At 41.5% G+C, this 288,358-nt stretch overlaps 1 protein-coding gene across 9 annotated transcripts; it reads right to left on the bottom strand.

Annotated features, from left to right (window-relative positions):
- Positions 1 to 3,913: 3,913 nt before the first annotated feature.
- On the bottom strand, positions 3,914 to 220,086 carry LOC122558100 (receptor-type tyrosine-protein phosphatase eta-like). Of its 9 annotated transcripts, XM_087996693.1 has the most exons (40): positions 219,817 to 220,086; positions 175,747 to 175,765; positions 169,627 to 169,890; positions 159,177 to 159,437; positions 152,230 to 152,490; positions 150,214 to 150,474; positions 148,615 to 148,875; positions 146,839 to 147,099; positions 145,291 to 145,551; positions 143,645 to 143,905; positions 141,762 to 142,022; positions 139,837 to 140,097; positions 137,158 to 137,418; positions 131,777 to 132,037; positions 128,167 to 128,427; positions 104,193 to 104,468; positions 102,413 to 102,685; positions 98,076 to 98,342; positions 94,280 to 94,555; positions 81,394 to 81,666; positions 79,960 to 80,226; positions 78,307 to 78,582; positions 74,345 to 74,626; positions 68,496 to 68,771; positions 67,112 to 67,372; positions 62,888 to 63,175; positions 61,383 to 61,529; positions 46,804 to 47,005; positions 43,120 to 43,238; positions 42,336 to 42,423; positions 40,316 to 40,360; positions 35,037 to 35,048; positions 34,224 to 34,305; positions 31,089 to 31,179; positions 28,473 to 28,546; positions 26,407 to 26,541; positions 24,714 to 24,833; positions 20,898 to 21,058; positions 14,300 to 14,435; positions 3,914 to 8,581 (listed from the first exon to the last, which is right to left on the bottom strand). In XM_087996693.1, the coding sequence occupies exons 1-40, from the start codon at positions 219,874 to 219,876 to the stop codon at positions 8,426 to 8,428; spliced, it is 8,058 nt and encodes a 2,685-aa protein (XP_087852819.1). In that variant the 5' UTR covers positions 219,877 to 220,086; the 3' UTR covers positions 3,914 to 8,425. The 9 variants fall into 9 exon arrangements, with proteins under 9 accessions (XP_087852819.1, XP_087852822.1, XP_087852821.1 ...); XM_087996696.1 differs by lacking the exon at positions 159,177 to 159,437; XM_087996695.1 differs by lacking the exon at positions 152,230 to 152,490.
- Positions 220,087 to 288,358: the final 68,272 nt, after the last annotated feature.

Raw genomic sequence — 288,358 nt, forward strand, 5'->3', positions numbered from 1 at the left:
CTGGCACGGATAATAGATTCTTATGTTACTTACACTCGGCTCTTTTTGGCTGCCACATGGTCATTTCTTTTTCCTTCTTTTTAGTGCGTGTCCTCCCTAACTGTGCATCTCCAGCAACTCTAGTCAGCAGCAAGGACTTTGCATGCATTGACTTCCATCCTGGTCGACATGAAGTCTTGCTCTCAGACATCCTTGGAGCACAGATGGGAGTGAACTGTTGGTTTCAACAGTTGTTAGCTCACCATAGAATATCATAGTCATAGAGATGTACAGCATGGAAACAGACCCTTCGGTCTAACCCATCCATGCCGACCAGATATCCCAACCCAATATAGTCCCACCTGCCAGCACCCAGCCCATATCTCTCCAAAGCCTTCCCATTCATATACACATCTAAATGCCTCTTAAACGTTGCAATTGTACCAGCCTCCACGACTTCCTCTGGCAGCTCATTCCATACACGTACCACCCTGTGTGTGAAAAAGTTGTCCCTTAGGTCTCTTTTATATCTTTCCCCTCTCACCCTAAGCCTATGCCTCTAGTTCTGGACTCCCCAACCCCAGGGAAAAGACTTTGTCTATTTATCTTTGATGTCTTTCAGAATGCGGCTATTATCCATTTGGCTCACGTGATCCAGCCAAATGAGTTGCTGCTGATTCAAGATGACAAACTTAATGGGGATCCCTGGACACTGGTGTACACTCTGTCCTGCCAGGAGATGCTCAATATTCAATAACAGGAGAAACTGTTTATCTGCTCTTCTTGCTTTGCATAAGTTTCCCTTATAAAGGGCAGAAATGATATCACCAAGCCTACTATACATGGTGCTTTGTAGTTTGTTGGTTTGCTGTTGGTCCACACTTGACTCAATTTTGACATGGCAGCTGCACACGTGGAAGTCCTAGTCCTTATTTCGGTAGCAAGGGACAAGTTGCTGATAACTGTTTCTATAAGCTATGTGTAATATTATAACTAGCTTATGTGGAATTTATTGGGTCCCTGCTTTTGAACCCCCTCAGTTACATGTAGAGTTTAAAAATATTTTTAGTACACAGATACAGTATATCACATCAGTTAAAATGTAGTCACTGGATCAGAATTAAGTAACCAATGACAAGATTTTCTTGAATGAATGAATTGAAATTCTATTACTTAAAAAAAAAGTGATTGTAAAACACACATTGACACAGTAAAAAGTTTTTAAATAAAAGTATCTCGTACAATTGGAATATAACAAATATTCAATTAAAATGTTCGTATGTTCAACTATAACAGCTTAAGGACTCTTAGACGTGTTATGTATCCTCAGCAGCGGCACAATTTATGGAATCTTTGAATTCTTGGAAAATGGATGTTTCTCCAAATTGTTTCGTCAAATGTGATGAGAAGGAAACTGGGTAGGAATTAATTTTCTTTGACTGTCATGCTGCTCTGTTAAGTATCTACTGAAATATATAAACTGATAAGAGGTCAAATCGTTTTGAATTGGTCTCATTTGGACAAAAACATAAAAATCAGACTTGTGAAAAGTGATCCTGATTTATACAGCGGCTTAGCTGTGCTTGTGCTGACATGTGATGCAGCAGGAACAGTTAACTGGCAATCTTAATTCTCAGATACATTCTGATTGGTTAGGATGTTACCATTGGAATGCAGCAGAAATGGGCGGTCTTCCTTCTTTTACCATTAAAAAAGGTGCAATGTATGAATAAATTTCTTTTGCCTAAATAAAATAGAGTCCTGTCTGTTAATAGATGTAGCTTCTAGCATGTGTCAATGCATTCTACAGTGCGCTCAACTGATAATCTTAAAAAGTGTTATTCTTAACACAGTCTGTATTATTCAATACGTGCTGTCCAACAGCAGATTCACATCTATCCAGCCATTTTCTGACTTGAAACAAAATTTTAATCATGGAAAGGAAGCCAAAAGTTTAATGCTATTTACTGGAAGTTAGCTGATATTGGAGAAACAGCCAATCAAAGCTTTCAAGGAGATAAAAGGTGGGGATTATTATCTCAATTGGTGAAAAACATGGCTTTGAAAGGATTAAGGTGTCTGAATGGTAACCTTTTTGATTTTTCTGAGATTCCTGTAAGGTCGCGCTCCTCAGTGCTGGGTATTCTGCTGAAGGCAGCATCAGATCCCTCATGGAAATTGATCCTTAACATTTGGGGATAGGGGTTACTGTTGGACATACATGTATGGAAGGTTAACTTTCAAATTTCAAAAATAGTCAACACAAACTTACCTGTCTAATTTTTGTATTTGAGGAGTAGGGGGAATACCTGAGGCATGATATCCTGAAGAGATTTGAATTTTTACATTGTGATAATAAACATTTCAATTCTGTGGTAGAAATTGTATCTTATAAAATAAAATTAATGACAGTGCAATTTTACAGCAGACTAGCTAGACCATCATTGGCTCATTCCATAGAGATTACTCTAACCCTCTAAGATCCATTCTAAATAGTACTGTTACCCATCAAATTGTTTCTTCATGAGACCATTTCTGATAGAATCAGAGAGCATTCCTTTGGCACCAGCACTTCCAACTCTAACCAGCAGCCTTTTATCCTTTTCTCTCTCAATTTAACCCTGTAACCTTCTCCTCCTTCAACAGAATTAAATATGGCACTTATCTTCCAATTTGCATAGTAATTTTGTAACCTTCCTTTCTTCCACACGTCCCCAACCAGCCCCACCCACTCATACTTGAACTCTCTAAATAGTTCTCCATTAAAGCTGCATTTGCCATGCCACCCCAAAGTTCACAGCTTATTTCCTTTCTTGATTATTGTTGTTGCGTTTTCTCTCCCACCCATTACAATTCATTCTGCTTGCCCAATCTTTGCAATCCTACCAGAGTTGGGCGGCTAATTCTCGAAACAGAGTTGTTCTCAAGAGGAGCTGCCTGGCCTCTGCTTGCAGGAGCAAATTAGTGCAGATGCTGGAATCTGTACTGAAAACAAAAAAAAATACTGGAAATCATAGTGGTCAGGCAGCATCTGTGGAGAGAGAGCAGGCTAATGTTTAGAGTCTAGATGACTTCATCAGGGACCTGATGAAAAGTCATCTTGACTCAAAAACACCTGATGAAGGACCGTCGCTAGCTAGTGTGCTTCCAAGGAGTCCGAAAGCTAGTGTGCTTCCAATTAAATCTGTTGGACTATAATCTGGTATTGTGTGATTTTTAACTTTGACTCAAAACATTAGCTTGCTCTCTCTCTCCACGGATTTTGCATGACCCGCTGTGATTTCCAGCATTTTTGTTTTCAGCTTTTGCTATCAGCATTGGTAACTATCTGAGGGGTGAGCATGAGTGGGTTGTGGGTGATGGGATTGCAATTTAGGAGTACAGAGTCCAATTTGCATTAATTTTTGTCATACTGTTTGGTTCCCTCCAGCTGTGTCTAGAGCAGGCCACAGTTGGAAGGGCAGAGGCACTATCTCTGACCTCAGCACTCTTTGACTCGGGCAAGGAAAACTGAGCAGGTTCTCTCTTTATTGCTGATCACTATCCAATGACCCTGATTGTAATTTCATGTATCGTCTTCAGCTGAGGATAGGACTGAGCTCTAATGCTGAACTATAAATTAAACTTCCGACTGCAGGAAGTCACAGAATGTGATCTCCAGTCAATAAGATCATTAAAAAAGATTTTTTGTTTGGTGACTGGACAAACTCAAATATTTCAACGAACACTTGCAAGTTACATGAGAATGAAGTTTCTTCTATACAGTTCCATCAAACACTCTCAGGCTTGGTACGACACAAGATAAATTCAAGATAAAGTTCCCTATAGGTTACCCCAAATCTAAAAAGTGAGAGAGTGGTTACATTATTAGTCATTCAGCTATTTCCCACTGGTCATTCAATTCTTGCCCTTATTTCCAAAGATCAGGCCAAAGTGTTAAAAACATCATCTTTAATTACAACATTTATTCTTTTACATCAATCAGAAAATACAATTTTTACATCACTAAATTGTAACACAAAGTTCAAAATGGAGTTTCAGTGGTGGTTTAGGAGCTCTATTAGATAATCACATTAATGCAGAGCTTCCTACCATTACCAAGGATAAAGAATCCAATAAAACAACAGAAAAATATAATTGCACATCTGATAAAATTAGTCCCTTTCTCTTAATAGAAGTGAACAAATGGGATAAATGGATTTCTCTCAAAGATGCATCCAGTGCATTTGCTACTTATTGTCTAATATACATGAATATACACACAGTTTTGAATTTAACTTAAATGATCTATTGCAATAATTGACAGAAAGTGCTGTGCAAATGGCTTCTTACTCCCTCACCATATCATTCACTTCCACAATGTCTCCACAGAGCTTCTGATTATGAAATTTAGACAACGTGCTCTTTAACTAAAGCCTCTATAACTTTTACCCCTCTTCACCTGGACAGGAATTACTTAAATGCCAAAAGACTGGACAGATCTACAACTCACACACAAAATCAGATTTGGGCTGGTTTTGTGCTTTCATTGGGGAAACTGAAACACCGATAGGGAACTCTAAGACACCATTTGTTTTTCCTGCAGCAAAGATTTTAAGCTTGGATCATTGCAATTTCACTTCCATCCCATTTCTACCTGCCACCAAGAAATCTCCTTCATTGCAGTGAACAACTATTGCTGCAGAGCTTTCATTTCTTTATCCTTGAGGTGGAGGAATCCATGGCTTCACAGTCTACCCATCCAAAGGCTCAAAGCGGAGAGATATTGCAGAAAAATTATAATGAAGAGTAACATTAAAGTCATCACTTGTGTGTATGCAATGAATCCTTAAATGGACTCTCCAGGCTCCAGGGTTGTAAAGCTATGTGAAAAATATCGAAAGAGACCTCTATGTGTATCACTCAGTGCAGCACATAGCCAAATATAATTGGAAGGGCTCAGTCTATGATGAATTACCTGATCTCAGCCAGAAAGCAGTTAAGAGTTTGTCTCAGCAAGGTTCCAGAATTGAGAGGAGTGGAGGGTCAGGGGAGCGGTTTGTAATAAAATCTATCCCAAAGTTTCCTGCTCCAGTGACTTGTGATGAAAAATGCGTATGTGCAGGTGAGATGACAGCAGAATTTAGCCTGAGTGCTATGTCCTGCAGTGATACAATTGGTCTAGACCTCAAACTTCAAGAATTGCTATTTAGGTGAAGCACCCTAAAAGCTGCTAGTGTTTGTAGATCCTCTTGAGTTAGCACCTTCAGGGAGCAAGACAAACCTGAGAAAGAAACAAATTGCCTACACAGTGTAGGGCATTCATCAATAGTCCTTTATCTGTTACCCTCTGGTCAACATTCTAATGGCCAATTTTGGCACTGTGCACAATAATGCTCATGTTGCCAGTACCACAATGCAGTGTCAGATGCTGTAAGCTGACATCAGGACCCACTGCAACATTTATGCACTTAAAAAATAAATTATAAAATATTACAATTTCTATTCATTGATTCAGAAGACACATACAGTGAATCTTACACAGTAGTTCCCTTGCATTTGCTTTTGCTTTCCAAAACGATAGTACAGCTTTTTATTTGGGGGAGAGGGAGGAAGCAGGGAGAGTGTGGTGAAGAAAACAATGACTATGAATGATACACAAGTGATTGAGACAAAGATCTCCTCTGCAACAAAACTCATAGATACCTGTCCCACAAATCATAACTAAGTAGCTGACTAGAATCAGTTGGACACAAACACAACCTAAAGTGCGTAGCATAAAAAAGTCCAGTAATTGCAGTACTCAATGTCAAGGCATGCCACAGGAAAGTGTATTAATACAATAGCACATTATATGTGGGCAACTGCAGTCTAAGAATTGCTTGCAACTACTTTATACTTTCAGCACCTTTTATGTGACTTTGGATTAAATTTACACACTGAGTGAGAGCCAGTCAGAGAAGATTGATCCGAGAGGCGAATTACTCCAGTACACAATCAGATCTCATCTGCTTTCCCTGTCTACTCCTGCCCCTTGCATCATACCCCAGCAAGTGAAGAAGACTGTAAGGTAAACAACTCTAAGGACATGTATAACTCATCCCTTCTTCTTCAGAATACCTTTGAAAAATTCATGAAATATGTGTATGTTTTCAACAGTTTGAATGGAAAGTGCATCAGGGCCAGCACTAACTGCTAATATAAACATAGTTAAAAATCACACAACACCAGGTTATAGTCCAACAGGTTTAATTGGAAGCACTAGCTTTCAGAGCGCTGCTCCTTCATCTGAAGGCGGCGCAGAGCTCTGAAAGCTAGTGCTCCCAATGAAACCTGCTGGACTATAACCTGGTGTTCTGTGAGTTTTAACTTTGTACACTCCAGTCCAACACCGCCATCTCTTAAAATATAAACATAATTACTTTCCCCCAAACTCCATAACTTAACATACAAGTAGCTCATCTCCAATGTCTCCAAATTCCAAATTAAAATTGATAGTTTCAGTTTTTTAAAACAATTCCAATTTAACACAATTTCATTGCTCAATCCACTTTTATTTAAAATTTCAAACCAAGTTTTGGCTTTGTCAATTATTCCCCATTCCCAAACGAAGTCAAATAGTTCACTATTTCCAGACAATCTCATGTCAGTGCCAATACCCACGAGTGATTATTTAGTAATTGCCAATCTATTTGCCAGGTAACAGCTTGGAAAGAAATAGTGACAATGATTGAGGGTCAGCCCTTTTCCCAAGCAGCAATTCCCACTGATGTGGTAGCTTTCTAATCCCTGAATAAAGCATGTGTTTCATTTAAAGTTCTTCATGATAAACAGAATAACGAAAATACTCCGGCTGTAATGATGGCTTTGGATAATGCATGAGTTACAAAGTGATCGTAACTGGATGTGGTTTGCTGACTTTCACTTATTCACTACAGGACTAAAATCTTACAAATGCATAACTGCCCAAACTTAGAACAGATTGATGCATCAGCTCTGAAATTAGGTTACTAAGACTGAGCATCAAGCTATAAAATACATTGACACTAAACATTTAATCACTTCTTCACTGCAAGTTCAAGATTCAAAATGTACATAGTATACTCCTTCAACTTATTAACTAATATATTTAAAGATATTGGCTCACACTGACAGGTTCCCACTACTGCTTAGTACAGTGACACTTCACCTGATCATCCTGATTTAAAGATCTCTCATGACTTGCTTGAAAATAAACTCAGATTTAACTGCCTCTCGGCATTCGCCAAGACTGACTGCTCCGAAACAGGTTCTTCAAAGGCTCAATTCAAATATGTTTCAGTGTTGAAAGCAATTAAAATATTAAATTTGCAAGACAAAATAAACATTTTGTTTTATACAATGTTTTATGGATATCCAAATCCAGGAGTGACTTTACATTCAGCGGGTCATTCAGGAGGTGCATATGTGCAGAATGGACTCTCTGCTGTCTAAACTGCTTCCTGTTATTCTTATGTCCATTAGTTACAATGTAAAGCTCAGTACATTTGAGTAAAGCCTAGTAAGACGTAGGTTATTCAAAATGTATGAGAAACAGCTTCGTTAAGTCGGTGAATAACTTGCAGGCTGACTGCATATTGATTCGGGTGCTATAATGCATGGTGAACATTTATTCACCACAGAAATGGAAAATGGAAGAATCAAATAATTTTATCCTATAAGGCATGCTGGGTGATCTAGTGAACACTGATAACCAATAAGTTCAGAAACATGTTTCCCACTTCATTTGATGCTCTGATACTTTCCAGAAAGAGCTCCTTTTTGATTGGGTTGATTTGAACAAAGCAATCATTGTGAAAAGTGGCTTCAATGTTATCAGGTTTCATGACTGCACTTATGGGAGATCCACGTTAGGAAACAACTTTCACAGTTTGTGCCAGATTCTAGTGATAACTTTAAAGTTTTGCATTTCTGCGTGTTTTATAAGAATAAAGCCTGCAGACATTGTGCTTCAGTGGCTTGGATAAATTATTAAGTTGATAGAATTGCCAGAAAGATGGGAAGGTTCAATATTTTTGAGACACTCCTGTGAAAGAAAGTCTCTATTTCAGACGCTAACTAGTGTTACCTAGAAGTGCTTACCTTGCACATAAAAAGTGAAATTACAGAGAGTACCCATATCTGTACACCTATGAAAAGTGTTGTAAAAAATGCAATGAATTACGTGGAAGATTCTCAAAGTGTTCCTTCAAGTTGTGGAAGGTTTGGCAAAGATTGCCTACAGTTTCCTGGGTATTTCCCAGCTATTATTCTACAGTTTTATATTTTGAAAAAAAATTCGCAAATCAGCATTAAAAAGGCACACATTTTAAACATGTCTTATGAATGAACACATGTTCCTCTTAAAAAATAAACATTTGTAATTTACAAAATAAAATTAGTGAAAGGTGCAGTTGAATTAAAAAAGGCAGCTCCAAGGCTGTTCCCATTAAAGTGCGTGGCCATTGGCCCCGTGAGCTGCTCGAATGGCAGAGGCATTCTCGTAGATGAGGGCTGGAGTGTTTTGATAGATTATATCATCAGGTTTCTGTTTGCTTGCTTTGATGTACTCCATGGCACATTGGTTCAGGAAGACATACTGCGACTGGGGAGACAAAAGTACATGGGGAATGAATTGCTCTGTGCACATAGTGACCTTCAAACGAATGCATTCTAGAGGGACTGCTTTTCCCAATAAAACTTTACCCCTCAAGTGAGGCTGTGAACCCAACTGTTTGCTTGCGCAGTTAGACCAACAATGTTAGTAAACTCACCTCTCAAAACAAAAATCAGATTTAGTCATCCATCCTTCATTGTCATATCAACATCATTAACAGCCTCCCTCTATTAGTGAAACCAACTGTGCCATCCACCCAATTTACTATAATGAGACTGACAGTACCAATTATCATTTCAATGAAACTTTGTCAAATATACATATGACCCATGCCTCAGAGCGGCACTTACTCATCTTCGCATAGTAACAACGGTGTGCAAACACCCTTCCTCCTGGTCAGACCACAGGCCAGATTCTTCTATCCTGACATGGGGCTAACCTGTGTTGGGTTGACTTTAAATATGGCATATGGAACTTAATACTAAAATTTCCACCTCAATCCTGTGATGAACCACTTTGATTAGTATGAGCTGAAAAGGCAGGCAGTAAGCTCTCATCCAGCTACCTTGAGTTCTTAGCTCCATTCACATGTCATAATGAAACAATATGGTAAGTCATGTGTGTGTTTGATATAGGATTTGTTAGCTTTGTTTCAAAAAGAACTGTGGCTATTAAATTGACCAAAACTGTGCAAGTGGAAAGATTTTCAGACGTATTACAGTCCATAGGATAAAATGCTATTCTGCTTTGCACAAGTGTAAGTATTATTTGACTGTGTATACTGCCCCTTTTTATTCATGTGTTCCTTGAATTCCAACTCAGCCAACTATTTGGTTTGTTCAAAGCTTTAATAGTAACTGCGTTTCTCAGTGACTTTGAAAGCATCAATTTTTTGGAGGCTGTGTTCATATGGCAGGTACTCATATGACTCAGCCAACGTTGTCTATCTTATATGTTGCAGGCAAGGCTGCCCGGAGGCATGGTACATTGGGGAAACCGAGCAAAGGCTACAGCAACGGATGAATGGGCACCACACAACAATCAACAGACAGGAGGGTTCCCTCCCAGTTGGGGAAGACTTCAGTGGTCCAGGACATTCAGCCTCGGACCTTCGGGTGACCATCCTCCAAGGTGGACTTCGGGACAGGCAGCAGAGGAAAGTGGCCGAGCAGAGGCTGATAGCTAAGTATGGTACCCATAGGGAGGGCCTCAACCAGGACCTTGGGTTCATGTCACATTACAGGTGATCACCATTGCACTACACACACACACATATATTCCTACACACACAGATATTCCTACACACACACACACTCTCACATACACACGGACACAGGTACACACAGACGCGCACACAGACACCCACACACACCCTTACAGACAGACACACACTCTGCACTCACTACGCGCACACAGACACCCACACACACCCTTACAGACACACACACTCTGCACTCACTACACACACACACACACACACACACACATATATATTTTGTGGGGTGAATTTGTACTTGCAGAGTTACATTGCACTTTGCTCAAAAACTGCCTACATTCATGTAGAACTCTGAGCTCAAAAACTGTATGAATTTATGTAAAACTCTGTTATCTCACTTTTTAGATTAGAATCAATCTAAACATCAGGTCATAGACAGAGAACACAGGGGGCTAACACCTTCAACATATTGTCTAGCTATCACCATTGTTAACAGCTAACCTGAGAATGCAACTTTAAAAAAAAGGGTTTTGTGATTTACATATTAGATTAGATTAGATTACTTTACAGTGTGGAAACAGGCCCTTCGGCCCAACAAGTCCACACCGACCCGCCGAAGCGTAACCCACCCATACCCCTACATTTACCCCTTACCTAACACTACGGGCAATTTAGCATGGCCAATTCACCTGACCTGCACATCTTTGGACTGTGGGAGGAAACCGGAGCACCCGGAGGAAACCCACGCAGACACGGGGAGAACGTGCAAACTCCACACAGTCAGTCGCCTGAGGCGGGAATTGAACCCGGGTCTCTGGCGCTGCGAGACAGCAGTGCTAACCACTGTGCCACCGTGCCGCCCACGGTGAAAGAAGTGAAACTATCACTGTATTCTAACAGATGAAAGGCTTAACAGACAATCAATTTTTCAATGTATAATTTCAGTTACATCACACTGCAAATTTTTGCTATAAATTCTGTGTTACGATCAAGCCCTCCACAAGCACCTGATGAAGGAGCGTCGCTCCAAAAGCTAGTGTGCTTCCAATTAAACCTGTTGGACTATAACCTGGTGTTGTGTGATTTTTAACTGTGTTCATATAGTTATTCAATGGAATCTCACTGCTAATATCTGGCTACACTTCAAACCCACCAAGATTCAGCTTTGTCAGGATTATTGACATGTTTATGAAATAGGCTATGAACTTGGTTTTATTGAGTTTCATTTGCTATTAAGGGAATTGATTTTTTCAAATGGATTTTGAAGTAGTTTTTTGTTGACAGACTTATGCCTTTCTCAGACTTCCCCTTGTTAGTACAGTGCTCATGAATGATGCATGTAATATAAACTGGAGGAGTGGGTATGAGGGGGTCAAGGGGTAATGGAAGCTGAAGGATGTTTGGGAAGTGAAGGGTGAGAAGGTGCAATGGAGTGAAAGCGAGAGTGGGGGATGAAAGGGACAGTGGGAGCTGAAAGGGGCTAGGAGGGTTGAGTATATGGAGACAAAGACAGCATGGATATTAAAGGGGCCATTTGTAGGGGCCACTCACTTCCTTCTACTGGGCCGGTGTGCCAATGGCCTCTTGAATCTGGCCACCTCAGCCTCTGCTCCAGTCTCAGATCTGCTTCAGTGACCCGAACCCGCTGCCATCCAACCATGAAAATAGTGTGGACAGGCACCATCAGTCAGGAGGTGGGATTGCAATGTCAGGAAATCGCTCAAATCTCGATTGATGCCTTCAAGATTAAAATTAATCTCCAATAGACTATCACTCATTTTTCTAGACAGACCATCCATCCTACCACAGGCCTCCCAAATGAAACTCAGCATTAACTTTTCTCATAAGGACGGGAAGAAGGGCTGAGGGGACAACGTTAACTGGTAAGACAAGGAGAAGGGGGCAAACAAATCAGTTCAAAGATAAAAAAATCAAATACAGCAGTAACACGACAATGATACAAAAACATTCAAGGATGGACAGAAATGTTGTTATATAAATGCGGAGACCGTAGGGAAATCTAGTACTGGATTCAGACACATATAAGAACATTGATCCTGTTCATATTTCAGAGATAGGGTTGACAGTGGAAGGTGATCAAGAGCTGGAACTGAGAGGGTATAAAGTATTTCAGATGAATACAAAAGGGAGGTGGCTGAATTACATTACTGATAAGGAAAATATAGCTGCAACAGTTTGCTTTGAGTTAGTGGCTGAAGGTGATGAAATTGAAACAATATAAATACAGCAGTAAAGGCAGCAAATTATTAGCTCAGAAGTAAATTATTAATTAACTGAAAGCACAAGATGAACAGGTGGATGAGCAGTTTGGAGTAAATCATTAAAGGATTTGATAGATATAATGTTTGTACACACTTAGCATTTAGCATACATAAAGAATGCATTCTTCATAAATTCTGGCCATAGTGAAGGGACTATGTAATTCATAGCTGAAAATGTCTAGGATGAGCTATGCAGAAATTGGGAGGGTGAAAGAGAGAGAAGTCTTCCTGGTGCAGCATGACTCCTGAAGCGCTTCAGGGTATTAGGATGGAAACTGGCCATGTTTTGGTTGATAGTTTTCAGGAAAGCAATAATTACCAATCACTATAGGACGATAAGTCCAGTTCTCATATTCAAGTACAGACTTTACCCCCATCATGAATGTTGGGTGGACATGTATTAGAAAATTCTGAGTATGCTATAAATTGACATTAAAGTTTACAGCTTGGAGCAGTCAACGTAGTGTTAAGGGGGTTGTGTCATTTCTTAAGCTCATTGAAAATATTTGTGGAGCCACTTAGCTTTTTGTCTGCATTATTTCATGGAATATGAGCCTCACTGGCAAGGCTAGCATTTTTGCCCATCTCTAAATATCCAACAACTGATCTTACAAGGGTCATTTCAGATGGAGTTAAGAGTCAACCACATTGCTTTGGGGTTGGAGTCACATGTCGATAATTAGCCAGTGAGTGAGGAATGGTAAAGCAGCAGATGTAATTTATAATGACTTGCAATTCTGTATTGTCTTAAATGAATGAAAACATTATCTCTATCTCTCTACCACGTCAGAAGAAATAAACTTTCAGATGAGCTGAAGTTAATGGATAGTTAAGATCAGAGACCAGTCAGGACAGCATTAGTGTAGGCTTGTTTCAATGGTTACCAAGGGATGTAAGGTCTTCAGCAGAAGCTAACCTGAGGCAGATGCGCAGATGATGGATGTTAAGGAGCTGGTTGATCTTGGTAATTGAGAAGTAATGGGACCAGAAAATTGGATGTGAGTTAAATAGGACAATAAGGTTACATTTGGCTCAAGTCATAGGCTCAAGAGGGGAGCAGAATTGGGTGATGTTATCTAAACATGATGGCTTTAATCTTCCTAATGTTTAGCTGGAGGAAATTGGGGCTCAGCTAAGATTAGATATCAGGTAACAGTGTAAAAATACAGAAGCAGTGAAGTTAAGCCTAAAATGTAGCACTCCAGTAAACATTTTGAGAAGTGGTCATGAAGTAAAAATGGGCGATGTCAATATAATGTGGACCTTGCTGTGAAGTCAGTCAGGAGGAGGAGGAGAGTAGTCCACTCGGGGCCTGCTAGCCTAATGGTGACTGAGTAACCTATGTCATTTGTTGTAAAAAAAAGTCCATCTGGTTCATTAATATCTTTTAAGGAAGGAAATATGCTGTTCTTATTGGGTGTGGTCTGCAAATGACTCCAGACTTGCAGCAATGCGATTCACTTTTACCCGCACTCTGAAATGTCCGTGAGTACATCAGTTCAAGGGCAACTACGGATGACGACAAATGCTTGTCAGCAATGCTGACATTCCCAACAGGGATAAAGCAACAAATAAAGTGATCCTAATGGTTTCACCCCGAACATACTGACTTGGAGTAGAGACAATCCTTGAAAGTAGAGATAGTCAGTAGCATATCATACTGACTGTGAGAAGTTACTAAATTTGAACTAACCATGTATCAGGTCATAAAACAGGGTGCTGATTGACTTCTTGCAATATTGAGAGTGTCCTGGATTAACCCTTCTCAATACTATGATCAGCTAGCAATGTCATCTACACTATTTCAGTAATAATTGCATGGAAAACAAGTAGCCGGAAGATCAATTAATCAAACAGTATGTCACATTGAGGCTCCATAAAAATCATTGAAATAAATGTTCCCATTATTTTGTATAAACATCAAGCTGTGGATAAGACAAAAACATGAACTAAACTGCCTGCATTACTGGACTCAAACCAGGAAGAAATAAAAGCACAAGTACGACTTGAGATTATTAGTGGAAGACAATGAGAACTGGCCTTTATGCTACATTTTATTGCGTCCTTATTCATTAATCCCTAGCTGTGGGGGAGAAAAAAACCTTGAGATTCTCATTGATTGGTGCCAATGTAGATCTCCAGACTTTATGACCCTGACTCTGTGCACAGATGGACATTTGCATTATTCTCCGATGCTTGGTACCTTACCTCAGTCTGTACCATCAGTGGCCGGTTCATTCGCAGCTCATAAACTATCCCCCAGATATCAACCTTTCTTTCATTGTCGATCTGATAAATCACACGATCGATGGAAATAAACGTCCCTGTTCGACCAACTCCAGCACTGACAAAAAGGAGATCAAAATTTAGCCACATTGCAAATGTGACGGATAGTCAAATCTTTATCCCATTAGCCAGCCCACACCGTCCATGTTACCAATGAAAGGAAGAAAATTACTTCACGAGAAATAGAATGCCAGAACAGGTTAAGTTTGAGCCTTCACTTCTGGTGCAAAGGTTTAAAATAGTCCGGACTATGTGACAGAAGGCAGTTCACTGCAAGGGTTCTTTGTGAAATTAATTTGAGCTGACTTTAATGCTTGATAAGCAGACTTACAGCACAAGAATAGCCCAAAAACAACATAAATTGGTAATGTCACTCAGCAAGTTACAAGGGAAATGGGAAAACAAAGTCACACCAATATCTCTTGGAAAGTTTTTCAGTAGTGAAGATATTGGATACAAGAAAGTTGATGACAACAGCAATATTGATGCAGTCGTGGCTGCATTTTGGGGAAATACTGTCTTCTATCTTGCTGCACCACTTTAAAGTGACACCCTAAATGTTACCAAAGAGAACAGGAGGAGTTCTAGTTCCCAGAACTAACATTGATGCACAAAAAAAAAATCCAAGGAAATATATAATGTGGGAACCTTTCAATGGTAATCCACACAGAACTGAAGTACTGAGTAACCAGGAATAAACCAGTGGAAACAGTATGATCGAAACAAATATAGTTTATAATTCCTTCCCAGCTTCACAATTTGTTTGTGCAATTCCTTGCCTGACGTCTCAGATCAGCAGTGGCTGTAAATACTGATTCTTCAGACTCTGACAATTTGTGCACATTGGGACCATTTTTGGATCAATCACTCAGTGGATGTTCATGCACAATCTTATGGGAGGCAGCCAAAGACTTCGAGTCAGAGAGTTGTACAGCACAGAAATAGAGCCATCGGTCCAACTCATCCATGCCGACCAGATATCCTAAATTAGTTGAGTTCCATTTGCCAGCATTTGGCCTACATCCCTCTAAAACCCTTTCTATTCATATACCCATCCAGATGCCTTTTAAATCTTACAATTATACCAGCTTCCACAACTTCCTCTGGTAGCTCATTCTATACATGCACCACCCTCTCCGTGAAAAAGTTGTCCCTTAGATCCTGTTTAAATCTTTCCTCTGTCACCTTAAACCTGTGTCCTCTAGTTTTGGACTTCTCCACTCCGAAGAAAATACCTTAGCTATTTACCCTATCCATGCCCCTCATAATTTTGTAAACCTCTAGACGGTCACCCCTCAGCCTCCGACGCTCCAGGAAAATAGCCCCAGCCTATTCAGCCTCTCCCTATAGCTTGGACATTCCAACCCTGGCAACATCTTTGTAAATCTTTTCTGAACTCTTTCAAGTTTCTCAATATCATTCCAATGGCAGGGAGAGCAAAACTGCATGCAGTATTCAAACAGTGGCCTAACCAATGCCCTGTACAGCCGCAACATGACCTCCCAACTAGTGTTGTCAATGCACTGACCAATAAAGCCAAGCATACAAACACCTTCTTCACTATCCTTGTACCTGCGACTCCACTTTCAAAGAACTATGAACCCATAGTCTAAAGTCTCCTTGTTCAGCAACACTCCCCAGGACCTTACCGTTAAGTGTGTAAGTCCTGCTCTGATTTGCTCTACCAAAATGCAGCACCTCACATTTATCTAAATTAAACTCCATCTGTAACTCCTCAGCCCATCTGATCAAGATCCCGTTGTAAATAGGAGGTAACTTTCTTCACTATTACCCAATTACCAATCTGCCTCAAGTATTGACAGAGTCATGCAACCCAGAAACAGACCCTTCAGTCCAAATCGTTCATGTTGATCAGATTTCCAAAACTAAATTAGTCTCATTTGCTTGCATTTGGTCCAATAAACCAGTTAGAGTCAGTGAGTGGGCTTAGGTATCAGGGGAGTCATGAGGTCCTTCAGGTTCTGTAATGTAAAAGGTAGTGAGCAACCTTCACTGTGGCTGAAATGGTAGTTGCAGCAAAATTGACTGAGGCAACCAAAGGTGAAGGAAAGTTCACCAGAGACTGCAGCAATGCCAGAGCTTTGCCTGGGAATGATCACTGTTTTTACCAACTTGGTAAATAAAGATCAGATCACATGTAAATGTCAAGTTGCTGTGTATTTGCCTCTTGTGAAGTACTGAGGGTGGGGATCCAGAAGATTGGGAAATCCCTACTAATTCTTTCTCGAACTACATTAATTGGCTTTCTGCTGCTGCCAAGTGGTTTCACAGCCCCAGACTGAAGCTACCTCGGATAAAAAAAACTGTTTCAATTCACTCATTGCCACTTTCCTACTTTGTAGCCCCTGCCTTCAAAATCATGCAAGGAAAACCACTTCCCAGAACATCTTTACACGAGCAATACAATGCTGTACGTTAATGCTAACTTCATCTTCCAGCAGAAATCCTCTACAAGTAGACTGAAATCTGATCCCACAATCTTTAGCAGACACCTACTAAAATTTTCTGTTTGGCCTGCTTGGACCTTTGTTGCCAGATTATCATCTGCAATGGCTTCTCTTTATCTCAACACCCTTACCTCTGGTGTTCCCCAAGGATCCATGTTTAGTCCCTTCTATTTCTCATCTACAAACTGCTCCTTACATCACCCTAAAACACAGCATCAGTTTCCACAGGAATACTGACAGCATCCAGGTCTGACTCATCGGTCACATCACCTTACTCAATCCTTCTACAGTCTCAAAATTGTCAAACCGCTTTTCCAAAAATAAATTCCTTCAAACTACATATCGGGAAGACCAAAGGCATTGTTTTCAAATCCTACTGTAAAGTCTACTCCATGTCCAACTGTGCTGTGAGTAAACCTGTACTAGACAGACTAGAGCAGTTCAAGAAACTGTTTCATCAAGGTCCTCAAGGGGAATTAGAAGTGAACAAGAGCTTGCCTTGTTACATTGCCTGCATCATGCAAATTAATTCTTAAAAATCCAGTCACACCATCCCTTGCCTTGACAACTGTCTGTGTGGGTCACACATTGATCACAACCTTGGCGCTATATCTGACCTTGAGATGGGTTGATCAGGTTACTTCCATTATACCATCAGTAGGTCCTCCCATTCCCATCTCTGCAACATCGCACATATCCAGTCCTACCTCAGCTCATTCATTGCTGAAAATCTCATCATGACACGACTTTGTCATCTCCAGACTTGATGATTCCATTAGATTCTGGCTGGCCTTGCACATAAGTCAAGGCTATCCAAAGCTCTCGGTCCTTGTCATAACTTGCATCAAGTCCCACTTACTTATCAATCATTTGGTCATTGTCTCTTGTTTAAGCACTACCTCAATCACTGTTTTTTTTACAACTCCTTCCACAATCTCTCCCTTCCATACCCTCTGTAATCTCTGCCAGCCCTGCAAGCCAAAAGATATCTCTACATGCCTTCAACTCTCACCTGAAGCACTCTTGATTTCAATTATTGACAGTGCCCTTTCAGCCATGAAAGTCATAGGCTTTGAAATTCTCACTCTAAATCTCTCAGCCTTCACCTCATCCCTCACCTTTCCTCTTCAGTCACTCCTTAGAACATATTTATTTGACCAAGGTGTTAATCATTGGACCCAAGATATCCTTTGGTATGCAAGGGCTACATATATCTTATTTGGAAATAGATCACTATGATTCAGATTGTCAAGCCTGGCAGCATGTAAAATTGCTCTCTTCATGTAGCAACTGAGCAGCTACCGATTTGGACAATGGCATGGTCAACAATATGATATCACCACTAAAGAATGGACAAAAACTGATAGCAAGTCACTTTATTTCTGCTGTTGGTTCAGACTTTGAACTATGAAGCCACACCGAAATAGTCACCGATGTACCGATAAAGCAGTTGTGGGAGGGGACCCGGGTAGGCCTGGAACAAGAAATGTTCCACATACCCCATGAAAAGGCAGGCATAGCTAGGATCCATGCGGGCACCCATTGCTCCACCTTTGATTTGGAGAAAATGGGATGAGTTGAAGGAGAAGTTGTTGAGTTATTTCGATGCGGCTTCATGCTCTCGTCCTGACCTGGAAAAATTCATAAACTTCGCTTCCAGTTCCCACCCTTCCATCACCTTCACCTGATCCATCTCAGACACTTGCCTTCCTTTCCTTGACCTTTCTGTCTCCATTTCCAGCAATAGTCTATCCACTAGTATCCATTACAAGCCCACTGATCCCCACAGCTAACTGGACTCCAGCTCTTCTCACCCTCCGTACTGTAAGGACTCTATCCCTTTCTCTCAGCTCCTTCGCCTCCGCCGCATTCGTTCTGATGAGGCCACTTTCCAAAGTGGTGCTCTTAATATGTGCTTCTTCTCCAACCGTGGCTTCCCACCTACAGTTGTTGACAGGGCTCTCGACAGCGTGCCAACCATCTCCCGCACCCGACCCTCACCCCCTCCCTCCCATCCCAGAACAAGGATACGGTCCCTCTTGATCTCACCTTTCACCCCACCAGCCTTCACATGCAAAGAATAATCCTCTGCCATTTTCGCTAACTCCAACACGACGCCACCACTAAACACATCTTCCCTTCCCTCCCCCTGTCTGCATTCCATAGAGATTGTTCCCTCTGGGACAACATAGTCCACGCCTCCATCACACCTAACAGCTCTCCCATCACACACGGCACCATCCCATGTAATCGCAGAAGGTGCAGCACCTGCCCCTTTACCTCTTCCATGCTCACCATCCAAGATCCCAAACACTCATTTCAGATTAAGCAGCATTTTACTTGTACCTCTTTCAATTTGGTCTATTGCATTCGTTGCTCCCAATGTGGTCTCCTCTATATTGGAGAGACAAAACGCCGACTGGGTGATCGCTTTGCTGAGCACCTTTGGTCTGTATGCAATCAGGTCGGACCATCCCGTGGCTTGCCACTTCAACACACAATCCTGCTCCCATACCCACATGTCTGTCCTTGGCCTGCTGCAATGTTCCATTGAAGCTCAACGTAAACTGGAGGAACAGCATCTCATCTTCCGACTCGGCACGTTACAGCCTGCCGGTCTCAACATTGAATTCAACAACTTCAGATGATTATCCCATCTCAACCCCACTGTTTTCATTCTGCTCCGTAATTTCATTTCATTTTTTTAAATATATTTTTTTCACTATTCTTTGCCTCTTATTTCTTGATGGTCTCTCTTTCTCTCGCTCCCCACTCTCTCATCACCTTTTTCCTCTCCTCTTCCCCCTTTGCTACCCTTCTCCCCTGTTTTCCATTTTGCCTCTGCTTCACCCATCCCCCATGTATTTTATCACATAGCACTGGCTTCAGCCTTGGTCATTCACAGCTCCTAATCTCCCTATAATCTCTCTATGCACTGTCATTATCACCTCTTTATTGCTACCTTTGCGTCTGGAGCCATGACTCACCTTCTCTCAGCCGAGTATAAATACCTCCCTTTTTTAAGCTTTGACAAAGGGTCAGTTAGACTCGAAATGTCAGCTCTTTTCTCTTCTTACAGATGCTGCCAGACCTGCTGAGATTTTCTAGCATTTTCTCTTTTGGTTATGGAATTTTTGGGTTTAACGTGGGTATAATTTAAGTTTGCATATTAGTATAAAGCTTTGCTAAATGTTAGGGAATAGGTTTGCTAAAATAAATAACTTTTTTTCATTTTCTCGTTTGTTGATTAAAAAAAATCTGGTGAGAGTGTCTTTTATCTTAGATGATGGTGACAGCTAGGTATTAACCATCCCAGAGGTGACAAAGGTCATATTTCACATGTCATGCATGGCACAGTGGGGATCAAGCTCCAGCACAATATTCCCACCAGGGTTGAGACACGTGAAATTTCTTTCAGTAACCTTTGTGTTGTTCCTTGAAACGTTTAATTAAATTTGAATATAAATACAAATATTGTTCATATAAACTTCATTTGGACATCATTTCTAAGCTACCTACCTGATGAATAGAATATTATTGCTGTTGAACCTGGGTATAGAATGGGGGGAAACTAAGACTGGGAAATAAAGAGCTACCCGGCACCAGGAAAGTTGCCAGCAGAAAGGAAGGTCCAGGCAAGATGGAGTTGCTAAATCTTACAGATAGGTGTGGGGCTCCAAAGATCTGAACGCTTCTCAGGGAGCGCATAGAAACACTTAAATTCTATTTGACCCCATCTAACTTTTATTTTAAAAGTTTTTTGTTAAGATTAATCCTGGAGTGTCTCAGTGGTTCTTCAGCTGCTTTGCTTGGTAGCATCATGTGGCAGACAGCACATCATTCCATTCCATTCACAATTAGATTAGTTCACAGGGATATAAAAACATTCATTTGTCCAGCAATATTGCATCAACCTCGATGTCAAAAAGGCAGAAACGGACAGATAAAGATTGACTGTGCAGACCCTAATGTTTCAGTGCAAAGGTACAATATACAACATTCAATGTTGAATACATGGTATTGACACAGCAGTAGAATGGTGGTCTCATTACCTGCAGTGGACTACAGTGGGTCCACTCATTGGGTACTGATTGATGTACTGTCGCACAAGGTTCCGGAACTCAATAAGGACTCCAGTGGTGGATGGAACTCCATGGTCAGGCCAACCTGTAAAGTGAAAATGCCGGAGAGCACGTTTCTCTCCAGATTTATCCTGTAGGAAAGGAAGAAGCAGATGGCATAATCGGAAGAACTGAACAGGCAAACACAAACAAGAAACAAATATACAATCTGTCCCTCTCGATAATCTGTAATAATAGCACAGATCTAATTGGTAAAGCCAAGGCAAATAACTACTTTGTAGCTACCAGTTACTGAATTATGTACAAACTTCCCTTTTTGTTATATTCCGCTACACTAAAGTAGCAACACATGACTTCAAAGGTAACAAAGAAGATAGTTCCATTCTTTATGCTACTGAGCATTTAGATACAGGAAGTTGCATCTATTCTCATTCAGAGAAGAAATTGTGCCCATCTAGAGAGCTATCTTATCTGGCAACAAGGCAGGAAAATCAAAGGACATATATTCTGATTTGGAAACATCATGTGATAACTTCAATTCAATACATAATTTATTTATACTTAGTTATCCTTGATTTAAGAAACAGACTGCCAAATAAGCATTAAAGCCTGACTCTGTTAAAGCATCTGAAAGAGAATTTTATCAATTCCTGAGACAACAAAAGTTCTAGAGACGTGCAATTGGCATAAAGATGGCAATTGGTCACATAAGCTATTGTTAGGGTTTAACATTAAAGGAGGTGATTGTGCGGGCATTTGGATTGTATAATCTATATGACCTAAGTGTCCAAGTGAAACATACTTAACGCTTACTCTTAGTAGGCTCGGCTCATACACAGTGTTGAGTGAAACAGAGTGACTGCCATTGGTCCAATGTGATTTTGCAGCTCCTCAAAACCTCCTACAATCCTGCTCATGATCCAACATGCCAAAATAGAACAGAAGTTTGAGGAAGATTATTCTAATTAACCCAATCCATGTAAAGCTCTCAGACCTTTGGTAAATTGTATTCCATTCACACGTCAAGAATGTTTGTATCCTCATCAACTCAGGACAGAGCTTAGGCAGGAGGGTTACCCATCCTGCCCCCCAGAGCGATGTGATGAACACATCTGTTCGGAAGCAAGTTCTGCTTCAGAGTCCTGTGCATTCTGATGCTACTTCTGTATGTTACTTGAATCTTATCAGCAGTATCACTGTGAGGATGACTAGTGCTGGCACTGCCCATAGTACCAGGAGGCAATACCAGGATTAACAGGACAATGGTGCAGCGTCTTGGGGTGCTTATGAGATGGGAGGCCCATGGTGTTGGGAAGGAGAGTTTTCTTGAGGAAGAGTGGGATGGGAGGAATGGAAAAACACACCTCTGGGAGGAGGCCAATCAGGAAAGCAGGTAGCAGTGATACAGACCTCAAAGTTGTGGCAGGGCAGGCAGCAATGCTTAAACTTAATGGCCCGAGTCAGAGCAAGTGTGAGCATGTTCTAGACCTTCCCATAAAGCTGTAGATTTCGGGGGGCAGGCAGGAAGAACCTCTGAGGTCTCTCCACTTTTTCCTTAAATGAAGGCCCAACCAATTTCCATCAAATACCACCCTCGTCTGTTGGGCTGAGCTTGTTCCCTCGTTGAGGGATTTATCCTTAACTCAACTCAGTGCTTTTAAATAAATCTTGTTGCTATTGGTGCCTGTCCAGTTCTGGCTATAATGACTGCCTTTTTATAGGCTATGTTGAACGTTTCGTGTTCCACTCCTATTCAGCACTCTCTCTTTTAACTCTATCATCTACAAGGCACAAATTGGAGTGTGATGGAACACTCTCCACTTGCCTATACAGCACCAACAACTCTCACAGTTCATAGTTAAAATTTTTGTACACCCCAGTCCAACACCAGCATCTCCAAATCATGAGTCATAGTTCATAGAATGTGAATATGACTGGCTAGGTCCACGTGGTGTAGATGCACTCACAGTGCTGTTCGGAAGCTTGTTCCAGGAATAACACTGAAGGAATATAATGATTCATGATGATATGGGGCTTGGAGGAGAGATCACAGGTGGCCGTGCCCTCCTGCCCTGGTCCTTCTAAGTGGTAGAGGTGGTAGGTTTGGAAGGTGTTGTCAAAAACGTCTTGGTGGATTGCTGTGGTGAAACTTGCAGATGGTACACATGGCTGCCACTGTGCAGTAGTGGCGATAGAGGGGGTGAAGGTTGAAGATGGTGTCAATCAGGCAGTATGCTTTTATTCTGGGTGGTGTTTTGAGAGTTGTTGCTGCTGTACTCAGACTAAAGATGAGAGACTTAACAAATAATCCAGGTCTTCTTCAATATATAATTTCAGTTACATCACACTTTAAACTTTTGCTTTAAATTCTGCGTCTTACAATCTTTTACTCCACAATCACCTGATGAAGGAGCAGCACTCCAAAAGCTAGTGCTTCCAAATAAACCTTTTGGACTATAACCTGGTGTTGTGTGATTTTTAACAACTAAAATAAGTTAATATTCTGCATTGTCTAACACAAGTTCTTCCAAAATGACCACCAAGGGTGAACTGTGAGGCCTTTTCCCTTGTTAACTAAGAGCTTAGACTTTCTCAGTTTTTTAATAATCTTTAGTAATTAGATTAGATTACTTACAGGGTGGAAACAGGCCCTTCGGCCCAACAAGTCCACACCGCCCCGTCGAAGCGCAACCCACCCATACCCCTACCTTTACCCCTTACCTAACACTACGGGCAATTTAGCATGGCCAATTCACCTGGCCTGCACATCTTTGGACTGTGGGAGGAAACCGGAGCACCCGGAGGAAACCCACGCAGACACGGGGAGAATGTGCAAACTCCACACAGTCAGTCGCCTGAGGCGGGAATTGAACCCGGGTCTCTGGCGCTGTGAGGCAGCAGTGCTAACCACTGTGCCACCGTGCCGCCCACCTGTGAAGTACAAACCAAATATTCCTGATCTGGAAGTTTTGCAAATTATACTCTTTCACTGAGGTAACTTATTTTGTTAACTGCTCTGAGTAATCTACTTTTTTAGAGTGCTCCTGACCCCAGGCAAGTCTCTGCCAAATCATTCAAAAGTTTTTGTATTGAATTTGTAAAAAAACACTCCTAATCCTAAATTCTGCTAAAATAATAGCATAATGTGTTCTTTCACCAGTTGTGTCCCTGATAGTATAAACAAAACTCCATAAACATTCCAGGAGGCACAAACTGGTTTAAAATGAGAGTTCTGGAAATACTAACAATGATTAATTTTTAACCTATTCACAAAACAATGACCAACACCCATATGCCACTGGTTTGAAATTCAAACATATAAAAAAGAAGTTTTTATATATCGTTAAATCACACACTTTCATCACTCTAACACTTGGGCCCACATCAGGATGGAATCTAATCAGCGAAGATCAGCCTGTGTGAACACTATGTTAGCTCATGATGTCTATATCAATCTGACACCAGGTACCTCCCAAGATACTCAGACACCTTTCTAGGCACATGGCTATGAAGGGCAGGGGTTGTCCAAGCAATTGGAGGGTGATGGAGTTGCAAGTGTGCATTCCTAATACTCCAGACAATGAGAGAAAATATTTTTGGCTGTTGTGATTATGACAGAGATTAAATTATCGTTTTGCTTGATGACAGCAGTTGTAGTTTCCATGACTCCTCCTTTGCTGCATTGTGTACCTCATTGTCTGCTATCAGATTCTAAGCTGTGGTCAGTGATTCAATTATTTTAGTCTGAATTTCTCCATCACATGGGAAGTTCCTAACTCTACTTACCTTTACTATTGTGAAGTCCCTGATGGTCCAGTCCTGGAGAACTATTTCCGATGTCAAAGTAACAATTTTGTCTTCAAAGATGAGAGGGCGTTCGGTCGGCCAGTACTGCTCACATTTTGCCTAGCATAACAAATTTATTAAAAAATAAAGTATAGCTGACAGTTTCAGAGTATTCTGATGAAGTCTTTTTTTTGATTAAATTCAAAGAGTGGAATGTAAATATATAGAGATATGTTCTTATTCCTTTTGTGCATAACAGAAATGATATTGCTGGGCTATAAATTTAATAGAGCTTCAATGTTCATCACAGAGTCTCATCACAAAGGTAATGTTAGTATTGGGCTGTGATAATTTTTATCTCTAATAGACAAACATTTCAGTGCAAAATAAATGTGCAATTATCTCGATGATACACTTAAGCTATCAATCATACAAATGCCTCAGATTAAGAAGGAACAGTTTGTGAATTTTATGTACCCTATAATTGGTATCAGTACAAAACCTTCATAAGTCGTGATGACCTAACTACATGATGCAAGCTTCATAGGCACAGTAAGTCAGGCCAGTGACAGGAGCTGTACAATGCTTAGATATATTTTTTGATGTGGAACATCTGACTCATTTGGGGCATCACACATGTAAAATTGCCATCCATTATGGATGCTGCTCATTTTAAAATATTAATCCATCTTGATGTGTTCAAAAGGGCGTGTGATCTTTTTACTGATGTCGATCTGAGACCTATTCAGTCATCTCATGGCTTAAGAGGATATCCAATAGCTTTGGCAAGTCAAAAGCTACAGACCATTAAAAGGTGTCACTAAGGAAGAAGATTATTCAGGAAAACCTTTTACTCAGAGATCCGGTCAGGATATCCTGACTGCTGCACAGAAACACATTTCCCACATGGAGCTGAATATATCACAACCTACATTACGCTTATCCAATCGCTGGATTCCACACAGAGACTCTACAGGTGCTGCCCTTCTCTTCAGGCATCCCTATATTTCTCAGACCCATCAACTGCCTCACAGAAAAGCTCCTTTTGATTCACCACCAACCACCAAGTGGCCTTTATTCTACTTTACAAGACTTTATTTACAAGTCTTCAACTTGTAAAACTTGTTGTCAGTTTCTCAAAAGGTAGTCCTCCTGGACTCACCTTCTTTAAAACCTTACATTTAGATTCTGGTGGGAGAAGGACAAGAGACAGAGAAATTTCCTGAAGACCAGTAATCCGTAGTTGGTGCTATCCTTGAGAGTATAATTTTCTTTTGATATATTGGTGGTGATTATCAGTGCCACATCTTCTGATATTCTGGTAGTGATCATCACTGATTGGATAGTAATAGATCAAGTGCTACAACTGGTGGACAATTTGTTCTAACAGATTAGCACCCAGTTGGCAAAGATAACAATTATTCCCATGAGGTGAATTTATAAGGCCTCATGTCTGAAGCAATGACAATGTCAATTAAAAAAAAACAAATGTCATGAAAATGTCTTATTTACATGCAAAAATGATGTGAGATTTAAGAATGAATGGATTGGCTGGTACATCAAGAGTTTGGGGCCTGCCTTGAAATATGAACACTCCATTACTGATTGGTGAAAAGACTGGAATGTGGATTCACATTTACAAAGCAATATTAAACCTTCTGAAGATCAGTAAGCATGAGAATGTTGTACCTACCCTTCCTTGCTCCACACATTTGGTAAGCATGACAATAGCTGGCACATAATGTTCCCAAATCATTCGCCAGAAATCACTGGCTGTATTCATTAGTGGTCCCTGTGCAGCAATGAACTCTTTCTTTGAGTTATAGCCCTGGAAAGAAATGGAACATTGGGCTAAGAGATGATAGAGAACCAGAAAAAATGGCACAATCAATCAGAAAGATGATCATAAAAATGCAGCAGGCAATGAATGATACTGGGTAAAAGTGAGGACTGCAGATGCTGGAGATTAGAGTCGAGAGTGGGGTGCTGGAAAACCATAGCAGGTCAGGCAGCATCCGAGAAGCAGGAGAATTGATGTTTTGGGCAAAAGCCCTTCATCAGGAATGATACTGGACCAGTCATTGTAGATGCTGCAGTGGCATCCAGTGTCACTTTGACAGACTTGTATGAGTGTCATGACCCACAAAATGCATTTTTTGTCAAATCATAACTCATTAACTAGATTGCTGTAACATTAGAGACACTCAAAATTGTGATACCTTATTTCTTACAGAGAAACTGTAGTCAACAGATGATCAACATTAATACAGAGGAACCTCGATTATCCAGCATTCAGTCGTCCGAATTTCGGATTATCCGGACAAGATTGCAAGGTCCCGATGCTTGATTAAACCGTGTTATCCGACATTTGATTATCCAAACAAAATACTCACTGCCTGTTCGGATAATTGAGGTTCCTCTGTATTTTGTTGTAGACTATCACTTAAATCTCCCAATCCAAAAAAAACCCCATCGATATTGTACTTCAGATATCAGAGTCCAAATCATTCATTGCTAATTCCTTTGGAACATCCATTTCTACAAGTCCGAATAAAATCTCTATTTCAGTTTCGTGTTTTGTAGCCATTTGCTACATTCTAATGCTTGTCCCAATTCCACATGGTGTCATCAAGATTACTTGATGGCAGGTTATCTAGACTTTGGAAGTTTGTGCATAACTCGATATACAAGTTCAACATTAAATAGCTTTATTATCTCATCTGAAAATAATACTGAACAAGTCAGATCACAGAGTGAGACCTTGCTCAATAGACCACAAGGTTTATTTTTACTCTGTTTATTGTGAAGGTCAGTTAGTAAATATTTTCACAAGAAGCTGTCAATATACTTTCAATAATGGATCCTAGACGTTTCACTATTTGAAATGATCTCATTACAAATATCAGTGAGAAAGATACAATCATTTTATTCCAACAACCTCCTTACACACAGTCAGTGAATAGTCACGCTTGTCTCCATGTTAAAGTTCCCTGTTCAACGAGCGTGAATGCTTCTTTTCAGCAAACTCCTCCACTTACTTGCTTCTATTGTCTTAATATCTTTTTCCCGAGATCCTAAAACAAACTCTGGTCATTTACTACTTAACATGTGCTTCTTAAACTCATCTCTTCAGCAACTTTCTATTTCGAGTGCTTTTCTCTTAAGAACTCAGGACTCCTTCTCAGTTCCTCCTGAACTGTTTGGAGACTGCTAACCAACGTTTGTACTAAGCTGCATGGCTGTTATGACATGGCTGTCGATTGATGTGCCAATGCAATGGCTTCAAATTTTGGACTTCAGAGGGCCATATTGTCAAGAAAAAAATAGAGGGACCATTGCTGCTAAATGAACAGCATACCTGCTGTCATAGATCTTTTGTCTTTGAATGAAACCTGTATACTGCCTTTCTAAATGAAGTTGTTTCTGTCTCATTTCTGTGTCATTGAACACCTTGATGGTAGGCAACAGCTCACTTTTTTTTCCTCTCTTCTACTCTTTTTTCTCTAATGCTACCAATTATTCTCAAGGATTTTAAAGAACTCATTTACGTACCTGTAAATAAAACACATCTCTCGTCACGCTGACACCACTCAGAACAAAGTTGAAATGAAACTAAAAACCATGTTGTTCCCCAGTCACCCAATACATTCGTACAAATCCAAGTTAAAGCTACACCTCTTCCTTCCACTTTAGCACCTAAACGTTCAAACAAGAATAATGTATTTTGGGCTTTCATTACAATAAATTGATGTAACTCACCGGCATGAAATTAGCATTGATGTAATCACTTGATGGGTCTGCAGTGACAGAGAGTTTAACTCGACTTGCATCATCTAAAAGTTTCACAGAAACATGATTATTTTACACAAGAGATAAATTTGTAAGAGAATACGTAGCACACAAATAAGAAATAAGAGAGTGTCTTGGGTGACTAGTTCAATGGACATTAGGCAAAGTATTTGTTGTAACGATGCAACAAATCAATGACAACCCAGTATTTACTTGAAAACAGAAAGCACCCGATTCGGACTGTTGGCCTCGGCCCAGATCCATCATGGCAATCTCTTGGGTCTCTGTGGCATCCTCTCAGCCAGATGTGGCAATCTCTTCGCTTGGTGTGGTACCCTCTCAGCAGGCCGGCGAGGCCTCAACATGGACTTGTGGCATTGAGATGATCCCAGAGCAGTCTCCTGGCCTTGAGATGAAGCTGGCATGATCTGGAGTCAAGGCCTGGCATAGACTAGAGACTAAGTGCTGGCGGGACCTGGGTTGGAAGGAGTGTAATTCTGAAGTTTTGTTTTTCTAATTTATTCCTATGATTTGTAATGCTGAAATTTTAACTTCTATATTTTTCTAATTTCATTTCCCCCAAGAACTTGTACTTAAGAATCTGTACCTTTGTACTGAAGATAACTCCATGAACAGTGTCTTGTAGACTTTTCACTGTACGCATTTGAGTACATGTGACAATAAAGCTAATTCTAATTCAATGCAGTGCTAGGAGGAGGAAGCTAGTTCACAGCAGTTGCAGTAGGACGGCAACATTTGAAGATGCTTGACTCTGCAATAAACATTGCAGCTGTCAATAGGATCAGTAAAATAGCAGAATCTCTCCACCTAACAATGTTCAGGCATTTTGTGACAGGAATAAGCTATGTTCTACAAGATGACATTGGGTTAAAATGTGCAAGAATGCTAAGTGCACCACGAAAACCAAGTGTCACAACTCTCCATAGAGATATGTTGAGAAAACCAACCAAGGAACTATGCCAAACACAATTCCAAACTCCCATCAATGGCTAACAAGGACATCAATAAGGTTGAAGCAGGTAATTGCAACATTAAAAACTTGCAGACACAATTCTGGCAGTTTGCGCACTCAGTTTGACAAATCTCATTGATACCATTAGAAAAACTGAAGTCTTTACTTCCATCTAAGCAATATACCCAAATGACTTGTGCTCTAAGTCAAGATTGGCACTGATGTAAGTGTAAATATCATCGCTTCTGAATCTTAAATGAAATATACTCATGAAACCGGTGCAATGTGGTGCAGATCACACATGATAAGCCAATTGCTTATATAATTGGTCTGACAGCCAATGCAATGGTATTATCTGCCTTAAATGTCAACATTATCCTGAGGATAGACACGAAACATTGTACATCGCTGAAATAGATGGACGACTTATCACCGGTCTATCAGTATGTCCTGATCTCCGCATCACCTTGATCCACAAGGCAGGTGGTGTTGTGGGATTGTTGCTCGATTAGCAATCCAAAAACACAGATGGACATGAGTTCAGAATCCAGTGTGACAGAATTTGAATTTAAAAAAAGCGTAGAATTAAAAAACTAATAATATGCTTTTACAAAAATTGACATCAGGTTGACTAGTGCCCTTTTTGGAAGGAAATCTGCCTTCCTTATCCGGTGTGGTCTACACGTGACTCCAGACCACAGCAATGCCAACAGCTCTCTGAAATGGCCTAGCAAGCCACTTGGTTCTACCAAAGTGCTTAAAATGTCTCAAGAAAGGATTGAAATTGGAAGGACCACCTGGCATCAGTTAGGCACCAGAAATGGCGTCAAACTCTGTCGTGTCAATCCTGCAAAGTCTTCCTTACTAACATATGGGGCCTACTGCCAAAGTTGGGAGAGATATTTCACAGACTAATCAAGCAACAGCCTGACAGAGTCATATTCACCAAATTGTACCTGACAGATAATATCCCATCATCATCACCATTCCTGGCTACATCCAGTCCTATCAGTGGTGGCTGTACAGTGGAATATAGTCATACATTCCATTCATTGTGCCATCTACCAACAGGTATTGCAGTGAATTTCTTTGCAAACCAATTCATTGTAACATGTAACAGAAAGTCATTTCACTCAGAGTGGTTCCATGGTGGAAGCAGAGAATAGGTTGCAGTAAGACATGGCATTCAATCACTGAGTACTTCAACAGAATTAAAAGCATCACTAAAAGCACTCATGCTTGAGTATTCACAAAACCCTGTTCCTCAGCAAACCGCAGAAACTCAGTAAGAAGGAGCCTTGCATCAAAAGCAGAATTCCATACATACGCTCCATAAAGTAAAGGACTTTAGTATCTGACTTACCTGCATGCCTCAACCTCAACGCTTTTGCTTCCCTCAATCCAAGAATGCAGAGCCAATAACCAATAAAAAGACAAATTGAGAAGAGGAAGGGAGGGGAAGAGAACAAAGCAACAGGGAGAGGGGTCAGGTAGAGAGGGAAAAAATTAAGTGAAGGAGAAGGGAGTAGAGATATACATAGTATGTACAAGCTATGTAAGAAAAGGGTGAAGGGAGGCTGATTAATGGATTGACTGGAGAACCAGATACTCACAGGGCAAGACATTATTATAACGATTCTTTGGCTTGTTCAGGGGTTGCTGGGCGACTTGCGTTGACTGAAAGGTTCCAATTGTCTTCAGTTCCTAGAAAGGCGAGATCCTGGAGTGAGAGGTCTGTTCAGGAAGTTGGGCTTCCCATTTGAAAAACATATTAAAACCTTTTTAAGCAATGTCTCAAATTTTCAGATTTATTTTTTACTTCTCCTCTCTCAAGAAGTAAAAATGTGAAGGGCCAAGGCCACAGTTCAGTTGCTCATTAAAGGGAAGATTAAAGGCGGCAAAGAATTCCATAGACTTAAGATCCCACTCTGTTTGTATTTGTAACTATTTGCATATTAAGCATTGATCAAATGGGCTGAGAAATGGCAGATGGGAGTTTAGTTTAGATAAATGTAAAGTGCTACAATTTGGAAATGCAAATCAGAGCAGGACTTATACACTTAATGGTAAGGTCCTTGGGAGTGTTGCTGAACATTGAGACCTTGGAGTGCAGATTCATAGTTCCTTGAAAGTGGAGTCGTAGGTAGATAAGGCAGTGAAGAAAGTATGCTTGCCTTTATTGGTCATAGCATTGAGTGTATGTGTTGGGAGGTCATGTTGTGGCTGTACAGGACATTGGTTAGGCCACTATTGGAAAACTGCATGCAATTCAGCAAAGATTTACAAGGTTGTTGCCTGATTTGGAGGGTTTGAGCAATAGAGAGGGGCTGAATAGGCTGGAGCTATTTTCCCTTGAGTGTTGAAAGCTGAGGAGTGACATTACAGAGGTTTATAAAATCATGGGTATGAATAGGGTAAATGGACAAGAGCTTTTCCCTATGTAGGGGAGTTGAAAAGTGGGGGAAGGCATATGTTTAAAGTGAGAGAGAAAAGATTTAAAAGGGAACTAAGGGGTAACTTTTTCACACTGAGGGTGGTGTGTGTATAGAATGAGCTGCCAGAGGGAGTGGTGGAGGCTGGTACAATATTTAAAAGGCATTTAAATGAGTATATGAATAGAAAGAGTTTAGAGGGATATGGGTCAAATGCTGGAAAATGGGACTACATTAATTTAGGATATCTGGTCGACATGGACGAGTTGGACCAAAGAGTCTGTTTCTGTGCTGTATATCTCTCTGACTCTATTTAGACTCGCTGATTTCTTCACTGGGTTTACAACAACAATGAATAATTCAGCATTCTTCAGCAATCTATTTCCTGATTTAAAAGCATCCATTGTGAAGTGGAGCAGACTCTGACTGATCTGACAAGTTTAGTTACATGTATTCCTTCAGCTATGTGGTAAAAGATGTGATGACTGTTTGAGACCAATAGTTTAATAATGCATTTTTAAAAGATACAACTTCCTGTGATGTAGGCAATGCAGCCTAGGTCAGCATTCATTGCTATCCTAGTTGCCTTGGAGAAAGTCAAGGTGAGCTACCTTCTTGAACTGTTGTAAGCCTTGGGGTGTAGGTGTAACCAGAATGCCATTAGGAAAGGGGTTTCTGGGTTTTGACCCAACCACAGTGAAGGAACACACCATCCTGAGAAACTCCTGCAGGGATGTCCTGGAACTGAGATGACCTACCTCCAACAATCTTTCCTTGTGCCAAGCATTAGCCCAACCAGCGGCCCCAAACCCTGACTCCAGTTTTGTTGGGGCCATACTTCTTCAACGTTTATCTTGATGTCAATGACAATGACTCACCTCATCTGTAAAGTTAAACTCTTTTGTCCTGGTTGGGACCAAGGCGATCATGAAGTCAGGAACCATGTGGCCCTTATGGAGCCCAAACTGAGTGTTAGGGAGCAGGTTATTCTGTTGCAAGTGCTGCTTCATAACACTGTTGACCATCCTAACTATCTCTTTGTCAATGATTGAGTGTAGACCAACAGGGTGGTCATTTGTCATGTTTATCTTTCTTTTGTGGTCAGTGCAAACATGATCAGTTTTCCACATTGTCAGGTAGATGACAGTGTTGTAACTGTACTGGAACAGCTTGGTTAGCAGTGTGGAGTGGTGTGAAGCAAATGTTTATAGTATTATTGTTGGAATGTTGACAAAGTCCGTAGCCTGGGCAATCCCAAGGGCCTTCAGATGGACTGAACCAAATTTCTGGCTATTGGTTTTGGTTATCCTGGGAACCTCAGGAGGAGCTGAAAATGTGTTGCTGGAAAAGCGCAGCAGGTCAGGCAGCATCCAAGGAGCAGGAGAATCGACGTTTCGGGCATGAGCCCTTCTTCAGGAGGGCTTCCTGAAGAAGGGCTCATGCCCAAAACGTCCATTTTCCTGCTCCTTGGATGCTGTCTGAACTGCTGCGCTTTTCCAGCAACACATTTTCAGCTCTGATCTCCAGCATCTGCAGTCCTCACTTTCTCCTAACCTCAGGAGGAGGCCAAGATGATACTGGGCACTTGTGGCTGAAGACTGCTGTAAATTTTTCAGCCTCACCTTCTGGACTATTGTTGCGGACTCCCTATTGTTGCGGATAGGGATATTTGAGACATCTCTATCTCATGTTATTTATTAAATCGCCGACTATCATTTCTTACTGAATGTAGCAGGACTGCAGAGCTCAGATCTGATCCGTTGGCTGTGGGGTCACTTAGCCCTATTGAAGCTGCTTCTTCTGTTTGACATGCATCATGAATAAGTGTAAGGGAAGCAGATGAAATGCAAAGAGACACACATAAATTTATGATTGCTAATTTGTAGGGTCCTTCAGATTAAATAATTTATGTAATAGACATCCTGGTAGAATGGATGGGCGGAATGGCCTACATCTGCTCCTTTGTTTTATGTTCTTATGGTCACACTAATTGTCTAATGGTTATTGTGATCATGGGGATGAGGAACGATTAATAGCAACACCAAGTCCTTTGGTAGCAATGTGAAGGCATCTCAAAGCTGCAGCAATAGCAGGGTCAGTGAATAAGACAGCCTCATGAATTCTACATGAAAGCTGCACATTAGGCAGAATGATTTTCTGATAGCACAAGATCCTATAAACCCAGATAATGCTAAAGCATTGATTTAAATAAAAAGCACTAGCCAGAGATGAGCGCAGCCTGTCCCAGACCAGAATGGAAGTAAAGCAGGATACAGGATATAGAAACAAATTACTGGATAGAATTAACATTCTAACCTCATATTCCTCAGCAAATCCACAGTCAGAGTCAGCATGCTGTTTACTGAAATATCCTTCAAAGTAGTCCACATTAATGGCACTATGAAGAGGAACAAAGCATATCAATCAGTCCTCAATTCATTTGAAAACTGTATACATAAAATTTTAATATTTAAAGAACATACATGGTCATAAAGCTTAGAATTTTATCAGTACAGCATTGTAATGAATCTGGGGTCAGGTACAGCACAGATTAAATTTAAAGCATTGTTGATGCTGTTCTAAACATGTTCAGATTAGGTTAATGCAGATTTCTTTTCAATCGTCCCATTTACTTTGCAACCAGCTGAGAAGAGGAGCATTAATTCCATAATTCTAGACCTGATGCTAAATGGAAAATGCTTTTTAAAAGCACGTATTAGATTTTTTTAAAAACGATCTTCCAGAACGTGAAGTGATTGCTTTCTCAGGGACCCTCATTCGCTCACAATAAACAAGTTGGTTAGCAACAAGAAACATGACTGCAGTGAGATGAAGCAGACCCTGCATTGTTAATGAGTGTTAGCACAGAGAATGCCTCCAAAATTTATAAGTACATGCAACACAGTGATCACTAAGTGGAGTGCACTGGGTCCAAACACACATTTTGTTTCACTTGGCGATTATGATAGCGGGATTATTTGTTCCTTCCACTCAAACTTTTTCTATGGCTACCAGGAGCTTTTCTTTACATTGCTCAAGTGGTCATGAAGTATGAATAAAACTAGACTCTCTGTGTTGGTGAGCCATTTGACTGCAAAGTATGTGATAAAAAGAGAATTTCATACTTACCGCCTTGCTTCCCTGCAGGTAGTGCGAGGTTGAGGGAAAAATGAAAGACAGAGCTTTAATTGTTAGCCAATTTATGCATTTAAAGGTGGTTTTTTATAGAACAAAGAAAATTACAGCACAGAAACAGGCCCTTCGGCCCTCCAAGCCTACACCGATCTAGATCCTCTATCTAAACCTGCCACCTATTTTCTAAGGATCTGTATCCATTTGCTCCCTGCCCATTCCTGTATCTGTCTAGATTCATGTTAAATTATGCTATCGTTCTCACCTCTCCCACTTCCGCTGGTAACGCGTTCCTGGCCCCCATCACCCTCTGCGTAAAAGATTTTTCACGCATATCTCCTCTAAACCTTTCTCCTCTTACCTTGAACTCGTGATCTCTAGTAATTGAGTTCAGCACTCTGGGAAAAAGCTTCTTGCTATCCACCCTGTCTATACCTCTCATGATTTTGTAGACCTCAATCAGGTCCCCCCTCAACCTCCACCTTTCTAATGAAAATAATCCTAATCTGTTCAACCTCTCTTCATAACTAATGCTCTCCATATCAGGCGACATCCTAGTGAACCTCCTCTGCATCGTCTCCAAAACATCCACATCCTTTTGGTAATGTGGCTACCAGAACTGTACACAGTATTCCAAATGTGGCCGAACCAAATTCCTATACAACTGCAACATGACCTGCCAATGTTTGTACTCAATACCCTGTCCAACGAAGGAAAGCATGCCGTATCCCTTCTTAACCACTTTACTAAACTGCTTTGCCACATTCAGGGAACAATGGACCTGAACACCCAAATCTGTACATCAATTTTCCCCAGGAGTTTTCCATTTACTGTATAGTTCGCTCTAGAATTGGATCTTCCAAAATGCATCACCTCACACTGGCCTGGATTGAACGCCACCTGCCATTTCTCTGCCCATCTATCCAGTCTATCTATATTCTGCTGTTTTCTCTGACAGCCCCCTTCACTGTCTGCTACTCCACCAATCTTAGTGTCATCTGCAAACTTGCTTATCAGGCAACTGATACCTTCCTCCAAATCATTTATCTTTATCACAATCAATAGTGGCCCCAGCACGGATTCCTGTGGAATACCACTGGTCACAAGTCTCCATTTTGAGAAACTCCCTTCTACTACTGTCTCCTGTTGCCCAACCAGTTCTCTATCGATCTAGCTAGAACACCCTTGACCTTCTCAGTCAGCATATCATGGGGAACCTTATAAAACGCCTTACTAAAGTCCATGTATATGACATCTACAACCCTTCCCCTATCAATCAACTTTGTCCCCTCCAAAAAGGATTCTATTAGCTTTGTAAGACATGACCTTCCCCACACAAAACCATGCTGCCTATTACTGATCGGCCCATTTTCTTCCAAATGGTAATAATCCTATCCCTCAGTATCTTCTCCAGCAGCTTCCTTACCACTGACCTCAGGCTATAATTACCTAGAGTATCCCTGCTACCCTTCTTAAACAAGGGGACAACATTAGCAATTCTCCAGTCGTCAAGGACACTGCAAAGATATCTGTTAAAGCGCCCTCTCTCACTCCCCTCAGTAACCTGGGGTAGATCCCATCCAGACTTGGGGACTTGTCTACCTTAATGCCTTTTAGAATACCCAAAACTTCCTCCCTCCTAATGCTGACTTGACCTAGAGTTCTCAAAGCTCTAACCCTAACCTGAATATCCGTCGTGTCTCTCTCCTCGGTGAATACCGATGCAAAGTACTCGTTAAGAATCTTGCCCATTTTCTGACTCCACGCATAACTTTCCTCCTTTGTCCTCGAGTGGGCCAACCCTTTCTCTAGTTACCCTCTCGCTCCTTATATATGAAAAAAAAAAGGCTTTGGGAGTTTCCTTAACCCCGTTTGCTAATGATATCTAATGACCCCTTTTAGCACTCTTGTGGAATGTTTCAGGGAACACCTCTGGGACACCCGCACCAACCAACCCAACCGCCCCGTGGCTGAACACTTTAACTCCCCCTCCCACTCCGCCAAGGACATGCAGGTCCTTGGCCTCCTCCATCGCCAGACCCTGACCACACGACGTCTGGAGGAAGAGCGCCTCATCTTCCGCCAAGGAACCCTCCAACCACACAGGATGAATGTAGATTTCTCCAGCTTCCTCATTTCCCCTCCCCCCACCTTATCTCAGTCCCAACCCCTGGAATCAGCACCGCCCTCTTGACCTGCAATCTTCTTCCCGACCTCTCTGCCCCACCCCCTCTCCGGCCTATCATTCTCACCCTCACGTCCTTCCACCTATTGCATTCCCAGCGCCCTTCCCCCAAATTCCCTCCCCCTACCTTTTATCTCAGCCCGCTTGGCACACCAGCCTCATTCCTGAAGAAGGGCTTATGCCCGAAACTCCTGTCGATTCTCCTGCTCCTCGGATGCTGCCTGGCCTGCTGCGCTTTTCCAGCACTACATTTTTCAACTCTTCCCTCAATTTAGCACTCTTCCTTTAAGACCACTCTCATATTTGTCCATGAGTATTCTAAAACTTATGGAATTGTGATCACTATTCAAACAGTAATCCTCTACTGAAACAACCAACATCTGGCCAGGCTCATTTCCCAACACCAGGTCCAGTTTGACCCCTTCCTGAGTTGGACTATTTACATACTGCTCTAGAAAGCCCACCTGGCTGCTCCTTACAAATTCTGCTCCATGTAGACCTCTAACACTAAGTGAATACCAGTCAATATTGGGAAAATTAAAATCTCCTATCACCACCACACTGTTGCTCATACATCCTGCCATGATTGGTTGACATATTTGTACTTAAAAATGTGTTGCTGGAAAAGCACAGCAGGTCAGGCAGCATCAAAGGAAAAGGAGAATCGACGTTTCGGGCACAAGCCCTTCTTCAGGAATGAGGAGGGTGTGCCAAGCAGGCTAAGATAAAAGGTAGGGAGGAGGGACTTGGGGAGGGGCGTTGGGAATGCGATAGGTGGAAGGAGGTTAAGGTGAGGGTGATAGGCCGGAGAGGGGGTGGGCGCGGAGAGATTGGGAAGAAGATTGCAGGTCAAGAAGGCGGTGCTGAGTCTGAAGGTTGGGACTGAGAAAAGGTGGGGGGAGGGGAAATGAGGAAGCTGGAGAAATCTGTATTCATCCCTTGTGGTTGGAGGGTTCCTAGGCAGAAGATGAATCGCTCTTCCTCCAGGCATCGTGTTGCCATGGTCTGGCGATGGAGGAGGCCAAGACCTGCATGTCCTTGGTGGAGTGGGAGGGGGAATTAAAGTATTCAGCCACGGGGCGGTTGGGTTGGTCACCTTCACCTTAACCTCCTTCCACTTATCGCATTCCCAACGGCCCTCCCCCAAGTCCCTCCTCCCTACCTTTTATCTTAGCCTGCTTGTCACACCCTCCTCATTCCTGGAGAAGGAAACGTCGATTCTCCTTCTCCTTTGATGCTGCCTGACCTGCTGCGCTTTTCCAGCAACACATTTTTAAGCTCTGATCCCCAGCATCTGCAGTCCTCACTTTCTCCTCCTGACATATTTGTATCTCTATCTCACATTCGCTGTTGGGAGGCCTGGAGTACAGCCCCAACATTGTTATTGCATCTTTCCTATTTCTGAGCTCTGTCCATATTGCCTCACTGCTCAAGTCTTCCATAGTGCCCTCCTTCAGTACAGCTGTGATATTTTACTTTGATGCTATGTGCCAGGAAATAGATGCTTGAGAAGATTTGCATGACTGCTGAATGCTTCTCTCCTTTTTAACCAGTGGTAACGCAGCCTAATGGTTTCATTGTATCAACTGAGCATCTCAGCACCAAACAGTATCAAACTATGTCAAAGAATTCACTGAAACCCTCAGCCAGACCATAGTCTCTCCAGAGTTGAACATCGCAATGCTGGACTGGTTAACTTGGCATTTTCTACCCTCAGTAAACCTCAGCATGTCCCACAGTATGCCTCTATGATACCCAGCACCAAGTTCTGCTCATTAATCATTTCACCTTTGGTAAGCTATTTTAGTTTCTTTCCTTTTGATAAATTAAAAATTACTATCTTCTTTTTAATTCATTGCCACATCACCTCTCTATCTACGTAACTACCTGCAGTACCTTAATCCTCAAAACACACCCCTCCTCGCATTCCGGCTTTCTATGCTCCCTCTCAATATAACCAAGCTTCAGGAAACTATGCATCATATTCTGGAATTCACTGTGGAGGTCTTCCTCTCCTTCACCTCTGTCCTGCTTTGCGACATTTCCCAATGCTCATCTCTTTGCTATTTTTTGACCTGGGTTTCATTCATTTCTGATTAGCCTCTAAAGCAACCATGACATTCTTTTATGTGAAATAAATTCAGAGACATTGATAGCACAGGAGGAGGCCACTCAACCCATCACGTCTGCCAGCAGTGAATAAAGACTTTTGACATTAATCCCATTTCTCAGCTTTGGGCCCATTGCCCTGGACGCTATGGAAAAGTGAGTGAAAATCTAAATGCTGCTTAAAATGCTTCTAACTCAACTACCCTTTCAAGCAGCACGTTACAGACTCCCACACTGACTGAAAAAAATCTTAACCTTTTACCTCTATACCCCCCAGTTACTGATTCTTTTAAGGTAAGAAGTGTTTTCTTATCTACCCTATCCAGGCCCCTAGACTTAACCACTTTTAAGGCTGCTAAACTCTTAAGCAACCCCCTCTCTTTTTATGTTGATTTCTTCCACTATTTCATTGTCTTTCAACCTGATGTCTATACCTGCACCATCCCTTTCAGTTTAGAAAACCCATGCAAAGTGTTCACTGAAAACTGTGCCAACAACTTTTGGGTAAACACAGATTACCTTTATGGTCCTAATGGTCCCTACACTTTCCCTAGTTATTTTCTTGCTGCTTATATATTTACAAAAGCCCTTTGGGATTTCCTTTGATCTACTTGCTTCCTCATGCACTTTTTTTTGCATTCCTAATTTCCCTACGTTCCTCCCTGCATTTTCATGTTCTATAGCCTTTTAGGAACTCTGCTAGATTGAGCCCTCAGTATTTGCCACAAACTTCTTGTTTTCCTTAGCATCCTGGATTCTGTGTGTCTTGGTTTCACCCTTTATGGAAACATATTATCCTTGCACATTCCTTATTGAATGCCTCCTCTGACAAAGTATTATCTGCAAGTAGCCATTCCCATTTCACTCAGACCCCTCCAAATTGTATCTGATCTCGATAAAATTTGTCTTTCCCTCATTTTGATAATGTTCTGTACTATATGTTTTAATGCTTTGTTTTAGTTACCCAAAAAGAGAGAGTTACCTGATATTCGGGATTGGAATTAAATTCCCATTGTTGGACTTGGTTCTGTGAAGAGACAGAAGTACTAAGTTGATAGCTATGAACTCAGATCGTAACAAATCTCAATAGCAAGCAACACTATGACTTCGCTGCTATAGCCAGAATTATTCCACCTGGCCAGCACTATTCTTTTCTTTCGGTCTCCTGATGACATATGCTCCCTTTATGTGTGAACAATGAGTGTCATTTAAATGATCTAGATTTTAAAAGGACTTTCTAGCCTCCATTTAGTGCCTCGCTAGGATTCAGTATTGTCCAATCAAAGGTGCCCAGCCTCACCTTAAAGTGGGGATGTCTAGAGTCAGTTTTGTATAATCTTGGGAAGCATCCAACCTCAACTTAGCATTTCCCAGTGGGGAAAGCACCTAAATCCAATTCATTATTCTACCTGATGGTGTGGCCAAGTTCAGAAGTGCACTGCAACAGTAGTTATTGATGTGAACTTAAATCCTGTGACACAGAGCATAAAATACCTTGCTATTGCCCTGTGTCTAATTTTCAATTTTTTGGGGAAGAAACGTGGGGTGGAATCTCCAGCTCTCACTGATGGTCAGTTTTGGGACTGGGAAGGTTATTTAATTAAGTGGAGTGGTGTTATATCTGAGCTAAGATTTAAATCTGGGCTGGAAGACCCACAGTTGATCCTCCTGTCCTTTTGAGACAATTGCCAAGCCAGGCAAGGAAAGGAAGGATTGGATGATGACTCTAACATTGCTAATGATTATGGAGAGTACTACAGGTTGTGGAGGTATAGCGAGTGTCCTGAGGAACAAGAACAGATCAATTCTGGGTACGTGGATTCACCTTTCAACCTTGTCCACACCATCTATATTGAGGGCAATCATGAAAATAATGCATCAAAGTAGCTACAGGAGAGATTTAAAGTGATGTCAGACTTACAACTAAAATATTTATGGTCATTGCACAACAGCAAATAATGAAGGAAACAGCCATAAAATTTAAACTCTAGAAACAGGCTGTTTGGCCCATCCTGTTAATGTTGGCTTTTATGCAGCATTTGAGCCTACTCCTATCTTTCCTCATTCAGCTATTGTTGGAACCTTCTACTTCCTTTTCCCTCTTATGGTCATCTAGCTTCACTTAAAATGCATCAAAACCACTTGCCTCATCTGCCTCCTGTCGTAGATCAAAATGGTCAAAATCATCAAGCTTATTTTAGGATCAACAAGCTGGAGGTGCAATGTTCCCTTGTTGAATTGAAAATCAAAAATGATGTTCATTGCTGATCAACAAGCTGAACTCTGGAAATAGCGTACAGCAAGAGTTTGAAGCCTTTCCTTGACTTATAAAGTGAAAATAGGTTAATGAGATGGGATCTGACAGGGGTTGGGAAGCATGGAGTGTATTTGAGCACTTACAGTGAAATCGTTTGCTCGTAAAAGTGAACGGAACAGCACAGAGCATTGTTTTAAGTTCAGTCTTGAGTTTATACCATGGAGGTAGAGGTATAAAAATCAGTAACAAGATCCAGGACTGACATCAAGACATTTGCACTTCCAGACAGAGAGATTAAAATCTGCTATATTTGGAAAGGATATAGAGGCATAAAATTTGATTATTTAGCAAGGAGTGCGATTCAGCGATGACAGGCAACAAAACTACATTTCAAATAAAATAAACTGCAAAATAAACTAAATAGCCTCCCTCAATCATACCAATTGAGATCAGCTAACACAGTACACACTGGCTGAGACGTTTCTGGTATTTTTGGCTCAGAATCACACCAAACTGTACAGTTTGGAATTAGAATGATCCCTTATTCTGTCTAAATAACTTATTCAGCAACTATATCTAAATTTAATGGGTAGACATAGCTTCTGTACAACACCTTCTTCGGTGGCAAAGCTTCCAGGCTTATTCAGCAGGATGCAGAGGCAGAAAACTACTTCTAAGTTGCGTGATGTGATTGACAAAAGGGATTGGCATGAATGAACATGTACAGATCAGGGATGTTGCTTACCTTCTCTTCCACAAGAAAAGCAGCACAACCAAGAGGATTATGACTGCTGCACCTAGGATGGTTCCGACCACAGCTCCAATAATAACATCTGGAATAGACACACCAACAGGCGTGAACAAATCTTGCAGGCAGTACTGGAGAAAGCTTTTCTCTCTTCCTTGAAAAACTATGACTCAGTCAGTATTATGACTGGAATATTGTAATCTAGGGTGACAGATTTTGGAGTTGTATTTCACCCCATGTTTAATAATCAACTTCTCCAATTTACTCTTCTCCCAAAAATACATTATTATTTGAAGGGAGTTGAATTTTCAATACTTCTGTCAGAATATAATGTACCAGCTGAAACAGGTTGGTCCAGAGGGTTAGCACTTTATCCTGTCAATGTTGGAATCTGGGTTAATATTTAGACCAGACTGACAGAATGAAAATCTTCTGACTCTTTAATGATTGTAGACATATTGAATGAAATAGATTTGACACGGTCTTAGTGCTAACTCCAGCGGGCGTCTATTAGGGCAAAAAATAATACTGATTCCAACTGGCAATCTCCTTAAGCCAAAAAAGCATGCGAAATTAGTGTGAGAAATTAAATAAATATAGCTTTATTCCGGCAGATAAAGAAAGAGGCATTCTTTACATCTCTGGTTACGGCAGAATGCTTATACAACACAAAAAGGTTAAAAGAAATATTATGATAAATGAAAAAGGTCCAGTAAAAAAAGCAGACGCAGAACGCAAATTCAAAGGCATGTAGACAGGTTTTTTTTCCCCTGAAACAAACCTGGATTTTGTTTCAAGAAAATCTTCTCCGAGTATTCATACACAGAGTAGAAGGATGCATTTGAATTGATTTTATCGTCTGAATTAAATGTTATTTTTGTAAATCCAGCCAAGCTGACTCTGTAAAAGAGCAGGAAGTAAAGAACATTAGGGAAGGCATTGCAATGGATTGTCTGAAGGGTACTCTAATGGAGATACTGTAAACTGGAAGCCTAATCATTACGAGAAAATAAAAATTTCTTGCTGCAATCAAGAGAGGGAAAAGCACTATTGAAGCCAGAGAAACAACCTCTATAATTGAGAACAGTGCCCCCTGAAAATATTCACTAATAGGGTGCCCCAGGCTTTGGGAATCTTCCTGTTTTGCAGCAAATGAGCCAGATTTCTTGGAATTGGCACGGAAACCATGTACTGGGAGACACGCAACAGCAGGAGGAGGAACAATGGCTTTTCTTGATAAGATGGGGCTGCTCCATTCTCTATTATATCTGCATATTGCAAGTGGTATGTACCAAGAATTTATTGCCGGTCAGCGGGATTGAGAAATACATCATTTGCACAAAGACAGGCAGTGTCACTGGCTAGCACCATAGAATCCACATATGCATTCCATTCAAATCATGATGAGGCTACTACAAACACTTGGATGAATCATGGGACAAAATGTCCCCGAATATTATTCTTTACAAAATTATTAAACCACCCCTGAAACCAACAGCTAAAAAATAACTCTTTTACAACTTTTTTTACATCCAGCCTGAAACAACCAAGTTATAAAAGGAACAGAAATTAACTAATCCTCTCTATAAATCTGGAGTTTAATCATTAGAGTTCACAGAGTTCTGTCTTGAAGTGGCTATATTCAGTACTGTTGTTTTAGCAAATGGATATAATGAGCATGGCGTTCACATCGATCATTGGGACCTTTGATTTAACAGTATTTCGTGTGATCCATTCACACTATGGTAGTTGTCCCTGCCATCTGCCTTCCCCTCCAAGCATCTCCCACTTCATTTCCCAATCACCAACCATCTCCTGATCGTCTCCCTGATCACTCTACCTGCCTTCCAGATCCACTTTGTCTCACTCCTTTCCTTCCAATCCAGTGCTGCTCATCACGTTCCTCCAGAACGTTCTCCCATTTTTCGCTTCTCCCCTTACTCTGTCCCACTTGCCCACTGACCAATTTCTGCACACTGCTGCTCTCCACAACCTGTTCGCATTTGCCATATTTCCCTGTCCCACTTGCTGCTTCAAACCACTCACTGCACCCCACCTCAACAAACTCTCTTCCCTTACTGCTCGTACCCACTTCCCCAATTGCTTCTATCCTCCAAGCAACCTATTACTGGGCAGTTATCTCCGTCCAAGGCCCTAAAGGATTCTTTCAAATCTGGCAGAGATTTTCCTGCACATCAACCCACCTCAGCTACTGTGTCCATTGCTCTCGATTTTGTCTCCTCTACATTGGGACACCAACTCACTGAACCATTCAGGGAACATCTTTGGGACGCACGCACCAATCAACCCACTACCCTGTGACCGACCACTTCAACTATCCCTCTAGCTCTGCCAAGGAAACGCAACACCTGGGTTTCTTCCACCACCAAATCAAACCCACCCGCCACCTGGAAGAAAACTGCTTCATCTTCTACCTTGAGACCCTCCAACCACACAGCATCAGCATCAACATCAACTTCACCAATTTCCAAAACCCCCTCCACCCCACCTCATCCCAGATCCAACCTCCAACTCAGCACCTCCCTAGTGACCTGTCCACCTTCCTTCCCACATATCTGCTCCACCCTCCCCACCGACCTACCACAATTACCTCCCCACCGACCTATCACAATTGCATCCACATCACATTCCCACCTACCTTCCCCCAGCCCCACCCCCACATTTATATCTGAGCTGCCTTTCCCCACCACATTCTTGATGAAGGGCTTATGCCTGAGAAGTCAACTCTCCTGCTCCTCAGATGCTGGCTGACCTGCTGTGCTTTTCCAGCGCCACACTTGGACACTCATTCATAGGGTGGGTCAGGAAGGGAGCAGGGGTGAACATAAGATACCATCGATAGGTGGGAGATAAATAGAAACATTATATTTTCCTTTTATGCTATAAAAACATTTTATTTGAACGTATTGTATGTTTTTAATTTCAGTCTGGAGCTGTTCAGCAGAAGTCCTTGGGTGAAGGTGGATGCTCCACAGAAAAGGGGGAAGATACCAAAAAAATGATTACCTGAGAACAAGATTTTAGTAACTACCCAAGACCAGGAGCATATGGCTGAAACCTTGAAAAGTTCTTTTGAAGCTGAGAATGTTTGTGCTCAGGTGCACAAAAGCACCAGGAAAGGATTATCAGATTTTACAGTTTGGGAATTAAACTTGTTGAGGTGTTAGAAAAAGATTTACCCTCACTGAGTTCTATACAGGGATATTTTGAAATCTGCAAATTTGGATTAACAGGATTGTGTTTGAGACCTTCAGATTTAGCAGCAGAGGCAGGCCATTCAGCCCACTGAATTTGCTCTATCATTCAATGAGATTGTGGTTAATCGGATAATATTCAACTGCGTTTCCCCATAACCCTGGATTCTCCTTCTGATTAAAAATATCACTACTTCAGCCTTAAATACCCTAAATGATCCACCTCCATAGTCCTCTGCTGTAAAGAATTCCACCGATTCACAGATAAGTAACTCCTCCTTATTCTGAAATTAAATGGGTGACGCCTTATTCTGAGTTTCTGCCCTCTGGTTCTAGACTCTCCCACAAGAGGAAACAATGTTCTGCATTTACACTGTCAAGTCCCCTAAGATTCTTAAAGAAAGCAAAGAACTGGGAATGCTAGAAATCTGAAACAAAACCATAAATTACTGGAGTAACTCAGCAGGTTTGGCAGCACCTGTGGATAGAAAGAAAAATGTTAATGTTGTATTGGTCTTGATGGGAAAATCTGATTTGCTGAGTAACATTTCACTTAATGTTGCACTTTTCACTACTGCAACTACATGGAAATACCATGGGTATCCATTAGCTTGGCCCACACTTACGGCAAGGCACTTCTGCAGTTGGCTGTTGCATTCTGCAGGATGCCTGGCCCGGAAATATACCACCTATTACCAGACATAATGAAGTAATTTACAAGCAGACAATCAACCAGTTTAGACACGTTAGAAATGGAAATTCCATGGCCAACAAATTCTGGTTTAGGATTTTGAGACAGCTCTAGCCCACAGGTAGGGACTCTACATAAGACTCTTTACGAAAAGACTTCCTGAATTATCAGACCAATAGTTAAAATGCTTCAGCCATTTTCATAACCCTTGTGTACAACATGCTGTATTGAGATATTATTTCTCCTGTTCTCATGCATGTAATTGCACTTCTAAGAAATTAGATAACACTATTTCAACCGAACATCAAACTTTCTTCTGCTGTTTGCGAATAATGTCCTGAGTGGGCAAGTAAATTGCATTCCATCTCTTCCTAAACAGGTGGGAAGGCAAATAATGGTCCCGTATCTACCTAATTGAGTAGGGCAGAAAATAGGCATCTCTGAAAGGAGCAATTTTTCAATACTATTTCGGATCTAAGAGACAATTATCACATTGTATTTCAGAACAGTGCTATTTCTTTCCATTAATTTATTAAACATGTATTATTGCAGAACTTACCGGTATGCGGTTAAAGGAGTCAACTCTTGATTAACATATCCATGACTTTTAGCATTGTTGCCTACATCGACAGTGATGGGAGCAGACAAAGCAGGTCCCCTAGTTATCCGAGCTGCATTAGTAATACTGACAATTTGAGTTACGTAAGTCGGACTGACAGAACTATACACTGTTTCAAGAGCTGCTGCATCAGGGCTTCTACCTGAAGTGAAAAGAAAAATAAACCTTAAAAGCAAAAGAACAAGCAAAATGAGGCAAGCCACTTGACTCATCTATTTCGCTCCATTAACAAGCAAAGCATTATCAACTTTATTTCATTGAATCATCTAAAACGCTGCCATAAAATTTTGTTTTCATTCACTCATAGGAAAAGCTAAGACATAAATTATTCCTAAGTAAAATTATCACATATGACTTTATTCAACTAATTCCTTCACTTGTGTTTTATCGCTCCAACAGCTCAAGCCTCTTAACAAGCTTTTTGATAATCCTTTACCACCTCCAGTCCTGTTTCTAATTTTATACAAGCCATTATGGAAAATTACCACTGGTGATCAATAGCATCAAAGTTTCTCAGTACGATCAGAAACTTAAAGAAACCTTTGTATATAGGTTGCAGAACAAGGACCCAAAATATACTTTGTGATTTCCAAAACCTTCAGAAAAGAACAAGGACCATTCTGAAGAGAAAATGTCCTTAAAAATGTTTTGGGAGGAATTACATAAGCTACATAATTTTTATAATACACAAAATCACTCATGTATGACAACATGATGTGGTCCAATGTTCTTTTTAAAACTATTGTATTGCAGCTATCTGCACAAATTACCTTTTTTCTGAACAGATTTATAGATTAAACAATTCGCCTTTTTGTTCTTGTGATAATCCCTGTAAGGCCCATGGGGAATCACTAATTAATTTCCCGATGAAGTTTATGAATTTCCTTGGGAACAGGCAATGGCCTACCTAGCAGGCACTTGCCACTTGAGCCTTTTACAAAACAGACCTGGTTACATCCGTGCCCAGGTGTCTTTGGAGAGGGAACACAGTGTCCATCAATGCTCTCAAAGCTTTTAGAGAGATGTAGGCACCAGGGAATGCAGAGTTTTATTTTCCCCTCCAACTCTATTTTGACTTAGTCCCATCCCTCTTCCCCTACTGCCTCCTCACTTTTGATAGCTTGTATTTCCCTTAACAGGCTTTGCATACAAATACTGAATTGACAATTTTTTTTTTAAACTGGTGGTGGTTAGTACAGAGTCAGAGATATACAGCACAGAAACAGACCCTTTAGTCCAACTCATCCATGCCAACCAGATACCCTGACCTGATCTAGTCCCATTTGCCAGCACTTGGCCCATTTTCCTCTAAACTCTTCTATTCGTATACCCATCCAAATGCCTTTTTAATGTTGTAATTGTACTAGCCTCCAACACTTCCTCTGATAGCTCATTCCATTCACGCTCTACCCTCTGAGTGAAAAAGTTGCCAATTAGGTCCCTTTTAAAAATTTTTCCCCTCTCACACTAAACTTAGGGTTCAGTATGAGAGTCCATAACCTCTCGTTCTGGACTCCCCTACCACAGTGAAAAGACCTTGCCGACTAACCGTTTCAATGCCCCTCATGATTTTATAAACCTCTATAAGGTCACCCCTCAGCCTTTGACACTGCAGGGAAAACAGTCCCAGCCTGTTCAGCCATTCCCTATAACTCAGATCCTCCAACCCTGGCAACATCCTTGTAAATCTTTTCTGAACCCTTTCAAGTTTCACAACATCCTTCTGATAGGAAGGAGACCAGAAATGCACACAATATTCCAACAGTGGCCTAACCAACAAACTGTAGAGCCGCAACATGACCTCCCAACTCCTATACACACTGCTCTGTCCAATAAAGAAAAGCATAACAAACGCCTTCTTCACTATCCTATCTACCTGTGACTCCACTTTCAAGGGACTATGAACCTGCACTCCAAGATCTCTTTGTTCAGTGACACTCCCCAGGACCTTACCATTAGATATATAAGTCCTGCTCTGATTTGCCTTTCCAAAATACAGCACCTCACATTTATCTAAATTAAACTCCATCTGCACTCCTCAGCCCATTGGCCCATCTGATTAAGATCCTGTTGTACTCTGAGGTAACCTTCATCACCATCCACTACACCTCCAATTTTGGTGTCATCTCCAAACATACCAACTATACACATTCAAATAAATTATATAAATGATAAAAAAGTGGACCAAGCACTGATCCTTGTGGCAAACCACTGGTCACAGGCCTCCAGTCTGAAAATCAACCCTCCACCACCACCCTCTATCTTCTACTTTTGAGCCAGTTCTGTATCCAAATGGCTAGTTGTCCCTGTATTCCATGAGATCTAACCTTGCTAACCAGTCTACCATGGGGAACACCTGACTGAAGTCCATACAGATCATGTCTACCACTCTACCCTCATCAATGTTTTTCGTTACTTCTTCAAAAAACTCAATCAAATTTGAGAGACGCACAACGCCATGTTGACTATCCCTAATCCATCCTTGCCTTTCCAAATACATGTACATCCTGTCCCTCAGGATTCCCTCCAACAACTTGCCCACCACTGATGTCAGGCTCACTGATCTATAGTTTCTTGGCTTTTCCTTACCACCTTTCTTAAATAGTGGCACCATATTAGCCAACCTCCAGTCTTCCGGCATCTCCCCTGTGACTATCGATGATACAAATATCTCAGCAAGGGGTCCAGCAATCACTGAGCTTCCCATAGTGTTCTAGGGTACACCTGATCAGGTCATGGGGATTTATCCACCTTTTTTGCATCCAGCACCACCTCCTTTGTAACTTGCACATTTTTCAAGATATCAACATCTATTTCTCCACATTCTATATCTTCCATGTCCTTCTCCACAGTAAGCAATGATGCAAAATACTCATTTAGTATCTTCCCTATCTCCTGTGGTTCCACACAGAGGCTGCCTTGCTGATCTTTGAGGGGCCCAATTCTCTCCATTGTTACCCTTTTGCCCCTTAACATATTTACACTATACCTTTGGATTCTCCTGACCCCATTTGCCAAAGCAATCTTATTTCCCCTTTTTATGCTCTCCTGATTTCCCTCTTAAGTATACTCCTACTGCCTTTATACTCTTAGGATTTACTTGATGTCTATACCTGACATATGCTTCCTTCTTTTTCTTAACCAAAACCTTAGTTTCTCTAGTCATCCAGCATTCCCTACACCTACTAGCCTTGTCTTTCACCCTAACAGGAATATACTGTCTCTGGACTCTCGTTATCTCATTTTTGAAGGTTCCAATTTTCCAGCTGCGAACATCTGCCCCCAATCAACCTTTGACAGTTCTTGTCTAATACAGGCAAAATTGGTTTTCCTCTAATTTAGAATGGTTTTTTTAAAAACAAGGCTGGAGCTGTCAGGAAACGTTCTCTTTGCTGAAACCTGGGATTGAACCAGGGACCTTTAGACCTTCAATCTAATGTTCCAGTTTTAAAAAAACACAAGGAGAAAATCACAGCGATTTTAGTTGTGGGAAATTCACTTAATTGGGCGTAATAGCATTTCTGAATATATGAGAAAAATAAAGCAGACTTGTTGTGCAGTGGCAGTGTCTCTACCTCTGGGGCAGAGGATTCAGATTCAAGTTCCACCTGCCCCGGTGTTGAGTCATAACACATCCAGACACACTGATTGAAATAACTGTAAAGCAGACTTCAGAAGAAAGAAAGTGGATTCAGTGATTTAACCCCTTACCATTCTCCCTACATCGCCCTCATCTTTGATAGTGTGCATTGTGTAATAAGTTTTGCATGTACATTTCTAATGGGCTACACAGGCGATTTATTGGTTAAAAAAACAAAAGTCATGGTGATTTGGTGGTGGGAAACCCACTTCTTGTACTGAGAAGACAAAGACAAAGCAGCCTCAGAGTTGTGTTGCAGCGGTAGTCTTTCTACCTCTGGGACAGGAGGCCTGGGTTCAAGCCCCATCTGCTCATAACATTGTTGAACAGGTCGATTAGGAAATAAATCAAGCAGACCCGGGTCGCAGTGATTGGGTGTTGGGCAAAAAAAAACATGCTGTTGTGTGTAAGAGCACTTCTGGATATAAAAGAAATAAAAAAGCAGACCCAGGGATGTCCATTCCAGGCTGGGACTAGCCGATGTAAGCAATGTAGTGGCTCTATTTTAATGTAAATAAGAGATCGTTCACAGACAGTCAGGGTATATTTCCACAAAGATGAAAACTGGGGCAAATAAATCCAGAGGCCACTGCATGATAAATGAGATTGAAATTAAGTTGAATAACAAAAGGGTCTGCTTGTTAAAGACGTCCGGTGGATAATATATTCATACATTCATAGAGATGTACAGCATGGAAATACACCCTTTGGTCCAACTTGTCTACGCCAACCAGACATCCTAAATAAATATTGTCCCATTTCCCAGCATTTGGCCCATATCCCTCTAAACCCTTCCTATTCATACACCCATCCAGATACCTTTTAAATGCAGTAATCATACCACTTCCTCTGGCAGCTCATTCATATGTGCACAATCCGCTGTGAAAAATTGCCCCTTAGGTCCCTTTTATATATGGTCTCCCTCTTACTTTAAAGCTATGCCTTCTAGTTTTGGACTTCTCCATCCACAGGAAAAGACCTTGCCCCTTCACCATAGCCATGTCCCTTCACCATATCCATGACAATCACCTGATGAAGGAGCGTCGCTCCGAAAGCTAGTGTGCTTCCAATTAAACCAGTTGGACTATAACCTGGTGTTGTGTGATTTTTAACTTTGTACACCCCAGTCCAACACCGGCATCTCCAAATCATGTCCCTTATGATATTATAAACCTCCATAAGAAGACCTCTCAGCCTCTTTTGCACCAGGGAAAATAGCCCTTACCAGTGAAGTCTTTCTGTCCCATCTACTCAGTTATGTTGCACCGGCTTTCACAGGCAGACCGTTTCACAACATGTGCATTGCCCAGTGGCTCTGACCTCCATAATTATCAAGTGCTTTGAGGGGATAGTTACGGTTCGCATAAACTTCAGCCAACCAGATTGTCTTGATCCTCTACAATTCACCTACCAATGCAACAGGCTCACAGCAGATGTCATCTCTCTGACCCTAAACTCATCCCTGGCACATCTGGATAACAAGTATACCTGCTTCAGGCTCCAAACTACTTACTCCAGTTCCACCCTCAACACCATAATTCCAAGCAAACTCATCCCTAAACTTCGAGACCTAGGCCTTGGGTCCCCCCTCTGGAACTGGATCCTTGACTTCCTGACCCATAGACCGCAATCAGTAAGAATAGGTGACAATGTCTCCACCACCATTATCCTGAACACTCGTGCCCAACAAGGCTGTGTGCTCAGCCCCTTACTATACTCCATATACACTCATGACTGTGTAGCCAAATTCTGCCATAACTCCATTTACAAGTTTGCTGACGACATCACCATCTTACGTTGGATCTCAAACAATGGCGAGACAGAACACAGGTAAGAGATTGGAGTGCTTAGGGGCATGGTTTAAAGATAACAATCTCTCCATCAAAATAAAAGAGCTGGTCATCGACTTCAGGAAGAGCTGTGAAGGGCACGCCCCTGTCTACAATGCTGCTGAGTTGGAGATGGTCGAGACCGTCAAGTTCCTGGGAGCGATGATCATAACAATGTGTACCGGTCCACCCACGTCGACGTGACAGTCATGAAAGCACAACAATGTCTCTACTTCCTCAGGAGATATGACATGGTCATAAAGACTCTTACAAATTCGTACAGATGCACCATAGAAAGCATCTTATTTGGGTGTATCACAATGTGGTTTGGCAACTGCTCTGCCCAAGGCTTATGATTGGACATCTCAAATGCTAATTCTGATCTCCCTCTCTGCGGCTGTCGCACTCAATTCTGCACTCTGTTTTGCCAACCTGATGTACTTTGTATGGTATGATCTGGCTGCATGGCATGCAAAACAACACTTTTCATTGTATCTTGGTACATGTGACAACAATAAGTCAGTCATTGTAGAACCTCTACATGCGCAATGTGAATGCTTTGTGAAGTGGTGGGGAAAGACAGCGAGACACAGAAATCAGGAGACACAGCCTATATAAAATACACATGTGCACTGTTAAGCATTCATTTAGTTCTCCGGCTACATCCCTGCCTGGATGGGTAAATCACCTCTTTGGTCATTAATCAGCCCAACTCCTCTCACCACACTCTTAGTATTAACCTGCACTGTTACAACAAAAATAGAGGAATGATTCAATGTCTTTCCTGCTCTCACTCCTCCAATTTCACCAATGATCCTTACATCTTTGTAATAAACACTTATTGCCGTTACTAAGGACAGACTCTTTTCTAATACTGAGCTGTAAAAATCGAAAATATCACCACCCTTTTTAATTCAAAGTTAGTTGTGACAAGTGGAGGAGTGGGATAAGGAAAGATATTATTCATTCCTCTATTTTTGTTTTAACAGTGCAAGTAAATAGTAAGTGTGATGAAAGGAGCTGGGCTGATGAGAGACTAAAAGGATAATTTACCCATTCAGACAGGGACATAGCTGGAGAACTAAATGAATACTTTGCATCTATCTTTACCAAACAGAAGATACTGTTAAGTTATTGTGAAAGAGAAGGTAGTTCAAACATTTGAAAGTTTTAAAATTGACATGGTAATGGCGTACAGTTGGCTATCTGTAGTTAAAGCTGGTAAGACATGAGGATCAGATCAGATGCATTCAAGAATATGGAAGAGAGAGCCAATGGAAATTGCAGAGGCAACGGCAGGATTTTCCAGTATCTCTCAAATTCGGAAGTCATTCCTTAGTTAGAGGGACTGGAGAAATGTAAATACCACAGCCCTTTAAAAACAATGGATACAAAGTTAAGTCCATCCATTTTAGGCTTGTCAGTTTAACTTCAGTAATGGGAATTTTTGGGAAAACATCAATAGTCATTTGGGCAAATAAGAACTAATTAAGGAAAAACAGCAAGGATTTCTGAAGGGAAAACCATGTTTATTTAACTTCAAGTTTTTGATGAGATTGTTGAGAGTATTGCTCTTCATGCAGTGTACATGGATTTCCAAAAGGCAATGGGTAGATCTGCACAACAGGCTTGTGAACAATAGAGGTTATGATTTGTGCTCCCTTTAGAATTGTACTCTTTACTTTACATACCCGGATGCTCCGGTTTCCTCCCACAGTCCAAAGTTGTGCAAGTTAGGTGGATTGGCCACGCTAAATTCCCCGTCATGTTCAGGGATGTGTAGATTAGGTGTATTAGCCACAGGAAATGCAGGGTTATGGGGTGGTGGGGGAGGGCGGGGGATCGATCTGGTTGGAATGCTCTTCGGAGGGTTGGTGTGAAATTGTTGGACTGAATGGCCTGTTTTCACAATCTGTGGGATTCTATGAAAAGGGACACAAGCAAAATGGACACAAAATTGGTTGAGTGCCAAGAGACTAAGAGTAGCACTGGATGATTGTTTTATAGACTGAATGGAGTTTTATGGTGGAAGTCCCTCCCAGAGTTGGTGTTAAAATGTCTGATCCTCTAACATATCTGAACAACACAGACCTCGATGTACAACATTAATATTTAGAAAATGATGTAAAACTCAGACATTTATAAACCATGAGGTGGTAGAACTTTGAAAAGAAAGTAGATAGATTGATGAAACGTGTGGACAACTAACTGATGAAATTTAATGTAGAGAAATGTGAAGTGATCAACTTTGGTCGGAAGAATGCAAGAAAGCAAAGAGTACAATTCTAAAGGGAGCACAGGAGCAAAGACACCTGCACAACTCATTGAAGATGGCAGGAGACATTGATGGCAGAGTTAATAAAGGATAGATCTGGAGGTTTTGTGGGAACGAGACAGACTCAGGATTGGCGTGTTGCCTCCCAGGTGCCAGGGTTTGTGATGTCTTTGATGGTGTTTTCAGGATCCTTGAGGGAGAGGGGGAGCAGCCTCAAGTCGTGGTCCACATAGGCACCAATGAAATAGGTAGGAAGAAAGGTGGGGATCTAAGGCAAAAATTCAGGGAGCTCAGGTGGAAGCTTAGAGTTAGAACAAACAGAGTTATTATCTCTGGTTTGTTGCTTGTGCCACGTGCTAGTGAAGTGAGGAACAGGGAGAGCACGGAGCTGAACACATGGCTGCAGGGATTGTGCAGGAGGGAGGGTTTTGGATTCTTGGATAACAGAAGCTCTTTCTGGGGAAGGTGAGACCTCTACTAACAGGATGATCTTCACCTAAACCAGACGGGTATCAATATCCTGAGGATTTAAAACTAATGCAGCGGGGGGATGAGATCCTGAATTGTAGTTCCAGTGTCCAGGAGGTTAAGGGTAGCGAGGTCAGGGATAGATTTACAAGGTCGCGAGAGGACACCGACACACAGGATGTTGGTTTGAAATGTGCATACTTCAATGCCAGGATCATCCGGAATAAGGTGGGTGAACTCACAGCATGGGCTGGTACCTGGGGTTTTGATGTTGTGGCCATTTCAGTGACATGGCTAGAGGAGGGACAGGAATGGTTACCGGGATTTTGATGTTTCAGCAAGAACAGAGAAGATGGTAAAAGAGGCAGGGGTGTGGCAATATTAATCAAGGGTAGTATTACAGCAGCTGAAATAACGTGTGAGGACTCATCCACTGAGGTAGTTTGGGCTGAGGTTAGAAACAGGAAAGGAGAGGTCACCCTGTTGGGAGTTTTCTATAGGCCTCTGAATTGTTCCAGGAACGTAGAGGAAAGGATAACAAAGATGATTCTTGATAGGAGCGAGAGTAACAGGTGAGTTGTAATGGGGGACTTTAACTTCCCCAATATTGATTGGAAATACTATATTCATGTAGTTTAGATGGGCCAGTTTTTGTTCAATGTGTGGAGGAGGGTTTTTTGATACAGTGTGTAGACAGGCCAACAAGGAGGTGATGCCATATTGGATTTGGTACTGGGGAATGAACCCAGGCAGGTGTTAAATATGGAGGTAGGTGAGTACTTTGGTGATAGTGACCACAATTCGGTTATGTTCACAATAGCAGTGGGCATAGATAGGTATGTACTGCAGGGAAAGAGGTATAACTGGGGTATAAATGATGCGATTTGGCAAGATTTAGGGTGCAAAGGATGGGGAAAGAAGCTGCAGGGAATGGACACTCTTGAAATGTAGAGCTTATTCAAGGAATAGATACTGTGGGTCCTTGATAAGTATATACCTATCAGGCAGGGAGGTAGTTGTTGAGAGAGGGAGCCATGATTTCCTAAAGAAGTTGAAGCTATTGTTAAGAGGAAGAGGAAGGCTTATGTGAGGATAAGGCATGAAGACTCATTTAGGGGGCTTGAGAGTTATAAGTTAGCCAGAAAAGATCTCAAGAGGGGGCTAAGAAGAGACATGAGAAGTTGTTGGCGGATAGGATCAAGGAAAACACTAGGCCCTTCTATAAGTATATCAGGAATAAAAGAATGACAGGGAAAAGATTAAGGCCAATCAAAGATAGTAGTGGAAAGTTGTGTGTGGAATCTGAGGACATAGGGGAAATGCTTAATGAATGCTTTTCGTCAGTATTCACATTGGAAAAGGGCAATGTTCTTGAGAATACGGAGATACAGGCTACAAGATTAGATGGGATTGAGGTTTACAAAGAGGAGGCTTTAGCAATTTTGGAAGATCTGAAAATAGATAAGACCCTGGGGCCGGATGGGATTTATCCTTGGATTCTCTGGAAAGCCAAGGAGGAGATTGCAGAGCCTTTGGCTTCAAGCTTTACATCATCATTGTCGACAGGAGTAGTGCCAGAAGACTGGAGGATAGCTATTGTCATTCCCTTGTTTAAGGAGGGGAGTCGGGATAACCCTGGTAACTATAGGCCAGTGAGCCTTAGGAGAAAGTGAGGACTGCAGATGCTGGAGACCAGAGTTGAAAAATGTGGTGCTGGAAAAACACAGCAGGCCAGGCAGCATCCGAGGAGCAGGAGAATCGATGTTTCGGGCATAAGCCCTTCTTCAGGAAGGGCATAAGCCCTTCTTCAGCCCTGCTCCTCGGATGCTGCCTGGCCTGCTGCGTTTCTTCAGCACCACGTTTTTCAATGCCAGTGAGCATTACTGTGGTTATGGGCAAGGTGTTGAAAAAGGTTATGAGAGGTAGGATTTATAATAATCTGGAAAGGAATAATTTAATTAGGGATAGTTAGCACGGTTTTGAGAAGGATAGGTCATGTCTCACTAACCTTATTGAGTTCTTCGAGAAAGTGACAAAACTGGTAGATGAATGTAAGGCTGTTGATGTGGTGTATATGGACTTCAGTAAGGCGTTTGATAAGCTTCCCCATGGTAAGCTATTGCATAAAACACGGAGTTTCAGGATTGAAAGTGATTTAGCGGTTTGCATCAGAAATTGGCTAGCTGAAAGAAGAAAGAGATGGTAGTGGATGGGAAATATTTATCCTGAAGCTCAGTTTACCAGTGGTGTGCCGCAAAGATCTGTTTTGGGGCCAATGCTGTTTGTCAATTTTATAAATGATCTGGAGGATGGCATAAAAAGGATGGTTAGTAAATTTGCAGATGACACTAAGGTAGGCAGAGTGGTATATAGTGTTGAAGAATGTTGTGGGTCACAGAAATAAGATGTAGAGCTGGGCTGAGAAGTGGCAAATGGAGGTTAATGTGGAAAAGTGTGAGGTAGTTCAATTCACAGGAATGCAGAAAATGGGCTAATGATAAAATTCTTAGCAGTGTAGATGATCAGAGAGATGCCTGTGTCCAGGTGCATAAATCCCTGAAAGTTGCCACCCTGGTTGCTAGGGTTGTTAAGACGACATATGCTGTATTGGCATTTATTGCTAGGGGCTTGAGTTTCGAAGCCACAAGGTCATGCTTCAGCTTACAAGACACTGGTAAGGCTGCAGTTCTGCATGCAGTTCTGGTCACTGCATTATAGGAAGGATTTGGAAGCTTTGGAAAGGGTTCAGAGGAGATTTACTAGGATGCTGCCTGGTATGGAAGGAAGGTTTTACGAGGAATGGCTGAGGGAACAGAGGCTGTTTTTGTCGGAGAGAGGAAGGTTGAGAGATAACTTAATCAAGACATTTAAGATAATCAGAAGATTAGATAGGATGAACAGTGAGAGCCTTTTTCCTCAGATGGTGAAAGCTAACACGAGGGGACGTAGCTTTAGATTGAGAGGTAATAGATTTAGGACAGATATCAGGGGTAGTTTCTTTACTCAGAGTAGTAGGGGGTGTGGAACAGCCTGTCTGCAACAGGAGTAGACTCGCCGACTTTGAGGGCATTTAAATGGGCATTGGACATATGTATGGATAATAATGGAACGGTGTAGGTTAGATTACATTAGATTCCCTACAGTGTGGAAACAGGCCCTTCGGCCCAACAAGTCCACACCGACCCTCCAAAGAGCAACCCACCCAAACCCATTCCCCTACATTTACCACTGACTAATGCACGTAACACTATGGGCAACTTAGCATGGACAATGCACCTGACCTTCACATCTTTGGACTGTGGGAGGAAACTGGAGCACCCGGAGGAAACCCACGCAGACATGGGGAGGATATTAGAGGGGCATCAGATTAATTTTGCAGTTCAGCACAACATCAAGGGCCGAAGGACCTGTACTGCGCTATAATGTTCGATGTTCTATGTTTGATCATTCTGGGATTAACAACAGTGGCATAGAGTACAATACCAAGGAAGGTACATTGCAATTGCATGTTATTCTCAGCTGGAATGATGTGAAATATTAGATAGAGTTTTGCAAAGATTCATGAGAATTGTTCCACTTATTGGGAACTTCAGCTATTTACTAAGATAGGAGTAGTGGGAGTCGATCTTCGTGACAGACAAGGTTGAGAGGTTACTTGATAAACATGTTCAAAACACGAGAGGGCTCCACATGGAGTATGTAGGGAAGGATAAAAACAAGAGGAACAGGTTTAGGGGAGTTGGCGACATGAGGAAAATTGTTTTCATACAATGGTTAATTAGGATCTGGAATGCATAGCCAGTGTGTGGTGGAGGCAACCACAAGACAGAATTGGAATTCTCGTGCCAAACAGAGACATGCTGAGAATTCCTAGAAGCATGCATTCCAATCGGAACTCTATCAACAAACATATTGACTTGGACCCCATTTACCACACCCTGAGAAAAAGCACAGGAAATGACATCATCATAGGAAATTATGTCACCACAGGAAATGACATCCCAACCCAAAGAAACCCAAACATATAAATAGAAAGCAGGAATCATTAGCAATGCTTCATATGTGGGCGGCATGGTGGCACAGTGGTTAGCACTGCTGCCTCACAGCGCCAGAGACCCGGATTCAATTCCCGACTCAGGCGACTGACTGTGTGGAGTTTGCACATTCTCCCCGTGTCTGCGTGGGTTTCCTCCGGGTGCTCCGGTTTCCTCCCACAGTCCAAAGATGTGCAGGTCAGGTGAATTGGCCATGCTAAATTGCCCGTAGTGTTAGGTTAAAGGGGTAAATGTAGGGGTATGGGTGGGTTGCACTTCGGCTGGTCGGTGTGGACTTGTTGGGCCGAAGGGCCTGTTTCCACACTGTAAGTAATCTAATCTAATCTAATCTAATCCGGAGGCTCACTGAAGATGTTACCCAGTATGGTGACGAAATGTCTGAATATGAATCTTCCAGCTCAACGAGCAAACCAAATCCAGAACCTCAACCTGAGCTACAAATCTTCTCAAACCTCGCTAACTCTGCCTTATTTTCTTCGGCATTTGCAGTTGTGTGTCTGGCCAAGCTTATACTTGTTTTAACAGGAAGGTAGTGACGTATTGTGCCTCCCTTGTTGCCTTAGAATGTTTTCAACTTCATTGAAACGGTCAAGGAAACTTCTATGTTGCTAACCACCAAAGCTTTTGCATACATCAAGTTTGTATCTTAATTAGACATTTATGGGTAATAGTGATCCTCAATATATCGGCTTGTTGTTTCACACTGAATTGTAACTTGCTGTGAGTTTGGTGAGCTGATTTAACCACCCAGTCTGGACAAGTATTCCTAGTGAGCAAGGTTCTAGTGATCCTTGTAAATCACACCCAATTGGCAGGTTTTCCATAGCAAGACTGATATACTGGACCGGGAGAAAGTGAGACTGCAGATGCTGGAGATGATAGTTGAGAAACCAGATGCTGGGAAAGCACAGCAGGTCAGGCAGCATCCGAGGAGCAGAAGAATCGATATTTTGGGCTTAAGCCTGCATCAGGATATACTGGACCCTAAACATTAGTACAGCAGTTGTAAAAAAGGTGAAAAGATGTAATGTGAGAGAATCTGGCCAATCCCTGTTATCGTCGCACTCCATCAAGTTCAATAAATTCCCAGTCATAGCTTAGTCTTGAATACTATGGATTGAATTGACTAGCATTTTTGCATAGCTCAATTCTTGTCTTACACATTTTTAAAAACTGTTATTTGGTACAAAATTGTAAAGGCGACAGATCGGAAAAGACGAGGTGATTCAACAAACTTTTCTCGTGCTATTATGCTTTAACGTCTGCACTCTCAAACTCTCAATGACCAGCCACATATGCTCTATGAGGTGCAAAAATAAAGCCAACGTGGGATTGGGGGAAGAAGGAAAATTTTGCAAAATTCTTCCCCCAATTCCCAAAGACAGTCAGACAAGCACCATTCGAAAACAGTGAGTATTGCACTCACAGGAATCCTTCATTTCTGAAACAGTTTCTAACATCCACATATAACAAGTGTTTTATTAACCGGCATTTTTGGGACCAGGAGCGTGCTGGTTGATCAAATATTTCAGATAATCAAGAAGCATAACTGCAGTAAAACCCTAACAAAGCAAAGCTCTGAGACATGAATATCCCTCCATAAAAAAGTCAACACATCTATTAAAATCAATGTAAAAACATAAAGTAACAAATGTAATATGGGATATACACATCACTGTCCTACTTTATTTACAGCATAAATACTCAGACATCATGGTAGTACGCGGTATTTGAGGTAAATAATTTTTGCTGGTTTACCAAGAGTGCCAATTGATATGGTGCTGGTTAAAACAAAATTTGCTGTGGTATAAATATTTTGTCTAGGAGCCTGAAGACAGCTCTGCAGTGCCTTTCTCCAGATCATTGATCAAGAACAAAAAACTGATGTCAGTGAAAACAAAAATCTCATTCAACTGAATGGCCACCACCATCTGCCAATAGTATGCAGAATATTTCTCCACTTTTCATGGCCACGATATGTTTCAAGCACCCTGACAATTTGATAAGTGCTGTGGGTACCTATCTATTGACATAAATGAATCCATGTCCAGGATCTAAGGATGGAGGCAAGAAATCCTAATTTACTAAACTTTCACATCAAGGAAAAGTGTAAAATAGAAGGTCAAGGGTAAGGATATCTGCACTTGTGGTACAATACAAATCAGCCAGTATCAGGATCATTCGATGAGTGCAACTGCTCACAGAAGAATAAGGATTTTAATTCAGTTCAAACGCTGAAGAACGTTACTTACTGTTATCTTCTTTTGTAACAATCACAGCAATTGCTTCAAGTGGCCCATTGTCGGAGCTAAATGCATTTTCTCTGATCTCGAATGTAATGGATTTGTGGGTAACTTCTGGACTTGGCACTTGTAATTTACCAGCAGGCACAGGTGGGTCTACAAATAAATGAGAAGTAAAATGAAACAGCACAATATCTTTTCAATATCCTGGTTGTATGCCAATATTTGAGTGAGATGCAATACAAGAACCTTTTAGGAATATTAAAAGCAAAACAATTGCCCTTTATTAGTAGCTGCATTTGGACTGCAGAATTTCTTTTCCCCATTCTCTTTCAAGAAAACATCTTGAATTTATTTAATTTCAATAAATTTATCTAACAACATGTATTTCAAAGCTCATTACAGAGTAGGGAAAATGGTTTTGCTCAAGTTAATTTCTTGTTCCTATTATTGCAATATAGGATTCTTGCATTTCAGGCACTTAGATTCTGTTTCAGGCAGATCAGTTTATCTAAAGTAGGTTTGGATATGGAGAAAAATCCTTTTACTCTGCCCCAGTACAATATCTCAGCCTGAACCTTTAAACAGCACAAGTGGCATTATTTTACCAGCCTCGAATGAATCAACCAAACTCTAAATAATATTTCTGATTGGATTTAATGGACAGAAATGGGGTTTCCCAATCTGTTCCCCTGGGAGATATACACTTGTGTCAAGAGCTTGAAAATGGAAAAAAGTTTAACATCCAGTACATGTGTGTAGAAAGTCATTAACACTACGAAGGGAATAAGGACTGCTGGATGTTTCCAATGACCGGGGAGTCAAGAGCCGAAGCTCACAGTCTAAGGGTATGGGTAGGCCATTTAGGACTTAGAAGAGCAGAAATTTCTTCACCCAGAGAATGGTGAGCCTCTGGAATTTTCTTTCACAAAAAGCAGTTGAGGCCAAACATTGGATATTTTCAAGAAGATAGACAGATATACCTTTTAAGAGCTAAGGGGATCTAAGAATTTGGGACGAAAACAGGAACAGGATACTGAGGAGGATGATCAGCCATGGTCATTCTGAATGATGGAGAAGACTCATAGGGCTGAATGGTCTACTCCTATTTTCTGCTCTGGATAAAAAAGCAAAAGGGTAATATTTAGTTCATTGCAATTATCTAAAGCAGCAGTGAATCAGCTCAAGCCTTATCTCTGCAGTCCTAGCATACATAAGCACTGCACATTGCGAACTTATATTCACCGTAAACCACTCCCTCCCAGTATGTGCTTTCTTGACTGTTAAGCTTAATGGTTGGAAAAATGGGTGGATTGCCAAATGTTTTGTTCCTAGTGCAGTAATGCGATATCTACAATAAACAGCAACAGACTGTATTGAACATAACTATATCCAGAGCATGGTAAGAGATCACATCTTATCTGGAGTCCTACAGACCCAGGCTCCAGATCCATATGATCTTACATTGCACATTTTTTTATATTGTGAAGAGAGCCTGCTGAATTTAAACTTACGTGTAATGCCGGACGTGCAGTCGATACTGGTCGGTGTGCTCGATGCACCACATGACACGGTAGTGATATTCAATGAATAGTGTGTGAAGAATGCAATATCGTTCAGCATGAATTCTTGAATTCCTGAGGCACAGCTCGAAGCATTATGAGTTAGGAGAGTGCTGGAGTTTGCTGCTTTAATAACAAAGCCGGTGTTCACTCCAGTTGGACAGTCCCACTCCAATTTAAGGACAGGCTGGAGCTCCATTCCTGTACACTTCAGTGAAGAAGGATTAACTGTAGCTGCCTCTGCAGGGGAACCAGAACATCAATGAAAACCTTCTTCAATTAAAGACAAGATTTGAAGAAATAACAATCTGTTCTATAACAATCTCATTGTTTTCCCCCTTTATTTAAGTTCTGATGTGCCTTTCCCAACTTCTCCCTTGAAGATGTGGCTTGTTTAGATATCTCTCGAAGAGTATTCCCCCTACTTTAGACCATCACTCTAGTAGCTCTTCTTGTGAGAACCCAGCAAATGGGTCTTGACAAATTGCTTGATCCTAGGATCCCATTCTAACTGAACTTAACTTGACCTTCACTGAATAATCTGGACAAGGACGCCTAACTGAGTTGTGCTGAGGAGCGCTAAGATTAGTTTCAGCATTAGTTGGCTAACCTGAGATTAGATTACTTCTTCATAGCCATGGATCAAACCTTAGCACCTCCAATCTGTGAAGTTAAGCTTGACATTTCAAACTGCACATACCCATTAAAACACAAGGAAAGGCACATCTACAATTTGCCAATGATCAGCATCGAGCAGCAATTGTTGACCAGCATATTGCAAACCTTAGAAAAGGGTGGAGCTTTACTCCTGTGGAGTGAGCAACAGTTCAAAAATAGACTTCCATTATTGTTATATTGTGACTTTATTTCATTTTAGTTCTTCAATACTAGAAACCGTTTGTTCGGCTTTGCCCGGTGATGTAACATGGAACTGGACTAATTAATTGATTGCTGTAAAGAAAGGAAGTGGAGATCAACAGAGATGTTTTTCAATGTATGCGCAACTGGGAACTGATAGCAATCCCTCTACCATTGCTATTCTGGGGTCTGTCAGTTTGGCAGCATATTGGACACACAGGCATCTGTTTTGTAACATTTGTTGATTAATATCTCCATACATGAGCTGGGGCTTGGTGTCACAAGCACATGAATCAAGAGTCACAGATCGTTTTCTTGGGTCACAAAGATCAGGTTAGGGGTTGTCACGTAGTAGGCACAAAACATTTCTGAGGGGGTGAAAGGAACAGGCACAAATCATATCTTTTATTGGAATCAATAACAGGAAGAAAAATGGAGGATCTAAAGAGAAAACATTGTAAACTGGAATATAAGCCATAGAGAAGGACCTCATTTACAATTGCAACAGAAAGGTAAGGGTAGCAAATACACAGATGGAGAGATATTATTCCCAAAAATGGACTGAGATCTTTAGGACGTGAAGACTAACACAAAGACATGGGTGAAAGGTTTCATCCTCCATGCAGGAGTGCTTAATGCGACTTAATCAGCTTAAGAGAATAAGAATAATATTTGAAACCCAGAGATGTCAATGAAGAAAGCTTTAAAACAAAACTGGAGATTCACAAGCATGAATAATAATGGACTGAATGTAACAAAAGATGTGGTTTAGCTTGGTAGATGTCAGGGAATATATACTGGTTATAATATTCAGAGAAGGATAAAGAGAGAGATTTACATAAGAGAGTCTCAATATTAAAGTCATACATTCTGTCCTTTCATCTTTCATTATAAATTCCTACATTCACTCTTATAGTGGACACTATTTATGGATCTTATCACATGCCATTAACATCTATTGAGAAGTATGTAACTTCAGCACATCAATTTCCATGGGCAAGTATCGTAACTGATAGGAAGTGCATGTCAATTTAATATTTCCAATATTGATTTGGGAATCTTACAACTTTGAATTGACAGAGACAGGTCATTCTAGGCTGACACAGACCCATTGGAACCCATGTGATGTGAAATGAGGGCAGTGGAAATTGCAAGGTGAAAGATGATGGGAAGAAAAAGCATAACAGTTGGATTAAATTTTGACTTGAATGAACTGTGTGGGGGCGTCTGGTAAACTTCTGGGGCTTGTGACACCAAGTCCCAGCTCATGTATGAGTAGTATATTCTAATTTAGTGGAAGATGTAATATTAGAAAGCAGAGTGATAACCATAAACTTCCAAACTTATCACAAATACTTCAAAAAACACAGACACTGAAAGAAATATTTCTTCTACTCTTGGACCAGGGATTCCATCTTTTACCTCAGCTAACAGAGAAATTGGTCTAGTTTTTGCTCCCAAAAATGATTTCCGTGAAGCTTGGCAAAATTGGTGATGCTGGTCTGGTAATGCATCCATGTGGAAATGGTAGCTTTGTTTTACTGTAATCACATGTTTGGCTACGTTGGAAGTATTTGGGGGACTGGAAGAAAATTAATAGTTAATTGGGTAAACATGATTGAATTAAGAAAAGCCACCATGGATTTGTTAAGGATAAATTGTGTTTACTTTAAGTTTTTTGATTAAGTATCAAAGAAGGTTGATGAGAGTAATGTTGTTGCTGTAGAGTACATGATTTCAAAAGGCATCTGCTGAAGTGGCACACAGCAGATTGTCTTCAAAGTTAGAACTTTTGGAATTAAAGGAACACTATCAACAAGAATATTAAATTGGTTGATTGACAGGAACAGAGTGGAAGCTAACGGGTTATTGTTTACAGACTGGTGGAAGATTTGTATTAGAGTTCCCCAAGGGTAGATTTTAGGATCCCGAATCTTCTTCGCATATAGCAACGACATCGACCTTGGTGAAGAGAGACATTTTTGAAATTTGCAGACAATATTTAACTTGGAAATACTGTGAACTGTGAAGGTAGGTGTGAGAATGGCTCCAGTGACAAGGAAGTTCAGTTTCATGGCTAGTTTGGACTGTTTTCCTCAGAGAAGGCTGAGAGAGGATGAGAGAGGTATTCAAAATCATGAGTTACTGATAAACTAGTTGGGGAAAAACTATTTGCATTAGTGTAATGGTGGAGTACCAACAAAACAGATGGTTAAAGAAACAATTTCAACATTTGGAAAAATGTTTTACATAGTGAATGGTTAGGAATGCACTGTCAGAGACAGTCTGCAGGAGACAGGTTCCACCATATTTTTCAAAGGGGAATTGGATCATTACGTTACTGGAAAACCATGCAGAGACATGAGGGAGTAGGAAAAGGTAGATTCCTCCTGCAGAACCAGTGGGGACATGGCAAACCCAATGATCTCATTCTGTACAGCAATTATTTATGATTCTATCTAGCATACTGTATTCAGGTGCTTGAACCAGCAATGTAGCTGGGGTAGCCTTTTGGTTCCTGTGGTCCCTGTAGCTGAGAAACTGAAACAAACAGAGGCTACTTTCTTTCTTTAAAACTGAAGTTTCTATTACTCTGCTTTCAGCATTCCAACTGATTATGGATTTATTTCACCTGTGGATTGTGTCCCCGATATGAAATTAATTAGATTAGATTAGATTACTTACAGTGTGGAAACAGGCCCTTCGGCCCAACAAGTCCACACCGACCCGCCGAAGCACAACCCACCCAGACCCATTCCCCTACATTTACCCCTGCACCTAACACTATGGACAATTTAGCATGGCCAATTCACCTGACCTGTACATTTTTGGACTGTGGGAGGAAACCGGAGCACCCGGAGGAAACCCACGCAGACACGGGGAGAATGTGCAAACTCCACACAGTCAGTCGCCTGAGGCGGGAATTGAACCCAGATCTCTGGCGCTGTGAGGCAACAGTGCTAACCACTGTGCCGCCCACAAATTGGAATTTCTGATTCTGCTTTCATGCAATGAAGCTGCTTGTTTGCTTTCATCTTTCATATAAATAAATTTGTTTTTACCTGTGAAAATGTGTGCATGAGAGGCAGGTGTGTGTGTGTGTGTGTGTGTGTGTGTGTGTGTGTGTGTGTGTGTGTGTGTGTGTGTGTGAGTGAGTGAGAGAGAGAGAGAGAGAGAGAGAGAGAGAGAGAGAGAGAGAGAGAGAGAGAGAGAGAGAGAGAGAGAGAGAGAGAGATAGAATTAATCTTTGTCTTTAAATACTGATAATACAGTTTAGGGCGAACAAATTGACAAACAATTGGAAGCTTCAGCACTTACCTGTGCACTGGTCTAAAATGGCAGAGTCTGATTTAGTGCTATCTGCTGCCAGGGTGAAGATGGTGAATGTGAACTTAGCTCCTGGCGTCAAGTCACTGAGAACAATATAACTGGTATTGACCTTCTTTTCGGAAGATGGATTTCCATCTGTTTTCACTCTGTACGTGTACTCACTCTTGTACTCAAGTGGCTCTTCCCAGGTCAGATTTATTGATACGGTGTTGCTACTTACAACTTCAGGATTTCTGATGGGGTTTGGTTCTGAAGATAAAAAAAAATAAGTTTAAAATTACCTGGTATTCTTCGTTCTCTTGGTAAATTTACTTGCCTTTACAGAAAGCAATCTACAGTTATTAGGGACTGTAATACTGTTGACTGGACTTATCCTTGGAAACACCTAATTTGATTCTGACAACTTATCAACTTGAACACATCAATGCAAAATATAAAGCTGAAGGTTTTGTAATAATTTTTAGCCAGATATTACAAAGACAATAGTACTGAAGACTTGCACTCTGGAACTTGCCATGTACCGAGCCAAGCTGTTCCAGTACAGCTATAACATGGAATCTAAGCAGCATTTGAAAAATTATTCAGTTATGTCCTGTACACAAAAAACAGGAGAACTCTTACCAGGCCAGTTACTAGTGCATTAGTCTACTTTCAATCATCCATAAAATGATGGCATGTGTCATCAATAGTGCAGAAATTAAAGCACCCAACTGTAACTATCTTTCTAGTCAGGTAATCATCATCACCCTCCACCCAATTCAATACACATTTGCACATATTACTGAAAATAATCTGAAGACTGCAAACTTTGATGTCTTTCTTGTTAGTTGCACTGTGCCAGCATGCTCAAAACGTAAAAGTTTTCATGAAGAAAGACACAGACACATTATCTTGGAGCATTCTGGTTAAGAAGTTATAACCTTGCATCATTAGCTGGAGTCTCAACATGATTTAACATTCAACCATAAAGACTTTTGACACAACTCAACCTCAACTGCGTACATTAGACTGCAAAAACAAAAGTCGGATAGCACTCATTCCCCAGAAAGAAACTTTACATGGAAGTAACATTAATGATTGGAAACTCAGACTTGAACTTCCAACTAATTGTGGAAAGCATCATCAATCCTGAGTATAGGTTACATAAGCATAATCAAGCTCAGCTCATTAATAGAAACTGACAACCAATGTGACATCAGATGGAATGAATATTTTCATCCAATTCAATTAAATTAGTGGTACTATATGAATGATTTACCAAGTTTAGTTTAAGAAATCTCTTAAAAGACACTATGAATAGAAGACAAAAATATTCATTCATCTGAATAGCCAAACAAAGTCTATTATGAAGGATACAGCACAGGACACTTACTTGTAGTTTGAGATCTTGTTACAGAGCTACTGTTCAAATTTTGAGGGATAGTAGTTACAATAGTTATGGTGTAGCTGGTTCCGGATTCTAAGTTGTCAATACTGGATTTGTTACTTTCCTCAGATTTGGGGGTGATACTATTAGTTGTTTGCGTTTTGTGGTAAGTAACAGTAAAGTTGTAGGTTCCGATATCCATATTCTCAGGCCGTCCCCACTCAAAGTCAATGGTGGAAGTAGTAAAGCTAGTCACGTTTATGGGTCCAGGTGGTGTGGGAACTGTGGAAAAAATAAAGTTATATCAGGGAATCTTTTGCCTGAGAAAATTTGAAAGAAATGTAGCTTTAGAAATTACAATGACTCAGTCTTGGTCTTGCACTAAGCATGATTATTAAATGAGCAGAATTGATTGATATTGCATTATAGGACATGTGGCAATGTCAGATCTCATGATCACAAATCCCCAAAGGAACTTTCATTTTAACATCTTTAAAATAATAAGATTCACTGCCAACTACAATAGAAACTGGACTCGGTAACAAACCTGGTGTATAGAATTTGCTCAGTCAAGGGGAGCTGCTCTAGATATGCATCCTTCCTGCAATGTGTCTTGAGCCAATGACATATTTTGAAAACATTTAGAATCACAGAGTCAGAGATGTACAGCACGGAAACAGACCCTTTGGTCCAACTCATCCATGCCAACTAGATATCCGAACCTAATCTAGTCCCATTTGCCAGCACTTGGCTCATATCCCTCTAAACCCCTCCTATTCATATACCCAACCAGATGCCTTTTAAATGCTACATTTGCACCAGCCTCCAGCACTTCCTCTGGCAGCTCATTTCATACACACACCATCCTCTGCATGAAAATCTTGCCCCTTAGGCCCCTTTTAAATTTTGCCCCTCTCACCCTAAACCTATGCCCTCAAGTTCTCGACTCCCCCAATCCAGGGAAAAGACTTTGTCTATTTATCCAGTCCATGCCCCTCATTATTTTATAAACCTTGATAAGGTCACCCTTCAGCCTCCAACACTGCAGAGAAACAGCTCTAGCCTAATCAGCCTCTCCCTGCAGCTCAAATCCTCCAACCCTGGCAAGATCCTTGTAAAAGGAGAAAGTGAGCACTGCAGATGCTGGAGATCAGAGCTGAAACATGTGTTGCTGGAAAAGCGCAGCAGATCAGGCAGCATCCAAGGAGCAGGAGAATCGATGTTTTGGGCATAAGCCCTTCTTCAGGAATGAGGAAGGTGTGCCAAGCAGGCTAAGATAAAAGGTAGGGAGGAGGGACTTGGGGGAGGGGCATTGGGAATGTGATAGGTGGAAGGAGGTTAAGGTGAGGGTGATAGGCCGGAGAGGGGGTGGGGGCGGAGAGGTCGGGAACAAGATTGCAGGTTAGGGAACACAGAGAGAGGCCATGGGGGCATGAGGAGAGGGTAACAGGCTATGGGCCAACCATAACAACCACCACCATGAATAAAAGCGGGGTTGATGTCTGTGTGGATGTCATCCATCTACTTTCATGGCTGCCTTAGGCCTGCATCGAGAAGTGGTGAACCCACCTCCAAGCCAGGCTTGTCTCCAAGGCAATGAGAACAGGACAGGCAGTCTCCTCTGAGACAGAAATTGCTGGCCCATGAAATCCAGCCTCAGTAAAGGTCAGTGGGGCATTTTTGAAGAAAAATGAAAGGCTGGTTTCTTTGATGTGTGTCGGAATTGAAAGATAAAGGAACTCCCTTGTAAAAAGGAGATGAAGGATGATGGAGAATATATATTGGACGTGATGGGGTTAAATGGCAAACTGCATAACGAAAAAAGAAGAACCTGTTATTTTGCATCAGAGATCAATGCAGAGGATGGAGGGAGGGAAGGATGGAGGGAGGGAAGGATGGAGGGAGGGAAGGATGGAGGGAGGGAAGGGAAGGGAAGGGAAGGGAAAGGGAAGGGAAGGGAAGGGAAGGGAAGGAAAGGAAAGGAAAGGAAAGGGAGTTATACATATAAAATATGGAAGGACAAGGGTTTGAGAAGGACAATGGAAAAGAGCTGGACAAACATTGAGATCTTAAAGTTGTGGCTACAGTCTAGAAAATCCTTAAAATGAAATGATTTTAAGCGAGTCACAGGTACCTACAGCAATCAATCTTAAAACCATAATTAGGTTCTTTTGGATATTTCTCACTAAGAAAAACTAGTGTACAAGTTGAAACATTGTACGATATATAGATGTGAGCATAAGAGGTATAGTTAGTAAGTTTGCAGATGACACCAAAATTGGAGGTGTTGTGGACAGCGAAGAGGGTTACCTCAGATTACAACAGGATCTGAACCAGATGGGGCAATGGGCTGAGGAGTGGCAAATGGAGTTTAATTCAGATAAATGCGAGGTGCTGCATTTTGGGAAAGCAAATCTTAGCAGGACTTATACACTTAATGGTAAGGTCCTAGGGAGTGTTGCTGAACAAAGAGACCTTGGAGTGCAGGTAGATAGGATAGTGAAGAAGGCGTTTGGTATGCTTTCCTTTATTGGTCAGAGTATTGAGTACAAGAGTTGGGAGGTCATGTTGCGGCTGTACAGGACATTGGTTAGGCCACTGTTGGAATATTGCGTGCAATTCTGGTCTTCTTCCTATCGGAAAGATGTTGTGAAACTTGAAAGGGTTCAGAAAAGATCTACAAGGATGTTGCCAAGGTTGGAGGATCTGAGCTATAGGGAGGGGCTGAACAGGCTGGGGCTGTTTTCCCTGGAGCGTCGGAGGCTGAGGGGTGACCTTATAGAGGTTTACAAAATTATGAGGGGCATGGATAGGATAAATAGGCAAAGTCTTTTCCCTGGGGTCGGGGAGTCCAGAACTAGAGGGCATAGGTTTAGGGTGAGAGGGGAAAGATATAAAAGAGACCTAAGGGGCAACCTTTTCACGCAGAGGGTGGTACGTGTATGGAATGAACTGCCAGAGGATGTAGTGGAGGCTGGTACAATTGCAACATTTAAGAGGCATTTGGATGGGTATATGAATAGGAAGGGTTTGGAGGGATATGGGCCGGGTGCTGGCAGGTGGGACTAGATTGGGCTGGGATATCTGGTCGGCATGGACGGGTTGGAGCGAAGGGTCTGTTTCCATGCTGTACATCTCTATGCCTCTATATGTGTCACACTGTACGTTTCTAAAATAATTTGGAAAATAGAATGTCATTCAATTAAAAATAAACACAGTTCACAATGTCTATGGAATACGGCATTAAAAAATCCACTCACCTACTGGGCGGTGCTCTCAGAGTGATCAGATTCTACCCAATAGCAGAAGTTGATTGATGCAGGTAGCAGCTAAAGTCCCAGGTCCACCGGCATCGAGCAACTTCTGCCACAGTATGTCAGTGAGCATTCAGAACTTCATTTCTATCCCATGAATGAATAAATTTTTTAAAGAATTACTGGCAGATGAAAACTGTCCACTGCTGGAGCCAGGCTGGCTCTCAATCTCCAAAGACCAAGAGACTGAGGGCTAAACCCTAGCATACTTTGGTGTTCAGATGGCAAGACTAAGAGTTATCACCTGCTTGTGTTAGTCGACTGGAGATACCCAGGAATGAAATGTCACACTGGCACCTCATTATCTTGACTGTGGTGTGGAGTCAGTGTACTTTCCAAGTTACTGGCTACAGATGGCAAATAGGATGTTAAGACTCGCACGTGCTTCAAATGACACCTCACATCCACCAATCTCTTCTACTGCTCAGTGTGCCACAGACCCATCATCACCGAACAGCTCTTATCCAGTATCAGATTCTCACGTCATCCAGTCCCATGTTTCTGATCCTCCTCACGCACTTTCTAATTATTCCAATTTCACATTTAACTTACACTGTCCCCACACACCTCCCATCATACAGAATACAGAAGTGTAACAGCAGCACTGATATCATGCCTTTTATTTTTGTAGGACAAGGTCATATGTAATAGTTGGGTGAAACAGAGAAATTATCAGTGGGCACAGGGGGCTGGCACAACTCCAACCTAAGTCTCCTTGAGATGATGCTTAGAATCATGCGCCTGCACTCTGATGTGAAGTGAAAGCTCCAGTGGGTGTGACCTGCTCTCCGACATCACCCAAACCCTCCTCTTCTGGTTTCACAGACCTGGCACGAAGGGATTGGATAAGACTGAGAAACTCTTCCTTACTTGTATAAAGAGATGTGTAGTTGGATAAAGACATTATGGGAAAGCTGAAGGCACTTGCCGGTATTTGTATTTGTTTGTAGAACAGTGGCCAAGGGGATGGTGTGATGGGGCATCTCGGATCGATACAATGGTTGGTCCATGTTGGTTTGTGGAAATAAAGCTCAGAACAGTAAACTGGTAAAACTGGCAAATGAGATATTCTCATCCGATTCACCTTGTAGTCTTCCAAGTATGTTCACCAGCCCTCCTTCCCTGCCCTCACATCCAGATATTCAACTTTCTCATAGCCTGCTTTGTTAAAAGCAAGTCTGGGATGCTTTCTTCTCCAACTATTGCTCCTCTCCCCTCCATGTAGAATTTGCCCTCTTTGCATTTCCTGGATGAGTTCCTGATTGTGACACAGATTAAGAGGTGCTATAATCACAGCAGTCAGGCTCCAGACATGTATTCCTCTTTAGACACTGTCCTGGACTGTTAAGCACCAGCTCTCGAAAGCAATGTGCATACAGTATCCACAAACCCAACCTAAGCAAAAATAATTCTAAAAAAATCCCTGCCTTCTATTTTGCTTTGCCTGTCTGGGACTTTAAATATCAATACAGAAAGGCTCATCTTGCAGTTCAGCACTTATTCTTTGTGGAGCCATTGTCTGGCCCTGCCTGGTCCAAATGAGGTAAATCTGGTACCACAGCAGCTACAGGGAAATGTCAGAATACTGATCCTTCCTCAGGCATGCCTGGATCATTGTGGAAGTAGCTGACTGTGCAACGCACTCCACCATATGGGCACTTACTTTCTATAATGCCACTAAAGGTGGCACTATTGAGGTGGAAACTGTGCTTCTAATGTACAAGCTCAGATGAGAAAGAAAGACTAACCAAAGTTTGAAATCATCAAGACCAGTGTAAAATAATAATCCTGCATCAGATTCACTGAGCTTAAAAAAGAGTTTAAATAATGGGAAAAGGAAGAGGAGATAATATGGTCAACTATGGGGAAGCCATGATTACAGCAATGAACGTAGTTTGGTGAAGAAGTCATCCAAACTGTACCTGGTCTCCAAAGTATGGAGGGACTATGCATCATGTGTACGAAATATGGTTTCACATCACAACTGTTTAGGGGCTTAAGTAATAGAGTAACAAACAGTGAATGGAAAGATATTGTATCAGTCCCACTTGCACAATAAAGGACCAATGTTAGGACAGTTGGAGGAAGCAGCAGCTAAACATTTAACAAGATTATAGAGGATGGTATCCAGGAGGGAGTCTTCATCACGTTGGAAGATGAAATATCCTTCACATCTTTTAAAAGGTAAGGAAATCTGAGACACCTTCTGATCCCACAGTCATACGTATTTGTGATTGAAGAGAATATAGTTAAAGTAGTCATTCTGAATGAAGGACTGCTCAGCCAAATGGGAGGGAACTTGTTGGATTATTGTTTAAGAAAGCAGAGGTTCTGTTTAATGTCCAAGAGGTGACTATTAAGGCTGGACAATCTAATTTTGTTAATGTAGCAGAGAAATTTTAAAAAGTTGCACAAGACTGTATATGGTGATAAATAAAATAGTTAAGATGTGAGGAAACAAAGTCAGAACAATCCAGTTCCTTATCAATTTGGATAGAAAACATTATTATTAAAGGACAATCAAATATGCTTTATCCTTACTTGTGGCTTCTTTTACAGAATCTGAAGTTATGCGATGGGGCCCAGTTATTGTTGCCAAGTTTACACAATACAATCTTCCAGGGCGTAGGTTGTTGAACACTATACTATTTGTTGATGATGACACTGTGGTGGTATTTCTGAATTCTGCTGGATTTGCACAATCTTCAATGTCAACAATGAAGCTGTCAACACCTCCGGGTGGACGGATCCAGGAAATGGTCAGTGAATCAGTCGTGTCCTCATGGCTCAGAGTGATATTTCCTACTGGTATTTTCAGAGGTTCTGTTGGGAAATAAAGCAGCATTAGAGTCTCACAGTGAGAGATGTATGATAATGTCATGGACAATTTGGCTTCATCTCACCAAAAGCACTTCGAGGTTCTGCATATAGAAAAGAACTGTCTTACATCAATTCATCCCCTGATATATTGGGTCTCATTTGATATTTCCTACCTTTAACTTCTTGGCTGCTTTCTATCAGAAAATTCAACTGCTCATACCTTGGAGATCCAAGTAAGGTCCCACTATCATGCCAGGAGGAGAACAGAAAAAAAAAGATTTGGGGATTTTCAACCTTTATGTGCATTGTACATCCCAAGTTTATTTTTAAAAATCACACAACACCAGGTTATAGTCCAATAGGCTTATTTGGAAGCACTAGCTTTCAGAGCACTGCTCCTTCATCAGGTGGTTGTGGAGTATAAGATTGTAAAGCACAGAATTTATAGCAAAAAGTTTACAGTGTGATGTAACTGAAATTATATACTGAAAAAAACCTGGATTGTTTGTTAAGTCTCTCATCTTTGGAATGACTATGTTGGTTTCAATTCTTATGTAAATTGCAAACTTTTTAAAAAAAGTTACATTCTCAGGTGAACTTTAACAATTGGTGTCATGTCGGCTCAGATAATGCATAGAAGGTGTGAGCTGCCCTGTATGATTTACAAATCCGTTTTTTAGATTAGCATCAGTCTGACCATTGTGGCATAGACAGTCACCTGTACCTTTATTGTATGCTCTTTATTCTCTAGTAACAAGAGTATTAAACTTTTTACTTCATTTTACATTTTAAACTCTTAAACCAAATATATTTAATAAAGAGAAAAAAATGAAACAGACAGAGCATTGTTCCATATTGACAGCAGAAATCCTTCCAACGACTGGAGCTGTAAACCAAAAACAGAATTGTAACCATGTACTTTGTCACCCTTTTTAAGTCACTTTTAATTTTTAATCTGACAAATTTCTCAACACTACAGAAGTCAATATTAATCCAACCATCCGTATCTCAGAAATGATCAAATATACTCTCAGAACCAAATAAACAATGCTCTTTGATATTTCCGAAGCATGCTCTTGGGACTTCTCAGAGTTTAATTAACTAACCACCTGTATATAATTTGGAGGAATAAGGGTGAATTATTTCTTTCTGAGCCTACTACAGACAAGGCTTTAATCCTGTATTGTGACAAATTTGGTCTCACAGTTTATGAAGACAAAATTTAAAAGAGAATTATCACTAAACCAAAATTTTGTCAAAAACATATTTTTTGTCCTTTCTTAACATTGCTTATAGCCACATGTAGGACAAGACCACAAGTCAATTATTACTCAATTTGAAATTTATTCACAAAATGAGATTTTATAAATGTATCGCTCCAAAGTCTACAACTGGCCACCAGCAGCTGAAACCTCAGATATATCCCAGGATATGCATACCAAGACCCTGGTGGAGTTCAGACATCTCAACATAGGTGGGAATTACTTGTCTAGTTTAAACTGCAGCTGAACAAGTTTCCTGCTGCATTGGACTCTCTGGGAATATCTCAGACCTTGAACTCAGGGTTCTGGACTTGAGTCAGATAAAAACAACTTTAAAAAATGTTGGATGGTTTTAAAACAAAAACATAGTCTAACAGCTGACTAACTCCACAACTGACGTTCTCTATCACTTCCCCTAACAATCAACTAAACCTGACTATCTTCCACTCGACTACTCCAAGGCCAAACATTTAACTCCTGATCAGCCCACTAACCCTAAAGATATGCAGGTTAGGTGGATTGACCATGCTAAATTGCCCCAGCGTGTCCAGGGATATGCAGGTTGGGTGGATTAGCCATGGGAAAGGCAGGGGCTGGGTTGGGTGGGATGCTCTTCAGAGGGTTAGTGCAGACTTGATGGGCCAAATAGACTCTTTCTGCACTGTAGAGATTCTATGGTTCAACAATTCTAACCCACCTTGCCTCACCTGAGTAGACTACTTCCCACTCATCCCCAATCACCCTCCAGACCCAAAGACTCACTCACTCAGTAAAACAATGGAACATTTAAAATCTTATTAAAAACAGAAGCTTGTGCCCTAAAAGAAGGGACTGGTCCTTCCCTTCCCCCAACTTTGCTGGCTGGATTCAGGTGAGAGCTATGTATTCCTCCATCAGCCAAGACCACAAGATCCTGGAAGAAATGGAAGGTAGAATCAGGTCAGGAAAACCTTTAAAAGCAGGGAGTGTGCCCAACGTCGCTGCTGACTGGAAGACCAAGGTTAGTTTTGATAGACTGCTAATCAACCTGCTTTGACAATTTATGATAGAGCTCTGCACAGGTGGGACATGAACCCAGGCCTTCTGGCCCAGAGGTAGGGTCACTACTACTAGACCTCGCAGCAAAGTTTAAATACAGTCTAATTCCTTCTTGCCCATCTCAATAATACAACGTTCCAGTACCCTCCAATGAGCTAGTATCCCCATTTTCCTTAACAGTCTATCATTCTGTGAGATTGCCTTATTAGGGTCAGTTATGTCTGGTGGTCACATGCACAATAAGATGCTATATTACAGTTCAAGCAGTGATAACTGAGATTTAGAGCTTTACCATATGTGGAACACATGAGGTGCGGTCTAATATGCAATTTCAGTTTTCCAACATGCTCAGTTTATTCAAAATGATTTTTTTCACCATTCTGAGGGAAAGAATTTCAATTATAATCATATTTCACAAAAAAGGTTTACAGTAATCATTAATGTCCGTGGCTCAATGTACATTGGAGTCATTTGTTCTCTTCATTTCAGGTCTCTCCAGATGACAACAGACTTCCAACTTAAAAGTGCTGACTGACATTTGTAGTACACAAAGTGAAACAAGTAATTATCACAACCAGTTATCCTTCTTCCCTTTTGGGCACTTGGTAATGTGCAAGACAATCATTTCCCTAAGTGCCTAACCGGATTCAAACTCTTAGCATTCTGCGATATCATCATCTGCAGCTCCCACGTATTGCACCCCTTTCTAATCTCAAAGGTCTATGACAACGTGCAAAGACAAGGACTTGTGATTGAAAACTGCAGTGATCCAGTTCCACAGCAATGCCAATTATGTGACAAGGAATATTATCTGGACCGTAGATCAAACTCTTCACTATTTCTGAACTTTGTATTTCTCTCCATACATTACACTGCAGTTAAGTGCTTCACAGGAGGACACACCAATATTGAATAGTTGTGGAGGCCAACTCACACCCTTTCTCTTAAAACCATCAGTAAAGACCAAATCCAGCCCTTGTTTGAATGCCAGTAATTCATACAGGGACATGGCTCTAAATGCAACTTCACGGTCTGATTACCATTAGTGTTCCCATTTAGACAACATTGACAGTGTAAGTGTTGACTATCTATCTTTACCTGCTATTCACACAGTTTCCAGCAGAGGCCACTGCAAAGCAGTTAAAAGCAAAATTGGTTTCCGGTTACTCTTTCCCACTGCATTGTGATTGAAACACTTCCATTCAGTGTCCTGACTGAAACCACCTAATTTATCCCACATTCAGCATTGACCCTGGGATCCTGTTGGCATGTGGCTTAAGAGCAAGACCATTACCATGAATGTGACCAGAGAATGAACGCAGGTTTAAAAAAAATCAGTCATTTCATGCAGCTAATTTATTTCCCACACTCCCGAGCTTTTACCTGTATAATTGGCTAGGACAACTGGGTCTGCTTCAGTGCCATCCTTTGCCAGAGTGATAATGGAAAATGTGTAGTTGGTTCCAGGTGTCAGTCCCATCACAGTACCATTTTCACTTCTTACAGTTTTACTTCCATTACCAAGCATGGGTGGTGGGTTTCCATCTGTCAGTATCCTGTACCGATATTCAGCTTTATACTGCTCAGGTCTTGTCCAACTCAGGATTATGCTGGTTGTCTCAATCTGTACTATTTGTGGGTCATTTACAGGATTTGGTTCTGTTGAGGGAATAATTTAAACAAATACGTTTAACAAGAGTGGAGCCAATTCGCATCCAATGATCTTTCAACATTCTGTGTTGCTTTACAGGGATACCAGAATCCCAATAAGTGGCTCTCTCAGACAGAATAATTACTACAAAATAGAACCTCCATTTTGTTCACTGCAACCTTCAGATAACCGAGAGGTAAAGCTGTTGGGGGGAAATCACAGATCTATCCCAGTGCCGTCAGTCTGAACACAATGTGTTAGTGTCCTGGACTTCTGCCCCCATCAATGATCGCTGCCAACCAAAAATCAATTTATATAAATAAAAAGGAATCATGACAACAAATTAGCAAGTCCATCTGTTAGAAACTACAGCAAGACCAAACATTCCTTGAAACGTATTATTTCCAATATGACAAAGTTACACCAGAATCATGAAACAATTATTTGTGGTTTGGACAAATCCACTTACAATGGACACCTCTCAATTTAATCCACAAAACAAGAAAACCAAACTGACAGAGCTAGTAGAAGTAGATTTGAAAAGTGGATTTTGCTGTTATGGTTGGCATTTATTGCTCATTCCTAGTTGCTATTGCTGGTCAGTTGCCTCCTTGCAATTTGATACGAGTGAGTGACCTATAAAGCTAGTTTAAAGGGGTCACTTACAGGTATGATCAAAGAAGACTGGAAGATTTTATTCCAGTTAGGTCTTCAAATAATCAGTAGCTTCATGGTTACATTATAATCACATCAATGGTGCTTGTACATACTCCATGGTCATTTTAACCTGAGGTGAGACTCTATCATGGATCTTCTGACCCAGAGCTGAGGACACTACCAGTACATCATAAGACTCGCCTTGTTCTGTTCTGTGCTTTGACAGATCATCTCATGTCCATGCCACTAACAGCCCATTAATTAAAAGGTATATGTGGATGTGGATGTCTGCCTGCTTGTTCTATATAGTGTCTTTGCATGGAATCTTGTAAATTATGTTACTATTGCACATAATGGGTATAGGGTCTTTTGTTCTGGTGAGTTGTCTGAACATGGCTGTCAGATCTATGAACACAACTACCTACTAAACACCATGACCGGCTGTCCCTAAGAGCCACCGATGACAAGGACCACAAATTTGACATCAGGGAATCACAACCATGGCAACCGGTACCCGAGCTACAAATCTTTATGTAAACGTTGAATTAAAAGCATGTGGCCTTTTGACTCCACCCCCAATCCCTCCTTTTGAAAATTCTGATATATTCTGGAAAGGTCAGTAGTTTGCCAGACGATCTCAATGTTTTTGTCAAAGCATGCCCATACGTGTCATGCCCCCATGGATAATTGAAAACCCAACCAATTATCACATGCCTTGTTACACTTACTGGTGAAGTGAGTTGTTGACACAAAGTCACTTTTGAATTGTCCAGGTCCAACTGTGGCCACAGAGATGGTATAATTAGTTCCCGAAGTAAGGTTTGTAATGTTAGTGGACGTTGTGTTTTCCTTGATAGAATCAGTGACAGAACCGTTGTTGTAGGTGACATTGAAGGCAAAGCTTCCATCATCCATGTCTTCAGGTAATCCCCAGTTTAATGAGATGAAAGTCGTACCAAAGTTGGTCACATTTAAAGTCCCTGGAACACTGGGAACTGAATGGGGACAAGTATAAAAGCATTATTCCAATGAACCAATGTATACTGATTTCTAAAGGGATTTGAGATACTCCTCAGCTTAATGTTCCTCAACACAGAAGTAGTTCTATTAATTTGAATAATCACTCGGTGTGATCAATACTTAGGACTGGTATTAGAGGACCAAACCATCACCAAATTTGGTAATAAATGGAGAGTGTAGTCTTATAGTAATAGGACATGAGTATGGTGGGTTATAGGGGAGGGGGAATGCAATGCTAGGAGATGTGAGAGACATTAATTGAGCCTTCAGTTGAGGGCCTGCATGGCTAATACCATCACCCTTGGTATACAAGTTAAAGTCCTTTCTAGATCTGGGGAGATAGGCTTCTTCTTCTGATTTAAATTCATGTGAAATTAGGTTTATCAATCTTAAATCACCCACTATCTCCAATGTAATGCAAAACAAAACCTGTTCAATAAGTAATCAACACCTTATGATTCAACCATTGCAATTGATTAATTTGTCAAACTGCAGTTTGGGGCAGGGTTGATATGCAAATGATCATCAAATTCAGGATAATAGAACTGTAAAATTATCAAAATAGGCATTGAAAAGCTTCACTGCCAACTAGTCAATGCTGGTGATACCATGATATTGATTATTTTGTGTTTCCCTAATTATAATAAACTAAAACTTCAAAATGGAGAAAGTCAGGACTGCAGATGCTGGAGATTAGAGTCAAGAGTGTAGCGCTGGAAAAGCACAGCAGGTTAGGCAGCATCTGAGGAGGAGGAGGAGAGTCGACATTTTGGGAAATAGCCCTTCTTTAGGCTTATGCTCGAAGTGTCGATTCTCCTGCTTCTCGGATGCTGCCTATCCTGCTGGGCTTTTCCAGCACCACACTCTCGACACTAAAACTTCAAAACGTTTTCTTTGGCTGTGAATTCTAGGGCAGGCAAGCTTGCCTCGCTTTTTGGTTGACATCCCAATTGTTTTGTACCCGAGCCATAGAAACAATCAGCAGTAGTTAGATGTTATAGATATGCTTACAGCAGTGAATCAGATTCAATGGTGGGGATGCTTAATAAACTGTTAATTTTTAAAAATAATATAAATTTAAGCCTTCCCACACTCCATTTGCATGCAGCTAATCGAAATGGATTTTCTTGCATTGCACATACCTGTTGCAACTTGCACATAGTCAGAGGTTTCATTGAAAGGCCCACTGTTAGTTATCACAGTGACATTGTACTCTCGTCCAGGACGAAGATTGGTGAATGTTAGTGGCAATGTGGTATCCGTGCTTCTGACTTGTAGTGACAAATCTTTTATATCTTGAACAAATACAAAAAAGTTCTCCACGTTGCCAGGAGGAGCAGCCCAGGAGATGATCAATGTGTTTATCATGCCGCTATTATTGACTGTGATGTTTTCGGTTGGTATACGGACAGGTCCTGCAAGGTTGAAAGAAGTTTAAATTTTCTAAGATTATTCAGATGCAAGGAAAAGTGTTGAAAGTTTGGTTAGGAGAAGTCAATCCCAGAGCAGTAGAATAGGATCAGAAACATTCCTTAAGGTTGTGTGTCAGTCAGATACATCATGGTTGATATGTATTTCCAACTCTACTTGGATTATTTGCTTTTGCTCCATAACCTTTTTGTTGGGTGAGTATATCTATCACTAACATTCCACTTTCCTTTGAAGGAGAACATTGCAGATTTGTTTAAAGATTAGATTCCCTACACTGTGGGAATGGCCCTTTGGCCCAACAGGTCCACACCGACCCTCTGAAGAGTAACACACCCATTTCCCACTGACTAATGCACCTAACACTATGGGCAATTTAGCACAGCCAATCCACTTGATCTGCACATCTTTGGACTGTGGCAGGAAGCCGGAACATCCGGAGGAAACCCACGCAGACACAGGGAGTATGTGCAAACTCCATACAGACAGTCGTTCAAGGCTGGGATTGAACCCGGGTCCCTGGCCCTGTGAGGCTGCAGTGCTAACCACTGAGCCACCATGCCGCCCCCTCATTCAAGGGGATGCTTTCCGAGTTCCTCCCTAACTTTGGTTCATGTTATTTTTCCCTGTATTTCCTGTCCTTGGGTGGAAAGCTCTTTTTTTCCCCAAGTAGGCTACTCTTACCTTCTACCTTGATTTACCTTTTGAGAAAAAAGCCCTTGGATTTTACTCAAATTCCCTCAACAGAAAATTGACACTTTTTAGCACTAGATGTTTGATGCTGAGATTTAGTCGGGGTGTTAGGGTAATGCACTAGGAACTTCTTTATCAACCATTTTATGAATCAATACTTGGGCAGAAGGTGGGAGAGGGAGGGGAGAGAAGAGTAAATTTAGCTGGGGGCGGGGGAGAAGATTCAGCTATAGTTCATGACTGTAGCATACAGAGGTGGGAAACCTCTGCATTGAACATTGAAAACATACCTTACCATGATATGTGGAGCTGGTGGAAACTGGAGCCATCCACAGTGACCACACCTGCAGTGAGTTTTGGCTGCATGAGTGACTTTGGCTCAGAGCTCATGAGTTGAGTCTGAGCTGTGGACACTGAGACACACGAGAGGACACCATTTCAGGAGTGTGATGAGATGATGGCTTGAAGGGATTTGTATTATTCTGGTTTTATTCATTTTATGAAGAAAGGATGAGACAGAGGTGTCAAGCAGTCTGCTCAAAGCCAATAGAATAAACAGCTTGTGAGGCCTTGGGGCTTTTTAAAAATTGGAACAATAGAAGAAACCTGAATGGGTGGGGTCAAGCTCCCAAAGAACCAGGACTTTTACGGCTTTAGTTTCTGTAGTTGTTGGGGTATTGAAACTGGGTATGGAAGTTCTTATTCCTCTCTCTGTTACAGCTAAAAGCCAGGGTTCCCTTCCTGCTGCTAGAATTGCATGTGAGTCAATGTATTTTACTGAATTTGCCTTTGCCAAGGCTGTGTATATGGGATGTTACGATATTGGAACAGTTAATTAGTAGCAGTTAATATATCTATTATTTTGTTAAGCATTTTGTCAGATACATTAGGGACATTTAAGCGATCCTTGGATATGCACATGGAAGACAATATAACAAAGGGTATATAGGTTAGTCTGATCACGGAGTAGCATAAAAGGTCAGCACAACATCGAGGGCTGAATGGCCTGTATGTGCTCTACTATTCTATTTTCTATATTTCGATAGAGTTACAGTTAAGCCAATTCTTTTTATTTTATTTTGTCTATTTTTACACTACGGTTAAATACAAAGTGTGTATTGCGTGAAATTGAATAATTTGACAAATCAAATTGCATTTGGAACACAACACTTTACACTTACCTTTAAAATAAAAAATGTTTGAGTCCAGACTACCTTAATACATCTTGAGGGGGGTTTGGTCTGGTCCATAACAGGAAGCAGTCAGACCTCTTTTAATAATTATTCCAAATTTGGAACAGGAATAGTAGGTGTGACAATGTGTGAGGTGGATATGGGGATTCAGAATTCAGCTTTGGAGGAGCCTTATCCAATAGGTGCAAGGTTCTTGCTCCCACCGTGAACGAGGGCATATTCTGAAGGGAGGAGGAACAAACTGACCAAAGCACCATGGTTCACAGTACATCCAAATTGGAGGAGGAAAGAGAAGTGTAATAGCAGATTGCACAGTTCAGGCAGTGGATATTGTTCTTTGCAACAACGACAAAGTATTCTGAAGGCTGTGCTGTCGACCTGATGCCAAGGCTCAGGACATCTTTTCTGGGCTGGAGAACAACTTGGAGTGGGAAGGAAAGGGTGCTGTTGGTGTGGTACACAGAAGTCCCATAGGACTAGGGAAAAGAGCTATTCCAAGCAGCTCAAAGCTAAATTAAACAGCAGAACCACAAAGGTCATAATCCTTGGATTACTACCTGAACCACATGCAAATTAGCGGACGATAAATAAGACTAGAGCAGCATTGTGTAGCTCAAAGATTAGCGTGGGCGGAATGTGTTCCAATTCATAGGGCACTGGGATCAGTACTGGGTAGAAAGAGAGCTGGTCTGTGAGATGAGCTTCATTTGAACTATGTGAGTACAGTGTCGTAGCAAATCATAACTGGAGTGCAGTTGGGGCTTTATACTAATTAGTGGATGGGACAATTCAATTGAAGGGATGTTTAAAAACGTCAAAAAGAAATAAATGGGAAGAACTCCAGGGTAACAGATGTGCTGAAAGCTAATCAAAATGTGACAAGAAGGAGTAAAACACATATGCAGAAGAATGCAACAGAAATTAGAACCGGGGGACTAAACATGTTTAAGAAAACATCAAAATTTAAAGCTCTTTATCTGAATATACACAGCATTTGTAACAAAATAGTTGAGTTGATGGCAAAATTCAAGATAGATGCATATGACTTGATTGCTATTAAGCATGGTGACCAAGACTCGGAACTAGCAGCAGGCCAGCGTCATTGAGTCATACATACATTGAGACATACAGCTTGGAAACAGACCCTTCAGTCCAATTTATCCATGCCACCCAGATATCCCAACCCAATCTAGACCCACCTGCTAGCACCCGGCCCATATCCCTCGAAACCCTTCCTATTCATATACCCATCCAAATGCCTTTTAAATGTTGCAATTGTACCAGCCTCCACCACTTCCTCTAGTAGCCCACTTCATACACGTACCACCCTCTGCATGAAAAAGGTGCCTGTTAGGTCTCTTTTATATCTTTTCCCTCTCACCCTAAACCTATGCCCTCTAGTTCTGGTCTCCCCCACACAGGGAAAAGACCTTGTCTACTTATCCTATTCATGCCCCTCATGATTTTATAAATTTCTATAAGATCACCCCTCAGTCTCCAACACTCCAGGGAAAACAGCCCTCGTCTATTCAACCTCTCCCTATAGCTCAAATCCTCTAACCCTGGCAACGTTCTTGTAAATCATTTCTGAACCCATTCAAGTTTCACAATATCCTTCCAATAGGAAGGAGACCTGAACAGCACACAATATTCCAAAAGTGGCCTAACCAATGTCCTGTATAACCGCAACATGACTTCTCAAATCCTGAACTCACTACTCTGACCAATTAACTAAAGCATACCAAATGCCTTCTTCACTATCCTATCTACCTGCAACTCCACTTTCAAGGAGCTATGAACCTGCACTCCAAGGTCGCTTTGTTCAGCAACACTCCCTAGGACCTTACCATTAAGTGTATATATCCTGCTAAGATTTCCTTTCCCAAAATGCAGCACCTCGCATTTATCTCAATTAAATTCTATCTGCCACTCCTCAGCTCATTGGCCCATCTGATCAAGATCCAATACAATGGGATAACCTTCTTCGCTGTCCACTACACCTCCAATTTTGTGTCATCTGCAAACTTAATAACTATACCTCTTTAGCTCACATCCAAATCACTTATATAAATGACAAAAAGTAACAGACCCAACACCAAACCTTGTGGCACTCCACTGGTCACAGGCCTCCAGTCTGCAAAATAACCCTCCACCACCACCCTCTGTATTCTACCTTCGAGCCAGTTCTGTACCAAATGGCTAGTTCTCCCTGTCTTCCATGAGATCTAACCTTACTAACCAGTCTCTCTTGGGGAACCTTGTCGAAAGCCTTACTGAAGCCATATAGATTATGTACAGTGCTCTGCTCTCATCAAGCCTCTTTGTTACTCTTCAAAAAACTCAATCAAGTTTGTGAGCCATGATTTCTCACGCACAAAGCCATATTGTTTCTGCCTCATCAGTCCTTCCCCTTCTAAATACATATACATCCTGTCCCTCAGGATTCCCTCTAACAACTTGCCCACCACTGACATACTGCTCACTGGTCTATAGTTCCCTGGTTTGTTCTTACCATTTCCCTTAAACAGTGGCAGCACATTTGCCAACCTCCAGTCTTCCGGCACCTCACCTGTAACTATCAATGATACAAATACCTCAGCAAGAGGCCCAACAATCACTTCCATAGCTTTCCAGAGTTCTATGGTACACCTGATCAGATCCTGGAATTAATCCAATTTTTTGCATTTCAAGACATTCAATACTTGCTCCTCTGTAATATGGGCATTTTTCAGATATCACCATCTATTTCCCTTCATTCTATACCTTACATATCCTTTTCCACAGTAAGCACTGATGCAAAATACTCGCTTAGTATCTCCCGCATCTTCACACAAATGCTGTCTTGCTGATCTTTGAGGGGCCCTATTCTTTCCCTAGTTACCTTTTTGTCCTTAATGTATTTTTAAAACTCCTTTGGATTCTCTTTAATTCTTTTGCCAAACTATCTCATGTCCCCCTTTTGCCCTCCTGACTTCCCTCTTAAGTATCCTCGTTCTGCCTTTATACTCTATAAGGAAATCACACGATCTATCTTGTCTATATTTGACATATACTTCCTTCTTTATATTAACCAAACCCTCAATTTAGAACATAGAACAGTACAGCACAGAACAGGCCCTTCAGCCCACGATGTTGTGCTGACCACTGATCCTCATGTATGCACCCTCAAATTTCTGTGACCATATGCATGTCCAGGAGTCTCTTAAATGTCCCCAATGACCCTGTCTCCACAACTGCTGCTGGCAACGCATTCCATGTTCTCACAACTCTCTGTGTAAAGAACCCGCCTCCGACATCCCCTCTATACTTTCCTCCAACCAGCTTAAAACTATGACCCCTCATGTTAGTCATTTCTGCCCTGGAAAATAGTCTCTGGCTATCGACTCTATCTATGCCTCTCATTATCTTGTATACCTCAATTAGGTCCCCTCTTCTCGCCCTTTTCTCCAATGAAAAAAGTCTGAGTTCAGTCAACCTCTCTTCATAAGATAAGCCCTCCAGTCCAGGCAGCATCCTGGTAAACCTCCTCTGAATCTTCTCCAAAGCATCCACATCTTTCTTATAATAGGGCGACCAGAACTGGACGCAGTATTTCAAGTGCGGTCTAACCGAAGTTTTATAGAGCTGTAACAAGATCTCACGACTCTTAAACTCAATCCCCCTGTTAATGAAAGCCAAAACACCATATGCTTTCTTAATAACCCTGTCCACTTGGGTGGCCATTTTAAGGGATTTATGTACCTGCACACCAAGATCCCTCTGTTCCTCCACACTGCCAAGAATCCTATCCTTAATCCTGTACTCAGCTTTCAAATTCGACCTTCCAAAATGCATCACCTCGCATTTATGCAGGTTGAACTCCATCTGCCACCTCTCAGCCCATCTCTGCATCCTGTCAATGTATCGCTGCAGCCTACAACAGCCCTCTATACTGTCAACGACACCTCAAACCTTTGTGTCCTCTGCAAACTTGCTGACCCATCCTTCAATCCCCTCATCCAAGTGATTAATAAAAATTACAAACAATAGAGGCCCAAGGACAGAGCCCTGTGGAACACCACTCACCACAGACTTCCAGGCAGAATATTTTCCTTCTACTACCACTCGCTGTCTTCTGTTGGCCAGCCAATTCTGTATCCAGACAGCTATGTTCCCCTGAATCCCATTCCTCCTGACCTTCTGAATAAGCCTACCATGGGGAACTTTATCAAATGCCTTGCTGAAGTCCATAAACACCACATCCACAGCTCGACCCTCATCAACTTTTCTAGTCACATCCTCAAAGAACTCAATAAGGTTTGTGAGGCATGACCTGCCCCTCACAAAGCCATGTTGACTGCATTTAATCAAGCCATGTTCTTCCAGGTGGTCATAAATCCTATCCCTCAGAATCCTTTCTAACACCTTGCAGACGACAGACGTGAGACTTACTGGTCTGTAATTGCCGGGGATCTCCCTGTTTCCTTTCTTGAAGAGAGGAATTACATTTGCCTCTCTCCAGTCCTCAGATACGACTCCAGTGGAGAGCGAGGATGAAAAGATCTTCGCAAGTGGCGAAGCAATTGCATTTCTCGTTTCCCAAAGCAGCCGAGGACAAATCTGGTCCGGGCCTGGTGACTTGTCAATCTTAATGTTTGACAAAATTTTCAGGACATCAGCTTCCTCTATCTCTATCCATTTCAGCATGCACACCTGCTCTTCAAAGGTTTCATTCACTACAAAGTTTGTTTCTTTCATAAAGACAGAAGCAAAAAACTCATTTAGGGCTTCCCCTACCTCCTCAGACTCCACACACAAATTCCCTATGCTATCCCTGATCAGCCCTACTCTTTCTTTGACCATTCTCTTATTCCTCACATAAATGTCAAATGCCTTTGTGTTCTCCCTAATCCGTTCTGCCAAGCCTTTCTCATGCCCCCTCCTGGCTCTCCTCAGACAAATTTCTTTTGTCATCCAGCATTCTCTATCCCTACCAGCATTTCCTTTCACCCTAACAAGAATATACTGTCCCTGGACTCTCGTTATCTCATTTCTGAAGGCTTCCCATTTTCCAGTTGCCCCTTTATCTGCGAAAATCTGCCCTCAATCATCTTTTGAAAGTTCTTGCCTAATACCGTCAAAATGGGCCTTTCTCCAATTTAGAACTTCAACTTTTGATCTATCTTTTTCCATCACAATTTAAAAATTATTTGAAGTATGGTTGCTGGCCCCCCAAGTACTCCCCCACTGACACCTCAGGCATCTATCCTGCCTTATTCCCCAAGAGTAGGTCAAGTTTTGCATCTTCTCTAGTCGGTACATCCACATATTGAATCAGAAAGTTTTCTTGTGCACACTTAACAAATTCCTCTCCATCTAAACCCTTAACACTATGGCAGTCCCAGTCTATGCTTGAAAGTTTAAATCCCCTACCATAACCACCCTATTATTTTTACAGATAACTGAGATCTCCTTACAAATCTCCTTACAATTCTTTTCTTATTTCTTAGTTCCTTCCCTGGATGTATTTCGGGGAATATCCTTCCTCAGCATAGCTGTAATGCTGTCCCTTATCAAAAATGCCACTCCCCCTCCTCTCTTGCCTCCCTTTCTATCCTTCCTGTAGCATTTGCATCCTGGAACATTAAGCTGCCAGTCCTGCCCATCCCTGAGCCATGTTTCTATAATTGCTATGATATCCCAGTCCCATGTTCCTAACCATGCCCTGAGTTCATTTGCCTTCCCTGTTAGGCCCCTTCCATTGAAGTAAATGCAATTTAATTTATCAGTCCTACCTGGATTTGAGAATTTTTTTTTTAAAAGAACCAGTTGCAGATGACTAAAAAGCTAATAAAAAGTGAGAAAACTGATTATGAAAGTAAATTAGCAAGACATTTTTTTTAAAAAAAGCAATGCTTCTATGGGTATATAAAAAGAGAGTAACTACAATGAAAATGGGACCACTGGAAGACTAGGAAATTGATAACAGAGAACAGGAAAATGGCAGATAATTGAGACCAATATTTTGCATCAGTTTTCACTGTGCAGGACACAATAAACATCCTAAAAATAACAGATTAGCAGTGTGATAGTGGGAGGGACAATCTTGTAACAATTTTTATCACAAGGGACACAAGTATTTGACAAATTAATGGCAACTAAAGACAGACCGGTTGCCAGAACCTGACGACCTGCATCCAAGAGTTTGAAAGGAAAAGGCTGCAGAAATATTGGAAGCATTGGGTAAAATATTCCAAAACTCACTGGATTCCAAATGGATTGCAAAACCTAAGTAGTGATTGTAACATCAACCAGTTAGACTTCATAGAATAGGAGTTCCCTGATTGGGCTACACTAACAACCACAATCAAGGAACCTTGGCTGACAGTTAAGAACAAGTGTGTCAGACGTCCTGTTCACTCAGAGCTGGCCGTGAGTGAGCTGGATCAGTGTGAAGGATTCTCCACTTGTAAATAAAGGGTGATTTGGTGAGACGATACTAGCCTTTATGGAGTATATTTCAGCTATAATGACATCTCTGTATAAAAAGGAGAGAAGATTGAAAGCAGGAAACTTTATTGCACAAGATTGAGCTCCTGGTGTTGAGGATAATATTACCACGGATTGAAGATTTGTTAACACACACGTGCCAGAATCAAGATTAAGTGGGTGACACAGTGGCTCAGCGGTTAGCACTGCTGCCTCACAGCGCCATGGACCCGGATTCAATTCCCGCCTCGGGCAACTGTCTTTGTGGAGTTTGCACATTCTCCCCGTGTCTGCGTGGGTTTCCTCCGGGTGCTCCGGTTTCCTCCCACAGTCCAAAGATGTGCAGGTTAGGTGAATTGGCCATGCTAAATTGCCCGTAGTGTTAGTCAGGGGAATGGGTCTGGGTGTGTTGCTTCTTCAGAGAGTCAGTGTGGGCTTGTTGGGCCGAAGGGCCTGTTTCCATACTGTAGGGAATCTAATCTAAAAAAAATTAATCAAGCTTCCTCAAGGATCAATCCTAGGGACTCACTTTTGTATACCGCTTTAGATACTGTTGGGGATTGGGACCGACCAGGGGAGAGCTACAACCGCCAGGTCTCTGGCACTGAGCCTGGCTCTGTGGCTCAGAAGAGAAGGAAGGAGAACAGGAGAGCGAAAGCGATAGGCGATTCAATGGTTAGAGGAAAAGACAGGAGATTCTGTGGTCATGAACAAGACTCATGGATAGTATCAGAGTGCCAGGGTCAGGATGTCTCAGGCTGTCAAGTCTAGAGGATTCTTAAGGGGGAGGGGGAGTAGTTAGAAGTTGTGGCATACGTCAGTACCAATGACATAGCTACAAAAAGGGATGAGAATCTGAAAAGTGAATAAATGGAGTTAGGTTGGAAACTGAAAGGCAGGATGAGCAGAGTCGTAATCTCAGGAATGGTACAGGTGCTACGTGCTAGTTAGGCTAGGAACAGAAAGCGAGTGAAGCTGAACACATGGCTGCAAATCTGGTGTAGGAGGGAAGGCTTCAGATATGTGGATCAGTGGGATATCTTCTGGGGAAGGTGGGTCCTGTATGAGGTGGAAGGGTTGCACCTGAACTGGAGGGGTACCAGTACCCTGAGCGGGAGGTTCGCTAGAGCTCTTCAGGAGGGTTTTAAGCTAGTTTGGCAGGGGGATGGGAACCGGAGCTATGGATCAGAAGATGGGGAAGCTGGTGAACAGGCAGATATAGCGATCAGAGAGTCTGTGAGGAAGAATAACAGTTGATAGGACAAAGTTGCAGTCAATGTGCTGGGTTGAAGTATGTCTATTTTAACACAAGAAATGTCAGCAAGGAGGGTGATGACCTTAGAGCATGGATCAGTACTTGGAGCTACAATGTTGTGCCCATTACTGAGAATTGGATATGGCATGGGCAGGAATGATTGTTAGATGTGCCGGGGTTTAGATGCTTCAAAACAAATAGGAATGGAGGTAAGAGAGGTGGGGGAGTGGCACTGCTAATCAGCGATAATATCACGGCTGCAGAGAGGCAGGTCATTGAGGACGGTTTGTCTATTGAATCATTATGAGTGGAAGTCAGAAACAGCAAAGGAGCAGTCATCTTATTGGGAGCGCAGCTGCTATCCACATCCACATCCCCCCCCCATCCCCCCCCACACTCCCACCTCCACCAACCCAATAGCAACAGACACAGAGGACAAGATTGTGAGGCAGATTTTGGAAAGGTGCAGAAGTAACAGGCTTGTTGCCATGGGTGACTTCAACTTCCCTAATATTGATTGGAGCCTCCTTAGTGCAAATAGCTTGGATGGAGCAGATTTTGTCAGGTGTGTCCAAGGAAGGATTCTTGACTCAATATGTCAGTAGGTCGACAAGAGGGGCATTGGTGCTTGTCACAAACCAGGTCAGGTGTCAGATCTCTTGGTGATTGAGCACTTCAGTGATAGTGATCACAACGCCCTGAACTTTACCACAGACATGGAGAGGGATAGGAGCTGGCAGTATGATAACATATTTAACTGGGGGAGGAGGAATTACAATGCTATTAGTCAGGAACCAAGTAGCATACATTGGGAGCAGATATTCTGAGGAAAATGCATGACAGAAATGTGAAGGTGGTTTAGGGAGCACTTGCTGCGAGTGCTGGATAGGTTTGTCCCATTGAGTCCAGAAAGGGATGGTAGGGTGAAGGAACCTTGGATGACAAGATATGTGAAACATCTAGTCAAGAGGAAGAAGGAAGCTTAAAGTTGAGGGAGCAAGGATCAGACAGGGTTCTGGAGGGTTACAAAGTAGCCAGGAAGGAACTGAAGAATGGACTTCAGAGAGCTAGAAGAGGGCATGAAAAAGCCTTGGCGGGTAGGATTAAGGAAAACCCGAAGGCGTTCTACACTGATGTGAGAAACAAGAGGATGGCCAGAGTGAGGGTAGGGCCGATCAGAGATAGTGGAAGGAACCTGTGCCTGGACTTGGAGGAGGTAGGGAAAGTTCTTAAAGAATACTTTGCTTCAGTATTCATTACTGAGAGGGACCGCGTTGTTTGTGAGGACAGCATGTCAGATACATTTGGGACATTTAAGTGACTCTTGAATAGGTACATGGATGATAACAAAATGCATGGTATGTAGGTTGGTTTGATCTTGGAGTAGGATAAAAGGTCAGTACAACATCAAGGGCCTTGCTGTGCTGTACTGTTCTTTGTTCTATTTACTATCTGCATTAAATTACTTGGGGGACAGGGCAGACTGTAATGTATCTGATACAAAAAATAGGTAATAGGGCACACTGTGATGGGTACTTGAGGAATTTGCAAGGTCATTTAGATAAGGTTGAGAGAGTGGTCAAAAACACAGCAAAGTTTAACTTAGGAAAGTATTAAGCAATGCACTTTGGTAGGAAGAATCAACATACAGATGATTATTGAAATGAAGAGAAACTCCAAAAAAGTACTTCAGAGAGGAATTAAGGTATTCTTGTACATTAAACATAAAATGGTAGGATGCAGGTGTAGAAAGTAATTGAGGAGGCAAATTGATTTTTAACCTTTATTGTTAGCGAGTTAGAGTTTGGAAGCAGGGAAGTCTTGTTACAACAGTCGAGAATGTTGGTGAAGCTGCATCTAAGGCAGTGTACATGCTTTTAGTCCCCCTGTTTCAGAAAGGAAATACTGGCTACGGAGCTTGTTTAAGTGAATCACCGGGCTCAACCCTGGGGTGCAAGGCTTGATTTATGAAGTAGTATTAAACAGATTAGGTTTTATACATTAAGGTTTAGGATAATGAGGCTTGCTCTTGTCGACGGATATAAGACAGTGAGGGGGCTTTACAGGGTAGATGCTAAAAAGATATTTCCAAAGTGGGGCAGGCTTTACAGGGTAGATGCTAAAAAGATATTTCCAAAGTGGGAACATAATAAGAGAACAGTCATTTAAAACAGAGATGCAAAGGAATTCTTCTTTCATAAGGTAGTGGTTGCCTGGAATTCTCCATCCCACAGAGCTAGGTTACTGGAAATATTTAAAGAGGACATAGATGGATTTTTGAAATGTCAGGGAGTTGAAAGCTGTAAGGAACTAGAATGAAAGAGGAGTTGAGGCCTGGGGCAGCTCAGCCATGATCTTACAGAATGGCAGGGCATGCTTGATGAGATGTGTGGCCTACTCCCCATCCTATTTCTCATGTTTTCATTCCTGATCTAGAAATCCTCAACAACAACATTGAATGAAAAACTGTAAAACCTTCACTTTACCTGTACTGATATTCCTCATCATGATGAGCACAAACTTTTCAAAATTAGAAGTAAAACAAAATATTTCACAAGACATCGCCATGTACAAAGATAACTAAACAGTGGCTAAAAACATCTTAAGGTATGGCTGTCCACCACCAAGAAACCTCATATGTGATTCAGGATTTGTGCTGCGTTTATCTGTGATAACAACAAGGCCACTGAATCTTATTTCGAGGAAAATTCCATTCTGGTTACGTGCTTGTTACTGGATTACTCCAGCTGGAATATGCAGTTGGAGTAGATTCCAAGTTGACAGCATGTTGGACTTAGCTGTATCATTCCCCCACACTCACTGACCAGACACACAAATGACAAATGGTTACTTGGACAGTGTACTGGGAGGCTGTCCAGATCTTTGGACCCAGTGAGAGATACCCTATCAGGAGGCAGGAGGAAAAATTATGAAAAGGAAGATTTTATACCCAATGTACTATTATGAGGCACAAAACACTGTAGCACTTACTTGTGTAGCTCGATACCATCACAGGATCAGCTGATATGTTATCAGCTACCAGGGTGATAATGGTGAACGAATAATTAGTTCCAGGGATCAAACTATCCACAGTAGCATTTTCATCTCTTACAATTTCACTTCTACTGTCACTGGAAGATGCTTCAATTCTCTTGGTCTCAACCTTATATGAATACTCATTTCTATATTCTAGTGGTTGGGACCAATTCAAAGTTATGGAGCTCGTGGTAACACTGACAATCTGTACGTTCCTCACTGGGTTTGGCTCTGTTAAAAAAATGCATTTTCATTTTGTTAATTGATCAGTAAGCTATAGAAAATAATTATTCAAATAAACCAGTTATTGGGGATAACGTCAAACATAAGCAATGGTGCACAAAGTGACATCACCCACCTTAAGAAACCAAGACCTATAAATACAAAGGCAAACATACCAACAGTGCTTCACCAGAGACTCTCACTGATGATGCTACCTAGTATGGTGACCAAACGTCTGAAAACAAACCTTCAAGCTCAGCGAGCTAACTTACAGACTTATCACCAGCCTGCGCTACAAATATTCTCAAAAATTGCTATTAGCACGGATACTGAAGTCAGCAGTGAATGAATGCTGCCAGCTGTTCATTAAAGGTATGGTTTCCCACCTTCTTTGTGCTGAACTTTGACAGTGCAGTACTGGGCCCAATAACAGGTTAACTGTATAGTGCAATCCCAAGTCATGAACTATGGCCATCATTAATACTAGAAACTTTAATCGCCTAAAATGGTTTTAGGAAAGGTAAAAAGATGGCCAAAGTGGACACGTAACCAGGTTGATGCAAGCTCATGAAAGCAAAAGACAGTCTGAGCTGAAACTAACATCTTATCAAAAGACATGGAAATTCAATTAGGTGAAAAAATCTTTCATCTCTTATTTTTGATTTTGTCTTTCTGAAAGTTTCACATACTAGGATTAAAGTGGGCTGCAGATTATCCAGTTTGAATGAAGCAATGATACCAGATATGAGAATGCATAACTGAGCAATATTTCAGAAAAGTGTAAGAACATGGACTCATTACTCACTCCCTTCATTTCCTTCTGAACACCTTAAAAGCCACCAATGGTGACAGAAATAGAAACACAGCATACCCATTCATCATGAGCTGAAGGTTTCTATAAACATCCTACTATTTAGGATACAAACGACAATGGTCTCAGGTACAATTAATCAAACTTGAAGACTCTAAGAATTTTATATATAGCATGTTCTTCATCTTATTGTGCTAGACATTCTCCCCCTTTTTAAACTTTATAGCTGTGTTTATGTGCATGTTTGATGTTACATTTGATTATCTTTCCTTGAGGTTAATAAGTAATAAAAATCCTCTTACACATAATAAATCCTAGTAATTGGTTCATTAATTTTGGCTGCTACGACATCTTACTTGAAGTGTGACATAGCTATATGCTTAGAAAAATTTAAAATATTTGTTGCGACTGGCTGATGGGGCTAAAAAGAGGTGAGCAGTTCACACCTTGTCACCTGGCTATTACACCCTACCTTGGCTGTTTCGAGGTGCTCCATCTGAATTCTGTGGCAATCAGGATATTAATTGCCTAGTGATAGGTGTTTCCAAAGGGACACCGTCAAGAGCAGCCTAATTAGAGGGCTAGCAGGTCTTCAGTCCCAGAAGTGCTAATGGGAGAGCTGACCACTGCCAGCAGTGTACCTAGCTGAGACTAAACACATTGGATGCTGCTCTCAGACCAAGGCGTATGGGGTTGGGATTGGTCAGGCAGGCTACAGTGAGGAGGGAGGACAAGTGTTTCAGTGAGATCATTAGGGAATTTGATCCTTGATGATGTATAGTAAAGAATTAGCTAGATCTATAAATACATACAAATCAACAGATAAATAGTAAGCAACATCAGTAGTTGTCTAAGAGACTCTGAAGAGAAATGTGTGGTTTAGATTTTTGCTGAGTGTAATAGGTTAGATAGTTTATAGGATGTTCAATAAGCAGTCATCTTACAAAGAACTTAAACTGCAGACATTTTTCTTAAAGTTGCATTGAGCATCCAAAATTACCAACACAATAACTGAGCTCCTGGGGAAAGCCAGATTATTAGATATATTCAATGTAAATTATTGAATGCATTAAAGTTGTAACAACTTACTTTTACTGAAAGTTAAAAGTTAAACCTGGGAAAGCCCTGGGAATGGGAGCTGTCACTTTAGGAAGGTAGACTAATCACCAGGTGGTCAATAAACATGAAAGGGATCATTAGTCCTGATCAGTTAGTGCCTTTGGCCAGTACAGTGTTACACTTCAGGCATAATAGAAACCAGATCAGAGGTCTTGGAAGGTTTCACATCTCAGCAGGGAACATGAACAAGCAGTAGAGATGAGTGTGACAATAAATGACTTGATAAACAGAGCAAATACTGGGGGTCCAGAACATCAGGTCCACATCCTGTTTAGTTGTGTCAGAAACTTGCACATTTCAATGAGATTCCCTCTCATTCTTCCCAATCTCCCCTCATACAACAAAACTCAGCCCAGGAATCAGTCTTATGCTGCACTCTGTCACTGGCATGTATAGGTTTTCTTTGGTAAGGAGTCTAAAACTGCACACAATACCAGAGGTATAGACTCGCCAAGGCCCCATACAGCTGTAGTAAGACTTCCTTCCTTCCTCCTGAGCTCTAACTGTCTTGCAACAAGGCCACATACTATTTGCCTTTCAAACTGCCTGCTTGGTCAATGACCAGTATACAAGGCACTCTGGCTCCTTTGTACATCAACTTTTCTCAATCTATCACCATTTAAATATCACTCAGCCGTTCTGTTTTTCCTACCGAAGTGAACAACTTCATATTTTTCCAACATTACAGTGAATCGTAAAATCCCTACAATGTGGAAGCAGGCCATTCAGCCCATTAGGTCCACACCAACCCTCCAAATAGCATCTGACCCAGACTTATCCCTCAATCCTATCCCTGTAATCCTGTATTCCCATGGGATATCCCTGCACACTACGAGAAATTTAGCATGACCAATCCACCTATCCAACACATCCTAGGACTGTGGGAGGAACCTGGAGGAAACTCGGGCAGACATGGAATGAATGCGCAACTGCACAGAGACAGTCGCCCAAGACTGGAATTGAACCTAGGTCCCTGGTGCTGTGCAGCAGCAGTGCTAACCACTAAGCCACCGTGCCACCTATGAATGTGTCTGCCATGCAATTGCCCACTCACCCAACTTGTCTAAATTGCCTTGAAGCCTCTTTACTTACCCCTCACAGACCCACCTAGCTTTATGCTGGCAGCAAACTTTTAAATAACACATTCGATTCCTGGGAGTTAGGAAGAATTTAGGACAAAATGGGAAACAACTCAGAATGAAATCACAGAATCCCTACAGTGTGGAAAGGGATCTATTTGGCCAAACAAATCTGCAATTCCACTCTGAAGAGCATCCTACCCAGCCCCAGTCCATATCCTTAGCCCCATAACCTTACATTTGCCATGGCTGATCCACCTACCCTGCACATCCCTGGACACTATTGGCAATTTAGCACAGCCAATCCACATTACTTGTACATCTTTGAACTGTGGGAGGAACCTGGAGCACTAGGAGGAAACCAATGCAGACACTGGGAAATCAATGCCAACTCCACACAGTCACTCAGGGTTGGAATGGAACCTGGATTCCTGGTGCTATGAGGCAGCATTGCGAACCCGAGTGACTGTACCACCCAATTCACTTCTCAGAACAAAACTGCTTTGGTAATTACACTTACTTGTGTATTGAGTCGTTTTCACAAATCCACTCTGCAAATCACCAGGTCCAATGGTCGCCACAGAAATGCTATAATTAGTTCCAGAACTAAGATTTGAAATTGTGGTGGAGTTTGTACTTGCTGTTATTGACTCAGTATTGGAATCATCTCTGTAGGTGACGTTGAAAGTATAATGTCCGTCTTCCATATCTGCAGGCGTGCCCCAGTTTAGTGAGATAGAATTAGTGTTGAAGTTGGTCACAGTGATATTTCCAGGAATACTGGGAACTGCGTAGGGGTAATAAAAGATGCAAAACAGTCACTCTCACTGTCACTAACATTTCCAGGTTCCTGATTATTGTGCCTCTGAATTACTTCGCAAACGTTTTTCTACACTACATGCAAGTTGTCTTCGTTTTGGGAAAGTGTGCATACAACATGTAGGAAGAGAAGAGCCAAGAGATTTCTCACATTTTCTTGGAGCCCCATGAAGAGATTGAAGTTGTCATGAGAGTTAGAGTGGGCGATGAAATCGGGATTTCCATTGGTTATTTAAACAGGGAGGAGAAAGTGAGGTCTGCAGATGCTGGAGATCAAAGTTGAAACTTTATTGCTGGAACAGCACAGCAGGTCAGGCAGCATCCAGGGAACAGGAGATTCGACGTTTCGGGCACAGGCCCTTCTTCAGGAATGTTTCCTGAAGAAGGGCCTGTGCCCGAAACGTCGAATCTCCTGTTCCCTGGATGCTGCCTGACCTGCTGTGCTATTTAAACAGGGAAACTTGCGGAATCAGAAGGAACACTTCTCCTGGTTCAGTGTTGTTACCTGATAGATACAGGAGGTTTTGAAAGATATCTACTAGGATCTCAGGCCTCTGTGGGTTAAAATTATCTTCTTAAAAACTTGTCCAAATGGAGGCATACAGCCTCAAAAACTATTATTCATTGAACTGGCCCCTGATAGAGATCTCACTGCCTGTACCTTGCGACACACCTCTGACAGGATTTGAGATTTTTGAAAACATTTTTGGCAATTAAAATGACCACTGACATTGTGTTTTTAGGGGTTTCTATAAGGTTTCTACTAACAGCCCTAGCATCTGCATTATCAAGAAATCCATATTGTGTATTCAAAATTACCTGTGTGATGCTGTGAATACAATCTATCAGTTTCGGTGTTGGAGTGGAAATGTGAAAATATCAGAAAACAAATGCACTACATATTCTTTTGAAATTTCTTCTGACAACATTGAAACAAATGCTAAAATGATGAATGTTGGGATTTCATGTCGCCTTTTTGATGAGTTTGCATGCCAATATTTACACAAGTTAAAATCAAAACTTTATGATTCAACATTTCTAGTACCACTGGAGTTCAGATGCTACTTTGCAATAAAGGCTTTTGGGATAAAGTATACAACATATTGCTTTTGGCAAATAATTTAATGAAAACAGAGCTTTCATCAGCAATTCATACGCAACATTCAGTGTCTTGGTCTAAAATTTGTCCGCTAAATTTTATGGAAGCATGAAGTGGGAGAAAAAAACAATAGGAAAGTAGGAGAATGGGATGGTAGTGGATGACAACAGGCAATTGATTATAGTGAAGAGAACAGATGGACATAAAGTAATGGAAAACATGACTGTTTCTTTTGTTGACAATAGTCTATCTAGAGCTTTCACTGCAGGGATTTCTCCAGTTTGATTATGAAACTTCATTAATTTTAAATTGTACTACACCAAGATGGAACCTGATGGCATCTTCAAGGAATATATTTTTCCCCAATGGTCAATAAAATCTACAATGGATAACAGTAACAATGTCAAAAACAAGAATAACAACTTGTAATTATTATAGTGCTTTTACAAAGCAAGATGCTCCCAGGGCCTGACAAAGGTATCACCAAACAAAAATTGAAACTTGGTCAATTTGATTTGCTCAGCTTGCATGAAATTTGAGGTTCCCCAGGATTACTGCATTATTTTCATCATATACTCTCCCAATTCCTTCAATTATGACTGGATCAACACTATCAAGAACTTGTAAACTACTCAAACTACTTTTTTCCTGTTGTTTCTTATTTGACATTTTGAATTCAGATTCTCTGTCTCTATTTCTACTTATCCTGTATTATCTGACTTATTGCATTGTCTTTTTCACTTTCTTGTCTCTTCTAACAGTCAAACATCCTGGAATATTTCATGCTCAGCATTGGTGACTTTGTAACCACATTCAAATGTCTATCAGACTGAACCAATTTCTCTGCACTGGTGTAATTAATTCATCTACCTTGTTATGAATCCCATGTTACACTCTGTCATATGGAATAATGTAAAGCAGGAATACCCACAAGATTAGAATTAGTCATACAGTCATACTTGTAGTTCATTCCACAAATGATCCACGCTCTGTGTAAAGTCATAGAGTCAACAATTCATAGAGTCATCAGAGATCCTAGAAAATTTCAGCACTGGAGGAAGTTACAAGATTGACAAAGTCATGAATTTGAAAATAAGCGAGAGACTTTTGCAATCAAGGCACTGTAAGGCTAGTAGTCAAGGTAGGTTAGAAATCTAATAGATATTGATGCGTGCGGTGGTGCAAGTTAGTAAGCCAGAATGGCATTTAATCCCATGCTTCATCCCTGAAGGGCTTATGCCTGAAATGTCGATTCTCCTGCTCCCTAGATGCTGCCTGACCTGCTAAGCGCCACACTCTCAACCCACATTTCATCCCACACTGTTGGAACCAATCTGAGCCACATCAGCCATCCAGCTAAGACAGTCAAGCTTACACTTGCTCCCCCTATTGACCAAGGAGTCGAAGTTGCTGTAGAAATATTTTCACTTTGAAACACTTTTACATTAGGCTATGGCGCCAGACCTCTGGGCAGGGATGGGAGGTGGCTCCAATTTATTTCCATCACATGTCTGATTGGGAATGTCTCCAATTCTTAGGAACTCCTATTGTTGAGAGATGGAAGGATTTATAGGGTGATATTGAACTTTCCTTGGCCATCATGTTTTGGAGTGGGACTTGAACCTAGAATAAAATGGTTAGCCATTGTGCTACAAAAGCTCTAATCCAAAATAAATTGTAAGTAAAATTCACTCCAAAAGACCCAATAGGTGGAATCTTAGCTACAGCGTGTCATAATAAATACTCTGGAGGTGCTTCTGTGCTCATTCTGATCATTTTGTTGTGCAGAAAAGCCAACTCACAATAATTAGTTTGTGCATTTGAGCTAGTTTAGATGTTCCAATGTGGGGGTGAGAATGACAGTAGAATAAGGAATGTTGTGGTCCAATCAAGGATGATGTATATTTCCTTATTTACTCTGGCTAAAATAGCAATGAAGTTTAGGAGTAAACAAATATTTTGTACACCCAGTTGCTAGTTGCTGGCATACAATGCCAAATTTCATGTGGTGCTTGTTTAAGAGACATGGTGTCATATTGTAAGTTCCATACTGCTGTTTCATGATGGTTGGTAAGCAACCCTCTAGAAAAAAGCCAGTGGCTAAAATTATGCGAAATTTGTTTGTACTAAATTAGCACAGGATGCTGCTGTGTTATTTCGCTAAATCCACAGATTCTGGGGGGCTCATGGTCCTGAAGCTGTAAGCATTTGTGAAGAAATTTACCAACAGTAAATATTTTGGCATTGGAAATATCGTAGCAGAGCGCATTTATTCAAATGATTAATCTTTTGTTGTTACAAAACCGCCGCACAAAGACCCACTTCAGTGACTTTGTTCTCCGAAGAAGGCATTACATGTAGCATCCTACATGAGTGAAAACTTAAATGCTTTCTAGCTCAGGATGGTGCCAGGGTTGGGGGATTTGAGCTATAGGCAGAGGTTGAATAGGCTGGGGCTGTTTTCCCTGGAGCGTCAGAGGCTGAGGGGTGACCTTAGAGGTTTATAAAATGATAAGGGGCGTTGAATAGGATAAATAGACAAGGTCTTTTCCCTGGGGTGGGGGAGTCCAGAACTAGAGGGCATAGGTTAAAGGGTGAGAGGGGAAAGATATTAAAGAGACCTAAGGGGCAACTATTTCACAGAGGGTGGCATGTGTATGGAAGTGGTGGAGGCTGGTACAATTGCAACATTTAAAAGGCATCTGGATGGGTAGAGGGATATGGGCCAGTTGCTGGCAGGTGGGACTAGACTGCGTTGGGATATCTGGTCAGCATGGACGAGTTGGACCGAAGGGTCTGTTTCCGTGCTGTACATCTCTATGACTCTTGGTAGACGGTAAATTCTTGTTAATTTTTATAATTTCTAAGAAGGTGAAAACCTTTGCCATATTACAGTTAAATGGATTCAATCCAAACTGATTTTCTGTCATTCCACTCACCTGTTCTACCAAGCTTATTTTCAGAAGATACATTGAAAGGTCCACTGCTTGTAATCACAGTGACGTTGTACTCTCGCCCAGGTTGAAGATCGATGAATGTTATCGGCATTGTAGAATCCTTACTGTCGGTTTGCTGTTTTAAACTCCTGATATCTTGAACAAGGACAAAGAATTTATCCACATTGCCGGATGGAGAAACCCAGGAGACAATCAAAGTGTTGGTTGTGCCATTATTCTCAACTGTAATATTCTCTGGCGGTATCTGGACAGGTCCTGTATGGATGAGAGAATAGGTTTAGAATCTTTACCCAGTAGAATGCGAGCTGCAGCTCAATGAAGTGTTGAGCTTTTGGATAATCTGAAGGAGGATTGTAATTTTTACTTGTACTCGTTAGAAAACCACTCACTCCAATTGACGGAAGGTGTAGAAACTCAGGATTATACAGAAGCTTCAGGATCAATCACAATGAAGTACATTGCCTGCATCAGCTGGATTTTCTCTGGTGGAAGGTTATGAACAGCCTTGTATGAACCAGCAACGCAATGTAAAAATGTAGGAGCAAAGGGATAGTATATAAACAGAAATGGTTTTATTCCTACTTTATAAGGTTTTTGCAGATTTCAACCAGAATACTGGGCAGAACCTTCCACGACACAGTATGATGTGGATTCTATCGAGAAAGTTGGGGGAATCACAAGATCAGAAGTGCGGAGCTTCTCACTATTTGGCCCTATAAGTCCACAATGACTCTCCGAAGAGTAACCCACCCAGACCCATTCCACTACTACTCTACATTTACCCCTAACTTATGCACCTAACCCACACATCCCTGAACACTATGGGCAATTTTACCACGGCTAATTCACCTAACCTACACATATTTAAATGCTGTAACTGTACGTGCATCCACCACTTCCTCTGGCAGTTCATTCCACATATGAACCACTTCTGTGTGTAAAAGAAAAAGTTGCCTCCCGTGTCCTTTTCTCCTCTCACTATAAAAATATGCCCCCTACTTTTGAACTCACCCACACTAGGGAAAAGACCCTTGTCATTCATCTTAACCATGGCCTTCACGGTTTTATAAACCTCAAAAAGATCACCCCTCAAATTGCTAAGAAGTCTATTTCCATAATCTCACACCCTTCATTCCCAGCAGTATCCTTGTAAATCTTTGCTGAACCCTCTCCAGTTTAATAATATCTTTCCTATAGCAGGGCGACCAGAATAGCACACAGTATTCCAGAAGAGGCCTCACCAATGTCCTATACAACCTCAACATGATGTCCCAATTCCTATACTCAAAGGACTGAGCAATGAAGACAGAGAAAGAGAGAAGTTCCAGTTATACACTGAAGCTAGATTAAATTATACACTCAAACATTGCGATCAAGTTTGAATAAACAACATTCTGAATAAAGACTAGAGTGCTTTTTAGTAAGCCAGGTTGATACTTTGAATAATTTAACCATCAAAGCTGGACTTTCGACACATACCCAAATTGTATACACATGGGCGTTTTATTTTTCCTTAAAACCTATTTTGGTTGAGGTATCGTGGTGCAATAAATCAACCAGAAAAATAAAACTTAAAGTTAGCTCTATACAAATCAAAGCGGTGAAGTTTTGGTACTTCAAAGACTTTATACAGAATTCATATTACTTGTGAAGCAGCCTCAATGTTTCATGCAGTCAGTAAACTAGTGATCATAGAAATGGTAAAGATTAAGTAAATATTTTTATTCAGATATCATTTGACGTACCTAAGATAAACACTTACTTGTGTAGTTAGATATTGTCGCTGAATCTGACTGAGTCCCATCTGCTGCCAGTGTTATTACGGTAAAATTGTACTCTGTTCCAGACGTCAGTCCTTTTACAGTAGCATTCTCACTTGGCACAGTTATGCTTCCATTATCACCCAAAGGGGCTGGGTTTCCCTTGGTCAGCACCATGTACTCATACTCTTCCTTAAAATCTGGGGATCGATTCCAACTCAGGGTTACAAAGTTGGTGCCAGCTTCTACCACCATCACATCCTGTACTTCATTGGGTTCTGTTGAAACAGTTACCCCACTTCTTTGAATAAACAGTTGCTTACAGTAGTGTGCAAGAAGCATCTCACACAAACTTCCTTCAAACTGGAAAACTTAACAAGGGAAATTAAAGTATAATGCACTAGATATCCAAGGTTCAAAAGCATATAAAAAAGGAAAAGCTACATGTAGCAATTCTGAGGCATTTGTATTAAAAAGATTTTAGGAGAAAATGAAAATCAAGAAGCACAGTGGCAGCAGATGACGTTCATGATGTGGAGACACAATAGGAATGGGAAAGAGGAGATGACAGGGGAAAATATTAAAAGATAAGCATTAATCATAGCACAATCACTTCAACTATATATTACTCTATAATCACACAAGTAATTATTTATCCTTGGAAAGAATATTTAGAAGTAATTTGGATGAGCAGAAACAAAACGAGCAGGCACCATTGTTTCAATAAGTGAAAAAATGTAAAATGCTGCTCAACTATAGGAAGACCAATTCTGTGGCAGTCATTGTGAAGGTTAGGTAAAAACAATGACTGCAGATGCTGGAAACCAGATTCTGGGTTAGTGATGCTGGAAAAGCACAACAGTTCAGGCAACATCCGAGGAGCAGAAAAATCGACGTTTCGGGCAAAAGCCCTTCATCAGGAAGGTTAGGTGGAGCAGCCTTTAGGATTTCCAGTGTAAAATGGTTACTGATGCCAAGTGAAGGGAATGAGAATGAGGTCAGATTCTTGGTGAAAAACACGCAAGTGCAATAAGGAGCATACTTCATGACAGTTATAATCCTATTCCATCACATATTTTAGCTACATAACTGAAACAGTTTAAGTTCTCATCCTCAAATTTTCCCTTATCTTACGATATCAGAGGTAAATTGTATAATGCTGCAATCCCTTCATTCCTGTAACACCAACCTGCATTTGGCATTCCACATGAAACCTCACTCCTTCCAGCACATTCTCGGCTGTCTCCTTCCAAGCCTTTATAATCGATGGTGCAAAATACCAGCCATAATATGCTGATGTCAAACTGCAGGTTATAAGGGTCTTTGTCTCCAAAGAACGTCACCAGTAGCAGCTCATACAGCCTGGTAGTTTAATGTCACACCCATTGACCACAGTGTGGATAAGAAAAATGTATTTTCCTCAGCAGCAAGGTCAATAATCAGTGCACAAGCATTTGGTAGAAATAATTGAAAAGCAGAAGTTGATAGAAGGATGCAAGAGGAATGGAAAGGGCACAACCTATTTGGCTAGAGTTAAGGAACAAAAAAGTTGCAATTACTTCATGCAGTATATAAGGGATAGATGAACACATCTGTAAGGAAACTTGAGAGGTGTAATTATAGTTACAGTAGAGGAACATTAATAATCCAAAAATAAACTTGAATACTGGGAGTGAAAAGGGGAAAGAGGCAAAAGTCCTAAAGTATTGTAAGAAGAAATGTTTACAGTAGAATGTTTCAAGCCCAATGAGAAAGATATGATGCTACACCTGATTCTACTGAGGTAGGCCAAATTGATCAAGTGCTAGCAGGAGAACATTTAGGGATCAGTGTATTATATGAAAAGGACAAAGAGCAATAACAAAGAATAATTAACAAAAGGAAAACCAATTTAATGGGCGATGACTGGATCTAGCCGAGTAAACTGGAACCAAACATTGGCAGGCAAAGATGTCACTGAACAATGATCTGCCTTTAAAGAGAAAACAGTTCAGGTACAGTCAAGGTCAAATGAGTAAGCTTGGGCAAATAAATCCAGCTCTACTTGGATGATAAAAATGGGAATTGAGAGGAAGGAGAAAAAGTGTGTTTATGACAGAATCAGGCAGATGATACAAGTTGGGACCAGGCTGAATATAGAAGGCTGAGCAGGGAATCAAGAAAAGAGAAGTGTAGAGAGAGTACAAGATCAGACAGGTAAGTAGCACAGCAAAGAAAGAAAAGATCCTCTACAGATGCTGGAAACCAGATCCTAAATAATAACCTCAAAATCTCATTATGTGGTTAATGATGTGCCATTGCTATAGGTCTTATTCAATGATGCAACTTTACCATTTAGTGGCATTTCACTGTCAAATGATCTTTTCTACAGAAGCTATCGTGAAAGACATAAGACCAACTGGTGCCCAGTCAAGAGGAAGTGATAATTAAATGAGCGTCCACAGGTCTTGAGAATGAAGCAGCAGCTCTGGAGGCAACTAGTCCTCCAAGTACTATAAAGGCTGCAATAATTGTACTAATCTTTCCACTCCAGCAGCTGAAAACACAGATTGAGGTCAGCCCACAGGCCATCACCATCTGGCACCATTTTGAATGATCAGATCAGCAAGAAATGTTTGTGCCGATGGTTAATGGACTTTGGAAATGGTGGATTTGGAACTACATTCAGTTTAATGGTGTCACAAAGTTGGTGTGTAGAAATGGTAAAATAGTAAAATGGGGGAAGAGTATTGTATCATCATTTTAAGAGAAAATGCTTTGCATGCTAAGAGATTTAAAATTGAATGTCTGTGGGTAAGCAGCTGTGGGTGCTTGAATTGACTCAATGTATCAAAAAGCCGTTCAGTTAGCAGGCAATATTTTTACCCAGACAATAGCTTAATTTCGGCCAATTCATTTAAAAAAGGCACTTGGAGACTAAGGACCAATTAAATTCAAATCTGATGGTGTTGACAACATGAAACCAATCACATAACAATAATTTGATATGTCATAGGTGGTATATAACAGAGGGTCAACTGGACAGAGAGGACACCCAACTGCCATCTGAAGGGGTGAGAATGAAGTGCCATCTGAGAGAGAAATACCAGGCTCGCACAAGAAATCCCCATGCTGTCTATCTATAAAGACACATTTAACGAATATTCTTGACACTAGAAAACAACTGAGAAGGCATTTTGGAAAGAAGATGACAAAAAAAGATACAGAAAGTTGAGGAGGATCAATTCTGTGTGAACTTTGACAGACTAAGTTTTAATTTATTGTTCTTATTAATTAGATTGATAGAAATGAGACCTATGTTATTGAAATAGCACACCTAAAGATGCGGAGGTCAAATCCCTTTGCTAATTAAAACCAAACACCCAGAAAAGCTTGCCTTACCTTGCAATCTGCTAGAAGTTTGAGTGAGTGAAAGAGAATGCCTAATTTCCACTATTTGAAGAAAGAATAACAATTTATTTTCCGAACTCTAATAGTAAACATTAAACAAAACTACTAACAAACGGAACATTCTTTCCCCTAACTAACCACTATCCCTTAACTGAACACAATTCTATTAATATGCTGCTCCAGCAACACGATTATTAAACGTTACATTAACTTAATTTCTCAAAGTCCACACAGTCTCTTATGCTGTCTTCCTTCTGGTCTTCTGATTTTGCTGTGTTCTCCCTGAATCTTTTACTTTCTTTTTACTGCGTGTGTTTTTTTTTACAGGAAACAGTACTTTTTGATACATAGTACCTTCCGAAATTTCTTTGAAAGCAAGATGTTTATTTCTTTGGATGCCCTTTGCTCTCCAGCTTTAAGGCAATTGCTCTGTAGTTCAGTAGCAGTTGCTCTGCCCAATTTTCAGAGCAGATTGAAAATTGCTTCATTGCCTTTCATTGCCATTGCACTGCAACATCATTGCCTTTCATTGGTTGGATGCTGTCAATACAATAAATTCAAACTCAATTGGGTTTTAATATCCTGGGCATAATTTAAATTAATTGGTTAAATTTGAATTGTTGTCATAACAGCAACTAAAATTCAGGTATCCACTTAACAGCCATTTGCTGCATGTATCTATTTTAGAACAGCCCATCTCTTAGCAGTTCTGTTCTAGCAGCTATGGCTGTGCTTTAAATTTACTTCAAAATTCAGAAAACACTTCCTATCTTAAGGTGAGCATACACTCCCTCAACTTCATAACATCTCTCCCCTTAAGAAAAAATGAACCATCAAAATGAAAAGATGGCTTTATTTGGTTTCTCTAATTCTTAATGCCATTACTATGAAATACATCTGTCATTAATCTAAGTTATTCCTCTCATATTAATTCCGCACACATATATAACATTGGAATCGATACGGTCCAACCTCATATAAATTTTCTAAATCCACGATAACACATCTGCAATCACATTTTTACGACCTGCAACATGTACATTTTGTAAAGTAAAAGTCTGTAACATAAGACTCTAATGAAATAGTCTCTTATTTTTAATTTTAAATGTTTCCAAAATCATTAGAGGGTTGTCATCAGTGTATACAACAGTCTCCGACACATTGGCCAATATGAAACTCAATAGTTTTTTTTCCGATGGAGGAGTATTTTCTCAGGTGGATATTGAGTTACTTTGAAAAGTAGCCAATTGGCCATTCAATTCTGTCATCTCCCTGCATCAATACAGCTTCAACCCCGATATCGCTAGCATCGACTGCAATTTTAAAGGGTTTCAAAATATTTGGTGTCGCTAAAACTGTTGCAATGGTTAATATGGCTTTTAAATTCTCAAATGCCTCCTGGCATTGTTCTGTCCACTGAAATTTCACGTTCTTCTTTAGTAAATCCATCAGCATTGCCACCATACTGCTGAAGTTTAGTACAAACTTCGAGTAGAATCTGCTTAGTCCCCAAAATCGATGCACCTCTTTCTTCCGGGATGGTTGTTGAAATTCTTCAAATGGCCTTCATCTTCACATTCCTTGGGGTCATCCTTCCTATCACAAGGATGTTCTATCACAAGGGTATCAGGTAATTAATAAGGATAGGCTGGAAGGTAAGGGAGGTGGGGTCGTGCTCTTAATTAAGAGCGAGATTAGGGCGATAGGTAGAGACAATATAGGAAATAAGAAGGAAATGTAGAACCCAGTTGGGTGGAGATCAGGAACAGTAAGGGGAAGAAGTCATGGGAGGGAGTCATAGGCCACCCAATAATAACGCTGCAGTGGCACAAATAATCGAGAAATATCCGAGGCATGTAAGAATGGAATGGCAGTTGTCATGTTGTGGTTCTGTTTGCCGAGCTGGGAATTTGTGTTGCAAACGTTTCGTCCCCTGTCAAGGTGACATCATCAGTGCTGGGGAGCCTCCTGTGAAGCGCTTCTGTGATCTTTCCTCCGGCATTTGTAGTGGTTTGAATCTGCCGCTTCCAGTTGTCAGTTCCAGCTGTCCGTTGCAGTGGCCGGTATATTGGGTCCAGGTCGATGTGCTTATTGATTGAATCTGTGGATGAGTGCCATGCCTCTAGGAATTCCCTGGCTGTTCTCTGTTTGGCTTGTCCTATAATAGTAGTGTTGTCCCTGTCGAATTCATGTTGCTTGTCATCTGCGCGTGTGGCTACTAAGGATAGCTGGTCGTGTCGTTTCGTGGCTAGTTGGTGTTTATGGATAGCAATCCTGATCTAAAACCAGGATTTTATGCTTAAACAATGGAGATGATAATGGGATGAGGAAGGAGTTGGCTAAATTAGAATGGGAACACAAGTTATTTGGTGGAATAGTTGAGAAACAGTGGAGGACTTTCAAAGAGATTTTTCACAGTGATCAAGGCAAGTATATTCCAGTCAAAAACAAGGATAGCAAGCCTTTGATAACCAAGGAAATAAAGCAAGGCATCCAAAAAACTCAGGTTTACAAAGTAGCCAGGAGTAGTGGGAAACAGGAAGATTGGAAAAACTTTAAAAAGCAACAAAGAACCACGAGGCAAGCAATGAAGCAAGGGAAGATGGATTTTGATTGCAAAGTAGCACAGAATATAAAAACAGGTAGGAAATGTTTTTTATAAATATATAAAATGGAAAAGAGTAGCTAAAGTGGACCTAGATCCCTTGCAGGATGAGGAAGGGGAGATAATATTGGGTAATGCTGAAACGGCCGAGGCCTTGAATAACTTGTTTGTGTCAGTCTTCATAGTGGAAAATGTGTCCAACATGCCAAAGAATGATATTAAGGATATGATGGGAGGGGAGGACCCCAATTCAATTGTTATCACTAAAGGGATAGTCCTGAGCAAACTTGAGGGTCTAAAGGTAGATATGTCCCCTGGTTCTGATGGAATGCATCCCGGAGTGCTGAAAGAAATGGTGTGAAGTTACAGAGGGTGCATTAGTGGTAATTTACCAACTGGATTCCAAGCAGGACTCAGTGGACTGGAAGACAGCAAATGTCACACCGCTGTTTAAAAAAAGATGTAGGCAAAAGGCAGGTAACTATTGGCCGATTGGCTTAACATCTGTAGTCAGGAAAATGCTGGAGGATATCATTAAAGAATAAATAGTAAGATATCCAGATGGACAGGATTCAATCAAGCAGATGCAGCATGGATTCAGGAAGAGAAAGTCTGGTTTGACAAATTTACTGGAGTTCTTGGAGGATGTAACAAGCGCATTGGATGGAGGGCAATAGGTAGGTGTTGTACACTTGGATTTCTAGAAGGCATTCAACAAGGTGCCACATAAAAGACTCATTCGTAAAATAAAAATGCATGTAGTTGCAGGGAATATACTAGATATAGGACGGATAGAGGACTGGTTAACCAATAGAAAGCAGAGAGTTGAGATAAATGAATGCTTCTCTGGTTGGATATCAGTGGTGAGCGGGGTGCCACAGGGGTCGGTGTTGGGCCTGCAACTGTTTGTGATATATTTAAGTGATTTGGAAGAGGAGACAGAGTATAATCCTAGTTTTCTGATGACACTAAATTAAGTGGAAATGCAAACTTGCAGAGGATGTGGAGGGACTGCAGGAGAGATTTAGATAAGTTAAGTGAATAGGCAAGGATCTGGCAGATGGAGTACAATATTGGTAAATGCGAGGTTATCCACTTTGCAAGTAAAATTAATAACTCAGTATTATTTAAATGGTGAAAGACTGCAGCATGCTGCTGTGCAGAGGGACTCGTACATGAATCATGAAAAGTTGACTTGCAGGTGCAGACCAAGAGAATATTGTCTTTCATTGCTAGAGGGACTGAAATTAAGAGCAGGGAGGCTCTGCTGCAATTGTTCAAGGTATTCGTGAGGCCGCACCTGGGGTATTGTCTGTAGTCCTGCTTGCTGTAACTTGTAATAGTGGGATCTTGTTATTACTTAGTCTGGAAAACTTCCAGGATAATTTTCTTTTAATTCCTCAGTTGCAAGGTTTTCCTTCGATTTCTCCATCTCAAGGGGCGTCACTCCCACCTTGCATGCTGCTCATTTGTTCCCAAGAACAAACTACATTCTTGGAATTGACATTCTGTCAACCACTCCCACTGTTACTTCTCCAGTTTTGATTTAGCTGTCCAACCTGATCTTACACTGGGAATGCTACATTTTTGTCTAACTATTCCACAAATTATCACCCTCTTGAGTAACACGTCAGGAAGAATGCAAATGCTTTCATTTCTTACTTTAAAGACTGACCAGATCCTATAGCTCTTAAAATGATAACTTTTTTCCCTTTTTCCCCTATTCTTCCTGAGTATGCTTTACCCACAGAAGTGAAGTCATTAAAGAGATTGGGCATAACCTCAATACCCAGTGACTCCCGAGGCTGTGTACTCACCTGCAGCTCCTCAACTTTTCTTGGGGATTCCTTTATTACTTGCACTAATCCCACTGGCTTAGCTCCTTTTACCATATCTTCTCTCCAAGTGCCTTTCTTCAATGACCAGCACCAGTACTTTATGTGACCCACCCTACCACAGTGGAAACATCGGAGGCTTTTCACTTCCTTTTCACCTGTGTGAACTATTTCCAGAGTGATCTTTTTTCCTTTTGTATTAAAGGATTCCCCTCCTCCCAATTTCTATCCCTCACGGGATGGAATTCCTTTCAGAAGCTAAATTTCACCTTATGCACCGATGTAAATGTATATTCATCTCCATTTCTGCCACTCTTCTCACTTCTTGAACTTTCTGTTCGTCCACATAAGTTATCATCATCTCTGGAAGTGAGTTTTTAAGCTCCACCAGCAGAATAATCTCCCTTACAGCCTCATATGTCTTGTCTATTTTTAAGGTCTGCACCGATCTATCAAAATTGCTATGTTTAGTCTTTCAAACACAACAAAGAAAGAATCAGGCCAGACTTATGTTTCTGAACCGGTGTCTATATGTTTCTGGTACCAATTCATAAAGTTGCCTGTCTGACATCTGCATAATCTCTTGACCCCCTCATCTGATAGCACTGCAAATACCTCACTAGCTTTGCCAACCAACTTAGTCTGAACTAGCATTACCCATAAGTTCTCTGGTCACTTCTTCTGCCTGGCCAATTTTTCAAATAAAATAAACGTTGAAATGTGGCAATTTTTTAACATATTTGTATAGACTGCTATCTTCTCCCTTCATGTCCATCCTGTTAATTTAACTTTCAAAGAACAAAAAAAATTATAGCAGAGAAACAGGCCCTTCAGCCCTCCAAGCCTGCGCCGATCCAGATCCTCCATCTAAACCTGTTGCCTAATTTTTAAGTATCTGTATCCCTCTGCTCCCTGCCCATTCATGTATCTGCCTAGATACATCTTAAATGATGCTATCATGCCTGCCTCTACCACCTCCGCTGGCAACACATTCCCGGAACCACCACCCTCTGCGTAAAGAACTTTCCACCCATATCTCCATTGAACTTTTCCCCTCTCACCTTGAACTAGTGACCCCTAGCAATTGAACCCCCACTCTGCGAAAAAGCTCTTTGCTATCCACCCTGTCTATACCCTTCATGATTTTGTAGATTTCAATCAGGTCCCCCCTCAATCTCCAACTTTCTAATGAAAATAATCCTAATCTACTCAAACTTCCTTCATAGCTAGTGCATTCCATATCAGGCAACATCCTGGTGAACTTCCTCTGCACCTTCTCCAAAGCATCCACATCTTTTTGTTAATGTGGTGACCAGAACTGCATGCAGTATTCCAAATGTGGCCGAACAAAAGTTGTGTAAAATGACCTGCCAACTCTTGTACTCAATACCCCTTCTGAGGAAGGAATGAATGCCTTCTTGACCACACTATCGGCAAGTGCTGTCACCTTCAGGGTACCTGAATGGACCTGAACACCCAAATCTTTCTGTACATCAATTTTCCCAGGGCTTTTCCATTTTCAGTATAGATCACTCTTGAATTGGGTCTTCCAAAAGGCATCACCTCACATTTGTCCGTACTGAACTCCATCTGCCATTTCTCTGCCCAACTCTCTAACCTATCTATCTATGTTCTTTTGTATTCTCTGACAGTCCCCTTCACTATCTGCTACTCCACCAATCTTAGTGTCATCTGCAAACTTGCTAATCAGACCATCTATCCCTTCCTCCAGATCACTTATATATACCACAAACAACAGTGGTCCCATCAAGGAGCCCTGTGGAACACCACTGGTCAAAGTTCTCCATTTTGAGAAACTCACTTCGACTACTACTTTGTCTCTTGTTGCCCAGCCACTTCTCTATCCATCTAGCTAGAACACCTTGGACCCCATGGGGAACCTTATCAAATGCCTTAGTGAAGTTCATGTATATGATATCTACAGTCCTTCCCTCATCAATCAACTTTGTCACAGCCTCAAAAGAATTCTATTAAGACATGAGCTTCCTTGCACAAATCCATGTTGCTTAAGCCCATTTTTTTCAGTATGTAAATAGATCCTATCTCTCAATATCTTCTCCAGCAGCTTCCCTACCACTGACGTCAGGCTCACCAATATAGAATTACCTGGATTATCCTTGCTACCCTTCTTAAACAAGGGGACAACATCTGCAATTCTCCAGTCCTCTAGGACCTCACCTGTGTTCAAGAATGCTGCAAAGATATCCAATAAGGCCTCAGTTATTTCCTCTCTTGCTTCCCTCAGTAACCTGGGATAGGTCCCATCCGCACCTGGGGACTTGTCCACCAAGCCTTTTAGAATACCCAACACTTCCTCCCTCTTATGCCAATTTGACCTAGAGTAATCAAACATCTATCCCTAACCTCAACATTCATCATGTCCCTCTCCTCGGTGAATACTGATGCAAAGTACTCATTAAGAATCTCACCCATTTTCTCTGATTCCATGCATTTCTCTCCTCCTTTGTTCTTGAGTGGGCCAAATCTTTCTATCTAGTTACCTTCTTACTCATTCATATACGAATGAAAATTTGCAACTCCCTTTCTCTTTCTTCTCTCTCTTTGCTCCGCTAAGAATCTTCTCTTCATTTCTTCCTCTTCTTACTTAAGCCACTTCATCTGCAATTGAAATTTAGCCATTTCCAAAAATTCTAATGGCCTTTCTAACACATTTATATGCTGAGCTATTTCAGTTATAACCCCTTCCTTTTTCAGAGAGATAGGCAATTCCAACTCCAGTTTGTCTACCAATTGCAGCAGCTTGTCCTTTGCTCACTATTTATAAAATTCCCAGTCACTTCTTCCACCCCGAGAAAACATTTAGTAACTGAAAGTGCCATTTCTTTCACTTTTAATCTAACCAACTACAAGTAGTCAAAATTAAACAGATTTTTCTCACCTAAATTTATTTAAAGATCTAGGAAACTAATCGCCTAAGTGTGTTTAAGTCTGCTGGGACCTTTCATACCAAAACCTTTCCAAATCTGTCCAAATCCTGAATGATAAGCACCCAAAACTTTACAATATTGAGGTCAAACCCTTCCACTGATTAAAACCAAACACACAGCAAAGCTCGCCTTGCCTTATAATCTGTGACTAGTGTCGGTGAAAGAGAACCCTTAAGTGTCACTATTTAACGAAAAAACAATATTTCCGAACTATAGTAGTGAACACTAATCAAAAGTATTAACAAACCAAACATTCTTTCCTCTAACTAACCACTATCCCTAAACTGAACACATTTCTATTAATATGCTTTCCAATAACACAATTGTTAAACATTATGTTAACTTAATTTCTCAAAGTCTACACAATCTCTTATGTGTCTTCCTTCTGGTCTTCTGATCCTGCTGTCTTCTACTTGGATCTTCTTTCTTTGTTGAAAATGTGTTGCTGGAAAAGCGCAGCAGGTCAGGCAGCATCCAGGGAACCGGAGAATCGACGTTTCGGGCATAAGCCCTTCTTCAGGAATGAGGAAAGTTTGTCCAGCAGGCTAAGATAAAAGGTAGGGAGGAGGGACTTGGGGGAGGGGCGTCGGAAATGTGATAGGTGTAAAAAGGTCAAGGTGAGGGTGATAGGTCAGACTGGGGTGGGGGCGGAGAGGTCGGGAAGAAGATTGCAAGTTAGGAAGGCGGTGCTGAATTCGATGGATTTGACTGAGACAAGGTGGGGGGGAGGGGAAATGAGGAAACTGGTGAAATCCGAGTTCATCCCTTGTGGTTGGAGGGTTCCTAGAAGGAAGATGAGGCGCTCTTCCTCCAACCGTCGTGTTGTTGTGGTCTGGCGATGGAGGAGTCCAAACACCTGCATATCCTTGGTGGAGTGGGAGGGGGACTTGAAGTGTTGAGCCACAGGGTGGTTGGGTTGGTTGGTCCGGGTGTCCCAGAGGTGTTCTCTGAAACGCTCCGCAAATAGCCGGCCTGTCTCCCCAATATAGAGGAGGCCACATTGGGTGCAGAGGATGCAATAGATGATGTGTGTGGAGGTGCAGGTGAATCTGTGGCGGATATGGAAGTTTCCTTTGGGGCCTTGGAGGGAGGTGAGGGGGGAGGTGTGGGCGCAAGTCTTGCACCTCCTGCGGTTGCAGGGGAAGGTGCCGGGAGTGGAGATTGGGTTGGTGGGGGTGTGTGGATCTGACAAGGGAGTCACGGAGGGAGTGGTCTTTACGGAATACTGATAGGGGAGGGGAGGGAAATATATCCTTGGTGGTGGGGTCCGTTTGGAGGTGGCGGAAATGACGGCGGATGACGCGCTGTACATGGAGATTGGTGGGGTGGTAGGTGAGGACCAGTGTGGTTCTGTCCTGGTGGCGATTGGAAGATATTAACCGCCACCTGAACTCCCCCACCCCTCTCACCCACTCCAACCTCTCACCCTCGGAACGCGCAGCCCTCCACTCCCTCCGTTGCAACCCCAACCTCACTATCAAACCAGCAGACAAGGGAAGCGCGGTAGTAGTTTGGCGCACCGACCTTTACACCACTGAGGCCAAACGCCAGCTCGCAGATACCTCCTCCTACTGCCGCCTTGACCATGACCCCACCCCCCACCACCAAACCATCATCTCCCAGACCATCCATAACCACATCACCTCGGGGGATCTCCCATCCACCGCCTCCAACCTCATAGTCCCACAAGCCCGCACCGCCCGCTTCTACCTCCTGCCCAAAATCCACAAACCTGACTGCCCCGGCCGACCCATTGTCTCCGTCTGCTCCTGCCCCACCGAACTCATCTCCGCATACCTTGACACCGTCCTGTCCCCCTTAGTCCAAGAACTCCCCACCTATGTTCGGGACACCACCCATGCCCTCCACCTGCTCCATGATTTTCGCTTCCCTGGTCCCCAACGCCTTATTTTCACCATCCATCCCGGTACACCTCCATCCCCCATCACGAAGGACTCAAAGCCCTCCGCTTCTTCCTTTCCCGCCGTACCGACCAGTACCCTTCCACTGACACCCTCCTTCGACTGACTGAACTGGTCCTCACCCTGAACAACTTCTCTTTCCAATCCTCCCACTTCCTCCAAACGAAAGGAGTAGCCATGGGCACCCGCATGGGCCCCAGCTATGCCTGCCTCTTCGTAGGATATGTGGAACAGTCCATCTTCCGCAACTACACTGGCCCCACCCCCCACCTTTTCCTCCGCTACATCGATGACTGTATCGGCGCCGCCTCGTGCTCCCACGAGGAGGTTGAACAGTTCATCCACTTCACCAACACCTTCCACCCCGACCTCAAATTCACCTGGACAGTCTCAGATTCCTCCCTCCCGTTCCTCGACCTTTCTATTTCTATCTCAGGCGATCGAATCAACACGGACATCTACTACAAACCGACCGACTCCCACAGCTACCTGGACTACACCTCCTACCACCCTGCCCCCTGTAAAAATGCCATCCCATTCTCCCAATTCCTTCGACTCCGCCGCATCTGGTCCCAGGACCACCAGTTCCAAAAACGTACAACCCAGATGGCCTCCTTCTTCAAAGACCACAATTTCCCCCCCGACGTGGTCGACGATGCCCTCCACCGCATCTCTTCCACTTCCCGCTCCTCCGCCCTTGAGTCCCGCCCCTCCAACCGCCACCAGGACAGAACCCCACTGGTCCTCATCTACCACCCCATCCTGTTCCCTGGATGCTGCCTGACCTGCTGCGCTTTTCCAGCAACACATTTCCAGCTCTGATCTCCAGCATCTGCAGACCTCACTTTCTCCTCTTCTTTCTTTGTACTGTGTGTGTTTTTATAGGAAATGGTACTTTTTTGATACATAGTGCCTTCTGAAATTTCTTTGAGAGCAAGAGGTTTATTTCTTTGGATGCCCTTTGCTCTCCTATGCTCTCCTATGTTAGTTGGTTCTGCAGTTCAGTGGCAGTTGCTCTGCCCAATTTTCAAAATGCCCATGTTTTTTATTCCTCCAACATCATTCTCTCTCATTGGTTGGATGTTGTCAATACAAGAAATTCAAATTCAATTGGGTTATAGTATCCAGGGCATAATTTAAATTACCATATATATTGGTGCATAGGACATTCTCATATATAAGTAGACACCTTTTTTGTTCAAAGATCTGATAATTTTCACATACCTCGTGCATAAGCTGACCCTAGTTTCCAGGGGTCTCTTCCTGATCATATATGTAACCTTAAAGGGCATGATTTGCAAATTTTTGATTCAAATGCAATACCTGTGTCATCACAAATATCTATGATACCTTATGGCAGCTCTTGACCTTGTCTTCCCACTGTTGCTTCAATTCTTTACAAGTAGGTGTCGCATAGAGTTGTGCTCCAAACTTGTTGTATAATTCCCCAAACTTTCCTGACAAAATGGCGCCATGAAGAAACAAGTACACAGCACAGTTTAAACTACAAGTTGTTTAAGTTCCACAGAAGACCAACAACATCACTGCTGCAAGGGATTTCTGTGTTTCTGAAACGCTTGTTCGAGATTATAGGAAAAAAGCCACACATTTATAGGCTATGCCAAAGCAGAAGTATGCCAACCGAGGAAAGATGTCATAACTAGAGGAAAAGATTGCTGACTGGGTTAATCTGTGTCATCTGAACAGAAGCATCGTGACTTGACAATGTGTAAGAATTAGCACCAAAAAAAGATGGATTCAGTGATTTCAAAGCCAGTGCTGGATGGTGCAGTAGGTTTGTGAAAAGGTACGATTTAGTGTTTAGACAGAAAGCCAAGATCGCCCAACATCTAACAACAGAACGTAATGACAAGTTAATTGGGTCCCATTGCTTTGTAATCAGAAATCAGGAAAAACTGGGTACAGGCTCGAATGCATCGGCAATATGGATGAAACCCCAATGAACTCTGATATGCCAGGGAACAGAACTGTGGACAAGATTGGAGAAAGACAGTTTTGGTTTAGACTACTGGCCATGAAAGGAGTTGATTCACTGTGGTACTTGATTGTATGGCAAATGGAACAAAGTTAAAGCCCATGGTGATTTTAAAACTGAAAACTCTGCCCAAGCTCTGTCCTCGTCCATGAAACAGGGTGAATAGAAGAAGGTGGCTGCAAGACTTAGATTAGGGAGGTCTGAAATATGCAACCACATGGACTTAGAAAGGAAAAAAAAAACTTACTGGTTTGGAATATGTTCAGATCACACAGAAAGTGTTATCAGTGAAATTCGGGGGGAGGGGGCAGGTAGGTTATATCATTTGACAAACATTTTTTTATATCAGATTACAAGGCGAGGTTAGCTTCTCTGGGTGTGTCAGGTTTTAATTATCAGAGAGGTCAAAGAGTCATAGAGATGTACAGCATGGAAACAGACCCTTCGGTCCAACCCGTCCATGCCAACCAGATATCCCAACCCAATCTAGTCTCACCTGCCAGCACCCGGCCCATATCCCTCCAAGCCCTTCCTATTCATATACCCATCCAAATGCCTCTTAAATGTTGCAATTGTACCAGCCTCCACCACATCATCTGGCAGCTCATTCCATAAACGTACCACCCTCTACATGAAAAGGTTGCCCCTTAGGTCTCTTTTATATCTTTCCCCTCTCACCCTAAACCTATGCCCTCTAGTTCTGAACTCCCCGACCCCAGGGAAAAGACTTTGTCCAGTTATCCTATCTATGCCCCTCATAATTTTGTAAACCTCTATAAGGTCACCCCTCAGCCTCTGACACTCCAGGGAAAACAGCCCTAGCCTGTTCAGCCTCTCCCTGTAGCTCAGATCCTCCAACCTTGGCAACATCCTTGTAAATCTTTTCTGAACCCTTTCAAGTTTCACAACATCTTTCCGATAGGAAGGAGACAGAATTGCACGCAATATTCCAACAGTGACCTAACCAATGTCCAAATACCTTCTTCACTATCCTATCTACCTGCGACTCCACTTTCAAGGAGCTATGGATCTGCACTCCAAGGTCTCTTTGTTCAGTAACACTCCCCAGGACCTTACCATTAAGCGTATAAGTTCTGCTAAGATTTGCTTTCCCAAAATACAAGCACCTCTTATTTATCTGAATTAAACTCTATCTGCCACTCTTCAGCCCATTGGCCCATCTGGTCCATATCCTGTTGTAATGTAAGGTAACCCTCTTCACTGTCCACTACACCTCCAATTTTGGTGTCATCTGCAAACTTACTAACTATACCTCTTATGCTCGCATCCAAATCATTTATGTAAATGACAACAAGTAGAGGACCCAGCACCGATCCTTGTGGCACTCCACTGGTCACAGGCCTCCAGTCTGAAAAACAACCCTCCACCACCATCCTCTGTCTTCTACCTTTGAACCAGTTCTGTATCCAAATGGCTAGTTCTCCCTGTATTCCATGAGATCTAACCTTGCTAATCAGTCTCCCATGGGGAACCTTGTCAAACGCCTTACTGAAGACCGTATAGATCACATCTACTGCTCTGCCCTCATCAATCTTCTTTGTTACTTCTTCAATAAACTCAATCAAGTTTGTGAGACATGATTTCCCATGCACAAAGCCATGTTGACTATCCCGAATCAGTCCTTTCCTTTCCAAATACATGTACATCCTGTCCCTCAGGATTCCCTCCAACCACTTGCCCACCACCGAGGTCAGGCTCACTGGTCTATAGTTCCCTGGCTTGTCTTTACCACCCTTCTTAAACAGTGGCACCACGTTTGCCAACCTCCAGTCTTCCAGCACCTCACCTGTGACTATCGATGATACAAATATCTCAGCAAGAGGCCCAGCAATCACTTCTCTAGCTTCCCACAGAGTTCTCTGGTACACCTGATCCTGGGAATTTATCCACCTTTAACTGTTTCAAGACATCCAGCACTTCCTCCTCTGTAATCTGGACATTTTGCAAGATGTCACCATCTATTTCCCTACAGTCTATATCTTCCATATCCTTTTCCACTGTAAATACGGATGCAAAATATTCATTTAGTACCTCCCCCATTTTCTGTGGCTCCACACAAAGGCCGCCTTGCTGATCTTTGAGGGGCCTTATTCTCTCCCTAGTTACCCTTTTGTCCTTAATGTGTTTGTAAAAGTCCTTTGGATTCTCCTTAATTCTATTTGCCAAAGCGATCTCATGTCCCCGTTTTGCCCTCCTGATTTCCCTCTTAAGTATACTCCTACTTTCTTTATACTTTTCTAAGGATTCACTCGATCTATCCTGTCTATACCTGACATATGCTTCCTTCTTTTTCTTAACCAAACCCTCAATTTCTTTAGTCATCCAGCATTTTGTACACGTACCAGCCTTCCCTTTCACCCTGACAGGAATATACTTTCTCTGGATTCTTGTTATTTCGTTTCTGAAGGCTTCCCATTTTCCCTCCGTCCCTTTACCTGCGAACATCTGCCTGCAATCAGCTTTTGAAAGTTCTTGCCTGATACCGTCAAAATTGGCCTTTCTCCAATTTAGAACTTCAACTTTTAGATCTGGTTTATACTTTTCCATCACTGTTTTAAAACAAATAGAATTAGGGTTGCTGGCCCCAAAGTGCTCCCCCACTGACACCTCAGTCACTTGCCCTGCCTTATTTCCCAAGAGTAGGTCAAATTTTGCACCTTCTCTAGTAGGTACATCCACATACTGAATCAGAAAATTGTCTTGTACACACTTAAGAAATTCCTCTCCATCTAAACCTTTAACACTATGGCAGTCCCAGTCGATGTTTGGAAAGTTAAAATCCCCTACCATAACTACCCTATTATTCTTACAGATAGCTGAGATCTTCTTACAAGTTTGTTTCTCAATTTCCCTCTGACTACTGGGGGGGGGGTCTATAATACAATCCCAATAACATGATCATCCCTTTCTGGCTTTTCAGTTCCACCCAAATAACTTCCCTGGATGTATTTCCGGGAATATCCTCCCTCAGCACAGCTGTAATGCTATCCCTCCTCTCTTGCCTCCCTTTCTATCCTCCCTGTAGCATTTGTATCCTGGAAAATTAAGCTGCCAGTCCTGCCCACCCCTGAGCCATGTTTCCGTAATTGCTATGATATCCCAGTCCCATGTTCCTAACCATGCCCTGAGTTCATCTGCCTTCCCTGTTAGGCCCCTTGCATTGAAATAAATGCAGTTTAATTTATTAGTCCTACCTTGTCCCTGCCTGCCCTGACTGTTTGACTCGCTTCTGTTCTCAGCTGTACCCGTCTCAGATCGATCTCTTTCCTCACTATCTCCCTGGGTCCCATCCCCCTACCTTACTAGTTAAAATCCTCCCAAGCAGTTCTAGCAAAGTTCCCTGCCAGAATATTAGTCCCCTTCCAATTTAGATGCAATCCGTCCTTCTTGTACAGGTCACTTCTACCCCAAAAGAGATTCCAATGATCCAAAAATGTGAATCCTTCTCCCATACACTAGCTCCTCAGCCATGCATTCATCTGCTCTATCCTCCTATTCCTGCCCTCACTAGCTCGTAGCACTGGGAGTAATCCAGATATTACTACCCTTGAGGACCTCCTTTTTAAATTTCTGCCTAACTCTCTGTAATCTCCCTTCAGAGTCTCAATATTTTCCCTTCCAATGTCATTGGTTCCAATGTGGACAATGACCTCCTGCTGGCCCCTCTCCCCCGTGAGAACATTCTGCACCCTCTCAGAGACATCCTTGATCCTGGCACCTGGGAAACAACACACCATTCTGCTTTTTCTTTGCTGGCCACAGAAACGTCTGTCTGTACCTCAGACTACAGAATCCCCTAACACAATTGATCTCTTGGAAGCCGACGTAACCCTCATTGCATTAGAGCCATTCTCAATACCAGAAACTTGGCTGTTTGTGCTACATTCCCCTGAGAACCCATCACCCCCTACATTTTCCAAAACTGCATATCTATTTGAAATGTGTATATCCACAAAAGACTCCTGCACTAGCTGCCTACCTCTCTTACCCATCCTGGAGTTAACCCATTTTTGTGACTGTATCTGAGACTTTCCCCCCTTCCTATAACTGCCATCCATCACATACTGTTGCTGTTGCAAATTCCTCATCGCTTCTATCTGTCTCTCCAACCGATCCACTCGATCTGATAAGATTTGCAACCAACAGCATTTACGGCAGATATAATCCGCAGTAACCCTTAAACTCTCTTTAAACTCCCACATCTGACAAGAAGCACATATGACTGCAAAACCACTTTTGCGCCTTCACAATCTACAGACCCAGAAAATGACACCATCTTATTCCTCTGCATACACTGCTCCAGGTTAAATTAATAGCTATGACTTATATTTTAAGTTTAATCAAGAGACTTATCTCCAAAAACATATAATCAAGAAAGAATCCATGATACTCACTACTGCAGCCTTTCTCTTGGACAGACTTAAAACAACAATTAACTTATTCGATTCTGTGCTGTGAACTTTGCCCAACAGTTCCTCCAAGGTTAGTTGTGAATTTCACGGTTTGTTAATTTTCCCAGATGCACTCCGATGTCCAGCGATACACGAATTCAAACAGCAAAGACAGTAACTGTGCAGGTTTTCTCTCTCTCTCCTGCACTGTCCTCACCACATGTTTCCTTTGTCTGCTCTTCTCCCTTTTAAGCTGCTGCTGTTTTGACTTTTTTTTTCCAAAGTTCCAAAACAATGCAACAGCATATAAAACAGTAATTGCTGCTCCTGGAATTCGAGGAAATCACCTCCAACACCTAAAATACCTCAAAAAAAGGAGCAGCTCTTATAGCCAGAAATTTTTCCCATCCTCCATCTTGGATTACCCAGAATTCCAAGTGTTGACATTCACTTCGTAACAGATATAATTAAATGTTTCAGTCAATGTTGTTAACAAAATGCTTTAACTGAACAAGATAGAAATCAGGGAAAGTACTTGGGAAAAGATAGAGATTTAGCATTTCCTGGATATGCAGCTGAATGTCTGAACAATGCTGTAATGTAACTCTGCCATCAGTGGTCATTTGTTAGAGACTCTGCTATCAAGTAAGAACTAGGATAGCTCAGAGCAGTGAGCTCTGCTGCCATATCATCATATACACACTGTTAAAACGTGCTGTTTAAAAGAAACCTGCATATCTAACTGGAACTTGTATGAAGAAGAGAAAAATGCACACTTAAATAGGAAGTCTTTCGAAATGATAATGCCAGAGTTACTGAGTTTTCAATAATTCCAAATTGTAAACTCTTCTCTTTCCCTTTTTGTCTCCCTGAGTGCTTCTGCAAGTGTATGCTTGACTTGCATCTGTGTATGCTAATGATCTTCTCCTGAGTTTCGGTGTTTGAAGAATCTTGACTTTTGTTTTTGTCTTGGATCCCTTAAAGATTGGGGCAAACCACAGCCTACTTCAAATGGCAAAAGGATGACCTCTACTCACAGACAGAAGAAAAATAAAGTAATTCAATTCATCTCTCTCTCTCTCTTGTTCACAACAAGAGGGAGAGGGCATGCAGGGGAGAAACAAAATTGTGGGAATTAGATAAACTGCCAAGTTTTCAACCACTTGTTCTCTCATTAACAGATGATTTAAACATTATTAACCTTCACGAGAGTTCCTGTCCACAATGATCACATTTCATGAATGCTAGCTTGGAAGGAATTGTCAGTGGCATGGCCATTATATAGTTGGTGGAAGTCTGCCCATCAAATAATGTGCAGAGGGTTATATTCACTCATTCAATATGTGAAAGTTGTCCATTGCAAATACATATATTAATAATACATTTATGAGTAAAAACATTGTGCTGTTGTCTGGTGTTTCTGAAGTCAAAACCACAATATTTACTCCTACAGCATTTAGCTCATGACCATGCACAGCCTTCAACATACTAAAACTTCAAACTCGATATTTTTGGAAGGAGATGCTTGCAGTGAAGGCAGTACTGGGAAGGTTCACAAGCCTTGGTCCATGGAATGAGACTGATGTCCTATGGTAAGAAGCTAAGTAAATGGATCCATGTGCTCAGGAGTTAAGAACAAGACAAGTAATCATGATGAAACATGAAAAGGTTATGAAGAGACTTGAAAGGGAGGATGGTTAGGCATGATCTCCCCCCAGCTGGGACATTTACAAGGGGCAGCGTGATGCCAATCATTTAGGACTGAAATAAGGAAACAATTCTTCATTTAAAGAGCTGTGAATCTCTGGAATGTTCTGGCCCAAAGTGATGTCAAAGTGCAAAATATTTTTAAGGTTGAGAGACTTTACATCTCCCAGAGAATCAAGATATGAGAGGCAGGAGTGGACAAAAAAAGAATTATTCCAATATTTACCACATCAGTAATCAAAGGGAGAGAAAGCAGAATAGATCATATTCATTCCATACTGCTGCAGTCCCTACTTTCTTCTCTATTCCAAAATTTCAACCATACAGGTTCAGGACTGCTCAGAAAACGATGCTGACTACGTGCAACATGAAAACAATGTGCCAAATTTTGGAATCCATGAGGTTATTACTGATACCATCCCAGTCAGTAAATACAGGAAACACTATAGCATTAGGATCACTTGCTAAGCTGAAGATTTATTATTTCATTTCAGTTTCGAGTAGGTCGAGCAGGATTCTGGCGACTTTACCTTTAAAACTGGAATTAAAAGGTGAATCACAGTCAAGGCAGCCATGAAATTATTGATGCAAAAATAAACACTTCAATCATCAATGACCTTTTGAGAAGGAGATCTGCCATTCTGAACTAATTCGGCCTCCATGTCATTCCAGGGTCACCAGCAACATGACTGCACGCTAATTATCCTCTGAAATGGATGAGCAAATCACACATCGTTGTTCATGTCAAAAAAACATTCTAACATGCAACTACAGCAGACAACCTCTGAACAGTAAATAGCAGCAATGAACAAAAATGGTCACATTCCATCAATAAATCCAAAAGAAATCTCATCCTGTTGCCTAACGGACTGCACTTTTCCCTTTCCTCAGCAGAATCCTTACTTCATTCTAGTACATACATTTCCTCCAAACAATCCTGAATGATCCGAGAAAGATGGAACACATGCAGCTTCAGATGTTTCCAGATACAAACCAAGATCATATCTGAAGTAATCTCAATCTGTGAAGATCGTGATATTCAATCTTGAATGTCACAATGTGTCAAATTCCTGATAATAAAAACACGTTTGTGCTTACTCTTCAATAGGAAAGAGAGAACATTAAAAGAGAGAGAGATTTTCCATTGGTGATGATCACAGCAGAACAATAGAAATGAGATGTTGAGAACATCAGCCCCACCTTGCATGTTCCTTTCCACCTCAGATTGACCTAGGAGAGCCTCAGCCGGACCAATCCATATCATTCCAATTCATTCAAATATTCAGCCTAATATTAGTCCATAATTCATACTGAACAGCTTCCTTACTGTTGTAAAACAAACTGTAACTGGAACTGATGCTGTACCATCTGCTCCAGTTGAATGTGTAATTGGGCCCAGGGTTCAGATCCACCACTGTAATCGACTCATCAGTAACAGTGCTATTTGAAGGTGGATCTCCAATTGTCTCCACCTTATATCTGTACTCAGCCTGATAGTCTGACTGGCAGTTCCATCTCAGGGTGACTGATGTAGTATAGTATTTCATAAAGGAGATACGTTGGTGACAGCATTTTGAACTACAAATATTAAGCAGACGTTAAGAACAACATCAGCCTCAGAATGCCTGCTCCTCCACTCCGCTCAATGATCCAGGAGAGCCTCAGTAGGACCAACCCATATCATTCCAATATCGATCCACTGCACTGGACTGGCCATCACAAACATCACATCAACAACCAGGAAGATGCACCACAAGAGATCCTTAAATCTACATGAGGACGTGTCCTGTCGAAATTCCCTGTGCTCTCTTGCCTCAGGACTAGTTTGTTATGAATGTCAACATTACATCAAAAACCAAGGCTGTGTACATGTTGACTAGTTTGGGTGACTGAGATCCAGCTAACTTTCATTCATTTCAACATATTATACATTCTCCTCTTGTAGTTGTTCAATAATTAAAGTCTAAAAGAATTGTGTATACTGCATCACAGATACTGCATCCAATCTGTGATATCTCAGTTGGCTGCTTCATTGCTGACATAAAGGCAAGTTTATGAGCACTATGTTCTGTATCAATCATCCTCAGTGAGTCAATGGGTCAAATAATATATAGATGACACATCAACTGACTATTTCACTGCCAGGCAATTGGTTAAACATGACGGAATTATTCCAAATTGGTGGAGTCTCAGAACATAACGATCATGGATTCGTAAATCCTGGGGCCTAGGTTAACATGTGGGGACACAATTCAAAGCCGGTCACATGACAGCTTATGAAATTTCAGTTCAATTCATTAGTAAAACTGTACAACCAGTAGGACTCTGGTGACTTTACCGTTTAAACTGGAACTAAAACTGAATCCCAGTCAAGGCAGCCATGAAATTATCATTTATTGGTGAATGAAGTGTTCCTTTACCATCAAAAGCCTTCAGTGAAGTAGACTGGTCATTCTGAACTGATTTGGCCTCTATGTTATTTTAGGGTCACTAGTACGCATGTTAACTATCCTCTGAAATGGACAAGCAAACTACACAAATTCACTGGCCATGTCGTAAAAACATTCTAACATGCAACTACAGCAGGTTATCCTCCAAACAGTAAGTATCAGCATTGAACAAAATCGGTCAAATTGCATCAATAAATGCAAAAGAAATCTCATCCTGTTGCCTAACGCACCGCACTTTTCACATCAGATTCTTTATTTCATTCCAGTACATAACACTTCTTCCAATACAATCCTGAATGAGTTCAGAAACATGGCACATATGCAGCTTCAGATCTTTCCAGATACAAACCAAGACCACATGTGAAGTAATCTCAGCCTCTCCATCTGAAGACTGTTACAAATTCCTGGTGTCAACACATTTGTGCTTACTCTTAAGGTAGGAAAGAGGGAACAATAAGAGGGAGAGACTCTTTCCAGGTTGACCCATTGGTGATGATCACAGCACAACAGTGAAAAGGAGACACTGAGAACATCATCAGCCCCACCTTGCATGTTCCTTTTCACCTCAGATTGACCTAGGAGAGCCTCAGCAGGACCAATTCATATCATTCCAATTCATTCAAATATTCAGCCAAATATTAATATCCATTCCAATATCAATTCAAAGGCCATATTGAGCAGCTTCCTTACCTGTTGTAAAAGAAACTGTAACTGGATCTGATGCTGTACCACCTGCCGCCAGTGTGAATACACTGAATGTATAATTGGTCCCAGGATTCAGATCCACCACTGTAATAGACTCATCAGAAACAGTGCTATTTGAAGACACATCTCCAATCGTCTCCACCTTATATCTGTACTCATCCTTATAGTCTGACTGGCGGTCCCATCTCAGAGTAATTGAAGTTGTGTTGCGACTCGCAAGGGTTACATTAGCCACGGCATTTGGTGCTGCAAATAGAAATCAGATGTTGAGAACAACATCAGCCGCACCTTACCTGCTCCTCTCCACCTCCCTATGATCCATGACATCCTCAGTAGGACCAATCCATATCATTCTACCTCTGGTACACTACATTGAATTGACCATCAAACATCACATCTAAGCCAAACTCCCTCCAAGAATTCCTCGAACCTTTCTCCTAGATGCTGAAGTCTCTCTGTGCTCTCTTGCTTCAGGGATGGATTATTATAAATGTTTATGTTAAATCACAGCCAAGACTGGAAACAAGTTGACAGGTTTGCCTGATTCAGGTCTGGCTACCTGTCTTTCATTTTGATATCTTTGACATTCTCCTCTTGCACTGAAGATGCAACAGAACTGGTTCCACACAACAGCAGTTATTATAGTCCATCTGCGATCCTTCAGATTTATGCTTGATTGCTGACATAAAAGCAAGGTTATGAGCAGTGTCTTCCATATCAATCATCCTCAGCAGGCCAATGGAGTGAATGATATATTGTTGAGCAATCAACCCACCATTTCACCACCAATGTTAGTAAATTGCGATACAATTACTCCAAGCAGTGAACCACCGACTGAGTCTCAGAGGACAGTGGTAAAGTCACTTGACTCATAAATCCAGGGGCCTAGTTTAATACGTGGGGACATGATTCAAACCCAGTCACACAGCAGCAGATCGAGTTTGAGTTCAATTCATTAATGAAGCTGTTTATTGGTAGGAGTCTGGCGACTTTACCTTTCAAACTGGAATTAAAAGGTGGATTCGAGTCAGGAAACTGTTGTTTATTGATGTAAAAGAAAACACGTGATTCACCAGCGACCTTTAGGGAATGGGATCTGCCATTCTGAACTGGTTTGGCCTTCATTTGTCTCCAGGCTCAACAGTAACATGATGCTAGTCAACAGTGTGGTGCTGGAAAAGCACAGCAGCTCAGGCAGCATCCGAGGAGCAGGAGAATCAATGTTTCAGGAATAAGTCCTTCATCAGAAATGAGGTTGTGTCCCAAGGGGGTGGTGAGATAAATGGGAGAGGGGTGAAGCTAGGGGGGAAGGTAGCTGAGAGTGCTAGAGGCAGATGAAGGTGGGGGTGATGGTGATAGGTTGACTTGGAGGGTGGAGCAGATTGGTGAGAAGGAAGATGGACATGTAGGACAGGTCATGAGGGCATGCAGAGGTGGAAGGGTGAAACTGGGATAAGGTGGGGAGACAGGAAATGAGGAAACTGGTGAAATCCACATTGATGCCGTGGGGTTTGAGGATCCCGAGCGGAAGATGAGGCGCTCTTCCTCCAAGCATCGGGTAGTCAGGGAGTAGCAGTGGAGGAGGCCCAGAACCTGCATGTCCTTGGCGGAGCGGGAGGGAGAGTTAAAGTGTTCGGCCACGGTGCGGCAGGGTTGGTTGGCGAGGGTGTCCTGGAGATATCCTCTGAAGCACTCTACAAGTAGGCGTCCTGTCTCCCCAATGTAGAGGAGACCACATCAGGAGCAATGGATGCAGTAAGTGATATGTGTGGAAGTGCAGGTAAAACTCCGATGGATGTGGAAGTCTCCTTTGCAGCTTTGGATGGAGACAAGGAGGGAGATGTGGGTGCAGGTTTTGCAATTCCTGCAGTGGCAGGGAAGGTGCCAGGAGGGGAGGGTGGGTTGGTGGGGGGGAGGGGTGGGGAGGGGGGCATGGACTTGACAAGAGAGTTACTGGCAGGGACATTGGGAAAGGAAGAAGCAGAGGACCTGGAGATCAGAGTCATGGCAGATGAAGGTGTATGGGGACTGGATGCCCATGGTAAAGATGAGGCATTGGGGGCCAGGGAAATGGAAGTCTTGGAGGAACTGGTGGGGGTGGGTGGTGTCCCGAATGTATGTGGGGACACAATTCCACCACAGAACACATTAGATGGCCTCCTTCTTGAAAGACCGCAATTTCCCCTCCCATGTGGTTGATGATGCCCACTAGCACATCTCATCCATTTCCCGCACCTCTGCCCTCGAACCCCATCCCTCCAACTGCAACAAGGACAGAACCCCGCTGGTCCTCACCTTCCACCCCACCAACCTCCGTATACATCGCGTCAGCCTCCGCCAGTTCTGTCAGCTACAAACGGACCCGACCACCAGAGATATATTTCCATCCCCACCCCTATCCGCTTTCCCTAAAAAACCATTCCCTTCACAACTCCCTTGTCAGGCCCACGCCCCCCACCTTAGGAATTGCAAAACCTGCGCTATTATATCTCCCCTCCCCCCACCTCTGTCCAAGACCCCAAAGGAGCCTTCCACATCTATCAGAGTTTTACCTGCACTTCTACATGTCATTTACTTTATACAATGCTCCTGGTGCAGTCTCCTCTACATTGGGGAGACAGGATGCCTACTTGCAGAGTGCTTCAGAGAACAGCTCCAGGACACCCGCACCAACCAACTCCCCGCCCCCAACACTTCAACTCCCCCTCCCACTCAGCCAAGGACATGCAGGTCAGGACCTCCTCCATCACCACTCCCTAACTACCCAACGCCTGGAGGAAGAAAGCCTCCTCTTCCACCTCAGGACCATCCAACCCCACGGCATCAATATGGATTTCACTCATTCCCGGTCCTCCCACCTTATCCCAGTTCCAACCTTCCAACTCGGCATGCCCTAAATGACCTGTCCATCTTTCTTCCCATCAAACTGCTTGGCTCACAAGCCTCATTCCTGATGGAAGGACCTTTGCCAGAAATCTCCTGTTGAATCTCCTGCTCCTCGGATGCTGCCTGATCTGCTCTGCTCTTCCAGCACAATCCTCTTGACTCTAATGTCCAGCATTTGCAGTGCTCACTTTTGCTAAGTAACATGACTCTATCCTCTGTGTGGTTCGCAGGCACCAAACAATTTCACTATCAACATCACAGAAAACAATTTAACATGCAATTACAGCCGATAATCTTCTGAGAAGTATTGGTAATCAATGATGGTCATATTTCATCAACAGATGCAACAGAAATCTCACTGTGTTGCCTAATGCAACACAGGTTTCACTTTGCACAGCAGAATCCTGATTTCATTCCAGTATATAACACATCCTCCACTACCATGCCCAGAGGTCTGACAAATGTGGAACAAATATAACTTCAGACCCATTCCAGATAAAAACCAAGATATACTCTGGTATAATCTCAATCTCCCTACCAGGTATTTTAGAGTTACAGTGGAGAGGAAAAGGCTTCAAAGTAATGTTATCATCTGGTTCCTGTTTATTTATAGGAAGAAAGAGGGAATTTTAAGCGAGACTCTCTCCAGTTTCATCCACAATCAAAAGACAGCACGTAGTCTGAAATCCACATTGAGCAGTTTCCTTACCTGTTGTAAAGGAAACTGTGATCGGATCTGATGCTGTACCATCTTCCGCCAGTGTCAACACTCTGAATATGTATTTTGTCCCAGGGTTCAGATCCACCACTGTAGTAGACTCAACATTAACAGTGCTATTTGAAGTTGGATCTCCAATTGTCTCCACCTTATATCTGTACTCAGCCTTATAGTCTGCTTGGCGGTTCCATCTCAGAGTGATTGAAGTGGTGTTGCGACTCACAAGGGTTACATTAGCCACTGCATTTGGTACTGCAAATAGAAATCAGATGTTGAGAACAACAACAGCCTCACCTTACCTGCTCATTTTTGCCTCTCAATGATCCATGACAGCCTCAGTAGGACCAATCCATATCATTCCACCTCAGATACACTACACTGAATTGACCATCACACATCACATCTAAGCCAAACTGTCTCCAAGAATTGCTTGAATCTTTCTCCTAAATGCTGAAATGTCCGTGTGCTCTCTTGCCTCAGGGCTCGATTATTCTAGGTTTTTATGTTACATCATATGCCAAGATTGTAAAAGAGTTGACAAGTTGCCCTGATTCAGGTCTGCCTAGCTCTGTCTTTCATTTTGACATTTTTGACAATCTCCGCTTCCACTGAAGGTAAAACAGAATTGGTTCCACACAACAGCACAGTTACTACAGGCCATCTGTGATCCGTCAGTTTTATGCTTGACTGCTGACACAAAGTCAAGATGATGAGCAGTATCAGCCACATCAATCATCCTCAGTGAGCCGATGGATTAAATGGTATGTTGATGAACAACCAACCCACCATTTCATTTCCAAAGTTGATAAGTTACAATGCAATCGTCCCAAATTGAGAACCATCGATTGAGTCTCAGAAGACAGTGATAGTGTCATTTGACTTATCTATCCAGGGGCGTAGGTTAATACATGGGGATACAGCAGCTGATGGAGTTTGACCTGAATTCATTAATGAAGCTGTTTGATTGGTAGGACTCAGGTGATGTTACCTTTCAAACTGGAATGAAAAGGTGAATCCCAGTCAGAAAACTATTGGTTATTAATGTTAAACAAAACACTTGGTTCATCCATGACATTCAGGGAAATAGATCTGCCATTCTGAACTCATTTGGCCTCCATTTATCTGCAGCCTCAACAGCAACATGGCTCTATCTTAAGTACCCTCCAAAATGGACCTGCAAACGACATAACTTCACTATCCATGTTACAGAAACATTCTAACATGCAACTAACCTTCTGAACAGTAATCATTGGTAATGAACAATGGTGGTCACATTTCATCAAGAAATTCAACAGAAATCTTATCATATTTGACTAATGCACCACATGTTTCACTTTCCACAGCAGAATCCTTACATCATTCCAATACATAACACTTCCTCCACTACCATGCCCAAAGGTCTGAGAAATGTGGACCAAATACAGCTTCGGACCCGTTCAAGATCAGAACTGATATAATCTCAAATCTCCCGACTAGGTGTTTGAGTTGCAGTGGTGAGGAAAACGTTTCAAATTAATAGTATCATCCAGTTTGTGTTGATTCATTGGTAAGAAAGAAGGAATGTTAAGAGAGATTCTCTTCAGTTTCATATATTGGTGACAGTCACAAAAGAGTACATCAATCCAAAGTTGACACTGGACAGTTTCCTTACCTGTTGTAAAAGACACTGTGACTGGACCTGATGATGTACCATCTCCCACCAGTGTGAACACGCTGAATGTGTATTTTGTTCCAGGGTTCAGATCCACCACTGTAACAGACTCATCAATAACAGTGCTGTTTGAAGATGGATCTCCAATTGTCTCCACCTTATATCTGTAGTCAGCCTTATAGTCTGCCTGGCGGTTCCATCCCAGAGTAATTGAAGTGGTGTTGTGATTGACAAGGATTACATTTGTCACGGCATTTGGTACTGCAAATAGTAATCAGATGTTGAGACTAACTTCAGCCTCACACTGCCTGCTCCTCCACTCCTCTCAATGATCCATGAGAGTCTCAGCTGGACCAACCAATATCATTCCAATACTGATTCAATACTGATCACAAACATCACATCAACAACCCACAATCTATGTGAGGAAGTGTCCTGTTGAAATTCCCTGTGCTCTCTTGCCTCAGGTCTAGTTTGTTATGAATGTCAACATTACATCAAAAACCAAGACTGTGTACATGTTGACTAGTTTGGATAATTCAGATCCAGCAGGATTTCCTTCCTCTCAACATCTTTGACATTCTGCACTTGTAGTTGCTCAATAATTTGCAGTTTAACAGAATTGTATACACTGCAGCACAGTTACTGCAAACGTTCTGTGATATCTCAGTTGGCTGCTACACTGTTGACATAAAGGCAAGATTATGAGCAGTATCTTCTGTATCAATCATCCTCAGTGAACCAATGGGTCAAATGGTGTATTGATGACACATCAACTGACCATTTCACTACTAGCTGACAGGTAAAATATGCTACAATTTTTCCAAATATAGAACCACTAAGTCTCAGAGCACATTGACAATGGACTCATAAATCCAGAGGCTTAGGTTAACGTGGAGACAAGATTCAAAACCAGTTATATACCACAGCTGATGAAATTTCAGTTCAATTCATTAATAAAGCTGTACGACGAGGAGGACTCTGGTGACTTTATCAGTAAACCTGGAATTAAAAGGTGTACTCCAGTCAAAACAGCCATGAACTTATCATTTTTGATGGAACAGGACGGCATGGTGGTTTAGTGGTTAGCACTGCAGCCTCACAGTGCCACGAACCTGGGTTTGATTCCAACCTCGGGGGACTGTCTTCATGGAGTAAGCACATACTCCCAGTGTCTGCGTGGGTTTCCTCCGTGTACGCCGGTTTCTGCCCACAATCCAAAGGTGTGCAGGTCAGGTGGATTAGCCATGCTAAATTGTCCAAACTGTTATGTGCATTAGTCAGAGGGAGATGGGTCTGGATGGTTTCCTCTTCGGAGGGTCAGTTGGGCTGAAGGGCCTGTTTCCACACTGTAGGGAATCTAATCTAACCTACCTTCTGGAAAGGAGATCTGCCATTTTGAACTAATTTGGCCTCCATGCCTCCATGTTAGTATCCTCTGAAATGGACGAGCAAGCTACTCAAAATCACTGGCCATGTCGCAAAAACTTTCTAACACGCACCTACAGCAGATAACCTTCGAAACACTTAGTACTAGCAATGAACAATGATGGGCACACTCCATCAATAATTCCAAAAGAAATTTCGTCATGTTTGCCTAATGCACGACACTTTTCACTTCCCACATCAGAATCCTCACTTCATTTCAGTGCATAACACTTCCTCCAATACAATCCTGAAGGCGTTGAGAAACATGCAATATATGCAGCTTCCGATCTTTCCAGATACAAACCAAGACCACATCTGAAGTAATCTCAGCCTCCCCATTTGAAGATTGTTTCAAATTCCTGGTGTCAACACATTTGTGCTTACTCTTAGGTAGGAAAGAGGGATCAATAAGAGGTTCACCCATTTCCAGGTTGACCCATTGGTGATGATCACAGCACAACAGTGGAAAGGAGACGCTGAGAACAACATCAGCCCCACCTTGCATGCTCGTTTCCACCTCAGATTGGTCTAGGAGAGCCTCAGCAGGACCAATCCATATCATTTCTAATTCATTCAAATATTCAGCCAAATATTAGTTTCCATTCCAATATCAGTCCAAAATCCATATTGAGCAGCTTCCTTACCTGTTGTAAAAGACAATGTAACCGGATCTGATGCTGTACCATCAGTCACCAGTGTGAGCACGTTGAATGTGTAATTGGTCCCAGGGTTCAGATCCACCACTGTAACAGACTCATCAATAACAGTGCTATTTGAAGATGGATCTCCAATTGTCTCCACCTTATATCTGTACCCAGCCTTATAGTCTGACTGGCGATCCCATCTCAGGGTAATTGAAGTGGTGTTGCGATTCACAAGGAATACATTAGTCACAGCATCTGGTACTGCAAACAGAGATCAGATGTTGAGAACAACATCAGCCTCACCTTGCCTGCTCATTTTTGCCTCTCAATGATCCATGACAGCCTCAGCAGGACCAATGCATATCATTCCACCTCCAATACACTACTCTGAACTGACCATCAAACATCATATCTAAGCCAAACTCCCTCCAAGAATTCCTTGAACCTTTCTCCGAGATGCTGAAGTGCGCTCTTGCCTCAGGGCTGGATTATTATAAGTTTTTATGCTGACAGGTTTGCCTGATTCAGCTCTGGCTAGCTGTCTTTCATTTTGACATCTTTGACATTCTCCTCTTGTACTGAAGGTGCAACAGAGCTGGTCCACACAACAGCACAGTTATTATGGTCTATCTCTGATCCTTCAGATTTATGCTTGATTGCTGACATAAAAGCAAGATTATGTGCAATGTCTTCCATATCAATCATCCTCAGCAGGCTGATGGAGTGAATGATATATTGATGAGCAATCGACCCACTATTTCACCATCAATGTTGGTAAACTGTGATAGAATTACTCCAAGCAGTGAACCACCAATTGTGTCTCAGAGGACAGAAGTAATGTAATTGGCTTCATAAATCCAGGGGCCGAGTTTATTATGTGGGCACATGGCTCAAACCTGGTCACATAGCAGCTGATAGAGTTTGAGTTCAATTCATTAATAAACTGTTTGTTTGGTAGGACTCAGGTGATGCTACCTTTAAAACAGGAATTAAAAGGTGAATCCCAGTCAGGGCAGTGAGGAAACTATTGTTTATTGAGGTAAAAGAAAACACTGGATTCACCAGTGACCTTTCGGGAATGGGATCTGCCATTTTGAACTGGTTTGGCCTTCATTTGCCTCCAGGTTCAATAGTAACTGGACTCTATCTTAACTGTCTGAAACCACATAATTTCACTTTCCACGTCACAGAAACTTTTTATCGTGCAACTACACCAGATAACTCTCTCAACAATACGTAGTGGTTATCAATGATGGTCGTATTCCATCAATAAATCCAAAAGAAACTTCATCCTGTTGCCTCATGCATAACACATTTCACTTTCCACAGCAGAACCCTTAGGCCATTCCAGTACATAACACTTCCTCCACTACCATGCTCAAAAATATGAGAAACGTGGAATAATTGAAGCTTGAGAAAGATTCCAGATACAAATCAAGATCAGCTCTGACATAATCTCAATTTCCCTACCAGGTATTTCTGAGTTACAGTGGTGAGGAAAATGCTTCAAATTAATGTTATCATCCAGATCGTGTTTACTCTTAGATAGAAAGAAGGAATTTTAAGTGAGACTTTCTCCAATTTCAACCATTGGTGACAACCACAAAAGAGCACATCAATCCAAAACTCACACAGAACAGTTTCCTTACCTGTTGTAAAAGAAACTGTGACTGGATTGGAGGCTGTACCATCTCCTGCCAATGTGAACACGTTGAACGTGTATTTTGTTCCAGGGTTCAAATCCACCACTGTAGTAGACTCATCATTAACAGTGCTATTTGAAGATGGATCTCCAATTGTCTCCACCTTATATCTGTACTCAGCCTTATAGTCTGACTGGCGGTTCCATCTCAGAGTAACTGAAGTGGTGTTCCGGCTCACAAGGGTTACATTAGCCACGGCATTTGGTACTACAAATAGAAATCAGATGTTGAGAACAACATCAGCCTCACCTTACCTGCTCCTCTCCGCCTCCCCATGATCCATGACAGCCTCACAACGACCAATCCATATCATTCCACCTCCGATACACTACACTGAACTGACCATTACAAACATCACATCTAAGCCAAACTCCCTCCAAGAGTTCCTTGAATCTTTCTCCTAGATCCTCAAGTGTCCTTGTGCTCTCTTGCCTCAGGTCTCGGTTATTATATGTTTTTACATTACATCACAAACCAGGACTGTAAAAATGTTACCCTGATTCAGGGCTGCCTAGCTCTGTGCTTAATTTTCACATCTTTGACAATCTCCATTTGCACTGAAGGTAAAACAGAATTGGTTCCACACAACAGCACAGTTACTACAGTCCATCTGTGATCTGTCAGTTTTATGCTTGACTGCTGATGTAAAGCCAAGATGATGAGCAGTATCTTCCACATCAATAATCCTCAGTGAGCCGATTGATCAAATGGTATGTTGATGAGCAATCAACTCACCATTTCATCACCAACGTTGGTAAGATAAAATGTAATTGTTCCAAATTGTGAACCACCGACTGAGTCTCAGAAGACAGTGATAATGTCATCTGACTGTTATATCCCGGAGCCGAGGTTAATACATGGGGATACAGCAGCTGATGAAAATTGAGCTGAATTCACTAATGAAGGTGTTCATTTGGTAGGACTCTGGCGACGTTACATTTCAAACTGGAATTAAAAGGTGAATCCCAGTCGGGAAGCTATGGCTATTGATGTGGAACAAAACACTTGATTCATCACTTGATTCACAGATGGCCTCCTTCTTCAAGGACCACAATTTCCCCCCCGACGTGGTCGACGGTGCCCTCCACCGCATCTCCTCCATTTCCCGCTCCTCTGCCCTTGAGCCCCGCCCCTCCAACCGCCACCAAGACAGAACCCCACTGGTCCTCACCTACCACCCCACCAATCTCCATGTACAGCGCATCATCCGCCGTCACTTCCGCCACCTCCAAACAGACCCCAGCACCAAGGATATATTTCCCTCCCCTCCCCTATCAGCTTTCCGTAGAGACCACTCCCTCCGCGACTCCCTTGTCAGATCCACACCCCCCACCGACCCAACCTCCACTCCCGGCACCTTCCCTTGCAACCGCAGGAGGTGCAACACTTGCGCCCACACCTCCCCCCTCACTTCTCTCCAAGGCCCCAAAGGAAACTTCCATATCCGCCACAGATTCACCTGCACCTCCACCCACATCATCTACTGCATCCGCTGCAGCCGGTGTGGCCTCCTCTATATTGGGGAGACAGGCCGCCTACTTGCGGAGCGATTCAGAGAGCACCTCTGGGCCACCCGGACGAACCAACCCAACCACCCTGTAGCACAGCATTTCAACTCCCCCTCCCACTCCACCGAGGATATGCAGGTCATTGGACTCATCCACCGCCAAACCACAACAACGCGACGGTCGGAGGAGGAGCGTCTTATCTTCCGACTGGGAACCCTCCAACCACAGGGGATGAACTTGGACTTCACCAGTTTCTTCATCCCCCCTCCCCCCACCTTGTCTCAGCCGAATCCCTCCAGCCCGGCACCGCCTTCCTGACCTGCAGTCTTCTTCTTGACCTCTCCGCCTCCATCCTACTCCGACCTATCAGCCTCACCTTGACCTCTTTCCACTATCACATTTCCAACGCCCCTCCTCCAAGTCCCTCCTCCCTACCTTTTATCTTCTCCTGCTGAACACTCTCTGCTCATTCCTGAAGAAGGGCCTGTGCCCGAAACGTCGAATCTCCTGTTCCCTGGATGCTGCCTGACCTGCTGTGCTGCTCCAGCAATAAAGTTTCAACGATTCATCAATGACAATTAGGGAAACAGATCTGTCATTCTGAACTGATTTGGCCTCCATTTGTCTCCAGGCTCAACAGCAACATGGCTCTATCTTAATTGCCCTCTGAAACTTCACTGTCCAAACATTCTAACATGCAACTATAGCAGATTACAATGACGGTCACATACCATCAATAAATCCTAAAGAAATCTTGTCATGTTGCCTAATGCACCACATGTTTCACTTTGCATAGCAGAATCTTTACTTCATTCCAGTACATAACACTTCCTCCACTATCATGCCCAAAGGCCTGAGAAACGAGGACCAAGTATAGCTTCAGACCCATTCAAGATACAAACCAAGATCAGATCTGATATAATCTCAAATCTACCTACCAGGTGTTTGGAGTTGCAGTGCTTAGGAAAATGTTTCAAAATAATATTCTCATCTACTTTGTGTTCAGTTGTGGATAAGAATGAAGGCATGTTAAGAGAGAATCTCTTCAGTTTCATCCATTGGTGACAATCACAAAAGAGCACATCAATCCAAAATCCATTTTGAACAGCTTCCTTACCTGTTGTAAAAGAAACTGTAACCGGATCTGATGCTGTACCATCTGCCGCCAGTGTGAGCACGCTGAATGTGTAATTGGTCCCAGGGCTCAGATCCACCACTGTAATAGACTCATCAGTAACACTATTATTTGAAGATGGATTTCCAAATGACTCCACCTTATATCTGTACTCAGCCTTGTAGTCTGCTTGGCTGTCCCATCTCAGAGTAATTGAGGTGGTGTTGCGGTTGACGAGGGTTATGTTGGTCACGGCATTTGGAACTGAAAATAGTAATCAGATGTTGAGAACAACTTCAGCCTCACATTGAGAGGAGTGGAGGAGCAGGCAATGATCCAGGAGAGCCTCAGCAGGACCAACCCATATCATTTCAATATCGATCCACTGCACTGGACTGGCCATCACAAACATCACATCAACAACAAGGAAAGTGCACCACAAGAGATCCTTTAATCTACATGAGGACGTGTCCTGTCAAAATTCCCTGTGCTCTCTTGCCTCAGGACAAGTTTGTTATGAATGTCAACATTACATCAAAAACCAAGGTTGTGTATATGTTGACTAGTTTGGGTGATTGAGATCCAGCTAACTTTCATTCATTTCAACATCTTATACATTCGCCTCTTGTGGTTGCTCAATAATTGAAGTCTAACAGAATTGTATATACTGCATCACAGATACTGCTTCCAATCTGTGATATCTCTGTTGGCTGCTTTACTGCTGACAAAAAGGCAAGTTTATGAGCAGTACCTTCTCTATCAATCATCCTCAGCGAGCCAATGGGTCAAATGGTATATTGATCACAAATGAACTGACCATTTCACTATCAGGCAATTGGTAAAATATGATACAATTTTTCCAAATACAGATCCACTGATTGAGTTCAGAGCACATTGACCATAAACTCCTAAATCGAGGGGCCTAGGTTAGCATGTGGGGACACGGTTCAAAGCAGGTCATAAGACAGCAGATTATGAATTGAATACAAAGTCAAAAATCTCTAGGTCCAGTAGCACTCTGGTGACTTCACTTTTTAAAAGCAGAATTAAGGATGAATCCCAGTCAAGGCAGCCATGAAATGATCATTTATTGATTTTTACAAAAACACTTCATTCACCAAAGACCTTTTTTGGAGGGTCATTCTGAACTAATTTGACCTCTATGTCATTCCAAAGTCACCAACAACATGAGCATACCTTAATTATCTCCCAAAACGGACGAACAAACTACAAGTTCACTGGCCATGCTGCAAAAACATTATAACATGTAACTACAGCAGGTAACCTTCGAAACAACAAGTACTAGCAATGAACATTAACGGTCACATTCCATCAATAAATCGAAAAGAAATCTCATCATGTTGCCTAAAGCACCGCACATTTCACTTCCCACAACAGAAACCTTACTTCATTCCAGTACATAACACTTCCTCCAAACAATCCTGAGTGATTTGAGAAACATTGGAACGCATGCAACTTCAGATTTTCCAGATACAAACCAAGATCACATCTCAAGTAAACTCAAACTCCCCATGTGAAGATTGTGGCATTCAATACTGAATGTCACAATGCTTCAAATTCCTGGAGTCAACACATTTACACTCATTCTGAGGTCGGAAAGAGGGAACACTTAGAGAAAGAGAGAGAGTGAGAGAGCGAGAGAGAGAGAGAGAGAGAGAGAGAGAACGAGAGAGCGCGAGCGAGACTCTTTCCAGGTTGACCCATTGGTGATGATCACAGCACAACAGTGGAAAGGAGACGTTGAGGATGACATCAGCCCCACCTTGCATGATCCTTTCCGCCTCAGATTGACCTAGGAAAGCCTCAGCAGGACCAATTCATCTCATTCCAATTCATTCAAATATTCAGCCAAATATTAATATCCATTCCAATATCAATCCAAAGGCCATATTGAGCAGCTTCCTTACCTGTCGTAAAAGAAACTGTAACCGGATCTGATGCTGTACCATCTCCCGCCAGTGTCAACACTCTGAACGTGTATTTTGTCCCAGGATTCAGACCCACCACTGTAATAGACTCATCATTTACAGTGGTATTTGAAGATGGATCTCCAATTGTCCCCACCTTATATCTGTACTCAGCCTTATAATCTGACTGGCGGTTCCATCTCAGAGTAATTGAAGTGGTGTTGCGACTCACAAGGGTTACATTAGTCACGGCATTTGGTACTGCAAATAGAAATCAGATATTGAGAACAACTTCAGCCTCACCTTGCCTGCTCCTTTCTGCCTCTCAATGATGCATGACAGCCTCAGTAGGACTAACCCATATCATTCCACCTCCGATACACTACACTGAATTGACCATCACATCTCAGCCAAACTCCCACCATGAGCTCCTTCAATCTTTCTCCTAGATCCTAAAGTGTCCTTGTGCTCTCTTGCCTCAAGGCTAGGTTATTATACACTTTTACATCACATCACAAGCCAAGACTTTTTAAAAGTTGCCAGGTTTGCCCGATTCAGGTCTGCCGAGCTCTGACTTTCATTCTGACCATCTTTGACAGTGTCCGCTTGAAGGTAAAACAGAATTGGTTCCACACAACAGCACAGTTACTACAGGCCATCTGATCCGTCAGTTTTATGCTTGACTGCTGACATAAAGCCAAGATGATGAGCAGTATCTTTCACATCAATCACCCTCGGCCATCTGATGGATTAAATGGTATGTTGATAAGGAATCAACCGACCATTTCATCACCGATGTTGCTAAGTTGAGGTGCAATTATTCCAAATCGTGAGTCACCGATTGAGTCTCAGAAGACAGTGATAATGTCACTGGTTCATAAATCCAAGTGTCCAGATTAATATATAGGGATACAGCAGCCGATGGAGATTGAGCTAAATTCATGAATGAAACTGTTTTGTTTGGTAGGACTCTGGCGACATTACGTGTCAAACTGGTTTCCTCCATGTACTCCGGTTTCTGCCCACAATCCAAAGGTGTGCAGGTCAGGTGGATTAACTATGCTAAATTATCCATACGGTTAGGTGCATTAGTCAGAGGGAGATGGGTCTGGATGGGTTCCTCTTCGGAGGGTCAGTTTGGCTGAAGGGCCTGTTTCCACACTGTAGGGAATCTAATCTAACCTACCTTCTGGAAAGGAGATCTGCCATTTTGAACTAATTTGGTCTCCATGCCTCCATGTTAGTATCCTCTGAAATGGATGAGCAAACTACTCAAATTCACTGGCCATGTCGCAAAAACTTTCTAACACGCACCTACAGCAGATAACCTTCGAAACACTTAGTACTAGCAATGAACAATGATGGGCACATTCCATCAATAATGCCAAAAGAAATTTCATCATGTTTGCCTAATGCACGACACTTTTCACTTCCCACATCAGAATCCTCACTTCATTTCAGTGCATAACACTTCCTCCAATACAATCCTGAAGGCGTTGAGAAACATGCAACATATGCAGCTTCAGATCTTTCCAGATACAAACCAAGACCACATCTGAAGTAATCTCAGCCTCCCCATTTGAAGATTGTTTCAAATTCCTGGTGTCAACACATTTGTGCTTACTCTTAGGTAGGAAAGAGGGAACAATAAGAGATTCACCCATTTCCAGGTTGACCCATTGGTGATGATCACAGCACAACAGTGGAAAGGAGACGCTGAGAACAACATCAGCCCCGCCTTGCATGCTCCTTTCCACCTCAGATTGGTCTAGGAGAGCCTCAGCAGGACCAATCCATATCATTCTAATTCTTTCAAATATTCAGCCAAATATTAGTTTCCATTCCAATATCAATCCAAAGTCCATATTGAGCAGCTTCCTTACCTGTTGTAAAAGACAATGTAACCGGATCTGATGCTGTACCATCAGTCACCAGTGTGAACACCTTGAATGTGTAATTGGTCCCAGGGTTCAGATCCACCACTGTAACAGACTCATCAATAACAGTGCTATTTGAAGATGGATCTCCAATCGTCTCCACCTTATATCTGTACCCAGCCTTATAGTCTGACTGGCGATCCCATCTCAGGGTAATTGAAGTGGTGTTGCGATTCACAAGGAATACATTAGTCACAGCATCTGGTACTGCAAACAGAGATCAGATGTTGAGAACAACATCAGCCTCACCTTGCCTGCTCATTTTTGCCTCTCAATGATCCATGACAGCCTCAGCAGGACCAATGCATATCATTCCACCTCCAATACACTACTCTGAACTGACCAAACATCATATCTAAGCCAAACTCCCTCCAAGAATTCCTTGAACCTTTCTCCGAGATGCTGAAGTGCGCTCTTGCCTCAGGGCTGGATTATTATAAGTTTTTATGCTGACAGGTTTGCCTGATTCAGCTCTGGCTAGCTGTCTTTCATTTTGACATCTTTGACATTCTCCTCTTGTACTGAAGGTGCAACAGAGCTGGTCCACACAACAGCACAGTTATTATGGTCTATCTCTGATCCTTCAGATTTATGCTTGATTGCACATAATCTTGCTTTTATGTCAGCAATGTCTTCCATATCAATCATCCTCAGCAGGCTGATGGAGTGAATGATATATTGATGAGCAATCGACCCACTATTTCACCATCAATGTTGGTAAACTGTGATAGAATTACTCCAAGCAGTGAACCACCAATTGTGTCTCAGAGGACAGAGGTAATGTAATTGGCTTCATAAATCCAGGGGCCGAGTTTATTATGTGGGCACATAGTTCAAACCTGGTCACATAGCAGCTGATAGAGTTTGAGTTCAATTCATTAATAAACTGTTTGTTTGGTAGGACTCAGGTGATGCTACCTTTAAAACAGGAATTAAAAGGTGAATCCCAGTCAGGGCAGTGAGGAAACTATTGTTTATTGAGGTAAAAGAAAACACTGGATTCACCAGTGACCTTTCGGGAATGGGATTTGCCATTTTGAACTGGTTTGGCCTTCATTTGCCTCCAGGTTCAATAGTAACTGGACTCTATCTTAACTGTCTGAAACCACATAATTTCACTTTCCACGTCACAGAAACTTTTTATCGTGCAACTACACCAGATAACTCTCTCAACAATACGTATTGGTTATCAATGATGGTCGTATTCCATCAATAAATCCAAAAGAAACTTCATCCTGTTGCCTCATGCATAACACATTTCACTTTCCACAGCAGAACCCTTAGGCCATTCCAGTACATAACACTTCCTCCACTACCATGCTCAAAAATATGAGAAACGTGGAATAATTGAAGCTTGAGAAAGATTCCAGATACAAATCAAGATCAGCTCTGACATAATCTCAATTTCCCTACCAGGTATTTCTGAGTTACAGTGGTGAGGAAAATGCTTCAAATTAATGTTATCATCCAGATCGTGTTTACTCTTAGATAGAAAGAAGGAATTTTAAGTGAGACTTTCTCCAATTTCAACCATTGGTGACAACCACAAAAGAGCACATCAATCCAAAACTCACACAGAACAGTTTCCTTACCTGTTGTAAAAGAAACTGTGACTGGATCGGAGGCTGTACCATCTCCTGCCAATGTGAACACGTTGAACGTGTATTTTGTTCCAGGGTTCAAATCCACCACTGTAGTAGACTCATCATTAACAGTGCTATTTGAAGATGGATCTCCAATTGTCTCCACCTTATATCTGTACTCAGCCTTATAGTCTGACTGGCGGTTCCATCTCAGAGTAACTGAAGTGGTGTTCCGGCTCACAAGGGTTACATTAGCCACGGCATTTGGTACTACAAATAGAAATCAGATGTTGAGAACAACATCAGCCTCACCTTACCTGCTCCTCTCCGCCTCCCCATGATCCATGACAGCCTCACAAGGACCAATCCATATCATTCCACCTCCGATACACTACACTGAACTGACCATTACAAACAACACATCACAAACCAGGATTGTAAAAATGTTACCCTGATTCAGGGCTGCATAGCTCTGTGCTTAATTTTCACATCTTTGACAATCTCCATTTGCACTGAAGGTAAAACAGAATTGGTTCCACACAACAGCACAGTTACTACAGTCCATCTGTGATCCGTCAGTTTTATGCTTGACTGCTGATGTAAAGCCAAGATGATGAGCAGTATCTTCCACATCAATCACCCTCGGTGAGCCGATTGATCAAATGGTATGTTGATGAGCAACCAACTCACCATTTCATCACCAACGTTGGTAAGTTAAAATGCAATAGTTCCAAATTGTGAACCACCGATTGAGTCTCAGAAGACAGTGATAATGTCATCTGCCTCTTATATCCAGGGATCTAGATTAATACATGGGGATGCAGCAGCCGATGGAGATTGAGCTGAATTCATGAATGAAACTGTTTTGTTTGGTAGGACTCTGGCGACATTACGTGTCAAACTGGATATTAAAAGGTGAATCCCAGTCAGGAAACTATTGGTTATTGATGAGAATGAAGACACTTGATTCACCAGTGACCTTTAGGGAAACAGATCTGCCAATCTGAACTGGCTTGGCATCCATTTGACTCCAAGGTCAACAGCAGCATGGCTTAATCGTAATTGTCCTCTGAAATCGGTCTGCAAACCATACAAATTCAAGGTTCATGTTGCAGAAACATTCTAACATGCAACTAAAGCAGATAACTTTCTGAATAGGAAGTATTGGTAATAAACAATGATGGTTCCATTTCATTAATAAATCCAAAAGAAATCTCATCATGTTGCCTAATGCACATGTTTAACTTTCCACAGCAGAATCCTTTCTTCGTTCCACTACATAACACCTCCGCCACTACCATGCCCAAAGGTCTGTAAACCGAGGACAAAGTATAGCTTCAGACCCATTCAAGATCAGAACTGATATAATCTCAAATCTCTCTCCCAGGTGTTTGAGTTGCAGTAGTGAGGAAAATGTTTCAAATTAGTGTTATCATGCAGTTTGTGTTTATTTGAAGAAAGAAGGAATGTTAAGAGAGACTCTCTTCTGTTTCATTCATTGGTGACAGTCACAAAAGAGCACATCAATCCAAAGTTCATACTGGATAGCTTCCTTACCTGTTGTAAAAGACACTGTGACTGGACCTGATGATGTACCATCTGCCGCCAGTGTGAACACACTGAATGTGTATTTTGTCCCAGGGTTGAGATCCACCACTGTAACAGACTCATCAATAACAGTGCTGTTTGAAGATGGATCTCCGATTGTCTCCACCTTATATCTGTACTCAGCCTTATAGTCTGCTTGGCGGTTCCATTCCAGAGTAATTGAGGTGGTGTTGCGATTGACACGGATAACATTAGTCACGGCTTTTGGAACTGCAAATAGTAATCAGATATTGAGAACAACTTCAGCCTCACATTGCCTGCTTCTCCACTCCTGTCAAAGAAACTGTAACCGGATCTGATGCTGTACCGTCTCCTGCCAGTGTCAACACTCTGTATGTGTATTTTGTCCCAGGGTTCAGATCCACCACTGTAGTAGACTCATCTAAGCCAAACTCCCTCCGAGGCCTCCTTCAATCTTTCTCCTAGATCCTTAAGTGTCCTTGTGGTCTCTTGCCTCAGGGCTAGATTATTATACATTTTTACATTACATCACAAGCCAAGACTTTGAAGAAGTTGCCAGGTTTGCCTGATTCAGGTTTGGTAGTGTCTCTGTGCTCACTTACCTCAGGGCTGGATTATTATTTGTTTTTACATCCCATCACAAGCCAAGCCTGTAAACAAGTTGACAGGTTTGCCTGATTCAGGTCTGGCTAGCTGTCTTTCATTTTGACATCTTGCACCAAAAGTGCAACAGAATAAGATCCACACAACAGCACAGTTACTACAGCACATCTCTGATCATTCAGTTTTATACTTGACCGCTGACATAAAGGCAAGATTATGTGCAGTATCTTCCACAGCAGGCCGATGGAGTGAATGATATATTGATGAGCAATCGACCCACAGTTTACCAACATTGGTGGTGAAATGGTGATACAATTACTCCAAGCAGTGAACCAACGATTGAGTCTCAGAGGACAGTGGTAATGTAATTGGCCTCATAAATCCAGGGGCCTAGTTTGATATGTGGGGACACGGTTCAAACCTGGTCACACAGCAGCTGATATAGTTTGAGCTGAATACATGAATGAAGCTGTTTGTTTGGTAGGCTCTGTTGGCTTAACCTTTAAAACTGAAATTAAAAGGTGAATCCCAATCAGGAAATTATCGTGTATTGATGTCAAAGAAAACACTTGATTCACCAGTGACCTTCACGGAATACGATCTGCCATTCTGAACTGGTTTGGCCTCAATTTGTATCCAGGCTCAACAGTAACATGACTGTATCTTAACTATCCTCTGCTTGGGGCCTGCAAACCACACAATTTCGCTCTCCGCATCATAGAAACAGTCTAATGTGCAACTAGAGCAGATAACCTTCTGAAAAGTAAGTATTGGGAATCAACAATGATGGTCACATTCCATCACAAAAATCTCTAATGCACCACAGGTTTGCCCTTGCACAGTAGAATCCTTACTTCATTCCAGTATATAACACATCCTCCACTACTGTGCCCAAAGATCTGACAAATGTGAAGCAAATAGAACTTCAGACGCACCCCAGATACATATCAACATCAACTCTGGTATAATCTCAATCTCCTTCCCAGGTGTTTCAGAGTTACAGTGGAGAGGAAAAGGCTTCAAAGTTTGTTATCATCCAGTTCATGTTTATCCGTCGAAAGAAAGATGGAATTTTAAGCGAGATGCTCTCCAGTTTCATCCATTGGCGACAATCACAAAAGTACCCATCAATCCAAAATCCACACTGAGCAGTTTCCTTACCTGTTGTAAAAGAAACTGTAACCGGATCTGATGCTGTACCATCTCCCGCCAGTGTCAACACTCTGAACGTGTATTTTGTCCCAGGGTTCAGATCCACTACTGCAGTAGACTCATCATTAACAGTGCTATTTGAAGGTGGATCTCCAATTGTCTCCACCTTATATCTGTACTCAGCCTTATAGTCTGACTGGCGGTTCCATCTCAGAGTGATTGAAGTGGCGTTGCGACTCACAAGGGTTACATTAGTCACAGCATTTGGTACTGCAAATAGAAATCAGATGTTGAGAACAACTTCAGCCTCACCTTACCTGCTCCTTTCCACTTCTCAATGATCCATGACAGCCTCAGTAGGACCAATCCATATTATTCCATCTTCAATACACTACAGTGAACTGACCATCACAAACATCGCATCTAAGCCAACCTTCCTCCAAGAGTTCCTTGAATCTTTCTCAGAGATGCTGAGTTGTCCGTGTTCTCTCTTGCCTCAGGGCTTTTACATTACGTTTTTACATTACATCACAAACCAAGACTGTAAGTCTGCCTGATTCAGGCCTGTCTTTCACTCTGATATCTTTGACAGTCTCCACTTGCGCTGAAGGTAAAACAGAATTGGTTCCACACAACAGCACAGTTACTACAGTCCATCTGTGATCTGTCAGTTTTATGCTTGACTGCTGACGTAAAGCCAAGATGATGAGCAGTATTTTCCACATCAATAATCCTCAGTGAGCCGATTGATCAAATGGTATGTTGATGAGCAATCAATCCACCATTTCATCACCAACGTTGGTAAGATAAAATGCAATTGTTCCAAATTGTGAACCACCGACTGAGTCTCAGAAGACAGTGATAATATCATCTGACTCTTATATCCAGGGGCCGAGGTTAATACATGGGGATACAGCAGCTGATGGAAATTGAGCTGAATTCATGAATGAAGCTGTTCATTTGGTAGGACTCGGGCGACGTTACATTTCAAACTGGAATTAAAAGGTGAATCCCAGTCAGGAAGCTATGGCTATTGATGTGGAACAAAACACTTGATTCATCAATGACAATTAGGGAAACAGATCTGTCATTCTGAACTGATTTGGCCTCCATTTGTCTCCAGGCTCAACAGCAACATGGCTCTATCTTAATTGCCCTCTGAAACTTCACTGTCCAAACATTCTAACATGCAACTACTGCAGATTACAATGACGGTCACATACCATCAATAAATCCTAAAGAAATCTTGTCATGTTGCCTAATGCACCACATGTTTCACTTTGCATAGCAGAATCTTTACTTCATTCCAGTACATAACACTTCCTCCACTATCATGCCCAAAGGCCTGAGAAACGAGGACCAAGTATAGCTTCAGACCCATTCAAGATACAAACCAAGATCAGATTTGATATAATCTCAAATCTACCTACCAGGTGTTTGGAGTTGCAGTGCTTAGGAAAATGTTTCAAAATAATATTCTCATCTACTTTGTATTCAGTTGTGGGTAAGAATGAAGGCATGTTAAGAGAGAATCTCTTCAGTTTCATCCATTGGTGACAATCACAAAAAGCACATCAATCCAAAATCCATTTTGAACAGCTTCCTTACCTGTTGTAAAAGAAACTGTAACCGGATCTGATGCTGTACCATCTGCCGCCAGTGTGAGCACGCTGAATGTGTAATTGGTCCCAGGGCTCAGATCCACCACTGTAATAGACTCATCAGTAACACTATTATTTGAAGATGGATTTCCAAATGACTTCACCTTATATCTGTACTCAGCCTTGTAGTCTGCTTGGCTGTCCCATCTCAGAGTAATTGAGGTGGTGTTGCGGTTGACGAGGGTTATGTTGGTCACGGCATTTGGAACTGCAAATAGTAATCAGATGTTGAGAACAACTTCAGCCTCACATTGAGAGGAGTGGGGGAGCAGGCAATGATCCAGGAGAGCCTCAGCAGAACCAACCCATATCATTTCAATATCGATCCACTGCACTGGACTGGCCATCACAAACATCACATCAACAACCAGGAAAATGCACCACAAGAGATCCTTTAATCTACATGAGGACGTGTCCTGTCAAAATTCCCTGTGCTCTCTTGCCTCAGGACTAGTTTGTTATGAATGTCAACATTACATCAAAAACCAAGGCTGTGTATATGTTGACTAGTTTGGGTGATTGAGATCCAGCTAACTTTCATTCATTTCAACATCTTATACATTCGCCTCTTGTAGTTGCTCAATAATTGAAGTCTAACAGAATTGTATATACTGCATCACAGATACTGCATCCAATCTGTGATATCTCTGTTGGCTGCTTTACTGCTGACAAAAAGGCAAGTTTATGAGCAGTGTCTTCTCTATCAAACATCCTCAGCGAGCCAATGGGTCAAATGGAAAATTGATCACAAATGAACTGACCATTTCACTATCAGGCAATTGGTAAAATATGATACAATTTTTTCAAATACAGATCCACTGATTGAGTTCAGAGCACATTGGCCATAAACTCCTAAATCGAGGGGCCTAGGTTAGCATGTGGGGACACGGTTCAAAGCAGGTCATAAGACAGCAGATTATGAATTGAATACAAAGTCAAAAATCTCTAGGTCCAGTAGCACTCTGGTGACATCACTTTTTAAAAGCAGAATTAAGGATGAATCCCAGTCAAGGCAGCCATGAAATGATCATTTATTGATTTTTACACTTCATTCACCAAAGACCTTTTTTGGAGGGTCATTCTGAACTAATTTGACCTCTATGTCATTCCAGAGTCACCAACATGAGCATACCTTAATTATCTCCCAAAATGGACGAGCAAACTACAAGTTCACTGGCCATGCTGCAAAAACATTATAACATGTAACTACAGCAGGTAACCTTCGAAACAACAAGTACTAGCAATGAACATTAACGGTCACATTCCATCAATAAATTGAAAATAAATCTCATCATGTTGCCTAAAGCACCGCACATTTCACTTCCCACAGCAGAAACCTTACTTCATTCCAGTACATAACACTTCCTCCAAACAATCCTGAATGATTTGAGAAACATTGGAACGCATGCAATTTCAGATTTTCCAGATACAAACCAAGATCACATCTCAAGTAAACTCAAACTCCCCATGTGAAGATTGTGGCATTCAATACTGAATGTCACAATGCTTCAAATTCCTGGAGTCAACACATTTACACTCACTCTTAGGTCGGAAAGAGGGAACACTTAGAGAAAGAGAGAGAGAGAGAGAGAGCGCGCGCGCGAGAGAGAGCGCGCGCGAGAGAGAGCGCGAGAGAGAGAGAGAGCGCGAGAGAGGGAGAGAGAGCGAGAGAGCGCGAGAGAGAGAGAGCGCGAGAGAGGGAGAGAGAGAGAGAGAGAGAACGAGAGAGCGCGAGCGAGACTATTTCCAGGTTGACCCACTGGTGTTGATCACAGCACAACAGTGGAAAGGAGACGTTGAGGATGACATCAGCCCCACCTTGCATGATCCTTTCCGCCTCAGATTGACCTAGGAATGCCTCAGCAGGACCAATTCATCTCATTCCAATTCATTCAAATATTCAGCCAAATATTAATATCCATTCCAATATCAATCCAAAGGCCATATTGAGCAGCTTCCTTACCTGTCGTAAAAGAAACTGTAACCGGATCTGATGCTGTACCATCTCCCGCCAGTGTCAACACTCTGAACGTGTATTTTGTCCCAGGATTCAGACCCACCATTGTAATAGACTCATCATTTACAGTGGTATTTGAAGATGGATCTCCAATTGTCTCCACCTTATATCTGTACTCAGCCTTATAATCTGACTGGCGGTTCCATCTCAGAGTAATTGAAGTGGTGTTGCGACTCACAAGGGTTACATTAGTCACGGCATTTGGTACTGCAAATAGAAATTAGATATTGAGAACAACTTCAGCCTCACCTTGCCTGCTCCTTTCTGCCTCTCAATGATCCATGACAGCCTCAGTAGGACTAATCCATATCATTCCACCTCCGATACACTACACTGAATTGACCATCACATCTCAGCCAAACTCCCTCCAAGAGCTCCTTCAATCTTTCTCCTAGATCCTAAAGTGTCCTTGTGCTCTCTTGCCTCAAGGCTAGATTATTATACACTTTTACATCACATCACAAGCCAAGACTTTTTAAAAGTTGCCAGTTTTGCCTGATTCAGGTCTGCCGAGCTCTGACTTTCATTCTGACCATCTTTGACAGTGTCCGCTTGAAGGTAAAACAGAATTGGTTCCACACAACAGCACAGTTACTACAGGCCATCTGATCCATCAGTTTTATGTTTGACTGCTGACATAAAGCCAAGATGATGAGCAGTATCTTTCACATCAATCATTCTCGGCCATCTGATGGATTAAATGGTATGTTGATAAGGAATCAACCGACCATTTCATCACCGATGTTGCTAAGTTGAGGTGCAATTATTCCAAATCGTGAACCACCGATTGAGTCTCAGAAGACAGTGATAATGTCACTGGTTCATAAACCCAAGGGTCTAGATTAATATATAGGGATACAGCAGCCGATGGAGATTGAGCTAAATTCATGAATGAAACTGTTTTGTTTGGTAGGACTCTGGCGACATTACATGTCAAACTGGTTTCCTCCATGTACTCCGGTTTCTGCCCACAATCCAAAGGTGTGCAGGTCAGGTGGATTAGCCATGCTAAATTGTCCATACGGTTAGGTGCATTAGTCAGAGGGAGATGGGTCTGGATGGGTTCCTCTTCGGAGGGTCAGTTTGGCTGAAGGGCCTGTTTCCACACTGTAGGGAATCTAATCTAACCTACCTTCTGGAAAGGAGATCTGCCATTTTGAACTAATTTGGCCTCCATGCCTCCATGTGGGTATCCTCTGAAATGGATGAGCAAACTACTCAAATTCACTGGCCATGTCGCAAAAACTTTCTAACACGCACCTACAGCAGATAACCTTCGAAACACTTAGTACTAGCAATGGACAATGATGGGCACATTCCATCAATAATGCCAAAAGAAATTTCGTCGTGTTTGTCTAATGCACGACACTTTTCACTTCCCACATCAGAATCCTCACTTCATTTCAGTGCATAACACTTCCTCCAATACAATCCTGAAGGCGTTGAGAAACATGCAACATATGCAGCTTTAGATCTTTCCAGATACAATCCAAGACCACATCTGAAGTAATCTCAGCCTCCCCATTTGAAGATTGTTTCAAATTCCTGGTGTCAACACATTTGTGCTTACTCTTAGGTAGGAAAGAGGGAACAATAAGAGGTTCACCCATTTCCAGGTTGACCCATTGGTGATGATCACAGCACAACAGTGGAAAGGAGACGCTGAGAACAACATCAGCCCCACCTTGCATGCTCCTTTCCACCTCAGATTGATCTCAGAGAGCTTCAGCAGGACCAATCCATATCTTTCTAATTCATTCAAATATTCAGCCAAATATTAGTTTCCATTCCAATATCAATCCAAAATCCATATTGAGCAGCATCCTTACCTGTTGTAAAAGACAATGTAACCGGATCTGATGCTGTACCATCAGTCACCAGTGTGAACACGTTGAACGTGTAATTGGTCCCAGAGTTCAGATCCACCACTGTAACAGACTCATCAATAACAGTGCTATTTGAAGATGGATCTCCAATCGTCTCCACCTTATATCTGTACTCAGCCTTATAGTCTGACTGGCGGTTCCATTTCAGAGTTACTGAAGTGGTGTTCCGGTTCACAAGGGTTACATTAGTCACGGCATTTGGTGCTACAAATAGAAATCAGATGTTGAGAACAACATCAGCCTCACCCTACCTGCTCCTCTCCGCCTCCCCATGATCCATGACAGCCTCACAACGACCAATCCATATCATTCCACCTCCGATACACTACACTGAACTGACCATTACAAACATCACATCTAAGCCAAACTCCCTCCAAGAGTTCCTTGAATCTTTCTCCTAGATCCTCAAGTGTCCTTGTGCTCTCTTGCCTCAGGTCTCGGTTATTATATGTTTTTACATTACATCACAAACCAGGACTGTAAAAATGTTACCCTGATTCAGGGCTGCCTAGCTCTGTGCTTAATTTTCACATCTTTGACAGTCTCCATTTGCACTGAAGGTAAAACAGAATTGGTTCCACACAACAGCACAGTTACTACAGTCCATCTGTGATCCATCAGTTTTATGCTTGACTGCTGACATAAAGCCAAGATGATGAGCAGTATCTTCCACATCAATCACCCTCGGTGAGCCGATTGATCAAATGGTATGTTGATGAGCAACCAACTCACCATTTCATCACCAACGTTGGTAAGTTAAAATGCTATAGTTCCAAATCGTGAACCACCGATTGAGTCTCAGAAGACAGTGATATTGTCATCTGCCTCTTATATCCAGGGATCTAGATTAATACATGGGGATGCATCAGCCGATGGAGGTTGAGTTGAATTCATGAATGAAACTGTTTTGTTCGGTAGGACTCTGGCAACATTACGTGTCCAACTTGATATTAAAAGGTGAATCCCAGTCAGGAAACTATTGGTTATTGATGAGAATGATGACACTTGATTCACCAGTGACCTTTAGGGAAACAGATCTGCCAATCTGAACTGGCTTGGCATCCATTTGACTCCAAGATCAACAGCAGCATGGCTTAATCTTAATTGTCCTCTGAAATCAGTCTGCAAACCATACAAATTCATGGTTCATGTTGCAGAAACATTCTAACATGCAACTAAAGCAGATAACTTTCTGAATAGGAAGTATTGGTAATAAACAATGATGGTCCCACTTCATTAATAAATCCAAAAGAAATCTCATCATGTTGCCTAATGCACATGTTTAACTTTCCACAGCAGAATCCTTTCTTCGTTCCACTACATAACACCTCCGCCACTACCATGCCCAAAGGTCTGTAAAACGAGGACCAAGTATAGCTTCAGACCCATTCACGTTCAGAACTGATATAATCTCAAATCTCTCTCCCAGGTGTTTGAGTTGCAGTGGTGAGGAAAATGTTTCAAATTAGTGTTATCATGCAGTTTGTGTTTATTCTAAGAAAGAAGGAATGTTAAGAGAGTCTCTCTTCTGTCTCATTCATTGGTGACAGTCACAAAAGAGCACATCAATCCAAAGTTGATACTGGATAGCTTTCTTACCTGTCATAAAAGATACTGTGACTGGACCTGATGATGTACCATCTGCCACCAGTGTGAACACACTGAATGTGTATTTTGTTCCAGGGCTGAGATCCACCACTGTAACAGACTCATCAGTAACAGTGCTGTTTGAAGATGGATCTCCGATTGTCTCCACCTTATATCTGTACTCAGCCTTATAGTCTGACTGGCGGTTCCATCCCAGAGTAATTGAAGTGGTGTTGTGATTGACATGGATTACATCAGTCACGGCTTTTGGAACTGAAAATAATAATCAGATGTTGAGAACAACTTCAGCCTCACATTGCCTGCTTCTCCACTCCTCTCAATGAACCAGGAGAGCCTCAGCAGGACCAACCCATACCATTCCAATACTGATCTACTGCACTGAATTGGCCATCACAAACATCACATCAATAACCAGGAAAACACACCACAAGCAATCCTTTAATCTCCACGAGGACGTGCCCTGTTGAAATTCCCTGTGCTCTCTTGCCTCAGGACTGGTTTGTTGATTTATGAACATTACATCAAAATCAAGACTGTGTCCATGTTTACAAGCTTCGATGATTCAGACCCAGCTCTTTTCGTTCATTTCAACATCTTGGACATTCTCCTCTTGTAGTTGCTCAATAATTGAAGTCTAACAGAGTTGTATTCACTGCAGCACAGTTACTGCATCCATTCTGGGATATCTCAGTTGGCTGCTTCATTGTTGACATAAAGGCAAGATTACGAGCAGTATCTTCTATATCAATTATCCTCAGTGAACCAATGGGTCAAATTGTGTATTCATGACACATCAATTGACCATTGCACAACTAGCCAATTGGTCAAATATGATACGATTCATCCAAATACAGAACCACTGATTGAGTCTCAGAGCACAATGACCATGGACGCATAAATGCAGGGGTCGAAGTTAACATGTGGGGACATGTTAAAATCGGTCATACAACAGCTGATGGTATTTCAGTTCAATTCATTAGTAAAGCGGTAGGTCCAGTAGGACTCTGGTGACTACACATTTAAACCTGGAACTAAAAAGGTGAATCCCAGTCAAGGCAGCCACGAAAAGAAAACATTTCATTTACTGATTACCTTCTGGGAAGGAGATCTGCCACTCTGAACTAATATGGCCTCCAGGTCATTCCAGGGTCACCAGCAACATAACTGCATCTTAATTATCCTCTGAAATGGATGAGAAAACTACACAACTTTGTTGTTCATGTCACCAAGACATTCTAACATGCAACTACAGCCGATAACCCTCGAAACACTTAGTACTAGCAATGAACAATGATGGTCACATTCCATCAATAAATTCAAAATAACTCTAATTGTGTTGCCTAACACACCGTATTTTTCACATCAGAATCCTCACTTCATTTCAGTACACAACACTCCCTCCAATACAATCCTGAATGAGTTCAGAAACATGCTACATTTGCAGCTTCAGATCTTTCTAGATACAAACCAACATCACATCTTAAGTAATCTCAATCTCCCCATGTGAAGATCATGACATTCAATATCGAATGTCACAATGTTTCACATTCCTGGTGTCAACACGTTTGTGCTTACTTTTAGGGCGGAAAAAGGGAATGTTAAGAGAGAGAGAGAGAGAGAGAGAGACTCTTTCCAGGTTTATCCATTGATGATCATGATCACAGCAGAACAATAGAAAGGAGACCTTGAGAACAACATCAGCCTCACCTTGCATTCCAATATTATTCCAAAGTCCATACCGAGCAGCTTCCTTACCTGTTGTAAAAGAAACTGTAACCGTAACGGTCGGTGTTCCATCAGTCGCCAGTGTGAATATGTTGGCTGTGCAATTGGTCCCAGGGTTCAGATCCATCACTGTCATAGACTCATCAGTAACAATGCTATTTGAAGATGGATTTCCAAGCATCTCCACCTTATATCTATACTCAGTCTTATGGTCTGACTGGCGGTCCCATATCAGGGTAATTGAAGTGATGTGCCTCACAAGCGTTACATTAGTCACAGCATTTGGTATTGCAAATAGAAATCAGACATTGAGAACATCAACTTCACTTTGCCTGCCCTTTTCTGCCTCTCAATGATCCATGACAGCCTCAGCAGGACCAATGCATCACAAACATCACATCTAAGCCAAATTCCCTCCAAGAGTTCCTCAAACGTTTCTCCTAGATGCTGATGTGTTCTCTCTTGCCTCAGGGCTGGATCATTATTTGTTTTTATGTTCAATCACAAGCCAAGACTGAAGGAAGTTGACAGGTTTGCCTGAGTCAGGTCTGGTTAGCTGCCTTTCATTTTGACATCTCTGACGTTCTCCTCTTGCACTGAAGGTGCAACAGAATTGGTTCCACACAACAGCACAGTTATTACAGCACATCCCTGATCCTTCAGTTTTATGCTTGACATATCGCCAAGATTATGTGCAAGGTCTTCCATATCAATCATTCTCAGTGAGCCGATGGAGTGAATTATATATTGATGAGCAATCAACCCACTATTTCACCACCAACATTGATAAATTGTGGTGCAATTACTCAAGTAATGAACCACCAATTGAGTCTCAGAAGACAGTGATAATGTCATTGGACTCATAGATCCAGGGGCTTAGTTTAATATGTGGGACATGGTTCAAACCCAGTCACTTAGCAGCTGATGCAGTTTCAGTTCAATTCATTAATGAAGCCCTTTGTTTGGCAGGACTCTTGTGATTTGACCTTTAAAACTGGAATTAAGTGGTGAATCCCAGTACGGCAGTCAGGAAACTATTTTGTGTATTCATGTGAAAGAAAACACTGGATTCACCAGTGACCTTTAGGGAACGAGATCTGCCATTCTGAACTGGTTTGGCCTTCATTTATCTCCAGGTTCAACAGTAACATGACTGTATCTTAACTATCCTCTGTTTGGGGCCTGCAAACCACACAATTTCACTACCAACATCACAGAAACATTTTAAACGTGCAACTACAGCAGATAACCTTCCAAACACTAAGTATTGGTAATCAATGACGGTCACAGTGCATTAATAAATCCAAAAGAAATCTCATCGTGTTGCCTAATGCATCGCATGTTTTACTTTCCAGAGTAAAACTTTACTTCATTCCAGTATATTACACTTCCTCCATTCCCATGCTCAAAGATCTGAGAAACATCCAACAAATATAACTTCAGACCCATTTCAGATACAGACCAAGATCCACGCTGATGTAATCTCAATCTCCCTACCAGAAGTTTCTGAGTTACAGTAGTGAGGAAAATGTTTCAAATTCATATTATCATCCAGATTGTGGTTATTCTTAGATAGAAAGAGAATTTTAAGTGACACTCTCTCCAGTTTCATCCATTGGTGACAATCACAAAAGAGCACATCAATCCAAAATTCATATTGAGCAGTCTCCTTACCTGTTGTAAAAGAAACTGTGACCGGTTCAGATGCTGTATCATCTCCTGTCAGTGTCAACACTCTGAACGTGTATTTTGTCCCAGGGTTCAGATCCACCACTGTAGTAGACTCATCATTAACAGTGCTATTTGAAGATGGATCTCCAATTGTCTCCACCTTATATCTGTACTCAGCCTTATAATCTGACTGGCGGTTCCATCTCAGGGTAATTGAAGTTGTGTTGCGGTTGACAAGGGTTGCATTGGTCACAGCATTTGGTTCTGCAGATAATAATCAGATGTTGAGAACAACATCAGCCTCACATTGACAGGACAGGAGGAGCAGGCAATCATCCATGAGAGCCTCAGCAGGACCAATTCATACCGTTCTACATCCAGTGTGCTGACTGGTCATCACAAACATCACACAAAAAAAAACAATTTCCAACAAGAGATCCTTTACCCTGACTCCATGTAGAAATGTCCTGTCAAAATTTCCTGTGCTCTCTTGCCTCAGGATCAATTTGTTTGAAGTGTCAATATAACATCATGAGCCAAGATTGTGAACAAGTTGACAAGTTTGTTTGATTCAGGTGCCGCTAGTGCTGTCTTTCAATTCAACATCATTGACATTCTCTTTTCACTGCTGCCCAATAACCGAAGGTGCAACAGAATTGGTTCACACAACAGTCCAGTAACCTCAGTTCACCTGTGACATCTCAGTCTTCTACTTCATTGCTGACATTCCAAATGGTATTTTCTATATTAATCATCCTCAACGAGCCTATGGGCTCCTCAATGCTTTATTAAGAAGTCAACCCATAGTTTCACTCTTGAAGTAATGGTTGTCAAAATTTTATGCAATTATACCAAAGACAGAACCATTGATTATCACTGAGTCTCAGAGGGACAATGTCATTGGACTTGTAAATCCAGAAGCTCAGCTTAGTCTCTGGGGACATGAGTTGAAAATCTGCCACATACCAGCTGATGGAATTGGAGTTCAATTCATTAATAAAGCCCTTTGTCTAGTAGGACTCTCGCAAATTTACCTGTACAGCTGGAATTAAAAGGTGAATCCAAGACAGCGCAGCCATGAAACTACCATGTTTTCATGTAAAATAAAACACCTGACAATGACATATACAGATAGAGATCTGCCTTTCTGAACTGGTTTGGCCTCCATTTGTCTTCAGGGTCACCAGCAATATGACTGCATCTTAATTATCCTCCGAAATGGATGAGCAAACCACACAATTCCTTACTTCATTCCAGTACATGACACTTCCTCCACTACTATGCTTAAAGGTCAGACAATCATAGAACAACTATAACTTCAGATCTTTTTCAGATGTAAACCAAGACTGTTTCTGAAATAATCTGAATCTTCCTACCAAAAGATTTGAGCCTCCTGACATCAGTGACTGAAACATATCAAATGTTTGTTTCCATCCCACTATTGGTTATTCTTATGTTGGAAAATGTGAACATTAAGAGACAGAGTCTCTTAGTTTGACCCAATGGTGACAATTACAAAATAACACATTAATCCAAAGTCCATATTGAGCAGCTTCCTTACATGTTGTAAACCAAACTGTAACTGGATGTGTTGCTGTATCATCTGCCACCAGTGTCAACACTCTGAAAGTATAATTTGTCCCAGGGCTCAGACCCATTATTGTAGTAAACTCACCATCAACAGTGCTACTTGAAGATGGAGCTCTGATTATCTCCACCTTATACCTATACTCAGTCTTATAGTCTGATTGGCGGTCTCATCCAAGAGTAATTGATGTGGTGTTGTGATTCACAAGGGTTACGTTGGTCACAGCATTTGATACTGCAAACAGTAATCAGATGTTGAGAACATCAGCCTCACATTGTTTGCTCTTCCACTCCTGTCAATATTCCACGAGAACCTCACAGGACCGATCTGTATTTTCTAATTCCGATGTGCTATGCTGAACTGGCCATCACAAATAGCACATCAATAACCTAACTCCCACCAAGAGATCCTTTAACTTTACATCTACATGCGCAAATGTCTTGTCAAAATTGCCCCGTGCTCTCTTGCCTCAAGGCTTGTTTGTTATAATTGTCAATGGTACATCACAAACCAAGATTGTGAACAAGTTGACAAGTTTAGTTGATTCCGGTCCAGCTAGCTCGGTCTTTCATTGTGACATCTGAGGATGTATAAAGTCTAGTCAGACGGCTTATGGAATATTGAGAGCAGTTTTGGGCACTAGTGGGAAGGAAGTATGTGTTGACTTTGGAGGGGTCCAAAAGGAGGTTTATATGAATAATTCCCATGACAAAATTTTTCAGATGAGGAGCAGTTGAGAACTCTGTGTCTATACTCGATCGAGTTTAGATGGTGGTGGTGGTGGCGATAGTGTAGGATGTCACTGAACCTTACAGAATACAGAGGTGCCCGAATGAAGTGGACACAAAGAAAATGTTTCCCCAAGTACAGGAGACTAGAACACGAGTGCACAGCCTGAGTGAAGGGATCACTCTTCCAAACTGAGCTAAGGAGGAATTTCTTCAATTAGAGGGTGGTGAATCTCTGGAATTCATTGCCACAAAAGTCGGTGGAGTCCAATTCACTGAGTGATTTTAAGACAGAGATAGATTGGCCTCCACATGTATGACAAACCCAAGGGCAGATGGAGCACGATGCAGTTGAGAAAACATATCAGCCACGATCAAATTGTGAGCCAGACTGATGGATCTAATGGCCTAATTCTGCTGCTCTATCTTATGATCTAACATTCTGTGTTACTAGAGTAGATTCCTTACTTCATTCCAGGACACAACTATTCCTGCACAGCATGATGAAAGACTTACATACAAACAGATTGGACTTCAAACCTTTTCCAAATATGAACCAAGGTTGTATCTAACAATCTCAATCCTCCTCCCATAGGATTCTGAAACATATTGCATCGGTGAGTAAAATGTATTAAATTCATGTTTTCATCCCATTCTTGCCTATTCTTCCTTTCCTGGTGTAAAAGAAACTGCAACTGGACTGGATTCTGTACCATCTGCTACCAGTGTGAGTACATTGAATGTGTAATCGGCCCCAGAACTCAGATCCACCATGGTAACAGACTCATCAATAACACGACTATTTAAAGATGGACCTCCAATCATCTCTATTTTATACCTGGAACCAGTCTTATACTCTGGAGTCCCATCCCAGAGTAATTGGAGTGGTGGTGCAATTCACAAGGGTTACGTTGATCACAGCATTTGGTACTTTAAATATTAATCAAACATTGAGACAATATCAGCCTCACATTGACAGGAGTGGAGGAGCAGGCAAAACGTCCAAGAGACCAATTCATATTGATCCACTGCTGATTCAGTAAGCTGACCTGACCATCACAAATATCACATCAACAACCAAGACAACTCTTCACAAAAGGTCAATTAACCTTAACTCTACGTGAGGAAGTGCCCTGTTGAAATTCCCTCTGCTCTCTTGCCTCAGGAGTAGTTTGTTAGGAGTGTCAATATTACATCACAAGCCAAGACTATGAACAAGTTGATAAGTTTGGATTATTCAGGCCCCGCTTGCTGTCTTTCATTTCGACATATTTGACATTCCCCTTTTGCAGTTGTCCAGTAACTAAACGTGTAACAGAATTGGTTCACACAACAGCTCAGTTACAGCATCCAATCTGCAATATCTCAATTTGCTGCTTCACTGCTGACATAAAGGCAAGATTATGAGCAGTGCAAGATTATGAGCAGTATCTTCCATATCAATCATCCTCAGTGAGACGACGGGTCGAATGGTATACTGATGAGAAATCAACCAACCATTTCACCATCTACCTACTGGTTGGTACATTGTGATGTAATTATTCTAAATACAGAACCATTGATTGAGTCCCAGAGGACAGTGATTGTTGACTCATTAACCTGGGCCTCTGGATTTATGTGTGGGGACACAGTTCAAAGCCGGCTATATGACAGTTCATGGAATTGAAGGGCAATTCATTAATAAAACCCTATGTCCAGCAGGACTCTGCAGAATTTACCTTTAAAACTAGAATTAAGAGGTGAATCCCAGTTAGGGCAGCCATGCAACTATTGTTTTTGATGTAAAGAAAACACTTGATTCACGACTGACCTTTAGGGAAAGAGTTCTGCCATTCTGAACTGGTTTGGCCTCCATAGGTCTCTAGGTTCACCAGCAACATGGCTGCATCTTAATTATCCTCAAAATTATGGACGAGCTGCATACTTTCACTATTCATGTCACAAAAACATTCTAACATGCATCTACAGCAGATAATCTTCTGAACAGTAAGTATTGGTAATGAACAATGATGGCCACATTTCATCAAGAAATTCAAAAGAAATCTCAACCTGTTGCCTAATGCACCACATCTCTCTTCACACAGCAAAATCCTCACTTAAATTCCAAAACAAAACAAGTCAATTACCTTCTGGAAAGATCTGGCAAACATGGAACAAATATAACTCCAGACCTGTTCCAGATACAAACCAAGATCACCAACCATAATCCATCAGGCAGGAGGTACAGAATCTTGAACACACGCACCTGCAGGTTCAGGAACAGCTTCTTCCCAGCCATTAAGAGACTAATGAATGGTCTCTCTAATCTCAAATAACGCTATCTTGCTAATGGTGATCTCACCTATGGCATGTCCTGTGCGACATAACCCGTATACCTCCACGTTTTCTTTACAACTATGATCTATACATCCCTGCTTAATATGACCTGCCTGTACGGCTTGGAAACAAAACTTTTCACTGTACTTTGGTACACGTGATGATAAACCAATATCCCGATGCAAAGATTCTGAATTTCAATAGTGAGCGCGATGTTTCAAACTCATTTGTTCATCCTGTTCTTCCCTATTCTCAGGAAGGAAAAAGGGTATTTTAGCAGATAGACTCTCTCCAGTTTGATCTATTGCTGATGATCACAAAACAACACATTAAGCCAAAGTCTATAGTGATCAGCTTCCTTACTTATTGTAAAAGCTCACCGTCAACCTGACTGCATTTTAATTATCTTCTGAAATGTACAAGCAAGCCACGTAATTTCACTATACATCAGAAAAACATTATAGCGTGCAACTACAACAGTTAATCCTCTGAACAGTAGATTAGATTAGATTAGATTAGATTAGATTAGATTACTTACAGTGTGGAAACAGGCCCTTCGGCCCAACAAGTCCACACCGACCCGCCGAAGCGCAACCCACCCATACCCTTACATTTACCCCTTACCTAACACTACGGGCAATTTAGCATGGCCAATTCACCTGACCTGCACATCTTTGTGACTGTGGGAGGAAACCGGAGCACCCGGAGGAAACCCACGCAGACACGGGGAGAACGTGCAAACTCCACACAGTCAGTCGCCTGAGGCGGGAATTGAACCCGGGTCTCTGGCGCTGTGAGGCAGCAGTGCTAACCAGTGTGCCACCGTGTCGCCCAGTAGGTATTGGTAATCAACAATAACATCCACATTCCGTCGAAAATTCAAAACAAACCTCGCCCTGTTGCCTAATACACCACACATTTCACTTTCCACAGCAGATTCCTTACTTCATTCCAAAACATAATACTTCCTCCACTACCATGCTCAAAGGTCTGACAATCATGGAACAAATAATTGCAGACCCTTTTTCAATACAAACCAAGATAATAGCTGACAATCTCAAATCTCCCCACCAAGAGATTCTCAGCTTCAGTGGTGAGCAAAATGTCTCAACTTCATGTGTTCATCTTGTTCTTATTTATTCATCAGCAGGAATGTTAAGAGAAACTCTCTCCAGGTTGACCCATTGGTGATGATCACAAAAGGACATCTTAGTCTGAAGTCCATACTGAGCAGTTTCCGTACCTGTTGTAAAGTTACTGGAACCAGACCTGCTGCTGTACCATCTGCTGCCAGCATGAACACATTGAATGTGTAATTGGTCCCAGGGCTCAGATCCACCACTGTAACAGATTCATCAATAACAGTTCTATTTGAAGATGAATTTCCAACCATCTCTACCCTATACCTGTACTTTAGCTTTATAGTCTGATTGGTGGTCCCATCTCAGAGTAATTGAAGTGGTGTTGTGATTCACGAGTTACGTTGGTCACAGCATTCGGTTCTGCAGATATTAATCAGATGTTGAGAACAGCATCAGCCTCACATTGCCTGCTCCTCCACTCCTGTCAATGATCCATGAGAGCCTCAGCAGGACCCAATCCATATCATGTCAAATCTGATCCACTGCACTGAACTGGCCAGCACAAACATTACATCAATAATCTACCTCCCACTATGAGATCGTTTAAAAACTTACTCCTACATTATGAAACTGTCCTGACCAAATTCACTTGAGCAATCTTGCCTCAAGTTGAGTTCACTAGCCAAGAAAGTGAACAAGTTTGCCAAGTTCTGGGTTGGACATGAATTAACTAGACTCTCATACTGCAGCTTTAACATTCTCTTTCAGCTTCCCAATAATCAAACATTCAACAGAATTGGGTCCATACACGAACGCAGTTACCACATGTCTCAGTTTTCTGCTTCAGTGCTGACATAAAAGCAAGATTATGAGTAGTATCTTCACTATCAATCATACTCAACATGACAATGGGAATTGACAGGTACATTGATGAGAAATCAACTGACCGTGTCACCACCAACCTATTGATGTAACAAAATGAGAATCACCAGTTGTGCCTCACAGACCATAAAATTACATGTAAGAGCAACTGGAATAGGTCATTCAGCCCACAAGTATGTCAACATGCAAAATGGTAACGGATTTCCCTTAGACCTCTTGTCCTCTTTTCCTCTAGCTTAGCATAGCAGTCAAACACACAGTACTTTCGTTGATCTAGTCTCCACAATTCCATGGGCACAGAATTGCATACATTCATTACCCTCCAAGGGAACAAATTCCTGCCCATCTGCAGTTGTAGTTATTTGATTATTAAATCCAGAGGTGCAGGCTAAAACTGTGGTCACGAGTGCAAACTCTGATATGTGGAAGCTCTTGGAATTTATATTCAATTTATTAATAAAGCTGGGATTAAATGTGAATCCTAGCCATAGCAGTCATGATACCATTGTTGACTTCAACAAGATCATGGCTGAGTTTTGAATTCCATCTTTTTACTAACCCCCAAAAACTTTTGATTCCCATATAAAACAAGAATCTCAGTTTCCACCTCAGATTAGATTCCCTACGGTGTGGAAACAAGCCCTTTGGTCCAACAAGTTCACACTGACCCTCCGAAGAGTAACCCATCCAGACCCATTTCCCTCTGACTAATGCACCTAACACTACAGGCAATTGAGTGTAGTCAATTCACCGGACCTGCATGTCTTTTGAACTGAAGGAGGAAACCGGAGCACCCAGAGGAAACCCACTCAGATTTGGGGAGAATGTGCAAACTTCACACAAATAGTCACCCAAGGCTAGAATCGAACCTGGGTCTCTGGCGCTGTGAGGCATCAATGCTAACCACTGAGTCACCGTACCGCCCTGGTTGATTGATTATTTTTAATAATCAATCACTCTCCACATCTTCTGAGGTGAAGTGTTCTAAATTGCACAATCTCCCTCCTGATGGAAAAGTGTCACTTCAAACCTTAAAGTAATTCCACCTGGTTCTGGACTGATCCAGAACAGGAACCATCCTTTCCACATCTACCTTCACAATTTTATATACTTCAATTAAATCATTCTCCACTCTTTGAAAATTCAGTGAAAGGAACCACAATGTGTAAATCTTTCCTTATTATTTTCCCCCCAATTTTCATAGATCTATGCATCATCGAACTCACTCTATCCGGGTGCATCACACTTGGTATCGCAACTGTTCTGCCGAGGACTGTAAAAAACTACTGAGAGTTGTGAACACAGCCCAGTTCATCGTGCAAACCTTCCATCTATTGACTCCATCTATACTTCTCGCTTCCTTGAGAAGGCAGCCAACATACTCAGATCCCTCCCAGCCTGGTTTTAATCTCTTCCAAACTCTTCTTTCAGGCAGAAGATACAAAAACTTAAATACACATACCAACAGATTCAAGCACAGTTTCTTCCTTGCTATTATTAGATTTATGAATGGATCTCTCAAATTTTAAATTTAAATGTTGATCTCGCTCTTGGTGCACCTTCTCTGTAGCCATAACATTTTATTCTTCACTCTGTTCTATCACCCTATGCACTTTATAATGGTATGATCTGCCTGTACTGCACAGAAAACAAAACTTTTCACTGTACGTAGGTACAACAATAATAAATCAAATTATAAAACAACCCACCAGTTCCAAGCATTAAGTTTGTAAACCTCCTCTGAATTACTCCCATTACAGTTACATCCTTCTTTATATAAGGTGACCAATGGTGAACAGTATTTGATTTGTGATTTCATCAAAGCCCCTGGATGACAGGGAGCCTTCTATCCTTACTTTTATGTTCAACTCCTCTCATATTAAATGACAGCATTCCATTAACCTTTTTGATTACTTGCTACATCTGTATAGTAACAATTAGCGACTTGTCCACTATTTCACAATTCTGTTGTAGTTTTCCATTTAAGTAATACTTGGCTTTTTCAGTCTTCCTGCCAAAAAGTGAACATTTTCACATTTTACCACATAATATTCTATATGCCAGATTTTTGCATAGTCACTCCATCTATACTGGTCTGCAATCTCCATATGTTTAACTTGCAATATACCTTATTACTTATTTTTGTATTACCTGCAAATTTAGGTACATGCCTGCATACATTTCATCTAGCTCACTGATATAAACTGTAACAAGCTGACACCCCCAGCAAAGACCGCTGCAGGACTCCACATGTTGCATGCTGCCTGTCTGTGAAAGACCAATTTGTTAATTTTGTGTTAATAATTCATTAGTAGGTTACCCCTTACTGTGTATACTTCTACTTTACATGAGCATCTTTTTTGTGGCACCTTGATAATTGCTTGCTGAAAATCCAAATACAATACATTATGGGTTCTCTCACATCTGGAGAGCATATTCACCACAATTGTTGCTCATTTAAAATCTTCTAATTGTTAAACAGGCTTTTTCTTTCACAAAGCCATATTGGCCCTTCCCAAACACGTAGAAGTAGTAATCAAAGTACCCAGCTAAAATTTTCTTAATGATTGATTCTAACATTGTCCCAATGCCAGATGTAAAGCTAACCGGCTCATCATTTCCTGTTGTATGCCCCTCCTGCGCTCCTTGTTGAATGCAAGGGTTACATTTGCAACTTTATAGTCTAATGGAACCATTCCAGAATTGAGCAAATCTTGGAAAATTAACACTCATTCATCCACTATTTCACCGCATTTAGGATCTTAGGATGAAGTCCATCAGAACCCAATGACTTGTCACTCCATAACTCCATCAGTGTGCTCAATACTGCTTCCCCGGTGATCGTAATTTCAGCAATTTGTTTTCTCCTACCCACCTCCTGACTTCCTATTATTTCTGGACCTTTTTTCTTATTCTCCAGTATAAAGACAAAAGCAAAGATTTGTTTGTGTCATTTAACATTTCCTAATTATCTGCTGTTAACTCACCATTCTCTCTCTCTCTCTCTCTCTCCTCAGAAGACCAACATCCAATGAATATACATTTTTCCTTTTTACATGCCTGGAGGAACTCTTGATATCTGTTTTTATATTTCTAGCTAGTTTTCCCTAAACACAGCATACTCACCAGAATTTTCTATTCAACTTACAGCCATAATGTTTTGGTTTGGATGTTAGGTGGGTTAAATCACTTGACTGATGGATCAGAAAGGTTTTCATGCTCTTTGGGAGAGAGTAGAAAATCTGAACTGAACTGATTAGACCCTCAGGTCAGAAAAGCAACTTTCCACTGACTGATTACACATATTGGTTGGGATGCAGGGAAGTTATGCACATCACTCTATTCTCAGATTCTCAGGCACACAGACAACTATGGTCATACGAATCCAGGATTAATCATCTGAATTGCAGTGATTTAAAATCACACGCCTGCACACTGGATTCCTGATGAAGGGCTTTCACCTGAAACATTAATTCTCCTACTCCTTGGATGCCGCCAGACCTGCTGTGCCTTTCCAGCATTACATTGTCGAGCCTGCCCACTGGTGCAGAAATTGATCAGTTTAAATAAATTGATAGACAATATTTATTTTGTAGCTTCCATCCTCACTTGGATAGAATGGTTTTTGTCTTATTTTAGAACTGTCTTAGCACCTTGAGGATCTTTGGCCTTCATTCAGTCACAGACTCATTGTGTTCGATAACACTGACACATGGGAGATACTGCATTTGGGCTTATTCAATTAATTTGCACGAAGAGTTGCCCATAGTTTCAACAAGACAAAAGCAGTGCAGTGTTCGGACCATAATTGGGAAATTACTCCCAAAGGAGACTCAAGACCATTGTGCTTTACTTACTTGTAAACACATTTCTAACCACAGGATCACTTCTTGTGCCATTAACAATAATAGTTGCTACAGCAATAGTGTAATTGGTTCCAGGAAGTAAATCAGTTATTGTTGTGAAGTTTGACACTGCTGTTTTGTTTCCACTTGTATCAGAAGAATTGTAGATAATGCTGAAATTATACTGGATGCCATTCATGTCTGCAGGTCCCCAGGCCAGAGAGATGGAAACATTGGTTACGCTTATCACCACGATATCTCCAGGCTTGAGAGAAGCTGTTTAAAACAAAATTAAAATGTTATGCAAATCAATATAAAAAAGTATTCCATTTCCCTCTTGCTAGCCTCCTGATTTCCACCTTATACAATCTCCAACTTATTCAAATCTCTACAACCAATCTGCATTTGTTCACTGGGTCACATTTGCGTATCAGCAACACGTCTCTGTCCATAAAGGAGTTGAATTCAAATCTTCATAGATATTTATAAATTCCTTCCAAGGACTCATGTAATTCTACTAGATTAGATTCCTTCCAGTGTGGAAACAGGCCCTTTGGCCCAACCAGTCCACACAGACCCTCCGAAGAGTAACCCACCCAGACCCATTTCCCTCTGACTAATGCACCTAACATTATGGGCAATTTAGCATGGCCAATTCACCTGACCTGCACATCTTGGACTGTGGGAGGAAACCGGAGCACCTGGAGGAAACCCACGCAGACACGGGGAGAATGTCTGTGTGGAGATTGCACAGTCACCCGAGGCTGGAATCGAACCTGGGACGCTGGTGCTGTGAGGCAGCAGTGCTAACCACTGAGCCACCCTTTCATTGTGAGCCTGTTGTGCCAGTTCACCCACCAGCTTGGAATTATTATGCATTCCTTCTTCACCTTCTACTCTTCTGAAATCCTCTTCCTAAACCATTGTACCTTATTATCCATTCCTTGTCCCATTAAGAGCATTTTGAATCTTATTTTTTCCCCCAGGTATCTGATCGCGTCTTCCAACTTCCAGTTTTGATCTGTATCCTTCTTTTGCACAAAAACGTATGATTGAAATGGTTTCTATGTCAATGTTTTCTACGTCAATGTTGTTTTGCAGATGGAGGTTCTTATATCTTGACTGAATTTTAAAAAGTACCCAAGTACATTTCAAGAGTGATGAAGTTAGGGTTCTCAATCCTCCTATTTTGGACAGGAGTTTAACATGAATCAAGTGCCTGCAGCCTTTCCACTGTCTCCTACATATTATTCTTCTGGGCAACCGCATAACTTTCTCTCAGAGGTGTAGGCTAGGACTAGCCTCACAGATGCATAATTCAATCACTTAACTCTGAGCACATTCACTGTACTCTAAAACAAACCTAAAATATTACAGCTACTAGAAATCTAAAAAGCTAACAAGAAAATGCTTGAAGTTCTTATCAGGTCAGGCAGCATCTGCAAAAATAAATAGGATCAATACTTTTGGTCGAGGCAATGTATCATTCAACTGCTACCTTCAAGTACAAATTGACTTTATATCATTTAAGGCAGTAAGCAAAGTAGCCGTGCTTTGGCATTTTTAACTAGATTTTATTTTGTCTTACCTTGGAATTTATTCATTGGAAGGATTGAAGAATGAGTTAGTTTCAGAGTTGTGTTGGGAAATAAGATGAATTCAGAAGAACCAGAGGCTGCAATGCTGGGACAGTACAATGGGGTTAGACAGGGCTGGGGATAGATTGGAAATGGACATTGGTAAACCAGTGAACCATCTATCAATTCTGATTTTAGAAGGATGGGATATGGAGCAATTTATCTCATCACGTAATGAAATCATCAAAATTATTAGAGTCATATAGCATAGAAATAGGGTCCCCTGGTCCTCTATATCTATGCTGACCAAATACCAAACTACACCAGTGCCATTTGCAGTTTATATATTTCTATTTATAGGAAATATTTCCAAAATTAAATTTGAGGAAACGGAGAAGAATGTATTATTGAAAGGAGGGCTGACTGATCTAACATTGAATCCATGAACAAGAAACATTCTATCGATGTGAATTTATAAAGAAAGATCAAAAACAAAAAAAAAATGTGCAATTTAATCAAATGAAAAGAACATTCTCTGGTGAAGCTCAGAGCTAAGACACAGGAGGGTATTTTTTGTAGCTAACAGTTATCAATTTTGCCTCATAAGGAGATAAGAACACTTACTTTTGTTCAGTATCTTCAAAGGCTGATTCTAAAACAAAACATGAACAGTTTACATCAGATATCATCTTAGTCACATTTGTTAGTTCAGCTGCTGAGAGATTGATGAAGTATGCACCAGATCTTAGATGAAAACCATAAATTTCTCCTTAAAATCAGAAGTTGATTGGGGGGGGGGGGGTGGTGGGAGGGGGATATGCTACTTTTACACTTACAGATGATACCATTGTGGATTAATAATTTTACTAACACGGGTATTTGTCAAAACACCGTGAAACATGTTTTGTCAGCACAATCCAATGCCATTTTGGACTTTAACATGAACAAAATTAAATGACTTAAATAAAGCTTCATCTTCTGCTCGACTGACAGAAAAATATAACAAGGCAGGAAATGTATTTTTAAAAAAAAAACGGGACTTGGCAGTCCTTCTTGCCAAACATGGTTTTGGGTTTTCTTAAAGTCTTATTACAACAAAAACAAACATGACATACCAAAGATGGCGATTCATCCACGTATTACTCCAACCCATTCACCTTACTTTTATAAAGCAGGATTATTTTCAGGGTCATTTGGTGCTTGTCATCCCTCAAGTGGCTCAAATATCTTGCGTGTTCACATGGTTCTCTACCTAATTATATAATTACGTGGCTCCAGCAACGGTAGCTAGCGTTTGGGCTCCTGAGGCCGTCCGCTCCGGGTCGGCCGTGTTCTTCTTTCTCTTTCCTTGTCTTCATTTTCCTCTCGTCGGCAGCTGGAGTGGGGCCCTGTGGTGGGCCTGGGTCCGGGACTCCAAATGATGTTGGCGAGGTGGAGGGTGTGGAGACCAGGGACTCCTCGGGCCTCAGCTGGACCCTTAATGGAGAATGCAGCCCTGAGACCAGTTCACTGTGTTTTCCCCAAATACATGGGACAATAACATAATTCATCCACAATGGTATAACAATGTAATACCATACCTCCCCCCACTTTTGATTTTAAGCAGAAATTGCATGTTTTTCACATAAGATCCCGTATATACTCCCTCAGTTTTCCAGCAGCTGAACCAAGAAATGCAACTGAGATGATATCTGATGCAAATTGTTGATGTTTTGTTTTATAATCAGCTTCTGAAGATACAGAACAAAATGCAATACAGTGTTCCAAGCCACTTCACAGGGGGATTTATCACATACAATGTGACAACTGGTCATACACATCAGTAGCTTTCAATTCAGGTGACAAAAGAGGTAAGTTTTAAAGAGACCAGTATTACTACTCAACTGGGAGAAGTGAGCCAAAGCTATAAACAAGTGCTGGCAAATGGGATTAGAATACTTTGGTGGTTGTTTTTGATCTGGGCAGGGCCAATGGGCCTTTTTGTGCACTGTAGACGTCTGCAACTGTAAATAATTGAGTCTCCCTATTCCAAAAGGCATCACAAATGTGAAAATAACCAATTGAAAGCATCAAGATTATTAAATTAAAATCAGAAACAAAAACAGAAATTCCTAGAAAACCTCAGCAGGTCTGGCAGCATCTATGGAGAGAAATCAGAGTTAACGTTTTGGGTCCGGTGAGCTCTGAGGAAGGGTCACTGGACCTGAAATATTAACTCTGATTCCTCTCCAAAGATGATTAAATTGCCTGTCCCACTGCTATTTGGCACAAAAGCAATTCATACCATGTTTCATTATTAAAAGGAAAATAATTATTTATTGTAAATACATTTGTCCTTTTGATTGAATAATCAGAAGCCCAGCCCACAAGGGTGGAATAAGGGGTCGCACAAAGGTCTTTTGGTTTTAGCAATGATGACATGGTGTTGACTGTTAAACAAGTGCCATTCTTTGATTCAGTAGTTAAATGGGATGGACTTTGGTCTTCTATTAGATTTTATCTTTCTGGTTACTTTTTTTTAATAGTTTCTTTTTCTTCGCTGTCTTAGAGAGTTAAGGAAGTGAGACATTTTCTGTTTGCTGGATTTGGATGTTTCTGCCTGCAATGTTCTGTCAAGTCTGGAACAAACTGCAACTCATCCAATCTGAGGGCTGTTGTCAGTCAGTTTTTTTCTTAACTCAAAATCACTTGGTGTCACTTTATCATATTAATGCAACAGTTTTACTGTTGCAAGAGTAGCATAAAGTAATGAATATTTTTAGCCGTACAAAATTATCTTTCAAGTTGCAAGTCTCTCTGAATGAACTAGTTTTATATTAGTGTTTTCCAGTTTATGATCAGTACTAAAGCAGAGGGAGAGAGGAAACAGATATGGGTAAGGCTGAGAAAGCCCAGAGCTTAAGGCACAGTCCTGAATGTCATAAAATGTCCCAAGATTTTCAAACAAAATTTAGCACTTTAAAACTTTGCTGTGCTACAAGCAAATCTGTACAATTGTAATGGAAATTGGTGTAAGGTAGGACACGGGTTCCAAGTTCTGCATGAGGTTGTTTTATGGTGGCGCAAAGTGGAAGGCTGGCATTGAGAACATCGGCATAATCTAATTTCCCTCTGTTCCATTGGGAGCCGAAAATACCAACTATCAGGAGGCTTACTCTTGCCATAGATTCATTTACCTTCAGTTTACAAGCTATACAGAAAGTATGCATGGGGTTGGCGATGGCCAAGTGGAATAATCGCTAGACTATTAATCCAGAAACCCAAGTAATGTTCTAGGGACATCAGTAACAAAAGTTAAAAGTTAAACATAAATTCTCCAAATTTGTTCCCTTGCCAAATATTATTTGTGCTGAACACAGCTAACAATGCAAAACAGTTTTGTGAATGTAAGTTGTTGCACATCCAGCAGGTGTCAGTAAATCCTTTGCAGGTGCCAGATGCCTCATTTCTGAAGGTGACACATAAAACTCTTTAGACTGCAACACAGCACAATCAAAGATGTTTGTTAAATATCATAGCTTGATCCATTGCAATACATTCAAGATCTAATGTTAAAGGATTTTTTTTTCAATCAACCTGTTCACAGATGTTATTGCACACCTCTGGAGCAGATGGGACCTGAACCCAGGTGACCAATGCACCCACAACAACACTTCAATTTTAAATGAATAGTGAAATACTTAAATTGAAAGGAATTAACAAACAGAACAGGACAAAGAAACGTTTAAAACTCCAAAATGTTACGGCATCCTGCTTACTATTTACTTTGTTTCTTCTAATGTTCCTACCCTGCCCATTTCCTTCCTTTGGATTAATATCCATTACCCATTATCCTCTAGAAGTAACTTTGTTGACTCTTAGCCAATTGCTTCACCCTTTTAATGCTACATTGGATATCACATGCAATCCTGTGGAAACTTCTGGACCAACTCTTACTCCTCCTTCAATTCTTGAACCTTGTTTCAATCCTCTGCCCAAAGATTTACTGTTGTTGTGGGAAGGCCAATTGATAGATTTGTGTTAGGGACAGGCATTAAGGCATATAGAACAAAGTCAGGTAAATGGAAGCAATACACAGATTGGCAATCATCTGTTTGCAAGGTGGAACAGCCTCAAGGGGCTGAACAGCCTCATATTGTAAAAGTCCTAGACATCAACATTGCAGTTGAACTTATTCTGTTAAAAATCACACACCAGGTTATAGTCCAACAGGTTTACTTGGAAGCACACTAGCTTTCAGATGAAGGAGCGACACTTTGAAAGCTAGTGTGCTTCCAAGTAAACCTGTTGGACTATAACCTGGTATTGTGTGATTTTTGACTTTGTACACCCTAGTCCAACACCGGCATCTCCAAATCAGAACTTATTCTGTCACTGGAACAAAGTGGACCTGGTCATTGCCTTCTTAATGGAGGTTTTTCAATTCTTAGTTGTATTTGAATAATTTTTTGGGAAGTTCATTAACTTCTGATTTTTTTTGAACAATGACATTTATATCAGATTAATCAAATAAACAACAAATACAATTATTTACAGAATTCAACAGGATACTTACATTCAGTGGCGAGGATGCCCTTGATGGGGAACAAAAAAAAAGAGAAAACATCAAGTTAGATTACTTTGAATTTCTCATGCCTCTACTGATGATCCTGACTCTTGCTGGAGTATGATTCCACAGACACTGATCGCCAATCCCTTGTTACTTTGTCCAAATGAACATTTTCATTGTGAACGTAAACTTAACGTTAGAGATGATGACCATTCTGTTCTCACATTCTTCAGTTGGATTTTCTCGCTAGCATTTGGAAGCATCAACCCCCACCAATTGTTTCCTGTTGACTAACCCTGGGTGCCAATGTTAATTCTACTGTCTTCACTGCCACTGTCACTGACATCAGTTCAGTAAACACCCTCAATCCATATTGCTGTGGATTATGCAAATAATGTCTTTAATCACTGATTCAATCGTACGTACAAAAATCCTTCATTATGACTCTCATTTTGTTGATTTAATCTCACGGTGAATTACTTGGAAGTGATTGTATTTGCTGAAATATGGGAGTTTCAATTTGCATTTTACGTCAAGTTTTCCTTCAATGATAGCAAACTATCAGAGTTTAAAGCTGAAAATGTGTTGCTGAAAAAGCGCAGCAGGTCAGGCAGTATCCAAGGAGCAGGAGAATCGACGTTTCGGGCATAAGCCCTTCTTCAGGAATCCTGAAGAAGGGCTAATGCCCGAAACGTCGATTCTCCTGCTCCTTGGATGCTGCCTGACCTGCTGCGCTTTTCCAGCACCACATTTTCAGCTCTGATCTCCAGCATCTGCAGTCCTCACTTTTTCCATCAGAGTTTAAAGGACAATGGACGTGATTTACCACTTCTGTAATTCCAGTATGGGGCGCATGATATATGGCAACTATCACGATGCCCCACCATTAAGACTCTTTTGTGGAAACCAGTTCCTGAGTCCTGAAGACCATGGGTTGAGGCTTACGCTCATCGAATTCAGCAGTGAGAAGATATGTCTCTCTTCTTTTGAAACAAAGAAAAAGTATAGAACAATCACTTCATTGTTCAAAGACTAGATAACAGGGTGTTACCATTAATAGATGGTGCTGATAACTTTGATGTCAAAAGTTGACCAGTCAATTTTGGAATTCTTGGTTTTGCAGGTTGCTGAACATATTGTTTTTCTGGCTTCTTTGGACAGTGACTGAATTTTAGCAAAGTGAGAGCGAGAGCCTTTCCCTTGTCTCACCTGCAGTGCAGGGACATTGAAGAGTCCAGTTTTGTTGGCCCTGGAAGTCAGTACAGTTCTGATTGATCCAAGCAATTCAATGCCAAAGATTATGGTCTCCACCACCATGAGGGACGATATCCTGTTTCCCAATGCCAGAGAGCAGAAAAGCAAGTATGCTGAGTGGGCATACTGGAGACAATCAGACAAGCCCTGGTGGCAGGAGAGGTTGGGTGCAATGAGAGCGAGGCCTTCTCTTTATTGAAGGGAGTGTAGGGCCATGGGCTGAGGAGATCCCTCTGTGGATACTGGAGTCATCAAACAGATGGGACAATCCAAATTATATAGACAGATCACCAAAATATGCTTAAACTTCTCACCAATAGCATGAGGATCCCCATTGCTTGTAAAATATGATAGGAATCCCTTAAGTAACCACTTAAGAGTTTTGATTAGGACAAAAACATGGGCAGACAGGATACCCGACCCCATTCCACTGCATGCAAAATACAGTGGAGGCTGGGAGGTGATAGACCTGCCTTTCTTAATATTTCCACACCACTTTGTGTACCTCCTCAAGCTCCCTTATCCCTCATACACTGATCAGCCTATTTCAGTGAATGCAAACATCCGAATGATATTTTATTAACTCAGGGGATCCAAAAAGACACTTATCAACTTACATCGAATGGTATTTTCATGATAATGTTCCTGGACTAATAATTCAGTGGTTGAGACTAATTCTCTGTAAGTGGAAGTTCAAAGCTCATGTCAGTTTTTTTAGTTGAATAAATGTGGAACAAAATGCTGGATCTCATTAAAACTACTAAAGTGTTGCAAAAACCTATTTAAGTTCATTGCTGCCCATGAGACAGGGTATTGCCTTTCCTTGGTCTGTTGACTGCTGTGGATTTGGAATCACGCATGCATCATTGTGGTTGACACAACTTATTTCTGAAAAAGCCACTGACTGGTTAAGCAGCACACTGATAAGATCATACTCACAACTCCTTTCATACCACCTAAAAGAGCAGGAGCGTTGAAAATATATCTCCAAATCTCAGGTCATCCTCACATGTACATTTTTACCATTCCTTCCCTGTCACTGGTCAAAATCCTGGAATCCCCCTTTCTAGATCCACTACATGAACAGCAGCACTTCAAAGGAGTGGCTCAGCTGCACTTCTAAAGGAATTAAGAATAAAAAATAAATGCCTCATAAACTACAACCAAATTTTTAAAAAAACACTGATGACATGCCCTGACTCTCAGCCCTGGAATCATCAACCACTATTTCATATGAACATGCAGATACATTACAAGCAATATTAGTCTGAACTACTGACAATAAAGCCAAACAAGCTGTGCAGTGTAGTACCATACCCATTGGGAAATAGATACTTCATATACCTCAGCTTCCGCTTCCTCTTCTAAGGATGCTTACCAATACTTATGTATCATCCCATAAGCACTGGAGTCCTCTGGTACTCAAAAGGCATTCAAAGTATTTAAGTATCTCAAGTACTTAATTCCTTAGAAAATCAATTCTGTTGCTTGCAAAGAATTTGTTCGGTTACCTCTTTAAGCCATTTAACAACCTGAGATTTACACCCCACCCCATTATAATAATGATTGTTGAAAAAAAAAATCAGCCAAACTGTAATAACCGTGAGGTTAAATAACACTTGAGTTCCGCCAGCAAATAGCTGTTAAACCGAAACAAATAGATTTCTCCCTCTACACTGTCAAACAGGCAGAACGAGAATTTGCGAAGAGTGAGGGAATATAAGTGGACAGGGATATTTCCCATTTTCAGTCTTGTCCTGAGAAATCCCTAAAACTTCTAAGGTGGGGTCATTCCTAAGAAAGTGGATAACCATCAAGACTCTGTTAAATTGCCAGACTTTCTGATGGGTGTACTGATAAAAAAAGGTAGTTTTGAAACATTGTGTTTTTTACTGTGAAGACTAAATTCCTCTGCCATTTCCTGGTTCTGTTTTATTATTTCCCCAGCCTCATTCTCAAAGGGGCCTACGTTCTCTCTGGCATCTCTCTCTTCCTTTTTCTATATTAAAAGAAGCCTTTGCTCACTGTCTTGAAACTACTTGCACATTTATGCTCAAAAGTTATTTTCTCACTTTTTTTTCTGGCTGTCTTTTGTTGCTTTTCAAAACCTTTCCAATCTTCTGGCTTATCACTAATATTTGCCACACAATTTTTTTCGTTCAATCTGATGCCAAACTCATCTTCCCTGGTTAACCAGGGTTGGTTCATCCACATCCGAGTCTCATTCCCTCTCACTGGAACATATTTCTGCTGTGAGCCATGAAGCATTTTCTTAACAGTTATTTGTCAATTGTCTTGACTGCTGAAATCCTTTCCCAGTCCACTCCAGTTAGCTCAGCACTCATTCCTTTGTAATTACTGTTATTTAAGCGTACTGCAGTTGTTAGCACAAATGTTCCTCCCTCTCAAACTGAAAGCCAAGTTCTACCATGTTGCGATCTCTGTTTCCAAGGGGTCCTTTCACTCTAACATCACTTACTCAACCTGCCTCTTCACATCTCACCAGATCCAAGATACCTTGATGCTTGTTTGAACCCACAACATATTGTAACCAGAACAAAAACAGAAAGTGCTAGACGAAACTGAAATCCAGCATTTTCTGTTTCCATTCTCCAGCATTATTATAGGAAACTATCTCAAATACATATTTTTCCTGATGTCTATCTCTGCCGATTTGATTAGCCAAATCTACATGATGATAAAAGTCATCATTATTAACTTATTGCCTTTTTAGATGCCCTCATGATCTCCTGATTTATTCTAAGTCTGACTGAATAGCTTTTGTTAGGAATTAATGGTGCTGGAAGAGCACAGCAGTTCAGGCAGCATCCGAGGAGCAGTAAAATCGACGGTTAGGGCAAAAGCCCTTCATCAGGAATACAGGCAGAGAGCCTGAAGGGTGGAGAGATAAGTGAGAGGAGGACGGGGGTGGGGAGAAAGTAGCAGAGTACATGGTTGAAGAGCTTCAGGGCAGAGGAAATGACCTGGGAGTTGCAGTGGGAGAGGGACTCCTTGAGATTCTTGCAGAGAGAGGAGGAAAACTTCTTCAAGGCAGGCATCCTTGCAAGAGGATTCGCAGTAGGGTTAAAATCAACTAGGTAAAAACAATGACTGGAAACCAGATTCTGGATTAGTGGTGCTGGAAGAGCACAGCAGTTCAAGCAGCATCCACATTTCCTCTGCCCTGAAGCTCTTCAACCATGTACTCTGCTACTTTCTCCCCACCCCCACCCTCCTCTAGCTTATCTCTCCACCCTTCAGGCTCTCTGCCTGTATTCCTGATGAAGGGCTTTTGCCCAAAACGTCGATTTTACTGCTCCTCGGATGCTGCCTGAACTGCTGTGCTCTTCCAGCACCACTAATCCAGAATCTGGTTTCCAGATTTGCAGTCATTGTTTTTACCTAGCTTTTGTTAGGGGTCTACAGACCAGCCTGCCTAGTGTCAACTTCTCTTTTTTTTACTTTCACCCATATAGATTTTATATCTTCGGATCAAAGATCATTTCTTGCCATACTACTTATTTCATCCCATATCAATAATTATCCTCCCATTTTTTCCTTCCTGTCTGCACCTTTTAAAAAGTCACATACCCCAGTTCCTTACCTTAGTCACATACCTTAGTTCCCAAAAAACAGTTAGTTCAAGACTTAGCCTAAAGTATGTGATTGTATTTGACAATGTCAAGTATAATTCATTGCTAAAAAGTGTTTATTTAGTAGCATTTGCTTTATTTGAAGTTTTTGTTGTAAATTCACTTCTTTCAAACAGTGGAATCTTTTAAACAAATTCAAGGTATTTTGGTTTCTTTCGCTTAATGGTCTGTGCTAAGATCGTAACATTATAGTCATCATTACAATTAGCAAATGATTAACAAAGGTTTCTAGTAACCTCAGTGAAACAGTAACTGAAACATTTTATATGCAGACAGAAATGTTACAACAAAAATAAAGACCAACTTTCATTCCCTCTCAAGCCAAGTTGCAAACTATTTCAGTTGAATGTTTTTCTTTGGTAGCATTTAAAAGATCAGCACCTACACAAGTTTCTACTTTAGTCACCGTTAAATAATCATCATATTCAAATTGTGAGACAAAGCTTAGAGGCGGGTAGCAGAGATTAAATAAAGGCTTATTTCATATGCAGCGACCCATCACTTCTTGTCATCAGACTTCATGCAAACAGAAATGTTTTGAGAAATGCCTAATCATACGGTTAGATTTTAAAAGGCATTGATGCAAAAGCAATTACAAAAAATTCAGATGATTAGACATTTGAATGGTTTCCTTTCTTTTGCTAACCTAATACCCTCCAGTCAAATTTCTAGTCCAACAATATATCAAGGATCACTTAGACTGGAAGCTAAGTAGCCGATGGACCCATTCTTCAGCACAAGACACAAGTCACATGGGGGGGGGGGGATGAAGGAGGAAAGCATGTCAAGTGAGCAAAGGAAATTAACAAATAACTGCAGATAAAAAGGGTTTGAACAAAGTCCATTCAGGATGGCGGTGCCATAGGACTCATGAGCCAGAACTCATTCACTCCATCTGTTTCTTTTTTTCCCCTTCCTCATTTCTCTTTTCTTTCTTTCTCTTTTTACCTCCCATCCTTGAGTTACATCAGTTATGTCTGGGATGAAAGCCAGCACGGACCTGGACTCCCGGCCTCAAGGTGAAGTCCAGCCCGGTCTGGGCTGTAAGGAATATTATTCTGAACTCTTACTTCTCTATTTGTCTAAGTTATTGGATTTTTTTTATTTTTCTAATATTTTCCCCTAAGAATCTATACTTTGGTACCTAAGATGGCACTATAAGTGGCGACTTGTAAACTTTTCACTGTACTCATTTGAGTACATGCGACAATAAAGCCAATTCAGTTCAAAGTAACAGAGAGAGAGAGAGAGAGAGAGAGAGAGAAAAAACATACACTCTAACAAAAAGAGAGAGATGAAAGACAGATATGGGCTTGCCAGCTTTCTGGAGAAATTCTGCCAATCACATTTCCCCCTCCCCATTATGTAAAGCAAACCAGTAAGTCCCATGCCCCTGCTCTATTGAGTAGTCCTGAAAGTTTACTACCCTCAAGTACTTATCCAATTTCCTTTTGATACCAGAGATGAAAAAAGTGTTTAAAAATAAAAAGTTGTCTTTGTCATGAGATGGAAGGACTGCTAAATGGCATTCATATTTTTTACATAAAAGAAAATAATTGCAAATACCGGAAGTCCTCAATAAAGCAAAGTGCTGGGCATTCAAATCAAGCACTTAAACAGAAAGGGCACAGTAACATTTCAGATCCAAGCACTGACAGAAGAAGACATGCAAGCCTCTTTACACCAAAGGCAAGTAAAGCAGAAGTAGAGATGAAAGTTAAGGTCATTCGACAAATGTGCCAAATACTAATCTTAAAGGAAGAAATACTCTCGAGGTTTACAGCTTGAGCAAATTTTGTTAAAAATAGGAATCTGTTGATCAAACTGTGAAAACAGATCAGAAAGATAAGGGAATAAAAATAAATCCAGATTGACAAAATGTAAATGGAGTGGGAATGTAAAGAACAACAGCATTTTCAATATTCATACTAGAAAGCTGCCAAAGTCCTAACAAAGGGAGATAGTGTTTGTATCAAATCTAAGGGGGAAAAGCCAGTGTAAAATTTTAAAGTGAAATCAAAAGGATTGATCTCAGGGTGATTATCCTTGCAGTTATTTGGCAAGGATTCACCCTAGATTTATTTGGTTTCCCCTGTATCAGGAAGAGTATACACTGATTAATGTTTTGCACCCCCCCCCCCTACTTTTACTTTCCCTCTCTTTGCTGTTTATAGCCACTTTACTGAGCTCTAGGATTAAGTTATTGCAGGGAGTCAGCTTTAGCCCAAGGGTAGCATCCTTGCCTCAAAATCTGAAAATGATGGGTGCAAGCCCTTTTGCAGACTGGAGCACAAAGTCCAGAATTACAATTAAATGCATTATAGTGTACAGAATATTGGAGGCCCTAACCTTTGATAGAAACATTAAACTATCCTGTCAGGTGGGAATAAACTTACATAAACCCACTTTTCAAATGAGGTTGGAAACTAAATGCATTGATTGTGATGTGGGGAGCTATGGGTCATCTGAAAGGTGCTTTGTTAATGCAGACTTTTTCTTTCCCTTAAGAATGAGGGAGCTTTGAGGATGGGGACTATAGTATGGCAGATATAATTAAAGTTCTCTATGAAATCTTGAGATCTTGAAGTTAAGCTTATAGATATGAGGCATGATAATGGATAGATAAAGGATGGAGATGGAGCAAATTAATCTAACAAATTTAGGAGATTTTGCTTTAAAGCACAATAAAATCAAGAGACTAGTGATTAGCTAAATCCTGAAGTGAAGTATGTCTTTTCTAATTCAACTGAAGATAACACTATTATAATGTTCACTATTGAGGAACCTCTCATTGAGAGACAGGAACTAACTGAGCTCTCACACAGTAATGCATATATTCACTATCACCTATCTGCATTATTCTAACAACAAAACAAAAGCAAAAACTGGAAGCTACTTCAATACCGATTGAATATCATCTCTTATTCTATGTATCACGACTTCTGCATTCTTCGGGAAGATTCATTGAACTAATTGTCCGTGGATTCCCAATTTATAGTGAAGCAACTCAGTGAGCTACCTTCAATCCAATAGAACCAGAAGTAAATCAGTGTACAAACAGGAGCATGCAAATTCCAACTCAGTTCAGCAAAACTAACAAAATAAGTCAATTAATAGTCACAGGGTGAGAAAGAAATACAGATTTATATTCATTTAATGTCTTTCATGAACACAGAATACCCTAAAGTGATTATAGATAATCAAGTACTTTATAAAGTAAGTCACTCTTCGTGGCCCTCGAGCCAGAAACTCTTGATTTGAGACCCACTCCAGGACTTGGTGGTCATGGAATATGAGTCCGTAGTGAGGCCAAAGAGATTGTTGACTAATCTGCAAATCCTTTCGATAAATCTTTGGCAGCTAGCAAGAGAGATAGCAAGAGAGTCTCCTGGTCAGATACGCTTGATGCAGAGTGGCTATAGTCACAGGTGACATGCTAGCCATAATTGGAGATTCTAACTCTGGAAGTAGACATAAGTAAAGGCTTTGTATGCCTCATACACCACTAGGTGAGTGAAGAGAAAGTAAGAAGTCATTGTTCTGATGTAGGCATTGCAACAACCAATTCTGACTGCAGCTGACTACCACACGTGATAATGACCAGATCATCTGGTTTTGAACATGCAGAAGGGAGATAAGTATTGCACTGGACACTGAAATAACTCCCCAGCTCTCCTTCAAAGAATTGGCATGGAATCTTTTATACGGAGGCTGAGACGGAGCCTTAGTTTAACATCTTGTGCTAAAGATGGTTCCTCCACTTGCACAGTAAAACTGTGGGCTCACTGTCCTCTCAGCTTGGTAATGTCGTGATAGACTTGACTGGAGCAAGACTTGAATCTGCAAGCTTATGACTCAAACTGCCAGAGTGCTGCTTACTGAGGCACAATCAATACAGAATGGCAGAAACTGAACACATGATATGTAAAAAGTAAATGGATATATGGAAAGGACATATATATTGTAAGATTTCAATAATTATTCTATGTAGAATGAATTTACCAATGAACAAACACCTGATTCTTTTCAAAAACTCATATGTGATTTAGTTAACCACAGCCAAGAATTCCCCTTTTCATTTAAATGTTTCCATTTTATTTTTCTGCATCTCATTAACGATAAGTGCGTTGCAGAAATTAATTATGTTAAACAAGCAGGATGCAGCCTTCCCAATTGGTCTTTGATCAAAAAATATCAAATTCATGTAAAAAAAAAATGAACAGTACAGAGGAACAAAAGACTGAGGGGGCCACAACAAAAAGGACAAAGAATGGAATTATATATTATCAGAACTGCTTATATAACCTCGCCAAGTTGTACCTCTACCCTGAGCCTATTGTATCATCCAACAAAGCTAGATGTTTGTCTGGGAAATGAGACCATATTTTGTAATAAATTGACATATTACTCAATAATGAGACTGCAATTGGTGAACAGAAATGCTATGAAAGAATTATAACACCAGGAGCAGAGGATTAGTATTTACTGGCATGAGCAAAATCAGTATAAACAACTTTGTTGTGATAAACCAATTAATTTTAAATAAAGTGGGATTTTCAAAAGCGAGGTAATGAGACTTCAGGGCCAGCATGTTCCCGGTACTGGGTCAAGGGCAAGACTGGCAGGAATAGGATAATTGGATAACTAGAGATGTTGAGGCTCTGGTTAAGAAAAAGGAAGCATATGTCAGGTATAGATAGCTGGGATCAATTAAATCCCTTGATGAATGCAAGGGGTGGAGGTGTACACTTAAGAGGGAAATCAGGAGGGCAAAAAAAAGACATGAGATAGCTTTGACAGATAAAGTAAAGGAATATACTAAGGGCAAAGGAGTAACTAGGGAGAGAATAGGGGCCCCTTAAAGATCAACGAGATCATCTATGTGTGGAGCCATAGAAGCTGGACAAGATCCTAAATGAATACTTCTCATCAACACTTACCATGGGGAAAGACATGGAAGCTGGGGAACTTGGGAAAACAAACAATGATGTCTATTTAGAAAAGAGGAGGTGCTGGAGATCTTAAAATGAATAAAGGTAGACAAATCTCTAGGATTTAATCAAGTGCATCACAGGACATTGTGCGAAACTAGGGAAGAAGTTGCAAGGCCCCGAGCAGAGATATTTGTACCATTGACTGTCATGGGTAAGGTTCTGGAAGACTGCATAGTAGCGAATGTTATGCCTTTACTTAAGAAGGGCTGCAATGAAAAGCCAATGAACGACAGACTGGCGAGCCTAACATCAGTGGTGGGTAAGTTATTGGAAGGGATTCTGAGAGGCAAGATCTATATTTGGAAAGCAAAGGACTGATGAGGGAGAGTTAGCATGAATTTGTAAGTGGGAAATAGTGTCTCAAATATTTGATTGAGTTTTGTTTTGAAGACGTGACCAAAAAGATACATAAAGGCAGAGGACATTGTCTACATGGACTTTTGTAAGACCTTCAACAAGACTCCATATGGTAGACCAGTTAGGAAGGTGAAATCAGATGTAATCCAGGGAGAGCTAGCCAATTGGATACAAAATTAGTTTGATGGTAGGAGACAGAGGTGGTGGTCAGGGTTGTTGCTCAGACTGCAGGCTTGTAACCAGTGATCTACTGCAAGAATCAATGCTGGATTCACTGTTTGTCATTGAAATCAAAGATTTGTATGAGAAGGTAAGAGGTATGGTTAGCAATTTTGCAGGTGACAGCAAAACTGGTGGTGTCATTGACAGTAAAGAAGGTTACCCAAGACTTCAATTAAATTTTGACCAACTGAGTCAATGGGCCAAGAAATGGCAGATAGAATTTAATGTGTATAAATGTAAGGAGTGGGAAAGATTTAAAAGGGACCTAAGGGGCAAACCTTTCACAAAAAAGTGTGGTGTGTATATGGAACAAGCTGCCTGAGGTGGTGGTAGAGACTGGTATGATAAAAGACATTTGGACAGGTACACAGATAGGAAAGGTTCGAAGGGATACGGGCCAAACGCAGGCAAGTGGGACGAGTTCAGTTTCGGATACCTGGTCAGCATGGACAACAGAAACGCCTGTTTCTGTGATTTTTATTTAATTTGATTTATTATTGTCACATGTACCCAAGTACAGTGAAAAGTTTTGTTTTGCATGCAGTACAGCAGATCATAACATACAAAGACACAAAGATCATAGGGTGATTGAACAAAGCAAGGAATATAAAGTGCTGTATGACTCTAAGTGGAAATGAGACAGGAAGCACAGTCATTCTGAGCACTGGCAGAACGATCGGCTTTAAGGCAAAGATATAGTTAATCTTTACATGGTTTTCCAGGAGTTTCTAACAAGGTGCCTCCAACAGAGTGAAGAGAGAGAGAGACTGCATACTTTAACTATGATGGTCCAACCGGAGTACTTCAGATTAGTTGAATGAAAGAATGAACTCAAAACGATTATTCTATATTATATCTTTCATGATCTCAGGATGTCCAAAAGTGCACTTTCTGTGTGTGTGTGTGTGTGTGTGAGACCACTGCCCATAATTGTGCTGTGTAATACCTGTTCTTGGATATGCGATGGATCAGATTGGGGCTGAACGCTGATCTTCTTAATAGAGAAACAATCTGAGTATGCTAACAGGTTCCGATACAAAGAATTACTTTTGTCTAAGATACCTGAAGATCAAAGATCCCCTGACAAGTGTAATTACAGCAATGGTTAATATTCTTAGAGCAAAAGAATGAATTCTAATACAATCAAGGATAATGGTGGGCTCTATTGCTAAATTGTATAAGACCATAGGAACATGACAGCACTTAAATTGCCACCCTGTCTGTCCCCTCAGTCCTTTTGATGAGCATTCTGAAATATCCTCAGTTTAATGGCTCCCTGATCAAGCAGTGTTTGTAAAGATCCCAGAGGCATCAATGTTGATGAGTCCCATTGTTGAACAGGAAGGGCACCACACTATCAGCCATCTGAACATCCCCACCCAATGCTTGGTTGCCAAGAACATAATTTTATTTTTGAAAATAGTCTTTTTTTCTCTCTCAGAGTGAATCTCAGCTAAGAGAAATATGCTTTTCCTGGTGTGAACGGGTGTGTGTTGTCATTAATGATCGAGACTTGAATGCACAGGACTACTGCAAAAATTTGTAAGTGACACAAAACTTGGATGCACTGTGAACTTGGAGAAAGTTAGTGGTAAAATTCAGAAAGGACAAAAACAGGTTGATGAATTGTACAGACCTCTGGCAGATGAAATTTAATGCCAAGAAGTGTGAAATGATTCATTTTAGTAGGAAGAATGAGAAACGGCAATACAAAACAAAATCGTAGAATTCTAAAGGTGGTACAGGAGCAGAGGAATGGACGTGTATATATAGGTAAGCTACTGCAGTTGAGGACATATTGAGAGATCGGATAATAAAGCATACTGGCTACCAGGCTTTATTAACAGGGGCACAGAGTCCTCAAACAAGAAACTTGTGATGAGCTTGAGAGAGATCTGATCATTATCTGAAAATGAAAAAAAAATTGTCGGGATGCAAGGTGAAGGCAGGGAGTAGCACTTGGTGAATTGCTCTTGCCAAGAGTCAGCAGAGACATACTGGGGCCAAATGGCCTCATTCTTTGCTGTAATCATTCTATGATTCTACTTAATTCCTCCTGATCCAACGATGATTGTGCTACAATTGTCCTCTGAATAAAACTGAGTAACAATGGAGTTCTTTCAAGCAGCATGAAGTCAAAAATCTCACAAAAAAGGGGGCCATAAATCTTCCTTGTATGGTGCAAATTTTGTGATTATGATCAGAACTGTTCAGATTGATAGTAATCATACAGAAAAAAAAACACACACATCCGCCAGTGTCTTTTCAGGCTAGATTTCTCATGCTGTCCTTTCATTGGGGCCTCTATCACTGTAATCCTGGCAGGCCTTGTACAATGCAGAAGAGACCAGGAACTTTCCCTACTTACTGCACCAACATGTTGCTTTGTGATCAGCATAAATGTCCCCGAGCTTCTCACTGTGTTAATAAGAATGCATGAAATAGTGGTTGTATGCGGAATTGCCTAAGTGGGTAGAGTGTGTAAGTTAAGTGGGCAAAAAAGGTCATGTACCAATTTGGTAGGTTGATGGTAGGGGTCGAGTAGTCAGTTACGGGGGCAGTGTTTGGCGGTAAGGGCAAATAGGGCAAGGATGGTGTGCTAAGCGAGTGGGAATAGTGCACCAACTTCGTTGGGTAGCACAGTGGTGAGGTCGGGTTAGGTGGAGAGGATTGGGGAGTCACTTTTTATGCAGCCGTCCTGTGCACCCAAGTCTAGATCATTAAAATGGGAGCTGCACCCATCCAGGCTAGCGGGCAGTACTCATCACACTCCTAACTTGTGCCTTGTAGATGATGGGCAGGCTCTGGGGGAGTCTGGAGGAGAGTTTTTCACCACAGTATTCCTGGGCTTCTGACCTGTTCTTTTAGCCACTATGTTTAGGTGACAAGTCCAGTTTAGTTTTTGGTCAATGGGAACTCCCAGGATGTTGATATTTGGAGAATTCAGTGTATGTAACACCACTGAATGTTAAGGGTGGTAATTGGATCATTTCTTATTGGAGATTGTCATTGAAAGGCATGTGTGATGCAAATGTTAAATGCCACTTGTCAGCCAAAGACTACATGTTGTCTAGGACCTGTTAGACTTGAACATGGACTGTATCAGTATCTGAGGAGTGGCGAATAGTGCTGAACATTGTAAAAACATTGGCGAACATTACCACTTCTGACCTTATGATGGAGGGAAGGTCATTGTTGAAGCAGCTGACGATGGTTGGGCCTAGAACTTTAGTTTTGCTAGGGTTCCTTGATGCCACATTCAATTGAATGTAGCATCGTGGTATATTTTTCACCTTGTTACAGAATTGGATTTTTAGGTGTGGTCAGCTTTTAAAAATACTGAAGCAAAGAACAGGCAGGAATGAGGAACTGATAGAAGTAAAACAGATTTGGTTCACCTCCTGCTTAACATAAAAGGAACTTTGCATTTCATCACAAAGGAATCTAGATCAGGTTTAGTAAGCTGCACCCTGAAACAGCCAAACATAAAAAGAGATTTTACTTCCCCGTCTATGCTTCAATTCCCTCAGTTCCGAACGTGTTGATGCTGGAATATGTCATACAAGTACCTCACCCAGACAGCCAAGTCTGATGCATGAATGTAGACAATAGACAACAACAGATGATTTGACAGAGTCAATACCAAGTCAGTCATCAAATTCAGAGAGTTGTATTGTTCAGCAGTATTGACAGAAGGGCATGAATATCAGGAACTCTGGTTGACTTTCTCCTCAGTTGTCAAGGGCAATAGGCCAATCAAGACAGAGTTGTAAAAATTTTAAATGGCTTTTCTCCACACAATAAAGGCCTGCTCTTGGGGCTAGGCTGGATTACTGCTGACCACAAAGCAGTAGATGGCAGATCGTTCAATGTACCTTCACTATGTCTGCTGTACTCACTCTGGAAGGCTTTGATCAAACAGTGCAGTGGGAGGTTAATGTATGAACAAAATAGGAGCATTAGACCATTCACCCTCAAACCTTTTCAGCCATTCAATAAGATTGTGATTGAGATGTTTGTGTTTTGAGTCCCATATCCCCATGATAATCCTAAATTCTCCTCCCTTACAAGAATATATCTGCCTCTGCCTTAAATATTATTCAATGACATCTCACCCTCATTGCCTTCCAAAGGTAAAGAGTTCCAAAATTTCTTGGAGAGAAAAGAATTCTCACTGTCTGAAATAGCACACCTAATTTCAAAACTTGCACCCAAGGTCTGAACTGACCCACTCCTTTCTATGTCCATATTGTCAAGATCATTCAGAATCTTATACACTTCAATCAAGTCACGCCTTACTCCTTTAAACTCCTGCAAAAATGGGCCTTTGTCTGTTCAAACTTACTCATTAGACAACCCATTCATTATAGGTATCAATCTAGTAAACCTCCTCTGTACTACCTCCAATCATTTACATCATTCATTAAACTGCAGCCAGTATTTGAAATGTGGTCTTACCAATCCCTCATATGAAACATAACATCCTTGCTTTTATGTTCAGCTCTTCTCATCCTAAAGAATGGTTAGCGGCTTGGAGGGAAATTGGTCAGCAGGGGTGTTCAAATGCATCTGTTTCCCTGGTCCTACTTGCTGGTAGAGGTGGTCTGAAAGGCACTGAATGAGGAGCAGTAGTGAGTGACTACAAGGCATCTTGTAGATGGTACACACTACTGCCACTGTGCATCAGTGGTCAAAGGAATGAATGTTAAAGATGGCAACGGGCTGTCAACCAAGCAGGCTCCTTTAATGTGGAGCTTCTTGGAGCCACACTTATCTAGGCAAATGGGGAGTATTCCATCATGCTCCTACTTGTGCCTTGCAGATTTAGGGCAGGCATTAGGGAGGCAGGTTGTGAGGTACTTGCTGCAGGATTCCTAGGTTCTGACCAGCGTTTGCAGCCACTGTATTTACATGATCAGTTGAGATGCATTTCAGGTCAATGTTAACCCTTGGGATGTTGACAGTGGGGAATTCAGCAATGGAATGCCATTGAAGATTAAGGAGCCAAATGTAGATTCTCTCTTGTTGGAGATTGTCATTGCCTGGCAGTTAGATGATACATACAATACTTTCCACTTGTCAGCCCAAGCCTCGTTAGTATCTAGGTCTTGTTGCCCATGGACATGGGCTACTTGCCTAGCTTAGGAGTTATGAAGAATGTAATCATCAGTGAACATCCCAACTTTTAACCGTATGAAAGATGTTGGTAACATACACTAATATCGAAGGGCTACATGAAGGAAGCTGAAAGAGATGGTATTATTCAGAATGTTCAGGATCGAGTTCTTGGAAGTGTTTTCAGCAGTGTACAACTTGTTAACTACTGAAGTCAAAAATTTAATGTGTGTTGTAAGCCATGTGCAGTTTTTCAGACTGAACACAGCTAAGAAACGCACAGAAATGAAGAAAAAAAAAGGGGTTTAGTGCTACAACGACTGAGAAAAAAAGGCTTGTGTGGGGGGTTGTGGCGAGGGGGTGGGGTTGGGAGGGAGGGGGATGGCACTAGGGACCTATGCAAAAATTGCCTACAAGTCCATTTGGTTTTAGAAATCTGCTTTTCCAGAATCAGAAGTCAATGAGTCAAAAAGGCATTGTAGAGGCTGCAGTCTCTGTCCGAAAATCCTGTTTCTTAGAAGCAGCCTCTCTGAACCTTAATGGAGTTTCCAAATACCAGTATTTCAGTCTCCCTGGTATAATCTGAAGTAGTGAATGGTGATGAATTCTCAGCAGCTTGAGTCTAAGTTGATTGAAATCAGAACTGGACATTTATCATCAATTGGAAGCTATCAGCAACTTAGCTGCTACAACAGGAAGTTTCAGCAGACACACAAAATTATCATATTTTATCCTTTCATTCCATGGGAGTTCGTTTTTCTCATGACATTTTGTTTTCAAAAACCATCATCTCTTTAAAGACTCGCCTTGTTTTCACATCGTGAGAGCGTGTCTGTGTGCATGGGATTAAGGGGCTATAATTTACTTCTGGATTGTAGTTTAGGTTAATGAGCAGTTACGACTTCCTTTAAGAATAAGTTCTGCTTGTAATAAACAGATTGTTTTTGAGTTCATGCAAGAAGTCTGGATGATATTTCTTTTATTCAGGGGAGCAGTACAAAAGAGTGGAATTGGACATCTTGATAATTGAATGAGCACTTACTAATGGTCCAACCGGTGGAACCAGGGTTTCACTATCAGTGCATTGCTCCTGCCACAGCTATAACATGAAGGGAAGGTCATTGCTGAAGCAACTGAAGATGCTTGAGTCAAGGACACAACTCTGAGGAACTCTGACAGTAGACTAACTATCAATAAAGATCTCACATTAAAGTGTGGATTTGAATTTTGTTTAAATATAGTTGTCTTCTGCAGTATGACACAAGTCCAGAGCATTAGTTTAGTATTCTAGATTACTGCTCCAGTTACTACCACCACATGACCACCTCTCCTGAGATGAGGTGGCTGCAGTAATAGATTGCACCTCCATAATCCCACACATCTCTATAAATCGCCAACGCAGTTTAATGATCTAATAAAAAAACAGATTTGCTGGAGAAACTCAACAGGGCCGGCTGCTTCTGAGAACAGGAAACAGAGATAACATTTCAAGTGCAGTGACCTTTCTTCAGAAGCCCGTTCAATGACCTAACAAGGTTAGCAAGGATCCAAGAATATTTTCAGATTAAAAACAGATAACTGATACACAGAGTGTAGAACCATAATAGAACACATGGGATGAGGGATATGTGGGCCATGTATTTGCATATTATACTGGTAGACAATTCTACAACTGCTGGCAGCTCACAGCACCTCACAAATGGTGTTTTGAGCAGTTCTGAATTACTCTTATTTAACATGATTATAATGGCACATATTAAGAGTGTCCTGCCACTTCCATTAACCCTGCAGTCATTCAAGAAGGAAGCTCACATCCAGCTTCTCAAGGGCAAATAGGGATGGACAATAAGTGCTGGTTCAGTCAGTGACACCCATTTACCACAAGCGAACTTTTAAAAAAAAATGCCATGGACAAATGCATTAACAACCAGCATACTGGTGAAGCTGATGTCAAGTAGGTTCTCTCTCTTACTGGCTCTCTGATTACCTGTCACAAGCTCAGTCTGAAAACTATATCTTCAGGACTCATGATCTCACTCATATCTATCAAATTACTCCTGGATATAGCCTTGGACACAAGTCCCTCACCTAAACTACATTCCACGCCCTCACCCACCTTCAGAGTTTATTTCCAAGCAATGTTGAACATAGAGGAGCAGCTGAATGAGGGTGGTTGCTGGTAACTGGCAGGAATTTCCTGCCCATGCTTGATGCAATGCCATAAGTCTTCATTGGAACTCAAGTCAATATGAACAATTCAAAGAACCTTTCACATAGGGGATATATGCAGAGATGGCAACATGCATGACAATTTGATTCGGAGAGTATAACTGTGTCAGATTGTAGTCTGTCAGACAGCTTTTCCAATTTTGCTATAGGTTCCCAGATGTGAACAATGACAAACTGGTGGTGCTGGGAGAACTAGGTGTTCACTTGGCACCTCTGGCTCCAAATGCTGCCTGCCCCATCTGATTTCCTTTTCGTGGTACTCTTGACAGCACTGATGGCTGGCTGGGCAATTTCAAATGGCAACTATGAATTAACCATGGCGCTGTAGGTCTGCAGTCACATATTGACTACAGCAGATTTCATTTTCTAAAGAAAATGAATGATCAGCTCACTTTTTAAAATACAGTATGTTTAAATCAAATTGTTCAGATATGTTATGCTCCATGCCTGGGATAGTTTGGACTTGAACCCAGACCTTCTGACCAAGAGGTATGGACACTACCTCTGGGCATCAAGAGCCCTTCGCTAATTTTTTAAACTGACAATCTGGCAAATACATGATCACCATTAGAAAAATTATAATGCAATTCAGATTAGCTTGACCAACTGAACTGGAATTCCTGACTGTCATGGTGGGACTTGCACTCATGTCTCTGGATTACTGTCTTAGTAACTACAGTGAGATAACCACGACCTTCCGATTTTCTGGTACATAGCACATTACATGATCTCAAGATCGCACACAGTATTTTCCGTTCAGTTAAGTATTTGAGGGTTATCTGTGGATTGGATTTTGTTCTACATGCATTTGAAAGCACAACAGGGCCTCCGCTTTTATAGTTATTTCTGAAACACAAAATCCTTGACAGGATGGTACTCCGAGGGAGTGTTAGCTTCAACCTAGAGTCTTTGGTGTAGGACTTGAACCCATAATCTTTGGGTTCAGAGGTGAACGTGCTGCAAACTGAGCCACAGCTGCCACTGTTGCGACATTGGAAACATTAACAACTAATTTGCATATATCAAGGTCCCACAATAGCATTGAAATAACCGCATAGATAAGTTATTTTATCCTTGATTAAAGGATATTTATGGCCAGAAAAAGCAAAGAGCTCACCACGTTTTTGCAATAGTGGTCAAGGGATCTGTTATGTTTACTAGATGAGGCTAAGGGGACCTCAATTTAAGGCCCCCACATTCTCTACAAGGCTCAGAATAGTATTTGAATTGAAGTTATGTACCACGGAACTTAGACAATTGAGCATTCTCTCAGTATTGCGGTGAAGTACAAAATGTTGCAAAGATTGCAATGCTACCAGCATTCTTAATTGCTCTAGGAGGCCCGACTGAGATCCATAAAATGGTAATTCAATTTAGAAGGAAGGAATAAAGCAATTTGATAGTACAGATAATTGCATGCAACTCTTAAGAGAAAAAGAAAATGGGCCTCTGAATTGCATAGTATTTGAAAAAAATCACCTCAGTAACAAAATTAGTCAATTTAATGAAAGGTAACCACAGTACAACACAACAGAGTTTAATAGCATCATGCTTTAACAGGTTAATGCACAGGTCACCAACAAACCTTTACACAGTTAGCTGAGTGCTGGTGGGTATCTTTGATTTGTCTGACTCGTGAACAATTTTCAAAGATACAAATGCTCAGTAACTATTCTAGGCCTCAGGTTTATCAATATGGCAATGAATGTTTGTTCAAGACCTCCCCATAGCTCAATGAAAGTCTGGTGGTCATACTGCACCTTATGCATCAGAAAATGCCGGGAACCCCAAGTCTAAACTGGGATTGATGATTCAGTGATCCAAATGCAACAATGTGCCTCAAGGACTGTCAACAAGAAAATTAATAATCTTGCTCCTGGTCATTGTATGTTGAATAAAGCATTAGATGATGACAGGATTGGTTTGGACTGTGACGCCCCTATTGCTTACCCTATCAGAGCGTACTTAACAAGCTTGTGCGAGGTACGGAGGTACGCCACATGTATGGAATCATAGCACTGGAAATTTGTACTCGCAACAGAAGAAAGGGCATGTTACTACTTTGAGTTCACTGTGTGAAACTGAACAATCATCAGGAGGAAAATATCTGCTCAGGCAGCCTGGATTCAGACATTAAGCCACAGCAGATGGTGTTTTCTCTTCTTTACCTGGGGTCCTGTTATTCCTGTCTGCAATGAGTGCCCAGTCCCAGCAGTGGGTAGTGTTGTATCGCCTCTCAATCTGCACTGGTTCCTTGCTAAATGAGGTACCATGACAAAGAGCAGTAAAACAGGCCTTTATGTGCAAGACTCATGAATTGCTACATGTTGCAGTCTATTTAATAAAACAAACCTGCAGAGCACTATAATATTTTGTTGAATACATCATTCTGACTGACTACTCTTCATGCTATACAGAGTCTGGTCATATTCAATCATTTTGCTTGTTCCATGAATGTCATCCAGCTAAGTTCAATTTAGAGAAACAAATATCATAAGCTAATTAAAATGTTTGATTCCAGTAAAGGAAAATCTGGTGTTTTGATCAGTAGCCTTCACAATGCAGATAGATCCCCTGTTATAATACTGAATTCTTGACCCATGCGGCTGATCGTTTTTTGAAACACTTCTTATCAGGTTCCTCCTGTTATTACTTCAAACAAATCATCACAACCTGGTCTCACCTTTTGGAGCAAACAAGGGATGCAGAAACAAATATTATTCAAATAAGTACAGTTTATTTTCCAGACACTTTTGACCTTAGCAGCTTTTCAAAGGTTGGCTCTGTAATGATGCTGATGTTAGCTGGATGGCTTCTGTCTAAATATTAAACAGTGACTTGGTGCCCCTCATCAATTAACAGCTTGTACTGGACACTGTGTGCTAAACAGAACAGTTGGGCACACAGAACAGAAAGAACACAATGCAAGAACAAACAGCTTCCAGCAAAGCCTGCAAGACCAAGCTCAGGCAGATCTTAACCAGGAAGTAAGGTCTTATTAAGTTAATAGCTGGAGTCCCATGATCCATCACTTGCAACATCAAATTCCATGAAAGGCTATCCATATTTTAAGAGAGTTTAAAGTATTTTTAAACCTAAATCAGACTTCAAATGTAACATTGTGGCAAACATAATTCAAACTCAGACTGCATTCTATGAGAGGATTGCCCAGTGACAAGCCCTGGGTTCATTTTCTGCTGATGATACATCCTGAACTGTTTCTTCTGGCAAATTTGTCAGATCTGATTTGCCGACGCTTTCCACTCTCCAAGGAGGGAAGATGATTAGGGTTTCCAAGCTTCCTGTGATGACTAGGAGCCCTGTGGAATTGGCCTCAACTGCCTGGAGCCAAACAACCAAATTTGAGAGCATGCCAGCTCCCAGCAATGGCGACTAGAACTGCTGCCAGCCAATCGCAATCTGTGCTTGGGTACCTGACCCTCCAGAACTGGAGGCCAGGGCTGATAGCTAGCCAATCATAGTTTACGCTTAGGTACCTGTACTCTACTTTCTCAATGTCAAGAACCTGAAGTTAACCTTCAGAAAAGCCTGATTGGGTGTTGCCAGAGGCCACTTGTTGAAACTATCAAATGGCATACAAACCATGTGACCCGTTTTCCAGTTAACAGAGGTGATGACCACTAGGGTTGGAGAGCTGGAGGAAAAGGCCGATTATGAGCCAGTTGGACTCAGCTGAGACTGGCTGAATGCTGCTCCGGTGATTCATCAGTTTAATGAATGTTTAATTAGCTTAGGAGTGTGGAACACTGTGGTTTTGTGACCCTTGAGTAACTGGCAGGGGAAGGAAGTATTCAGATTCAGCAGTGGAATTTAGTGAAGGCGGGATCATTTGCTGTCTTTCTTTCTCTCTCTTTCAGTGTCAGAATCAGAATCCCTACAGGGTGGATACAGGCCCTTTGGCCCAACAAGTCCAGACTGTCCCTCCAAAGAGTAGTCTACCCAGACGCATTCCCCTACCCTATTACTTTACATTTACCCCTGACTAATGCACTTAACCTACATATCCCTGAATACCTACACAGACACAGGGAGAATGGGCAAACTCCACACAGACAGTCCCCCGAGGCCGGACTCGAACCAGAGTCTCTGGAGCTGTGAGGCTGCAGTGCCAACCACTGAGCCACCGTGCCACCCATTGCGTCATTTAATTCAATGACCTATGCTGGTTAGATTCTCTCGCTATGTTCTCCTTTCCAGAGATTTTCCTTTTCCATCCTGTTCCACACACCAACCATACAACACAGAGGTAATGTCACTGAATTTATAGTCCAAAGACCCAGAGTAATGCTGAAGGACATGAGTTCAAATCCCACTGTGGAATTTAACATTAATAAATCAGATTACAAAGCTCACCTCAGTAATGGGACCATGAGACTATCATTGATTGTCATCCTTACTTGGTGTGGCCTGCTCTAACTCCAGACAGCAACAATGTGGTTTAGTCTCCACTGCCCTCTGATAAAGGCCTAGCAAGTCACTCAGTTCAAGAGCAATTAGGAATGGGCAAAATATGAATGAGTTAACTGGCCCCCAAATTAAGACAGCAATAGCTTTTATACTTCATGTGTATGGTGCAATGTATTACTGTGTCAATGTGTACAATCACTTGTCAATCTCTATCAAGAAAAAGCAAAACATATTCATATACTAACACAGCAAACCATTGGGCGGCACGGTGGCTCAATGGTTAGCACTGCTGCCTCACAGCACCAGAGACCCGGGTTCAATTCCCACCTCAGGCAACTTTCTGTGTGGAGTTTGCACATTCTCCCCGTGTCTGCGTGGGTTTCCTCCGGGTGCTCTGGATTCCTCCCACAATCCAAAAATGTGCAGGTGAATTGGCCAGGCTAAATTGCCTGTACTTTTAGGTGAAGGGGTAAATGTAGGGGAATGGGTCTGGGTGGGTTGCGCTTTGGCAGGTCGGTGTGGACTTGTTGGGCCGAAGGGCCTGTTTCCTGTAAGTAATCTAATCTAATCTAAAACTAAGAGATAATGGACAGGCAAGAAGTTCTGACAGGCCTAATTCAAATGTAGATAGTGTTTATAGAGTGGCATGGTCTCAATCTAGGAGCAGTATACACAGGACCTACGATCTCAGCCAGGAATTACAGAGAAGCAAAAGCAAAATTGAAAGAAATGATGGCAATTACTGCTAAAACCATAACCTGCTGAAATAAAGTCAGAATCACAGAGTTATACAACACAGAGACAGACCCTTCGGTCCAACCCGTCCGCGTCTACCAGATATCCTAAGTTGATGTAAGTTAAAAATCATAACACCACATTACAGTCCAACAGGTTTATCAGCTGACAACCACTTGATGAAGGAGCAGCACTCCCAAAGTTAATGTTTCCAAATAATTGATTTTGAACTTTGTCCACCCCAGTCCGAAACTGGCACCTCCAAGTCATAAGTTGATCTAGTTCCATATGCCAGCATTTGGCCCAAATCCCTCTAAACCCTTCCTATTCGTGTACCCACACAGATGCCTTTTAAACATTGTAATGTTATAAATTATCCAAAAATTACTATAATCCAAGTCGAAAGTCATAACTGAATGTGTCCAATTTATTTTTGGTTTGGTGCACTGTGTTTTGTGAAGCTCAGTCAGTCAGTCAGTGAGGTGAGGGATGTCAATGGTATAGAATTTAAAGTTCTAAACTCATATGTGTGAGGACTCTCCATTCGGGCACATTGTGAGTTCGACACACATGTCCTTTTAGCATTCCCTGCCTGAGACAGTACTTACATCCTTCTTCCAGATTCAGCAAGGGTTAAATACTAAATACAATTTATCTATGCTATTTCATTAAACAGTTGTAGGAGTCACTAAAATAAAGTCACTAAAACCTTTCATATCATCTAATATACTTTATACAAAGCCTGAAAAGCATCTTCCACTGCACCAACATGAATATTATTGTGGAGCTGCCTTGTTGCTAGAATTAAAATGAGAATGAGAATCTGAGTATTTTAAGATTCTGGCCACCAAATGCCAATCGAAATGAAGTGTAGACTGCTTTAAAAAAATTACATCTGAACTCTTTAGAAATGAGAGGGATTCAAAGCATCTACGGGGGAAAGAAAGTGTTGAACCACTGCACCACCCAGTCAGCTTAATTTGTGTGGCAAAGGTCCAGCTGTAATAGTGGATGAAATGGGAGACACTTGGACTGGCATTTCACTGCCACTCGTGGTCGGTACTGAGTTGTTTCGTTTTTCAGGGAGTCACCTTGTTCAGGAAAGGTCAGAACAACTCGAATATTCCCACAACCGATGAACAATAAAGATAAATCAAGCCCTTATTTTCTGAATAATTTCTGAAGGGTATGGGTGTCGAAAACAAAAACAGCATCCCATTTAATAGGGAACTCTGCATGGAAATGTTCCATGTTTGCTTGCTTGGTTTCAAATTAAAAAATCCATTTTAGAGAATGCATTGTGCATTTTGGACATTTGGATATTCCAGCAACATCTAATGAAAATAAATCAGGAAGCTTGGGAGGAAGTTGTAATGAGAGCTGTCTGCTGATAACATCAAGGATCTCCATAAAGTGCTTCTAAATACTGGACTTTGAAACTCACCAAGCCCCAACATTCCAGGCTTCCACTCATCCACTAAATGGTAAGCTGGCTTTCACCACAGATCCCATGCAACCCTGACTTTCAGCATTTCTTTTTTTTTTTTAAAAAAGTTATTCTCTTAAAAGGAACACAAAAGCACAACTTCCAAAACATTACAAATCCATTTCGAATGCTAATACAAGAGGCTGAGTGCGAGAGAGCTTTGATGTAGTGAGGGATGTGTGCAAAATATAACAGCAAGGGGCACGAAACATCACACAAAGCACTCAAAATCCTCCCTCTTGTGCTCCCACATCCAGTCTCATTTATTCCTCTATTGAATCGGCAGGGTCTTATGGGTACATCTCCCCTTGTTTCAGTCATCCTCCCATACTTCATCCAAGTGCCAAGTTTTTTTTTAATGTGTCATCCAAGCAGGGGTTGAAGGACACGTGGTTGGGGGAGTAGGGGGCAGGCAAGGGGGTTAATTTTTTAATCTTATGGTTGAACCTAAAAAGATGAATATGATTTCATTGACTGGTGAACTGGGAGGTTACTACAGGATCTACAAACAGCAGTAAATTGCCCGAGAGTAGGAATTTGTGAACAGGAACTAAAATTAAAAAAAAATACAATGCTCTAAAACTAGTTGAACAGTGATATGGTCAGCAGATTATAACAGCTTGAGGGTGGGAATGTTGTTGGTAGCGCTAAGGCAAGTTATAGAATCATACAGCACGGAAACAGACTCTTCAGCCCAACTTATCCATGCTGAACAGATTTCCTAAATTGAACCTAATCCCGTTTGCCAGTGTTTGGCTCAGTTTCCTCGAAGCCTTTCATCTTCATGTATCTATCCAAAAAGTCTTTTAAATGTTGTAATTGTACTTGCCTCTAACATTTCCTCTGATAGCTTATTCCATAAACCCTGTCTGTGGAAATACTTGCCCCTCAGATCTCCTTTAAATCTTTCCCATCTTACCTTAAGCCTACGCCCTCTAATTTTGAACTATCCTACCCTGGGGGGAAAGAAAAACAAACTTTGGCTATTCACCTTATCTATGCCCCTCATGATTTTATAAATCTCTATAAGGTCACCCTTAGCCTCCGACCCTCTGGGGAAAACAAAGTCCCAGCCTATCCGGTCTCTCTGAATCACTCAAACCGTCCAATACCAGTAATATCCTTGGAAATCTTTTTTGCACCTTTCCAGTTTCATGATATTCTTCCTATAGCAGGGTGACCAGAATTACTATACAGCACAGGAACAGGCCCTTCATCCCATGATGTTGTGCCTAATATGACACCAAATTAAACAAATCCCTTCTGCCTGCCTTTGGTCCACATCCCTCCATTCTTTGCATATTCCTGTGCTTATCTAAAAGGCGCTTAAATGCCCCTACCTTATCTTCCTTCCACCACCACCCCTGACAGCGTGTTCTACACTCCTATCACTTTCTGTGTTTGTATATAGTCCTCAAAAATGTGGTTTACCAATGTCTTGTACGTGTCGACTTGTCATGCCACTTTCAAGGAACTATGTGCTTGCATCCCAAGTCTCTCTGTTCAACAGCATTCCCCAATACCTTTATCATTGATTATGCAAGTCTTGCCCTGGTTTCCCTTATCAAAATCCAACACCTCACATTTATCTGCATTAAACTCCATGCCTCAGCCCATTGGCCCAGTTGGTCACGATCTCGTACTCTTGGATAACCTTCTTCACTGTCAATTATGCGCAAACTTACTAACCATGCCTCCCATATTCTCTTTCAAATCTGTGCAAAAGATCGTCACTCCAATACTAATCATTGACAGGTTTACACACACACACATCCATCCACCCACCCACCCACATGAACAAGCACACACTAATGGAAACACACATGTACTCAGAGTTTCAGAAGCTAACATGAGTGGCCTCAGCACAAATGATTTCACTGCCTTGACCAAATGAAGTACTAATGAAGTTATTACACTTTGTTTTCTTATGGTGAATAAACCCTCAATGGTGGCCAACTAGTACACTTTTATTTCACGTAGACCTTCCAAATGAGATGTTAAACCACTGCAAGGCAAATCACATTGCTGTTAGTCAATCAGAGTCCTTGCTCAGGTACCTGATCCTCCAAATGGCCAGAACTGATTTCTCGCCAATCACAGCTCATGCTCAGGTACCTGTACCCGACCGTCTTTGGTCACTTTCCCCTTGGAAAAGTCCAACTCATTTTGTCAGAGGCCCCTCGGGAGAAATATTCTACAGACCGCATGTTGTGTGCTCCAGTTAATGGAGGTGACATCGTCATCTCCATGTGAGCCTATGAGCCAGGTTAGACTCAGCCACTGCTACAGCGATTCATCAGTGCTATTAATTCATATTGGACTGAACTGGGTGAATTGCAATCTGCTGTGGATTTGTGTCTCCCAAGAACAATGGTGGGATGGTGAAACTGTTCAGATTCAGTAGAGATTGTGGAGAGACATTTATTCTCTCCCTCTCAGTATAATATCAAATCACTTGCTTAACTGATCTTTTCTAGATTATAATTCCCTCTTAACTTTATTCCAACCTTAACTTTTCACATATTTTCCTATCTCCTTTTCTTTAGTGTCACCATACCACCAGCAATACCCACATCTTATTAAAAGAAGGGAAAATGATCAGATTGGATCTTTGCTGCAGAAACTCATCTGTCTGCGAAATAACTGCTGCATTTCCAACAGTACCACAGCGTCTACAATACCAAAGTACTTCTTTGGCTATAATGTGCTTTGGGACACTCCAAGGTCATGAAAGATGTCAAATAATTATAAATCTTTCTTTCTTTCACTGCACTAAGACAACATGAACCACCATATCACGTACTCAGTTTAGTCCCCACCGACAAGGTCTGACATTAATGCCCAGAGGATTTGTTTAATTTAATATTCATTGTATACCCTTTTGCTTCTAATGATGGGTTCAAATCCACCCTTGACTAGCATGAGCCAAGCTTCTATCTACTGGTTCGATTGGTTATGAGTGAAAACTTCAGGCCAGTTTTACACCTATAGCTATCCCATTCAGATTGGATCAGAAAAGCAAGTATTCTATTCTTTCCAAGTCACTTGGCAGAGTCGAGAGAAAGTTTGCACTGCATCTAGTTTTGTTGTACTTAACCAGGGAATACTTGTTCTCAGTCAGGGGTCTCTAAAATCAAATTCAACTCATCCCCAAACTTAGATGTCAATCACCTTGCTCAATGTAAGATTTTGTTTTAAATTCATTTACAGTATATGGGGCACTATTATTAATGCCAGTGTTTATTAAGTTCCCACTATATCATTCATTATTATACTGCATTGGTTCGAGGATGATTTCAGATACAGTATATAGGCAGCACCAATGCAGCAAATCTCACAAACAACATGGAGGAAGCCTTAATGCTCTGTGAACACTTTACTTGTGACAAGAAACCCAGTACATTCCTTCTACCAACTGTAACGCTCCGTATTTAAAGTTGAAGTTCACCCAAAATACTATCTTCAATAATATCTTGAACTTGCAGAGAGAATGTACCATCAAGACATAGTAACTCATTAGTCCTTAAGCATTAGTTTTGTATTAGTTTCTCTGTTGACAACCATCAATTGCTTTCCATCTTTTACACATATATTTGAAGACATCCCACCATCCTCTGGATGAAAATATGTTTTCCTCACATCTCCTTCAATTCTTATACCTTACATCTCTGCCTCCTACTAACTGACCTCTCTCCTTAGCGAAACGGGTACTCTCTGTCCACTCGATCCAAGTCCCTTATAAGTTTGTACTCCTTGATTAAGTCACTCTTCAGTCACTTCTGTTCTTAAAAAAAAAACCCAAGCTGAACCACTCTTTCCTTAAAGCTACAAGTTTCAAGCCTGGCAACTTTCTTGAAAGTGTCATTTGCGCTGATAGTGCCCAGGTTGCAAATGGGCTTTGTTGTGGAGTCTATTTGCAAAATGATTTGTACACAAGTCCAGGAAATGTTTGCACGTCGGGTCTTTAAAATGACAACCTGTATGAGATCATGTTGTAAGTGCAAGTGTTCATGATTCAGAGGGCCCCTGTACTCTTTTAAATGCAGTTATTTCCTCCTTGTAATGTGCTGAGCAGAAATGGACACACAGCTGAGCTGTGGCTTAACCAGTGCTGTATATACTTCCAGCATTACATCCATGCTCCTGTATTCAACAATGGAAAACATCCTTCTTTACCACCATATCCAACTGTCCTGCTACCTTCGGTAGGCATGCGCTCCAAGGTGTTTCACTTCCTCTGTCTGTCTAGATACCTTTTGTTTATTGCGGATTTTTTCGCTTGGATTGCCCTCCTCAACTAACCTCTCACTGGTCAGAAAAGTGATAAATGTAATTTATTCAACCAAACCATTGATCTCTTCCTGCACTCGGCAGCTATACTTTTCGCTACCAGCTACAGGGGCCAATTATATTGGCCACAAATTTCCAAAGCATGCCTCCCACTTTCTAGTCTAAATCATTAATATTTACCACAAACAGCAAAAGACCCAAAACTGAACCCTGTGAGACACATCTGGAATCCACTTTCCACTCACAAAGAACAACCTTAAATCATAACCCTTTGTTTGTTGTCACTGAGCCAATTTTGGATCCAAACTCCACTGTATCCCATGGCTTTCAATTTTTACAAATAAGCTACTATGTTGGACCTTGTCAAATATTTTACTAAAATCCAGGGAGACAACAGCCACTGCACTATTCTCATCCATGTTCCTTGTTACTTCCCAAAAAAAATTAAGTTAGTAAGACACGACTTTCCCTTAACAAAACAATGCTGATTATTAACTTTGATTAATTCGGTTCTCTCGAAGTAACAGTTAATCCTCTCTCTCCATACTGGTTCCAATAACTTGCCCCAGACTCGCCTGTAATTGTTTGGTCTATCCCCCACAATTCTGGTTAATGACACATTTGCAAACTCCATTCCTCATGTGTACCTAGTGAGGATTAAAAAATGACCCTCGAGCATCCAATTTTTGCTCTCAGGCTTCCTTTAACAGTATAGGATACAAGTCATCCTGCCCTGGTGGTTTAATCACTACCCATGAGGTCAGTCCCTCTAGTATTTTTCTTCTCATTACACTTATTAATCCAATATTTCATGCTCTTCTGCTTTAACTAAAATATCTGCATCTTCCTCCCTTGTAAAGACAGGGGCAAAAAAAAACTCTTTCCACATCTTTCACATTCACAATGCATTTCTCATTGGCCTAACCCTTTCCTTTGCAACATTCTACTCAATGTACTGTTGAAACACCTTTGGATTTCCTTACTTTTACTAATCAATGTTTTTTGGTATCCTCGCTTTGTTTTCCTAATTTCCTTTTTTACTTCACCCCTGTATTTTCACTACTCTTCCAAGCTTCTTAAATTACTACATTTTGTGATTTTCATAAGCTCTATTTTTTACTGTTTTGTCTTACCCTGTATTGCAGAAGCTCCTGTTGGCTTTATGGGGACTTGTCTCACCGTGCCTGTAGAATCTCATTTTTGAACACCTCCCCTTGATTTCCCAGTGACTTTCCCTGAAGTAACTGTCGCCAGTCCACTTTCGCTAAATCATCCCTCAGCTTCCCTCTTTTACCAACTGTTACTCCTATTCAACCATTGCCCTGTTCCATAATGATGCTAAATTTAAGTGTATAATGATCAGTATATCCAAAACGGACATCTACTGGTCCATTATCATCTTGCCCAGTTCTATTTCCAAGAACTAAATCTCGAATTACACCCTCTCATTGAGCTGGTTAAAAAAATAAATTGTGCCCTTGACATACCAGTTGATATTTGGGTGTAGGAAGACTGACCATTATTGCACTATTGTTTTTGGATTTAGAAAATTGCCGACATATTCACTTCTCTACCTCTCTCCCACTATTGGCAGTTCCATACCGCACACCTAGCAATGTTGCTACCTGTTTCTGTTCTGAAGCTCAACCCATCTAATCTATCTGTTGCTTATTTAGTGTATCATTCCCCCACCCTCTTCTCAGCTGCAACTGAACCTTTAATCAATACTGCCAAACTACACCAATTTTTAAAATATCTTTCTCTATCCTGCTTAAAAACTCTGCACCCACGGATGTCGAGCTGCCAAGCTCACCCCCTCGAAGTCATACCTCCATTATAGCAATGATATCATGCTGCTCAACGTCTGCGTCCTCAGTCATAGAGATGTACAACATGGAAACAGACCCTTCGGTCCAACCCATCCATGCCAACCAGATATCCCAACTCAATCTAGTCCCACCTGCCAGCACCCGGCTCATATCCCTCCAAACACTTCCTATTCATGTACCGATCCGAATGCCTCTTAAATGTTGCAATTGTACCAACCTCTGCCACCTCCTCTGGCAGCTCATTCTATACACATACCACCCTCTGCATGAAAAAGTTGCCCCTTAGGTCTCTTTTATATCTTTCCCCTCTCACCCTAAACCTATGCCCTCTAGTTCTGGACTCCCAAACCCCAAGGAAAAGACTTTGCCTATTCACCCTATCCATGCCCCTCATAATTTTGTAAATCTCTAGAAGGTCACCCCTCAGCCTCCGATGCTCCAGGGAAAACAGCCCCAGCCTGTTCAGCCTCATTCACTAAACTTATTGCGTTTATGTATATACCTTTTTGTGTCAATTTTTACAGCATACAATTTTTAAGCTCTGCTTTCTCAATGTTTTTTTAGAGCCACTCATTAAGTTTCTGCTTCCCATTCTCTGCTCTGAATTTTGCCCTTGGGTTCCCATCCCCATGACTATCTAATTTCAGTCTTCCATGCAGTCCTAGCAAATCTCCCTACAAAGATTCTTTTCCTAGTCCTGTTTGGTTGTAGACAGCTCACATTTCCTACAACTGGTCCCCTTGCCCATAAATCTGATGCCCATCCTCCCACATCAACTTTCCAACCAGGCGGTGAATCGCTCTATTCTCAGCTTTCAGCAATTGTTGCTGGTGTGTCTCAGCTGGGTTTAAAAGCTGCAGTACATCTCTCCGGGTCGAGGTTTTCTCTTGGTGGTTTCCTGCTGCTGAGAGACAATCTGAATTTCAGATTTTCTGAATTTGCCTTTGTCAAGGGTCTGTTTATGGGATGGCACTGTACTGGAACAATTAATTTGTATCACTTACTGTATCTATTATTTTGTGAAGCATTTTCATAGAGTTAGAGCTAAGTCAATTCTTTTCTTTATGTTTTCTTTTGTTGTATTATATCTATAGTGTATGGAAATAATGAATCTTGCTTAACATTGAGTAGTTTGACCAACTGAACTGCATCTGGAACACAAAACCTTACACTTACTTTTAAAATAAGAAAAAGTTAGGGTTTAGGCTATCTTCTTAATATATGTTGAGGGAGCTTGGTCTGGTCCATAACACTACTCATCAGCTACAACATAGTGATGGGAGAAAGGTGAGACTTTGTATTGTGCTAAGAGATACATTCCAAGCTGAACAGAGACACATATATTGGGAAAAAGAAGAGAATCACAGAGGGGCCAGCAGAAAATGTAAGGCCACGTAAATATTGTGGAGGATGTCACATAAAAAGAGGAAGCATATCCAGCATCAGGAAAGTTGTGTTCTAACTCCAAGAAGCTGAATCACTTTGGACTCAAGTATTTAGCTAGAAAGAAACAAAGCAAACCCATGAAGATGATCTGTGGAGAGTTATCAGCCAATGAATTTGACAAATCACGCTACACCACCCAACAGATTCGTTCACATCAGATCTAAATGGAATAAACTAACAAACAGTTTGTGGCTGTTAGAATGGTTACTGCAGAAAGGTATCAGATGCACATGAAATGTAAGTCAGACAATCATGCTTTGTGCAAAATTATAAGCTTTGTCAGCTTTTACAAGCTGGCTCAAGACTGCGACCCAAAAAAATGAAACCCTCGAAGCTCAGGCTGATGCAATAAAACAGGAACAACACTCATGCTAAAAGGAACAAATGAAGCTAAGAATCTAATGCAATAGGAAGAATGAAGATTTGGAGTTCCAATTTGTATATGTTCAGCAAAATTCATGCACCTCAGCTGGTAAGTCTATAGCATTGGTTTTAATCAATACTTTTGGTCTCAAGGCTACAACACTTCTTGTCTCTTTATTCTGGTACTTCTCTAAATTTGATCAACACACAATTTACATTTCCTGGCATGGGGGTTGTTCTTTACACACATCCAAATCACACCTGAAGTCAATGCACAATGATGGAAATGTACTGGCCAAGCAAAATTGTGTATAAAGATGACATTTCATGATGGATTCATTTCTAACCGTTTGGAAAGAATCTGTGTCTCCATTTACATTTGTGACTATATTTTTCAACTCAGGCTGTAAATGTACATCAAATAATTACAGAAAGGCAAGAAATTCTTGAATTTTGCTCATGAGCACATAAATTCTGATTTTAACAAAGTGAAGACACTGGAAAGTTGATGATAAACAGAAACATCTATGAAGGTGCATGCAGTTGGAGCTTACAAAGGAAAAAGGCAGAAGTTTAGCAGGTTAGAGCAGTACTGGTCAGGATTCTCAATTTGTTAGGATGGAAATCATTCTTTGCCTTTGATTTATTGCTAAAAGTTTGCCATTGTTAATATAGCAATGGCTTATAGATCCCAAATCCTGATGTCTAACAAAGCCCTAGAGCATTCACTGGCCATATGACTATTGGCTTTGATCTAACACCTTCCAAAAAAAACTGAAAAACTAATGCCTTGAATAGTTCAAAATTTAGCCTGACTTTTTAAACAGCAAATCAATGCAGGTTTGCATTTTGCTGTTGAAGTGAAAGAAACAAAGAGTCTGGTGCCAAATGCCATCCCCTCCATCTCGTCATGCCCCATGCTACTCAGTAACAACTTACTTTCTTTGCAATTTTCTTTACGTCTCATTTTCTTAAGGCATAGACTCTTTTAGTGCCTAGTATAACAATATCAGCAGCCTGCTATATGTCAGTTGGGAATGTTGGCAGCTCTTTCAAGAACAGGGGTGAGGGGATTGTTTGCAGAAATCATGGCTGAGCTTAGTTCTGTCCTAAAACAAGTCCATACGTGCACTTTTTACAACTGTCAAGGGTCAGATATAACAGCATTGGTTAACAACAGTAGTAAGCTGGCAGTACCTGTGGAACTGCACACCAACAAATTAGTACCTTTAAGAAAGAATAGGAGGAAACTGAAAGCAATAAAAAAAGCCTTTTATCGGCAACAGGAACAAATTTGAAACATACCACCAGTAAAAGGCTCAGGATAATGGGATCCACCCATCCTATTTTTAAGATATTTCTGCATTACCAAACCAGGCTGCAGTTATTTTAGTGTCACAGTTGCACTCTGTACTTCCCCTTTTCACCCTAATTAATCACGTGATGTTAATGAGATTTATAAAAAGGACACAGCCAACCACCAACCTATAAATATCAGTGACATTTTCCACTGGTGGTCCAACAGATATCAAAGACCCTCCACTGAAGTCAGTGAATCAAAATGCTCAGCAAGCTGCAATGAAAAAGGGCAAAGCATCCATGATCGTGTCACAAATATTATTCTATACATAAATGATCTGAATCTTCCTCTTGATCACCAGTTGAATTGCTGTAACAACTCCATTCTTGTTCGACTTGTGCACTTACTTGTAGATAAAATACATTTCAATAACTATCCATTCAAACAGTCACCCCAACACTTTTTGCAGTTATGCAAAGAGCTGGTGCAAATTTCCACTATTTTCTGCCTTCTTTTAGAAAGATGACACTGCTTTAGAGGAGCGACCATAGTTAGATCTGGACTTGGTGCAAACCAAGCTCTGTTAAGTTAAATAGAACTATAAGGTTTTTGTGACTATCTTGGTATTCAGCACACAAAAATCAATCACTACACTTAACAACTCTTAAAAACATTACAAAAGTTTTTACAAAAGAACGAATGCTGGAAGATACTGAGCACTGCTATAATCTTCCCCCTGTCCACATAAAGACACACCCCTCCCCAAGTGTACATAAGCTAACGATTAACCAGCTAAAACCATTGCCAAGCTGTCTCCTGTGTGCACAGCTTAAAATATCTCATTGTTTGGCTATTAATTTGCATGATTATCTGACAAATGTGACAGGACCAGCCGATGTCAGGTCAATCTCTCGAGATTTCTTTTGTTAATAATTTATTAGTCAGCGTGTCCTGGAGAACTGTGACCTAATTCATTCAGTTATTAGATTACAGGGTGCTTCTTCTGAACACACACTCGACTTCAAGCATCAACTTGAATTGTCTCTCCACATACGCTCCCAGATCTGCCAAACATTTCCAGCACTTCCAGTGTCGCAGAGTGTTAACTTTGTTCCTGACTTCAACTACCACTCATGACAACTTGGAAGTTTTTGGACTCCAAAGAAGCCCCAGTTTTCAGGAACCATTAGCTTTTTGCATGTGAGATAGCCAATCAATGTAGGTCAACGAGGGGCCTCTGTTATCAGTCAAATACATCAATTAAGGAAGAAATATCACAAAATGAAAACATATCCATTGCATCCTCAGTTATGATCAGACACTGATAAGAGTCAGAAATTTCGTGACAGGCAACTCAAGATTGACGCTAACATGAACTTGGAACAGATTCATAACTGCAAATTTAAAAACATTCTGAGCTTTCTGCACCTCCTGTTTCCTGTATAGTACTAGTGATAATTACTATCATGTCGTAATCATAACTTCTCATCATCTGCAATCGCTAGGTTCAGCAGCACTTGCTCAGCCAAAACAGACCCTCAGTTTGGATTCTGCCCGGGCAACTCAGCTTCCGACCTCATTACTGTTTTGGTTGAAGCATGGATGAAAGAACTGAATTCCAGAGGTGAGGTGATAGTGACAGTCTTTGACATCAAGGTCACATTCGACCGAAGAATCACAGCTAATGTCAGTCCCAAGTTGCCTGTTATACTTGGCACAGAGGAAGATTGTCATGGTTGTTGGAGGTCAATCATCTCAGTTCCAGCACATCTCTGCAGGAGTTCCTCGAAGCAGTATCCTAGACCCAACCACCTTCAGCTATTTCTTCAATGACCTTCCCCCCATCATAAGGTCAGAAGTGGAGATGATCGCCAAGATTTCCACAGTGTCCAGCAGCATTTGTGGTCCTTCAGTCACTGAATTATCCAAACACATCAAGATCTGGACAATATCTAGGCTTGGGTCAACAAGTGGCAAGTACACACAAGTTGCATCACACAAGTGCCAGGCAATCACCATCTCCAATAACAAAGAAACAAAGAATCTAACAGTCGCCCCTTGACATTCAATGGTATTACCACCACTATGTGGAGGTGCCAGTGTTGCACTGGGGTGAACAAAGTTAAAAATCTCACAACACCAGGTTATTTGAAAGTACACGCTTTCAGAGTGTTGCTCCTTTGTCAGGTAGCTAGTGGGGCAGGATCCTAGGACACAGAATTTATTGTAAAAGATCAAACCGTCATACAACTGATACTGTGTATTGAACAAACCTAAATTGCTGTTAAGTCTTTAATCACTTAGAATGGGTTGCAGGTTTCAAATCATTAATATGTAAATCCCAGAACTTCTTTCAAGTCACACTCCCAAGATAACTTAAGGTTTTGCTATAAATTACATCTGTTATGTTCCTACCCCACTAAGCTCCAGAGGTTTGTACTTCAAAATAAAGCTGTTGGACTATAACCTGGTGTTGTGTGATTTTTAAACTATTACCACCATTGGATACCCCACCACCAATACCCTAGGAGTTATCATTGACCAGAAACTGAACTGGACTAGCTAGATATGTACAGTGGCTGCAAGAGCAGGCCAGAGCCTAGGAATCCTGCAGTGAATAGAACGCTTCTGGACTCTCCAAAGCCTGTACACCATTTATAAGGCACAAGCCCGGAAGGCTGTAGTTCCAACAACACAAGAGCCTGGCACAATTTCGGCCAAAACAGACCGCTTAATTGGCATCATGCCCACAACACTCATTCTTTCCACCACCTAAGATCAGTAGCTCAGGACTAACATTAGCTGTGATTCCTGGAACTGAATCACGTCTGTAAAATTAAAAACATATTCTAAGCTTTTTGTGCCTCCTCATTTCCTGTATAGTATTAGTGATAATTACTACTGTATCTTTATCACAACTTCTCAGCATCTGAAGTAGCTAGGTTGAGAGGAAATTCTGCATTCTGACTACACGTGGGACTGGAAATGGCTGGAGAAGAGTGATGTATGAGAGTTTGCCCCGGATTCCCACTGATTCCAGTTTTGCTAGGGCTCCTTGGTGTGTGTACTATCTAAAAGATGCACTGCAGAAATTCACCAAAACCCCTTAGAGAGCACCTTCCAAACCCATGACCACTACCACCTAGAAGGACAAGGGCAGTTGATATATGGAAACACCACCACCTGTAAGATCACTTCTTAAAGAGCTCATTATCCTGAGTAATATATCCCAAGTTGTGCAGTGTCACTGGTTCAAACTCCTGGAATTTCTCTCCAAACAACTTTGTGGGTGTACCTATAGCAACTGGACCACAGCAGTTCAAGAATGGAGCTCAGCACCATCATAAGGGCAACTAGGGATGGGCAGTAAATCCTGGCCCACATTCCATGACTGAGTAAACGAAAAACAACAGCTCAGGGTGAATGAAGTCAGACAGGAACAATAGTGCGATAATGATGAAGAAACACCTCTCCGAATCTCACATTTGCACAAATACTGATAGGCATGCTGTTAGAAAGTCTTAGTATGTTCACAGGACTGTCAGAAAACCTGCTGTCACTGTAAAGGAGCATGGAGGAATCTAGAAACAATTGGTAGATGGCTTTGTACAGAGCTTGGAGCCTGTACTTCCCAGTGTGCAAGGATTCATGAAGAATCTTTGCACTCTGAACGATTACCAGCTGGTCAAAGCCTCAGCTTCCACTGCAGCACAAACAGAAGCCATTCATTATTGCAGAGATCGAGCTCCTGAAACATTTCTCTTTTACCAAATGGAGATGGGTTACCTGCTGAGGTTGATGTCAGAGAAACGTTCCCATGCGATCCTGGGTAAGACCTCTGTGACCGAGTGACTATTCCCTACTTGCTTCTGATAAAATGAGCTATTGTTGTTACAATGACAAGCTTTATACGTACATTTGTGCCCTTACTTTTATGGTGAATGAAGACATGTTTCCGAAGCTGAAGTCTACCTGACAATGTATCTGGATTACTGGACTGTTAAAGATGGAAGAAATACCTAGATTGTTTTACTGGGAAGATACAATTTTTCAGACTTACAGACAATGACAAATGCTGCTGCAATGCTGGTGGATAGATTCTGGATCTCCTAGTTACAGAGAACCATTAAAAATGTCATGGTGCAACAGGGTACATTTTGAATTGCCCATCTGATTTCAGGATTGGATAGAATCTGGCTGTAAAGAATACCTAACCAGCATTTCGACCTGGATACTAGGTCCAGCTGTTTCATGTTGCCATGGTGAAGGGTGCAGATGGAGCCATCATAAAGCTCGCATTATAAGCATTATTAAAATATCTTTGACTTTCACGACAAGTGAGTTAGTCTGCCAGGGTCCCATAAAAGAAAGGATAGCAAGAGGCTAATAGTTCAATGGAACAGAAATGGTGAAAGATGGCACTCATATTAGAAAGACCAAATTCATGAGAAGTTAAAATAAAGCTGGAAAATGGAAGCAAAGTTATTTGCTCAGTAATGCGGTTTGTCACAAATCTAACGCAAGTGTGAACTAATTCAGAGTCCCAGAACCTCTGCTCATTCTTCCTTTCAAGAGACATGTAAAATTAAATTTCATAAACCAGAGGATTTAAGCTGACCAGGATTCTTTAAATCAGAGCAATAGGCTGTCATTATAGGTGATATCACTCTGGTGCACTTCCATCAACTTTAAATAGCAGTAGAAAAATCACAATCTTCTGCAAACCCAGACAGAACTAGTAAAACGAATCAGCAATGAGTCTGAAAATAGTTGTTGATCCCTGCAAATTATACTGGTTGGGGAATTGTGAGTATTTAAGATATCAGCTGCACTGAAATCAAAAATGATAGCATTGGCATCAAATAAAAGCTACATATGGAATAATATTACTATCTACTGCTCTGCTTTGTTCCAACGGACATACTCTACAACAATTTTGGAGAAGATTTGTGGCTGAGGTTGTGGATCAGGTTGGAAGTTTGCTCGCTGAGCTGGTAGATTTGTTCTCGGATGCTTTGTCACCATGCTAGGTAACATCATCCATGAGCCTCCGATGAAGTGCTGGTGTTCTGTCCCACTTGTTATTTATGGATCTTGATCTGTTGTGGTGGGTGATATCACTTCTGGTTCCGCTTCTGAGAAGTTGGTAAATGGAGTCAAACTCAATATGTTTGTTAATGGAGTTCCGGTTTGAAAGTCAGGCTGCCAGGAATTCCCGTGCATATCTTGGTTTAGCCTGTGCTTAAAAATGTGTTGCTGGAAAAGCGCAGCAGGTCAGGCAGCATCAAAGGAGCAGGAGAATCGACATTTCTGGCATAAGCCCTTCTTCAGGAATTTTTCCTGAAGAAGGGCTTATGCCCGAAACTTCGATTCTCCTGCTCCTTTGATGCTGCCTGAACTGCTGCGCTTTTCCAGCAACACATTTTTAAGCCCAGATCTCCAGCATCTGCAGTCCTCACTTTCTCCTAGTTGGTTTAGCCTGTCCCAGGATGGATGTATTGTCCCAGTCAAACTGGTGTCCCTCTTTGTCTATGTTTATGGATAAATGTCTTTTGGTGGCTACTTGGTGCTCATGTATCCTGGTGGCTAGTTTCCTGCCCGTTTGTCCAATGTAGTGTTTATTGCAGTCCTTACAGGGTATTTTGTACATGACGTTCATTCTGCTGGTTGTTGGTACAGGGTCCTTTAAATTCATAATGAGTTGTTTCAGTGTGATGGTAGGTTTATGGGCTACCATGATGCCCAGTGGCCGGAGTAGTCTGGTTGTCATCTCCAAGATACCTTTGACGTATGGCAGGGTGGCTAGTGTCTTAACAGGAAAACACAACATGTACAGAAACTCTAGCCACCCTGCCATACATCAAAGACATCCTGGCATTCAAGCTGGAAATCCATTAACAAACATATTGATTTGGACCCCATTTACTAAACGCTCAGAAACAGAACCAGAAGTGATATCATGCACCACAACAGACCAAGATACACAAACAGCAAGCAGGACACAAACGCTTCATCGGAGACTCACTGATGATGTTACCTAGCACGGTGATGAAATATCTGAAAACAAATCTACTAGCTCAGTGAGCAAAGTTACAACCTGATTCACTACAACCTCATCAGAACAGCAAGTGATGAGGGCTGTGCCGCAAATGTGTATGCAAAGCATAAATGTTATTTTGATTCCAAATCTGTACAACTATGAAATGGAAACTTTAGTCGCAAGGGAGCTGAAAGTTGCAGTTTTGTTCTTAGAATGGGAACAGTGATTGCAAGTCAGATTTTGTTCATCCATATTTGCCCAGAAAAGGTGATGATGAGTTGGTAGAATCCTAATGGCGATAACAGTATTATTAGGTGGAAAGTTCTTGCGGCAACCAAGTGATTTACAAGGGCACTTCAAAAACTTTTAAGAAAGTCAACCATCTCGTGCTGACCAGTTGTCAGGTTTTGATCACTAAAAGGAACCGGAGAACAACTTAACAAAATGGTGTACCAAGATCCATTAACACACAGATGAACAAACCCAATCTGTATGCCCTTACACGATCAATTTCCAGGGCAACAAACCAATAAGACTCCAAATTAAATGTATACAAGAAAAACGTCAAGGATGAAGACAGATCAGTGAAATGTCTAAAATATTCTAAGGTGCTTCAGAGAAGTAATTACCAAGTAACATTTCGCACTGCCAAATAGGTCTTTCAGCAAGTGGCCAGAAGCTCAGTCAAACAAAAATCCTTAAGAAGGCAGAGAGATTTGGAAGAGGATTCCAGAGCTTATGCCCAAGTCTGCTGAAAGCATGGGCACCCGTGAAGGAGCATAGTAATTCACTGATACAGAATTGTGGGGAATTGGAGGACCGCAGATATTCTATACAAAAAAAAAAGCTGACAGAGACCATTGAGCCTGCTCTGCTATTCTATATGATCATGGCTGATCCTGGGTTTCAACTCTAGTTCACCATCCACTTCCAATATCCCTCGATGCCTTGACACGCTGAAAAGCTGTGTATTCCAGGATTTAATGGATGCAATAAATGAAGAATCCATAGTGTCCTAGATTAAAGAATTCTAAGATTTCTTTTGAGTGAAGTAACTCCTCCTTATTGCAGTCCTAAATGGTCAACACCTTTCTTTAAGGTCACACACTCATGTTTTAGATTCCCCAAACAAAAATCTACCCGAGCAAGCATCTTCAGTATCTTGTATGTTATTCTTCAAAATGCCAGAGAATATTGACCCAATTTACCCAGCTTCTCATCATAGGACAACACCCTCATCCCAGAGAACAATTCAGTGAATTGTCACTGAACAATCTCCAATGCAATTATTTCCTTTCCTAAATCTTGGAGGGCTATTGGGGTAGAGGCGATGGCAGAGGCAGGGAGGGACAAAAAAATGGAGGAATTTGGAAGTATGAATGAGAATTTTAACATTGACCTTGCCACACTAGTAGTAAATGTTATTAGCAATGGGTGATTGTCAAACACAGCTTGGCACAAGGGGATATAGGCTGAGTATGCCAAGGATGCTGGTTGATAGTTGGTCAGAAGAACATTCAATTAACAGATGTCAAAAGAGAAGTAGAGAGCACCATCAGCAGATGAGCTGTGGCAAAGAGAATGATAGATGACGTCAAACAGTGAAATGAGCCAGTCTCAATGATATGGAGATGCGCGTTCATGTGTTCTACATCAGGCTGCAAGTTCAGGATCAAATAAAGTGTCATGGTTCTGAACAGTCTACTTCAGGCTCAGCCAGTGAGATGATGGATAGTAAAGCAGGGGGCAAAGTCAATGGCTAGTGTTATTACTTACTTACACAGTATTTAATTGGAGTAAATCCTTGTTGACCTTGATGTCAGACAAACTGCATGACAAATCAGAGTCAGTGAGGGATGATGAGAGCTGCTGCTAATGCAATGCTAACTATCAACAAAGTACATGTTGAATCTAAGGTTTGGCTTTCAGATGATAAATGCTCCCAACAGCTTGACTGTACTTCTCTTATCTATTAGGTAATCACCTTTACCAAGTCTGATATGAGAGTATATACAAATATTTTCACTCTCCACTTTTAAATTCAGAGCCACAGTGAATTCACATGGATTCACACAGATTTTAAGGAATTGGTTGCAGCAGTAATGTCGATAGGCCTTCAAAGTCCAATCAAAATTATGTATATGTAAACAACTCAAGTTAGTGGTTGGGAGGGGTTCCTGTTCTTCCTGATTCAAAAAGGACAGATTTTTCACATTTTTGGCCTCCACATCCCAACTCCTATTCCTTCAGGATTGGTCTGGCAGGGAACAAAGGTACAATAGCTTCCCTATACAGACCTTTGTCTAAAATAGTTGTTAGACCCGATTGCAGCATCAGATCCAATCTGCATATTTGAAGGGAATTACCATAAAACCTCGGCAGGCTGAATAAACTCAATGTGACAATACATGACCCTGCCTTAATTTAGTATTCACACTAGCTATCATCAACGCTGTTTATTTCCATCTCACTCATATAGTTGCTGAAACCTTGCCTTATTTTCTGGTAGAGTCAACCACGTTCTTGAGCTCCAATCTCAATATATGTCAAGTCACCCCTATAAAATCTACACTAACTCCTAACCACTTCCATTGCCTTCCAGTAATTTGGTGCATCAACTACAAAATTCCTCATGTTTTAAAATTATTCCACAGAATTCTTCTGAAGTCTCCTTCAGCCCCATTTCTCTGTGCATACCCTATGTATGCTGAAATGCTGTTCCTAAAGACAGTGGCAATGGCTTTCTTGAACCCAAGCAAAATGCACCACAGCAGTCCTCCCCTCCATCACTGGTCACATAGCAAGTGTCACCTTGACTATCTTCTCATGTCCATCACTTCAATAGCACTCCCTTACGCTCATTGCTTACTGCTGGCCATGAAGAAGAATGCTGTATTCCGTAAAAGCTCTGATACAAATGCAAGTTACAATGTTGTCAGCAGAAATTGGGCAAGAAACTAAAATTGATTTAGCCACCTTGTGAACTTGATGGTAAAAATGTAAATTTGGGGTTTGACACATAGCCTTTCAGACTTTGACGAAATGTGACATAGCAAGAATATGCCTCTTTTGGGTAACTGAACTTCTTATGAAAGGAAATAAATTTAGTAATCTCAAAATTATTTATACAACAAAAAAAGGGTGGGTAGGGAAGAATGCCACCCTACTGAATGTCTTTAGAAGCACTTAGTCATAATGGTGATATGCACCATTTCCCATGAACCTGATACGGTGCCTGCTTATGTTAACTGTCTTTTAGCTATAATTATGTTGTCTCCGTAGAGAGAGTCTGGCCATTAAAATTTCAGAAAACTTTCTGATTCATTTCTGTAAAAGTAACCAAACAGAAATCAAAATGCAACATGTGCCTCCTCTCCAGGAATTCTTTGAAAATTATGTTAATTAAAACCTAATGTCTGAAAATAATTTCCATATAAAACATTTCTCTCAATCCACAAGATATGTCTGTCATCTAACACATCATGTCAGAGAGCTGAGAATGAAGACAGGCTTATAAATAAGACATTGCACCAAAAATCACTACTGGGTTATTTGTCTCTTGTTTCACTGATATAGAAACTAAGAGGAGTATAATCGTGGGCAGCAAAGCATCAGGATTCACAATGGCTGACCTCCAATTTGGGATAAACATCCAGGGAATTAATCAAAGCTATGGGTCAAAATAGAATCATGGGTAACCCCAAAGCATTGTTTCCTGACATCCTAGAATCACATTGCAAAAAATTGAAGTCAGTTGAAAGACTCTAGCATAGAGAAAGCGTCACTTTACAATGTTACCCATTTTAAAAGTACAGTATTCTAAAGGAAATGATCTCTGGTAGTTGTCACTGTTCTCCTCTAGCCTCCCCATTTACTAACTTTCAATATGCTAATAGCATGTAAATAAAACAGTGCATGCCCTAACACAGATTGAATTCTCACGGGACCTACTCCGTAAAAGGGATGTTTAGAAGCGAATATTGCTTGTAACATTCATTCTGAGGATTCGAATACAGTACATTTACGTTAAATCAGGATTGTGCAACACTTTAGCAGTCGAGTTAATTGGTAAACAAGTTAGCGACCTGGAGAAGTGTTGGCGATAGGGAGAAAAAGGTTTGTCCCATCACATTGGGCACACTGTCAGCATTCTGGGTGTCTGCAGTCACAGCCCCTTCTGCCTGGTGAAGGGGATACAGGGTGCTCTCGGCAGGTGCACAGGGCTACCTCCATACCCTTATCCACAGTGACACCCCGCCCTCAGCTTCCTTCCCCCGACCCTAAACACACACACAGAACGGTCTCTGGAAACTTCCAGCCACCCACTATCCTCACCTGAAACAGGAAGGTACTGCCCAGTAGCAACAGCACTGCATTCCGCCGAGTTGGCTCCATCCCGGATCCAGGAAACTACAGCAGTTTCCAGTGAAACTTTTCTTGCCCCCCTCTTCCAGCAGTCGAGACTCTGCGCCGAACTGTTCACCAACTCCCCTTTTACAAAAGAACACACTTCACCTTGCTGGCGTCAAACGCGCAGTCGAAACCCATAATGTTGACGGGGGGTGCAGTTAAAACACTGACCTGGACTGCCAGAAGGAAGAAAGTTGAATTAAAGAGAGGGTGGAGCCCGAACTCTAACGTCAGAGAAAACACTCCGAGCACTGACCTGCAAAGTTCAGGCAGTTCAATGGACACGGCCGGGCTAGCCCAGTGAACAGGGCACTTTCATTTACCTGCAACTTCAATCGTTAGCCAGTGTCAATTCCCCCGCCCCAGATATTTCCATTGTATATCAGATATACGGATCCAGTCGAGAAAGGGCATTCAGAGCCAACAAAAATCTATCTCTTGCATTTGCCATTACCCAAAGCATTAACCAGCAAAACTTGACCCTGAACCACATCATACTAGGAAGGGTGACCACAAGCATGGTGGGAAAGGTAGGCTGTGGGAAATCCAAATTATAAATAAAAGTCACTAATATCCCCAATCAGAAACTCAAAAGAAAGCCTCAAAGTGATGGGGTGAGATGAGATATGGTAGAAAACTGCTGTGAAATATGAACACTTGTAGATAATAATCCGTTTCCCAGACGGGAAACTAGCTAGCAGCTGGAACCCTCTGAAAAAGTCTCCAACTCTGAGTGAGAATTGGACATTTCGGAGAGTTTCAACTCTCTTACCTGGATAGTTACTAAGGAGACATTTAAGGATGAAAACTTGCTCTACCTCCTGAATAACTATGAAACTGACTCCGCCATCTGAATCTTCTTTGGATCAGCCACCCATTCACTCACTCACACCGCCTTTTCCCTGGATACCTGACCTCACATCTGCTTCCCCCATTCCCTGAACCACCTCCTTGATCACCCACCTCTCAGCCTATATCCTCACCCATTAGTCTGCTAGTGCAGTGGTAATACCCCCACTTCTGAAACAAGAGACCCTGGTTCAAGTCCCACCTTGCTTTGGAGGTGTGTAATAACATCTCCGAGCAGGTAGACTGGAAAAGATCTACACACTTCTGTCAGTAGCTTGTCATAGAAACATTTGACTTTTATATTTTGTGACTGGAGTACAGTAACATTAGATTAGATTAGATTACAGTGTAGAAACAGGCCCTTCGGCCCAACAAGTCCACACCGACCCGCCGAAGCGAAACCCACCCATACCCCTACATTTACCCCTTACCTAACACTACGGGCAATTTAGTATGGCCAATTCACCTGACCCTGCACATCTTTGTGATGTGGGAGGAAACCGGAGCACCCGGAGGAAACCCACGCAGACAAACTCCACAAACGTGCAAACTCCACACAGTCAGTCGCCTGAGGCGGGAATTGAACCCGGGTCTCTGGCGCTGTGAGGCAGCAGTGCTAACCACTGTGCCACCGTGCCGCCCACAACATGTAACATGTACCATGCAAAGCACAAAGATGCAATTTGAGGCCTCTTGCATGGTTTACTGTGCACTGACTGTTGGGATGGATCCTGCATCAGAAGGTGGGCCTGAAAAATCATGGTAAATAGGCAGCCTTTTGTCTGATCTGGGTCGTGAATAGGCGATTCTGCTCCAGATCGGAAGATGTAATTCAAGAATGAGTGGTTTACAGGAGAAAGTTTATTGCTTAAGCTTGAGGCAGCTGCAACAGAGCTCGGAAGGGTGACCATAGCCCTGGTGGAAAAGGTAGGCTGTGGGAAATCTAAATTATAAATAAAAATCACTAGGTGGGGTGATGGAAAGCAGGGACCAGAATTGGATGGATGTAGAGACGTCAGAGAATTGTAAGGCTGTTATAGCGTAAGGGAGAGAGGGGTGGCCAAGGAAGGATTTGAGGCCTAAGATGGAAATTTTAACTTTGAGGCACTGTCAGGTATAAAACCAATGTGAGTAAGCATAGGAATGGTGGTCTTGTGGGTTATGATACAAGTTACAGAGTTCTGAATGATTTGAAATTTACTGAGTCTGGAAGATAGGATACTGCGCAGAAGAGCATTGAAGTTGTTGCGTCAGGAGATAACATAAAGTTTTTGCAGTAGAGCAAAAGAAGGAGATTGACCATGTAATAGAAGTGAATGTAGGCAGTCTAGATTCTGGATGATCTGAAGCGCAGAGTAGGGTCAAAGAACATGCCAATTGAGTGCTTCTGTTTCAGCCTTAGAAATTAGCCACAGAAAGGAGTGAGTCAACAGCAGGAAATGGAGTTTGTGGTGTGGAATGAAAATGAAGGCTGTGGTCTAAACATTATTGAACTGAAGCAAATTGTGCTCACCCTACACCGGGTTTTGGGTAGACATCATGACAAATTAGATTCAACTACTGGTGCCACAAGAGGTGCTGGTGAGTTAGAGCAAAGTTTCATTAGCATTTGTGTGAAATGTGACATTGTATCTTTGTTGCCAAAGGGAAATATATAAATGACAAATAAGAAGGGCCAAGGATAGATACTGAGCATCTCCAGAAGTAATAATGCTGAAGCAGGAAGGAAAGAACTCGACTGATAAGATTGGAACCTTCTGAGAGAGTCTGGACAACAGAGAAGAAGTGTTGAAGACAGATAAAGTGGTCAACTGTGTCAGAGACAAGCAGGTCAATAAGAATGAAGAAATATCGTGCACCATTGTCATGGTCACTTAGGATGTCATTTGTGATCTGGTAAGGGCCACTTTCGTACTGTGGCTGGGGCAGACCTGTTTAGTTTGAGAAAGCTGGGCATGAACTTTGAATGTGGCAGCACATATAAAGATGTTGAAGGGGAAAGCAAGTTTGTAGATGTGATAGTAATTATTAAACATTTGTAAATATAGGCCTTGTTATCATCTTAGCCAACATTCCCTCCTCACTCAATACTATCAAATGAGATACTCACTGGCTATTCTTTTCATTTCTGTTTGTGTAGCTTTATTTTCCTATTTATGTGGGGACTAGAGAATCTGGGATTGTTTAAGAGATAAGAAGATTAAGCAGAGATTTAATACAGGCATTCAAAATGATGCAGAGTCTTGATTTTAGAGTCAATAGGGAAGAATTGTAACGAGAAGCAAGAAAGGTGTGTTGTGAGTGCTGCCATGCATATCTTCTAAACTTCTTCAAGGGTGTATGTGGTCTACTGTGTGTAAGGGCAACCAGCATGTTGTAGAATAAGCAAAGATGTAATTTATTGCATCTATTCAACTATTAACGGCTTGTAAGAATAAGAATGGCAATCTATGTTTGTTCAATATATTATTTCAGTTGCATGACACTGTAATCTTTTGTTATAAATTCTGTCTTATGATTCTGCTCCACAGCTACCTGATGAAGGAGCAGTGCTGCAAAAGTTACTGTTTCCAAATAAACCTGTTGGACCTTAACCTGGTGTTGTGTGATTTTTAACTTTATATGAATAGGCTGTGCATCACTACAAAGATGATGGGGAGTCTGTTATTAGATCTGTCTTCCACAAGATCCTACTTTACTGTCTCACCAAGCCCTCATCACATCATCACGGTGGGTGGTGACTCTTTCAAACCCAAATGCAATGGGGCAAGAAACCAGAAGATATAAATTTAAGATAATTGGCCAAAATCTCAGGGGAGCAAATTAGAAAAATATTTTTTAATTAAGTCAGTTGTCCTGAAATGCACTGTTGTGAAGCAGATACAAACATAACTTTCAAAAGGAGTTGTATAGATATTAGTAATAAGTAATTTCAGGGCTTTGGGAAAAGGACGGGGACAATGGGGCCAGTTGCATAGCAATAGTTATCCGATAACTTTTTCAGGTGCAGTAGGCGATAAAGAAGGCAAATGGTATGTTGTCTTTCATAGCAAGAAGTTTTGAGTACAGGATTAGGAATGTGTTGTTGCTGTTATACAGGGCCTTGTTGAGGCCACACCTAGAATATTGTGTGCAGTTTTGGTCTCCTTTTCTGAGGAGGGATGCTCTTGCTCTCGAGGGAGTGTATCGAAGGTTTACCAGGCTGATTCTGGGATGGCGGGACTGACATATGAGGAGAGATTGACTAGGTTAGCATTGTTTTCACTGGAGTTCAGACAATTGAGGGAGGATCTCATAGAGATTTATAAAATTCTAACAGGACTAGACAGGGGAGATGCAGGGAGAACGTTCCTGATGGTGGATGTGTCCAAGGGTCACAGTCTGAGGATTCGCTGTGGACCATATAGGACAGAGATGAGGAGACATTTCTTCACCCAAAGAGTAGTGAGCCTGTGGAATTCATTACCACAAGAAGTAATTGATATCAAAACATTGATTGTATTCAAGAGATAGCTAGATATAGCACTTGGGGCAAATGTGATCAAAGGTTATGAAAAGAAAGCAGGACTAGGCTATTGAGTTGGATGATCAGCTATCATTGTGATGAATGGCAGAGCAGGCTCAAAGGGTCAAGTGGCCTCCTCCTGCTCCTGTCTTCTATATTTCTGAGTCAGCAAAGGCAGAATAGTCAAAATGTTTGATGCCCTATTATTCTAATTATAAAATGACTACTAATTTACCTACATAATGCTTATTACAGTCAATAGTAGTTCATTGAATCTGAAGCATTTTGAGATCAAATGTAAATGTGAAATGAGCTGTATTAAGGCCTTTTCTTATAAAAGGGAAGGCAAGGTGTTGGACTGAAAGTGTAGTCAAGCACATCCTTGTTACAACATAAGTTTTATTTATGTCAATCAATATTGTGTATTGCGCAGGCAAACCTAATGCATATAAAGTGCAAATTGCATCAGTGATAGGTTTAGAAGTTACTCATTACATCCAGCAGTGCATTCTATATTCACAAGAACAAGTCAGATCTCAATTGCATCTATCCATATAAAAAATGCCACTAAAGCCTAAAGGTGGAGAGGGCATTACCTGAATGGAGCATGTGCTGATTTAGCAATTTAAAATAACGTTTTAAAATGGCTTCTATGTTACTTTAAAAGGAACAAACTATTGCTTTAGTTTTTGTTTGTGCTGAGATCCACTTGTGAAAATGGTTAGTTGGTAGCACTAAGATGATGAAAATAAATAGTATAAAACACTTAACAACAGATCCATAGTGTAATACAGCATGGAAACAGCTTCTTCAGTCCAACTAGTCCATGCCAACCAGGTATCCTAAACTGTTCTGGTCCCATTTGTCTACGTTTGGCCAATATCCCTCAAAGCCTTTCTGCAGCTGCCCAAATGTCTTTATAATGTTATAATTGTACCCATCTCCACCACCTCCTCTGGCAGCTTGTCCCATACACACACCATGCTCGGTTTGAAAACATTGCCCTTAGGTCCCTTTTAAACCTTTCCCTTCTCATCTAAAACTTATGCCCTCTAGTTTTGGACTCACTTACCTGGGGGAAAGTCCTTGGTTATTCACCTTACATATGCCCTGGGTATCAGCCTTCAACTCAGTAGTCACAATATGATTTGAAGAAAGCCCCTTTCTAGCTAGCTAAATGATCGTATCCAGGTGAAGACTCAAGTTTCGATGCAATATTATATCTGCATCTACTGTGAGATGTGTTGATGCAGTGGCATGCCATTGGAGTTTGCAAAAACTTCAGAAAGTATGAAGTGTGACCGTGTTGTTTAACTATGGAGTCAATGCTGATGTATTCTATTCTGTTACATGGAAACTTTTATAAAGCCTTTCATTCAAATATGGTAGATTTTAAGACAAAGAATAGCTTTTGAGGGATAATTGTATAAAATAACCATCTCCATCATTTTACCACACTTCAGCAGTTTTATCATCTCACCAACCCCACTCCTAACATCTCCTTCCCATTCATAAGACCATTGGACTTAGGAGCAGCTGCAACCATACAATGGGATCATGACTGTTCTGTTCACATTTCAGCTCAATTTCTGATTCCCATTACCTCATAACCTTTAACTCCATTGTCCATTGTCCATCAAAAATGTATACCATCCTAAAAATCCTTCTATTTCAACCCATGCCATTGCCAATCCCACCCTATTACTCAAGGAAACAGTTACTCCAGCCAGGGAGTATTTGCTTTTAGGCTGCTTTTGCCTTCTGCTACTCTACAAACTACCCCAAGCCATGTCCTCCAATAACTATTGTTGGCTCCGTGTATCTCACACACTACTGTTACCCTATGGGTCCCCTCTGTGGACACCATGTGCTGCTTCTCAAACTGACCAAAACAATGTAGACCCCTCCATGACTACCCACCCCCACTTCTCTACTCCTGATTCATCATTTATTCACTTCTCACATACCTACTAATCTCATTTAAACTATTAGGACCTTTAATAATTTATGAGGTCACAGCAGCTGGAGTTGTGTTCTCTCCATTCATCCTGTTCAAAATTGCTGTTTATGGATTGGCTGAGATTGTTGCTGCAGTCATGACAAGGAGACCTGGCTGCAAGGACAGGAAGAGGTAAGGTTGTAATTATCTTTGCTACCAACACTGACTGGAAGATCTAGTCTTATACATTTTCCCCATTTACCATGTCTGTACCTTCTCAAACAGTGTCATGAGTTTTGTGAATCATGACTTTCCTTTTGGAAATCTGTGCTGGATACTTCAAACTATTTTCTTTGCATCTAGCTATGTGGTAATTTTATCCTTAATGAGAGATTCTAAAATTTCCCACACTACAGATGTTAAATTGGTCTGTAATTACCCAGATTAGGTCTGTTGCCCTTTTTAAACACATACACTATTACACAATCTCTGTTTCTTAAACACATATTCGCATTCTGAAAGGAGGCCATTTGTCCCATTCTGTTAATGCTGGTACTCTGCAACAGCAACTCTCTTAGTTGATTTCCCTTCCTTTTCCAGCCAGCACTGCAAATTTATTTCTCTTCAGGTAACTATCCAATTCTCTTCTGAAGGCCTCAGTTGAATCTACCTCCATTACATGCTCCTGCAGCACATCAAAACTCTAGCTGTTATTCCATGTTGCTGTGATTCCCATTCAAGATAGCAATGCTCTTACACTGGCTCTGCCCCTACATTACCTGAGAAAGCAACACATCCCTCTGAAATAATCAATGAAGTATAATATCTGGGACCCAAACAAAGATTACTTGTTTCTGATTCGAGTGAATTTTGTTTGATTTTCCCTTACTATTCCAGCAGCAGTGAATCCATTTATGTCACCCCGTTTTGACATCTTTACTGAGAGGTGCTAATGTACAATTATTCTAATTAGGGACACTAGCCAATCATGTGGCCACTTAAGCCTGCTCCAGCATTCAATAAAGATGCTGGCTGACCTGATTATTCCACACCCTGCCCACTCTTGATAACACTTCACTCCTTTCCTAACCAAGAAAATACCTTCCACTGCTTTAAAAATACTCAAAGACTGCTCACACTGCCTTCTGAAGATCTGCTTCAAGTGCCACCTGCCCTGGAGGTTTATCATAACATATCTGAGGAGGCTAACTTTTTAAGAAATCCTTTTGTGAGTCTTGCAGTCGGACACCCAGCTCCATTTGCATCTCAGAACTCTTGCAACCTCTTACCATGTCTACAAGATGCACTGCAGACTTTTGCCAAAGATTCTTAAACAGCAGCTTGCAACCTATGATCACTTGCATCTAAAAGGACTGGGGCAGCAGATACATGGGAACACCGTCACTTGAAAGTTAGCACCCCCCACCACACCACCCCCCCCATCCCACCCACCTCCACGAGCTATTCAGCATCCTGACTTGGAAATGCACCGTCATTCTTTTTCTGTCGCCAAGTCAAAATCCTGGAATTCCTTCCCCAAGGGTATTGTGGGTCTACCTACAACAGAAGGACTGCAGCGTTTCAAGAAGGCGGCTCACCACCAACTTTGCAAGGGCAACTAGCGATGGGCAATAAAAATTGATGGCCAGCCAGCGACAACCACATCGCTTGAGGGAGTTAAAAAAATTATTCCTTTGATTTACATGTATCCTCTGTAGTGATCTTTGTTCGGGTCTCAGATAGTGATGTTAGGAGCTGAGTATCCCTGCTAGCACTGCACAGAGGGTCAGTGCCCAGGTTATTGCTAAACAAGGAATGTCAGATAGCACTATTGATGATCTGTTCCATTAGCTTGCTGATGATCAAACGTAGACTGATGGGGTTAGAATTGACTGGGTTGGATCTGTCCTGCTTTTTGTGTACAGGACATACTTGGGTAATTTTCCACACTGTCAGCTAGATGCCAATGTTGTAGCTGTCCTGGCATAGCATGGGTAAGTTGGAGTAAGCTCTGGAGTGCATATCCTTAGTACTATTAGCAGAATGTTGTTACAGCCCGCAGTCTTTGGAATAGTCAGTGCCTTCAGCCAATTCTTTATTTAATGTGGAGTGAATCAAATTGGCTGAAGACATCTGTGATGCTGAAATTCTCCAGAGGAGGCCAATTTGCATTCATTATCCACTTGGGACTTCTGGCTGAAAATTGATGCAGTCTTATTGATGGCAGTGCTGTGCTAGTGTCCATCATCAGTGAGAATGGGAATGATTTTGGAGCCTCCTCCAGTAATTGTTTGATTGCCTGCCACCATTCACAGTGGCTCAGTGGTTAGCACTCCTGCCTCACAGCACCAGGGACCAGGGTTCAATTCCCACCTCAGGCAACTGTCTGTGTGGAGTTTGTACATTCTCCCCATGTCCCCTCCGGGTGCTCCGGTTTCCTCCCACAATCCAAAGATGTGCAGTTTAGGTGAATTGGCCATGCTAAATTGCCCACAGTGTTAGGTACATTAGTCAGGGGTAAATGTAATGGAATAGGTCTGGTGGGGTTGCTCTTCAGAGGGTCGGTGTGCATTTGTTGGGCCAAAGGGTCTGTTTCCATATTGTAGGTAATCTAATCTAACCTTCACGACTGCTGGTGGTAAAGTTTCGAACTAGGGATACTGATGGTGTTGTAGGACATTGAAGACATGCATCTGTGAGGATGCCAGGCTGTTGATTGACATATCTGTGAGACAGCAAGAGCCCTCAGATGTTGGTATGGAGCACCCCACTGGGTGCAGGGCTGAGTTTACCCTTGTCATTTTTGGTGTCCAGCTTCCTTTTTAAAAAAGTCAGAAGGTAACAAAATATTTGAGGAGAGACCCAGTATTTTCAGACCTAATATTGCAAACATTCCTTTTTTAATGTTACAGCTCTCTGACAATGTTTTAAAGTAATATGCAACAATGCGCATTAACTCATGCCAATGCACTGCAGTAATTTCTATCATTTGATTTCTGCGTCACTTCCAAAGCTGCTGAAGTACGGAAGGATCAAAAGTGGTCAAACCGGTTGGGTTAGATGACATTGAGAATATAGGAGGTTCCATTAGGTCATTACAAATAGCATTTCTTATTCAACACTCAGGCAAACCTCAGGAAGTATACTTTTGTTATATACAAACTGAGTCCCTCCATATATTTGCTGAATTCAAATCAAGCTGTAATGGTACATGTGAAAGTCCAGGTTATCTTATTTTATCATTTTCATGTAAATAATTTCTCAGTCATTTCAAATGATCACTTTACCATGGGTTATTCAAATTTACACCAAACCTGTTTTTCTTCATTCATTCAAACAATACCATCATTGATCCAGAAGCAAATTTTTTTCAAAGGTTTTCAAAATACCTGGTACTGTATTTATGTAGGAACATTTCCATTGCACAATAACCTTTTATTTTCCAAAGTTCAAGCATTTCCAAAAATAAACTCAATTTACTGGAAGTCCACTAACATGCCAGAGAATGTCTGGCTTCTTCGACTGATACATTTTAATAGCTCAACTCAGCCCTGTTTCTTTTTGATGGAACCTCTCTATGTAATTCCTAGTGATGACTCCAGTGTCCCAGATTTCTTCCAGTAAACTTAACTCCTGAGATGGCTCCAGTTCCTTGTGTAATCTTAGCTCCAATTTCCCTGAGGCATCCCAGAGCAGAAAAAAACAGTAGTGTTGGCACCAGCGGAAAACCACTATGTTATGGTCTTTGAGACTAGTATTCCAAAATTATTTTTATTGCAAAACTATTCTTTATTTATCCATAAAGATCTATAAGTAGGTCCTAAAACAGTTTTGTATAATCTTTGTAGAGAGAAAAAAAGCAACACATTGGAATTTGCCACTCCTCAGAGCTTCTCTGCAGTTGCAACACAGGTATTTTCTACTCATAAAAGGAAATTATTTACATTCCTTTTGAGGCAATGAGGAACGTCTGAGAATTGAATGGACCTTTGCAATACTTCAGCAGAAAGATCTTAGATGGAGATCTTTCCCCACTGCACCTTGGCAGCAGATGCCCCAAGCTTTCATGTGTCCGTCAGCACATAGTCCTGGACCTTGTAATGTGCCAGTCTGCAACATTCAGTCGAGGTCAACTCTTTACACTGGAAGACTGACAAGGTTTAGGCAGACCAAAGAGCATCTTTCACTGAGTTGGTTGTTCTGCAGGCACTGTCGATGTTTATCTTGGTGTGTGTCCTGTCGTAGTGCACACGGAACTGCTCAGGATGAACCACCACAAAAACCATTGAATCTTTCTCCAGAACTTCTTTGCAAAAGCACATTACCCCCACAGTCATTTCAAGGACAGCAGGTGGTAGCGGAGAGTCTGGGCATACTTGAAGGATCTGACTGGTATTGCCCTTCTCACCATCAGCCAAGCAACACCTCAGTGGTTGTTGGAAAGTTCTGGTGATGAGGCACTCTGTCAAATGACTTCCACAATTATTACTGGCTGACACAACAGTAAGACTGGTTGTGGTGCCAGTAGTAGTGGTGATGGTGCCTGTAAATATTTGTCATGGCTCCTCTCAGGTACAGCAATATGTCCATGCAGTGTCTGTGGTGTTCATGATCAGAGCATGGATTTTTTATGACTTCCCAGGTCGAAAGGAGGGAACTAAGTGTAAAAGTTTGAATGCAAAATAGGTATCTATTTGGCTGAATAAAAAAAATTCATATGGCAGCATGTAACACTAGTAAAAATGAGAAAGCTCATTTATTGGAAATTGAAATAATTAAATTATACAGATATAGAATTTAAAAAACACTTTAAAAACAGCTTCTAAGCAACTAAAAAAGACATAGACACTTTCTAACCCACTTATCTCTGTGAGACAATCTGTTGTGCGATAGGTTGCTTTTTCTTGCTCTGTTTGGGTCCACCTTCTCCATTGTAAGTATGGATCTGAGCTTGCTCCTGTTGACCCCTTCAGCAGCTATCATGCACATGGAGAGAAAAGAGGGAAAATATAATTCATGGCTGTAAATGCTAATAAGGCACAAGATGGTGGGACATAAAAAGCTGGGTTGATGTTCAAAGATGCTGACTGGGCAGGTATCAAGGGTTTGTGGGTAAATGCATAATTAAATACGATAACTGTTTGCTGTAGAGCTTATCATTCATTGGACTCAGCTTAAGAGGAACAACTGTAGGTTTGGGTTGAGAATGTATACTTTTATTGATGAAGAATGTACACAGTGGCAACTAAGGTCTTGTTAGACATTAACTTTGTCTTGTCTCCAAAAGCATTTTCTCTTTGGTTCTCTGTGATCTCCAGACCACATGTAGTTATACATTTTGGATAAAGAAGATAGCAACTTTCCACTTCAGAAGTCTGGAAACTAGGCAGGCTAAAGTATTATGAGCATAGAGACAACATACACACAGACATTATGCTTTGGAGTCAGAGGGCCACTGAGAGAATTCTATCTTTAAATTTCCACCTATATCACACTGGAAGTGCTGTAGGAAACATACTATGTGCAATGTCAGAATAATTACTATTCCATCGATAGAACTGTAGAGGGTGTCTACATGGGCTCTGGGCTCTCTACCTATGCCAGTGGATGGGGACACAGACCTCTCACTCATCTACATCTCTACAACTAACTGGCTGTGCCAATGAAATAGATTTAAACTTCAGCTTTATACCATCCCCTTTCTCTCAATGGTTTTACTGATTGTAAAGTGAATGCAACGAGCTACAGCCATGATCAAGGAGAAATTAACTCCAGCTCACACAGCCAGATATTTAAACTTCACAGACAAACAATGTGAACAAGCCAAGCATCGAGCAGGGCAGGTTGCTGGTGACTAGTTGGAATGAGGGCTGGGTAAAATTCCAGATTTGCATTTGCCATGGTGGAGGCGAAGTTGCCAAAAGGTAAGTAAACATAGTGACAGCCAATACATTTCTTCCTGAGGTCCCAGATAGGAGAAAACATCATCTTATAAACTCAGCTTTTACTGTGCCTTTCTAGATTGGGCAAACATGGGGGAAAGCTGCCAACATCATCAAATACCCATCGCACCCCAGTAATTATCTCCTATGATCTATTCTGTCAGGCAGAAGACACAGAAGCCTGAACACATGCTCCAGCAGGTTCAGGAACTGCTTCTTTCTGGCCATTATTAGCCGATGAATGGACTCTCTAGCCTCAAATATTGCTGATCTTGCCTAGGGCATGTCTTGTGTAATGTAACTTGTATGCCTCTGTCTAAGTCTTTTCGATCTGTACATCCTCACTTATTATGATCTGCCTGTACTGCTTGTAGAACAAAGCTTTTCACTATACTTCAGTACACGTGACAATCAATCAATCAATCAATCACCTTTTATTTGACCCCAGGGCAGCAAGTTAAACTAGAAGAGTAGATCAACCTATATTAATTCCAAAAGCCTTTGCAAGTCTGAGCATTTGTGAATTTAATTATTTCTTTCTCTCTCTCTCTCTTTCTCTGTCTTCCAGGCTGTGCTCATCTCACTCTGTGTCTCTCTGGACATATTTGCCTGCCCTGAGAAGCTCTGGCCATGCTGGAGGATTTGAAGCACTTCAGCACATTACACAATGCCAATTTAAAAGCCTAATTGCTATCAGAGCCAGAGTGAAAGTGAGCATGGTCTGACCCTGAGGGTCCAGGAGCTGGAGAAAGACTGGGGTGTGGGAAGAAAGAGAGAAGGGGAAAAGATCACCACAGGCAGGGAGAGACGAAGAGAAACAGAGAACCTGAGAGACACAGGAGAGACACACTGATGGAATTGATGAAAAGAGTTCCTGCATGAATTGGTTTTACAAGTTATCATGCAAAGAGCTTTCCTGCAATATATCTTTCCTGCTCAGCACACTGGGTTTGAGTTTCATTTGTTTCCTCCTTCTGGCAAACATCTGGTGTTTTTTCTGAATTTCCAAATTATGAGGAATATTGTGCCTCAAAATGATACAAATAAAACTGTACAGAAAATACTCTCCAAAGTACTGTCCAGACATCTGAAGCATGTTTTCAATGTCTTACCGTTGGGTTTCCTCTGGGTGCTCCGGTTTCCTCCCACAATCCAAAGATGTGCAGGTCAGGTGAATTGGTCATGGGAAATTGCCCAGAGTGTTAGGTGCATTAGTCAGAGGGAAATGGGTCTGGTGGGTTACTCTTCGGAGGGTCGGTGTGGGCTGGTTGGGCCGACGGGCCTGTTTCTGCACTTAGAGAATCTAATCTAATCTAATCGTCTTCTGTCAGTGCAGTCGGAGCTTTGTATTATTGTTCCCTCACTTGGGGTATGGAGTCACAGACATTCCCGTAGAGGGTATGCCTTTTCCCAAAAAGCCATTGAGGTATCTTCCTTTTAGCCGTGAAAATAAGCATTATGATGACTGTGAAATGCCTCTGGATTAAAGTGGACCACTCAACCACTATACAGTGTGAGTGCAGATGACTTCTGACTGGCAGGTTCTTACTAACCTCATCTTTGCAATTTGACTCAAGCCACTTTTAACGCTTTTCTTTTCTGTTCCTGAAGATTCCCTGACCCTAACTGTGGATACCTTTTTGCACAATATTTAAACTGAAAACATAAGTTTTCTAATCAAGAGTTCAGAAGTGTTTGTGCAAATATTGTCTTAGTGCTATATAAATGCTTGATATAAATGCTTATATTGCTTTGTATTGTTTTATTGTTCAGATAATCCTATCTTTATTGAGGTTTTTAATGCTGACGATTCATTTCCTCATCAGTGAAGCCTGTTATCATTATAAACATGTTATCAGCTACCAGAAATAACATTTGCTATTGAAGCAAAGGAACTGACCAAGTCTGCATTTTCATGCTTCTTTTCTCTCTGCATTTTATATATATTTTTAAAAGATAAAGTTGCAATATTCCCAGAGGACTGCTTCCTGATTAGCAGGAGAGGTGACTGATGGTGGTTTAACCTGAGGGTCACTATGCCTGAGGCAAGGGGAGAGTTTGTGAAGGAGACTCCTTTATGGTAACCTCAGCCAGTGCAGGAATTGAACTAGTGCTGTTGGTGTTACTCTGCATCACAAACCAGGTATCCAGCTAACTGACCTCCATTTTTAGATTCTTGTTGTTACAATTCCTCATGGAGTTATCTCTGATTGGAGGTCTATAATCAAGCACGGTAAACATTTGTTGTCATGATTCATTATATTTGCAGCAGCGGCTCAGTTGGAAGCACTCTTATTTTTGAGTCAAAAGGTTGTAGGTTCAATCTCTGATTAAGGGAATTAAACACAATTGCTTGGCTGACTAGCATATTCAGGGAATGCTGTGCCTTTAGAATCACTACCTTATAAATCAATGGATCCATCTGCCCGTGGATATACATGAAAAGGTTTCATGATATCATTATTAAGAAAACTAATGGAGTTATTCCCAGTGTCCAGGCCAGTCTTTAGTCTCTCAACCAAAAGCACTAAAACAAATGGAGCAAGGAATTCATTCACCCTGGGCTGAATTTTCCCATTTGCAGTTGAAGCATGGAGAGGGATGAGTCAGTTTCATGGCATCCACTTCAATATGGCCTGGGAAGAATTTTCTCAAATCATCTTACCAACGTATGAAATGGAAAAGTTTCCATGCTCTATGACTCCATGACTTAGAGTCAGAGAGATGTACAGCATGAAAACAGACCCTTCGGTCCAACCTGTCCATGCCGACCAGATATCCCAACCCAATCTAGTCCCACCTGCCAGCACCCGGCCCATATCCCTCCAAACCCTTCCTATTCATATACCCATCCAAATGCCTCTTAAACGTTGCAATTGTACCAGCTTCCAACACATCCTCTGGCAGCTCATTCCATACACGTACCACCCTGTGTGTGAAAAGGTTGCCCCTTAGGTCTCTTTTATATCTTTCCCCTCTCATTCTAAACCCATGCCCTCTAGTTCTGGACTCCCTGATCCCAGGGAAAAGACTTTATCTATTTATCCTATCCATGCCCCTCATAATTTTGTAAACCTCCATAAGGTCACCCCTCAGCCTCCGACGCTCCAGGGAAAACAGTCCCAGCCTGTTCAGCCTCTCCCTGTAGCTCAAATCCTCCAACCCAGGCAACATCCTTGAAAATCTTTTCTGAACCCTTTCAAGTTTCACAACATCTTTCCGATAGGAAGGAGAGCAGAATTGCATGCAAATATTCCAACAGTGGCCTAACCAATGTCATGTACAGCCGCAACATGACCTCCCAACTCCTGTACTCAATACTCAACCATTCAACATTCTGAGCCTGACCATGGCTGGTCTTTTGAGCTTTTTAATTCCACATTGCAATCTAGCCCCTGATAGCTTTGATTCCCCGACTAATAAAAATCTATCTATCTCTGTCTTAAACACCTTCACTGCCTTCTGAGTTGCACAAGCCTCTGAGGAAAAGGCAAGTCTCTGATCTCTGTCCTGAATGGGTGATACTTAATGTAAGTCAGGCTCATGTCTCAGGGAAGCTTGAGATGGAGTTTATTGCCTTTTCTGAGTCCTTTCGATTTCCACGACTTTAGGCACCGTGTTTACCTGTTTCAAACATTGCAAGCCAGGAACAACCCCTTTGAACATACTGTTCCACCATAATCGCCAAAAAGGTGGCCCACAAGGAATGTAAGCTTACTTCCTGTTTTGGGAGGGAACATGAAGTCTTGGTGATAGTCTTGGCATGGTGATAGTCTCCCTGCCTCTGTACCAAAAGCTGTGGGTTTGAATCTCACACCAAGAGTTGTTTGCTGCAGAAGGTGTGTTCATGATGTGGCCAAACAAATTGATTGTCAGTCTGTAATTCCTTCCAATACTCATGATAGCTGGTGGCAAGAGCCATTCTGTACAGTTAATCCTGTACTCTCTATGCACAGATGCTACATGACCTACTGCATATTCCCAGCATTTTCTATTTCTATTTCAGGCTTCCAGTATTGCAAGTATTTATGTTGGATTATTTTCTGCTTTTCTGTGGTCGGTAAAAGTCTCCATACTCATCAAGCAATTCCGCACAATTTTGGCCTGAGTGCAAGTAAGTCAAAAGCACCTGAGTTGTAGCTTGTTGAGAGGCAGTTTAAATAGGTGCAACTCCATTTACATCATATAGTTTGTTTCAGGAATGAGTATGGAAGACATTGTCTGCACATTCATTCAGCAATTCTGGGTGTGCGCAGGGACCTCCATTTGAATTACACTGCAGGACCTAAGAAGTAATGCTATTTGGCACCAATTGTCAGGTAATTATCACATTGCTTTTGGTGAGACTTTTGCTGCATGCAAAATGGCTGCATTTTTTTTCTATATTACAATTGATAACATTTTAAATGTGATTCATGTAAAACATTTTCAGGCATCCAAAATTGTGAAAGGTGCTATATAAACACAAGTCTTTATTTACTTTGAAGTTATAATTCAAGAGTTGCTCAAGTGGTTTTGAATTATTACAGGTAGATTGTTGTGTGAAAGCTGATGTATGTATCTTGGAAATAATCATGACAGCATCTGCTGCCGTATGGGAGCAAATTACTGCAGATGCTGGAATCTGTACTGAAAACAAGAAAGGCTAGAAATCCCAACAGGTCAGGTAGCATCCATAGAGAGAGAGCAAGCTAACGTTTTGAGTATAGATGACTTTTCATCAACACTTATGAAGAGTCATCGAGATTCGAAATGTTAGCTTGCTCACTTTGTTGTTGTATGTCTTGCTTTTTTTTAAATTAAAAATCACACAGCACCAGGTTATAGTCCAACGGGTTTAATTGGAAGCACTGGCTTTCAGAGCGCTGCTTCTTCATCAGATGGTTCATCAGGTTCCTTCATCAGGAAGGAGCAGCGCTCCGAAAGCTAGTGCTCCCAATTAAACCTGTTGGACGATAACTTGGTGTTGTTTGATTTTTAACTTTGTACAGCCCGGTCCAACACCGGCATCTCCAAATCATTGCTTTTTTTAGTGGATGTGGATATCTGAAAGATTCAGCTCAGTGTATGCACAACCATGCTTCATACACATTCTACCAAAGTTCGCTCTCTGTAGTCACAGAGTTCAGATATATCTCTGACTGCAGTGAGGACAATTTGAAAGTATGAGATTTTAATAGGATGACTTTTGGAAGTCTCAGATGGTGGCAAGCTCACCCAGCTCCATTGTAAGTTGGAATCACTGGAAAAATATTTCCTGGGGAAGTCTTGAGTGTGTCCAGATGATGGGCTGCAGGATTTTAATGAGAAGGGCAATTTTTCTTTCATTGATGGAAATGAGACCTTATGGATACATTCTCCAGTAAAATCAGGTCAAAGAAATTCATGGCATCACTAATAATCTGTTCTGTAACTAAAGTGAAATTCGCCTCATTGACAAAGCTGACTTGAACGAAACAAAAACAAGTTTACTTCTAAAAGTTAGTTTGACAATAAAGTACACAATTATTACAAATTTTGTTTCATTTTGTGTGAAACTTGTTGCTGGTGCTGAACAACAATTCTTTCAAGGAGATACCTTGGATAACCACAGGGTTTCATCGTTAATATAGTTGTAAACAAAGGTCACTGAACTCGAAATACCCCTTCAGTTTTCTCTCTGCATAGATGCTGCCAGACCTGCTGAGTTCCTTCAGCAATTTCTGCTTTATTTGTGTCATAGTTAATGTTCATTCCGGTTCAATATTTTATTCTAATAATTTCTGGGAATCCAGCTTCCTTTTGTAGATTGCACTAAACCTGATCGATACTTTCAGTGCTGCAGAAGAGTTGCTTTGAGTTTTTCACCAAAACACCTCCAATTGTATATTACTGAACTTGGTTCTGAGAGAGCTGTGCAGTGAGCTATATCACAGTCTGGCATTCTAATGTGGGTCAATTTAACTGCAATGTTTCTCACTCAGGAGGGCCAACTGGTGTGTAGAAAATAGTTCCCGCTTGCAATCTGGAAAGTAATTATTAAATTTGTTGCACAGAGCAGAAAGCTACAAAACCACCTATGGTTTGACTACGTCATGTCAGTGTTCTCTTCTTGAATGTGAGAAGCACAAATACATCTTTACTCTCCCAGAGGCAAGAACTTTCCAAACTTGCATTTTCCTTTTGAATGCGTCAATTCGTTCACACTGAGCTCTTTCACCTTATGTAGTTTCACTCAGCTTGTTCATTTCGCTGCACATATCTGTGAGGTGACCCAGTTGATCATAACTCAGCACCTCAACAAACTCTGGTTTGTTAACAACTAAGAAAATGTTTATGTCGTCTTGGAGATGAAATAGATTTGTAAATGTTCTGCCTCAAGGCAGCCAACTTACCTCTGGGTAAGCTCTGAACTTTACAAGACAAATGTGTTTTAACTTAAGATAAGACAGAACGTCTGAAAAAGGGAGGACAGTGAATTCCTATAAACACCTGAATTCAGAAAACTGTCTAAATGATCCAATGGGAGGAAAATTTAAACAGATCCCCATTGAGATAGGGTGGCAGTTTTAACATCGTTCACAGAATCTCAATGAGAAAAAGGACAGTTGCAGCAGAGACATAGGTCCAGAGAAGCTGCTGGTTTCAAAAAGCAGGGAGTAATGTTTTGTGTTAGCCGTCAGACAAGAAGCTTAAAAGAGTTTATTTCTTTTTGAAAGGAAGTGAACAGAGCAGATAGGGCTCTTGAAACGAGAAGTCATCAAGGTGCGCCTTGCTTGTGATCATTGTAACCAGGAACACCAGGAGCCAGCAGAACAATTGTGGAAGAACACTAGAAATTTTGACCTTGTCTGTGTGATGGAGAGAAGTGAATTTGTAGTGCCGAAGTAGGAGTGACATGTCTGCGGAAAGTGTGGTGTACAGTGAAATGGTTCCGTATGACAGATTTTAGTCACGTTAGTTAGTCAAGGGGTAAGTACTTTTTCTTTGATATGATGTGTTAGTTACTTAGTAATTAATGTTTGACCTATATTTAATTTAGTCTGTTACAGTAAAAGTCTGGAAAGTTAAATTTTGTCCTTTGGTTCTTTCTGTCAGTCATTGGGAAATTAATCTCTCTTGAAAATTTTCAGTCACCATTGTAATAATGTATGAACATGGAATTGTACTCTCTATTCACTTCCTCACAAAGTACAGAAAACTTTTTGGCTTTGTTGCTGTGGATGTAACAAATCTATGCAGGCCAGTATTGGACATGCAGCAGCGTCACTGCATCATCATCATAGCAAAGCTCTGGCTCAAATACAATAGTGTGTTCCACTCCGCCACTACTTTTAAGAGCACAGCAGCACCATGCATTATATTGCTGCATGCAGGGACAGACACCCATCTCGTGGATTGGTCCAGAGTGAATCTCAGGGCTTTTCGCTAAATGTCTTAGTGCTCACTCAAATTGCACTTTCTTGATGATCACAGCATCTCTGCCTTGCCTTGCCTTTTTGTGCTTTGTTGTTTCATTCAGAATTTAAAGGTTTGCAATACTTCTTTCTTGTCTTGCTGTTCAGTGAAGACACAAAGCCAGGTATCTTGCCATATCTGTGAGTTAAAGGGGTGGACATGTTTCAGTGTGGCACTGAGCTACATCAATGTTACACCTGCACTATGTGGTAGAAGTATTTACACACTGCATGTGCACCAGCCCCATGGCCATGTCTCAAAGTCTAAAGGGAGTAGTGCTCAGTCAGTTCAAGGGAGAGAGCCTTCAGTCAGGGTGGACGAACACAGTAAGTCAATGGCAGCATCCAAAAGCAGTCCAGGGCCTTGGATACGGTCAGTTGGTCACTTGGGGTTGTCAGGGTCAGGGGTCAATATCATTACAGTCAAGGGAAACACCAGTCAATTCTGCAAGTCCAATGTAACCATTTTAGGGATTCACAGTTAAGTCAGTTGGGGAGCTGTACAATTACCAGTCAGGGCCAGTCACTCATCTGTCAGGGCTGTTCATCCAAGTTGGTCTCTCAATCCTCAATCGTAAATGTGCCAAGTTTGTTACTGATGCAGTTGTGCCAGATCATACTATATCACCACACCTCCCTGTGATGAGGCCAGCACTACAGGCTGAACAATGAGCTCTGGCAACACAATTGTCATACTCCAGGGTAGGGTAATATAGACTATGCACATGTCACACTGAGAGAATCATCATAATTTGGCTGACTTCACCAATAGAAAAGAAGGCCATTTCATTAATGTCATACTATCTGTGATCATTGGTACCACTTCTTAAGAACTATTGGAAGATGCTATAATGCCTATATTCTTGAGCGCTCATATGTTCCTGCTTTCAATGGCTGGATAGCTTACAGAATGGTGACTGCAAGACAAAGACTAACCATTGTGACTATGACTGATGTCTCTGTTCTGTAACTCCTTGATTGAAGCTGAGCATATATACTGTGGAACTCATTTTTCAATCAGGGCCATTGTGGAGCAGATGGTAGGCCTCCTGAAGATGCAGTTCTGATGCTTGGGTCTATCTGGAGGAGATCCTTATAGTACAATCCAGACAGAATGTGCTGCATTATCCGAGTATGCTGTGCTCTGCATAACCAGAACAGACAAAGGGTGATGTGATGGACAGTAAAGAGCGAGGAGAATGGTAGCAGCTTTCTGGGGAGGAAGATGAGGATATTGAGCTGAAAGGATGAATGGATGCTGCAGTGCAACACACCAGACAGGACTTAATTGACACCAGCCTCCAGTCACTGTGAGGTGGGTCAGTAATCAATCACGGACTGTAACATTAAGGCAAGTGGTCCTTATTGTTCCCAGAAGCCAATGCAGCTTTTGAGTTTTTGGTGTTATTAATTTGTTTTTGCTGTTGTTGACTAAAGATGAGTATTTTCAGCACTTGAAAACTTTCTAGTGTGATGCTTCCACAATGAACAATGAGAAGATGGGTGTTAGGGAAAGACTTGCACTACCTGACACTGTGTTTCAAGATGGGATGATGCTAAGGATGCAGTAACAGTGACAGGTGATCAGACAGGTGACAATGTAAGATAGCAGTACATTTATGAGTGTGAGCTTGTGTTTACAATAAAGTATATGCCCTCAGAATGTTTCCTTGTTTCTTCCCCTCCCCCTACATACACTGTAAGGGCAGTTCCTGGCTGACCATGCTTGATCTTTAAAACTGACTGACTTTAAAAACAGTGCTGGTGCCAGGACTTGTGGAAAGTCCTGCCAGTTTCAGCAGCTTCTGTCACTGTTGATGACATTAGTGCAACTGGGATACTGTAGAGGTCTAACTAATAAGACAAGTTGTGGAGAATAGCATAAGAAAATGTGCTAGAGAAACTCCCTGAAATTGACACTTAGCTGATATTTAGTTAAATTCTGGATTAGTGGTGCTGGAAGAGCACAGCAGTTCAGGCAGCATCCAAGGAGCTTCGAAATCGATGTTTCGGGCAAAAGCCCTTCATCAGGAAGTTTAGTTAAATTCAGTCCATGGAAACAATTTGAAGATATCATCTGACATTATCGTTGAGTTGAGCTAGTTGTAAAACAAGATGTCTTGTTTTATTTCCTTATTCCATACATGCAGTACATGGCAAGTAGATAATTGCCTTAGATAATAGTTGACTGAAAAGTCATCATGATGGTACGTGTCAAACTGTGGAGACAATAACAAGCCAAAGAAATAATAATAATTCATAATATAGTTAGGGACAAAATTAAAGATCAAGTATAAGATGATAAAGATTGCACAATTATGAACATCTCAGAATACAAGTCACTGCATTATTGTTGTGAATGTTTTTTTTAGTATGTGGAACATTTCAAAAATATCTAAAGATTCATCAAGTTGCATATCATGTATGGAATCACACATTGTTTCTTTCTTGGACTGGAAAGGAGTACTGTCTTATAATAGAAATACCAAGAGAGTTTTGCAATTTGGAAAAAAATCAAGTGGTGCGTATTTTTAGCTGTGGAAGAAAATATTGATGTGAGAGCAGTGAGATTGATACCTTATCAAGTCAGAGTGACACCAGGGGTTCTGTTTGCTGAAGACCCTTAGATTGGTCAACTGCAGTTTGCTACAAGTCTGTAAACGCAAAGCAAGATGCGACATCCAGTAGTTGCAAACAGAAAACATCTCTCTCTATCCCCTTTCTCTTTAAGTGAAAAAGCAAAAAGCACAAGAAAGCTTAAAAGAAAGAATTCTAATAAGAAGGTTCACCAGAACATGTATCAAATTGAAGAATTATTATCGCTTTATAGACAACAGTGTATCAACATTGCTAAAATCCAAAGGAAATGTGAGAAACGATTTATATTCTGGACCTTTAATTTTTGGAATTAAATTCGAAATAACTTTAAATTAAATTTAAATTCAGAATTAATTTGCTGTCCCTACTTTTTCCGTCCATTATATTTGTTACAAACTGTCTCTTTTGTCTAATCATGATCATGAATAAATGTGGAATTTTTCAAAGGGGTATAGTTTAAATCACATAGTAATAGACTTGTAATCCTTTCTTTTATCTGCAATTTGTTAAAATTGAGTATGCTTTCAACAAATACGTTTTTTTTGTTATAAATCACATAGTAATAGACTTGTAATCCTTTCTTTTCTCTGCTTTCAAAACTGTGCTTTCAACAAATAGGATTATTTTCTGTGAATGATGAAGCCTGGTATGAATTACTTTGACCCAAGTAACATGCGAGTTGGTTACTCTTGATGGTCTAATTGGGTTTCACTCATTTTGTGATGGCTTGCGGAACAGCTGGGCAAGGTTATCAGTGCTGTCTTCCTCAAAAAGTCTTGACAATTGCCAGACATTGAACAATGCACTGCAAAACTTTGTTGTCTGATAAGTTATTTCATTGTTTGGCCGTGTTTGTTTGGCATTGGCAATCTTTCAGTTTCTTGGCCTTATGCTCTACAAAAGATTCTCTTGATTTCAATAGCATATGGCAATATCAACTCTTCAACAATTGTATGTAAGTTTTATTTTACTTCAGCCACTAAGCAGAATGAGATGACATGCCTTTTACAGTGGTAGACATGAATTTTATTATTGTTTAACTATTGATCAGCTGCTTAGCATTTTGCTCAAAAAATGCACATACTTTAGGGTATCTTGTTGGAATGGACAAATTGGACCAAAGGGTCTGTTTCCATGCTGTATGACTCTATGACTCTACTGTCTTTGTACATTTCATGCTTTGTAATTAAATGTCTCAGTAAATGTTACCAATTGAACTTGGACAATGAACCCAAAACTCACGAATCATCTTTGTATTTCCTAACTTATACACGGCCTTGCCATTTATCAGTCACTGTAGTTGAACTGAAGAAGGAAATTCAGAATGATCGTCCTGTAGGCTTGTTGTTTTGAAGATGGCTATGTTAAAAATTTATCAAAATTTGTTATTTATTGTGCGTGTCGATAACTATCTTTCCTGATCTTTGCAATTCTTGCTCCTGCTGCAATATTCCCATATTTAATGAAGGATTTTTGACAATTTATTTACCAGGAAAGGAACCAGTCCAATAAGCTGAGCGCTCACTCCTGGCTTGTTTTGGGCACTCTCTGTCATACTGAAGTGAAATTTCAGGTCTATGTCCTCCATTCCAGAAACAGAAATTCCCTCCTATTTTCATGCCAAATTCCAAAAGAGTCATGAAGGCCAGTGCACAAATTCACGGTAGTAGATATGGCTGAGTCAGAGGAGAGAAATGTGAAAATACTGAGAACCTTGAGTAATTTTGTTTTCGATCCAACTTTATTGCCATTAAGTAACAACGGCAATTGCCCTCCTTCTAAACCCCTTCACAAATAACCAGTGGTATCAAGCCTATCCGTGGGTTGGAGAACCACAAGGCCATGAAGATAAGGCTGCTAGTCAGAGGTAGAGTAAAATTTGTGATAATACATTCGATGATTTTACCATCACAGGTTGATGACATTGAATTGGTACACCCTGATTATTATAGCCTTGCTGCAGGTCTAGAGAATAGAAGGCACTCCACTTGCCCCATTCAGCTACATGGCAGGCACATTCTCTCTATTGAACTTCCTGTCTCAAATACAAGCTTCTTCCCCATCTAAATCACAACCTCCTTCCCCATCTAAGCACTATTCACAACTCCTCAGATTCTGAAGGAGTCCGTGTCCAAATGCAGCGAGAGAGGACAGCTTTAAAAGGGACCTGAGGGGCAACTTTTTCACACAGAGAGTGGTTCATATGAACTGCCAGAAGAAGTGGTAGATGCAGATATATTTATAATATGTCAAACACATTTAGACAGCTATACAAATAAGAGCGGTTTAGATGGATAGGGGCCAAATGCAGGCAGGGGAGTCCTGTTTAGATTGGGAAACTTGGTCGGTGTGGATGAGTTGGACCGAAGGGTCTGATTCTGTGCGGTATGTCTCTATGACTCTATGATATTATCCATGCTTGGGCTGACAAGTTACAAGTAACATTCTCAACATGCAAGTGCCAGGCAAAGACCGTCTCCAACAAGAGAGTGCCTAATCATTATTCAATGCCATTCAATGACATTTCCATCACTGAACACTACTACAATATCCTAGGAATACCATTGGTCAAAAACTGAACTGGACTAGCCATATAAATACTGTGGCTACAAAGGCAGGTCAGAGGTTTGGAATACTACCGCGGGTAACTCACCTCCTAACTCCCCAAAGTCAATCCATCTATAAGGGACAATCAAGAGGTTTGATACCATCCAGGATAAAGCATCCCATTTAGAGTCATAGAGATGCTCTGCATGGAAATAGACCCTTTGGTCCAACTCATCCATGATAACCAGGTATCCTAAATAAATCTAGTCCCATTTGTCAGCATTTGGCCCATATGCCTCTAAACCCTTCCTATTCATATTCCCATCCAGGTGCCTTTTAAATTTTGTAGTTGTACCAATCTCCACCATTTCCTCTGACAGCTCATACCACATATGTACCACTCATTGCATGAACAAATTGCACCTTAGGTCCCTTGTAAATCTTTCCCCTCTCACCTTAAATCTATGCCTTCTAGTTTTGGACTCCCCCACCCCAGAGATAGACCTTGTCTATTTGCACTATCCGTGCCCCTCATGATTTTATAAACTTCTGAGGGGGTCACCCCTCAGCCTTCAAAGCTCCATGGAAAATAGCCCCAAACAATTCAGCCTCTCCTTATAGCTCAAACCAGCAACACTGGCAACGTCCTTGTAAATCTTTTCTGAACCCTTTCAAGTTTCACAACATCCCTCCTAGAGCAGGGAGACCAGTATTGCATGCAGTATTCCAAAAGTGACCTAACCAATGTCCTGTACAGCTGCAACAAGACCTTCCTACTCCTGTACTCAATACTCTGACCAATAAAAGAAAGCATACCAAACACCTTCTTCACTATCCTATCTACCTGTGACTCCACTTTCAAGGGACGACAAACCTGCACTTCAAAGTCTTTGTTCAGCAACACTCCCCAGGACCTTACCATTAAGTGTAATGATTGGCCTTTCCAGAATGTAGCTCTTCACATTTATCTAAATTAAACTCCATCTGCCACACCTCAGCCCATTATCTTATCTGATTAAGATCCTTGATTGACTACATCCACAAGCATCCATTCCCTCTACCACTGATGCTCACTAAGAGCACTGTGTACTGTCTACAAAATGCACTGCAGAAATTCACCAAAGATCCTTAGACAGCTTCATACAAACACACAACCACTTCCATCCAGGAAGCCAATGACAGCAGATACAAGGGAGCAACAACAGCAGCAAGTTCCTCTCAAAACCACTCACTATACTGACTTGGAAATAGATCTCAGTTTCTTAAGTAGCAAACCCCTGTAATTCCTTCCCCAATGGCATTCTGAGTCTACCTACACCAAATTAATAGTGGCGGTTCAAGAAGGCAGCTCAGTACCACCTTGCCAGGGGCAACCAGGAGTCAGCAGTTGATGCTGGCCTAGCAAGAGATGCATACATACCATGAGTAAATAGAGAAAAAGAAACAGGAGTGAAACTAAAAACAAAAAAAAAGCTGGAACTGTGCAACAGCAGCATCTAAGGAGAAAGGAACAGAGCGAAGGTTTTCTTATACCAGTTAAATTAGGGGAGTACACCAGGACATATTATTTGTTTTTTCTGAAAGAATTGGTACTTTAGCTCATACAATGGCCTGGAGTGTAAATGCCAATTCAAAGTGAGTTTTTGGCAAGGATAATGTAAGGGAGGATAGGTTCCCAGCCCACCACTTTCCCCTATTCCCCAAGTTCACCCCCATAATTTTGTCAGTGAGTGAGCCTGAAGTCATCTGCTGCCCACCATGTTGAAATAAATAAAAGGCCAAGAGTCAATTATTAAGCTTGTTATCAACCAATTGACTTTGGCAATATCATATTCCTGCCCATGACTTGGTATAATTGGTGGGAGTGGATTACCATTTTTAAATTTGTTTTTGAAATAACAGGAAGACAGGCGATATACTAACTACAGGGGGGGGGGGGGGTTGCTATTCATATGTCCAACAGCCAGCCTCATCAGTCTGGCCTCCACTAAATTGTTCCCAATTCCAAACTAAATCACAGAGTTTCCCATGTGAACCAGTCTCTTTCCCAACCCACCCAAGTACAGCCATTTAAGAAGTTTTGATTCTTGAAACTTAATTATTTAATCATCAAAAACTCTGAACTTAAAAGTGATCAGAAAATGACTTACTGAGATCAGTGATACTCAAAGGAGTGATTGTCAGCTAGGCCTCATCCGGTTGACAGGTCCCTTGGTCAGGGACTGAAGGCCTTTGAATGAGGGAACCCCCGCCAGAACTTCACAAGTAACCCCAACAGTGTTGGAGCGAGGCCTTCAAGTGTTCAGTTAAGGCCCTCATCTGGCTGTAAGCAGGGCACTGGTGAGAGTATGGTGTGCAGTATCGGTCTTCTTACTTGAGGAAGGATGTTCTCTCAATGCATGGAGTGCAATGAAGATTTACCAGACTGATTCCTGGGATAACAGGACTGAGAGAGACAGGATGATATTCACTGGAGTTCAGATGAATGATTGGGATCTTAAAGAAACTATAAAATTCTAACAGCATTAGACAGAATAAACACAGAAAAGACATTCTTGATGACTGGGGACTTTGGATTCGGATGGGGGGGGGGGGGGTCGTGGGTGGGTGTGGGGGGTCAAGGATACAGGGTAGGTCATTGAGGACTGAGTTGAGAAATTTCTTCTACCCTGAAGTGATCAGCCTATGGAATTCTCTATCACACACAGTGGTTGAAGCTAAAACAGTTAATGTTTCCAAGAAGGAGTTAGATGTTGTTCCTAAGACTAACAGATCAAAGGGTATCAGGAGAAAATGGGAACAGGCACTGAGGAGTATGTCAGAGTCGGAAGTGTGGTGCTGGAAAAGCACAGCCGGTCAGGCAGCATCAGAGGAGCAGGAGAGTCAACATTTCAAGCATAAGGTCTTCATCAGGAATGAGGCTTGTGGGCCAAGGGGGCTGAGAAGTAAATGGGAGGGGGATGGGTGGGGCTAGGGGAAGGCAGCTGGGAATGCAATAGGTAAATGGAGGTGGGTGTGAAGGGGGTGGTCAGCCATGATTGTATTGAATGGTGGAGCAGGCTTGAAAGGCTGAATAGCCTACTCCTTTACTTTCTATATAATTATTAAAAGGCCCTGGCCAGCAAACATGACATGGTGGAGGGATTAAATTCTTTCTGATGGATATGATGATATTGCAGAAGAATGAAATGCTTAAAAATTGCAAACTTTGTCCCAAACCGCTGTGTATCCTCCTGTTGCCATTTTTTACCGCGGCAGATAGCATACTGTTCAAATGTCCCTTTCTGAGAGGTTGGGCACCTCATTACCATATTTAAGTCAGGCATTTATTGGCATTGGGCCCTTGCTTCAATGTAATTTTGGCTGGCTGAATTCCCCAGTGTTCAGGAAATCAGGCAATGGAAGGAAGGAGGAAGAAGGTATGTGATTTTGACAGAATGTCTGTGATCAGGAACAGTGGGGCGGCACGGTGGCACAGTGGCTCAGTGGTTAGCACTGCTGCCTCACAGCACCAGGTTCCCAGGTTCGATTCCAGCCTTGGGCAACTGTCTGTGTAGAGTTTGCACGTTCTCCCTGTGTCTGCATGGGTTTCCTCCGGGTGCTCAGGTTTCCTCCCACTGTCCAAAAATGTGCAGGTTAGGTTTATTTGGCCATGCTAAATTGCCCAAAGTGTAAGGTACATTAGTCACAGGGAAATGGGACTGGGTGGGTTACTCTTTGGAGGGTCGGTGTGGACTTGTTGGGCCAAAGGGCCTGTTTTCACACTGTAGGGAATCTAATCTAAACTGCAGGGTCACCCCCTCTGCAGGGCCATCCTTCTGCTAAGTGAGGCCTCTCTCTCTACTCCCTGTTGTGACCTACTTTTGCAAGTTCAGGCCTATAGACAACATTGTGATAAAGCTGATGTTGGTCACAGTCAGTGGCCCAGTCCTTTCCCAATTGTGAGGACCTGACTGTGTGTGTTATCAGGCCAGCAGCTGACCAAAGTGACAAAACGGCCAACCGCTGGGCAGGAAATGGAATAATAAAGTGGTAACAAGTTTCTTTTAATAAACTTGACAGAGACAGAGGAGCATACATACACATGACAATGAAACATGCAAAAGGTCACTGTGGAGAATGACATGGTGTAAAATGCAGACCTACCCAAAAGGGTTCAATCAATGTCAGTTGTGAGCTTATAATTGATCGCTTTTGATTGATTTTACTTAGAGCTGAAAATTGTAAAATTATGCATTCAATATGCATAAAGAAGCTGAAGGAGAATGCATATGTATTTGGCATTCAAAGTGAATAGTGGGGTTCATCAAATAGATAGCAAGAATTATGCGCAAGTTTCTGGGGGCCCACAAGCTTTGTGGGAACACCTTCAGTCAGGCTGATGATTAAAGGTAAATAAACTGGGTGTCATCTTTATAAGTATCCTAAATTAGTGTTTGCATTGTTTACACTTGTTTATGCACTCACACTGACTCTATTGTATCCTACTTGTCATCTGAAATAACAAATGTGATAAATTTGATTTTATTTAAATTATTATTGTCACAAGTACAGAGATACAGTGAAAAGTATTGTTTTACAGAGTCATAAAGTCATACAGCATGGAAGCAGACTCTTTGATCCAACCAGTCCATGCCAACTATCTTCCCAAACTAAACTAGCCCCACCTGCCTGCACTTGGCCCATATCCATCCTAACCGTTCCTATTCATGAACTTATCTTTTGAATGTTGTTAACTGTGCCTGCATCCACCACTTCCTCTGGCAGTTCATTCCACATAAGAACCACATTCTTTGTAAAAAAGTGTTGCCTTCGTATACCCACTAGCTTTGAACTCCTCCACCCTAAGGAAAAGACTCTTGTCATTCACCTTATGTATGCCTGTCATGACTTTATAAGCCTCCATAAGGTCATCCCTCAACCTCCTATGCTCCAGTGAGAAAAATCTCAGTCTTTCCAGTCCATTTTATAACTCAAACCTCCATTCCTGGCAACATCCTGGTAAATTTTTTCTGAACCCTCTCCAATTTAATAATATCCTTCCTGTACAGAACTGTACACATTACTCCTGAACAGGCCTCACCAACGTCCTGTACAACTTCAACATGACATCCCGACTCCTATACTCAAAGGTCTGAGCAATGAATGCAAGTGCACTAAACACCTTCTTAACACCTGGGCTACCTATGACACAAATTTCAAAGAATAATGTATCAACCACTAGGTCTCTCTGTTTTCCAAAACTACGCAGAGTCATACCATTAATTGTATAAGTCCTGCCTTTGTTTGTATTATTAAAATACAATATCTCACATTTATCCAAATTAAATTGCATCTGCCACTCCTCAGCCTATTGACCTAATTGATCAAGATTTCTGTCCACAATACCACCGATTTTGGTGTCATCAGCAACTGGCTAAACATCCCTCCTAAATTTATATAAATGACAAACAAAAGTGGACCCAGTATTGATTCCTGTGGCAGCTGCTGGTCACAGGCCTCCTGTCTGAAAAATAATCTTCCACCACCACTGTCTGACTCCTACCATAAAGCCAATTTTGCATGCTAACCAGACAGATCATACTTTTACATAAGTAAATCAGGTTAATAGAACAGAATGCAAAATATAGTAATACAGCTACAGAGAGACATCAACCTTAATGTATGAGAGATTTGTTCAAAAGTCTGAATACAGCGGGGAAAAAGCTGTTCTTGAATCTGTTGGTATGTGTTTTCAAATATTTGTATGTTGATGTGTTTTTCCATGTGCAGTGTTATAACTTTGCAGAACTCAAAATACATTCTTCAAAGTTCCGATTAGAATTTGCAAGAAGCATCTACTATGGACCTGTTATCACAATTTACCAACACAACATTGGGAGGGTATGAATGCTCTTGCCCTCTCTATTGTCCTTCAATGAAAGAAAATCTCAATGCAATTTCAACTTTCAATGAAAACATAGTTTTTAAAAACAGTTTTCAGTTCATTGTTTGGAAATTTGACACATATAATACCAGATCTATAGATAATATGCAATCTCTTGTTCACAGCTAACTTGCTAATCGTTGCATTAATGTAAGCACAGCATTCCAATTCATTGTTGATAATTGAACAACATGGGTCATGGATAGGATCAGTCACAAGATGTTGGAATTTTCCTGCATGCCTTGGTTAGCCAAGGTCAGAAGTCACACAATATCACGGTGTAATCCAACAGGTTTATTTGAAATCATAAGCTTTTGGAGCGCTGCTCCATTGTTAGGAAAGACAAAGTAAGAAATCACCTGATGAATGAGCTGAGCTCCAAAGCTTGTGATTTCAAATAAACTTGTTGGACTATAACCTGGTGTAATGTGACTTCTAACTTTGTCCCCCCCCCCGGTCCAACAATGGCATTCTGTACAGGTAACTTCATTGTACTGTATTGTGTGCACATGTATGATTAGTGTTTGCATTTCCTTTGCCTCAAGGAGAGGAACATGTCGTTCCTAATCTCTCTGGACTTGGGTACATGTTGTGTCTCCTTCTGGAATACAGTACATCGGGATGGGGCAACAGGAACTATTTGAGTGAACATTTCCATAACGTGTCTTGGAGATTCTTAACCACACATTATTGGTGGATCAACCAATATACTATGCAAAATGATAAAGAAATAGAATTTATCCACAACCTACAATGTTTCTGTAACAAATACATGATCTGGGAGTTTACAGGTTGGTTAACCCTGTCCTCTAGTTGGAGAGTTAAGGGAAAGTCTACCTGACAAGATCAGGGAAGGTCTGATCACATTAGGAGTTAATCTGGTGATTAACTTGCCTCAGTTGGCACTCACATCTCTGCACTAGTTAAAGGGCCACTCACTAGTACCAACCCCCTCCTTGAACTACTGACCAATTTCAGGGCCAGCAGCTCCACTGGAGGGTTGTTGCCATTATGACCAACAAAGGAGGCTCCAGAGTGGAAGTGGTTGGTTCGGCTTTCCCGCCCCAATCAGTCAGGCTCTGGAATGGGGTGGCGGGTTGTTCTTTTTACCTTCTTTATGTTTGAACTGTGGAATTTAAAAACAAAAGATACTGCTTTAAATCAAGGAAACTGTGAAAAGAAATGGATGCAGTTCTTAAATTATGTTTATTGGAGCTCACTGTAAATTGTATAAAATGTTGCTTTCCCTTGGAACACTGAGACCAAAAAGCAGACACCACGGAGTCAATTTGTTTTAAACTAAAGGAAAATGCTTGACAACAATGTTCTGACTGGCTCCTGACCAGCAGTCCATGGCTTGCGTGGATTCAGTGCCACAAAGAACAACCTGACTTCAAAGAGAAAGCGGGAATTCCTGACGAAGGGCTTATGCCTGAAATGTTGATTCTCCTACTCTTCGAATGCTGCCTGGCCTGCCGTGCTTTTCCTGCATCACACTTTTCGACTCTGATCTCCAGCATCTGCAGTGCTCACTTTCTCCATACAGAAAATTTGTTCATAATGAATAGTTATTTTCTTGTTAAGTCAAGAATCCTGCTCTGGTTTTCCATTACCGGTAAATTGAAGTCAAAGTCTGCTAAATTGGGGACTTTGGACAGTTTGACTAAGCTTTTTCATATTTGTGATTACTATGGGAATAGTGGGACATGATTTCCAGTGCACTATCCCAAGTGAGTCATAACAAGAAGTAGATAGCCATTGACTCCCTTGTTAGTTAATAATCTATCTGTGGTAGGCAGGAATGCAGTGTTAAGGCTGCAGTCAAATCATCCATGATTCAATTAAATGGCAGAGCAGGCTAGGAAGGTCAAATGACGTGCTCCTAATTTGTATATTCATACAAAGGCAGTCAGAATGGTTTTCCCCCACCAACATTATACACTGAATTCATTCAATCCAAGGACCCTTAAAATTCAAGAATTTTAAGGTATCGATCATTTCAATCAATCAGAATATGACGAGTCACTGCTTGGCGTGATGCTTCCTGTTTTCCTCATTCTTCTGTTTCAGTCCAATGGCAGGTTCAGTTGTGGCTGTGAGATTTTGATGTGTCATCTTGCACAACTACAAGCCTTTGAGGTATTAGCTTTTTTCATTCCTTCAGTGACGCATGTGAGAGATTAAAATAGAATCATCCAGCACAATTCTTCTGTCTATTGGTGAGTCATGATACTGTAGGAGGATGGCAATGTCGGATCTTTGCAAATTTTACAAGCATCAAGATGAGAGGCATCATCACTGGGAAATGGCACATTCCTTTGTTTCAGCCACCCAGTGATGATGTCAAATATTCTGTGCATCTTGTAGCACAGTGCTCTGTTGCCACCATGGTTAGCAGCAAGTAATTCATAAATAGATATAATCCTCAATCCTGGAGAAATTTCAATTTACTGACTGATATAAATCCTTGCAGAAATTATGCATTTTTCAGTAAAGGAGGGGTTTCTGTAAACAGTAAAAGAATGCACATGAGAGGTCATATATGTATGTTCACTGTCATTGATATCCTTTGTTTGAGATGCTGTGGATGAATCAACCTGTCCCATGCATTTGAGGGGGTGGGGGGTTGGGGGTGGTGTGAGGGGCAGGGTCATAATTCTGAATGAAAGATACATGTTGTCCTTAGACTTTGACGTATTCTCTCTGCTTCCTCCACACAGATTAAAGATTTGCATTTGCATTTCCACATGTTAAAGCAGAAGCTTTGCTTGTGTTTGGCCAATCTGGTTTAAAATGCAGATCCAGAAATGGCACGAATGGAATAATTCTGAGACAGAGTACTGGTTGCTCTTGGAGACTAACATAAAGTTTGTTTGCACATGTAGCACGTAAAATGGAAATATTGTACGCCAGAGAGGTATGTGCATAACATTGAATATACCGTATGATTAACATTGCCCATAGCACTGTTAGAGCATTGAGATATTCAAGACAATTGTTGGCAGAGCACAAACCAACAATGTCATGTAAGATGAATAATAACAACAATAATCCCATGGCTATTTGGACTTCAGTCCATTACTTATTTCACCTTTTCATTAAAGTTCCCAAAGACAAGCTGTGAGCATACACCTTGTGATCTGAATTTCAGTCCTTGTCTCCAATATGTCGAAGGGAGCATGTAGCAGTACAAACCCTGCTCCCTTCAGAGTAAACTTATTACTAGATTGATAAGAGGTTATGCAACATGCTATATAAATGCTAGTTTTTCTTCTTCTCCTTTATGCCAGGACTTGTACAACCTTGGTTATAGAGAGAGAAAAGTGAAAGTCAGAAAAAAAAGCACAGGAAAAGGAGATGGCAGAGAGGAAGAGGACCTGCAAATGGCTGATGAAGAGTGAGCAGCCTGAAACAGCACTCTGTTGTCAGTTAGAGACAGAAAGAACCTGCAGATGCTGGAATCCCAAGTAGACAAACAGGAGGCTGGAAGAACACAGTAAGCCAGGCAGCATCAGGAGGTGGAGAAGTCGACATTTTGGGTATAACCCTTCTTCAGGACTAAAATAACCAGGAATTATATTGACAGAATGTGGTTTTATTTTGTGCTTAAGAAGCAAATCAAAGTCCAGGGCTGGGTTGGCAATGAGGAAATTTATCGAAATTTCAAGAAAACAGATGGCCATCAGTGAAAGTTGGTTAAACTTGCATGTGTTTAAGGAACTCTTTTGTTTCTCCTTGAGGCAGAGGCGAGTGGTATTTCATTCAGAGGTTGCCTGGAGATGGCCTGTCTCCTGCTCCCATACTTAATAGGCCTGGACAGATATCGTCTCCAGAAAGTAGGTCAAATGTAAGAAGAAATTCACTTCCATTATTCACTCCAGCACTGTGCGTATAAGCCCCAACCCTCTGACAGACCTCTGGCTTTTCAACCTTTAGCAGCCTGAAGGCATATACTGCTCCTGAACATTGGTGTCTATGATGCTTACTGACCCTTCAGCAAGCGTCAGAGCCACTTCTGTGCTTGCCAGTGCTGACATGTGCAGTCCTTAGGTTATATGGGTCACTTGTACTGATGGTTGAGGCTCATAGTTCACATTATTGTCCTTGCAGACAAAACTGGGCATACAGTGCCTGAGAGAGGTCATATGATCACCACAACGTAAGAGTGAGTCATGGAGATTGCTCGGATCACTGAAAAAGAGCAAGTTGAGGAAGGTGGGATGGACATCCCTGGTAGAGAGGCTGCATTGTGTAAATGTAGGCAGTGCATTGACATACATAGAATGTGTGTCCCGCTATATAGCCTAGAACAGTCAGTGGTGCTGAGATGTGAGGAGTTGATGCCAATAATGCCCCATCTGGTGGTTTCCTGCTTCCATCTGGAGGACATTAGAACTAACGATATAGGAAGAGAAAAGGATGAGATTCAGAAGAGTTAGGCTGGAGCTTAAAAAGGAGGTCCTTGAGGGTAGTAACAGCTGGATTACTCCAGGTGCCATGAGCTAGTGAGGGTAGGATTAGGAGGATAGAGCAGAAGAATGTGTGGCTGAGGACATGGTACAGGAGAGAAGATTCACATTTTGAATCATTGAAATCTTTTTTGGAGTGACCTGTATAAGAAGAATGGATTGCACTTGAATTGGAAGAGGATTAATATACTGGCAGGGAGATTTTGTAAAGCTGCTCAGGAGGATTTAAACTAGTAAGATGGGGAGGGGTGGGGTGGGGTGGGGTGGGAATCTGGAAGATAGTGAGGAAAGAGATCAGTCTGAGACAGGTTCACTCGGGAAAAGGACCAAGTTGAACAGTCAGGGCAGGCAGAAAACGAGGTAGGCCTGATAAACTAAACTGCATTTATTTTAATGCAAGAGGCCAAACAGAGTCAAGAGTGTGGTGCTGGAAAAGCTCAGCAGGTCAGGTAGCAGCAGTTTTGGGCATACTCCCTTCATCAAGGGGCCCAACAGGTAAGACAGATGAACTCAGGGCAGAGTTGGAATCATGGGACTGGGATATCAGAGCAATCATAAAGACTGGCTCTAGGATGAAGAGAACTGGCAGTTCAATGTTCCAGGGAGTAGATGCTGTAGGAAGAATAGAAAGGGAGGCAAGATAGGAGGGACAGTGGGGTTTTTGATCAGGGATAACATTACGGCTGTACTTGGGGAGGATATTCCTCGGAATATGTTCAGGGAAGTTATTTGAGTTGAATTGAGAAATAAGAAAGGGATGATCACGTTATTGGGATTGTTCTATGGAGCCCCCCGCCAATCATGAAAGGGAAATTGAGAAACAAATTTGTTAGGAGATCTCAGTTAACTGTAAGAATAATAGAGATTTTAACTTCCCAAACATAGACAGGGACTGCCATGGTATTAAGGGATTGGATGGACAGGAATTTAAGTGTGTACAAGAAAATATTCTGATTCAGTATGTGGATGTACCTAGTAGGGAAAGTGCAAAACTTCTTGGGATGTAAAGCAGGGTAGGTGATGTGCTCTTCCAGCACCACTAATCCAGAATCTGGTTTCCAGCGTCTGCAGTCATGGTTTTTACCCAGGTGACAGAGGTGTCAGTGAGGGAGCACTTTGGGGCCTGCGGTTGTAATTCTATTATTTTTTAAATAGTGATGGAAAAGGATAGACCAAATCTAAATGTTAAAGTTCTAAATTGGAGGAAGACCAAATTTGATGGTATGAGGCAAGAACTTTCAAAAGTTGACCAAGGGTGGATGTTTGCAGGTAAAGGGATGGTTAGAAAATGAGAAATTCTCAAAAATGAGATAACAAGAGTCCAGAGGCAGCATGTTCCTATTAAGATGAAAGGCAAGGCTGGTAGGTGCAGGGAACGCTGAATGACTAGAGAAATTGAGATTTTGGTCAAGAAAAGAAGGAAGCATATAGGGTATAGGTTTGCTTGCTGAGCTGTATGTTTGATATCCAGACGTTTCATTACCTGGGTAGGTAACATCATCAGTGGCGACCTCCAAGTAAAGCGAATCTGTTGTCTCCTGCTTTCTATTTATATCTTTCTCCTGGATGGGGTTCCTGGGGTTTGTGGTGATGTCATTTCCTTTTCGTTTTCTGAGGGGTTGATAGTTGGCATCTAGATCTATGTGGTTGTTTATGGCGTTGTGGTTGGAGTGCCAAGCCTCTAGGAATTCTCTGGCATGTCTTTGCTTAGCCTATCCCAGGATAGATGTGTTGTCCCAATCGAAATGGTGGGTTTTTTTTTCATCCGTGTGTAGGGCTACGAGGGAGAGAGGGTCGTGTCTTTTTGTGGCTAGCTGGTGTTCGTGTATCCTGGTGGCTAACTTTCTTCCTGTTTGTCCTACGTAGTGTTTGTGGCAGTCCTTGCATGGAATTTTGTAGATGACATTGGTTTTGTCCATGGGTTGTACTGGGTCTTTTAAGTTTGTTAGTTTTTGTTTGAGAGTGTTGGTGGGTTTGTGTGCTACTAGAATTCCGAGGGATCTTAATAGTCTGGCTGTCATTTCTGAAACTTCTTTGATATATGATAAGGTGGTTAGGGATTCTGGCTGTGTTTGGTCTGCTTGTCGTGGTTTGTTCTTGAGGAATCTGCGCACTGTATTTTTTGAGTATCCGTTCTTCTTGAATATGTTATATAGGTGGTTCTCCTCTGTTTTCTGAAGTTCGTCTGTGCTGCAGTGTGTGATGGCTCATTGGAATAGTGTTCTGATACAGCTTCGTTTGTGTGTGTTGGGATGGTTGCTGGTATAGTTAAGTACTTGCTCAATGTTTGTTGGTTTTTTGTATACGCAGGTTTGTAGTTCTCCGTTGTCCTTTCTTTCGACTGTGACGTCCAGGAATGCAAGTTTGTTGTCGGTTTCTTCCTCCTCGGTGAACTTTATGCCTATGAGGGCATTGTTGATGATGTTAAATGTCTCTTCTATCTTATTTTGTTTTGTGATGACAAAGGTGTCATCTACGTAGCGGACCCAGATTTTTGGTTTGATGGTTGGTAGGGCTGTTTGTTCTAGTCTTTGCATTACTGTTTCTGCTATGAATCCTGAAAGCGGAGATCCCATAGGTTTCAGAAATGACAGCCAGACTACTAAGACCCCTCGGAATCCTAGTAGCACACAAACCCACCAACACTCTCAAACAAAAACTAACAAACTTAAACGACCCAGTACAACCCATGGACAAAACCAACGTCATCTACAAAATTCCATGCAAGGACTGCCACAAACACTACGTAGGACAAACAGGAAGAAAGTTAGCCACCAGGATACATGAACACCAGCTAGCCACAAAAGACACGACCCTCTCTCCCTCGTAGCCCTACACACGGATGAAATAAAAACACCATTTCGACTGGGACAACACATCTATCCTGGGACAGGCTAAGCAAAGACATGCCAGAGAATTCCTAGAGGCTTGGCACTCCAACCACAACGCCATAAACAACCACATAGATCTAGATGCCAACTATCAACCCCTCAGAAAACGAACAGGAAATGACATCACCACAAACCCCAGGAACCCCATCCAGGAGAAAGCAGGAGACAACAGCTTCACTTCACTTGGAGGTCGCCACTGATGATGTTACCTAGCCAGGTAATGAAACGTCTGGATATCAAATGTACAGCTCAGTGAGCAAACCTACACCCTAAACCTCAACCTGAGCTACAAACCTTCAGAAACCTTGCAAAGAAGCATATGCCAGGTACAGACAGCAGAGATCGATTGCATTTTTAGAAGAGCATAAAGGCAGTAGGAATATACTTAAGAGGGAAATCAGGAGGACAGAAAAGGGGCATGAGATATTTTGGCAAATAGAATTAAGGAGAATCCAAAAGGATTTTATAAATACATTAAGGACAAAAGAGTAATTAGGGAGAGAATAAGGCCCATTAACGATCAGCAAAGGCCATCTAAGTGTGGAACCATAGGAGATTGGGAAGATACAAAATTAGTATTTTGCATCAGTGTTTACTATGGAGATATAGAACATGGGGAAACAAATTGAAAAATGTTTATATTACAGAGGAGGAGGTGCTGGAAGTCTTAAAATGCAGAAAGTTGGTTAAATCCCTAGGATGTGATGAGCTGTACCTTCGAACTCTGTGGCAAGCTAGGGATATGATTGCTGGTCCCCTTGCTGAGATATTTGTATCATCGATAGTCACAGGTGAGGTGCTGGAAAACTGGAGGTTAGCTAACATGGTGCTACTGTTTAAGAAAGGTGGTAAAGAAAAGCCAGGGAACTACAAACCGGTGAGTCTGATATTGGTAGTGGGCAAGTTGTTGGAGGGAATCCTGAGACACCGGATTTACCATATATTTGGAAAGGCAAGGATTGATTAAAGATAGTCAACATGGCTTTTTGCGTGGGAAATTGTGTCTCACTGACTTGATTGAGTTTTTTGAAGAAATAACAATGAGGATTGATGAGGGCAGAGCAGTGGATGTGATCTATATAGGCTTCAGTAAGGCATTCAATAAAGTTCCCCATCAATAAGGTTAGCAAGGTTAGATCACATGGAATACATGGAGAAATAGCTATTTGGATACAGGACTGGCTCAAAGGTAGAAGACAGAGGGTGGTAGTGGAGGGTTGCCTTTCAGACTGGAGGCATGTGTCCAGTGGAGTGTCACAAGGATCGGTGCTGGGTCCACTGCTTTTCATCATTTATATCAATGATTTGAATGTGAGTAAGAGGTATAGTTAGTAAGTTTACAAATTACACCAAAATTGGAGATGTAGTGGACATCGAAGAAGGTTACCTCTGAGTACAACGGGATCTTGATCAGATGGACCAATGGGCTGAAGAGTGGCAGATGGAGTTTAATTTGGAAAGGCAAATCAGGGCAGGACTTTTAAATTTAATAATAAGGTCCTGGGGAGTATTGCTGAATAAAGAGACCTAAGAGTGCAGGTGGGCATTTGGTATGTTTGCCTTTATTGGTCAGCGCATTGAGTACAGGAGTTGGGAGGTTATGTTGCGGCTGCACAGGACATTGGTTAGGCCACTGTTGGAATACTGCTTGCAATTCTGGTCTCCCTGCTATAAGAAGGATGTAGTGAAACTTGAAAGGGTTCAGAAAAGATTTACAAGGATGTTGCCAGAGTTGGAGGGTTTGAGATAAAAGGAAAGGTGGAATAGGCTAGGGCTATTTAGCATTGGAGGCTGAGGGGTGACCCCATGGGAATGGATAGGATAAATATACAGGTCTTTTCCATGGGGTGAGGGAGGTCCAAAACCAGTGGGCATAGGTTTAGGGTGAGAGGGGCAAGATTTGAAAGGGACCTAAAGGACAGTTTTTTCACACAGAGAGTGGTGCATGTATGGAATGAACTGCCAGCAGAAGTGGTGGAGGCTGGTACAATTACAATATTTAAAAGGCATTTAGATGGGTGTATGAATAGGAAAGGTTTAGAGGGATATGGGTACCAAATACTGGCAAATGGGACGAGATTAATTTTGGATGTCTGATTGGCATGGATGAGTTGGAGCAAAGGGTCTGTTTCCGTGCTGTATATCTCTATCTACTCTTTGAGTAACAAGGAGGATGATGAACCACCTCTCAGGATGTCATCAGCATCAACTGAGGCAGCCTCACCCCTCTGACTGAGGGAATGTTTATGCAGCGAGGTGTGGTGGCAGAGACTGACCTTACAATGATGAAGGTGCTGCCAACATATTGACACTGGATTCTGGAAATGATTTTGCACAATTATGCAGTGCCAGGTCATAAGTTAAAGATCCCGATGATTATCTGCTTGAAACAAGCAGCATGATCCTTTGGTTGTTCACAGTCGGTGGAGTATTGACTTTATTCGACCAACCCATTTATAGATAAAGGGAGATAATGCTAACTTTGAAACAAATAATGTCTGTATGTATTTTTATTCATTTCTTTGAGGGAAGTTCCATTGAATTTCCCCATTTAAATACAGCAAGAGTATTTCTGGATAATTGCCATCTCATATATGCTGCTTTACTTAAGTACTCTAAATACTACTTCGTGACTGCCTGGATTCTTCTATACATTCCATTTAAGTGAGATCATTGCACATGGTGTTCACAATCCAAACATCATGTCTTTAAACTGAGGCATCAGGATGATGTTTTGGCATAATGCTGTGGAGGAAAGATCTTTGTCATGGGCTAGGCAAGTGGCACACAAACTTACTATGAGATTCCAAATGCTGCCTATAAAATTAGCATTTGAATTTATTCTGTCTAAGACGTCGAATTAAACTAGACTATTCGAAGTATAGTTAATTATAACATTTTAGATTTAAACATCTTTAATGTTGTAAAGGCATTTCAAACTGCTTTACAGTATTGTAAAAAAGAACACCAAGTGAAAGAGGGAGACATGAGGACAGTTGGGCAAAAGCTTGGTCATAGACGTAGTTTAAGAGAAGTCTTAGAAAGGTGGAGAGTTTTCGGGAAGGATTCTGGAGCTGAAATCTTGGATAAGTGGGGACAAGGCCAACAGTGATGGAGTGATAGATGGAAGAGGCACAAGAAAGGAGTTATTGGAACATAGGGAAAATGTTTGAAGCTGTCAAGCTACTTGAGACCATGCTGAGGAAACCTCTAAATTTGGTATAATACCAGAGCTGCAACTTGAAAGTGTCCTGCACCTTTGCCATCTGATTGTTGGAGCTTACTGTATATCCCCTAGCTCATTGAAGTAAACTTACTTTGTATTCAAGGGTGCCTCACCATAATTAGGTGTACAGCTAAGAGCCTGGCCTCTGCCCTCAGTCCTGGTGATGTTCTCCTAACTTGAATAAACCACTGTTTACTGGAGCAAGGTTGACTCCTGCTTTCTGTTCTGGTGGCAAGGCATCTGCAATGTCGATAAAATTCAACTAGCAGGATAACGGTATTATCAGCCACCTATTTAAATGGTGGATCATACTTGTACTTAAATAGTGGATTCTCTAAGTAATACATACTTACTGGTGTCAATCATTGCTCCCTTCTTTTAAACAACAAGAAGTGCTTTGTGAGTTTTCTAAAGAAGCAGTTAAGATGGTGTCGATGAGGTAGGTCTGAAAGCGAACCTTCTTATTGATCAAAAGTTTTGATTTATTCAGTAACTTCTTTGACCTCAGGAATTCTCAAAATGCTTTACGGCCTATTAAATAATTCTGACGTGTCATCAATGCTGTAATACATGAAGTTTGGCAGCCAATTTATGCACAGAGAACTCCCACAGACATCAGTGTAATAATGACTAGTTAATTAGATTTTAATTATTTAGTTGAGGAATAAATATTGGTGAGAAAACTGGGAATACCTGCTTTTTCGAAAAGAGTGCTGTTAATCTTTCACATCAAGGGGCCTAGATTTAACTTCCTCTCTCAAAGATGGTGCCACTGAAATGGTAGTAATCCCTCAGTACTGTACTGATGTGCCATCTGGCCTACATGTTTGAAACTCAAGACTGGGACTAGACCCAAGTATCTTCTGACTCAGAGAAAGTTACCACAGAGCCAATGCTATAATCTTGAGCAACTGACTGTTTCATCTCAAGGATCATGACATGCAAGGCATGGTCTTGCACCCTGGTCAGATTTCAGTAAGTGTTACTGTATTCTGTTCTGGATATGACATTTCATGAAAGATTTTTTGAATTGCAAATGGATACAGTGCAGATTCACCAAAATTACACTGAAGTTCAAGGAATTCATTTTTGAAAACAAGTTGCATAAAATTGGCTTATAGCTCTTCTGGAAATTATTAATTTTGCAAAGGTATAAGTCAATATTTGTTGTCAAACTGTATGCTCCATGACACTAATGTTGAAAGTTCATTGTTATATTTTCAGATTTTCACTTGTGGGGATTTTTCAGAATTTAATTCTGTAACACTTCCTGCAAAATATACAAGGAAATATAGAAGCCAATCTTTTGGATCTGGTCTGTGTCAAAAGGAAGTATTGCTAAAGCACCTGTACATCTTTGAAATGTTTACACTTGAATTGAACCCGAAGCAGGTGCAGCAATGTAAACTGAATTTTCTTTTCCTGCATACAACAGTGACTTACATTTCTACAGTGCCTTTAACATACAAGGTCCCAGCACTCCTTACCGTGATGAATGCTGGTATGGCGCGGTCCGGGGCTTGGAGTAGAGCAGGGACCACTGTTGGACCCAGGTCTGGTGCAGACAACCTGAGAAGACCCTGAACTGAACTGCTCCAATGTAACATCGATTTGAATTTCCTACCTTATTTTAACATCAGTCCTTTAATGATGTCCTTTTTAAAGTTATTTTTCAACTCTGTAAAGAAATGCAACTACTTTTAATTCTCTGCTGTATCCAAGAGTTGTACCCAAATACTTGTATCTAAGATGTCACCATAAGAAGGCAGAACTGTTAAAGATTTTTCAATATATTCCTGCAATGGAGGACACGTGACAATAAAAGGATATTTTATAAAATAAAATGAGACACTAAGACACATAACAAGTCATTTGGTCATTTGGTCAAAGAGCTAGGTTTTAAGGAATGCCTTAAATGGAAAAAAAAATGAGGTGGCGAGGCAGAGAAATATAGTAAGCATATTCCAGAATGTAAAGCCGGGACAACTGAAGGAATGGATCCCAAAGGTGGAGAGGTTAAAATCAGGCATTTTAAGAAGCCAGAATTAGAAGATTACAGGTATCTTGGCCAGTTTTAGGACTGGAGAAAATTACAGCGATATGAAAAGATAAAGCAATGGACAGATTGGTAAACAAGGTCAAGAACGTCACAATCAAGACATTACTTGGCTGGGAATCAAAGCAGGTCAGCAAGCACAGGGTTAATAGTAGTGTGAGTTGGTATAAGTTAGAGTGGATCAGCAGACATTTGGAGGATTTGATATGATGTCCCTAATTACCTTTGTATGTCGGTTGGGACACACCTCCATGAGCTGCTACAGACCGTGTGGTGTGGGTACATCCCTTGTCGTGTTAGAATGGGAGTTGTCATTGTAGCGATGAAAGCACAACAATATATTTACAAGTCAGGATGGTGCGTGACTTGGAGGAGAACATGCAGCTGCTGAAGCTCTCAAGCCTCTGCTGGCCTTGTCCTTTCAGATTGTAGAGCTGCAAGATTAGAATGTTTGTCAAAGGATGTTTTGGCAATTTGCTGCAGCGCCTTCATCAATCTGCATAGTCACCTCTTCAAAAAAACTCAATCAAGTTAGTGAGATGCTATTTTCCACACACAAAGCCATGTTGACTATCTCTAATCATTCCTTGCCTCTCAAAATATATGTAAATCCTGTCCCTCAGAAGCCCCTCCAACAACGTACTCACCACTGATATCAGGCTCATCGGTCTATAGCTTCCTGGCTTTTCCTTACCACCTTGCTTAAACAATGGCACCACATTCGCCATCCTCCAGTCTTCCAACACCTTACTATGGCTGTTGATTATACAAATATCTCAGCAAGATGCCTAGCATTCTTGGATTGTTACTGGGATGCAGCAGTGGTAGACCAGTGAATATTTAAGACATGGAATGGGGAATGGGATCAGTCCATCTGCTGAATTGTCCTCGAAGGCACATAATTTCTTGAGTGTTTTCAGAGCTAAAGTGATCCAGGCAAATGAGAAACATTCCATTCTATTTCCAACTTGTGGCCTGTTAATCCATGAACAGGCCTTCGTGGGTCAGGAAGTGAATTAAGTGGTGATACTTGGTTACCTTGGAATCCAATAGTGTCGAATTTATCAATCAATTCTCAGCTGAAGAATAAAAACAATGCCCATACATCAGCAGAAGCAGTGTTTGACCTTGTTGTTTGGCATACTGATGAATCAGAGAGAGAGGAGGTTAGACCTGAGCATGTTCAAATATAGAATGCTGGACAAGTCATAATTTCCTTGGGATTCCTCTATGAAGCAACACATGGCGTGTGCAACCATGGCAATATACACAAGAAAATTAAAAGTGTTGTCAGTAAGCAAGTGGGTGAAGTTGTTTGTGCATGTGCAAACCTAAGGCACGAAGCAAGAAGTGGACATTGTGAAAGAGTGGGAGATTCTGCCATAAAGTTTGTCAAACATTCCAAAAACTAAGGTGAACATCTTGAAGCATTTCAACAAACACAGAACTTTATGGGAAGCTACTAAAGAGATTGCTAGGCATCTTGCTGAGATATTTGTATCATCAACAGCCATAGTAAGGTGTTGGAAGACTGGAGGATGGCGAATGTGGTGCCATTGTTTAAGCAAGGTGGTAAGGAAAAGTCAGGGAGCTATAGACTGATGAGCCTGATATCAGTGGTGAGTACGTTGTTGGAGGGGCTTCTGAGGGACAGGATTTACATATATTTTGAGAGGCAAGGAATGATTAGAGATAGTCAACATGGCTTTGTGTGTGGAAAATAGCATCTCACTAACTTGATTGAGTTTTTTTGAAGAGGTGACTATGCAGATTGATGAAGGTAGTACAGTAAATGATGTTGAACTTCAGCAAGGCATTTAACAAGGTTCCACTTGGTAGACTGGTTCGTAAGGTTAGATCACATGGGATACATGAAGAGCTAACCAACTGGATATAAAATTGGCTTTAACGTAGGAGACAGAGGGTGGTGTTAGAGGTTGTTTTTCGGACTGGGGCTTCTGGCCAGCAGTGTGTTGCAAGGATTGGTGTTGGGTCTGCTGCTTTTTGTCATTTATATAAATGATTTGGATGTGAATATAGGAGGTATTGTTTGTAAGTTTGCAGATGACACCAAAATAGTTGGCATTGTGGACAGTGAAGAAGATTATCTCTGATTATAATGGAACTTTGATCAAATGGGTCAATGTGTCGAGAAATGGCAGATAGAGTTTAATTTAGATAAATATGAGATGTGGCATTTTGGTAAGGCAAACAAGGGCATTCATACAGTTAATGGTCGGGCCCGGGGAATGCTGCTGAACAAAGAGTCCATGGGTGCAGGTTCACAGTTCTTTGAAAGTGGAGTCGCAGGTAAACAAGGTATTGAAGAAGGCATTAGACATGCTTGTCTTCATTGGTCAGAGCATTCAGAATAGAAGTTAGGATGTCAAGGTGCAGCTGGACAGGACATTGGTGAAGAAGGGCTTATGCCCGAAACGTCGATTCTCCTGCTCCTCGGATGCTGCCTGGCCTGCTGTGTTTTCTCAGCACCACATTTTTCAACTCTGGTACTCCAGCATCTGCAGTCCTCACTTTCTCCTAGGACATTGGTGAGGCCAATTTTAGAAGATTATGCCAAATACTGGTCTCCCTGCTGTAGGAAAGATAAATAAGATTCAAAACATAAGTACAACAGTCACACTTCTACTCACCTCCATGATGTTGGGTTGGAGTCGGTTTCCCATTGTTTTTGCACTTTTTATTGATGCAGAGTGATGCCAACAGCATAGGTTCAATTCTCACACCAGCTGAGGTTATCATGCAGGACTCTCTTTCGCACTTCCCCCTTGCCTGAGGTGTGATGACCCTTGGGATAAACCACCACTAGCCTCTTGTGAGAGAGAAGCCATTTGGACTGGTAGGACTATGGTAACTTTACAGTTTTAATTACCCACAATATTTAAACAAGGATCTCCCATAGGCTAATATTTCTGCCAACCATGGATCTGATAATTTAGTGGCTCTGTTATTGAAGTAGCAATCTGGACTGTTTTCCACAGCACTTAGGAGAATATGAAATAAGTTTTATCAAATCAATAAATAACTGCAATAAAACTGCAAGGCAAATAGTGATTGGAGATACATTACAGAGTTGTCAGTGCATACTCAAATGCTGGATATGGATATATTGTTTAATTTTCTCATCACATTTGAGGTACAAAATCTAACCAGAAGACAAAGCATTGGGCTCTGTTTGTTGTTAACACAATGTTAAATGAAACAATACCAGGAAGGGATTTGCTGCCTCGTGAACACAGCAAGAAATGGAGCGAAGAAAGGCAGTGAGTCAGTATTCTCTGATATTGTAATGTTGCATTCAGGAGAAAATAACTCTGTTTTAAACAGGATTGAAGGAGTGTGGCCATGAGTGTATTATCCTTTCCGAGGTAAGGACATTGTATGTATTTTAACCACCACATTTACCCTCACATCCAAAAACGACAAGCATCTTTATTTACAATTGATTTTGTCTGAGTTCTTCTTTCTTAAGACTGATTTGGTGGGGTATAAATGAGATCTAAAATTCAGTGCACAACCTGAGGACTCTCTTGCAATGGGCAGGTAGTCACACCAACATATAACAGATATTAATCTCATAAGACATGGGTTGTGATTACAGGAATGATAAGCATCAGGGAATGAATATCTAGGACAGATCCACATATCACATCCCTAGAATATGCATTCACAGAAACCCGGTCAATGTGTAACTTGCACTTTTTCAACAGTTTTTTCCACAGCCAATGTTTATTTGCATAAGTCAGATATTTAATTTCCTTTTGAAAGAACTGTTGCTTTGAAAATTTCAATTCTGTTGTGTATTTCAACAAATTGCCAGCAGTAAATTAAAGAACAGGAATATGAAATTTTCCTAATCTCACAGTGTATCTGTACTGAAGAATTAAACCATAAGATTTAGTAGATCGCAAGTTTGATTTATGGTCTTTGTTGAGTAAGATTTTTTTTTAACTGGGACTGCTGCTAATTGTTACAAATCATCTCAAGACCTTAGGAAAATAGGAAGGGCTACTGTTCCTGATCATTATCCAGTAACTCCTATTGAATACAAGCAGCACTGAGGCCAACAAGATAGGCTCTTGCCAAGACCTTGGTGTTTCTGGCACTGTGTTCATTAGATTGGTCACGCATTTATTCTTCTCTGAGTGACATGCAACCCACACTACTCTGTTTGCTTACAAGTTGAGTCTTCTGCACATCTAGTTTGTTGTAAAGACCAATTTTCTCTTCCAAGAGAGGCATCACAATTGAGAATGTTCTCACGGAAAGCTTGCTGATCTTCATTTTGAGGTTTAACTTCTCAAACATTCTTTGTGCTGACTTCCTTCTCAATGCCAACTACAAACCAGAGTCTTTTCACACACACAGTCTTTAGCCAACTCTACCAGCTCTCTTTCCTGCTGTTCTTTGAGTTTGCAAATCCCATCAGGCAGTTTTGTATAATTTGTTGCTGACCATACCTTCCATGTTCTGGTGAAGATGTTGAGTGGAAACATTCTCAATTGTGATGCATCCCTGATGGAATAACCTGACAACATTGACTGCCCAGGTTCAGTGTTGCAGAATGGATCCTTGGGTGAAGTATAGGTTGGATGTTGATTGAAGCATCACTAAAAGAGATTCAATTAAAAATGGAAAGAAGATTTAAAAAAAAACAAGGAATTCGAGAACATCATTCACAGTCATCCTAGCCTGGGAAGGATTAAGGCGTGAGAATGGGCATTGAGAGCAATCAATAATTTTATCAATCTCGCATCAATAAAGGAAATTTTCTGGTGAGTTTGTTTAATAATTGTGTCAACCATGGCTGAGTTGGTGGTGGCATTACCCAATTTTCCCTTTTGTTTTGGAGAGCCATCTATTCAACCTCCACTTTGAGCATAAACATTCTAAATTAATACTTAGGCTTTGTTTTCATGCTGAGACATTAAGCCAAGGCCTTGCCTGACCTCTCTGGTGGACATAAAAGATCACAATGCATTATTATTCTCTGTGTCCTGATCAATATTTATCCATCTACCAATATTACAGAAAATGAATTGTCAGGTAATAATCACATTTTTGTGTGTGTGGGAACTTGCTGTTGGTTATTTGATTGCCGCTTTTACCAAACTTCATCAGTAATTATTTTGGTTGGCATGGTGGCTCAGTGGTTAGCACTGCTGCCTCACAGTGCCAAACATCTGGGTTCGATTCCAGCATTGGAATCTGTGTGGAGTTTGCATGTTCTCCCTGTGTCTATGTGGGTTCCTCTGGGTGTTCAGTTTCCTCCTATAGTCCAAGACATGCAGGCTAGGTGGATTGGCCATGTTAAATTGCCCATAGTATCCAGGGTTGTGCAGGCTAGGTGGATTAGCCATGGGAAATGTTGGGATAAAGTGGGGCTGGATGGGATGCTCTTCAAAGGGTTGGTGGGCTGAATGGCCAGCTTCCATACTGTAGGGATTCTATGAACTACTGTTCAGTAGCACTCAGTTTGTAAATTGTTTGGGGATGTCTAGTGCGCATTAAACGTACTTAAAAAAAACAACATTTTTGTTTATTCCTAAGTGTGATTGTATGTGTTTGAGCTCTTTCAGGCTGTTGCATCACCCAGCCTGAAATGCAGATGTAGATACTTAGCCAGTGAGAGAGTCACCTCATCTGTCAGTGAGGAATTGGGGATCGCAGCTGTTTTGCTGTGGAGTTGAGTTCTGAATCCAATGTTAAATTTAGTGAAGGATTCAAGGGGTCAATTGGAGGCAGACAGAGGATCGGCAATGGAGCAGAACATTACTGTGGGTCATGGAAGAACGAGTATTTACGCTGCCTTTGGCCTGATAAATTCATTGAAACAAACTTTATCTTCCCTGTCTTTTGAGCAACTTACCATGTCCCCTAGCAGATGAACACCAATGGCTAGAATGTAAATAGTACTCGCATCCTCCCTCTGTTAGCTTAAAATTACACTAATGCCCTATGAAATGATTGCATTCTATAAATAAGCCTTTACAGGAGTTTTGCTATGCACAGGAGAATTGCTTGTAATTTCTAATTATGTAAAAGTATACAATATCTCATTGGCAACTTTCCTACTTCTTTTGCCTTTGATGTTCCATTCCTCATGTGCCCAGTTGGAGGCAGCTGGCCAAGTAGGAAGTCAATGTTGTTCTTCCAGTTAAAGACAGAAACAGAATACTTTCACAAGAACGGGCTATCCTGACTTCCACACACAACTGAGAGGGAGTTATTAAAATAGAATTATTCAACTCAATTGCTGAGATTTAACTTTCTATTTTCTTTCTTTTCCTCTGAGGAAATGCCCAGCTCAATATTTGGAACTGCCCAGAAAAGTGGCGCGATTCAATCCTGCATGTTGCAGCATTTCTGTGAGTGATTTTGGGTTATGACACGGTGCTGTAAGATTTTAAATGTATGTCAAAAGCTGGCACATAATCATCGGAATGTGGGATACAGATTATACTGGCTGCCCAAAATCAGCATGAAAATCCTGTATTATTTTCATGTTTGTGTCTCTTTTCAATAGTCATTGAGTTGCAGGAGCAAATGAACACTCTGGCACAGCCTGCTGATTTTGGGAGGTTTGGAAAATGGCTAGTCAACAAGGCAGACCTGCGAGAACTGGATCCAAATCAATGGGGCCTTCTCTGCTCCCCCTGACCTCACCAAGTTAAACTAAATGAATCAGTGGCCCCTCTTATTAAGCAGTCACCAGTGACTGGGCTTAATGTAGAAAGAGGATGCAATGACCTTAGTCGGGCAGCAACAATAAGAAGCTCTTCATCTCAATCAAATCACTTCAGTCCCACTACCTTCAACAATGGCCACCTTTACATCACGTCATTCTGCAGTTAATTACAAAGGTATACTGCACTAATACGTTTTCTCAATCCAAAAGTATACACATTTCTTCCTTGGGTCTCTTCACATTCTCTTCTACCATTTACGTGTTTATCTGGTCCTTATAAGACTCCTTCCTCAGTTTATAATCCACAAATATAGCTTTATATTCATCACTTCCCCATTCTGTTTTGTTTTGCTTCTTCTCCACCTCTTAACTCATCACCTTCACTGAACCCAACTTAACTTCTCAATAACTCTCACTCTTTGTTTTAGCATCAAGGCAGGACATAATATGAGGGGAAGGTTATGATTGGGGAAACAATGTCTGAAAATTATAGCTCTCATCTGAGCTGAACAAGAAGTCAGGAAGATGAATGGTACAGACTGTCCATGACTGTTGTGGTAAGTGTCTTACCTGAGCTGATGTCTACAACTCTCCTAATTCTTCAATGGCAAATAATCAGCAAGCTTCTCAACTTCAACTTATATTCTCAAACCTGCTGAGGTCCAATACAATTTAGAGTCATAGAGGGAAATTGAGAAACAAACTTGTAAGGAGATCCCAGCTATCTGTAAGAATAATAGGGTGGTTATGGTAGGGGATTTTAACTTTCCAAACATAGACTGGGACTGCCATAGTGTTAAAGGTTTAGATGGAGAGGAATTTGTTAAGTGCGTACAAGACAATTTTCTGATTCAGTAAGCCCATCTGATCAAGGTTCTTTTATAATCTGAGGTAACCTTCTTCGCTGTCCACTACACCTCCAATTTTGATGTCATCTACAAACTTTACCTCCTATGTTCACATCCAAATCATTTATATCAATGGCAAAAAGTAGTGGACCCAGCACTGATCCTTGTGGTACTCCACTGTTCACAGGCCTCCAGTCTGAAAAACAATCCTCCATCACCACCCTCTGATTTCTGTCTTTGAGTCAGTACTGTATCTAAATGGCTAGTTCTCCCTGTATTCCGCGAGATCTAACCTTGCTAACCAGTCTCTCATGGGGAACCTTGTCGAACGCCTTACTGAAGTCCATATAGATCACATCAACTGCTCTGCCCTCATCAATCCCCTTTGTTACTTCTTCAAAAAACTCATTCAAGTTTGTGAGGCATGATTTCCCATGCACAAAGCTATGTTGACTATCCCTAATCAGTCCTTGCCTTTCCAAATACATGTACATCTTATCCCTCAGGATTCCCTCCAACAATCTGCCAACCACTAAGGTCAGGCTCACCAGTGTGTAGTTCTCTGGCCAGTCCTTACCACATTAGCCAATCTCCAGTGTTCTGGCACCTCACCTGTGACATTGATGATACAAATACTTCAGGAAGAGGCCCAGCAATCACTTCCCCAGCTTCCCACAGAGTTCTAGGGTACACCTGATTTCTCCACCATTCTTTCAGCATTCTTCTAAGTCCTTCACCGAAATAAGAGTGTCTTGCAGAAAGCATTTTAGAGAAGAACAATCCTTCGACAGATGCACTGTTATGTTGCCCATCTCCACATCTGGTTCAGTGCTTAGCTAAGTGATAGTCGGTTTTGGTAACAAAAGACAGCCTCAGGGGAATGCTTTTTCAAAAGACTATGCAATCTTTATAAGCTAAAGGGACCCCTTTGCTTTCTGTGTGCTCCTTTCTATTAAAGAATATTGGCTAGGATACCACAAATATAACTGGCTCTTTTTAAAAATAGTGCTCAGAGATTTTGAGGAGGCCATGTGGAGCAGTAGGCAGTGCCACTGCCTCTGACTTGGAAGTTTTGAGTGCATGTCCCATGTATCCCAGGAACCGATGGCCATGCAAGGTGCAATCATGAAATGGATTGAGGATTGACCTGAAAACCCTTCCTCCACACACCCATGCCTATGCAATAAGAGTGGGAGAGAGTCCTGGGCAACCCTGCAATGGAAGGTATATTGTAGCACCTACTATCACTGTCTATAGTTCCATGCAGGCAAAGAGTATGTTGCCTAAGTAATTTGAACTCCTTGAGTGAATGGTAACACAACAGCAAGAGATTTTTAACACTGGGTTGAAAACATTGACAAGAACTGTTAACATATTGTTTGAAGAATTGCCTGTCCAACAGCAAAGTGCAGTTTTGGATCATGTTGTAGCTTAGAGCTAAGTATAGAAACAAACCCATTTCAGCACAGCAGAGGTGGCTGGAGATGTTCAATAATATGGTCACATGTGATCCTTTGATACCTATTATGGCTTTTTCAAATTGTGTGGAGTTGTTTTAATACTGGTTGGTCACCTTTACCATAGACAGTAACTATTGAATTTAGTTTTACAGTTGGATGTCCTTCCTGTCACTAACGCTCACATTTACCTGAGCTGGGGATAGGCACCATGTATGCTGGCTTGCCTGCCTCAGTAGTTAGATTCTTTAGTAGCAAATAAGTTCTGGATTGAAGCTTAAATCCAGATCTTTCAGCTTAAAGGTAGGGCAAGCAACCCATTGAGCCACACCAGCTCCTATAATGCAGCTCATTAGAATTTACGAAAAGGAATTTAATCCTCCTCACTGCACAGACATAAAGCTTCCTGAAAGGAAAATGTAGAAAAAAAACTCTCAAGAATGTTTCTCTACAATAACAAGCCTTACCTGTATACAAAGATCATGAGAAGACAGTTATGAATATTGTGCTTACCATCTCCAAGAAGGAGTGTCAACATATCCAGTCTTTCTGTGGATGATCAGAAAGATCCAGCAAAGATCTGGAAGCTACACGAAGATCAGCTCAATTCAAGAATCGCCTTCAGAATTAACGGACTCCAACTGTTGACAAACAACTAGCAACCCCATGAACAGACAAGTGTGACTTTTCCAATGTCAGGGAGGCTCATCAAATTAGTGATTGCTTCTATACTAATTAAGGCATTTAAGAATGATCATTCCAGAATGATTGACAAAGGAAATCTGGTTTCGAAGGTCAAGGCAGAACCCAGAACAAAGCACAAGTGATAAAGAAGGCAGTACACCATTACGACAGTGGCAACAGATTTTCAAATGAAACACGTCTGAGGTTCAATCTGGTAGATGGCAATGGGCAAGTAGTGCCAAGACTACCAGAATGTACAGATCTAAGTATAGTTGCAGTTCATGACATTCAAACCACAATGACTGAGGTGGGACAGACTCAGGGCATGAAATTGAGCCAGTCAATAATCTCCAATGGCTGTACCCAGATCACTTTGACATGACCTACAATTTTGCAGATCATGTAACATTGTCACAAGGATGATTCAGCCCATTCATTGATCCTCCAAGGATCTGTAGTGTGCACATCCAGCAACAGCCTTGAGTGGAACTGAATCAGACAGGTTCAAATAGTACAATTCTGAAGGTGGAGCCTGACCCAGATTGGAGTATCCTGAAAAAAGATGGCACTATAAAACTATAGCAAGATCCAAGGTACCTCATACTTTCTCTTGAGGAGATGTCCACATATATACTGATCCTGGAAAAAAAATTAATGCTAAATGTTCTGGAGCCAGGTACTTTTCTAAACAAGATTTGTAACACAGCCACTGGTCCTCCCACTGAGCAGAAGAAGTCCCAGATGCTCATGATATTTGAGATGGCATTAGATTGCGCTGTTTCAGATGGTTACTATTTGGGCTAAGACCAATTCCAGTAGGAATATTGGACAGGATTATTGAAAATGTACCTGGCTGCATTTGTGTAGCTGACAGTATCATCGTCTTGAGCATATCTTTGCCTACTGATGGCCACAGAACAATAACAGGAAAGGCATTTAATAGCATGGATTGCCATGTCAGGGTCAGCCACATTAAATATCTTCACCTCCATGTACTTCACTCATCGAGTCCGTCTGTTCCAGACAAGATGTTAAACAAGGTCTCATCCTGAGTATAAAATGGATTTTTAAACTTCCTTTTGCCACATTTTTTTGTAACATTTGCAGAGAAGGTACCTTGCTGAGAGAGTTGTTGAAGAAAGACATCCCCTGTGTGTGGCAAAACAACCACAAATATTTCTTTGATTCTCTCATGGATGTCAGCCAGCAAAATCTTGCCTCCTCCAATACTCTGACCCCAGATATGACCTAATGCTCAAAGCAGCTACATCACCAAAAGGCCAAGGCATGTATCTTTAATGATCCATGTTGATGGTTTCCTTATGTGCTGGTACTGTAAAACCAGAGATAAGTGTTTTAACATCTCAGAAACAAAGTCCAGTTGCCAGATTTCACCAAAAATCACAGGTTGCAAGTATCATTCAGGCTGATATATCCTTAACAATTGCGTCATCTATTAACTCTTCAAAATCCCAAACAACTAGCCTTGGTTTAGCCTTGTAAATCCTCTTCAATGCAAATCCGCTGATATATGATGAAACTCCAAAATCTTCAGCTAACTCCCTGTGGCTATCCTTTCTATAATACACCAGATGTCCTCAGGTGGTATTGTATGAAATCTCAGAGCTCTTGGAATTTTCTCTGAAACCTTAAGCCTGATGAGTGACTTGCATGTAAAGTACTCAGGAGTACAAATAAAAAATTGGATCTACTTGTATTAACTTCTGGGGCAGGAGATTGTTCTGCAAATCTCCCTTCAAGATGAAGCAGTGATCATTCAAACCGTTCTTCTGGGAGATAGAGATGTAGAAGGATGAGACAGCTTTGGTGAAAAAGAGATTGCTTGGGCCTGGAAACTGATGACATGGTGCAGACCATTGGAAGAATCACTGACATGAGTGGGAAGAGACTCGATGAAAGGAGAAAAGAAATCAAGTTAGGATTTGAAGAAGGATGATATTGAAGCAAGGTCAATGATCAATCCTGTTTGAGGATCTTGGGATGAAGATTGAAGTGATCTATGCAGATTGGCATTTAGGAAGTTGGGTGAAAGCTTTTCTCAGCTTACTATTGAAGGCTGGATATTGCATAGAGTTGATGATAGCTGATATTGGTAGACAGACTGGAAGGAAATCAATAGATGCGATGTTGCATAATGGAAGGACATATGATAATGGATATAGTGAAGTAAGTGTACACAATTCTGAGGTAATTCAATAAAAGGTATATTTCCCCTGTAGCAGCACTGTGTCAGCAGCCCTCCCACATTTTTGCTTGTTACAGAGAGCAGCTTAAAATTGCAATAAACAGTTGAATGACCATACATAATAAAATTGGGAAACAGTAGCAAAGTTCTACAGGGCTTGCAGTATCTGTGGAGAGAGATGAAAAGACTTAACATCTCAGGTCCGTGAACTTTCACCAGTTCAGTATTCTCCATTTTTATTTCAGATTTCCACCTTCCACAGTCTTTTGCTTTTACACGAATGAATACACAGGTGTTCACGAAGAAAGTACAGAAACAGCCAGTCAAATGTCGAACCGAATGTAGGCTTCCAACATGCCATTAATTTCTCAGCTGCAATTTCTGGTTCTAACCACAAAAATACATTATCACCTCACTTGGTGACTAACTTGCATTAAGGACATTTCTTCCTTCAAAACTGGTACTTCTGCATCGCTGAATATCCGCTTGAATCTATTTCAGTTCATGGTAATGTGGTGTCCTATAAATAATCCTGTCAGCAGTTGACAGTCCCCTTATCTATTCAATGACTTTGTCTGACACACAACGAAGAGGGGAAACAACAGTCCATCGCAAATGATGGTGTATATTTCTGTGCATTAATTATTTACTGGCTGCTAGCGCACAGTTCCACCGTGATCACTGATTCGACAGCACTCACAATCTCAACATAACTTCAAAAGTTTTTTTTGAAAGGTGATGAAAACTAAAACTGCAACTTATCTAGCTGTTGTCCACTGTCTCATAGCAGTGTGATCACGTGGTTGCTCAAGTGCAAAGCAGTGCTCTGCAGCTTTCCAGTGCAACCTCAGCATATGTACCAACTGTCAGCAATTTACACTTCTGCTTGGATGGTGCTGAATATTTTTGAAGTCTGTGCTCCATTATCAATGGAAGGAAGATTTTGAAACCCAGCTGTTCAAATGATGAATGCTACACTCAAGGTAAAGTAAGGAGTGGTTCCAGTGCCCTGTTATGGGGCTGTGATGATTGATTTTATAGAATGGTCATTTCTAGTAAATGCACTTTTCCCCAGTTGCACCATAAGCCTCACACATTGCTTTATCCACCACATGTCCGATTTCTCATTGACAGTCTCCATCAAACTTGACTCATACCTAACATTCTTAGCTTAACTGACTCCCTTATCCATCCACATCTCACACATTGTACATGCTGCCAGTTCAGGGACTATGACAATCACATCACTCAAATAGACTGCGCTACAATTTGCTTTCCTCTCTTTTCCATGCCAAGCTGGACAACTGAAGCCAGCAGCACCTAACCAACAGAGGTCAATTCTCCCTCCAGTGGAGAGACAGTATTCTCTATCACTGGAGTGGACACAGCTGAGGACAGGGCCAGCAGCAGAGCTGAAAGAATTGAAGGTCATTGTATGATCACGCCTACATTTCCTCCCATCTACTTCCTCCCCTCAATTCTGATTACCAAGTTACGCATGATGTAAGCGTGTATCTCTTACATATCCCACCATCCGCTTCTTAGTCCTTCTGGCTGTAACAGCATTAAATCCAGGTTGAGTTGTGCAATAAGCTCTCCAAGTGCAGTGGAAGTGGCACAAGGAAGGAGGCAAGGCTGGGTCAACAGAGCTTGGTGGAGTGGACATGGCACAAGAGAAAAGACTTGCTGCATCTGTCTGGCTCTCCTCCTGCCTGCGGTTTGCTGACTCATTGAGGTGAAGGGTCACATCGAAGGAGGTTAAGGTGCTGGAGAGATGGAGTTCAGGTCCCAATAGCTCTGTGTGTTCTGCTGTACCTGGCTCCCTAAGCTGGATTCCATCCTTTCCATGGTGGCAGCTGAGCACTCATTTGCCAGAGTCACTGCAGCCATCAGAACTTGGATAGAGTCCTCCATCTTCTCTTCTAGTCCATTGATGGCCTCTGGACCTCTGCCTGAGGTACGCCTGCCTGTTCCTGCACCTCCAATATGTCACATCAAGACAGCTGCATAGGGTTATGCAGGGGTCTGGTTTCAGTGATCTGACAAGTGTCAGAGACCTTGCATGTTGGTTAGTCCATTGTCTGTGGATTTGTATCCACACTGTGCTTACCAGTAACTCCAAGCTGAATGCAGTTTATACACCCACTGAGGTGAATGTCTCTGTGCTGATGGCGGTTACAGGTAAACCTATAGAGGGAAATTGGGGAAAGGCTAGTTTACTGAAATAAGATATGATTTGGTTCAAATGTACTGGGGAGCAGGTACTTGAAGACAAACTTGTGTCAGAGCAGTAGAAAGCATTCAAGAAAGAAACAGCAAGGATGCAGTCCATGTCTTTTCTGGTCAAGCTAAAGGATGGGCCCAAGATGGGAAAACACTGGCTACCAAGGGACATATTTGGTTAGGGTTAAGAACAAAAGAGAAATGTATGTCAGGTACCAAAGACTCAATGTGGCAGAGTCCCTGGCGGTGTAGAAAAAGTGCAAATGGGATCTCATAAGGAAATTAAAGGCATGCAAATAAAGTGCACTGCTGGGGAGAATGCAGGAAAACCCAAATATTTTCTTTTAAATATGGAAAATAATAGAATAATGAGGCAAAAGGTAGGGCCCATTAGGAACTTTAGAGGCAATATGTGTATGGACACAAAAACATGTGGACTCTGTCCTCAACGTATACTTTACATCAGTCTTTACAGTGCTAAAGGATGACACAGGAACAGACAACAGGGTGGAGGATTTTGAAATATTAGAAAATATTAACATAGATAGAAGGTGCTAGTGGGTTTAGCAACCTTAAAGGTTGTTACCTTTGCAGGCCCAGATGATGGAACTGGAACAGATAGCTAGTCTCAGTAGTGATCATGAAACTAGCGTTAATTATCATTAAAATAAATCTGGTTCACCAATGTCCTTTAGAAATCTGCCATCTTCACCTGATCAGGCCTACTTCAGATCCATAGTAATATTGTTGACTCTTACCTGCCCTCTGAAATGACCTAACAAGCCAATCAATTCAAGTGTATTTGGGATGGGCAACAAAACTGGCCTTGCTAGTGATTTTGACATTGCATGGAGGTGTAACGGACCATGTATAGACTTCACTACATTTTACATTTTTGTAAAAATGAAAAGGCCTGGAGTTTTAAATGCCTTGACAAAATCTTGACAGATTCCGTTCATTGTTTAGCATATCCCCTTAGAAGCTTGATAATTCTTTGACAACATTGACTGTTCTTTGACAGCTTTAATTTGTTTTGAAGGCTTGACCATCCTAATTAGTTTAGGCACTTTCTACGCAATATACATGCCTTGTTATAGCAATCCCAGGGGCTGCCTGATTTTTCCAAAGGGAATGCCTTACCTCTTCAAAGATTACTTCAAAAGAGCTAGTTTATTGTTCTTAAAGTGCACCATATGTCTCCCAAAAATGTTCCTTACCTCCAACAAAGGGCAGTTCAATTTCCCAAAAGTTATCCTGGGATACCTTACAAAAGGATACCTTACCTTTCTCCCAAAGGGTATCCTGACTACGCAAACAAATCCACAAGATTCAGACTTGCTCTTTCTTTGTTCTAATCTCATATGCATTTGGTTTTAGACACTTATATCACCAGCGCTTTGGGGGATTGGCAGCAGCTAATGATTTAAATGGTCAGTTGCCTCCATGCATGAACCATGAACCAACTTCAAACCTGCCACTACGAAAGTGAGGTGTAGCATGTTCTGATGCAGGACTGAGAAATTTTGAGGACTTCTAACTATGAAGAGGGGTTGAGTAGATTGGGATTATTTTCATTAGAAAAAAGGAGATTGAGGGGGGACCTGATTAAGGTCTACAAAATCATTAAGGGTATAGACAGGGTAGATAGAGATAAGCTTTTTCCCAGGGTGAGGGATTCAGTAAACGATAGGTCACATGTTCAAGGTGACAGGTGAAAAGTTTTAGGGGGATATATCTGGCAAGTACCTTACACAGAAGGTGGTAGGTGCCTGTAACGCATTGCCAGCAGAGGTAGTAGAGGCAGGCACGTTAGATTCATTTAAGATGCGTCTGGATAGATGCATGAGTTGGTGGGGAGCAGAGGGATACAGATGCTTAGGAATTGGGTGATAGGTTCAGAAACAGTGGATTTGGATCGGCTCAGGTTTGGAGGGCTGAAGGGCCTATTCCTGGGCTGTAAATTGTCTTTGTTATTTTGTTTTCTTTGACACAGAGCTTGTCCAAAAATGGCAGAAGTCATCGAAATTCCTCAGACCAGCTTCAGAACACATTCAGAGGCTCCCCGACATGTCAAACTGTGGTCTGATTCACTGCAACTGAGACTGAACCTGACTGCAGGAGGTGCTCCCTCTAGTGGGGCAGCACAAACTTTCTTAATAGGTTGAAGTTTAGTGCTGCCACCAATCTTCATTTGGTGTCTAAGGACCATTAATTATCATTGGTAGAGGATAGAGCACAGGTGAGTCTTGAAAAGAGGCATCTTTACATAAAAAGACTTTTTATATCATGACAGCATTAAGTACAAGTTACATTAACAAAAGTTAGACATAATTACTTAAGACTACGAGGAGCTGGTATGTCACTTCTGACCCCATTGGGATCTCATGCAGGACAACATGATTCTCCATGCAAAGAATGTGCGACATTATCAGATTTGGTGGAATTTAATGCAACTTAAATATTAACTTTATTAGGATTGTAACCTTATGCAACATCTACACCCAGGCTTTAATAACCATAGTTTGCATTTATGTCAACATATAGCTACTTTTATATTCAACTCTATCCCATTTCCCCACAAGTTTCTGACTTCACAACTTCAAGTGGCCTGGAGGTTTCACATTTCTTCTAGAACTTCTTTGCACTTGGAAGGTTGGTAGGTCCTTAGCTTGAGGACAATTGTCTCTGATTCTAGTCATGACTGAGATTAATCTGTGAATCACTACCATCATGAAGTGTTAGTGGATGATTAATCCACAATAGTACAAGTATCCAGCTGTTCATCTATAATGCTTCCTCAGCTATATGGGCGATACAATGCTGCTGCTGGTCCACTGACTAACTTTCCTTCTCCCTCAGGTAAAGGAATTCAAAGCTAGAAGGCATAGGTTTAAGGTGAGAGGGGAAAGGTTTAAAAGGGACATGAGGGGCAACATTTTCACACAGAGGGCATTTCATATGTGGAATGAATTGCCAGAACAAGTGGTAGATGCAGGTCCAGTTACAACATTTAAAAGACATTTGGACAGGTACATGAACAGGAAAGGTTTATGAGATATGGGTCAAATGCTGGCAATTGGGACTGGTTCAGTTTGGACCTGGTTGATATGGATGACCTGCACTTCATGAGAGTCTGATTCCATGCTGTATGATTCTATGACTCAGTGTTCTTGATCTAAGTGTAGCAGCCCTCATGAAGTGCAATGTTTGTTTTAGTGAGTAGCCTCCTATTTCTGATAAGACTACTCTTTTTCACAAATATTTTTGTAGTATTCCTTTTGTAAGATAGGAAGTTGAATATTCAATGTTTGCCACATTAGCAAACCTGATGGCAAAAAGCCACAATGGAGTTGGGTGAACCAATAACCTAACAGGTCTGTCAAAAAAGTCAGTGTTTTTCTTCAAAAGAAATCGGGCTGTCTGTACCCCATGTTTAGCTTCTCCATTCAACTGTTGGCATCTTGGCGAAGCAGTTAGCTGCACAAATCTGAAAGTGGATGCAAAATGGCAGAAAGACTCGTAAGCAAATCATGGTCCAATTGTCGGACACACTAAATTTGGAATACTATGAACAGTGAACATTTCGTACGAGACACCAGACAACTGCATTTGTGGTGGTGGTATATAACATGTTTGTGTCTATCCACAAGAAAAATAATTGGCAGCAGTAGGGTGAGATCATCAACAGGCTTACATAGGTATGTTCCCATTCATTCCCATTGTCTAATGAGGAAATTAATGGGAATCAGTGACTCTCTTGCTGTGAGGCCTGTGAAAAGCACAATTTCACTCTCTGCTATGAGATGCCTGGCCACCACATCAATACAGAGTCCTGACCTTGTTCTTGTTAATTCCCAACAACAGGAGTGGCATGGTGGCTTGATGGTGTGGCATGGTGACTCAGTGGTTGACACTCCTGTTTCACAGTGACAGGGACTGGAGTTCAATTCCAGCCTCAAGTGACTGACTGGGTGGCGTTTGCACATTCTCCCCGTGTCTGTGTGGGATTTACACAATCTCCCGTGTCCTTGTGGGGTTTGCACATTCTCCCTGTGTCTGTGTGGGATTTACACAATCTCCCATGTCCTTGTGGGGTTTGCACATTCTCCCTGTGTCTGTGTGGGTTTCCTCCAGGTGCTCCAGTTTCCTTCCACAATCCAAAGATGTGCAGGTAAGGTGGATTGGCCATGTTAACTTCCCCAAAGTATCCGGGATGGCAAATGTAGGATTTCAGGGCGGGGGTGTGGGTCTGGGTGGGATGGCCTTCAGAGGATCAGCATGGACTTGATGGGCTAAATGGCCTGCTTTCAAATTCTATCATTCGAAACAATTCCTGGTGGATCTTATCTAGAATGTTATCTCACAGTGAACCAGGAACAATCAAACACCAGTAAGTTGTCTAGAATTGTGAAACGTCATTGGTGCACAAAATAGGCTCTTATAGCTACTCCAATGTGCCTTGGATCTGATCACCTTTTGATGCAATACCAGTGGATAGCAACATATTTACAGTGTTTCTCTTGCTTCTGTTAGATGTTATTGAGCCAATTTGATTGTTTTGGATTGCTGGCCAGTAAGTCACTGTGGCCTAAGTATATAATTCAACTTCACCAACATTGTAGGACTAATGACAGTTGTATCTGCTGATTGTAGCTCCCCCTGCACATAATTTTCTTGTAGGTAAACCTCATAAGACAGAGTTGGAATCTATGTATCCATGGAAATATCCTTGCAAATTCTTTCTGGCCTAACAGGGATGCAAATTTTATATGGTCCATTCCTATAAGAACTTCCAGGCCTGTCATCTGAAAAACTCTCACATGCTCACGTGACTATAGAGCCTCCTTTTCTATAACTGTGTGGTGAATCTGCATCTCTGAAAATGTTCTGGAGACAGAATACCCCACTTTGTGAAAGCCATGACATTGTTCATGAAAGAGCACTGTAGTTAAAGCGTCTGCAACTTTGATTGATGGAAAGAATGGATTGTAGTGAGCCAGGAAATCTGTGGTTATCTGCATCTCCATGATATTTTGGAAAACATCTTCCTGAAGCAAGTCCCAGCACCATGTTTGTGTCTTATCATTTATTTATCAATAGTATGTCCTTGAAAATAAATTAATTTCTTGGAAAATTTGCACATTTTGTTGAGGGGAAGTCCTTTCCACAGTAGGCCTTTTAAAACTGCAAGGACTTTCTGGTCATGTTTCTTAACACTTTCCCAATTAACAACATGATAAATATGGCATAAGACACCTTATAAATCATGTAATGTATTGAACAGAATCCATTGCAAGATCTCCAGGGCAGTAGTGATCCCACATGGCAGTCTATTAAAGAGAAACTTCCCAAACAGAGCCTTAAATGCTCAAGTAATGGCAGCTGCTGGGGCTCACAGTTAGAACATAGAACAGAGAACATTACAGTGCAGTACAGGCCCTTCGGCCCTTCGGCCGACCTGTGGAACCAATCTGAAGCCCATCTAATCTACACTATTCCATTCTCATCCATATGTCTATCCAATGACCATTTAAATGCCCTTAAAGTTGCGAGTCTACTACGGCTGCAGGCAGTGCATTCTACGCCTCTATTACTCTCTGAGTAAAGAAACTGCCTCTGAAACATGTCCTATATCTATCACCCCCCAACTTAAATCTATGTCCTCTCATGTAAGCTATTGCCATCCAATGAAAAAGGCTCTCACTGTCCACCCTATCTGATTATCTTATATGTCTCAATTAAGTCACCTCTCAACCTTTTTCTCTCTAATGAAAAGAGCCTCAAATCCCTCAGCCTTTCCTCGTAAGACCTTCCCTCCATACCAGGCAACATCCTAGTAAATCTCCTCTGAACCCTCTCCAAAGCTTCCACATCCTTCCTATAATGCAGGGACCAGAACTGTATGCAATATTCCAATTGTGGCCACACCAGTGTTTTGTACAGCGGCAGCATGATCTCACTGTTTTGAAACTCGATCCCTCTACCAATAAAAGCTAACACACTGTCTGCTTTCTTAACAAGCCTATCAACTGTGTGGAGTTTGCACGTTCTCCCTGTGTCTGCGTGGGTTTCCTCCGGGTGCTCCGGTTTCCTCCCACAGTCCAAAGATGTGCAGGTCAGGTGAATTGGCCATGCTAAATTGCCCGTAGTGTTAGGTAAGGGGTAAATGTAGGGGTATGGGTGGGTTGCGCTTCGGCGGGTCGGTGTGGACTTGTTGGGCCGAAGGGCCTGTTTCCACACTGTAATATAATCTAATCTAATCTAATCTAAAAAACCTGGGTGGCAACTTTCAGGGATCTATGTACCTGGACACCAAGATCTGTCTACTCATCTACACTACCAAGAATCTTGCCATTAGCCCACTACTCTGCACTCCTGTTACTCCTTCCAAATTGAATCACCTCACACTTTTCTGCATTAAACTCCATTTGCCACCTCTCAACCAAGCTCTGCAGCTTATCTATGTCCCTCCGTAACCTGCAACATCCTTTATCACCATCCACAACTCTACCGATCTTAGTGTCATTTAGTAACCCATCCTTCTATGCCCTCATCCAGGTCATTTATAAAAATGACAAACAACAGTGGACCCAAAACCGATCCCTGCGGTACCCCACTAGTACTGAACTCCAGGATGAATATTTCCCATCAACCACCACCCTCTGTCTTCTTTCAGCTAGCCAATTTCTGATCCAAACCGCTAAATCACCCTCAAATCCCATGCTTCCATATTTTGTGCAATAGTCTACCATGGGGAACCTTAGCAAACGCCTTACTGAAATCCATATACACCACATCAACTGCTTTACCCTCATTCACCTGTTTGGTCACCTTCTCAAAGAACTCAGCAAGGTTTGTTAGGCACGACCTACCCTTCACAAAACCATGTTGACAACCCTAATCAATTTATTCCTTTCTAGATGATTATTAATTGTGTCTCTTATAACCCTTTCTAACACTTTACCCACAACTGAAGTTAAACTCGCAGGTCTATAATTTCTAGGGTGTCTCTACTCCCTTCTACTCCTGAACAAGAGAACATTTGCTATCCTCCAGTCTTCTGGCACTATTCCTATAGACAATGACGACATAAAGGTCAAAACTAAAGGCTCAGCAATCTCCTCCTTAACTTCCCAGAGAATCCTGGGATAAATCCCATCCGGTTCAGGGGACTTATCTATTTTTACACTTTCCAGAATTGTTAACACCTCCTCTTTATGCACCTCAATCCCATCTAGTCTAGTAGCCTGTATCTCAGTATTCTCCTCAAGCACATTGTCTTTTCCAGAGTGAATACTGACGAAAGGTATTCATTTAGCATTTCCCCTATCTCCTCTGACTCCATGCACAGCATCTCACTACTATGCTTGAATGGCCCTAATCTTACTCTAGCCATTCTTTTATTCCTGATATACCTATAGAAAGCCTTTGGGTTTTCCTTGATCCTATCTGCCAATGACTTCTCATGTTCCCTCCTGCTCTTCTTAGCTCCCTCTTTAGATCTTTCCTGGCTAATTTGTAATTCTCAAGTGCCCTAACTGAGCCATGACATCTCATCTTAAGATAAGCCTTTATCTTTCTCTTGACAAGAGATTCAACCTCCTTAGTAAACCATAGCTTCTTTGCTCGACAACTTCCTACTTGCCTGACCAGTACATACTTATCAAGGACCCGCAGTTGTTGGAAACCCTCCTGTACGCATTGGACGAAAACTGACCCATCTAAAGTCCTTGAACTATAGCATTCCCAGTCAATATTTGGAAAGTTAAAGTACCCCATAACACTGTCACTCTCGCTTCTATCGAGAATCATCTTTGCTATCCTATCCTTTACATCTCTGGAATTATTTGGAGGCCTATAGAAAACTCCCAACAGGTAACCTCTCCTTTCCTGTTTCTAACCTCAGCCCATACTACTTTAGTAGATGAGTCCTCAAATGTCCTTTCTGCAATCAAAATACTGTCTTTGACTAACAGTGCCACACCACTTCCTCTTTTACCATTTTCTGTTTTCTTACTGAAACATCTAAATCCTGGAACCTGCAATAACCATTCCAGTCCCTGCTCTACCCATATCTCCGAAATAGCCACAACATCAAAATCTGAGCTACCAGGTAAGTTCACCCACCTTATTCAGGATGCTCCTGGTGTTGAAGTTTACACACTTCAAAGCAACGTCTTGCTTGCCGGTGCCTTCTTGCGATCTTGAAACCATATTTCTGATCTCACTACTCTCAACCCCCTGTATACTCAAATTGTAATTTTGGTTCCAATCCCCCTGCTGAATTAATTTAAACCCAACCGAAGAGCATTAGCAAATTTCCCCCCAAGATATTATTGGTACCCCTCTGGTTCAGGTGAAAACTATCCCGTTTGTAGGGGTCCAGAAAGAGCCCCAATTATCCAGCAATTCGAAACCCTCCCTCCTGCACCATCCCTGTAGCCACGTATTCAACTCCTCTCTCTCCCTATTCCTCAACCTGCTAGCACGTGGCAATGGCAACAAATTGGAGACAACAACTCTGTTTGTTCTAGCTCTAACCTTTCCACCCTAGCTCCCTGAATTTCTGCCTTAAATCCCTTAATAAATTCTGCCTTAAATAAATGTTGCATCAAGTTTGGTTAAAGTTCCACTTTTAGGCAATTTTGCTAAGCTATGATTGACTGTAGATGCCGGGTGGATTTCCCTAACTACCTCTTTAATAAGCTGAGTTTGTGTAATTGACATTTAGTGCTGCAACCAATTGTCATTTCTTTGTGAGTCTAAGGACAATTAGTTACCATAGGTAGACGATAGAGCATGGATGAGTCTGAGAAAAAAAGAGACACTTTTACATAAAAAAGACTCTGTTTATATCATGAGAGCATTAAATACAAGTTACATTGACTAAAATTAGACATAATTACTTAAGACTAAGAGAAGCCAGTACTTGGGCGTCACGGTGGCACAATGGTTAGCACTGCTGCCTCACAGCGCCAGAGGCCTGTGTTCAATGCTTGCCTCAGGCGACTCTCTCTGTGTGGGTTTCCTTCGGGTGCTCCGGTTTAGCCAGGATCAACTGGGCCAAATGTTCCGGACTACTGGTCGGTCCGTGGCAGGTGGACTCTCTGCCGGAGGAGTTATGGGGGTTCAGCTGGAGTACCACCCATCTCCTCGACCTGGGGGTCTACCTCAGCCCGGCTGAGGAATCCTGGCCGGCCAACTGGCAGGAGCTGGAGGCCAAAGTCTCGGCTCGCCTCGGCCGCTGGACAGGACTGCTCCGAGTGCTATCTTACAGGAGTCGAGTGCTGGTCAGAAACCAGCTGGTGGCCACTATGCTGTGGTACCGGCTGGTCACTTTGGTCCCTCCTCCTGGCGTTGTCGCTGACATCCAGAGAACGTTGGTCGACTTCTTCTGGGACAAAAAGATGCACTGGGTCGCTGCACAGGTTCTGAGTCTCCCTATTGAGGAGGGCGGTCAGTCGCTGGTGTGCGACCGCACCCAGGTCGCGATGTTCCGCCTTCAGACCTTGCAGCAATACCTTTACGTCGAGCCTCCTCCTAGGTGGTGCGCCCTGGCGACGTATTTTTTCCACCAGGTGCGTAACCTCATCTACGACACGCAGCTCCTGTTTGTCGACTGTGACGGTTTGGAGGTCGCCCTCAAAACGCTGCCTGTCTTTTACCAGGACCTGATCACTGTCTGGAACATAGTCAAATCGTGCCGCGCCTACCCTCCGGCAAAAATGGCGGCTGTCGTCAGGGAGCCGTTGCTCAGGAATCCGCACCTCCGTACTCGTGGGTTCGAGTGGCTGTCGGAGGGGAGGGCCGTGGCAGCGAGGGCGACCAGGGTCGGGGACGTGCTGGGTGCCGGGGGCCTGGGCTGGACGCTGCCGCAGGACATAGTGAGCAGGGCAGTGGTAGACGTCCGGTAAGTGGCCACCGCCATCTGACGCCTTAAAACGGCGGTGCTCGGACCCGACGTAGTGCACCAGTTGGAGAACGCTCAGGTGTGCGGTGGGATCCCCTCCGCGCTCACCCCAGCCCGGACGGAATTTCACATTGGCCCAAGGTTCCATACTTCCCGCGGGAGCCTGTGCCCCACAACCTGAGCCGCCTCCGGAATTTTAATTTTGTTCCCTTCCAGGGGGCAAAAAGGCGGGTCCTGTATAGACTGCTGCTGCACACCGTCCACCTCTTCTCCCTCATCCACCGTCCGGACACGCCTTGGTGTGCCCATTTGCCACCGGGATCCCCAGTGGAGGGCTCTCTACGCGGGAGTACTCCCCCTTTCTCTCGGGGATCTGGGGTGGACGGTGCTGCACGCAGCAGTCCCCTACAACTGCAGATTGCGGTGGTTCATGGACTCCCAGGCCAACTGTTTGTTCTGTGGCGCTGTGGAGTCCGTGGACCACGTGTATATTGGGTGTGGACGTTTGCACTCCCTTTTTGATTTTCTTAAAAACCTCCTCCTCTGCTTTTGGTTGCACTTCAGTCCCACGCTCCTGATTTTCGGGCACCCGGTACGGAGGAGGGAGGACAAGTCTGAAGACCTCCTCGTGGGTCTGCTCCTGGGCCTGGCCAAACTGGCCATCAACAGGCCAAGGCAGCGGGCCGTGTAGGGGGTCTTCAGGGCCGACTGCCTGCCCCTCTTCCGCGGTTACGTTAGAGCCCGGATGTCCTTGGAGAAGGAGCACGCGGTGTCGACCAACACCCTGGAGTTGTTCACGGAGAGGTGGGCGCCGCAGGGAGTGGAGTGCATTATTTCCACCTCCAACTCTATTTTGATTTAGCCCCTACCCTCCCCTTCACTGTTTTGATCACACAGCTTCGCCCTTTGATGTGAAGGGCACTGCTTGTCACTGGCCACTCGGGTGTTTGCCTATCTTCCTGGTGGTGGAAATTGAATAAAGATTGGTGCACTTTGTGTCTTTCACTGTTAAAAAAAAGAAAAAAGAAAAAAAAAAAGAAGCCAGTACT

The sequence above is a fragment of the Chiloscyllium plagiosum genome, unplaced genomic scaffold (genome assembly GCF_037043375.1).
Source record: "Chiloscyllium plagiosum isolate Xiang-an unplaced genomic scaffold, Cpla_swu_hap1 HiC_scaffold_18, whole genome shotgun sequence".
Lineage (NCBI taxonomy): Eukaryota > Metazoa > Chordata > Chondrichthyes > Orectolobiformes > Hemiscylliidae > Chiloscyllium > Chiloscyllium plagiosum.

Bases quoted from the DNA above. Each gene is read 5' to 3' on its own strand.
- LOC122558100 (XM_087996693.1), bottom strand. From the start codon at position 219,876: ATGGAGCCAACTCGGCGGAATGCAGTGCTGTTGCTACTGGGCAGTACC. The intron at 145,552-146,838 runs GTAAGGAAGCTA...TTCTATTTGTAG, and splicing joins CACAGTGTCTTTTACAACAG to TACCAAATGCCGTGGCTAAT. The intron at 28,547-31,088 runs GTGAGTATCTGG...TGAAACTTTTAG, and splicing joins TTATAATAATGTCTTGCCCT to ATGATGCAAGTCGAGTTAAA.